Source organism: Lolium rigidum, chromosome 6, assembly GCF_022539505.1.
Source record: "Lolium rigidum isolate FL_2022 chromosome 6, APGP_CSIRO_Lrig_0.1, whole genome shotgun sequence".
NCBI classification, from domain to species: domain Eukaryota; kingdom Viridiplantae; phylum Streptophyta; class Magnoliopsida; order Poales; family Poaceae; genus Lolium; species Lolium rigidum.
The window spans coordinates 196,416,037-196,704,394 of record NC_061513.1 but is presented as its reverse complement, the minus strand read 5'-3'; the positions used below and the strand labels follow the sequence as shown (position 1 = coordinate 196,704,394).

At 44.0% G+C, this 288,358-nt stretch overlaps 2 protein-coding genes across 2 annotated transcripts; both read right to left on the bottom strand.

The window, feature by feature from the left end:
- Positions 1-227,552: 227,552 nt before the first annotated feature.
- LOC124663667 (peamaclein-like) lies at positions 227,553-227,937 on the bottom strand. The gene is made up of 2 exons (XM_047201339.1): positions 227,829-227,937; positions 227,553-227,743 (listed from the first exon to the last, which is right to left on the bottom strand). The coding sequence occupies exons 1-2, from the start codon at positions 227,935-227,937 to the stop codon at positions 227,553-227,555; spliced, it is 300 nt and encodes a 99-aa protein (XP_047057295.1).
- Positions 227,938-273,714: 45,777 nt separating this feature from the next.
- LOC124667235 (metal transporter Nramp6-like) lies at positions 273,715-276,086 on the bottom strand. Its single transcript, XM_047204542.1, has 4 exons — positions 275,731-276,086; positions 275,002-275,138; positions 274,180-274,832; positions 273,715-274,077 (listed from the first exon to the last, which is right to left on the bottom strand). The coding sequence occupies exons 1-4, from the start codon at positions 276,069-276,071 to the stop codon at positions 273,865-273,867; spliced, it is 1,344 nt and encodes a 447-aa protein (XP_047060498.1). The 5' UTR covers positions 276,072-276,086; the 3' UTR covers positions 273,715-273,864.
- Positions 276,087-288,358: the final 12,272 nt, after the last annotated feature.

Genomic DNA, 288,358 nt, shown 5'->3' with positions numbered 1-288,358 from the left:
TTGTTTCTTGTTAAACACTAGTAAGGCATAATGGAAAACATCTCGTGAGCTTTTTGTACTATTTCCGAGTCAAGACATGAATGGTTTAATGCGAAAATTAAAAAACCTATGGAACCTTATTTGCATGCTAGTAGCAATGATATTAGTATGAACGCTTTGAACACCATTGTTGCTAATGATATGGAAAATGCTAAGCTTGGGGAGGTCGGTTTTGATGAGAATGATCTCTTTAGCCCTCCGGGTATTGAGGAGAAAGTTTATGTTGATTATGATATGCCTCCCATATATGATGATTATAATGATAGTGGTCTTTTGGTGCCGCCTACTATGGAGGATAATGTTTATTATGATGATATTATGCCTCCTATATTTGATGATGAGAATAATAATGATAGCTACTTTGTTGAATTTGCTCCCACTACAACTAATAAAATTGATTATGCTTATGTGGAGAGTAATAATTTTATGCATGAGACTCATGATAAGAATGCTTTATGTGATAGTTATATTGTTGAGTTTGCTCATGATGCTACTGAAAGTTATTATGAGAGAGGAAAATATGGTTGTAGAAATTTTCATGTTACTAAAACACCTCTCTATATGCTGAAATTTTTGAAGTTACACTTGTTTTATCTTTCTATGCTTGTCGCATTATGCTTCATGAATTTGTTTATTTACAAGATTCCTATGCATAGGAAGCATGTTAGGCTTAAATTTGTTTTGAATTTGCTTCTTGATGCTCTCTTTTGCTTCAACTACTATTTCTTACGAGTGCATCATTAAAACTGCTGAGCCCATCTTAATGGCTATAAAGAAAGCACTTCTTGGGAGATAACCCATGTGTTTATTTTACTACAGTACCTTTGTTTTATATTTGAGTCTTGGAAGTTGTTACTACTGTAGCAACCTCTCCTTATATTTATTTTATTGCATTGTTGTGCCAAGTAAAGTCTTTGATAGTAAAGTCAATACTAGATTTGGATTACTGCGCAGAAACAGATTTCTTGCTTGTCACGAATTTGGGTATGATTCTCTGTAGGTAACTCAGAAAAATCTGCCAATTTACGTGAGTGATCCTCAGATATGTACGCAACTTTCATTCAATTTGGGCATTTTCATCTGAGCAAGTATGATGCCTCAATAAAATTCGTCTTTACGGACTGTTCTGTTTTGACAGATTCTGCCTTTTATTTCGCATTGCCTCTTTTGCTGTGTTGGATGGATTTCTTTGTTCCATTACCTTCCAGTAGCTTTGAGAAATGTCCAGAAGTGTTAGGAATGATTGTGTCACCTCTGAACATCTGAATTTTTAATTATGCACTAACCCTCTAATGAGTTTGTTTCGAGTTTGGTGTGGAGGAAGTTTTCAAGGGTCAAGAGAGGAGGATGATACAATATGATCAAGAAGAGTGAAAAGTCTAAGCTTGGGGATGCCCCCATGGTTCATCCCTGCATATTTCAAGAAGACTCAAGCATTTAAGCTTGGGGATGCCCAAGGCATCCCCTTCTTCATCGACAAATTATCAGGTTTCTTCTCTTGAAACTATATTTTTATTCGGTCACATCTTATGTACTTTGCTTGGAGCGTCTGTTTGTTTTTGTTTTTGTTTTTGTTTGAATAAATGCTTGTGTGGGAGAGAGACACGCTCCGCTGGTTCGTATGAACACTCGTGTTCTTAGCTTTTAATGTTCATGGCGAAGGTTGAAGCTGCTTCGTTAATTGTTATATGGTTGGAAACGGGAAATGCTACATGTAGTAATTGGTATGATGTCTTGAATAACTTGATACTTGGCAATTGTTGTGCTCATGATTAAGCTCTTGCATCATATACTTTGCACCTATTAGTGAAGAAATATATAGAGCTTGTTAAAATTTGGTTTGCATGAGTGGTCTCTCTAGAGTCTAGATATTTTCTGGTAAATGTGTTTGAACAACAAGGAAGACAATGTATAGTCTTATAATGCTTGCAATATGTTCTTATGTGAGTTTTGCTGTACCAGTTCATGCTTGTGTTTGTTTCAAATAACCTTGCTAGCCTAAGCCTTGTATTGAGAGGGAATACTTCTCGTGCATCCAAATCTTTGAGCCAAACACTATGCCATTTGTGTCCACCATATCTACTTACTACATGGTATTTCTCCGCCATTCCAAAGTAAATTGCTTGAGTGCTACCTTTAAATTTCTATTCTTTATCTTTACAATATATAGCTCATGGGACAAATAGCCTAAAAACTATTGTGGTATTGAATATGTACTTATGCACTTTATCTCTTATTAAGTTGTTTGTTGTGCGATAACCATGTTTCTGGGGACGCCATCAACACTTCGTTGAATATCATGTGAGTTGCTATGCATGTCCGTCTTGTCTGAAGTAAGGGAGATTTACCACTAGTTGAATGGTTAGAGCATACATACTGTTAGAGAAGAACATTGGGCCGCTAACTAAAGCCATGAATCATGGTGGAAGTTTCAGTTTTGGACAAATATCCTCAATCTCATATGAGAACATTAATTGTTGCTAATTGCTGATGCGTTAAAGAGGAGTCCATTATATGTTGTCTATGTTGTCCCGGTATGGATGTCTAAGTTGAGAATAATCAAAAGCGAGAAATCCAATGCGAGCTTTCTCCTTAGACCTTTGTACAGGTGGCATAGAGGTACCCCTTTGTGACACTTGGTTAAAACATATGTATTGCGATGATAATCCAGGTAATCCGAGCTAATTAGGACAAGGTGCGGGCACTATTAGTATACTATGCATGAGGCTTGCAACTTGTAGGATATAATTTACATAATGCATATGCTTTATTACTACCGTTGACAAAATTGTTTCTTGTTTTCAAAACCAAAGCTCTAGCACAAATATAGCAATCAATGCTTCCCTCTGCGAAGGGCCATTCTTCTACTTTTATGTTGAGTCAGTTTACCCATTTCTTTCTATCTTAGAAGCAAACACTTGTGTTAACTGTGCATTGATTCTTACATGCTTGCTTATCGCACTTGTTATATTGCTTTGCATTGACAACTATCCATGAGATATACATGTTACAAGTTGAAAGCAACCGCTGAAACTTAATCTTCCTTTGTGTTGCTTCAATGCCTTTACTTTAAATCTATTGATTTATGAGTTAACTCTTATGCAAGACTTATTGATGCTTGTCTCGAGAGTACTATTCATGAAAAGTCTTTGCTATATGATTCAATTGTTTAATCATTGTCTTTACCATTGCTTTGAATCGCTGCACTCATCTCATATGCTTTACAATAGTATGATTAAGACCATGTTGGTAGCATGTCACTTCAGAAATTATCTTTTATCGTTTACCTACTCGAGGACGAGTAGGAACTAAGCTTGGGGATGCTTGATACGTCTCAAATGTATCTATAATTTCTTATGTTCCATGCTACTTTTATGATGATACTCACATGTTTTATACACATTATATGTCATTATTATGCGTTTTCCGGAACTAACCTATTGACGAGATGCCGAAGTGCCAGTTCCTGTTTTCTGTTGTTTTTTGTTTCAGAAATCCTAGTAAGGAAATATTCTCGGAATTGGACGAAATCAACGCCCAGAGTCTTATAATTGGACGAAGCTTCCAGAACACCCGAGAGCCGCCAGAGGGGAGCCCTGGGGGCCCCACACAACACCCTGGCGCGGCCAGAGGGGGGGCCGCGCCCCCCTGTTGTGTCGTTGCCTCGTCAGCCCTCCGACTCCGCCTCTTCGCCTATTTAAAGGTCCCTGACCTAAAACCTCGATACGGAAAAGCCACGGTACGAGAAACCTTCCAGAGCCGCCGCCATCGCGAAGCCAAGATCTGGGGGACAGGAGTCTCTGTTCCGACACGCCGCCGGGACAGGGAAGTGCCCCCGGAAGGCTCCTCCATCGACACCACCGCCATCTTCATCAACGCTGCTGTCTCCCATGAGGAGGGAGTAGTTCTCCATCGAGGCTAAGGGTTGTACCGGTAGCTATGTGGTTAATCTCTCTCCTATGTACTTCAATACAATGATCTCATGAGCTGCCTTACATGATTGAGATTCATATGAGTTTTGTATCACAATTCATCTATGTGTTACTCTAGTGATGTTATTAAAGTACTCTATTCATCCTCCACGGTGTAATGGTGACAGTGTGTGCATCGTGTAGTACTTGGCATAGGTTATGATTGTAATCTCTTGTAGATTATGAAGTTAATTATTGCTATGATAGTATTGATGTGATCTATTCCTCCTTCATAGTGTGATGGTGACAGGTGTGCATGCTATGTTAGTACTTGGTGTAATTGCAATGATCTATCATGCACTCTAAGGTTATTTAAATGTGAATATCGAATGTTGTGGAGCTTGTTAACTACGGCATTGAGGTGCTCTTGTAGCCCTACGCAATTAGTGGTGTTCATCATCCAACAAGAGAGTGTAGAGTGGTTTTATTATGTGATCAATGTTGAGAGTGTCCACTAGTGAAAGTATGATCCCTAGGCCTTGTTTCTAAGCATCGAAACTCCGTTTATTTATCGTTACATGTTGCATGTTTACTCGCTGCGATATTTTATTCAGATTGCTATTACCACTCATATACATCCATATTACTTGTATTTCACTATCTCTTCGCCGAACTAGTGCACCTACACATCTGACAAGTGTATTAGGTGTGTTGGGGACACAAGAGACTTCTTGTATCGTGATTGCAGGGTTGCTTGAGAGGGATATCTTTGACCTCTTCCTCCCTGAGTTTGATAAAGCTTGGGTGATCCACTTAAGGGAAACTTGCTGCTGTTCTACAAACCTCTGCTCTTGGAGGCCCAACACTGTCTACAAGAATAGAAGCACCCGTAGACATCACTGATCCGGAGCAGCGTTGTTTTCCGGTGCCTCGACCTGGTCGGGACCAGCTCCGGCTTCTTGAGGGGCGGTTCCGGCGGTATGGGCCAAGAAGTGCACGAAGTGACACCTTTGCTTCTCTAACACCTGGGAGACCCAGGCGGGTCTGCATTGGTCTTCCACCTTTACTTCCTGCTCCGGGGCGGATTGGGTGGGCTTTGATTTTTTCAGATCTAAGGCGGAATCTTCCTTGGAAAGTTCCTGCGTCTCAGATCGGATCTTCGCGACTGCGTCCCGCTCAGCGGCGGTCGCGTCGGCGCTACTTACCAGTGGGTTTCCGTCGGAATCGACGGTTTCCCCGATGAAGATGTGTATGTCGCCAACTGGGACGATGGAGAGCTTGACGGGGTTTGTCTTAGCCGGAATCCAGCACTCATCCGGAGAGAGGATCGGCAGATTTCCGGCGTAAAGGACGCGCCCCACAACGATGGTGTCGTCGTAGCTTCCCTTGGGGGAACCCTCCCGGTTCCGGCCTCCAGACGCCGCAGGCCCCATGGTGGGCGCCAACTGTCGTTGCCTATTCGTCGGTACCTCGGAGGAGGGATCCTCACGAGGGGGAGAAGAAGTAGGGGCCATAGGGCGGAGTGCACACGGGACGGTGGTACAAGATTTACCCAGCTTCGGAACACCTGCACGATGGCAAGGCCTACTGCTGCTTGTCTGGAATTATCTGGGCGCTTTCGCGTTGTTACAATGAGTTGTGGTTGTGCCTCTAGGGCTCCCGGGATCCGGCTTATAAAGGCGCACGGATCTAGGGTTTACATGGAGAGTCCTAGCCGGAATACAAGTTGCCTAACTACGGTACAATGTCTTGCCGTGTACGTCAAGGATCCGCCTTCCTCTAAGAACGCGCTGGATCCGGATACTTCATGGGCCGTCACGGATCCGGTCTCCTTCGTAGGTCGGTTGAGATCCGGCTTCCTGTTCCTGGACTGGACTTCATCCTTCAGGATCTACAGCAACTGGGCCGCCCGATGGGCCACATGCCTCATCACCAACTATGGGCCACCCGGGCTTGCCGGATCTACGCCATGCCGTTGATATACCCATAAAGTATACCCACAACATGGTTCACCATGCTAAACCCACCTAACATATGTGCGGTCCATCCCAAAAATTTCTAAATGATCTTCCACTACATGGTGAGGCCTCTTCTCACCATTCATACATGTGCAGCGCGGGCAATACACGTCCAGGTCGTGACCTTCATGAGCTCTAATAAACCCCATAAAGGGTTGAACACCATTTATATATGAAGGGGAACATAAGTGTCCATGCAATGGTTGGTGATTAGTTTAAGGAGAAGTAGGAAATGTATATCCATCGAGTACAAAACTATACTAGTACATGATTATGCATTTCAGCAATCATGTCGAGTACAAAACAAAAAATGCCCATCGACATTTTAGCAAACAGATCGTGTACAAAACTCTGCCATGGCATTTCATCAAATTAACGGATCGAGTGCAGAACTGACTCTATATGCCCACGCAAATGAACAAATTGACCGAGGACAAATCGAGCGGAAAACTATAAAGTGCCAATTAGTTCGAGCATACTGACAATTTTTTTAGCAGCATCAAGAAAATATAAATCGTTAGGCCGTCTTGCCTGATGCATGATTGAGCTAGATATAGCAGCCCTACCGTGGATCAACTTGACCGCCGGTGCGTCTCGAGAAGAACGATGGGGAGGGGAAGCTTCTTCTTCGCACGGACGGGACGAGGAGGGGAAGCTCTTCGCACGGACGGGGATAAGTTGTGTAGCGGTGGGTGGGGGGTCAAGCGGCCGGGCCGCCCGGTAGGTGGTGTTTAATGGAGTTGTGTGTGTAATTTGCCGTGCACAAGGTTGAGGAATAGGCGGTTCCCTTTGCCGCGTGCACAATTCAAACTATCCCGCCCATGTAGTTTAAATTCGCCCTATTTTCGTTAAATCGACATAAAGTCATGTGAGTGGGTAGAAATTAGCAAAGTTGCTTGAAAAATAGTAAAACTCTGGAATTATCCTTTAAATATGCTCTACTTCGTGTGAAAATCGGGGTGTGGAGGCATGTTGAGCTGTTTTATTTGTATTTTCTTCATTAAAACTCCCATTTTATGCACTTTGGATGGAAAGAAATCATTTGTACATAAATTTTGACAACGCCATTTGCAAACATTAATTGTTTTGCATGCCAAGATGCACCCATCCACCAAATATGGGGCAAAAGTTTATGACAATCTAGATATATATGTATAATTAGTGAGGGACCCCTTTTGATTTTGTGCAATTTCCACTAATTAGCTAGAGAGAAGGGGTCAGTTAATTAGGCCATGTTAGGGGCTATGTGTTTTAGATTAGGGTTGTGTGGATTCAAATACAACTTATTTATTTGTGTGCTATGATTAATCAAAACTAGACCGATCGACTGCGCACACATTATTAGAGGCACATGCCTTTGCGCACAAAGTGCATGTGTGTGTTGTTGGCCACCAACGAGAGAGCGGCGAGAGAGCGATTGAAATCCCCAAATTAAACACATATATAAGCATACATGGTTAGGCCATGCATGCATATTAATTATATATATTGTGAGGCAAATAAATTAAAGTGCATGCGTATATATATAAGTGTGTTTCTTGGCCACCAACGATATATAGATCGAGAGAGAGAGATTGAAATATATATATCCCCAAGAATATGTTCAAATATATATTTAAATATATGCACGAATGATATATATGCAAGGTATGCCATGCGCACATGCACACTAATTATATATATATTATGAGACAACTTAATCAAATGTGTTTTCATTCGAGATCGAGAACTTGTCAAAAATCAAGTTAATTAATTTATCAGCGCTAATTAGTTGGTCGCCTACTTGATGCGCAATTAAGTGTCGTTCGCCTATATATATATGTAGGGTTTCATTAGGGTTTAGGGTTTAGGGTTAGCTATAGCTAGGGTTTTAGGGTTAGGGTTAGGGTTAATTAGGGTTTAGGGTCTAGGGTTTAGGGTTTAGTGTTTAGGGTTTAGGGTCTAGGGTTAGGGTTTAGGGTTTAGTGTTTAAGGTTTAGGGTTTAGGGTGTAGTGTTTAGGGTTTAGGGTCTAGGGTTTAGGGTTTAGTGTTTAGGGTGTTTAGGGTGTACGTTTAGGGTATAATTAAGGATTAGGGATTATGGTTTTAGGGTTTAAGGTTTAGGGATCATCGATCCAGTGCACACACACATTATTAGAGGCACCCGCGCCTTTGCGCATATAGTGCATGCATATATATATAAGTGTGTTTCTTGGCCACCAACGATATATATATAGATCGAGAGAGAGATTGAAATATATATATTTATCCCCAAGAATATGTTCAGATATATATTGAAATATATGCACGAATGATATGTGCAAGGTATGCCATGCGCGCATGCACACTAATTGTATATATATTATGAGGCAACTTAATAAAATGTGTTTTCATTCGAGAGAACTTGTCAAGATTCAAGTTAATTAATTTATCAGCGCTAATTACTTGGTCGCCTGCTTGATGCGCAATTAAGTGTCGTTGGCTGATAGGTCTCAAACGTATCTATAATTTCTTATGTTCCATGCTACTTTATTGATGATACTCACATGTTTTATACACATTATATGTCATTATTATGCATTTTCGGGCACTAACCTATTGACGAGATGCCGAAGAGCCAGTTGCTGTTTTCTGCTATTTTGGGTTTCAGAAATCCTAGTAAGGAAATATTCTCGGAATTGGACGAAATCAACGCCCAGGGTCTTATTTTTCCACGAAGCTTCCAGAAGACCAAGGGAGATACGAAGTGGGGCCACGAGGCGACGCCACACTAGGGCGGCGCGGCCCAGGCCCTGGCCGCGTGGCCCTAGCGTGTGGGTCCCTCGTGACGCCCCCGACTCTGCCCTTCCGCCTACCTAAAGCCTTCATCGCGAAACCCCCAGTACCGAGAGCCACGATACGGAAAACCTTCCAGAGACGCCGCCGCCGCCAATCCCATCTCGGGGGATTCAGGAGATCGCCTCCGGCACCCTGCCGGAGAGGGGAATCATCTCTCGGAGGGCTCTTCATCGCCATGATCGCCTCCGGATCGATGTGTGAGTAGTTCACCCCTGGACTATGGGTCCATAGCAGTAACTAGATGGTTGTCTTCTCCTCATTGTGCTATCATGTTAGATCTTGTGAGCTGCCTATCATGATCAAGATCATCTATTTGTAATCCTACATGTTGTGTTTGTTGGGATCCGATGAATATTGAATACTATGTCAAGTTGATTATCAATCTATCATATATGTTGTTTATGTTCTTGCATGCTCTCCGTTGCTAGTAGAGGCTCTGGCCAAGTTGATACTTGTGACTCCAAGAGGGAGTATTTATGCTCGATAGTGGGTTCATGCCTCCATTGAATGCAGGACCAGTGACAGAAAGTTCTAAGGTTGTGGATGTGCTGTTGCCACTAGGGATCAAACATCAATGCTTTGTCTAAGGATATTTGGGTTGATTACATTACGCACCATACTTAATGCAATTTTCTGTTGTTTGCAACTTAATACTGGAAGGGGTTCGGATGATAACCTGAAGGTGGACTTTTTAGGCATAGATGCATGCTTGGATAGCGGTCTATGTACTTTGTCGTAATGCCCTGATTAAATCTCATAGTACTCATCATGATATATGTATGTGCATTGTTATGCCTTCTTTATTTGTCAATTGCCCAACTGTAATTTGTTCACCCAACATGCTATTTATCTTATAGGAGAGACACCACTAGTGAACTATGGACCCCGGTCCAATTCTTTACATCTGAAATACAATCTACTTCAATTGTTCTTTACTGTTCTTCGCAAACAATCATCATCATCCACACTATACATCTAATCCTTTGCTTACAGCAAGCCGGTGAGATTGACAACCTCACTGTTACGTTGGGGCAAAGTACTTTGATTGTGTTGTGCAGGTTCCACATTGGCGCCGGAATCCCTGGTGTTGCGCCGCACTACACTCCGCCACCAACGACCCTTCACGTGTTCCTTGACTCCTACTGGTTCGATAACCTTGGTTTCTTACTGAGGGAAAACTTGCTGCTGTGTGCATCACACCTTCCTCTTGGGGTTCCCAACGGACGTGTGTCTTGCACGCTATCAAGCTCTTTTTACGGCGCCGTTGCTCGGGGAGATCAAGACACGCCGCAAGGGGAGTCTCCCACATCCAATCTCTTTACTTTGTTTTTGTCTTGCTTTGTTTTACTTTATTTACTTGCTTTGTTTGATCTTATATCAAAAACACAAAAAAATTAGTTGCTAGTTTTACTTTATTTACTTGTCTTGTTCTCCATATTAAAAACACAAAAAAATTAGTTACTTGCATTTACTTTATTTAGTTTTCTTTATTTACTACTTGCTAAAATGGATACTTGTTGAGAATACTAAGTTGTGTGACTTCACTAGCACAAATAATAATGATTTCTTATGCACACCTATTGCTCCACCTGCTACTACGGCAGAATTCTTTGAAATTAAACGTGCTTTACTAAATCTTGTTATGAGAGAGCAATTTTCAGGTGTTAGTTACGATGATCTTGCTGCCCATCTTAATAATTTTGTTGAACTATGTGAAATGCAAAAGTATAAGGATGTAGATGGTGACATTATAAAATTAAAATTGTTTCCTTTCTCCTTAAGAGGAAGAGCTAAAGATTGGTTGCTATCTCTGCCTAGAAATAGTATTGATTCATGGACTAAATGCAAGGATGCTTTTATTGGTAGATATTATCCTCCCGCTAAAATTATATCTTTGAGAAGTAGCATAATGAATTTTAAGAAATTAGATAATGAACATGTTGCTCAAGCATGGGAGAGAATGAAATCTTTGGTAAAGAATTGCCCTACCCATGGACTAACTACTTGGATGATCATCCAAACCTTCTATGCAGGATTGAATTTTTCTTCGCGGAACCTATTGGATTCAGCTGCTGGAGGTACCTTTATGTCCATTACTTTGGGGGCAGCAACAAAGCTCCTTGATGATATGATGACAAATTACTCCACAAGGTAAGAAGGTAAATTCTGTTGAAGAAACCTCTTCCTTGAGTGATAAGATTGATGCTATAATATCTATGCTTGTGAATGGTAGATCTAATGTTGATCCTAATAATGTTACTTTAGCTTCATTGGTTGCCCAAGAAGAACATGTTGATGTGAACTTCATTAAAAATAATAATTTCAACAACAACGCTTATAGGAATAATTCTGGTAACAACTATAGGCCATATCCTTCTGCTAATGGTAATAGTTATGGTAATTCTTATGGGAATTCTTACAACAATAATAGGAGTGTACCCCTGGTCTTGAAGCCATGCTTAAAGAATTTATTAGTACACAAACTGCTTTTAACAAATCTGTTGAAGAAAAGCTTGATAAAATTGATATTCTTGCTTCTAAGGTTGATAGTCTTGCCTCTGATATTGATCTTTTAAAATTGAAAGTTATGCCTAATAAGGATAATGATAATAAAATTGTTACAACATCAAACTCCATCCAAGTTCGAATTAATGAAAATATTAGATTGATGGCTGAATTGCATGCTAGGTGGGAAAGAGAAGAAAACGAAAAACTAGCTAAAGAGAATAATGTAGCTAAAGTTTGGACTATTACCACCACTAGTAATGATAATGCTTCACATGTTGCTACACCTCCTACTATCAATGGTAAAATAATTGGTGTTGGCAATGTTTCTACTCCTAGTGCAAAGCGTGCAAAATTGCCTGAAATTGCTAAAACTGCTGAAACTGTTTGTGATAAAATGGCTGAAATTTTTCAAAATATTGGGGACAATGATCCCATTGCTGTAGATCATAATGATTTAGATTTTGATGATTGTCACATCTCTGAAGTTATAAAGTTCTTACAAAAACTTGCTAAAAGTCCCAATGCTAGTGCTATAAATTTGGCCTTTACAAAACATATTACAAATGCTCTCATAAAAGATAGAGAAGAGAAACTAAAACTTGAAACTTCTATTCCTAGGAAGTTAGAAGATGGTTGGTAGCCCATCATTAAGATGAGGGTCAATGATTTTGATTGTAATGCTTTATGTGATCTTGGTGCAAGTATTTCTGTTATGCCTAAGAAAATCTATGATATGCTTGACTTGCCACCATTGAAAAATCGTTATTTGGATGTTAATCTTGCTGATAATGCTATAAAGAAACCTTTGGGGAGGATTGATAATGTTCATATTATGGTTAACAATTAATAACCTTGTCCCCATTGATTTTGTTGTCTTGGATATTGAATGCAATGCATCTTGTCCCATTATATTGGGAAGACCTTTTCTTCGAACTGTTGGTGCTACCATTGATATGAAGGAAGGTAATATTAAATATCAATTTCCTCTTAAGAAAGGTATGGAAAACTTTCCTACAAAGAAAATGAAGTTACCTTATGATTCTATTATTACAAAAAATTATGATGTTGATGCTTCGTCTCTTGATGTTACTTGATTCACACTTTCTGCGCCTAGCTGAAAGGCGTTAAAGAAAAGCGCTTATGGGAGACAACCCATTATTTTACTTCTGCACCTTTGTTTTATATTTGAGTCTTGGAAGTTGTTACTACTGTAGCAACCTCTCCTTATCTTTATTTTATTGCATTGTTGTGCCAAGTAAAGTCTTTGATAGTAAAGTCAATACTAGATTTGGATTACTGCGCAGGAACAGATTTCTTGCTGTCACGAAATTGAGCCGCCCCTGCTGTAGAAAATTTATAAAAATCTGCCAATTTACGTGCGTGATCCTCAGATATGTACGCAACTTTCATTCAATTTGGGAATTTTCATCTGAGCAAGTCTGGTGCCTCTAAAAAATTCGTCTTTACGGACTGTTCTGTTTTGACAGATTCTGCCTTTTATTTCGCATTGCCTGTTTTGCTATGTTTGATGGATTTCTTTGTTCCATTAACTTTCAGTAGCTTTGTGCAATGTCCAGAAGTGTTAAGAATGATTATGTAACCTCTGAATATAAGAATTTTCAATTATGCACTAACCCTCTAATGAGTTTGTTTTGAGTTTGGTGTGGAGGAAGTTTTCAAGGGTCAAGAGAGGAGGATGATACAATATGATCAAGAAGAGTGAAAAGTCTAAGCTTGGGGATGCCCCCGTGGTTCATCCCAGCATATTTTAAGAAGACTCAAGCATCTAAGCTTGGGGATGCCCAAGGCATCCCTTTTTCATCGACAACTTATCAGGTCACCTCTAGTGAAACTATATTTTTATTCCGTCACATCTTATGTGCTTTACTTGGAGCGTCTGTTTGTTTTTGTTTTTGTTTGAATAAAATCGGATCTTAGCATTCTTTGTTTGGGAGAGAGACACGCTCCGCTGGTTCGTATGAACACATATGTTCTTAGCTTTATTCTTAATGTTCATTGCGAAAGTTGAACTACTTCATTCATTGTTATATGGTTGGAAACAGAAAATGCTGCATGTGGTAAATGGTATAATGTCTTGAATAATTTGATACTTGGCAATTGTTGTGCTCATATAGATCGTGTTTAAGCTCTTGCATCATGTACTTTGCACCCATTAATGAAGAACTACATAGAGCTTGTTAAAATTTGGTTTGCATGATTAGTTTCTCTAGAGTCTAGATATTTTCTAGTTAAGGTGTTTGAACAACAAGGAGACGATGTAAAGTCTTATAATGCTTGAAATATGTTCATATGTGAGCTTTGCTGCACCGTTTTATACTTGAGTTTGCTTCAAACAACCTTGCTAGCCTAGCCTTGTATTGAGAGGAATTCTTCTCGTGCATCCAAATCCTTGAGCCAATAACCATGCCATTTGTGTCCACCATACCTACCTACTACATGGTATTTCTCTGCCATTCCAAAGTAAATTACTTGAGTGCTACCTTTAAAAATTCTATCCTTTGTCTTTGCAATAAATAGCTCATGGGAAAATAGCCTTAAAAACTATTGTGGTGAAGAATATGTACTTATGTATCTTATTTCTTAATAAGTTGCTTGTTGAGCGGTAACCATGTTTCTGGGACGCCATCAACTTTTACCTTTGTTGAATATCATGTGAGTTGCTATGCATGTTCGTCTTGTCTGAAGTAAGGGAGATTTTCATGATCAAATGGTTTGAGTATGCATATTGTTAGAGAAGAACATTGGACCGCTAACTAAAACCATGAATCATAGTGGAAGTTTCAGTTTGGACAATTAATCCTTAATGTCTTATGATAATTTTATCTGTTGTTGAATGCTTATGCATTAAAGAGGAGTCCATTATCTGTTGTCTATGTTGTCCCGGTATGGATGTCTAAGTTAAGAATAATCAAAAGCGAGAAATCCAATGCGAGCTTTCTCCTTAGACCTTTGTACAGGCGGCATAGAGGTACCCCTTTGTGACACTTGGTTAAAACATATGCTATGCAATGATAATCCATGTTAATCCAAGCTAATTAGGACAAGGTGCGAGCACTATTGGTATACTATGCATGAGGCTTGCAACTTATAAGATATCTTATACATAACACATATGCTTTATTACTACCGTTGACAAAATTGTTTCTTGTTTTCAAAATGAAAAGCTCTAGCACAAATATAGTAATCCATGCTTCCCTCTGCGAAGGGCCAATCTTTTACTTTATTGTTGAGTCAGTTCACCTATTCTTTCTATCTTAGAAGTAAACACTTGTATCAACTGTGTGCATTGATTCTTACATGTTTACTTATTGCACTTGTTATATTACTTTGTGTTGACAATTATCCATGAGATAAATATGTTGAAGTTGAAAGCAACTGCTGAAACTTATATCTTCCTTTGTGTTACTTCAATGCCTTTACTTTGAATTTATTGCTTTATGAGTAACTCTTATGCAAGTCTTATTGATGGTTGTCTTGAAAGTATTATTCATGAAAAGTCTTTGCTATATGATTCATTTTTTTACTCATTATCTTCACCATTGCTTCGAATCGCTGCATTCATCTCATATGCTTTACAATAGTATTGATCAAGATTATGATAGCATGTCACTTCGAAATTATCTTTGTTATCGTTTACCTACTCGAGGGCGAGTAGGAACTAAGCTTGGGGATGCTTGATACGTCTCAAACGTATCTATAATTTCTTATGTTCCATGCTACTTTATTGATGATACTCACATGTTTTATACACATTATATGTCATTATTATGCATTTTCCAGGCACTAACCTATTGACGAGATGCTTGAAGAGCCGATTCTTTGTTTTACGCTGTTTTTGGTTTCAGAAATCCTAGTAAGGAAATATTCTCGGAACTGGAAGAAATCAACGCCCAAGGTCTTATTTTTCCACGAAGCTTCCAGAAGACCGAGGGAGATACGAAGTGGGGCCAAGAGGCGATGCCACACTAGGGCGGCGCGACCCAGGCCCTGGCCGCGCGGCCCTAGCGTGTGGGTCCCTCGTGACGCACCCGACTCTGCCCTTCCGTCTACTTAAAGCCTTCGTCGTGAAACCCCCAGTACCGAGAGCCACGATACGGAAAACCTTCCAGAGACGCCGATGCCGCCAATCCCATCTCGGGGGATTCAGGAGATCGCCTCCGGCACCCTGCCGGAGAGGGGAATCATCTCCCGGAGGGCTCTTCATCGCCATGATCGCCTCCAGATCGATGTGTGAGTAGTTCACCCTTGGACTGTGGGTCCATAGCAGTAGCTAGATGGTTGTCTTCTCCTCATTGTGCTATCATGTTAGATCTTGTGAGCTGCCTATCATGATCAAGATCATCTATTTGTAATCCTACATGTTGTGTTTGTTGGGATCCGATGAATATTGAATACTATGTCAAGTTGATTATCAATCTATCATATATGTTGTTTATGTTCTTGCATGCTCTCCGTTGCTAGTAGAGGTTCTGGCCAATTTGATACTTGTGACTCCAAGAGGGAGTATTTATGCTCGATAGTGGGTTCATGCCTCCATTGAATGCGGGACGAGTGATGAGAAAGTTCTAAGGTTGTGGATGTGTTGTTGCCACTAGGGATAAAACATCAATGCTTTGTCTAAGGATATTTGTGTTGATTATATTACACACCATACTTAATGCAATTGTCCGTTGTTTGCAACTTAATACCTGGAAGGGGTTCGGATGATAACCTCGAAGGTGGACTTTTTAGGCATAGATGCATGCTTGGATAGCGGTCTATGTACTTTGTCGTAATGCCCCGATTAAATCTCATAGTACTCATCATGATATATGTATGTGCATTGTTATGCCTTCTTTATTTGTCAATTGCCCAACTGTAATTTGTTCACCCAACATGCTATTTATCTTATGGGAGAGACACCACTAGTGAACTGTGGACCCCGTTCCAATTCTTTACATCTGAAATACAATCTACTGCAATTGTTCTTTACTGCTCTTCGCAAACAATCATCATCATCCACACTATACATCTAATCCTTTGTTTACAGCAAGCCGGTGAGATTGACAACCTCACTGTTACGTTGGGGAAAAGTACTTTGATTGTGTTGTGCAGGTTCCACGTTGGCGCCGAAATCCCTGGTGTTGCGCCGAACTACACTCCGCCACCAACGACCTTCACGTGTTTCTTGAATCCTACTGGTTCGATAACCTTGGTTTCTTACTGAGGGAAAACTTGCTGCTGTGCGCATCTCACCTTCCTCTTGGGGTTCCCAACGGACGTGTGTCTTGCACGCTATCATTGGCCTATATATATATATGTAGGGTTTAATTAGGGTTTAGGGTTAGCTAGGTAGGGTTTTAGGGTTAGGGTTAGGGTTAAGGTTAATTAATTAGGTTTTAGGGTCTAGGGTTTTGGGTTTAGGGTTTGGGGTTTAGTGTTTAGGGTTTAGGGTCTAGGGTTAAGGTTTAGGGTTTAGTACGTGTTTAGGGGGTTTAGGGTTTAGGGTGTAGTGTTTAGGGTTTAGGGTCTAGGGTTTAGGGTTTAGTGTTTAGGGTGTTTAGGGTGTACGTTTAGGGTATAATTATGGTTTAGGGATTAGGGTTTTAGGGTTTAAGGTTTAGGGATCATCGATCGAGTGCACACACACATTATTAGAGGCAGCCGCGCCTTTGCGCATCAAGTGCATGCGTATATATATAAGTGTGTTTCTTGGCCACCAAAGATATATAGATCTAGAGAGAGATTGAAACATATTTAGGGTTTAGGGTTTAGGGTCTGCTAGGGTTAGGGTTTCGGGTTTAGTGTTTAGGGTTTAGGGTTTAGGGTTTAGGGTTTAGGGTCTAGGGTTTAGGATTTAGTGTTTAGGGTGTTTAGGGTGCACGTTTAGGGTATAATTAGGGATCAAGGATTAGGGTTTTAGGGTTTAAGGTTTAGGGATCATCGATCGAGCTAGTGCACACACACATTATTAGAGGCACCCGCGCCTTTGCGCATAAAGTGCATGCGTATATATATAAGTGTGTTTCTTGGCCACCAACGATATATATATAGATCGAGATAAGAGAGAGATTGAAATATATATATATCCCCAAGAATATGTTCAAATATATATTGAAATATATGCACGAATAATATGCAAGGTATGCCATGCGCACATGCACACTAATTATATATATATTATGAGACAACTTAATCAAATGTGTTTTCATTCGAGATCGAGAACTTGTCAAAAATCAAGTTAATTAATTTATCAACGCTAATTAGTTGGTCGCCTGCTTGATGCGCAATTAAGTGTCGTTGGCCTATATATGTAGGGTTTAATTAGGGTTTAGGATTTAGGGTTAGCTAGGGGTTAGGGTTAGGGTTTAGGGTTTAGTGTTTAGGGTTTAGGGTTTAGTGCTTAGGGTTTAGGGTTTAGGGTCTAAGGTTTAGGGTTTAGTGTTTAGGATGTTTAGGGTGTACGTTTAGGGTATAATTAGGGATTAGGGATAAGGGTTTTAGGGTTTAAGGTTTAGGGATCATCGATCGAGTGCACACACACATTATTAGAGGCACCCACGCCTTTGCGCATAAAGTGCATGCGTATATATAAGTGTGTTTTTTGGCCACCAACGATATATAGATCTAGAGATAGATTGAAATATATTTAGGGTTTAGGGTCTAGGGTTAGGGTTTAGGGTTTAGTGTTCAGGGTGTTTAGGTGTCCGTTTAGGGTATAATTAGGGATCAGGGATTAGGGTTTTAGGGTTTAAGGTTTAGGGATCATCGATCGAGCTAGTGCACACACATACATTATAAGAGGCACCCGCGCCTTTGCGCATAAAGTGCATGCGTATATATATAAGTGTGTTTCTTGGCCACCAACGATATATAGATCTAGAGAGGGAGATATATTGAAATATGTTTAGGGTTTAGGGTTTAGCTAGGGTCTAGGGTTAGGGTTTAGGGTTTTGTGTTTAGGGTTTAGGGTTTAGGGTCTAGGGTTTAGGGTTTAGTGTTTAGGGTGTTTAGGGTGTCCGTTTAGGGTATAATTAGGGATCAGGGATTAGGGTTTTAGGGTTTAAGGTTTAGGGATCATCGATCGAGCTAGTGCACACACACATTATTAGAGGCACCCGCGCCTTTGCGCATAAAGTGCATGCGTATATATATAAGTGTGTTTCTTGGCCACAAACGATATATAGATCTAGAGAGAGAGATTGAAATATATTTAGGGTTTAGTGTTTAGGGTTTAGGGTTTAGGGTCTAGGGTTAGGGTTTAGTGTTTAGGGTTTAGGGTTTAGGGTCTAGGGTTTAGGGTTTAGGGTTTAGTGTTTAGGGTGTACGTTTAGGGTATAATTAGGGATCAGGGATTAGGCTTTTAGGGTTTAAGGTTAAGGGATCATCGATCGTGAGCTAGTGCACACACACATTATTAGAGGCACCCGCGCCTTTGCGCATAAAGTGCATGTGTATATATATAAGTGTGTTTCTTGGCCACCAACGATATATATATATTGATCGAGAGAGAGATTGAAATATATATATATATCCCCAAGAATATGTTCAGATATATATTGAAATATGTATATATATGCACGAATGATATGTGCATGGTATGCCATGTGCGCATGCACACTAATTGTATATATATTATGAGGCAACTTAATCAAATGTGTTTTCATTCGAGAGAACTTGTCAAGATTCAAGTTAATTAATTTATGTGCGCTAAATAGTTGATCGCCTGCTTGATGCGCAATATATTAAGTGTCGTTGGCCTAATATATATATGTAGGGTTTAATTAGGGTTTAGGGTTTAGGGTTAGCTAGCTAGGGTTTTAGGGTTAGGGTTAATTAGGGTTTAGGGTCTAGGGTTTAGGGTTTGGGGTTTAGTGTTTAGGGTTTCGGGTCTAGGGTTAGGGTTTAGGGTTTAGTGTTTAGTGTTTAGGGTTTAGGGTGTAGTGTTTAGGGTTTAGGGTCTAGGGTTTAGGGTTTAGTGTTTAGGGTGTTTAGGGTGTACGTTTAGGGTATAATTAGGGATTAGGGTTTTAGGGTTTAAGGTTTAGGGATCATCGATCGAATGCACACACACATTAATTATTAGAGGCACCCACGCCTTTGCGCATAAAGTGCATGCGTATATATAAGTGTGTTTCTTGGCCACCAACGATATATAGATCTAGAGAGAGCTTGAAATATATTTAGGGTTTATGGTTTAGGGTTTAGGGTTTAGGGTCAAGGGTTGGGGTTTAGGGTTTAGTGTTTAGGGTTTAGGGTTTAGGGAGTAGTGTTTAGGGTTTAGGGTCTAGTGGTTTAGGGTTTAGTGTTTAGGGTGTACGTTTAGGGTATAATTAGGGATTAGGGATGAGGGTTTTAGGGTTTAAGGTTTAGGGATCATCGATCGAGTGCACACACACATTATTGGAGGCACCCGCGCCTTTGCGCATAAAGTGCATGCGTATATATATAAGTGTGTTTCTTGGCCACCAACGATATATAGATCGAGAGAGAGAGAGATTTAAATATATGGGAAATAGTGGGCTACCATGGTGTCTAGCTACGCACCCTCATCTAGCCATTGAATTACCCTATAGAGTATTATTGACCGTCCATCTAAACTAACGGCGTTACCAAATCCTCTTTCCTATCTCCCATACCGACCACCTCCCCGCACACCACGTGCTAAGGCCGGCCCTAGTTTACTCATTCTTCTCGACCCCACAATTTTCTTCTGATCCGGATCTGCGGCTATTGCCCACGGGCCGGGCGGTCTACCCCGCCTCCTTGCCGAAAGGGAAGAAAAAGACCCGCACCGGAGGCCACGATTTCCCCCAACCCGCATCTTCCGCCCTCGAACTCCAACAGCTCTACTCGGCCGCTCGTGTCGGGCGAATTTGTAGCATGGCCGCTCGTCAAGTTTGTCCTTGCTGGCCACAACGAGCTGGATCTGGGCTCCCATGGGCACAGTTGCTTTTTTCTGGATTTAGGGTTTAGGGTTTAGGGTCTAGGGTTTAGGGTTTAGTGTTTAGGGTGTCCGTTTAGGGTATAATTAGGGATCAGGGATTAGGGTTTTAGAGTTTAAGGTTTAGGGATCATCGATCGAGCTAGCGCACACACATACATTATTAGAGGCACCCGCGCCTTTGCGCATAAAGTGCATGCGTATATATATATAAGTGTGTTTCTTGGCCACCAACGATATATAGATCTAGAGAGAGAGATATATTGAAATATGTTTAGGGTTTAGGGTTTAGCTAGGGTCTAGGGTTAGGGTTTTGTGTTTAGGGTTTAGGGTTTAGGGTCTAGGGTTTAGGGTTTAGTGTTTAGGGTGTTTAGGGTGTCCGTTTAGGGTATAATTAGGGATCAGGGATTAGGGTTTTAGGGTTTAAGGTTTAGAGATCATCGATCGAGTGCACACACACATTATTGGAGGCACCCGCGCCTTTGCGCATAAAGTGCATGCGTATATATATAAGTGTGTTTCTTGGCCACCAACGATATATAGATCGAGAGAGAGAGAGATTTAAATATATATATATATCCCCAAGAATATGTTCAAATATATATTGAAATATATGCACGAATGATATGCAAGGTATGCCATGCGCGCATGCACACTAATTATATATATATATTATGAGACAACTTAATCAAATATGTTTTCATTCGAGATCGAGAACTTGTCGAAATTCAAGTTAATTAATTTATCTGCGCTAATTAGTTGGTCGTCTGCTTGATGCGCAATTAAGTGTCGTTGGCCTATATATGTAGGGTTTAATTAGGGTTAGGGTTAGGGTTAGTGTTAATTAGGGTATAGGGTCTAGGGTTTAAGGTTTAGGGTTTAGTGTTTATGTTTTAGGTTTTAGGGTTTAGTGTTTAGTGTTTAGGGTTTAGTGTTTAGGGTATTTAGGGATTAGGGATTAGGGTTTTAGGGTTTTATGGTTTAAGGTCTAGGGTTAGGGTTTAGGGTTTAGGGTTTAGGGTTTAGGGTTTAGGATCTAGGGTTTAGGGTTTAGGGTTTAGTGTTTAGGGTGTTTAGGGTGTACGTTTAGGGTATAATTAGGGATTAGGGATTAGGGTTTTAGGGTTTAAGGTTTAGGGATCATCGATCGAGTGCGCACACACATTATTAGAGGCACCCGCGCCTTTGCGCATAAAGTGCATGCGTATATATATAAGTGTGTTTCTTGGCCACCAACGATATATATATATAGATCGAGATAAGAGAGAGATTGAAATATATATATCCCCAAGAATATGTTCAAATATATATTGAAATATATGCACGAATGATATGCAAGGTATGCCATGCGCACATGCACACTAATTATATATATATATTATGAGACAACTTAATCAAATGTGTTTTCATTCGAGATCGAGAACTTGTCAAAAATCAAGTTAATTAATTTATCTGCGCTAATTAGTTTGTCGCCTGCTTGATGCGCAATTAAGTGTCGTTGGCCTATATATGTAGGGTTTAATTAGGGTTTAGGGTTTAGGGTTAGCTAGGGGTTAGGGTTAGGGTTAGGGTTTAGTGTTTAGGGTTTAGGGTTTAGGGTTTAGGGTTTAGTGTTTAGGGTTTAGGGTTTAGGGTCTAAGGTTTAGGGTTTAGTGTTTAGGGTGTTTAGGGTGTATGTTTAGGGTATAATTAGGGATTAGGGATTAGGGTTTTAGGGTTTAAGGTTTAGGGTTTTAGGGTTTTATGGTTTAAGGTCTAGGGTTAGGGTTTAGGGTTTAGTGTTTAGGGTTTAGGGTTTAGGGTGTAGTGTTTAGGGTTTAGGGTCTAGGGTTTAGGGTTTAGTGTTTAGGGTGTTTAGGGTGTACGTTTAGGGTATAATTAGGGATTAGGGTTTTAGGGTTTGAGGTTTAGGGATCATCGATCGAATGCACACACACATTAATTATTAGAGGCACCCACGCCTTTGCGCATAAAGTGCATGCGTATATATAAGTGTGTTTCTTGGCCACCAACGATATATAGATCTAGAGAGAGATTGAAATATATTTAGGGTTTATGGTTTAGGGTTTAGGGTTTAGGGTCAAGGGTTGGGGTTTAGGGTTTAGTGTTTAGGGTTTAGGGTTTAGGGAGTAGTGTTTAGGGTTTAGGGTCTAGGGTTTAGGGTTTAGTGTTTAGGGTGTACGTTTAGGGTATAATTAGGGATTAGGGATGAGGGTTTTAGGGTTTAAGGTTTAGGGATCATCGATCGAGTGCACACACACATTATTGGAGGCACCCGCGCCTTTGCGCATAAAGTGCATGCGTATATATATAAGTGTGTTTCTTGGCCACCAACGATATATAGATCGAGAGAGAGAGAGATTTAAATATATGGGAAATAGTGGGCTACCATGGTGTCTAGCTACGCACCCTCATCTAGCCATTGAATTACCCTATAGAGTATTATTGACCGTCCATCTAAACTAACGGCGTTACCAAATCCTCTTTCCTATCTCCCATACCGACCACCTCCCCGCACACCACGTGCTAAGGCCGGCCCTAGTTTACTCATTCTTCTCGACCCCACAATTTTCTTCTGATCCAGATCTGCAGCTATTGCCCACGGGCCGGGCGGTCTACCCTGCCTCCTTGCCGAAAGGGAAGAAAAAGACCTGCACCGGAGGCCACGATTTCCCCCAACCTGCATCTTCCGCCCCTCGAGCTCCAACAGCTCTACTCGGCCGCTCGTGTCGGGCGAATTTGTAGCATGGCCGCTCGTCAAGTTTGTCCTTGCTGGGCCACAACGAGCCGGATCCGGGCTCCCATGGGCACGGCTTGCTTTTTCTGGATTTAGGGTTTAGGGTTTAGGGTCTAGGGTTTAGGGTTTAGTGTTTAGGGTGTCCGTTTAGGGTATAATTAGGGATCAGGGATTAGGGTTTTAGAGTTTAAGGTTTAGGGATCATCGATCGAGCTAGCGCACACACATACATTATTAGAGGCACCCGCGCCTTTGCGCATAAAGTGCATGCGTATATATATATAAGTGTGTTTCTTGGCCACCAACGATATATAGATCTAGAGAGAGAGATATATTGAAATATGTTTAGGGTTTAGGGTTTAGCTAGGGTCTAGGGTTAGAGTTTTGTGTTTAGGGTTTAGGGTTTAGGGTTTAGGGTCTAGGGTTTAGGGTTTAGTGTTTAGGGTGTTTAGGGTGTCCGTTTAGGGTATAATTAGGGATCAGGGATTAGGGTTTTAGGGTTTAAGGTTTAGAGATCATCGATCGAGTGCACACACACATTATTGGAGGCACCCGCGCCTTTGCGCATAAAGTGCATGCGTATATATATAAGTGTGTTTCTTGGCCACCAACGATATATAGATCGAGAGAGAGAGAGATTTAAATATATATATATCCCCAAGAATATGTTCAAATATATATTGAAATATATGCACGAATGATATGCAAGGTATGCCATGCGCGCATGCACACTAATTATATATATATATATTATGAGACAACTTAATCAAATATGTTTTCATTCGAGATCGAGAACTTGTCAAAATTCAAGTTAATTAATTTATCTGCGCTAATTAGTTGGTCGCCTGCTTGATGCGCAATTAAGTGTCGTTGGCCTATATATGTAGGGTTTAATTAGGGTTAGGGTTAGGGTTAGTGTTAATTAGGGTATAGGGTCTAGGGTTTAAGGTTTAGGGTTTAGTGTTTATGTTTTAGGTTTTAGGGTTTAGTGTTTAGGGTTTTGGGTTTAGTGTTTAGGGTTTAGTGTTTAGGGTATTTAGGGATTAGGGATTAGGGTTTTAGGGTTTTATGGTTTAAGGTCTAGGTTTAGGGTTTAGGGTTTAGGGTTTAGGGTTTAGGATCTAGGGTTTAGGGTTTAGGGTTTAGTGTTTAGGGTGTTTAGGGTGTACGTTTAGGGTATAATTAGGGATTAGGGATTAGGGTTTTAGGGTTTAAGGTTTAGGGATCATCGATCGAGTGCGCACACACATTATTAGAGGCACCCGCGCCTTTCCGCATAAAGTGCATGCGTATATATATAAGTGTGTTTCTTGGCCACCAACGATATATATATAGATCGAGATAAGAGAGAGATTGAAATATATATATCCCCAAGAATATGTTCAAATATATATTGAAATATATGCACGAATGATATGCAAGGTATGCCATGCGCACATGCACACTAATTATATATATATATTATGAGACAACTTAATCAAATGTGTTTTCATTCGAGATCGGGAACTTGTCAAAAATCAAGTTAATTAATTTATCAGCGCTAATTAGTTTGTCGCCTGCTTGATGCGCAATTAAGTGTCGTTGGCCTATATATGTAGGGTTTAATTAGGGTTTAGGGTTTAGGGTTAGCTAGGGGTTAGGGTTAGGGTTAGGGTTTAGGGTTTAGTGTTTAGGGTTTAGGGTTTAGGGTTTAGTGTTTAGGGTTTAGGGTTTAGGGTCTAAGGTTTAGGGTTTAGTGTTTAGGGTGTATGTTTAGGGTATAATTAGGGATTAGGGATTAGGGTTTTAGGGTTTAAGGTTTAGGGATCATCGATCGAGTGCACACACACATTATTAGAGGCACCCGCGCCTTTGCGCATAAAGTGCATGCGTATATATAAGTGTGTTTTTTGGCCACCAACGATATATAGATCTAGAGAGAGATTGAAATATATTTAGGGTTTAGGGTCTAGGGTTAGGGTTTAGGGTTTAGTGTTTAGGGTTTAGGGTTTAGGGTCTAGGGTTTAGGGTTTAGTGTTTAGGGTGTTTAGGGTGTCCGTTTAGGGTATAATTAGGGATCAGGGATTAGGGTTTTAGGGTTTAAGGTTTAGGGATCATCGATCGAGCTAGTGCACACACATACATTATTAGAGGCACCCGCGCCTTTGCGCATAAAGTGCATGCGTATATATATATAAGTGTGTTTCTTGGCCACCAACGATATATAGATCTAGAGAGAGAGATATATTGAAATATGTTTAGGGTTTAGGGTTTAGCTAGGGTCTAGGGTTAGGGTTTAGGGTTTTGTGTTTAGGGTTTAGGGTTTAGGGTTTAGGGTCTAGGGTTTAGGGTTTAGTGTTTAGGGTGTTTAGGGTGTCCGTTTAGGGTATAATTAGGGATCAGGGATTAGGGTTTTAGGGTTTAAGGTTTAGGGATCATCGATCGAGCTAGTGCACACACATACATTATTAGAGGCACCCGCGCCTTTGCGCATAAAGTGCATGCGTATATATATATAAGTGTGTTTCTTGGCCACCAACGATATATAGATCTAGAGAGAGAGATATATTGAAATATGTTTAGGGTTTAGTTTAGCTAGGGTCTACGGTTAGGGTTTTGTGTTTAGGGTTTAGGGTTTAGGGTTTAGGGTCTAGGGTTTAGGGTTTAGTGTTTAGGGTGTTTAGGGTGTCCGTTTAGGGTATAATTAGGGATCAGGGATTAGGGTTTTAGGGTTTAAGGTTTAGGGATCATCGATCGAGTGCACACACACATTATTGGAGGCACCCGCGCCTTTGCGCATAAAGTGCATGCGTATATATATAAGTGTGTTTCTTGGCCACCAACGATATATAGATCGAGAGAGAGAGATTTAAATATATATATATATATATATATCCCCAAGAATATGTTCAAATATATATTGAAATATATGCACGAATGATATGCAAGGTATGCCATGCGCGCATGCACACTAATTATATATATATTATGAGACAACTTAATCAAATGTGTTTTCATTCGAGATCGAGAACTTGTCAAAATTCAAGTTAATTAATTTATCTGCGCTAATTAGTTGGTCGCTCGCTTGATGCGCAATTAAGTGTCGTTGGCCTATATATGTAGGGTTTAATTAGGGTTAGGGTTAGGGTTAGTGTTAATTAGGGTATAGGGTCTAGGGTTTAAGGTTTAGGGTTTAGTGTTTATGTTTTAGGTTTTAGGGTTTAGTGTTTAGGGTTTAGGGTTTAGTGTTTAGGGTTTAGTGTTTAGGGTATTTAGGGATTAGGGATTAGGGTTTTAGGGTTTTATGGTTTAAGGTCTAGGGTTAGGGTTTAGGGTTTAGGGTTTAGGGTTTAGGGTCTAGGGTTTAGGGTTTAGTGTTTAGGGTGTTTAGGGTGTACGTTTAGGGTATAATTAGGGATTAGGGTTTTAGGGTTTAAGGTTTAGGGATCATCGATCGAGTGCGCACACACATTATTAGAGGCACCCGCGCCTTTGCGCATAAAGTGCATGCGTATATATATAAGTGTGTTTCTTGGCCACCAACGATATATATATAGATCGAGATGAGAGAGAGATTGAAATATATATATCCCCAAGAATATGTTCAAGTATATATTGAAATATATGCACGAATGATATGCAAGGTATGCCATGCGCGCATGCACACTAATTATATATATATATTATGAGACAACTTAATCAAATGTGTTTTCATTCGAGATCGAGAAATTGTCAAAAATCAAGTTAATTAATTTATCAGCGCTAATTAGTTTGTCGCCTGCTTGATGCGCAATTAAGTGTCGTTGGCCTATATATGTAGGGTTTAATTAGGGTTTAGGGTTTAGGGTTAGCTAGGGGTTAGGGTTAGGGTTAGGGTTTAGGGTTTAGTGTTTAGGGTTTAGGGTTTAGTGTTTAGGGTTTAGGGTTTAGGGTCTAAGGTTTAGGGTTTAGTGTTTAGGGTGTTTAGGGTGTATGTTTAGGGTATAATTAGGGATTAGGGTTTTAGGGTTTAAGGTTTAGGGATCATCGATCGAGTGCACACACACATTATTAGAGGCACCCGCGCCTTTGCGCATAAAGTGCATGCGTATATATAAGTGTGTTTTTTGGCCACCAACGATATATAGATCTAGAGAGAGATTGAAATATATTTAGGGTTTAGGGTTTAGGGTCTAGGGTTAGGGTTTAGGGTTTAGTGTTTAGGGTTTAGGGTTTAGGGTCTAGGGTTTAGGGTTTAGTGTTTAGGGTGTCCGTTTAGGGTATAATTAGGGATCAGGGATTAGGGTTTTAGGGTTTAAGGTTTAGGGATCATCGATCGAGCTAGTGCACACACATACATTATTAGAGGCACCCGCGCCTTTGCGCATAAAGTGCATGCGTATATATATAAGTGTGTTTCTTGGCCACCAACGATATATAGATCTAGAGAGAGAGATATATTGAAATATGTTTAGGGTTTAGGGTTTAGCTAGGGTCTAGGGTTAGGGTTTAGGGTTTTGTGTTTAGGGTTTAGGGTTTAGGGTTTAGGGTTTAGGGTCTAGGGTTTAGTGTTTAGGGTGTTTAGGATGTCCGTTTAGGGTATAATTAGGGATCAGGGATTAGGGTTTTAGGGTTTAAGGTTTAGGGATCATCGATCGAGCTAGTGCACACACACATTATTAGAGGCACCCGCGCCTTTGCGCATACAGTGCATGCGTATATATATAAGTGTGTTTCTTAGCCACAAACGATATATAGATCTAGAGAGAGAGATTGAAATATATTTAGGGTTTAGGGTTTAGGGTTTACGGTCTAGGGTTAGGGTTTAGTGTTTAGGGTTTAGGGTTTAGGGTCTAGGGTTTAGGGTTTAGGGTTTAGTGTTTAGGGTGTTTAGGGTGTACGTTTAGGGTATAATTAGGGATCAGGGTTTAGGGTTTTAGGGTTTAAGGTTTAGGGATCATCGAACGAGAGCTAGTGCACACACACATTATTAGAGGCACCCGCGCCTTTGCGCAAAAAGTGCATGCGTATATATATAAGTGTGTTTCTTGGCCACCAACGATATATAGATCGAGAGAGAGAGAGATTTAAATATATATATATATCCCCAAGAATATGTTCAAATATATATTGAAATATATGCACGAATGATATGCAAGGTATGCCATGCGCGCATGCACACTAATTATATATATATATTATGAGACAACTTAATCGAATGTGTTTTCATTCGAGATCGAGAACTTGTCAAAATTCAAGTTAATTAATTTATCAGCGCTAATTAGTTGGTCGCCTGCTTGATGCGCAATTAAGTGTCGTTGGCCTATATATGTAGGGTTTAATTAGGGTTAGGGTTAGGGTTAGGGTTAGTGTTAATTAGGGTATAGGGTCTAGGGTTTAGGGTTTAGTGTTTAGGGTTTAGGGTTTAGTGTTTATGTTTTAGGTTTTAGGGTTTAGTGTTCAGGGTTTAGTGTTTAGGGTTTAGGGTTTACTGTTTGGGGTATTTAGGGATTAGGGATTAGGGTTTTAGGGTTTTATGGTTTAAGGTCTAGGGTTAGGGTTTAGGGTTTAGGGTCTAGGGTCTAGGGTTTAGGGTTTAGTGTTTAGGGTGTTTAGGGTGTACGTTTAGGGTATAATTAGGGATTAGGGATTAGGGTTTTAGGGTTTAAGGTTTAGGGATCATCGATCGAGTGCGCACACACATTATTAGAGGCACCCGCGCCTTTGCGCATAAAGTGCATGCGTATATATATATAAGTGTGTTTCTTGGCCACCAACAATATATAGATCGAGAGATAGAGATTGAAATCCCCTAGAATATGTTCAAATATACGCACACACATGAATTATTAGAGGCACCCGCGCCTTTGCGCATAAAGTGCATGCATATGTGTGTTGTTCTGGCCACCAACGATAGATCGAGAGAGAGAGATAGATTGAAATCCCCAAGAATTAGAGGACCCCCTTGCAGAAGTGTTGGCCATCTATATATAATATGAATCCCAATAATGTTCATACATGATAGTGCATATGTGTGAAGCAAAAAAATTTCGAGAACTTGTAAAGATTCAAATTTATCAGTGCTAATGGAAACTAGTGCACATTAGAGGACCCCCTTGCACACGTGTTGGCCATCTATGTATAGTTTGAATCCCAATAATGTTCATACATGATAGGCTATATGTGAAGCAATTTTTTCTTCCAAGAACTTGTCAAGATTCAAATTTATCGGTGCTAATGGAAACTAGTGCGCACTAGATTAAGCCCCTTGCGCAAGTGCTGGCCATTACATATAGTTTAAAAGTCAAGAATGTTCATACATGATAGGCCATGTGTGCAAAGGAATTTTTTTTCCCCGTGAACTTGTCAAAATTCAAGTTTATCGGTGCAAATGGAAACTAGTCCAAAAAATTACATAGAGGTCCAAGAAAACTAGACAATAACTAATAGGACCTGCAACTTTACAAAAAGGACCCCAAAACATATAGAAGAAAATCAGTCGAGTCCTTCTGGACCGCACATCGAATCTCCGCTCCGCATCCTTTCCAGAGCAACTCCGTCGCCGGGGACGCACCACTTGGGACGGTGTCGCCGGTAGTTGCCGGGACGAAGGAGAAGAAGGGCCTCGGCAACGGCATATTGGCTCGAGAAGGGCCGCTGAAAGGCCATGATGTTCACGGGCAAGACGGATGACGCCGTCGTATGCCCCGAGCTTGTGAACGTTAGCGGCTTGACTTCCCCATTGGCCGGATCCGAAGCACCGACCAAAGCAAGCCTCACCGTTAGCGCCATCACCTTGATGGCACCGGATCGGGGTTTGGCCGGCAAGATCCGCCGGATCCGATCCGCTAGATTCACCATAGGCCGGATCCGAAGCCGATGACGAGATCCCCGACTCCATTGCGCCATTCTCGCTCATGGGAAACACTCGGATCTAAGCTTACAACAACACTAACTCCCTCGGATCCAAATTAGCTGACTCAACTTTGCTTATCTAAATATGGATGTATCCACACATGTTTTTACTCTAGATACATACACGTCTAAGGAAAGTTCAATCAATTAATTTAGTTCGGAGGGTGTACGATATACAGAGAGAAGTCGGCCTCGTCTCCGGCCGGCGAGGCTGCCGGAGAGAAGGGGGAGAGGAGCCGGGGGAGTGGGAGAGACTCGAGAGAGAAAGAGAAGAGGAAGAAATGAGAGCTCCCTAGGGAAGAACATTATTTTTGTCGTTCTGCTCGTAGCTTGAAACTGAAAATTTCGTCCGCGCGCCAAATCATCCCGCCGCATCCATTCGAAAATCCCGTGACCAGTTTTACCCTTTTAACCCTGGTCCGGAAGCTACAACCTACCGACCATGGAGGGCTCATTCGGTAACAATGAAATATCTTGCCTAGATCCCGAACCCTCCCCACAGGCCCACACCCACCCACCAACCATTCGCCCCATTAGCTCAAAAATACTCTCACACGCCAAAGCTCTGACTCTCTACAGTACTAGATCTGCTTCGCCGCCGGCATACTCCTCCACAGCGTAGCCTTGATCGTGTTGGCTGTCCACCCACCTGATCCGCTCCCCCGCCGCCCTCGCCACCGATGGATCTGCTTCACCGCCGACCTCGCCACCGACGGATCTGCTTCACCGCCGACCTCGCCACCGACGGATCTGCTTCACCGCCGACCTCATCCACAGCGTAGCAATCAATGCCTTTCCTGTCGACGCACCGGATCCTCTCCAACGGAACCGGGTCTACTTCACCGCGGCCCCCCTCCACGAAGCCGATCTATTCCACCGACTACCTCGGCGCAGCGGCTGTATCAACTTCACCGAATCCCTTGCCGACCAACCGGATCCGCTTCACTAACGCCCGCTTCTACTGAAACAGGGTCGACTCATCGTCTCCCGCATTCGCTGCCGCTTGAATGCAAGTTGCCGCCCCCGTCCACCCCGCCGCAGCTTGGTTAGTACGCTGGCCCGTTAGATCGCGGTGATTCTTTAGCCATGTTTTGTGTAGTTATTTGCAGATCTCATATGCCATTAAATTTCTTGATGTGTTACTTCGCATGAAGTTCATTTAAATATTGTACAGTACAAAATCATTATCCGGTCGCTACCATCCTGTTCATTCTACTGACACCTGTGTGCATCCACATATTTATAGCCTTATACCCATTCATTTGCTGCCAACTGTTTTTGTACTGCATGCTATTCCTTTTATAGTCATTCTATGGGCATGTCCAATCTGGTTGTTCTTATACCACGTCATTAGCTCACCGCTAGCCGCTAGCCGTTTTCTCGTGTCTGCTATTCTCACACTGCTTTTATAATCATGCTATGTGCATTTCCAATCCGCTTGCTCTTATACCTCGTCTTTAGCTTATAGCTATTTTTTCCCATGAATGCTCCTGTCGCACAGCTTGTATAGTTATTGCTGCGTGCATGTCTGGTCTTTGTATTATCGTAGACTAACTTGTCAATGTTATTTTTCCTAGGGATTGATCATGCGAACCACTTATTAGAATATCCAACATTAACAGCGGGGACGCTAGGGAAGGTTGGAATCTGAGTTCTTGGTTGGTAACTTTGGCAGTTTACTTCCGTTATTATCTATAACCTATATGCATTGTTCCTTATGCAAGAGATTAACACTTGGAACCCCGGCATAGCAATACCATCCATGCTTTACTATGTTTCTGCCTATTTTATATGCTTGTCTTGGAGCAACTGCGAAGGTGATTTGAACCTGACATTTGGTGATTCTTAATGCCAGTTTACTTTATGTGGAAAACCTTGGCATTACCCTACTCTAAATCTGAATGTCTGAAATTCGTATCTCATGCAAAGCAACATCTAGTTGGTTTTAATCCGATATCCGGTAAATATTGGCTTATTCATTTGGCAGCTCAAGTTTTTTGTTATTTGAAACCAGCTGACTTGGTCTTAAATGTGATATCTAAACACAGATTAAGGACAATGGAGCAGGAGGATTATCATTTCACTTGATGGCTGAACCTAAAATGACAGGCATGTCGACCACGACTAGTGCACGCAAGAGAAGGACCTGCAGCAAGCCAGCATGTGCTTAGTACATGCATCTTATCTTATCTTGTGCTTATTTCTGCTACATCGTCGTTATCCGATCTCTACATTGCGTAATACATGTTTGAATAGTTAATTATTGTAACTATTTTTGCAATATTACAGAATGCATTTTTAGTGAAGCGACCATCATTAGAAGATAGTCGCCAAAGCGACCCTGTGCAACATTATGATGTAAGTCTGCTTAGTAAAAGTTCCATACATTGTCTTATTTATGCAACTTGTTATTATCTTATATCTACATTGCATAATAAATGTTTGAATAGTTCACTGTTGTAACTATGTTTGCAATATTACTAGAATGCAGTTATAATGAAGAAGTCCTTAGTAGAAGATAGAGCGCAAAAAAGGTTCCGGGGTAAGCCTATGCAACGATATAATGTAAGTCTGTGCTTAGTACTTGTGACTATCTCATATCGACAGTGCTTAATACATGTTTGCATAGTTCATCGTTTAACTCTTTTTGCATTATTATCAGAATGCAGTTCCGATGAAGCAATCTTCATCGAAGAGAGGCCCACAAAAAGTTCCGATCTTTCTTCCGATGCATCCTCTCATAGCCGTCAACCTAGACCATTCCTTTCATCAAACGAGTAAATATCTCAAGGTCGTACTTTATAAAAGACATGGTATTGCTGCTTTAAGGTCTGTAGCTGATATGTTGACCAAGAGTACACAAGATTCAATCAAGGCGATTCCCAAATGTCAACGTGTTATTGATGATGCTAATAGAAGTCCTCAATGATTCTATTTAATTTTTTTATTTGGGCACATTAATTGCCTTGTAATTTTCCTAGTTATTTTATTTGTGTATGTAATTGTGTGTATCATTGATATCAGATTTTAGGCTCATGAAATTTAATGCAAGTTGACTAGTCAAACAACCAGGGCCCTACAACAGATTGGGCCGGCCCATTTACAGTAGTGTGGGACCCACTTTAATTTTGGGCCGGCTCACTAACTTATTGGGCCGGCCCGTTAACACGATAGTGGGCCCACCTGCTTATTGGGCCGGCCCACTATCTTGTTGGGCCAGCCCACTTGCTATATAGTGGACCCCACATACTAAATGGGCCTGTCCTTTAACAGGCAAGTGGGACCCACCTGTGTTTTGGCCCGACCCACTATCTTGTTGGGCCGGCCCACTTGCTATATGGTGGACCCCACATACTAAATGGGCCGGCCCTTTAACAGGAAAGTGGGACCCACCTGTGTTTTTGGCCCGCCCACTTTCTTGTTGGGCCGGCCCACTTGCTATATGGTGGACCCCACGTACTAAATGGGCCGGCCCTTTAACAGGAAAGTGGGACCCACCTGCGTTTTTGGCCTGGCCCACTATCTTGTTGGGCCGGCCCACTTGCTATATGGTGGACCCCACATACCAAATGGGCCTGCCCATTAACAGGAAAGTGGGACCCACCTGTGTTTTTGGCCCGACCCACTTTCTTGTTGGGCCAGCCCATTTGATCTATTGTGGACCCCACGTACTAAATGGGCCGGCCCGATAGCAGGAAAGAGTGACCCACAGGCTAAATGGGCCGGCCCAATAACTTCTTGGGCCGGCCCACTTGCTTTAAGGTGGACCCCACTTGTTAAATGGGCCGGCCCGATAACAGGAAAGTGGGTCCCACATGTCTTGTGGGCCGGCCCTTTTGCCTGTTGACCCGTCAAACGAGTGCATTCGGCCCGGCCCACATGCTTAGTGGGCCGGCCCATTAAAGTTTTGACCAGTCAACCTTAGAGGTTAGGCCCGGCCCACGTAACTAATGGACCAGCCCAGCTATATAGTTGACCGGTCAAACTAAGTCGGCTGGCCCGGCCCGCAAACTTAATGGGCCGGCCCGCTTAAGACGTGGCGAGGCCTCGTGTGGGCCTTCCATCTACCACGGGGTTTCGGCCGGTTAACGCCGTTAGCCGCCGGTTAACGGCGTACGCCACGTGTCGGCTTGCATGACGTCAGCAGTCAACGGGCTCCCGGAAACACTTCTGCAACGGTCCGATTTTCCGTGGTTGAAGGGCGCCCAAGCGCGACGGACCGAAAAAATCGTCGTAGGACTTTGCCTGACGCAGTTTCGACAACAGAACCCATATCGTCGGGTTAGGCCCATAGGCGACGAAAAATGGCCCTTAACGGACGATCTTGGGACGTTGTCTATCAGAACTTTTCTTGTAGTGGGATTTGACCAAGATTCAAATGGGCAGAAAACTAAAAAAATCAGAAAAATGAAAAACCAAAGTACATAGTCTTCTTATGTCATATAGTAAGCATATTCAAGTTGATAAACAAGGGTTTTTGTGCAACATACTCCCCCCGTCCACAAATAAGTGTACATGCGGGTTTTCCAAGATAAATTATGAAGTGGAGTAAAAAACGCATTGGGAACATGCATCTCTCCTCTTTAATTTTTTCACATCCTATGAGCTAAGACTAGTCACAATGGGAAATAACATACACTAGTGTCATGCACATGATACTAGTTTATGATACTAACCTCATAATGCATAGTATCATAAAATGGTATCATAGTATTATCATATTTAATGTTTTGTAGAATCACAATGCAAATGTGTGTACATGATGTGTTTGCTATTAAGTTTTCTAGTTTTACGTGCTATGATATGGTATCATATTATGATACCACTCCCATCTCTCACCTCATTAATTGGTGTGCCACATCAGATTTTTGCCAACATGGCATGCATGATACTACTTATGATACTCCCATTGTGGCTAGTCTAAGTACAAAGTAGGAGGTGGTGGAATTTGCAATTCCCTCGCCTATATATTATATACAAGTCGAAGACTACAACCCTCTATCCCTATCTCCTTCCCATCCTCTAAATTCATATTCCATTTAGAATCGTTGGGCATGGAGGTTCCCCCTGGTAGCATTAGAGTTTCTGTCGACTTTGCTAAATTGAGAAGACTGTTCAGCTGCAGAGTGTGCTCTCAACCCATACAACCTCCTGCAATATCGTCGGTTAGTACTTTCTTCACTAGGTTCATCCAGATGTATTTTAATTTGGGCCAACGATCGTGTTAATTTCCTTGTATTAAGCGATGCCGTGGGTGCCGGAAGTTGGTATGCGGCAGGCTGCTGCCGGGATACTTGTCCGGTCGCGCGTGCTCGGGATGCCAGGGCGTCTTGCAAGGTGAAAGTCTCTCGTCTGAAGTCATGGAGTTTACCAGTGGATGTTTTCTCCAACCGAATGGGGCGAGAATATCGTTCACCTGCGGTTTGTGCTTTCAAATAGCACGGCGTCCACTATACCAGGTTAGTACTTTCTTCGTTAGGTTCCACCCAACTGTATTTTTCTTTTGGCCAATAGTCATGTTAATTTCCTTGTATTAAGCAGTGCGTTCGCGAGGATGGGCGAGGGCACCTTACATGCGGAAGCTGCGTAAGAAACCTGCCCGGTCTCGCGTGCCCGAGATGCGACGGCATCCTCGAAGACGTAGGAGGAAGCGAGTTCGATTAATAGATATCCCTCCCTGTTTAAGGTAGATTGCAGCAACGATGGTTGCGACATGAGCGGCGACTTGCTCGAATACTTGCAACACGAGCGGACGTGCGAGAATAAGCCAACGAGACGGTAGGTGGATGGTCTTGCCGGTCTCGATGGAGAAGATGATCGCGCTTCGAGGCTAAAATCTGTGCTCGTTGGAGAAGGATCAGATGGAGTTTCCTTTTCTAGATCTAGGGTTCTTTTTGTACTTTTGGATGTCTTTTTTGTAGTTTCCTTTTACTTAGAGATTTCTCCTTGCAATCTGTAATCCCACCGTCATAATATAAAAGAAGTGCCGCCAGGTCCTTCGGGACTTTTCTGTGTTCAAAAAATGTATGATTCTATACATGTCGTCTATTTATGTGTGCGATGTTGTATCGCCTATTACCGTGTTTAGTTTGAGCGTGTCCATGTCCTAGTACAAAACTTCGGCATGATGTATCTTGTCACATGTTTCCTCACAAATGAAAATTGGATTGGTGGTAGACAAGTCAAGGCACATTTATATGTGCGACAACCCAAAATGCACATATTTTGCAAAGTTTTGATGCGTGAGTGAAAAGTTGCAAATATATACATAAACTTGGGCCCTAATTAAAAAATTTGACATTGTTCTTGTGTAGTACTAGTACCAAGCTCACATGTGGGGAGAAATTAAGCTGGACGAAGTCCAACATGTTGCCAAACTATTTGAAGGGCTATTTTCTGAAACACTCGTAAGGCAGTATGGTATTTTCCCTAGCTATGTAGAAAATGATGAACAATCCATGCCTTTTGATTGCCTTTTTTGAACCATAGGAAACTTTGTACTAATACAGTATAATAAGCACCTGAGTTATGACACCGACAAGTCTGTCACTTACGTGTGGTTCCCATGCGTGAGGTCCCACACTTCAGTGAGCACAAGTCACCTGCGGTAGGTAGGCAAAATGCCAGCCATCTTATTTGTCAAGAGAAGACGCCTCAAGACTCTCTCTCTCTCTTTCGCAAAAAAACACACACTCTCTCACCAAGTTAGGGAGTTAGATGTAATTTCCTGTTTATTTTGTGTCCTGTTATAAACTGTGCTCTGATGCGTAGTGGAGTTCTAGGTCCTTCAGGATCCTTCGGTTGTCCCTCTCTCTCGAAAAAAAATCTCTCTCTCATTGTCGGCCTCGCTCGCTCGCACCTCCTGCGCATTGACAAACCCTGCACAACAGTCAACATCACCCTAAAAAGGTCAGACACAATAAATAAGAGGGGCCCCGTGACTGCTCTCGCTTTGTCTCCTTTGGTGTGATCCCTACTCCCTAGTTAAAATAACTTGAAAATTTCAACCCCTTGTATGAATTGCAGTTGGGGTAAATTTGAATCCAGTGGCGGGAATTCTCGCTACTCCTCTCGATTTATAGGCACCCTGCCGCCTCTCCCCATTCATCTTCAAAATCCTATAGCCCCAACATGTACGGTGCTCGTCGGCAGCTGTACCATCCACAAACTCTGTATTAGCGCCTCCCCTCTGCACTCCATCTTCCGGCGATGAATCCCACGAGTGGACTAGGGGGCCTGTTAGGTGTGCGGCCCACCGTCGTAATCCCCCAGCAGCAACTACAGGACCTCGCCGCCAACTCGCATGCCCCCACACGGCAGCTGCGGCGAGGCGCATGGCGGCCTCGCCGTTGAGTCCGATGTGCCCACCATGCGGCAGCGGATCAACGACCTCTTCGTGGGCTCGGACGTGACAGGTCTGCTGCAGCTGCAAGACAACCTCACCGTCGCCGGGAAGTCAGTCCTCTCCAAGGAGAAGAGCTTCGAGGTCAATGGTTCATGTAGTTTAATCATTGGTTTAAAACTACTTAGCCCCCTACTGAGTATTATTTGGAGGGGATTTGGTGCAAAATACTTCATTCACCATGTTTTGGCGTGAGTATTTGCGGCAGATCAGGACAACCTGAGAGATAGCCTGGCCTGGGGCATTATTAGTTTTATTTTTTGAGGGGTTCCTCGGGCCTTATTAGTGAAGCGTCCAATTTCTATTCACGTAATCCATGCCAGCAGGCCTCAGGACTTGTAATTTTGCATTGGAATCATTCCCTCAGCTTGATCCATGCTAGAATGGGGTGGAGGCCTGGAAGGAGAAGCAGCAATCAGAGCACGTATGTGCAACGACCAGAAACGCGAGAGCAGAGGTGTCCGCGTCCACCCGACGTGCGTGGAAGTGTATCCTGAGGATCCCCGCGACTCTGATCCTGTCCAATACTCTCCTGCCAAACAGATAAAATGTGTTCTTATTAAGAAAGACCCAGATATTACTCACTGAACCATGTGAAAACACGTCAACCAAACAAGGCACAAAGGATTTCTACTGCACTAATACTAGCTGCATTACCACTTTCGAACTTCAATGCAAACTTCAAACTTCACTGCAGTCTTTTCCCCCCCTTTCGAACTGGAGATCCAGCCTCTCCATCGATTGATGCATAGGGCAAACTTTATTAGTTCATGTTTCGTTCTTAGTTTGAAACTTTATTGCTCCAAGCTCCGGAGTACTCATATTACTACAGTATTGCAATTGAAATTTATACATATTACAATTACTATTGAAGTTAGTCTTGTACATATTACTATGAGTATTGAAGTTTAAGTCCTGCAAACTTTCGGAGTACTATATTACTATTGAAGTTACACTCTTGCACTTTATTAGTATAATATCATGTGTCACACATGGTCGCTATGTGAATCTACCATCTAATGAAGGACGACAACATGAAGCGTCTATGCAAGTAATTCGGCGGTCGCTCCTGGATGAGTCGCGCGAGTTGATTGACCATGCGTCCAAGCTCCGAGATGTGAATGCACATCTGGTAAACCGTGCTGTGAAGCTATGGAATGAGTATGCCGTACTCTTGAATGAGCACTCATCTCTATCAAAGGAGAACTCATCTCTATCGAAGGAGAACATCTCCATCCTAAAAGAGAACTCATCTCTGAAAAAGGAGAACATCTCCATCCTAAAAGAGAATTCATCTCTGAAAAAGGAGCACACCTACTACAAGTGGCGGAGCATGACATGAAACTCCAGTAATCTTCTTCGGGTGTGAAGAAGGTGTACCCATATGTGCATGTAGAGAGGTGGAGACGGTTGCCGATGAGACAAGTGAGTAGATTGAGGAGGGCAGCCACAGCCCACAACGTTTGTTGTTACAAATCTTCTATCATAAAAGTTGTAGTATCGAAATTAATATGTATCCCTTAATATATGTGGTGTTTGGCAATATATAGTTTAACATGCAAGGACTACGCAATGTAATTTGTATCGGTTTGATTGGCTTTCTACCCAAGTGAGCATGTGTCATATTTGTCCAAGGTTTGATTTTTGCATCTTATCATATTTTGTTGAATACCATACTAAAAAAATCCATGTGCATCATTTTGATGCAGAAGGTCGGGGTCTCAACCTCCATTACGAAAAGGATATGTCAAGACATGAAACATTGGATAAAATCCTTGATCGTACACCCTGCAAGTGTGGCACCTAGAAACAATGATTAAAATTCAAAGCTGCATCTCCTACCAATACAAATGGTATACCAGACAATTTTGAAACAAATTGAATCCAAACCAAAATAAATTAAATTATATTTGGAAGAAGATATGTAGAAGTACCCCTGTACAGTAGGACGCTATGTGCAATGCACGACATATTGTCAAAAAATTACCCGCATATACCAAAGGCATGGGCACCAAGATCTGATGCAAATTTGAATTCGGCCAAAGGAGGGTACTAGCAAAGATTTCGATCGTGCCAGCGATCCAGACATTCTTATGAAGTAAAGGGAATTTGATCATCTTGGTCTTGCAAGTAATGAAATGTGGGGACTCCTAAGATCGGCGACTTCAACACTGATGTTTCTTTTTCAGCAGAAGCTAGTGGCTGACAACTTTGATTCCAATTCGGCTGATGCAGATGTCCATGAGATCATCAAGAGGATCTTGGATCATGTTGAAGCACGTGTCGACATTCTTCTCTCATGTTTGAAGGCAGATGATTTTGATAGGGTGATGCAAAAGCCGCCATATGGTCAATAGATTGTTATTATATACATGGAAGTTGTTTCTTGGGTCATCATCTAGATCTTTTGTTTTCTTATGTGATAGTAGTACTTTATGGAAACTATGTTAGTATTGTCTTATACTGAATTGTTGCTACTCTATGTTACTACCTTCATAATGCATAGTAACTTAGATGTAGTACTATCATGCATGATTGTATTAGTTAGCATGTAGACTCATTCTATCTTGAAAAGTGTTATAGTAACATAGCTAGTTACCACTTACCACAACCATCTCTTTCTTCATTTAATATCATGCCATGTTATCAATTTGCCTAGTTGGCAACTCCGCTGCACGGATACGGGGCAGAGAGGCCGTGTCCTTGTCGGATACGGTATCCGATACGGATACGGCTCGGATACCGTATCCCTACGGTTTTTGACGTATCGCTAAATTAACGAATTAAAAATAATTGATAATAATTCAGATAACTATTCCGATACGGTTTGGACACAGATCCGATATGGTCCAGCCCAGATGAAAAATCCTAACCTCTTTTTTAACCCTCCCTTGCCAATTCCCACCCTCCCTCGAGACCCCGACACAGCTGCCTTCTTTCTCTTGTGGTGGCACTACTAGATCTGCACCCAGTAGCAGGTGGCGACCTAGCTGGCGGAGACCCGACAACTTTTCCGTCTCAGCGCAAGAGCCAAGAAGCTTGACTGGCGGCTGCAGCAAGCAGCCGATGCCAGGCAGCAACCAGTAAGCCGGGAGCAAGCTACAAATCCTAACATTCTACTCGTGAAGTTATTTATGTTACAATTTTAGATAAATCAAGGGTTGTGGAGCAATACAAAATGCCGTTGTATCAATGTATTGGTGTAAATTTATTTCTAATTTAGAAAGCTATTAAAATGTATCCTTGTATCCACGCATTTTCAAAATGCCGTATTTACGTATCCGTATCGATCCGATACGGATACACGTATCCGTATCGGTGCTGCGTAGGTTGGCAATGCATGTAACTCTATGTTAATACTCCTTAGTTACTTCCACTATGAGTAGTCTAAGTAGCATGGTCTACCCCGGAAGCAGATCCTTCAACGTGCAAGCTATACCTCTCTAATTTTCCTTCTCCACATCTACACGATGAAGTCTAATTTGATCTAAATTAACTTCCATAATATATGTAAGCCATATGCATTTACAATAATTAGTAACAATCAAAATTATGACTATCTTTTTTTAATATTTATACTATTTTTTGTACAGTAAAAATATACATTGATTGCTACAGTAAATACGTACAGTATTTGTTACAGTTTCCTGAATTTTCTTCTACGTTTTGCACTACTTAAGCACTGTGCTTACCTAACTTGTCATCTCGATATTACAATCACGAGTATATTACTTAGACCATCTGTACAACATACTTTTGTTGCGACTGGATTATTAATAAAGGCCGTGTGCATCACCACGATGCAGAGGCTGGGGTCATATCCCCTTTTCGAAGAAAAAAAATTACTTAGACCATAGCCTTATTCAAAATCAATTCTCAGTCAAGCTGCAAAATCTCCTACAAATCCCGAAATATTTCGGAAGGGCATTTCAAAATTGATTTTCAAGATACATCATGATTATGATCGTGGTAACCGATTTTCAACGTGATGATGACTTGATGTGACACTTGGCCGTACTAGTACGGTCTCATATTTTTGTATTACTTGGACTTGTAGCCAAATTCGAAATCTTATTCCAGCGGCAAAACTTCCCGCCCGAAAAATACAAATATTTCACACGCTTCTAACTTCCCATTCTACCCTCGTAAAGATGACAACAATGTCCATGTATAAGTCGGTTGGTGGGGGGTCTACCCGTCATTTTTTTCGATCACCACCTCCCTAGCCCCGGAAACTAACCGAAAAAAATTCATTTCCCTCGATCTCTCCTCTGAGATCACACCCACCGGAACTTCCCAAGTCGCTCTCTCTCCCACCTCCACGACCACCGCACCGGAACATCCCCGCCGGACTTCCCTGGCCTACCCGAGGCCTCGCGATCCTCGTCATCCGGCTGCCTGCCGGAGCCACTTCATCGACGCCGTCATCAACCGGACCGGATCATCCCCGCCGAACCTCGAAAACATATGCTCATCCAGCAGTCTACCGCAGTCGCTTCAGCTGCGGTATCGTCCACCCCACCGGAGCCGCTTCGCCGGATCCGTCGTCCACCGCATCGGATCTTGCTCACCGACACCGCCGTGCATGAACCGGATCTGCTTCACCGGCGCCGTGCATGATCTAAACTCTTCTCTGTCGCTTTTCTGTTGCTTGCCCGCAAGTTCTTGTTTAATCTTGGGGGAACCTGTTTGTGCTAACGACGCGCCGTTACGTTTTTGCGGATGAGATGAGTAACCATGAATTGTAATGGCCGTCTCTCCAACCCCAAGTAGCACATGTAGCATACTTCATCACCGGATCTATCAACCCCGGGAAGATCTGTTGTGACTCCCACGAGTGCTTCTCCTAATGTAAGTCCCTTGTTTTAGCGCCATGTTACGGGTTCAGATGCTTGTTTGTCTGAAGCTCTTTTAGTTCATCCCTAGCTATGACCGTAACACCTTTCTATTTTCTAGTTCATTGCTAACTTTAAGCGATTGAACATTTTGGTTTGCATTCCCTGCTCTATAGATGTAGCCATCATAACTTCTATCTTGCTCAGTCGTTGTTACAAAAATTATAGGCTGCTACTATTTTGTTCATGCCAATCTTGTTCTCCACGAACATGTTGGTTTGCATTCCCTATACTACGGGTGATGCCATTGTTATTTCTATCTACTTCGTCGTAAGCTAACAAAGTAACTCGCTCGCTATTAGTTCCTGCATGCTATCGCTCTGCCATCCTGCGAGTACAAATTTATTTGAACTCGTCACGCAGCCTACTTCCGTCATAATTTTGTCTGCCATCTGATTCTTCAAAAGCTGAAATATTAACTTGTTTCTCTTAATTGGCATGGCGCTCACATATAGAATGGTGAACATGTTGGTGTGCATTCCCTCTTCTACAAGTTCACAAGTGATCCCACTATTTTCCGTTTCTGGTCCATCCTAAGTTGTAGCATTAACTATCCTCTATGTGTTGCTCATTACAACTTTATATCCCGAAACAAATTGATTTGTTTCCCTTATGTACAAGTTTATGAGTGATGCCATTATAAATCCTATGTGTTTTATTCCTAGCTATTATAGTAACATCCTGCTATTATTTAGTTCATGGCCAATTTTAAGTAATTGTACATGTTGGTTCGCATTCCCTGCTCTATAGCTTTTGGCATCGTCACTTCTATATTTGGTTTACATTCCCTGCTCTGTAGATCTAGCCATCATAACTTTATCTTGCTCAGTCGTTGTTACAAAAATTATGGCCTACTACTATGTTGTTTGTGCCAATTTTTTACTCCATGAACATGTTGGCTTGCATTCCCTGTACTACAAGTGATGCCATTGTTTTGTATCTAGTTCATTGTAAGCTAACAAAGTAAGGACTTAGTTTGGCATGCTATCACTCTGCTATCTAGCCTATAGTACAAATATACTTGTCATACTACTAGATAATAATTTTGCGTTCCATCTTGTTCTTCAAAAGCTGCATTATTGACTTGTTTCTCTGACTTGGCATGACGCTCACATATGGAATGCTGAACATATTGGTTTGCATTCCCTCTTATACAAGTTCACAGGTGATCCCACTATATTCTGTATCTGGTCCATCCTAATCTCCGGCATTAACTATCCTTAATGTGTTGCTCATTACAAGTTTATATCCCGAAACATCTTGATTTGCATCCCCTTCACTATAAGTTCAGGAGTATTATTTAGTTCACGGCCAATATGAAGTAATTGCACTTGGCACATGTTGGTTCACATTCCCTCCTCTTTAGCTTTTGCCATCGTAACTTCTATTTTTGGTTTACATTCCCTGCTCTATAGATGTAGCCATCATAACTTCATCTTGCTCAGTCGTTGTTACAAAATTTATAGCCTGCTATGTTGTTCATGCCAATTTTGTACTCCCTGAACATATTAGTTTGCATGGGACTCGACAGTAGTAAGTCTGCTGTTTCATTCTAACATGCTCTGTTATATTGGCTGTTGGTATGCGAAATGCACTCTTTGTTTGCTTATTGTGCGCATTACAATGATCTTGTTATAACGAGGAAATGATGAGTTCCAAATTCTTTGGCAAACAATATTGTAGTGTCTTTGCCTTTCCATTGTTGCTGTCTTAACTTGTAATGTCTTTGTTTCAGATATAGGTGATGCATGGATAACTTAAAAGATTACCGGATCGCTTCATTGTATTGCTAGGTTTAATTACCATTCAATTTCTCTGGGTTCTGTAATATTTTTTCGAAGCCTTGCAGCTGATGTAATATTTAGTTAGTTTTTATAGTTCTTTCGCGCATTTTTTCTTTGGTGCTTGTGGTAAGTGAGGCTATCCGACATAAATCATGTGCTGCGTAAATATTCTCAGTATCTAAATCACAAATTCCCATCCCTTAAACGGCCCAATTAAGCGAAATCACATATGTGCCGGCCCGCAAAATCCTAAAGCGCCTATTATGCCGGCATATAAACACCAACTAAACGGGCTGGCCCACTTACTTATTGGGCCAGCCCACTTGCTTTAAGGCCGGCCCTGTAACAGAAAAGTGGGCCCACAAGCTTATTGGGCCAGCCCGCTAACTCGTCGGGCCAGCCCACCTGATTTACCGTGGACCCCACATACTAATTGGGCCGGCCCGTAAGCACGATAGTGGACCCACAAGCTTATTGGGCCGACCCACTAACTTGTTGGGCCCGCCCAATTGTTTTTCTGGTGGACCCCACATATTAAATGGGCCATCCCTCTAACAGGAATGTGGGACCCACCTGTGTTTTTGGCCCGGCCCACTATCTTGGTGGGCTGGCCCACTTGCTAAATGGTGGACCCCACATACTAAATGGGTCGGCCCTTTAACAGGAATGTGTGACCCACCTGTGTTTTGGCCCGACCCACTTTCTTGTTGGGCCAGCCCACTTGCTATATGGTGGACCCCACATACTAAATGGGCCGGCCCTTTAACAGGAATGTGGGACCCACCTGTGTTTTTGGCCCGGCCCACTTTCTTGTTGGGCCAGCCCACTTGCTATATGGTCGACCCCACATCCTAAATGGGCCGGCCCTTTAACAGGAAAGTGGGACCGACCTGTGTTTTTGGCCCGGCCCACTTTCTTGTTGGGCCAGCCCACTTGCTATATGGTGGACCCCACATACTAAATGGGCCGACCCTTCAACAGGAAAGTGGGACCCACCTGTGTTTTTGGCCCGGCCCACTTTCTTGTTGGGCCGGCCCACTTGCTATATGGTGGACCCCACATACTAAATGGGCCGGCTCTTTAACAGGAATGTGGGACCCACCTGTGTTTTTTGGCCCGGCCCAATAGCTTGTTGGGCCAGCCCATTTGATCTATTGTGGACCCCACATACTAAATGGGCCGGCCCGATAGCAGGAAAGTGGGACCCACATGCTAATTGGGCCGGCCCAATAACTTCTTGGGCCGGCCCACTTGCTTTAAGGTGGACCCCACTTGTTAAATGGGTCGGCTCGATAACAAGATAGTGGGTCCCACATGTCTTGTGGGCCGGCCCTTTTGCCTGTTGACCGGTCAAACGAGTGCATTCGGCCCGGCCCACATGCTTAGTGGGCTGGCCCATTAAAGTTTTGACCAGTCAACCTTAGAGGTTAGGCCCGGCCCACGTAACTAATGGACCAGCCCAGTTATATAGTTGACCGGTCAAACTAAGTCAGCTGGCCTGGCCCACAAACTTAATGGGCCGGCCCGCTTAAGACGTGGCACGCCTCGTGTGGGCCTACCATCTACCACGGGGTTTCAGCCGGTTAACGCCGTTAGCCGCCGGTTAACGGCGTCTGCCACGTGTCAGTTTGCATGACGTCAGCAGTCAACGGGCTCCCGGAAACACTTCTGGAACGGTCCGATTTTCAGTGGCGGAAGGGCGCCCAAGCGCGACGGACCGAAAAAATCTTCGTAGGACTTTGTCTGACGCAGTTTCGACAACAGAACCCATATCGTCGGGTTAGGCCCATAGGCGACGAAAAATGGCACTTAGCGGACGATTTTGGGACGTTGTCTATCAGAACTTTTCTTGTAGTGTTAGGGTTTTGATGATGCTTCACTATTTGATGTATTAATAGGCATGAGGTATGGCAGGGTGTTACTTATCATCCCAAGTGATACATGTATTGGAACTTAATGGGATCTAGGGTTTTAGTTGTGATCACCCAAGTGATACACAACTGGGATTAGGATATGAGCATAGGCTACAGTTATATTTAATTGGCTAGGGTTTTACCTATCATTTTATGTGATGGATGGTATCTACTTATCACATAGGCTTATCTTATCATGTATATCTACAAAGCATGATCATGCATTAGAATCAACTTATTCATCACTAATCTCTCTTTATTATTCCTCTCATAACACTCCTCCTAAATTCCTAGGGTTTATGATCACTACCAAGTTGTGATGATTATGGAATTGGTTTACTAAGGTATTGTTATTGGAATAGGGTTCTCACCTCCAGGATCAATGTTGTCTTGAACAACTAGGATTAATACTACTCTAGTATTCTTGTATGGGCATGGCTATGTTAGTATTATCACCTCTCTCACTTCTCAGTACCTAGACATATCCTAGGGCTCTACTCGAAATATGATGATATGATCTTGTAACTGTATGGTTTGCCTAGGAATTCTACCTTGGTATCTTATGTAGCTTGTTCTTCTGGAAATGTGATAAACCTGCATCTTGTGGTATGCCTCCACCTCCTAGCTTCTTTATCTTGATCCTAGCTAGTGCATGGAGTGGCTCTATGTGTTTTCTTCCTTGTATCATGCTACAAGGTGATCAAATGGATGAAGGGTGTGGCTCCTTTTATAGGCTTGGGCAAGATCTAGTATCATGACACATAGGTGTAGGTGACTCTTGTTTTCGTTTTATGAGTAAGGAGCTTGGTTTTCATGCCCTCATCCATAGCAATCCTTTGAGGATGAGGTGGCATAACTTGGAATCCAAGTCATGTAGATATTTTCATCCTATGTGGCATAGAGATTATCCTCTCACATGATTTATGTTTGGATGGCCAAGTGGCATTTGTTACTAAATATCTTGTGGATGATTTTTTATTGTGGATGAGTCACTATATCATATTGGATTCGATTTATATTATAATATTGGTCAAAAGGTCAAGGTTGAAGGTTATTCCTCAATTTTGGATATTTGGGTTTGATTTCACCAAGGCATAATCAAATGAGTTTCAAAATACTCATAGTTAGTTCTATTCAAATAGTTTGAACTACAATTCGTAATGTAAATGGATTTAGTTTTATGATATTCCATATATTTAATAAGTTATGATTTAAATTAGAATGTGTGTCTTTTATGCACTTTAGACCCTGTGGTTTACCTTATTTGGTAATAAGTTTAGAAGTGAATTAAATTACACACAAAGGTAGTTGCAAACTTTTAAGTGTTAAGAAGTTGGGGGTTTGATTCTCAAAGATTGTGTCATTGTAAGGAATACCATGTTATGATCCTTTATATGATCTGGTATTTAATCCTTACTTAAGGTGTCGTGATAGTAAAGCTAATCCCATTTGATCTAGTCCATAAATCAAATCATTTCTACCCAAAACAAGGCTTTAGCAAAGATCACAGTGAAGTTTATAGCACTTGACTTGATGATCTACTTCAATTCCACCAAGTCAAGTGAAACTTTAGTTACTGTGACAATTTTTATTTGAAAGCGTGAAAATTCCCCAGATTTTCTATGTATGAATGCAATGCACACTTTGGTGTTCTTTCATTTTGTAGCCTCTAAACCTGGGATATTACAAAACCTGTCGGTACAAGGCACGTCATCGGCAGCTCCTCCGGTCACATCAGTAGCGTTTGTGTTGACTTCACTAACACCTTCAAGCCCAAGAAACTCACTTCGCTGCGGTTCCTTCGAGTACGCACCACGCGCTGAGGCCTCGCGCCCGATCTCTTCAGAGTTACGCGGCAATATGGACACAACCTTCGAAGGGGTCTGATACGTCTCAAACGTATCTATAATTTCTTATGTTCCATGCTAGTTTTATGACAATACTCACATGTTTTATATACACTTTACATCATTTTGATGCATTTTCCGGCACTAACCTATTAACAAGATGCTGAAGCGCCAGTTCCAGTTTTCTGCTATTTTTGGTTTCAGAAATCTTACACAGGAAATATTCTCGGAATTGGACGAGACAAAAGCCCACGGTCTTATTTTGGACGGAGCTTTCCAGAACACCGAAGGAGATACGGAGAGGGGCCAAGGCGGCCCCACACCACAGGGCGGCGCGGCCTGAAGGGGGGGCGCGCCGGCCTATGGGGTGGGCCCCTCGGCCGCCTCCCGACTCTGCCCCTTCGCCTATTTATTCACTCCGTCGCGAAAACCCTAGTACCGAGAGCCACGATACGAGAAAAGTTCCAGAGACCCCGTCGCTGCCAATTCCATCTCGGGGGATTCAGGAGATCGCCTCCGGCACCCTGCCGGAGAGGGGAATCATCACCGGAGGGCTCTACATCATCATGCCCGCCTCCGGATTGATGCGTGAGTAGTTCATCCTTGGACTATGGGTCCATAGCAATAGCTAGATTGTTGTCTTCTTCTCTTGTGCTATCATGTTTAGATCTTGTGAGCTGCTTATCATGATCAAGATCGTCTATTTGTAATGCTACATGTTGTGTTTCTTGGGATCCGATGAATATGGAATACTATGTCAAGTTGATTATTGATCTATCATATATGTGTTGTTTATGATCTTGCATGCTCTCCGTTGCTAGTAGAGGCTCTGGCCAAGTTGATACTTGTGACTCCAAGAGGGAGTATTTATGCTCGATAGTGGGTTCATGCCTCCATTGAATCTGGGACAGTGACAGAAAGTTCTAAGGTTATGGATGTGTTGTTGCCACTAGGGATAAAACATCGAAGCTTTGTCTAAGGATATTTGTGTTGATTACATTACGCACCATACTTAATGCAATTGTCTGTTGTTTGCAACTTAATACTTGAAGGGGTGCGGACGCTAACCCGAAGGTGGACTTGATAGGCATAGATGCATGCTGGATAGCGGTCTATGTTCTTTGTCGTAATGCCCTAAGTAAATCTCATAGTAGTCATCATGATATGTATGTGCATTGTTATGCCCTCTCTATTTGTTAATTGCCCAACTGTAATTTGTTCACCCAACATGCTAATTATCTTATTGGAGAGACACCACTAGTGAACTGTGGACCCCGGTCCATTCTTTTACATCTGAAATATAATCTACTGCAAACTCTGTTCTCTGTTGTTCTTTGCAAGCAAACATCATTCTCCACACCATACGTTTAATCCTTTGTTTACAGCAAGCCGGTGAGATTGACAACCTCACTGTTAAGTTGGGGCAAAGTATTTTGGTTGTGTTGTGCAGGTTCCACGTTGGCGCCGGAATCCCTGGTGTTGCGCGGCACTACACTCCTTCACCAACAACCTTCACGTGGCCTTCATCTCCTACTGGTTCGATAAACCTTGGTTTCGTACTGAGGGAAACTTGCTGCTATACGCATCACACCTTCCTCTTGGGGTTCCCAACGGACGTGTGCTTCAAGCGTTATCAAGCTAATTTCTGGCGCCGTTGCCGGGGAGATCAAGACACGCTGCAAGGGGAGTCTCTCACATCCAATCTCTTTACTTTGTTTATTGTCTTGCTTTACTTTATGTTATCTTCTGTTTTGTTTGCTTTCTCTATATCAAAAACACACAAAAATTAGTTACTTGCTTTACTTTATTTAGTTTGCTTAGTTTATTTTTGTTGTTGCTAAAATGAGTAATCCTGAAGTTGAAGTTCGTTCGTTTAAGCAACAAGGGGGGAGAGTTTTAAAGATGCTTGGAGAATTAGCGATGCTCATCATAGGTGCACTAAGAAACACTCCACTATTATTCTCCTTAGGAACTTTTATGTTGGTATCTCTAGCTGGAATAGATATGTTCTTGATACTCTTGCGGGAGGTAATTTCCTAGGCACTCCTGCTTTAGAAGCTAGTTGCATTATTGAGAGTCTAGTTGGAATACCACCTGTTAATGAAGTTAAAACTGAAATCTCTCTTGAGGATGTTATGAAAAAGCTGCAGGCCATAGAGAAAAATCTTCCAAGTGTTGAAACTAAATTGGGAATATTACTCGATAATACTGATAAACTTGAAAGAATTACTGTCTTAGAAACTTGTGCTATCCATGATAATCAAACCCATAGGATTGGTGAACTTGAAAAAGCTATGGGAACCTTAGGTTCAACTTTTTCTTCTCTTAAGTTTAAGGAGAAAGCTTATGTGGGTAAGGAGCAAAAATTCATGTATGTCTCTAAGGTGCCTAAGCCAAAGAATTATTATAAGCCTAAAATTGATAAAGCCCTTAGCACCACTATGGGAAATATAGATAATGGAGCATCTAAGATACCTATTGATGTTGATGCTTCATCGCTTGATAATACTTGAGTTACACTTTCTGCGCCTAGCTGAAAGGCGTTAAAGAAAAGCGCTTATGGGAGACAACCCATCATTTTATTTCTGCAATTTTTGTTTTATATTTGTGTATTGGAAGTTGTTACTACTGTAGCAACCTCTCCTTATCTTTACTTTATTGCATTGTTGTGCCAAGTAAAGTCTTTGATAGTAAGGTTGATACTAGATTTGGATTTCTGCGCAGAAACAGATTTCTTGCTGTCACGAATTTGAGTAGAACTCTCTGTAGGTAACTCAGAAAAATCAGCAAAAATTCATGAGTGATCCTCAGATATGTACGCAACTTTCATTCAATTTTAGCTTCTTCATCTGAGCATGTTAAGTGTCTCTAAAAAATTCGTCTTTACGGACTGTTCTGTTTTGACAGATTCTTTCTTTTATTTCACATTGCCCCTTTTACTGTGTTGGATGGATTTCTTTGTTCCATTAACTTTCAGTAGCTTTGGGTAATGTACAGAAGTGTTAGGAATGATTGTGTCCTCTCTGAACATGTGAATTTTTGATTATGCACTAACCCTCTAATGAGTTTGTTTTGAGTTTGGTGTGAAGGAAGTTTTCAACGATCAAGAGAGGAGGATGATATAATATGATCAAGAAGAGTGAAGAGTCTAAGCTTGGGGATGCCCCCGTGGTTCATCCCTCCATATTTCAAGAAGACTCAAGCATCTAAGCTTGGGGATGCCCAAGGCATCCCCTTCTTCATCGACAACTTATCAGGTCACCTCTAGTGAAACTATATTTTTATTCCGTCACATCTTATGTGCTTTATTTGGAGCGTCTGTATGCTTTTATTTTTGTTTTTGTTTGAATAAACTCGGATCCTAGCATTCTTAGTGTGGGAGAAAGACACGCTCCGCTGTTTCATATGAACACTGGTGGTCTTAGCTTTACTTTTAATGTTCATGGCGAAGGTTGAAAACTGCTTCGTTCATTGCTATTTGGTTGGAAACAGAAAATGCTCCATGTGGTAATTGGTATATTGTCTTGAATAATTTGATACTTGGCAATTGTTTTGAGCTCTCAAATAGATCATGTTTAAGCTCTTGCATCATGTAGTTTAAACCTATTAGTGGAGAATTACTGTAGAGCTTGTTGAAATTTGGTTTGCATGATTGGTCTCTCTAAAAGTCTAGATATTTTCTGGTAAAAGTGTTTGAACAACAAGGAGACAGTGTAGAGTCTTATAATGCTTGCAATATGTTCTTATGTAAGTTTTGCTGTACCGGTTCATCCTTGAGTTTGCTTCAAACAACCTTGCTAGCCAAAAGCCTTGTACTGAGAGGGAATGCTTCTCGTGCATCCAAAACCTTGAGCCAAAACCTATGCCATTTGTGTCCACCATAACTACCTACTACATGGTATTTCTCTGCCATTCCAAGTAAATTGCTTGCGTGCTTCCTTTAAAATTTCATTCCTTGTCTTTGCAATACATAGCTCATGGGAAAATAGCTTAAAAAACTATTGTGGTATTGAATATGTTGCTTATGTATCTTATTTCTTATAAGTTGCTTGTTGAGCGGTAACCATGTTTCTGGGGACGCCATCAACTGTTACACCTTTGTTGAATATCATGTGAGTTGCTATGCATGTTCGTCTTGTCTGAAGTAAGGGTGATTTATCATGATTAAATGGTTTGAGTATGCATATTGTTAGAGAAGAACATTGGGCCGCCAACTAGAGCCATGTATCATGGTGGAAGTTTCAGTTTGGACATTAATCCTCAAATATCTTATGAGAATATTATCTGTTGTTGAATGCTTAAGCATTAAAGAGGAGTCCATTATCTGTAGGGATACGTTGCATAGAAAACAAAAAATTTCCTACCGCGAGAATGCAAACCAAACCAAGATGCAATCTAGAAGATGGGAGCAACGAGGAGATGATCGAGACTCACCCTTGAAGATTTCCAAAGCCTACAAGATGAGGCTCTTGTTGCTGTGGTAGACGGTCACTTGCCGCTTGCAAAAGCGCGTAGAAGATCTTGATCATGGTGCCACGATCGGGCAGCACCTCCGTACTCGGTCACACGTTCGGTGTTGATGAAGACGACGTCCTTCTCCCTGTTCCAGCGGGCAGCGGAAGTAGTAGCTCCTCCTTGAATCCGGCAGCACGACGGCGTGGTGGCGGTGGCGATGGAGAACTCCGGCGGAGCTTCGCTAAGCGTTGCGGGAGAGGTGGAGGAGGTGGGGCGGCTAGGGTTTGGGAGAGGGAGAGGTGGCCGGCCACTATGAGGGGTGCGGCCACAATGGCTTTGGTGTGGCCGCCCCCTCCCCTTGCTCCTCATTATATAGGTGGAACACCCAAGAGTTCGTCTACAAGTCTTCGAATAAGACCCCAAACCAAAACCTTCCATATGACATGAAACCTACCCAAGGTGGGATTCCCACTTGAGGTGGGACTCCCACCTTTCCTTGGGAGGGGTGGCCGGCCACCTTAGGTGGAGTCCACCTGGGACTCCACCCCCTAGGGTTGGCCGGCCATGGTGGTGGAGTCCCTTCGGAACTCCGCCTTCCAAAGTGATTTCTTCCGGACTTTTCTAGAACCTTCTAGAACCTTCCATAAATGCACCGAATCATTTCCAAACTTGGAATATCTATACCTAATAATAAAGGGAGAAGCGTTTCCGTGGTTCGGTCCATCTGGTCCGTTAGGTTTCGTCCGCCAGGCTTTGTCGTACATCACCCAGAAACGTCGCCATCCTGACCAATACGTCCCGGATTGAAAAATAGATATCCGTGTCAAACATGACGGCCGCACGAGGAGATCAAAACGAATCGTAGACGCGTCCTTCATCCTGTCTATATTTATGCACTAGGTGGGATCGTACCAGGAGTCCAGGACAGGTCGTAACATCTCGAAACCAGACCGGATCGAAGAAATCCGTCGATATATACACGACTACACCACCAACTAACCGTTCCGGCGTGGCCAATCTTCGCCGACATCTTCGCCGACAACGTCGCCGATGCGAACTAGCGCAGGCAGCTTTTCTACACGGGATTGCGGGAACACGCTGGAGTGGCAGGCCGCGGATGCTGAAGACGGGGGAGCCTTGGCGCGGCGTGCCCGTGGCAGCCCGCGGCGCGAGCGGTGCGCCGATGTGTGCGGGCTAAGCAGCAGCTCACTACGGTATCGCTACCATCATACTCCATACGTGCGTGACTACAAGCCGTGCCGCCGCCACAATCGCTACTAATCCTTTATCGATTCGGTTCCCCACCTTGGCTGGCCCCCTCCGGCTACTGCGATCGATCAAACACCCGGCTGTCAGCTCGCCATGACCAGCGACAATATGACTGCTCGAGGGAGTCGAGGAGGCCGAGCCGCCGGGTCAATGGGTGAACGAACCCAATCTTACGAGCTCCGATCTAAAACTACACGCCTGCATGTTAGTTCGTAATGCCACTACTGAAATTGGCGCCGGACTAGCCGTACTACCATGCATTGACAGGAAGAGGATCCAGGGAGGCGAATTTGGTGCTTGCGCCTGTCTCCACGAAGGAGAAGCCGTTGTTGAAAGCCATCAAGATTCAGTAGGAGATCGTCGGCATCAGATCAATGGCTTCAGCGTCGCTGGCTTCACATGTCCATGGTGGCCTGATCAGAGGCGACGGGAGGTGTTTTGGACCCCGATCTGACGCGAACAAAGATCCAATTGCACCATATATTTGATGTTAAGCGATGTCCTGGAACTCGCTGATCTTCGGGTACGACCAGTAGGGGAAGATGAGAATCATGCTGGAGGTGTTAGGCGAGATGTGCTTCAATGGCGGCGGAGGTTTTGTGGTCATACGTCTTGAACCTCGACAGTAGCGTACGGATGGTTGTGGCGGCAGAAGATGTCCAGGACCGGAGCAGCGACCGGAGCCTACCAAGAAACAAAAGAAGCGCACGGCACGAGAAGAACGAGACCCTTCAACAGTCCTTGATGTTCACACACTAGATGATCACTTGATGCTGCTACATGTTTGGGTCTACCTACAAGTACAACCGAGTGCGGACAGCGGGTAGTCTGCAGTTTCAACAATTCTCAATCGATGGATAAGGTGCTACCTTAGCTTCATGTATGTATTTCCTATTGCGAATACAACAGTATTGTGTAGCATCATTGATCAGAAAGTTTTTTCAATCACGAGCGAGAGTGCTATGTTTACATGGCACTTTTATCGAAGCTCCATGTCTCGTTCTTTTCTCTAACTGATCTTTAACTTTGATTAATTTTTCCGAAGAAGAATACCAAAATTTCTATATCATGTCTTTAGCGATCTATTTTTTTTGAACCATGCAAGAGAGAGAAAGATCCAAAAAGGCAAAGAGTACAAACTACAAAGCAAACTACAGGTTTGTCAAACTCGACCGGACCAAAACGAGGGAAAGAGGAAAAAAATAAAAAACACACAGCTGCCCTAGCGGCCTGACACCTACAAAGTGAGATAACCATTACTTGCTATCGACCACACCTCTGCTTCTGATTGTATCTGATCAATGATTTGCGGAATTGGTTTGTAAACATTAACGATCTATGGATGTACTAAATGATTCAATATAATGGGAGAACTTGAGATACCATGAAGTGAAAACAATTATCATCCAAACGTCATCATGGAGAAGTTTCTAGCGACCGAAGAGTACCTATGAGCTTGGTTTCATGGTGGCAGCTCTTGACATGTTTTCAGCTCGAGGCTATCAACGACGATCATGGATGGTGTAATCGTTCCTGGAAAACAAGGTATATGTGCATGTTAGCCGTGTAGAGTCTGCGGGAGATAAGGTCATCATCTCTCGTGGGGATGCATGCTGCAAGTAGTTGCGCGAGGTTGTCGAATAAAAAAATTCAACCTGTAGCAACGCACGGGCATTTGTGCTAGTGACTTCCTATATATGAATCTTATTCTCCGGACCATTCCGGAACTCCTCGTGATGTCCGGGATCCCATCCGAGACTTCGAACAATTACTTCGAACTCCATTCCATATTCAAGTTCTACTATTACAACATCAAACCTTAAGTGTGTCACCCTACGGTTCGTGAACTATGTGGACATGGGTGAGAACTCTCTCCGACGAATAACCAATAGCGGGATCTGGAGATCCATAATGGCTCCCACATATTCAACGATGACTTAGTGATCGAATGAACCATTCACATACGATACCAATTCCCTTTGTCACACGATATTTTACTTGTCCGAGGTTTGATCATCGGTATCACTCTATACCTTGTTCAACCTCGTCTCCGACAAGTACTCTTTACTCGTACCGTGGTATGTGGTCTCTTATGAACTTATTCATATGCTTGCAAGACATTAGACAACATTCCACCGAGAGGGCCCAGAGTATATCTATCCGTCATCGGGATGGACAAATCCCACTGTTGATCCATATGCCCCAACTCATACTTTCCGGATACTTAATCCCACCTTTATAACCACCCATTTACGCAGTGGCGTTTGATGTAATCAAAGTACCTTTCCAAGTATAAGTGATTTACATGATCTCATGGTCATAAGGACTAGGTAACTATGTATCGAAAGCTTATAGCAAATAACTTAATGACGTGATCTTATGCTACGCTTAATTGGGTGTGTCCATTACATCATTCATATAATGATATAACTTTGTTATTAGTAACATCCAATGTTCATGATTATGAAACTAATCATCTATTAATCAACAAGCTAGTTAAGAGGCATACTAGGGACTCTTTGTTGTTTACATATCACACATGTATCAATGTTTCGGTTAATACAATTATAGCATGGTATATAAACATTTATCATAAACATAAAGATATATAATAACCACTTTTATTATTGCCTCTTGGGCATATCTCCAACAGTCTCCCACTTGCACTAGAGTCAATAATCTAGATTACATTGTAAGGTACCTAACACCCATGGCATTCTGGTGTTGGTCATGCTTTGCCCTAGGGAGAGCTTTAGTCAACGGATCTGCTACATTCGGATCAGTGTGTACTTTGCAAATCTTTACTTCTCCATCTTCGATGTACTCGCGAATCGAGTGGTAACGCAGCTTGATATGCTTCAGCCTCTTGTGTGACCTTGGTTCTTGTGCATTGGCGATGGCACCCATGTTGTCACAGTAGATGACTAGTGGGTCCAATGCACTAGGAACCACACCGAGCTCTACAATGAACCTCTTCATCCATACCGCTTCTGATGAAGAAGCCGCTATGTACTCTGATTCTGTTGAAGACTTCGCCACCGTGCACTGCTTCGAGCTTGCCCAGCTTACTGCAGCACCATTCAATATAAACACGTACCCAGACTGTGACTTAGAGTCATCAGGATCAGTGTTCCAACTTGCATCGGTGTAACTTGTTACAACAAGCTCTTGGTCACCTCCATAACAAAGAAACATATCCTTAGTTCTTTTCAAGTACTTCAGGATATTCTTGACCGCTGTCCAGTGTTCCATCCCTGGATCACGTTGATATCTGCTAGTCAAACTAACAGCATGTGCTATATCCGGTCTAGTACATAGCATGGCATACATGATAGAGCCTACTGCCGAGGCATAGGGGATCTGACTCATCCTTTCTCTTTCTTCTGCTGTAGCCGGTCCTTGAGTCTTACTCAAGACCTTGCCTGGTAACATAGGTAAGAATCCTTTCTTACTTTCATCCATTCTAACCTTCTTTAGAATCTTGTCCAGGTATGTACTTTGTGATAGCCCTATTAGACGTCTTGATCTATCTCTATAAATCTTGATGCCTAATATATACGATACTTCACCAAGGTCTTTCATTGAAAAACTATTATTCAAATAACCTTTTACACTGTTTAATAGTTCTATATCATTCCCAATCAGTAATATGTCATCTACATATAATATCAGGAATGCTACAGAGCTCCCACTCACTTTCTTCTAAATACAGGCCTCTCCATGACACTGTATAAACCCGAAGTCTTTGATCACCTTATCAAAGCGTCGGTTCCAACTTCTTGATGCTTGCTTCAGTCCATAAATTGAACGCTGAAGTTTGCATACTTTGTTAGCATTTTTAGGATTAACAAAACCTTTGGGTTGTACCATATACAACTCTTCCTCAATGTCTCCATTAAGGAACGCCGTTTTGACATCCATCTGCCAAATCTCATAATCGAAAAATGCAGCTATTGCTAACAAAATCCTCACAGATTTTAGCTTCGCTACAGGTGAGAAAGTCTCATCGTAGTCAACACCTTGAATTTGTCGGAAACCCTTTGCGACAAGTCGAGCTTTATAGACAGTAATATTACCATCAGCATCTGTTTTTCTCTTGAAGATCCATTTATTCTCGACAGCCTTGCGGCTATCAGGTAAGTCTACCAAAGTGCACACTTTGTTATCATACATGGATCCCATTTCGGATTTCATGGATTCTTGCCATTTGTTGGAATCTGGGCTCATCATCGCTTCTTCATACGTCGCAGGGTCTTCATCATTGTTGTCCACAATCATGACATTTAGACAAGGATCATACCAATCAGGAGTGGCAGGTTCCCTTGTCGATCTGCGAGGTTCAGTAGCTATCTCATTTGAAGTTTCATGACCATTATCATTAGCTTCCTCTGTTGCTGGTGTAGGCGGCATAGGAACAACTTCCGGTACTGCGCTACTCTGATCAACAAGTAAAGATTCATCAATCTCATCGAGTTCTACTTTTCTTCCAGTCACTTCTTTAGTGAGAAATTCTTTCTCAAGAAAGGTTCCGTTCTTACCAACAAAGATTTTGCCTTCGGATTTGTGATAGAAAGTGTACCCTATAGTTTCCTTAGGGTATCCTATGAAGACGCATTTCTCCGCTTTGGGTTCTAGCTTGTCCGGTTGTAACTTTTTTACATAGGCTTCGCAACCCCAAACTTAAAGGAACGACAGCTTAGGTTTCTTATTAAACCATAATTCATACGGTGTCGTTTCAACGGATTTTGATGGTGCTCTATTTAAAGTGAATGCGGCTGTCTCTAATGCATAACTCCAAAATGATAAAGGTAAATCAGTAAGAGACATCATAGAACGAACCATATCTAAGAGTGTTCGATTACGACGTTCGGACACACCGTTTCGTCGAGGTGTTCCCGGCGGTGTCAATTGTGAAAGTATTCCGCATTTCTTTAAATGCATGCCAAACTCATAACTCAGATATTCACCTCCGCGATCAGATCGTAGAAATTTAATCTTCTTGTTACGTTGATTTTCTACTTCACTTTGGAATTCCGTAAACTTCTCGAAAGTTTCGGATTTATGTTTCATGAAATAGATATACCCATATCTACTCAGATCATCTGTGAAGGTTAGAACATAACGATAACCACCGCGCGATGCTACACTCATTGGTCCGCACACATCGGTATGTATGATTTCCAACAAGTCAGTAGCTCGCTCCATAATACCAGAGAATGGAGTCTTAGTCATTTTTCCCATTAGACATGCTTCGCATCTATGAAGTGACTCAAAGTCAAGTGATTCAAGTAATCCATCGGTATGGAGTTTCTTCATGCGTTTCACTCCAATATGACCAAGACGACAGTGCCACATATAAGTAGAATTATCATTTAATTTAATTCTCTTAGCATCAATGTTATGTATATGTGTATCACTACTATCGAGATCTACCAGAAATAAGCCATTCTTTTCGTGTGCTCGACCATAAAAGATATTATTCATAAAAATAGAACAACCATTATTCTCAGACTTGAATGAATAACCGTCTTGCATTAAATAAGATCCAGATATAATGTTCATGCTCAACGCGGGTACAAAATAACAATTATTGAGGCTTAAAACTAATCCCGAAGGTAGATGTAGAGGAAGTGTGCCGACAGCGATCACATCGACTTTGGATCCATTTCCAACGCGCATCGTCACTTCATCCTTTAGTAGTCTTCGTTTATTCTTTAGTTCCTGTTTCGAGTCACAAATATGAGCAACCGATCCAGTTTCAAATACCCAGGTACTAGTACGAGAACCAGTAAGATAAACATATATAACATGTATATCAGATATACCTTCTTTCTTCTTTTTGACAAGGCCGCTCTTCAGATCCGCCAAATACTTGGAGCAATTACGCTTCCGGTGTCCCTTCTCCTTGCGATAATAGCACTCAGCATCGGGCTTAGGGCCAGTCTTAGGTTTCATAGGAGGCGTGGCAGCTTTCTTGCCACTCTTCTTGAATTTTCCCTTAGACTTGCCCTGTTTCTTGAACCGGTGGTCTTGTTGACCATCAACACTTGGTGCTCTTTCTTGATTTCAATCTCAGCAGATTTCAGCATGGCGAAGAGTTCGGGTAACTCTTTGTTCTTGTTCCGCATATTGTAGTTCATCACAAAGTTCTTGTAACTAGGTGGCGGTGATTGAAGGACACGATTAATCCCCGGTCCGTTAGGAATCACTATTCCCGGATCACCGAGTTTCTTCGCATGCCCGGTCATGGCGAGCATGTGCTCACTAACGGAGCTGCCTTCTTCCATCATGCAGTCGAAGAAGTGTTTCGATGCTTCATAGCATTCCACGGCCGCATGAGTTTCAAATATAGCTTTCAGCTCATTGACCAACTCATGAGGATCGTGGTGCTCAAAACATTTTTGAAGATCGGCTTCCAGACTGCACAGGATGGCACACTGAACTTGAGAGTACCGAGTTTTCCGAGTCTCGTAAACATCCTTTACTTCATCGGTTTCAGTTTCTGCAGGAGGGTCACATAGCGGTGCATCAAGCACATATTGCAGATTTCCGCCGGCGAGGAAGATCCTCACATGACGGAACCGGTCGGTGAAGTTGCTACTCGTTGCTCTTAAGCTTTTCTTTCTCTAGGAACTGGTTAAAATTGATTGAGGACGCCATATCTACAACATATATTTGCAATAGTTTAGACTAATGTTTATGACAAATTGAGTTCAAATTTTAATTTAACAAAATTAAAAATCTAGGTGAACTCCCACTCAAAACAATATCCCTCGCATTGTCTTAGTGATCACACGAACCAAATCCACCACACCTAAGTCCGATCATCACGAGACAAGGTGTAATTTCAATGGCGAACACTCAAAGTGTTCATCATATCAATCATATGATTCATGCTCTACCTTTCGGTATCACGTGTTCCGAGACCATGTCCGTACATGCTAGGCTCGTCAAGGCCACCTTAGTATCCGCATGTGCAAAGCGGCTTGCACCCGTTGTATGCACTTGTTGATTCTATCACACCCGATCATCACGAGATGCTTCGAAAGGACAAGTCTTGGCAACGGTGCTACTAAGGATGAACACTTTATTATCTTGATATTTTAGTGAGAAGGATCATCTTATAATGCTACCGTCGCGATCTAAGCAAAATAAGATGCATAAAAGGATTAACATCACATGCAGTTCATATGTGATATGATATGGCCATTTTGTCTTTGCGCCTTTGATCTTCATCTCCAAAGCACGGACATGATCTCCATCATCAACGGGCATGATCTCCATCATCATCGGCGTAGCGTCAAGGTCAATGGCGCTGTCTTCATGATTGTTCTCCCATGTAGCAACTATTACAACTACTTTGAAATACTACTAAACATGAAATTTAAAGACAACCATAAGGCTCCTGCCGGTTCCCACAATACAATAATGATCATCTCATACATATTCATCATCACATTATGGCCATATCACATCACAAAACCCTGCAAAAACAAGTTAGACGTCTCTAATTTGGTTTGCATATTTTACATGGTTTAGGGTTTTCGAGTAAGATCTAATCTACCTACGAACATGAACCACAACTGTGATACTAGTGTTGTCAATAGAAGAGTAAATTGAATCTTCACTATAGTAGGAGAGACAGACACCCGCAAAGCCTCTTATGCAATACAAGTTGCATGTCGAACGAGGAACAAGTCTCATGAACGCGGTCATGTAAAGTTAGTCCGAGCCGCTTCATCCCACTATGCCACAAAGATGCAAAGTACTCAAACTAAAGACAACATAAGCATCAACGCCCACAAAACCATTGTGTTCTACTCGTGCAACCATCTATGCATAGACACGGCTCTGATACCACTGTAGGGATACGTTGCATAGAAAACAAAAAAATTCCTACCGCGAGAACGCAAACCAAGCCAAGATGCAATCTAGAAGATGCGAGCAACGAGGAGATGATCGAGAGTCACCCTTGAAGATTTCCAAAGCCTACAAGATGAGGCTCTTGTTGCTGCGGTAGACGATCACTTGCCGCTTGCAAAAGCGCGTAGAAGATCTTGATCACGGTGCCACGATCGGGCAGCACCTCCGTACTTGGTCACACGTTCGGTGTTGATGAAGACGACGTCCTTCGCCCCGTTCCAGCGGGCAGCGGAAGTATTAGCTCCTCCTTGAATCCGGCAGCACGACGGCGTGGTGGCGGTGGTGATGGAGAACTCCGGCGGAGCTTCGCTAAGCGTTGCGGGAGAGGTGGAGGAGGTGGGGCGGCTAGGGTTTGGGAGAGGGAGAGGTGGCCGGCCACTATGAGGGGTGCGGCCACAATGGCTTTGGTGTGGCCGGCCCCTCCCCTTGCTCCTCATTATATAGGTGGAACACCCAAGAGTTTGTCTACAAGTCTTCGAATAAGACCCCAAACCAAAACCTTCCATATGACATGAAACCTACCCAAGGTGGGATTCCCACTTGAGGTGGGACTCCCACCTTTCCTTGGGAGGGGTGGCCGGCCACCTTAGGTGGAGTCCACCCAGGACTCCACCCCCTAGGGTTGGCCGGCCATGGTGGTGGAGTCCCTTCGGGACTCCTCCTTCCAAAGTGATTTCTTCCGGACTTTTCTAGAACCTTCTAGAACCTTCCGTAAATGCACCGGATCATTTCCAAACTTGGAATATGACTTCCTATATATGAATCTTATTCTCCGGACCATTCCGGAACTCCTCGTGATGTTCGGGATCCCATCCGAGACTTCGAACAATTACTTAGAACTCCATTCCATATTCAAGTTCTACTATTACAACATCAAACCTTAAGTGTGTCACCCTACGGTTCGTGAACTATGTGGACATGGGTGAGAACTCTCTCCGACGAATAACCAATAGCGGGATCCGGAGATCCATAATGGCTCCCACATATTCAACGATGACTTAGTGATCGAATGAACCATTCACATACGATACCAATTCCCTTTGTCACGCGATATTTTACTTGTCCGAGGTTTGATCATCGGTATCACTCTATACCTTGTTCAACCTCGTCTCCGACAAGTACTCTTTACTCGTACCGTGGTATGTGGTCTCTTATGAACTTATTCATATGCTTGCAAGACATTAGACGACATTCCACCGAGAGGGCCCGGAGTATATCTATCCGTCATCGGGATGGACAAATCCCATTGTTGATCCATATGCCTCAACTCATACTTTCCGGATACTTAATCCCACCTTTATAACCACCCATTTACGCAGTGGCGTTTGATGTAATCAAAGTACCTTTCCAGTATAAGTGATTTACATGATCTCATGGTCATAAGGACTAGGTAACTATGTATCGAAAGCTTATAGCAAATAACTTAATGACGTGATCTTATGCTACGCTTAATTGGGTGTGTCCATTACATCATTCATATAATGATATAACCTTGTTATTAGTAACATCCAATGTTCATGATTATGAAACTAATCATCTATTAATCAACAAGCTAGTTAAGAGGCATACTAGGGACTCTTTGTTGTTTACATATCACACATGTATCAATGTTTCGGTTAATACAATTATAGCATGGTATATAAACATTTACCATAAACATAAAGATATATAATAACCACTTTTATTATTGCCTCTTGAGCATATCTCCAACATTATCTGTTGTCTACGTTGTCCCGGTATGGATGTCCTTAAGGTGAGATTTATCAAAAACGAGAAATCAAATGCGATCTATCTCCTTGGACCTTTGTACATGTGACATAGAGGTACCCCTTTGTGACACTTGGTTGAAACATATGTAATGCAATGATAATCCATGGAAATCCGAGCTAATTAGGACAAGGTGCGAGCACTATTGGTATTCGATGCATGAGGCTTGCAACTTATAGGATGTTTTATGCATAACACATATGAATTATTACTACCGTTGACAAAATTGTTTCTATGATTCCAAAATAAAAAGATCTAGCACAAGAGTAATCTCTGCTTCCCTCTGCGAAGGGGCCCTTCTTTTACTTTATGTTGAGTCAGTTTACCTACTTCTTTCTATCTTAGAAGCAAACACTTGTGTCAACTGTGTGCATTGATTCTTACATACTTGCTTATTTTCATTCATCATATTACTTTGTGTTGACAACTATCCATGAGATATACATGTTGAAGTTGAAAGCAACTGCTGAAACTTATATCTTCCTTTGTGTTGCTTCAAAACTTTCTACTAAGAATTTATTGCTTTATGAGTTAACTCCTATGCAAGACTTATTGATGCTTGTCTTGAAAGTACTATTCATGAAAAGTCTTTGCTATATGATCAGTTGTTTAGTCATTATCTTTACCATTGCTTTGAATCACTTCATTCATCTCATATGCTTTACAATAGTATTGATCAAGATTATGATAGCAGCATGTCACTTCAGAAATTATCCTTGTTATCGTTTACCTACTCGAGGGCGAGTAGGAACTAAGCTTGGGGATGCTTGATACGTCTCAAACGTATCTATAATTTCTTATGTTCCATGCTAGTTTTATGACAATACTCACATGTTTTATATACACTTTACATCATTTTGATGCATTTTCCGGCACTAACCAATTAACAAGATGCCGAAGCGCCAGTTCCTGTTTTCTGCTGTTTTTGGTTTCAGAAATCTTACACAGGAAATATTCTCGGTATTGGACGAAACAAAAGCCCACGGTCTTATTTTGCACTGAGATTTCCAGAACACCGAAGGAGATACGGGGAGGGGCCAAGGCGGCCCCACACCACAGGGCGGCGTGGCCTGGAGGGGGGCGCACCGGCCTATGGGGTGGGCCCCTCGATCGCCTCCCGACTCTGCCCCTTCGCCTATTTATTCACTCCGTCGCGAAAACCCTAGTACTGAGAGCCACGAGACGAGAAAAGTTCCAGAGACGCCGTCGCCGCCGATCCCATCTCGGGGGATTCAGGAGATCGCCTCCGGCACCCTGCCGGAGAGGGGAATCATCACCGGAGGGCTCTACATCATCATGCCCGCCTCCGGATTGATGCGTGAGTAGTTCATCCTTGAATTATGGGTCCATAGTAGTAGCTAGATGGTTGTCTTCTCCTCTTGTGCTATCATGTTTAGATCTTGTGAGCTGCCTATCATGATCAAGATCATCTATTTGTAATGCTACATGTTGTGTTTGTTGGGATCCGATGAATATGGAATACTATGTCAAGTTGATTATTGATCTATCATATATGTGTTGTTTATGATCTTGCATGCTCTCCGTTGCTAGTAGAGGCTCTGGCCAAGTTGATACTTGTGACTCCAAGAGGGAGTATTTATGCTCGATAGTGGGTTCATGCCTCCATTGAATGCAGGACGAGTGACGTAAAGTTCTAAGGTTATGGATGTGCGGTTGCCACTAGGGATAAAACATCGATGCTTTGTCTAAGGATATTTGTGTTGATTACATTACGCACCATACTTAATGCAATTGTCTGTTGTTTGCAACTTAATACTGGAAGGGGTGCGGATGCTAACCCGAAGGTGGACTTTTTAGGCATAGATGCATGCTGGATATTGGTCTATGTTCTTTATCGTAATGCCCTAAGTAAATCTCATAGTAGTCATCATGATATGTATGTGCATTGTTATGCCCTCTCTATTTGTCAATTGCCCAACTGTAATTTGTTCACCCAACATGCTAATTATCTTATTGGAGAGACACCACTAGTGAACTGTGGACCCCGGTCCATTCTTTTACATCTGAAATACAATCTACTGCAAACTCTGTTCTCTGTTGTTCTTTGCAAGCAAACATCATTCTCCACACCATACGTTTAATTCTTTGTTTACAGCAAGCCGGTGAGATTGACAACCTCACTGTTAAGTTGGGGCAAAGTGTTTTGGTTGTGTTGTGCAGGTTCCACGTTGGCGCCGGAATCCCGGTGTTGCGCCGCACTACGCTCCTTCACCAACAACCTTCACGTGGCCTTCATCTCCTACTGGTTCGATAAACCTTGGTTTCGTACTGAGGGAAACTTGCTGCTATACGCATCACACCTTCCTCTTGGGGTTCCCAACAGACGTGTGCTTCACGCGTTATCAGGGTCCACTTCATCATCGATTCCGAAGGATTTCTCCGACTTCCCAGTTCAAACGCGTCAAGCCTAAGGACTTGGGCTCCAGAAACCATTGTTCCACCAACAGCTTCAGTAGGCTTGACAGGAAACAACAGCGAAAGCAGAAGTTGCTTTGGTAGAAGAGAGGAGCAACGAAAGAGGCGAAGGGATCTACGCTGTGAAGAAGAAGAAGAATGAGCCACAATTCGCCTTCGATAGTGCGAGAAGGGATACTACAATGTGCAATCCAGCAAGAACCGCCTCCGTAAACCTTATTTATTGGCTACGGAACTGCTTGACGCGCCATGTTATTTGCACTCTCATATCGACCCGAATGATAGCGTCGAGAAGGCCACTCATTTACTCAAAGATTTTCGGCAGTTCCTTTACATTCAAAAGTTCTGTGGCGAGTTAAGGTCCGAATCAGAGGCAAAAGCTCGTTCGGCAGAAAAAAAGAGAGTAGTAGCTTACAGCTACCCGCAGCAGTATACACCAGGCGAAGATATTTACATACCAACCGAAGTTTATCCTGCGTCTCGAGGTCAAGTGAACATGATTCATAAGACCAGCTTTTCAAAGAGAGAGGCCAAGAAGTTTTCATGAGAAACAAAATTTGCAGAGGTAGCTATGGCAGCGGTACCCGATTACATCGATTGGTCTGATCAGAGCATCCTGTTTAGCATAGCAGATCACCCGACAGCCGTTCCTAGGCCCGGTCATGTTGCCCTAGCCCTTGAAGCACAGATCGGAGGATATAAAATGAGCAAAGTGTTCATGGATGGAGGAAGCGGTCTAAATCTTTTGTTCGCAAGCACAATGAAAGCAATGGGATTATCGGTCGATATGCTAAAAGAATCTGATACTGGCTTCGACGGCATCATCCCAACCCGACCCGCTTATCCCCTTGGTAAAATTTCACTGGATGTCATCTTCAGCACACCTAGCAATTTCAGAAAGGAGAAGCTCGAGTTCGAGGTAGTCGATTGGAAATCGCAGTACCACACCATCCTCGGCAGGCCACCATTCGCGAAATTTATGGCGGTTCGTCATTACGCATATTTAAAGCTAAAGATGCCAGGCAACAATGGGACATCAATAACCGTTCACGGGAGTTTTTCTCGTTCTGATAACTATAACAGAGAATTTAAGAAGATCGCTTCCAAGTTCGGAGTCAGGGAGGAGCTCAATGCAATCGATGCAATCACCGATCATACACAACCACCTGCTGATAATCGAAACACCAAACCCGACGAGTTCGATGTTACAAAGGAAGCGAAGAAGCATCAAGTGAACCCCTCTCACCCGAAGAAGATGGTCAATGTATCGGTAGACCTTACTACCGCATAGGAAGGCGTGCTCATCGAGTTTCTCCGTGAGCGCTGGGAAATATTTGCATGGGAACCATCCGACATGCTAGGTATTTCCAGGGAACTTGCTGAGCACGCCCTTAATGTTGACCCCAAAGCCAAACCGGTGTAGCAGACATTACGTCGTTTCTCGGAACCAAAAAGAAAAGCCATCAGCGAAGAAGTCAATCGGCTCCAAAATGCTGGTTTTATTCGATAGCTCAAGGAAGCTGAGTGGGTAGTCAATCCAGTCATGGTGCCAAAGAAGGATACAACATCTCTTCGCATGTGTATCGACTACACAAGTCTCAACAAACATTGCCCGAAGGACCATTTCCCGTTGCCTCGCATCGATCAAATAGTCGACTGTACGACAGGCTGCGATCGCCTCTCTTTTCTCGACGCCTATTCAGGATACAATCAGATCAAGCTCAAGAAACAAGATCAGGAATTAACTACATTCATAACTCCACATGGCGTTTACTGCTACAACGTCATGACCTTTAGATTAAAAAATGCAGGCGCAACTTATCAGCGGTGCATGCAAGCTTGCCTCTGAGAGCATATTGGACGTAATATCGAGGTTTACATTGATGACATCGTCGTCAAAACCAGAAACGCGACCACGCTCATTGACGATTTAAGGGAAACTTTTGATAATCTCGACAGATACAAAATCAAGCCGAACCCGAAGAAGTGCTTCTTCGGGGTGCCAGGAGGCCAAGTACTCAGGTACTTTATTTCAGCAAGAGGAATAGAAGCTAATCCCTTAAAGATTAAAGTTGTTCTTGATATGGAGCCACCCAGAAGTCTACAGCAGGTGCAGCAGTTGGCAGGACGATTGGCAGCTCTTAGTAGGTTCATTGCAAAACTAGGAGAAAAGGCCTTACCATTCTACCAACTGATGAAAAAATCCGAAAAATTCGAGTGGACAGCATAGGCGTAAGATGCCTTCGACAAACTAAAGAAGGTTCTGTCGACCTCTCCAATTCTCGTAACCCCAAGGGATAAGGAGCCAATGCTACTCTATATAGCCGCAACTGTTCAAGTCGTCAGTTTTGTCCTCGTTGTTGAACGCGAAGAAGAAGGAAGAGTACATGGCGTACAACGCCCCATTTATTACCTCAGCGAGGTACTCACACCTGCAAAACAACGATATCCTCACAATCAAAAGCTGGTGTATGCAGTATGGAGGGCAGCACAGAAACTACGACATTACTTTGCAGAACATCCGATTGTTGTTGTCTCGGAAGCATCATTGAAAAAGATACTTACCAATTCAGAGGCGACAAGCAGAGTATCTCAATGGGCTATCGATTTAGCACCGCACGATATCTCTTATGTCAATCGAACAACAATCAAATCCCAGATCCTTCCCGATTTCTTGGTCGATTGGATCCAGTCGCAAATCCCGGCAGCACCCGATATGTCGGGTTCATGGATGATGTGTTTTGACGGATTTAAGCGAAGCTCAGGTGCAGGAGAAGGAGTAGTGTTAATCTCGCCACAAGGAGACAAAATGAGATATGTTCTAAGGATGAATTTCTCGTGACCAACAAATAATGAAGCAGAGTACGAAGCATTACTACACGGTATGCGTATGGCCAAAGCATGTGGAGCTACTTGTTTAGATATCTACGGCGATTCAAATCTCGTAGTACAATAATCGATGAATATGTGTGATGCTATTAGTGACAACATGATAGCTTATCGCCAGATGTACCAATCAATGGAAGCTAAATTCGAAGGTTGTGAGTTGAAACATATCGGCAGAGCCAGCAATGAGGAAGCCGATGCTTTGGCTAACATCGGTTCTACATGTTGTTCTATACCAGATGGAGTCTTCTATGAAGTCATCACTCAAAGGTCTATTAAAGTAAAAACCTCGGCACCTCCAGAAACATCGGTTACTGACACGGGGGCTACGCCCCAATAAGCTGTCGAGGATGTTACTAATGGATCTAATCAGCAAGTCCTTCTTGAGCCTTTATGGACTGAACCTTTCTTGGCATACTTGTTGGAGCAGAGGTTACCAGATGATCCAATAGAATCAGACTCATCGTACGATGATCTAAAGCATTTATCGTGGTAGATGGCGACCTCTATAAACGAAGTATCTCTTGCATATTTCAGCGGTGCATCGCCATCGATGATGGAAATGCTCTGTTGTGAGAAATACACGAGGGAACATGTGGTCATCATGTCAGTAGCAGAGCACTTGGCCAACAGCGGCAGCCGATGCAAGAGACCTAGTTCGGAAATGTGACCCTTGTCAACGTTTTGCACCAAAGCCTCATGCACCTGCCACAGATTTAATGACAATACGTCTGGCCTGGCCCTTTGCACAGTGGTGTTTAGATCAAGTTGGTCCACTACCAAAGTCATCACCCGGCGGTCATACTTATCCATTGGTAGCTGTCGATAAATTCACTAAATGGATTAAGGCTATACCAGTAACCAATCAGAAAGCAAAAAACTACTGTCAAATTCTTCAAAGGAATAACTTGTCGTTTTGGCGTGCCTCACGGCATCATTACAGACAATGGAACCAACTTTGACTCTGAAGAATTCCATCACTTCTGCAACAGCAACGGTATCAAGCTCAAATTTGCTTCGGTTGCACATCGTCAGACCAATGGGAAAGTGGAAAGGATCAATGGCCTAATATGCGATGGTATTAAAAAGCGCCTCACGGGTGTAGCTGGAGCTTGGGTCGAAGAATTACCATCAGTACTCTGGAGTTTGCGGACTACACCAAATAGGTCTACGCAATATACTCCGTTTTTCTTCGTCTACGGAGCCAAAGCTATTTTACCTGCCGACGTTCGCTTTGAAGCACCTCAGGTGGCCTCATACAAAGAAGCGACTTCTGTCTAAGCACTGCAAGATGCCGTAGATCTTCTTGGTGAGGCTCGAGACATTTCCTTAGCAAGAACATCATTATATTAGTAGGCGATACAAAATTATCACAGCCGAAGTGTCCGCACTCGAAACTTTAGCGTTGGTGATCTAGTACTACGATTGAAGCAAGACAGGACCCTAAAACTTGAATCTCCATGGGAAGGACCGTTTATCGTCACTGAAGTCATATAGGAGCTTATCGACTCAAGAATCCTACTTAGGGAAAAGACGTCAACAATCCATGGAACGTTGCACACTTGCGATGATTTTATGCATAGAATTCGATATTTTTTATTTCTTGCATTATGGCTTCCTAGCCAGTTACGAATTATGAATCAAACTTATGATCAGGTTATGTGATTATTTCTCAAGCAACTGTTTGGGAATCCTTTTTTATCGATTACGACTCCCATCGGGAACACCAGTTAAACAATGCATCGACAAGCCACTCCGCAATACTCGGGGGCTGCAACAATTTCTACAATATTATCGTTAACTAATACCCTCATCGGGAGCTATGGTTACCGAGATAATGTGGTCTTACCCAGCAACACTCGGGGCTGCAAAGGATTATCACGATGATTGATATTAACTAATTCTCCCATCGGGAGCTATGGTTATCATCGTATAAGCATCCAACAAAGAAAAAAAATAAGATTTCATCCAAGCCTCAAAAATTGATGAGTGCTGCAGTCGATGGAAACAATACAACGTACAAAAGGCTCATACCGGTGCACCGTGTTACAAAGCCAAACAAAAAAACATACAATCGACTCTACAATTACCACGGGGTCGTCGAGTGAGCAAACTAACTTGATCACTCAGTGCCCTCGACAAAAATATTTCGGATGGACTTACGGTTCAACGACTGATATTGATGAAGAGCATCAAATATATACAATAATACTCCTTGCAACGCAAGGTTATCCTAAAATTGCACCACCTGAAAAATACTAAAGAGAAATTCTTTGTCATAGTAAGGTCTATTGATCTTCTTGATTCTGCAAATCCCTTTCGGTACCTGCCTACATTCGAGAAATAATAATGTGAGAAGAATGCCTAGCTATGGGATAATACTTATCTAATTTTACATTAGCATTGGCTATGGATTCCAAATCCATGGTCGGATGGCATGCTAAAACAGAAGCAAGAGCAACTTCAGCTCCGGCCAGAAGCTCTTTACGCACCAAAGATTGAATCCTGGTTGGAGTCTTGAATCGATTGAATAAAGCTGACAGAGTTTCAGGTGCTGGATCCAAGGGAAACATGGTTTTCCAGACCATGGTCAAATGAGCATAATACTTATCAAAGTAATAGTGGACCTTCTCACCTCGATATTCAAACTTTGCCACGATTACGGCCTTCGGCCTATTCGACCATAGTTCACACCTTGGGTGAGAAAGATAGGTCATAATTGCAATATTTTCATGGACCCGTCTGTTTTCTTCTGATTCATTGGAAACAATGACTTGTGAAGACAAAATAGCAAGTTAGCCTGAGATCATTTTCAGAAGTATCGTTAAAGCAAAAAAGATTGATCGCTTACAACTTAGACTCTCAGTAGCCACCCGAAGGAGATCTAAAGCGTGCTCGACTGCAGTTGCAATTTCGCTCTTTCTCTTCACTAGTGCTGCCATGCTATGACGGCCAGCTATGTCCTTATTCAGTCGAGAAATTTGATCACGTAGACGACATACAAGATCCGATTCATCAATAGTAGAAGAATGCAAAGAATTTTCGATTCTGGAAGAAGTCGAAGGAGTCTGCAATAAAGTATTCAATATACATTGTTAGAAGATAATCGACAGAAAACTCCCATCGGGAGCGCACAAAGTATTTCATTCAAAAGGATGTTAAAGCATTGGCAACAGAGCCAGCTTAAATCTGCTACAAATTAAAGATCAAATGTATTCAGATTACAACTAAAAACTAATGAGTCAGGCTTAATCATTTTTGTGATGATGGACTCGGACAACTTCGGATGCGGTTTTCTTCTTATCTTCGTAAACTAATTGAAGAAGTCGATTGGCGCATGAGACCGAAGATTGCTTAAAAGGCTTAAGGTCAACAAGGCAGCCATCATCATCTACTTGAAGCTCCTTGGAAAATTTCTCTAATTCGGAGCTAAGTCCATGCCCCATCAGGATTTGGAAAGTAAGGATTGCACCGTAAATACGGGAGCGTTGGTTCAGTACCTCAACGGCGTCAGAAGACTCGATGAAGAAAGTCTCCGCCATTTCTCCAAGATTCTTGTTTTGATCCAACTTCGGGAACATCATCAAAAATAATCTCGACAAAGCCACCTTGGTTTTCTTCAAAAGATCTTGGAGTTGGTTGCTGGATTCATTTGCAATGAAAAATCATCCGACATTGAGTCCACTCGAAGCTTGCTTCTACGGTCGACAGGCATGTCGGCAGTATCTGGAAAATTATAAAAAGAAATTCATCACATCAAAAATATATTCTGGAGAAGTATCATAGAAGTATGAAGGAAACTTACTTAGCAAACTCGTAATGGACTCTCGAAGGGCACCCTCTTTTTCATCGGCTTCAATGAAAGCCTTGTGCCACGCCTCTTGTTCGCCCTCCATCTTCTTCTTCAACTTCTTCAACTCGTCCTTTAAGCATATGTTCTCACTTTGCGCCTCGGCTGCTAACTAGTTAGCTTCCAGCACTTGGTCCGCCGAAGCTTTAACAGCTTTAAGGAAGTTGGACGTTTTCTGCTTCTAGTCGAGTAAACTGATCAACAAAATCTACCACAGCGTCAACTGTGGCATAAATTGGCTGCAACAAAGGAACTAAAGAGTTATGTCAGAATAAACAAACGAGCGTTTCTTAGCCTATATTCGGCTTCCTTCAAAAAGCCAATCATCGGCTCGAGGGCTAGTGGGTACTACGATTGGTTGTTATCTGTTGAAAAACAATATACTTACGTGATCACGCAAATATGAAGGAGCGGAGGCACTCGTTGAAGGGTTAACTATTGAAAGAGGAACCTTGGCTACAACTGTTCGTGGAGGAGGACTGACCATGCGATCAACCCCAGCAGTCAGAGGCATTGATTCCTTCGCAAATTCCACTTTATCGGATAATATTTTTGCCCGCTTCGAGAGAGGAACTTCGTCATCATCTTCACATATGAACAAAATGAAAGTTAGTGAAGCCGAAAGAAGTTAAATACAAGTAAAAAGGAGTAAGAAGAAAATTACGATATTGATTCAATATCATCCTCATCTGCGAAGAGTATTGATGGCCTTTTCGAAGCTTGAGGAGTCGAAGTATCTCTGGAAGGTGCGGGAGAGACAGCTGTATCGGCATCATCATCGTATCATCCGCTAGGACTCGATTCCGCCGTCGCTATCAAGTCTTGGTTGATCTTCCTTCGACGCATGGATTTAACATGAGCATCATCCTCGGGGACTTCGTCACCCGGAGCATCGCTATTGTAATGGCCCAGGGTAGTACCCCTATAGATTCTTGCATGTTCTTTTCCTTGTGCATCATCATGACATCATGCATGCATCACATCCATGTTTTAACAAATAAAATTATTTTATAAAACCCTAACTCCTTATTTTTCTCTCTCATATGGTTTTAATAAACCCCTCTCTCTCCTTTCATTTACAAAACCCTAAAACCAACTCCTTGAAAACAACCAATTGGTTATTGAAACTATTTTTCTTTCCCTATCTCTATCTTTGCTTTCAAAATTCAAATTATTTGAATCAATTCAAAACAGTATACAAAACAATTTGAAAAGGAAAGGAGACATTCAAAAACAGCAAACCCTAAACCCTCGATGGGCTCTCTCTTCCTCTCCCCCTGGCCTTTTTTCTTTCACCACCCCGGCGGCCCATTCTCCCTCTCCTCCCCTTCCTTTTTCTCTGGCCGCACCAGCCCTTCCCCTCCAAGCCCAGCTCGGCCCAGCCCACCGGTGGATGAGTACCCCTTCTCTCATCCTCTCCTTGTCGTCTTTCCGCGAGAGAGAGCACGCAGAGGGCGTGCTGCTTTTCCTCCCGTCAACGTCACACCGCGCACCCACAGCTCACATGCTCGCCCTCCTCCTTATCTTCTCACCCACGAACGCTAGCCACCAACCCATCTTCCTCTCCCTCCTGCCGCCGCCCCCTCTCTTCTCCCTCTCTTTTCTGTGAGGAACTCCAACACCACCGAGAACCGCCAAGACCACCTCACCATCGTCTGCTCGTCTCCGACCGTCCCCGTCAATCTGAAGGCACCAGAAGCTCCTCCTCGCCACCGTCTACCTCATGGTGCCTGCAATCGAGCTGGGGGTGCTCGGCATCGTCGTCAATCCCACCGTTCTTCTCCGACCCCTGCGGGAGAAATCGTCGTCTCCGGCGCCGGTCGTCCACCCCCGACCAAACCGACTTCACTGTTGACCTCCTGGCAACCCTGCGGTCCCGCTAGACATCTTTTCCCTCTCCTTGCTTCATGGATGCTCTTTTTCATATGTTACCGGCCGCCTCCTCCGCAGATCCTCGCCGCCGATGAAGCTCCGGCGAGTCCCTGACGTCGCCTCCGCCACCATCTCGCCCGCGACGACGAGGCGTGTCGTTTGCGCCAGCTTGCGCCTCTTGGGACGCCCCGCCTCGGCCGCGCGTGTCCTCGCCGCCCCGCGGTGACCACTGCGTCTGGAACGCGCACGGCGTCGAACTCCTTGTGTGCGTCCACGCATGGTTGGCCAGCGCGGCAGGGTCATCCGGGCCCCGCACATTAGCGTCTGTGTCTAGCTTCCGCGTCGATGGAATTCCCACCAGATCCAGATCCGGATCCTTCTTCAGCTAGGCCCCTGCAGTTTTTCGAAACCTAACCCGGGGTCCATGTTCCTATCTATTTTGCCAGTAACCCCCTGGAACTTCTGTGAAGTATCCCGGAGCCATCCTGCCTCGTCAGCACCCAGTCAGCAGTGTCCGGCCCCGCGTGTCAGTGGCCCTGGGTAGATCTCCCCTTGGTGAGAAACGTCCCAGACCTTTTTCTGTTTTCTGAAAATTGCAGGAATTGTGTAAATCTTGCAAAACTCATATCTTTTAAACCGTAAATCAAAATAAAAAGTGTTATATATGAAAATTGATTAGAAAAATACAAGGATCATGAATATGCTATCTATATGCCTGTTTGCATCTCGCATCATATCGCGCGTTGATAGTTATGCATGTTCACCTCACATATATGCGGAGTATTTCGGAGACCGACTAAAGTTTTCCCCGCTCTGTTTAACTTTGAAGTAGCGCACCCCTGCCATGTTGTACCATGCTAATCAACCCTTAACTTTGACGGTAGAAATGTAACTCGAACCTATTAGTTGTTTGTCCAGGGTTCCGACTCCGATTAATTTGGATAAGATGCATTGCACCATCTTTGTCATGTCATGCATATCATCTTGCTCATGCCGATTCTTCTTTATCCGTAGTAGTAAAATTTGCATACGTTGTGTGTTCCAGCATCTGTGTAACATCCTTGTTTTGCTAAACCCTGGTTAGGGTTGTTTGTGCATTCATGAGCATGATTTAAAATGCATTAAGAAAAATTTGCAAATAAATCAAAAGGGACACCCTAGGTTTATGCAAGTCTTTATCTATTTGAAATGTGTTCAATGTTTGAAAACCTCAAAACAAAAATATGTGGACTTTCAATTATGATTAGGAAGGCCACAAAATATTTTTCCTAGAATATTTGAGCTATTTTGGATCTCCAAAAGGTTGCAAAATAGAGAAACACTATTGTTTTAGCCATGTTTTAATGTTCCCAAAAACCCCCAAAAGCCAGGGGCTGTACGCAAATTTCCCTTGTCTTCTTCCTTCAGACAGGCAGGGAGCTGCCTGGCACGGCTCTGGCCGTCGATCCCGGCGAGGGGATGCTCGCCGCGCCGCCCTCCCCTGGGAGGATAAGACCACCACGCCGACGCCTCCCTCGTCCCTATCTCTCCATCTCTCTCTCCCCCGAAATCCCCCTGTACATAAAACCCTAACCTAAATGCTCACAGTAGCTCCGGCCATCTTCGATTTCCCCGCTGTTCTGCGCCTCCCCGAGCACCATTGAGGTCTCCATTGGCTCCGCCTCGCCTCCTTGAACCTCCTCGTCGAAGGAATAGACGGGGGAGGGCCGAAATCGCCGCCCTCGCCTCCTTCTTCTCCGATGCCGGCCGAGCTCACCGTGGCCGTAGCGGCGCCTGCAGGCCTCCTCCGCCTTCCCCGACAAGCTCATGAGCTCCAGGGTGAGCTCGCCATCCTCCCGGTGCCGTCCGTCCCTTTCCTCCCCCTCTGGTTCGCCCCCTCACAGTGCGCCTGCGCCCGCCGCCGTCGGACTTCGTCGCCGACGAAGCTCCGGCGACCCAAAACGAGCGGCGCCGCCACCAAAAGCCTCCCCGCGTCGAGCTGCATCTTTTGCCCCCGCGCACGCGCCCTATTGCGGCCCGAATCGGCCGATTGCTGATCCACCTGCGAGCTCAAGGTAGTTTTTTTTCCTATTTTCTGTTTATTTTCAGTAATTCATATTAATTCAGAAAAATATAAAATTATATATCAAAATGATCAGAAAAATAAGATCTACACTTTGGCATACAAATCAAAGTCATTTGAATAACTTAATTTCACAAGTTTAGCATAACAACAAAACCACCACCTAAGTAACATCCGGGGTTCACCGGAACGCCTGTTATTCGAGCGTTCCAATCCCGTTTAAAACATTCGGTAGTTCATAGGCTTACTTCCAGCAATTTAAATGGTCATCATGGATGATTGCTTGCATCGATGCCATGTGTTGATTGTTCTTTACCTTTCCGGTATTTGCTTCTTCGCGACCGATAGAGCACGAGTCCGAGACGATGAATATCGACATCACGAAGGTCAATAATTGTCCACCGACAAACAAGTCAAGTGCAAGTTTATCGATGATCCACTTCGGTTTGTCAGGGACAAAGGCAAGCCCTAACCTGGTTCATCTGTGATTTCGAAATGCTTTTATCTGTGGTTCCTACATATCGCATATGATTCAACTATCTTTTATCGGTAGATAGAGTTACCCTATCTATTGCAAGCCCGACCTTTGTAGCCTCGATACCCTGATCCACTGCTCCTAGCATAACTAGGTTTGGCATGTGTGCATCGCGAGAGCCATTATCTCTTTATGCTTAGCCATGCTTAGTTTGTTACGCTACTACTCCGGTCTTCGGACTGGAGCCTTACAATAAAATGAATCTAGCATGACAGGTTGACGTGGTAAGTGTAAAGATGTTGATAAATATGATTAAAGGCTTAGACGAAAGGCCACATTGGGATGTGGTGGGTTGTTTCATTTCTGCCGACCATAGGAACCGAGTTCTCGCCTCTTGAACCAAGACTAAGCGTACGACCACGTGAGGCCCTATTATGGCACCCTCTCGACTCACTAACTTTCCTAGTAGATTCCATGAGTCACATAGTTTGCGCGTTACCTGGTCATATGCATTGCATTTTGCTTGGGGTAAAGGTTCATAACAGGCAGGTAAGCGTGGTCGTGGTGGCTGGGGGTTGCGGCCTGTGGAGAAACCCACCTCGGCTCACATCGTTAAGGACCGACTTCGGGACTTGACCCGTTACCGCTTAATAATCCTTAGCGCGTGACTCATGGTCTCGGCGACAACAAGGTAAAGGTCGTGGTCGACCACCCTCTGCCAGCTTTCCAAGGAAGAGAGCTAATAGCTTGGCATTAAGAGTCGGTTGGCACGTGTGGGTGAAGTTGTGCACCCCTGCAGGGTTAAATCTTTTCGAAAAGCCGTGTCCACGGTTACAGACGACTTGGGAATGGATTATGTGATCATAGACAACTTGAACCTAATCGTAAAACTTGGCAAACAATGTGTGTTTACGGATACCTTCTCCAGGTGTTGAGGGGGTGATCCGAGGATAGTGGTTCGAGATGATGAACTTTGGTGGATAAAATATGATGATCAATAGAGATAGAGACATCGCTCTCTTATCCCCTTTTAAAGGTTCTGAGTAGTCGAGTTTCTCCTCTCTCTTGTCTTACAAAGGAAAACTAGCTTTACGCAAAAGAAGGTCTACAGAAAGCCTGCATACCCTCTTTGCTAAAAGGTTGTACTAAGTCTTGCTGAGTCCCTGTACTCAGCTTTCCATGCTTTTGTTTCAGACGAAGTGGCTCCAACAGATGGTGGTTTCTAGTCGACATCGACGAGTAGCTTGGGGTTCCCAGGTGGCAGCCTGGAATCTATGGGCTGGGACGTCGCCGTTATGCTTCTGGCCTCTTAGGCCTTTTGCCATCTTGCTATGTCTAATAGCATAACTTCGCTTTCGTTGATTGATGTATGTCAAGTCAGTGACCTCTGCTTGTAATTCTTTGGTTCTTCGCTCAGTTATGAGCTCGTATTACTTCTTGGAGTCGTAGAGTCACTGTTGTATTACCGATTCTCTCACTGTAGTCTCTCGAGCTCTAGGTTAGGCTTATGTCAGACGAAGATCTGGTATTTGTCTAACCCTGATCTCGGGGGTGCCACAATTTGCTTCTTCCCGGATAGGATCGCGAAGTGGTGTGGTGAGATACGACAAGTTCTCCGGATGTCTCTCGACAAGCTTTAACAGGCAAGCATTTCCCATACTTTTGCCTCTGCAGAAGTCGCTCACCTATTTTATTTTGCCTTCTCCCTCATGCTAGCCTTAAGTTGCGTTCTTGTCACGTGTCCTATCCACCTGTTACCTCAAGTAGCCCATATTGCCACCACCACCTCCTACGGCTGTTGTTTGGTTATCGGGTCTGCCTTGCGAGTCGTAGTGCATGCTAGTGTTGTTTTATCTCGTTACCGTTATCGCTATCTTATTGGGTTATCTGTTGGGGAATCATGACACATGGTCTATGGATATATTGTTGGAGATAATCATGCTTTTCTTATTGTTAACAAATAAAATGGTAAGCAGAGGCATCTGTGAGCCCCTTTGCGAAAGCATCGGAACTTTGACTCACTAATGTCCCCTGGGACCCGAGTTCTTGTTATCTGTTCCGAGACTGAGCGCTCTAACCACACGTGGGTATGGTTATTGGGTCTCCCCTCGACCACTGCCGGAATCTACAACTTTGTCCAGTGGCCACAACTTGTTTGCAATGTTTACCATTTGTTTTTTGCGTGCATGCCAGCCTGTTAGTTATTTATTTTGGGAAGCCCATGGGTGCCTTGTATCCCTTGTTTCTGGAATGCACGAATAGGTCGCGGAGCCTCTGTGAAGTGGTTTATCGCCCCAGTGTGTGTTTAAACCACATAGCACGCTGGCACACATAGCTAGGTCCGCTTCTGAGATTCGGCCAGACTTCGATTCGGGATCAACTTGGTTAGGTGGTGAACTCATAGGAGCCGAATCGGATCGGACTCCCCAATCTTGGTGATGCTGACGGCGTCGACGAAGCTGCCGACGACATGGCTGGATCTGCAGATGACGGATCTTGTGCCAACAGGGTTCCCACAGACGGCGCCAATTGTCGAGGGTACTCCTCGGCAATGCCCTCCGTTTGGGGCTTAGGGTAGATGGAATCTTGTAGGCTGACACGAGACATCGGTTATCAAACAAGGTGGGAAAGCGATTTACCTAGGTTCGGGGCCCTCGATGAGGTAAAACCCTTACGTCCTGCCTGTCTGATCTTCATTATGAAAATATTGGGTTACAATGGGGTGCCGAAGGTTTCGGCTGTGATCTCGTCGAGAGGCTAAGTTCTACGGGGACCTAGCTCTGGACTTACGGTGGCTAAAATTGCTAAGATTGCGTGTGTCCCTCGGCAGCCCCTCTCCTGGCCCTTATATAGGGAGCCAGGTCTCGAGAGATCTGTCTGGGTACGACTAGGTTACATAGGATCCTAGTTCTAGACTTTCCTTGTATTCTTCGTCTCTTCGTCTTGTTCTTCAAGGAATCTTCTTCGGCACCGACGTAGTAGTCCACCTTTCCATCGAGTGTCTTCATGGGCCTCCAGTTGGGCCGTACAGGATAGGGCAATAATAGTTACCCGAAGGGTAATGCCCACGTCAGTAGCCCCCGAGTGTCTAGCCGAAGATATTTTGGGTAGAGACTAAAGCATGTTCTTCTCTCTTGATAAATCTCGTTCTTCTTGTAATAGCATCATCTCCTTCTATCGGGTGCGCGTCCAGCGCTCCGATGGGAGTAGCCCCCGAGTCTAGGTACGGATGCTTGCAATCCGTGCGTAGACTCAAGTTGTGGCACTCGAATGTCTTCTTCTGCCGAAGCTTTCTGCAGGTCTTCATAAGTCAACCGATACATTTGCATCGGGGCTTCAATTTTTCAAGTAAGGTTTAATGCGTAAAGGATATCGAGTAACGTGTCCAGCTTTGCTGGTTAACTGCCGATGGCAAAACAACGCTACTCTACACAGAATCAAGTCCCCGGGCATGATCCTGGAGTGCAAAAAAGTTTGTCGGGTGCGCAATCGGCGCTCCCGATGGGAGTATCCCCCGAGTCTGGGCACGGGTGCTTACAGCCGGGTGCAGACTCGAGCCAAACGATTCAATCTTTCTTCGAGTCTAAATTTATCGGGTGCGCGTCCAGCGCTCCCGATGGGAGTAGCCCCGAGTCTAGGTGCGGATGTTTGCAACCGTGCGTAGACTCAAGCCAGCCCATCCGATAATTTTGACTTTTCTTCGGATACTTCAAGTGGACTTCATGACGTCACTGATGACATAACTACTATTGCAATTCTGACTGACAGGACGTAACCTGACGGGCCCATCCTACTTCCGCGCGGTTCTGTTTTAAGAAATGACCACTACTTCCGTGCAGTTACCAAGGTGACTCCTCGATTTCTGCGCTTGATGATGAGAAGCAATTTATTTAATAAATTGGAAACAACGACACGTGCCCGCTCAATCCTCAGATTTCCTTTCACTTTATAATCTCTCAGGGTAAACTCTCCCTTTTCCACACTTCATCCTCGCACCATATCTTCCTCATTCATCCTTTTCGTTCACAAATACTGCGCCGCATTATAAGACTCTACACTGTCTCCTTGTTGTTCAAACACTTCACCAGAAAATATCTAGACTTTAGAGAGACCAATCATGCAAACCAAATTTCAACAAGCTCTATGGTAGTTCTTCATTAATAGGTACAAAGTACATTATGCAAGAGCTTAAACATGATCTATTTGAGCACAACAATTGCCAAGTATCAAATTATTAAAGACAATATACCAATTACCACATGAAGCATTTTCTGTTTCCAACCAAATAACAATGAACGAAGCAGTTTCAACCTTCGCCATGAACATTAAAAGTAAAGCTAAGAACACCAGTGTTCATATGAAACAGCGGAGCGTGTCTCTCTCCCAAACAAAGAATGCTAGGATCCGATTTTATTCAAACAAAAACAAAAATAAAAACATACAGACGCTCCAAGTAAAGCACATAAGATGTGACGGAATAAAAATATAGTTTCACTAAAGGTGACTCGATAAGTTGTCGATGAAGAAGGGGATGCCTTGGGCATCCCCAAGCTTAGATGCTTGAGTCTTCTTGAAATATGCAGGGATGATCCACGGGGGCATCCCCAAGCTTCGACTTTTCACTCTTCTTGATCATATTGTATCATCCCCCTCTCTTGACCCTTGAAAACTTCCTCCACACCAAACTCAAAACAAACTCATTAGAGGGTTAGTGCATAATCAAAAATTCACATATTCAGAGGTGACATAATCATTCTTAAAACTTCTGGACATTGCACAAAGCTACTGAAAGTTAATGGAACAAATAAGTCCATACAACATAGCAAAAGAGGCAATGCGAAATAAAAGGCAGAATCTGTCAAAACAGAACAGTCTGTAAAGACGAATTTTTCAGGGGCACTTAACTTGCTCAGATGAATAAGCTCAAATTGAATGAAAGTTGCGTACATATCTGAGAATCACACACGAAAATTGGAAGATTTTTCTGAGTTTCCTACAGAGAGGTCTACACAAATTCGTGACAGCAAGAAATCTTTTTATGCGCAGTAATCCAAATCTAGTATCAACATTACTATCAAAGACTTTACTTGGCACAACAATGCAATAAAATAAAGATAAGGAGACGTTGCTACAGTAGTAACAACTTCCAAGACACAACAAAACAGTAGCAAATTAAAAACATGGGTTATCTCCCAAGAATTGCTTTCTTTATAGCCATTAAGATGGGCTCAGCAATTTTAATGATGCTCGCGCAAGAAATAAGAGTTGAAGCAAAGAGGGCATCAAAAAGCAAGTATGAAACAAATTTAAGCCTAACCCACTTCCTATGAAAAGGAATCTTGTAAATAAACAAGTCATGTAGACATAATGCAACAAGCATAGAAAAGTAACACAAGCGCAACTTCAAGATTCTCAACATAAAGAGGGGAAACTTAATATTATTAAGATGCATATAACCATGTTTCCCTCTCTCATAATAACTTTCAGTAGCAACATGAAGAAACTCAACAATATAACTATCACATGAAACATTCTTATCATGAGCTACATGCATAAAATTATTACTCTCCACATAAGCATAGTCAATTTTATTAGTAATAGTGGGAGTAAAACTATCACAACCATCATTGTAATCATCATAAATTGCAGGCATGGTATAATCATAATAAACTTTATCCTCAATAGTAGGTGGCACCAAAATACCACTGTCATTATAATCATCATAAATGGGAGGCAAAGTATCATCAAAGAAAATTTTCTCCTCCATGCTTGGGGGACTAAAAATATCATGCTCATCAAAACCAGCTTCCCCAAGCTTAAATTCTTCCATAGCATTAGCAATAATAGTGTTCAAAGAGTTCATGCTAATAACATTGCTACAACTATTTTGCAAACAAAGTTCCATGGGTTTTTTAATTCTCTCTTCAAACACATCATGTCCTAATTCAATATAAATTTCATAAAGATCTCTAATTTTGTTGTTGTTTTCCATTAAGCCTAACTAGTGAAAATAAAAACAAGAAACAAAACGATGCAATTGCAGGATCTAAAGGAAATAGCTTCGAGCACTCACACACCGGCAACAGTGCTAGGAAATAGCTTAGTAGTCGGAGGATGGGAATACCTTTTACCTTACCTCCCCGGTAATGGCGCCAGAAAATAGCTTGATGTCTACGCACGCTTCTATTCCTGTAGACATTGTTGGGCCTCCAAGAGCAGAGGTTTGTAGAACAGCAGCAAATTTCCCTTAAGTGAATCACCCAAGGTTTATCGAACTCAGGGAGGTAGAGGTCAAAGATATCCCTCTCAAGCAACCCTGCAATTACGATACAAGAAGTCTCTTGTGTCCCCAACACACCCAATACACTTGTCAGATGTATAGGTGCACTAGTTCGGCGAAGAGATAGTGAAATACAAGTAATATAGATGATTGTAAGTAGTAATTGCAATCTGAAATAAAGATGGCAGCAAGCAAACATGTAACAGAACTTGTTGGATCATACTTTCACTAGTGGACACTCTCAACAATGATCACATAACTGAATAAATAAATGCTAATCTCAAACACTCTCTTGTTGGATAATAAACACCATTCATTGTGTAAGGCTACAAGAGCACCCTCAAGCCGGGTAAACAAGCTCCACAACTTCATAAAGGAAACACACACGATGCGCACACTGTCACCGTCACACCGTGGAGAGTGAATCCGGAGTTCATATTAAAGTAACCTCTAGAGTGCATAATAGACAAGAGTAACATCTACATATTCAACTAGATTACAAAGCTCATGATCACATAAAAATCACATGGGAGAGAGAGATGAACCACATAGCTACCGGTAGAGCCCTCAGCCTCGGGGAAGAAGATGGCGGTGGTGTCGATGGAGATGACTCCGGGGGCAATTCCCCGTCCCGGCGGCGTGCCGAAACAGAGACTTCTGTCCCCCGAAACGGAGTTTCGCGATGGCGGCGGCGCCCCTGGAGTCTTTCTGGAGTTTCGTCAATTGGTATCGGGTTTTTAGGTCACGAGGGACTTTATAGGCGAAGAGGAGGAGTCGGAGGGGCACCAGGGCGCCCTCCCCACCTGGTGGCGCAGCCAGGAGTGGGCCCGCACCCAGGTGTGGTGTGGGCCCCCTGGCCCATCTTCGTCTCCCCTTCGGACTTCTGGAACCTTCCGGGAAATATAAGATCGTGGGCCTTTGTTTCGTCCAATTCCGAGAATATTGCCCGAACAGCCTTTCTGGAACCAAAAACAGCAGAAAACAGGAACTGGCACTTCGGCATCTTGTTAATAGGTTAGTTCCGGAAAATGCATAAAAACATTATAAAGTGTGAGCAAAACATGTAGGTATAGTCATAAAACTAGCATGGAACATCAGAAATTATAGATACGTTGGAGACGTATCACCGGCACCTCGAATGTATCTCGGGGACTGCCTCTACCGGAATCGCATGCAATATGTTTATTTTTTCTGTATACCGGTTTGATTCTTGGAAACTTTCCTTTCCGGTTTAGTAACGTGCTAAACCTAAAGGAGTCTTCGACTTAGCTGTTGTTCGAAACCCGGCATCATGGCAAGCAAGATAAACCGGAAGGTTGTAAGCACGTGAAAAATGGAAAAGAAACCGAAAACAAACGAACTAAGGAAAATTTTACTAACCCCGGTCATACCGGTTTTTTGTGAAACATTTCGAATTTTTTCTAAGTTCTAGAAAATGCTTACTTGGCAAAAGAACTTTGAGATCATACGTCAAAACACCCAAAAGAACCAAGTGTGCATCGGATTGAATTCGGGAATGAATCTGGAATCTTCACCGTGCAAGATCAACGCGGAACAAAACAAACAAGTTTAAACCACATGATACCGGATTGCATATATGCTTAAAGTGTTTAGCATGCAAACCTAATGACTACTTAGTCTTCACAACCAAAAGGACTTATGAGTATTATACATTCTCCCACCCCGACATACCGGGGGAAAATTTAACGGACATTGTTTTTCGTGAAGCAAGGCAGGTGTTCACCGGTATAAAGGAGATGAGCTCTCCGGGGCTGATGCTTGAGTGGCAGGTGCAGCAGGTACGTCAAGAGCAGCAGGTGCATCAGGAGCCGGCTCTGTGGTACCGGCAGCAGGTTCCCCAGGAGCTTCTACCTCGGCGTTGGCCTCGTCCTCTCCGGCTTCTTCATCTTCCTCCTGCTCTTCATTATCGGTAAAGCCTCCTTTAGGTTAGCCGGAGGAGGGATGACGGTGCTGGTGGTGGCGTAGCTAGCAATCTCGTAGGCCCTGGCACGGCGCGCGGCGTCCTTCTCTGGATCTTTGTTGGTGGGGGCATCGTCGCGCATGCTATGCAGCACGTCCAGATCCAGGCCCTCGTACCAAGAGCACGCAAAGCGAAGCGCGATGTCAGCTCCGGCACGGGCAGAAGAATGGCGCCACTCGCTGAGCCGCCGACTTGTTTCCTGGAGGAGGCGCTCAGCGATGACCTCACTATTCTCCGGAACAGCCTCGTCGGGCCAGAGGCTCTTGAAAACAGTAATGGCAGCACCAGGCAGCGGGCCAAGGGTCCGATCGACGGCGCGCATGTGAGTAATCCTGCTATACAGCGCGGTGAGGTGGTCCTTGGTGGTCCAGGGGAGATTGGCGTCAACCACATCCTCAACCCGGCCCTTGGCAACGGCGGCCTCGGCGCGCATCTGGGATTCCGGAAAGAGCTCTGGGCAAAGATTCAAAAAGATAGGTGTAAGAACAAGCCGTTGTATGAGCAAACTGGTGAAAACTCGAAAGCTTATAAGCAAGAGAACAGCAAACTTACTGACCACCTTGGCGTCGGTACCCTTGACCATGTCCTCGATACCGGTTAGGTAAACCTAAACCGCCTCGAGGTGCTCCTTCGCATCCTGCAGCTGCTTCCGCGCCTCCTCCAGCTCGCGGCGAAGTTGCTCCTCTGCCTCGGCAAGATGCTTCCGGGTTTCCTCCACCTGGGCCTGCCGGTGCTGATGGCCTCCTTCACTGCCCTGGCGTGCTCTGACCCAGCCTGGATCAGCTGATCCTTAAGCTTAGCGGTTTCTTCCCGCTGGGCCTGGAGCTCGCGCTGGTGCTGGATTACAAGCTCATCCTTGGCAGCTGAAATCCGGAAGGCATGAGTTCAATATAAAAGATAACAAGTGAAAACAAACAGTCGAACGGGGCTTACCCTTGAGCGCAGCAACCTGGGCGGTGAGGTCCTCTACGGAGACTTCCGGCAGAGCAGCTGCACAAAAAGAAACTGGTTGTTAAAACTTGATAAACGCATCTACCGGTACAAAAGAAGCCGGGGGTTCACGCAAACCTTGGCACTGGCTGTGCTCAAGCTTGAGGGTGGCGAACGCCTCGTTCAGGCCTGGTGCTCCCACAACAGCTCTTCAAAGACCTGCTTTGGGGTGTCCAACACGCTCTGCAAGAGTAAAAACATCGTCAGCTATGCCGGCTTCTTTCAGTTTCGCGCTAAGTACTGCGTGCTTAACCCGAAACTCGGGAACTAGCTATGCCGGTTTCTTTCAGTTTCGCGCTAAGTACTGCGTGCTTAATCCGAAACTCGGGGACTAGCTATGCCGGTTTCTTTCAGTTTCGCGCTAAGTACTGCGTGCTTAACCCGAAACTCTGGGACTAGCTATGCCGGTTTCTTTCAGTTTCGCGCTAAGTACTGCATGCTTAACCCGAAACTCGGGGACTAGATATGCCGTTTTTTGCAGTTTCGTGCTAAGTACTGCGTGCTTAACCCGAAACTCCAGGACTAGCTATGCCAGTTTCTTTCAGTTTCGCGCTAAGTACTGCGTGCTTAACCCGAAACTCTGGGACTAGTTATGCCGGTTTCTTTCAGTTTCGCGCTAAGTACTGCATTGTTAACCCAGAACTCGGGGACTAGCTATGCCGGTTTTTTGCAGTTTCACGCTAAGTACTGCGTGCTTAACCCGAAACTCGGGGACTAGCTATGCCGGTTTCTTGAGAAAAGTTTGCAGGTTTTTAAAGAAAGTTTCGCGCTAAGTACTGCGTGTTTAACCCGAAACTCGGGGACTGAGGATATACCTACAGGTTCTAAAAGATAAAAGGTTTCGGTATAAAGAAAAAGTTCAAATTCCGGAAAGATATCTTACCACCATGTTGCCATTGGCGTCGTGCCAAGCGTTGTCAAACTCCTTCACCGCGGCTTTGAGCCGGCTGAAGTGCTGCACCGTGGTGCGGGGGCCGCACGGGTCGAGCTTCGCCTTTCCATCTTTGCCAACGCCGAGAGTGGCGTCGGTAAGATCGGCGCGGTTCCACCGGTCCACAAGCTGCTGCAGTGCACCCAAGGAAGCGCCGCCGCGGTTCAGCTCCACCACCCGGCGAAGTTGAGATGAGGCCTTCTCACCGGCGGCTACGGCAGCGCGCCCGGTATGTAGGACTAGAGATTGGGACTGGGGTTGGGCCTGGGAGCCGGAGGCAGGAGCCGTCGCTGCCTTCACTGCTGCGCTGAGCTGCTCGGCGGTCACTATGCTGCCCTCTGGCGGTCTCTGGCGTAGTGCTGGAGGAGCCTTGTCGGTAGGCGCCGGCGTCGCAGCGGCTGCGCTCTTAATCGAGGAGGAGGTTGTTGTTGGAGCCTTGAAGGGGGAAGCAGTGGTCTTCTTCTTCTTCTTCTCAAGGACGGGCGGAACCAGAGGTTCCGACCGCCCAGCAGTGTCTGAGCCGGCGCCCATGTTGCTGGCCCCGGTATCTTCGAAGTCTGGAGGGGAGAAAAAATCATCCTCCGCGCGGGAATATGTCGGTTTAGGGGCCGCGCGCCCCGAACTTGTTTTAGCTCCCCGAAGGGAGGATGGAGCTTTGCCGGCACCAGCAGGTGACGGACTTTGACGAGGAGGAGGAGTGGCTCTCCCGGAAGCAGTGGGTGTCTCCGGCCTCATTCCGGGCGTGCTCCAGGTGAGTTCCAGGGCGGGTCTGAAAAGGAAAAGATAAAAGTTAGCTGCGAGAATGGAAAGGTGTCAAGTTGAAATCCAAGAAAGAGTGAAGATAGGTTTTACCCGGAAGAGGTCGGGATGGTGTTCCTGCGCTTCCGCTCGAAGGGCCCGAGGCTGGACTTCTTCTGGCGCTTGGCAGGTGGTGCCCCGCTGGGCCCGGCATCTGTTGCCGGCTCCGGCGCCTTCCAGACTCTGGAAGCCTGGACTCTGCTCTCCCACTCGGGACCCACCTCAGCAGCGAGAGGGGTCACGCGCTCCAGAACCTGAGGATTCCGGTCAGCTGGAGATGGCCTCACAAAGAAAATGTATAAGTCAAAGAAAGCGGGTGAAATACCTCGAGGACGACAAGATCATCATCGGTGTAGGAAGCATTGTCCAGGTTTGGGGCAGAAGAGTTACCGGGGCACGGGGTGTGCGTCCGACCCATCTTGTGCTTGTTCCCGACAACAAAGGGGTCCGGGTCCTCGTCGTCCAAGGTAGAGCACCCGGACTCGAAAGATTCCGGAACCTCGGCCCCGATGTGAGGGAAGCGGTCCACAACCTGGAAAAAAGCAAGTTAGTTTACCTGTCAAAAGTATACCGGAAACATCATTCCGGATTCCCCAATTCCTTACTTCAGCAGAAGGGGGGCGATTGCGGCTGAGGGGTTGGAGGCCCCATTTCTAGTTCTCCGGCATGTCAGTTTTACAAATCTGCCTGGCCTTAAGAACCACGACAGACCTGGGCAAACCGAAGGTGGTGATCCTTATCGGATCCCTCCGGCCACGCATTTGGCCAATCTTGTGAATCCGGCGCTGTAAGGGCAGGACCCGGCGCGAGACAAACGCGCGTACCATGTCGTCTGGGTAGATGCCGGCGTTTTTGTTGAGGTCCCTCATAAACCGGATAATCCAGTTTGTCTCCACGTGGGTGTCCTTCGGGTTGTGCTTCTAGTTGGCTCGCGAGGGCCCACCGGGAGCGTATGCCGGTAGGTTTATGAAGTCGGTGGAGCTGAGGTTCCTAACATAGAAAAAGGTTTGCTGCCAGGAGCGGCAGGACTCCAAGCCGGTAAACCGGTAGAAGGGGCTCGCCTGGCGGGGCATGATGATGCACACCCCGTACTGAACTGGAGGTTTGGGGTTTGGAAACTTCTTATCTTTGATCGAGTTGATCCGAAGACTGTAGAAGTGAGAAAAAGTGTCGATGGTGGGAAGAAGGCCAACGAAGGCCTCCATAAAAGAAACATAGCAGGAGAGGTAGAAGACGGCGTTGCCGAGAAGGTGGTGAGGCTGGAGCTCATAGAAATCCAGGAACTGGCGGAAGAAGTTTGACGCCGGGAGGCCAAAGTCGCGCTCAAAATGGGCGGCGAAGACCACATGTTCGCCCTCCTCGGGGATGGGCTCCAGCTCTTCTCCGGGAATCCGGCAGCACACCTCTTCTGGTATCCTCCGGGACCGGTATAGCCAATCGATCTCGGCTTCTTTTACATCAGAGCCCCTCCAGGCCCCGCGCGTGTATGCGCGCGACCAGGTTCACGCGGGAAGCCTGGCCCAAGCTGCTGGCTTCCTGGCCCCGTCCGGTATCTTCTTCCGGGGCGCCGGAACCTTCGTCCATCTGGGCGAGTTCTTCCTCATTCCCGTAGGACTCTAGAGCTTCGGATTGCTCCTCCCCCGAGGATATCTCGGGAGAGTCGCTGAACCGGGTCCCTCCGGAAAGCTGCCCTTCGCTTTCTTCGAAACACATGTTTCTAAGATCTGATGCTAGCTAAAAACCAATTTCCCCAAGTCTACCGTCTCGCGAAGATCTACGCAAGAGAGAAAAATAAAGGAAAAAGGGGGATAAATACCCTACCGCATTTGAGGTGAATAGTAAGAGAGAAAGAGGATCAGATCTGGCAACCTAACCTGAGGACGGCGGTGGAAGTCTTGAGGGTCGACGGGCCCGAGGTGTCGACGGAGTTCGTTGAGGAGGCGGTCGACGGCGGCGAATGGCAAAGTAGAGTAGGGTGCGGTGGTGCGTCCCTCGGCTGAAGAGGGGTGGTGCTGCGCAATCTTGGCGAGGAAGACCTAGCGGGCTCCGTGAAGCGCTCCTGCGAAGTTTCGCCGGAGAGCAAGGGCGCGACGGCGAACGGCAGCGCTGAGAGCTTGAAGGGCAAAGGGCGCAGAAGGAAAGAGAGAATATGAAGTGAGACCGTGGGGGGCGACGAGGAACCGTCGCACCCTTATATGGAAGAGGAGATCGTGGGCTGAAAACGGCCAGGCCCGCACCGTTTCGCCTCGTGGGCCGCCACGTGTCGCGGGGATACACGCTCCCCCGGAGGTTGCCACACGGGAGGCCACAGGGATCCGCTGCGGCGCATTAACTGTGCGTGGGAGTCGAAGGATTGGACGACTGACACTGATGCGCCAGGTACAGTGCGCATGTCTCTGACAGGCACAGACTTCGGGATATTCTCGACTTCGTCGAGGCAAGCCTTAAAGACAAAGAAACTGGTGGAAAGAAGCCGAAGATGTTCGTTGGAGTCCGCTTGGCTAAGTGGGTTCGGCAAGGTGCCGAATGAGTTTAAATGGAAACCGGAAGGATTAATACGGTACGTTTGAAGTGGGAACCTGGCATAGCCCGTCGGATAGAATCCGCCGGACTATACCAGCTTCGGGGACTAATGTCGTGGGGATGGCCCCCGGTAGGCCAAGACTATGGCAAGTTAGCCATAATATCGTAGTTGTAAATCAGATCAAGGAGTGATCCGGAATCTAAAGTTAAGTTCGGTCAACCGGAGTTGGTACGAACCGGTATCCCCAGAGGGGTATACCAAAGTACCGGCTCCCAGAGATTATGTGGCTAAGTACAAAGGTATCGGGGCTTAGAAGAAATGGTATCGGGAAACCGGTACCCAGGGTCACTGTAGCCTGTCGGCACACTGGTCAAAGATTCCATCAAGGACTAGAGGACAAGGATGAGCGAAGCACTTCACCTTTACACGAAGCCCTAGCGCCAAAGCAGAAGATGATGTAAAAGATAACGGTGGAGGTCACCACTCCCTGTTTAAAGTCATAACCGGTGCCAGGCGGGCCAAAGTAGCTTAGCTCATCCTAGATTCCATTAGGGTTTCTTCCCTTGTAAGCCACCCTCTCCCCTATATAAGGAGAGGGGGCACACCCCTGTGCGGGAGGTTGAGTTTTCCATTACGAGGTTATCTGTTTAGAGATCGTGTACTATACATCTTCTACCAAGGGCCAAGTTAAGGAATACATATCGGTTTCTTTTCATCCCTTTTCCCTGTTAACCAAACCCTCCCCCGGATCCTCTAGCGCACATCGGCCCCAACCTAAGCCGTCCTATGGCATCTGTTGTTACCCCCACGACGACATAGAGGCAACACATTCGGGCTTACAAAGGCCCATATACATGGAACCCTAGAGGCCCATTTACATGGAACCCTAGAGTGTTCACAAAAATTCTATATATATAGGGCAGCACCCACCACCGGTGAGGCATCCGGCTCCTTAGAAGCAGCACATATTAGAACAATACCATCTTCCTCCTGGTGCACACCATGAAATAGATCCTCAACCCCACACAATTTTAGAAAGAAATATTGCATAGATGGTTCATCCAACACAATGTTGTTGGTGTTGTGGACTGTTATCACCAGAATTTGACCGAGTCAGAGGTGGGCCGCGATCAAGATGGGCTTGAAGATTATATACGGAAGAAATACGTGAATCGGCCTTATATGCAAAGTTTGGGCTAGTTTGCCCTTGTATCTGTAACATAGTAGATTAGTTAGAGTTTGCCTCGTGCACGGTTGGGATTATTCCCACGTTAGAAAGTCTACGGACTATAAATATGTATCTAGGTTTTATGAAATAAACAACAACCAACGTTCAACACAAACCAATCTCGGCGCATCGCCAACTCCCCCGTCTCGAGGGTTTCTTCCGGGTAAGCACCATGCTGCCTAGATCGCATCTTGCGATCTAGGCAAGCACACGTTTATTCGTCTTCCATGCGTTGCTCGTATCGAAGCCTTTTTGATGGCGAGCAACGTAGTTATCATAGATGTTTTAGGGTTAGCATTGTTCTTCGTATCATATGCTATCGTCGTGCAACCCTTAGGCATCTAGCCGCCCTTACGCCCGTCACGGGTGTAAGGGCGGCACCCCGCTTGATCATTGTTTAGTAGATCCGATCCGTTATGATTGCTCCTTGTTCCGCAAGGATTAGTTTAATATCTCGCATTGTTAGGCCTTACAAAGGGTTGGAGGATCCAGCGGCGTGTAGGGTGTCGTTTGCTAGCCCTGGACAGGACGTTCCGAGGATCAACCGCGTGTTGGTTTTTAGGCCCGGTCTAGGATCGGCTTACGATCACCGTACGCGAGCGCGAGGCCCAATCACGAGTAGGATGTTCCGATTATGCGGTGAACACCCCAAATCGTAGTAGGTCGCTTTAGCTTTATCTTGATCAAGCAGGACCACCATCTGATCGTACACCTCGTACGCATCATGGGTGGATCGGCTCTTTGAGCCGATTCACGAGACAACCCGAGAGCCGATCGAGGCTCGTATTTAACGTTTACGTGTATGCCATGCAGGAAACTAAGCGAGGCATCATCCAACACCTTCCCGACCAGGTATAGGTCAGGTGGCACGCCCTTGCATCAGCATCGGACGTGTGTGCGAAGGCTTTGCGGGCCGTCGCTCGGAGGGACCAGGGGCCAGCCGCAGTCCCGGGAGATTCCCGGCTCTACGGTGTTGCCCGTCGCTGCCCGCCGGTGGGTTTCGACCGCAACACATTCTCGGCACGCCCGGTGGGACAATCTTCGACATCCACCGCATCGCCATCTACATCCGAGATGGCGGAAGGCACTCCGGTCAAGTACGAGGATCCGACCGAGGAGCTCAAGAAGAAGCATGACGAGATCAAAGCAGTCCTCGAAGCCGACCTCATCGGCTCTTTTCACGTAACCCGCTCACATGGCATCAGGTGGAAGGGGTTCTCACCGAAGGCGCACTCGATGGAGTGGACCTGTCCTCCCCGTCGAAGAACGCACCAGGTCGCTGCGTCGGAGATCAACTTCATGGTGGCTCATTCGCTGCACCGCCACTCGAGAGCCTCGGTGAACACTTTGGAGCGTGTCGCTCTGCGCGTGATCCAGGAAATCATGAGCCATCGGTATTCTCCGTCGGGACCAGCTCGGGGACTTACCAAGGAGAGATGCCACTCCGAGTCCCGTCCACCGCTGCCGTTCGCGTTGGCAGCACCGTGAGTGCCGAATTCATCGGCATACGTCGTCTACAAGATTGGTGGTGACCCTAGTGACTACCAATTCTTGCATGAGGCGCCTAAGGAGATCCCGCACGGATACACATGCGCATACGTGCCGGACTGCAGTAGCTGGGCGCTCTCAAACCAGGCTGCAACAGCAGGGACTTCTGGAACAGCAGGAGGAACGTCGGGAACAGATCTTGAGAAGCAGACGTGGCTAGCTAAGTACGCCACTCCGACAAACCTCCAGAGCTCAGCTCCTGCAGTTGGCTCAGAGTTGGAAAAGCAAGCATGGTTGGCTAAGTATGCCACCCCGGCGAACCTTCAGAGTTCGACGCCTGCAGCCATCACCGCGGATCAGATTTGTACAATTCTGAAAGACCAGTTTCGGCATGATGCCGAAAAGGAGGACAATCGGCTATACCAAGCCGTACCCCAACGAGTACGAATTGATCCTGCTACCACCCAAATATCGGCTCCCTGACTTCACAAAGTTTAGTGGATCGGATGGTTCCAGCTCCATCGAGCATGTGAGCCGATATTTGGCACAGCTGGGCACGATCTCAGCATCAGACGAGCTGCGTGTGAGGTTCTTCGCACAGTCCCTCACATGATCGGCTTTCGGGTGGTACACATCGCTGCCACCAAACTCAATCCGGACTTGGAAGCAGTTGGAAGAGCAGTTCCACATACTGTACCACTCAGAGGCTTCCGAGGCTGGCATTGCCGATCTAGAACAAGTACGACAGAAGCGCGGGGAAACAGTGGCGGAATATGTCCAGCGCTTCAGGACCGTTAGGAACCGATGCTATTCGGTTCATGTAAGTGAAAAAGAAGCAGTCTCATCATCGATCAAGGACGTGGCCTCCCAAGCAGACTACCCTTCACTGGCGCACAGGTGCAGAAGCTGTCAGCATATGAACAGCGCCACCCAGATGTTTACCAGGATAAATTCAAGCGCGCGGTGGTCCTGGTTGAGGCAGATGAAGATGAAGGTGATGCGGGAGATCAAGAGGTAGCAGTGGCTGAATGGACTCGGGGGGCAAGCCCCGTGTCCTGTAAGTGGGTTAAGCCACAAGGTCCTCCAAAAGGGTTTTGACTTCGACGTGACCAAAGCTGAGCAGATTTTCGACCTCTTACTCAAGGAGAAGCAGCTAAAGTTACCCGAAGGCCACAAGATCCCCACGGTGCAAGAGCTGAACGGAAAGCCATACTGCAAATGGCATAACACGTTCACCCACGCCACCAACGACTGCAGGGTGTGGCGTCAACAGGTCCAAATGGCGATAGAACAAGGGCGGCTAATTTTCAGCCAGTACGCCGTGAAGGTCGACACACACCCCTTCCCCGCCGTTAACATGGTGGAGTATACTTACCATGGAGGGTGCCAGCCAGATTGCTCGTGCAATATCAACATGGTAGGACCTGGGCACCACTCTGGTAAGGACGGAGATGAGGGCAGCTGCTCTCATAGCAAGGACACAGAGGAAGCCGCTCCACGCGATCGGCTCCGCCACGACGGCAAGCGCTACATCACAGAGGGAGAAGTGAGGAACGTAAGATATCAGCGACCTCTCTCTGATCACCTCCTCAACAAGTATGTGGGTCAACACGACCAACGTCGGCGATACAACGACGATGATGAAAAAGATCGTCTGGCTAGGGACGACAGGAGACGTCGTCGGCATGATCGCGACGAGGAGCGATATGAGCGCCACGCCAAGGAAAAGTCGAGGGAGCAAGACGACGTGGATAGGCACCGGGACTGCCCCTTCTTCAGTACACTCGCTGGGATTCAGGAATGAGCCGATTGCCTACAATCGGCAACCGCCCGTAATGTAAACGAAGAGGAAGGATGCAGCTAACGTGTCCGTGTTCAAACGTCTAGGGCCTCTCCCGCCTCGGAACAAGCATGCCGAGTCCGCTCGGGTGGAAGATCTCGAGGAACTAGAGGACGATGATGAAGAAGAAGACAAGTATCATCGGCCAAGGTGGTGCCCCGATGGGCTCAGCCGTTCCCAAAAGCGAAGGGTTCAGCGTCTACGTGGGTTGGAGGAAGCCGAAAGGTTATACCGCACACGTTGAGGAAGGCGCGGCCTGATCTGGCCGCTAAGATTCAGCGAACCCTGGACGAAGAAGGTCGGCCACAAAGGAAAGAGTGGCGCCCCAGACAAAAGAAAGCCGATGATGAGACATCGGCTAGCACAAACATGGTGTTCATCCTTCCAACGGAGTTTAGTGCTCCAGGAGTAGACGAAACACCTGTGGCACAGCTTGACTGCGGCCCACGGCTGGTCATCTTTGAGAAGTCACGAGAAAGCATCGACGTGACAAAGGGCAGGGTTAGGTTGGTTTTATCCACCGGCCTGACCGTGTAACAAAAGCAACATCGATGGACAAACATGGCGATGCCGATCCAGGAGATCGGCCCCAAGGATCTGTGGAGGAACATTGCAAAACCTTCATCGAGCAAGCAACACGGAGGCCGATTCCAGCAATCGGCCAAAATTATCCTCACCACATGTTCTGCTTGTGTTCAACATCGATCTACTGGGCAGCGGTCACGTCGGCGGACGAGAATCAACACGAGTCCCAACGGAGCCGACGTGCAAATACAGTGCCTTGGCTAACCACAAAGCCGATATCTGCAGTTCCCTGACAGATTCGGCTCGGGGGGCATATAATCAGATGAACATGTGCAGATGTACATATGTGCAGTGAAATGTTAGAGGCCGATAGGAAAAATCGGCCGGTAAAAAAAAGTCACGATATGCAGCCGATGCAAGGACATCGACTTTAGAACTAAGGAACAAAGCCAATGCACAGTCATCGACTCTAGTACAATTACACAAGACCTACCGGCTACGTGCTCAAGGCTCAGATTTTCGCCAAGATGGTTTTCGGCTCGGCTTCAAGAGCTTCGTTTCCTTGGAGGGAATGTACAATGGGAGCAGCCTCGGCTGCAATGAGCACAACCCTTTGCGCCAGTTTAGCGGTAACATCAATTTGGCATGCAAGGCAGCCTCTTTCTCATTAAGCTGTTGGTGTGTCATCTACAACATCGGCGTTCAGTGGAAGGAAGCTGATCAATGGGGGCAAGTTTGGCTGACTTTTCCTGGTGGCTGTCTTAGATTACCAGATTACCTGAGGTCAAAGCCTTTTTGTTTGATCTGTGCATCCTCGCTGATATTCTCGCCTTGATTAAGGCTCGGGGGGCAACTAACTTGGTAGATGCTCTATTTTTGAGAGCCGATTGGAGTTGCGTCGGCTGACCCTGCATCATGACCTTCTCCGAAAGCGGTGAGCTGTTTGCAGAAGAAGATTGTTAAAGCTACGGAGAGGAGCCGGAAAGGGAAGCCGTCGTCTTGTACAGGGTTTGGACCGTCCTGTTGCTGCAAGAAAAGGAAGGAGACTGGATTCTCAAAATAGCCGATGAACAGTCATCGGCTATAGGATTGCGAAATATCATGGTCAGGTATCAAATCACAGTCTGAATTTGAGAAGTGCTTGACTGACGGTCTAATCGATATCTGAGTCCGGCTTCATGGGCGTCTAAGGGGAAAAATCCGATACGTTGCTATCGGTCTTGGTGTGGCAAGCGGAAGGTTTGAAATTGGACTAATTGAAAGATAAATTGGAAGAACAATTCTCATTAATTCAAAGGAGCGGCTTTACGAGAAAGAGCCGATGGCTCTCAAAAGGGGGATCCGGTGCCTAGTGCACTCGCTACTACTAGGCCTGCTCTACTAGTCGTCGCTGTCCTTATCGTCGCCGTTGTCGATGTCGTCGGCGCTCGCTCCCGGAAGTTCCTCGTCGCTGCTGCCCCGCCCTCGGCCGGAGCTTCTTCTTCCTCGTCATCATCATCATCCTCGCTGTCCGCCCAAGAGCGGAAGCGCTTTGTCGGCGGGTATCCGATGGAGGAGGAGGATTCATCGTCCTCCTCTTCCTCCTCATCGTCATCATCGTCTTCGCTGTCCGCCCAAGCGCGGAATCGCTTTGCCGGCGGATGCTTAGCGGGGGAGGAGGGATCATCCTCCTCCTTTTCCTCTTCTTCCTCTACTTCTTCTTCTTCCTCCTTCCCGTCGGAGGAGGTGGGTTTCACCCAGGGATGGAGGTCGCCTTCGCTTTCGCTTATCAGCTCCCCTTCGATGAGGAACTTGAGGTCGTCTTCCCCATCGGTCAGAGGCAGGTCGCCATCTGACCCGACGAATGCTTCGGGTGGACCGTCTGGCACATGGTCGAAGTTCCACTCCGGCTCGCTTGAGGAGAAAGACTGGAGGGAGAGGCCGGAGGAGACGGAGGAAGAGGAAGACATTGCTACAGGGAAAGAGGGTTTTTTGGTGCCGACAGCTAGAACAGACGAAGGGGATGAAGAGGGCTGATCAATTGGCACGGTTAAATAATGAGGAGCCTAGTGGAGATTTAATGCCATTGCAGTTTCCGAGGAAGTGATGCTAAAGCTATCAAATTTTGCAGAGAAGTTGAGAAGACAAGGTGTCATGATGAAGGATGCTGCAACGGTTCTGCTCTGCCACGACATGACCCGACGAAGAAAAAGCAGAGTGATTTTGGAATTATCAATTCCAAAACCAGGGGGCATGTGTTATCACCAGAATTTGACCGAGTCAGAGGTGGGCCGCGATCAAGACGGGCTTGAAGATTATATACGGAAGAAATACGTGAATCGGCCTTATATGCAAAGTTTGGGCTAGTTTGCCCTTGTATCTGTAACATAGTAGATTAGTTAGAGTTTGCCTCGTGCACGGTTGGGATTATTCCCACGTTAGAAAGTCTACGGACTATAAATATGTATCTAGGGTTTATGAAATAAACAACAACCAACGTTCAACACAAACCAATCTCGGCGCATCGCCAACTCCCCGTCTCGAGGGTTTCTTCCGGGTAAGCACCATGCTGCCTAGATCGCATCTTGCGATCTAGGAAGCACACGTTTATTCGTCTTCCATGCGTTGCTCGTACTGAAGCCTTTTTGATGGCGAGCAACGTAGTTATCATAGATGTTTTAGGGTTAGCATTGTTCTTCGTATCATATGCTATCGTCGTGCAACCCTTAGGCATCTAGCCGCCCTTACGCCTGTCACGGGTGTAAGGGCGGCACCCCGCTTGATCATTGTTTAGTAGATCCGATCCGTTATGATTGCTCCTTGTTCTGCAAGGATTAGTTTAATATCTGCATTGTTAGGCCTTACAAAGGGTTGGAGGATCCAGCGGCGTGTAGGGTGTCGTTTGCTAGCCCTAGACAGGACGTTCCGAGGATCAACCTCGTGTTGGTTTTTAGGCCCTATCTAGGATCGGCTTACGATCACCGTACGCGAGCGCGAGGCCCAATCACGAGTAGGATGTTCCGATTATGCGGTGAACACCCCAAATCGTAGTAGGTCGCTTTAGCTTTATCTTGATCAAGCAGGACCACCATCTGATCGTACACCTCGTACGCATCATGGGTGGATCGGCTCTTTGAGCCGATTCACGAGACAACCTCGAGAGCCGATCGAGGCTCGTATTTAACGTTTACGTGTATGCCATGCAGGAAACTAAGCGAGGCATCATCCAACACCTTCCTGACCAGGTATAGGTCAGGTGGCAGGCCCTTGCATCAGCATCGGACGTGTGTGCAGAAGGCTTTGCGGGCCATCGCTCGGAGGGACCAGGACCAGCCGCAGTCCTGAGAGATTCCCGGCTCTACGGTATTGCCCGTCGCTGCTCGTCGGTGGGTTTCTGACCGCAACATGGACATGTCAACTCAGCATCACCACTCACTAGTCACGTTGCAGATGGTATGGTAGATATTGTCTGCCAACGCCCTCCACGATGGCCAACGCGTTCTCAGTATCAAAGGTATGGATTATTCGGGAACACATGCACCACTAGTTGGAATCTTGAACAATGTTCGTCGAATATTTTTCCCTTTTTTCCATGGATTCTACCCTGCATGATATAATAAGCACCAACGGATCTAGCACTGTATCTTTACAAAAATGTGTTTCGTTCTTGTACACTCATTTGTGAAATACGGATCCAACAGTATATGCAAAATTACACGTCTTACCACCCGATAAAACACCTTACATGTTCCAAAATTTCCGCAGGAATCATTGTTTCAGTCAAACTGTATAAGAAGGCGAGCAAAGAGGAAGAAGTTGGAATTCAGCCGAGCTACCACCGTCACTTACTCATGCTAGGCTGCCACGAGGGATATGCATTACACTGCATAGCCCTTAGACAACACTAATTCAGTAAAACTCTTTAATAAGAAGCAGGCAGAGGAGGACATGAAGACAATTGCATTCCAACACCTCTACGCGAAACAACACCAGCACACACACAAGATAGGATGCTGACATGGTATGCATTACGATGCAAAGGTCAAGGGCATCCATCACAGCTCCAACGCTTGCATATGGTAATACACTACGACGAAACCTCATCTATGTTTCACCACCAGATCTTATACTCAACATCTTTTTTCGATTTGTATTGTACAGGTCATATACATTGAAACCGAGGTGGTGAAACACATGGGATTCCAGATCCGAGACCGTTGCTATTGTGATGCTTCGTCTCACTGCATAAGACAATTTTTTTGTTTTTAAGAGTGTCTTATACAGTTTGACCGAAATATCACATACTAAGTGACGTACAACACACTGGTAGTGCAGAAAAAATGATAGTACCATACCAAAACACCTAGAACATGCATATATTTAACTTAGATTGACGTATGCACTGCCTTACGGATCACAGTGAAAATATGTATATGCCACATTATATGTGGATTCACTGCCATATTAACCTACACGTGTATGACAGTGCACTGCCACTAGTAGGAAAAGCCTCATCAGTGGCGCACCAAAAAATGATTCTGTGGCGTATGAGCGGTGCGCCATAGAATTCTCGCCACAAAAATAAGGTTTATGTGGCGCACCGGCCCATGCGCCACAGAAAGTCTTATTTCTGTGGCCCACCGGCGGTGGTGCGCCACAGAAACTTATTTCTGTGGCGCACCGATGGTGGTGCGCCACAGAATAAATTCAAAAAAAATGGCGGCCAGATCTAGATCTAGATCTAGATCTGGGGCCGCCGATTTTTTTTAATTTTTTTTGATATTTCGCTACAAGGTAGCCGGAGGTGGGTGGACGGCCGGAGGAGGAGGAGGTGGTAGTGGTGGTGGTTGTGGTTGTGGTGGAGGAGGTGGTGGTGTAGGTGGTGGAGGAAGAGGAGGTGGTGGTGGTGGAGGAGGAGAAGGTGGTCGTCGCCGGAGTAGGAGGAGGAGGAGGCCGGCCGAAGGAGGAGGAGAAGGTGGGCTTCGTCGCCGGAGTAGGTCACCGGAGTAGGAGGAGGAGGAGGCCGGCCGGAGGAGGAGGTCGCCGGAGTAGGAGGCCGGCCCCGGAGAAGGTGGTGGTGGTGGTGGAGGAGGAGGGGCCGGTCGGAGGCGATGGTGGTGGTGGAGGAGGAGGAGGCCGGCCGGAGGAGGAGGTGGTGGTGGTGGTGGTGGAGGAGGAGGATGTGGAGGAGGAGAAGTGGAGGAGAAGTGGAGGAGAAGTGGACATCCAAAGAGGAGAACTGAGGAGAACTGAGGAGAAGTGGAGGAGTAGTGAGGAGAAGTGGAGGAGAGGAGGGCGGCAGAAAATTTAAATTTTGGACGTTAATTCTGTGGCGCATGGGCACTTGGTGCGCCACAGAATTTTTTTTCTTTTTTTTTTGTATTTTGCAGCAAAAAAACTTTAACTGGCCGTAACTTTTTACTCTTTTTGAATTTGGCGATTCTAAAATTGTCCAACCGGGCAAGCCCCTATGAATTCGGATTTAGAATTTTCGTGGGACCATTTTGATATATTGTGCGTCTTTTTTCGAGTTCGTATGCAACCAGAAATTCAGTTTGATGATTTTCCCACACAATTTTGCAGAAAAAGTCGAAATTTATGTTTGTTAATTTTCAGTGGTAAAAGATGACATCATACATGGACATCTTGATGGAATTTATTTTTTGAAATTTCTATCTATTTCTTTCATTTTTTACAGAGGTAAAAAAGGCGATCCACAGGGGGGTGGAGTTGCGTGGCGAGCCAGAAAAAACTTCTGTGGCGCATGGAACTCATGTGCGCCACAGAAATGTGTAGTTTCTGTGGCGCACCATCCCACGTGCGCCACAGAAAGTCTTAATTCAGTGGCGCACCAGGACCAGTGCGCCACTGAATGTCTTATTTCTGTGGCGCACGTGGTCCTGTGCGCCACAGAAATAGTGAAACCAATGATTGGGGCTGGCTCCACCTCATTTCTGTGGCGCATGGATTGTTCGTGCGCCACAAAATTAAGCTATTTATGTGGCGCACCGTGCCTGGTGCGCCACAAAATAACTTTCTGTGGCGCATTTTTAGTGGTGCGCCACAGAACTAAGCTCCACCTATAAGCGTTTTCCTACTAGTGTGCCCCCTGCGAACACGGTGCAAAACCGTATTCGTCGCAGTAGTTGTAATGTTCTGCCTTGTTAATCTATGATGCACCATACCATTTTTTGGCGGTTCATTCATGATGAGGACATCCCATCTATTGATACAACCGCTGTACCTACAGCCACACAAATATAAGGACCAATCACTCGAGCTCGTGCCAAACAACTTAACTATCAGGTACTTTCGTTTCTTGGAACTATTCCTCATATACATGAGAATATGATGCTGCCTAAATCAGATATGTTTGTTACTCTTAGAAATGATGGACCTAGCATGGATGAGGAGGACAAGCATTGGAGCATGATCACACATGGAGGAGATGGCAGCAAGCATTTGAGAATTGAAGATGACGCCGCAAGTGGAGATTTCAGAACTTTGAAGCCACCATAAGAAGAGATGAAGACATGGACGAAATATAGAGTTTTCCACTTCATAATTTCGTCCATAGCATAATATGGTGCTGCGTCACCTTTAGTTTTGGGCCAGGCCCATGTCATTTTCGCAGGAATTAAGTCAGCCACTTTTTAGAGTCCGTATTGAAGGGGGAAAGGCCTTCTAGGGTTTGGTTCGGCCACCACATGTATGGTTGGCCGAAACCCCACATTTTCCTCCTTTAAATACCCCCATAGCCATCACGTTTAGACTCGGATTTTGATTAGATTAAAAGTTAGCCATCGCTGCAACTCTCGTGTACTTCTTTTGAGGCCAACGCCCAGAACAAGACCGACTATTCGGAATCCCACCTTTTTCAATAAAGCTTTCATCTTTCATCTGCAATATTCTGATTGCATCATTAGTTCTTACTTGTTCTCGATTTCAGGTAGGAATTAAGACCCTCACTGGTCAGGCTGATCGTGCATCCGCAAGATCAGTAACTCCCGGAGATTTTCCTAGCGATTGCATTGGCGCACGAGCTTTGCACGTGTAGTCGGATCGTCAAGCACGAACTCCACCAACAAATCGATCTATCCACGTCTCATCGAAAGATCGGCCACCTTTGCCCTATCAAGTGGTATCAGATTTCAGGTTGCTCGGTGAGATTTTACTGTTTTCGTAGTGTAGATTGCATCTGCCATCATACCCATAAACCACGAAAAAGCCAAAAATATTGTTAGGGTTTTTAGATCATAGTCCCGTAAACCCCTGCCACGCCTTGCATTGTCTTTTCAGTTTTGCATAGTTGAATTTGTGTCTGCATCTTCGTGTCGAGTTGCTGGTCTTAGCGTCTAGTTCCTTTAGAGTTTTGAGTTCTGGTCATATTAGTCACGCCGCCGCCACTCGCACCATACGCAGATCACCGCCACCACCGCGCCACCATATACTTCCGCCACGGCCCTATACACCCTGCCATATAATTCCGCCACTGCCATATACACCCTGCCATATACTTCCGCCACTGCCATATACACCCTGCCATATACTTCCGCCACTGCCATATACACCCTGCCATATACTTCCGCCACTTCCATATACACCCTGCCACATACATCCGTATCCACCATATACCCCGTTTCCTACCGCGACACAGGTTTGTGTTGTTTCTCTGCCATGATAGAGTCCGAGTAGAATTAGGTTTTATTGTTTTTCCTACTTAGCTGTTACCTTCTAATATCATCTTGCTCTGCAGAAAAATTTCCGTGAGATAAGTTTCGGCCGCCAGTAAAGAATTGGAAAAAAAAAATCTGGAAACGCTTCCGAAAAAAATTTCTGGCTACATTGGTTTTTCACTTTGGCGATCACTTTTCGCCACTGGCCGTTATAGCGACATTTTTTTGGCGCCTGCGCGCTTTCCGGAGCACCTCCAAAATTTCGACAAATTTTTTTTCTGAGGCTATACTGTTTTTAGACCTTGGGGATCAGTTTGAGACACTTGCCATCATAGTGATTTTTCGCACCTCGCGTCGCCACCTCATCGATGCTAGTTGCTTGTGTGCCGCGTCGTGACCTCGCTAGTGTTCTAGGCTCGCGTATCTAGTACGTTCTAGCCTAGGACCAGCACAGTACCGTTGTTGAGCATACTTTCAATATTGCATTGCTGTTTTGACAATTGCTGTTTTGCTACCATATTAGCCTTCCTACAGCTCTACATATTGTCTCCACGTGCACTGTGTCGACACCTGGTAATCGCTTTGGCAATCTTTGGAGACGCTGATCCTTGCTGGTTGTTACATCACCTTCCTCCTGTTTGGTAAGAACTTGTAAGAGCTTTGTATTTTGCTTGACGAATTGCGCGTGAACCACCATATTCCGTAGTTTGTAGGCATATACATTTGTGCTTTTTGTGTACTAACCATGTCCGGACCAGTTGATCCGACCGCTGTTGACCCGGCCAAGATGACGCCTGAGCAGTTGCATGCTCACTTCACCCACCTTTTGGGCGGGCATGCACGCGACACCGATGCGCGCATTGGTGACGTGGATGCCAAACTCACCGACGCGCTGGCTGGATGGCCTCGAGGCAGCTTTCAACTCCAAACTCGACGCCAAGTTCCAGGACCTTTTGACTCGGTTACCGCCGCCTCGCGCCAACGTGCAACGCCGCGCACGCCGCGTTCCTCGTGCGGACGTTCCTGCGGGTACCGCTCCTGCTGCAGCAGCCGCACATGACGCGCCTTCTGATGAAGGCTACGAAGATTACGAAGGGGACGCGAACGAGCAGGTAGATGAGAACATACTGGACGGCGAGGAAGTCCAACAACCTACACCTGGTCGTCCACGGCAGCTGAACCGCAACGCTCGACCACCTCCACGTCCGGTACATAATGATGATGATCATGTTGCTAAACTGAAACTGAATATTCCACCATTTGAGGGTAGATATAATCCTGATGCATATCTTACATGGGAATTGGAAGTAGAACAACGCTTTGCATGTTTAAAATACCCTAATCACTTGCGTGTTAGTGCTACTACTTGTGAGTTCACAGATTTTGCATCTATTTGGTGGTCTGAATATTGTAGAACACATGCAGCAAATATTCCTGCTACTTGGATTGGGTTAAAACTTGCTATGCGTACTCGTTTTGTTCCTCCACATTATCAACGTGATTTGCTGAAAAAATTGTCTCGCTAAGAACAAGGAAAAAATTCGTAGAAGACTATTATCAAGAATTGCAAACTGGCATGATTCGCTGTGGTATTGTAGAGGATAATGAGGCTATGCTTGCACGTTTCTTTGGTGGTTTGAATAAAGAGATTCAGCATATTTTAGATTATAAGGAGTACAACAGTATTACTCGCTTGTTTCATCTTGCTTGCAAAGCTGAACGTGAAGTGCAGGATCGTCAACCACCATGGAGAAGAGCTAATGTTTCTGCAGGTCGTACATCATCGTGGTCTCCGCGACAATCAGCGCCACCATCTCGTGGTACTGCACAAGCACCTACTACCTCCAAGTACACCGCGCCTGCATCACGAGCACCTCCTTCTGCTACTCCACCACCATCGGCTGGTCCTCCTCGGAGTTCATCTTCCATGGCCTCCACGGGGAAGACGCGCGACATTCAATGTCGCAAATGCTTGGGATTTGGTCACATAGAGAGAGAATGCAGAACCAAGCGTGTGATGTTGGTGCGTAAAGATGGAGAATATGATTCTGCAAGTGACTTTGATGAAGATACATTGGCCCTTATTGCTGCTCGCGATGGCGCCAATACTGATTCTGAGAGAGAGATGGAGGTAATGGAAGCTGACACTGCCGATCAGTACAGGAGCTTAGTTGCACGGCGTGTGTTGAGCGTGCAATTGAGCAAAGCTGAGCATGATCAACGCCACAATCTGTTCCAAACACGAGGCGTTGTAAAAGAGCGAGCTATACGGATCATCATTGATGGAGGGAGCTGCAATAATCGGCCGGCGTTGACATGGTGGAGAAGCTTTCTCTTCCTACAAGACAGCGCACACATCCATACTACATACAATAGTTTGAGAGCTCTCGGAAGCTCAAGGTAACAAGAACTACACGTGTGCATTTTACTATTGGTACATATTCTGATTTTGTGGATTGTGATGTTGTACCTATGCAAGCTTGTTCTTTGTTACTTGGTAGACCTTGGCAATTTGATAGAGAATCTGTTCATAATGGTAAAACTAATCAGTATTCTCTTATGCATGATGGAAAGAAAATTGGTCTCAAACCTATGACTCCTGAACAAATACTAAGAGATGATCTTGCTAGAGCTAGTAGAGTAAAAAACGAGGAGAAACTTAAGAGTGAGAATCAGATTGTTGCTGCAGATTTTGTTCCACATAAGACTAATACTAAATCTGATTCGAACCATGCTACTGAAATTCGTTTGAAAAATCCTTGTTTGCTTGCTAGCAAATCTTATATTGCTGAACTTGATGTGAACACTACTCAATGCTATGCTATCATTTGCAAAGAAGTTCTGTTTTCATTTGAGGATATGCCTCCTTTTTTGCCACCTGCGGTTGCTAACCTTTTGCAGGAATTCATTGATGTGTTCCCACAAGATGTTCCCCCTGGACTACCACCTATCCGTGGCATAGAACACCAGATTGACTTGATTCCGGGAGCGTCGCTGCCCAACCGTGCACCATACCGTACTAATCCTGAAGAGACGAAAGAGATTCAGCGACAAATTCAGGTTCTCCAAGATAAAGGTTACATTCGTCAGTCTCTTAGCCCATGTGCTGTTCCTATTATCTTGGTACCTAAGAAGGATGGTTCTTCACGCATGTGTACTGATTGTAGAGCTATTAATAATTACCATTCGATACCGTCATCCAATACCTCGTTTAGATGATATGCTTGATGAATTGAGTGGTTCTATTATGTTCTCTAAAGTTGATTTGCGTAGTGGTTACCACCAGATTCGTATGCAATTAGGAGATGAATGGAAAACAGCGTTTAAAACTAAGTTCGGTTTATATGAGTGGTTAGTGATGCCTTTTGGTTTAACTAATGCACCTAGTACTTGATACGTCTCCGACGTATCGATAATTTCTTATGTTCCATGCCACATTATTGATGATATCTACATGTTTTATACACATTATATGTCGTATTTATGCATTTTCCAGCACTAACCTATTAACGAGATGCCGAAGAGCCGATTCTTGTTTTCTGCTGTTTTTGGTTTCAGAAATCCTACAAAGGAAATATTCTCGGAATTGGACGAAATCAACGCCCAGGGTCCTATTTTTGCACGAAGCTTCCAGAAGACCGAGGGGGAAAGGAAGTGGGGCCACGAGGCGCCGCCACAACAGGGCGGCGCGGCCCAGCCCTTGGCCGCGCGGCCCTGGTGTGTGGGGCCCTCGTGTGGCCCCCCGCGTTGCCCTTCCGCGTACTTAAAGCCTTCGTCGCGAAACCCCCATTACCGAGAGCCACGATACGAAAAACCTTACTGAGACGCCGCCGCCGCCAATCCCATCTCGGGGGATTCTGGAGATCGCCTCCGGCACCCTGCCGGAGAGGGGAATCATCTCCCGGAGGACTCTTCACCGCCATGGTCGCCTCCGGAGTGATGAGTGAGTAGTTCACCCCTGGACTATGGGTCCATAGCAGTAGCTAGATGGTTGTCTTCTCCTCATGTGCTTCATTATCGGATCTTGTGAGCTGCCTAACATGATCAAGATCATCTATCTGTAATTCTATATGTTGTGTTTGTCGAGATCCGATGGATAGAGAATACTATGTTATGTTGATTATCAATCTATTACCTATGTGTTGTTTATGATCTTGCATGCTCTCCGTTATTAGTAGAGGCTCGGCCAAGTTTTTGCTCTTAACTCCAAGAGGGAGTATTTATGCTCGATAGTGGGTTCATGCCTCCATTAAATCCGGGACGATGACGGAAAGTTCTAAGGTTGTGGATGTGCTGTTGCCACTAGGGATAAAACATTGATGCTATGTCCGAGGATGTAGTTATTGATTACATTACGCACCATACTTAATGCAATTGTCCGTTGTTTGCAACTTAATACTGGAAGGTGTTCGGATGATAACCTCGAAGGTGGACTTTTTAGGCATAGATGCATGCTTGGATAGCGGTCTATGTACTTTGTCGTAATGCCCAATTAAATCTCACAATACTCATTATATCATGTATGTGCATTGTTATGCTCTCTCTATTTGTCAATTGCCCGACTGTAATTTGTTCACCCAACATGCTATTTATCTTATGGGAGAGACACCTCTAGTGAACTGTGGACCCCGGTCCATTCTTTACATCCGAAATACAAATCTGCTGCTATTGTTCTTTACTCGTTCTTTGCAAACAATCATCATCCACACTATACATCTAATCCTTTGTTACGAGCAAGCCGGTGAGATTGACAACCTCACTGTTTCGTTGGGGCAAAGTACTTTGGTTGTGTTGTGCAGGTTCCACGTTGGCGCCGGAATCCCTGGTGTTGCGCCGCACTACATCTCGCCGCCATCAATCTTCAACGTGCTTCTTGGCTCCTCCTGGTTCGATAAACCTTGGTTTCTTTCTGAGGGAAAACTTGCCACTTTACGCATCACACCTTCCTCTTGGGGTTCCCAACGGACGCGTGTTGTACGCGTATCAAGCATATTTTCTGGCGCCGTTGTCGGGGAGATCAAGACACGCTGCAAGGGGAGTCTCCACAATCCAATCTCTTTACTTTGTTTTTGTCTTGCTTTACTTTATTTACTTTCTTGTTTGCTGCATTATATCAAAACACAAAAAAATTAGTTGCTAGCTTTACTTTATTTACTGTCTTGCACTCTATATCAAAAACACATAAAAAATTAGTTACTTGCATTTGCTTTACTTATTTCAACATGTTTCCTTTTAATTTTACTGTAAAAGATATACCTGTGGGACAAGGGTCTATAATTGGAAGAGATAATATAGAAGAATTTTTCACCCATGTTAGTATGCATGAAGATCTTAAAGATATACCCCTTGCAAAAGCTGTCCCTACTTATGAAGATGCTTCTTTTGTTTGGTACGCATGATGGAAGCTAGATTTATTAGTCTCAACCCCATGATACAGCACATGTTTCTTACACTTTCGATATGGAGCGGGGAGAGAAGAGAGATTTTGTTCTAAAAGTCTTAGTGAGAGAATTTGCGGATATAGCTAAAGAAGCTAGAAAAGTTTTTAGTAAGCATGAGAGGCTTGGTACAATCACCGATTTTAAAAGAACACTTGAAAAAATGGATATGGATAGAATTAAGTACACTAATAATGTTAATAATGGTGGGGAGATTAAAACACCAATACCATGTAAGCTCCTAGCGATGCATGAAGCTCTAGATGATAATTATGCTTGGCTTGTTCCTGAAAATTTGTTTGATGAGAGTTGCAAGCCCAAGACTAATGAAAAGGGAGCCGCTGAAACTTATGTATCCAACATACTATGCATGGTTGAGAAAACTCCCAACACCCCTGGTAATGATGTCAATGCTTCATCTCTTGATAACACTTGATATGCACTTTCTGCGCCTAGCTGAAAGGTGTTAAAGAAAAGCGCTTATGGGAGACAACCCATGTTTTTACTACAGTATTTTTGTTTTATATTTGAGTCTTGGAAGTTGTTTACTACTGTAGCAACCTCTCCTTATCTTAGTTTTGTGCTTTGTTGTGCCAAGTAAAGTCTTTGATAGTAAGGTTCATACTAGATTTGGATTACTGCGCAGTAACAAATTTCTTTGCTGTCACGAATTTCGACCTGCCTCTCTGTAGGTAGCTCAGAAAAATATGCCAATTTACGTGCGTGATCCTCAGATATGTACGCAACTTTCATTCAATTTGGGCATTTTCATTTGAGCAAGTCTGGTGCCTCAATAAAATCCATCTTTACGGACTGTTCTGTTTTGACAAATTCTGCCTTTTATTTCGCATTGCCTCTTTTGCTATGGTGGATGAATTTCTTTGTTCCATTAATGTCCAGTAGCTTTATGCAATGTCCAGAAGTGTTAAGAATGATTATGTCACCTCTGAACATGTTAATTTTTATTATGCACTAACCCTCTAATGAGTTGTTTCAAGTTTGGTGTGGAGGAAGTTTTCAAGGATCAAGAGAGGAGGATGATACAATATGATCAAGGAGAGTGAAAGCTCTAAGCTTGGGGATGCCCCGGTGGTTCACCCCTGCATATTTTATGTAGACTCAAGCGTCTAAGCTTGGGGATGCCCAAGGCATCCCCTTCTTCATCGACAACATTATCAGGTTCCTCCCCTGAAACTATATTTTTATTCCATCACATCTTATGTGCTTTGCTTGGAGCGTCGGTTTGTTTTTGTTTTTGTTTTTGTTTGAATAAAATGGATCCTAGCATTCATTGTGTGGGAGAGAGACACGCTCCGCTGTTGCATATGGACAAATATGTCCTTAGGCTTTACTCATAGTATTCATGGCGAAGGTTGAATCTTCTTCGTTAAATTGTTATATGGTTGGAATTGGGAAATGCTACAAGTAGTAATTCTAAAATGTCTTGAATAATTTGATACTTGGCAATTGTTGTGCTCATGTTTAAGCTCTTGCATCATATACTTTGCACCTATTAATGAAGAAACACCTAGAGCTTGCTAAATTTGGTTTGCATATGTGGTCTCTCTAAAGTCTAGATAATTTCTAGTATTGAGTTTTGAACAACAAGGAAGACGGTGTAGAGTCTTATAATGTTTACAATATGTCTTTTATGTGAGTTTTGCTGCACCGGTTCATCCTTGTGTTTGTTTCAAATAACCTTGCTAGCCTAAACCTTGTATCGAGAGGGAATACTTCTCATGCATCCAAAATCCTTGAGCCAACCACTATGCCATTTGTGTCCACCATACCTACCTACTACATGGTATTTCTCCGCCATTCCAAAGTAAATTGCTTGAGTGCTACCTTTAAAATTACCATTCTTTACCTTTGCAATATATAGCTCATGGGACAAATAGCTTAAAAACTATTGTAGTATTGAATATGTACTTATGCACTTTATCTCTTATTAAGTTGCTTGTTGTGCGATAACCATGTTCCTGGGGACGCCATCAACTACTCTTTGTTGAATATCATGTGAGTTGCTATGAATGTCCGTCTTGTCTGAAGTAAGGGAGATTTACCACTTTATTGGTTAGAGCATGCATATTGTTAGAGAAGAACATTGGGCCGCTAACTAAAGCCATGAATCATGGTGAAAGTTTCAGTTTTGGACATATATCCTCAATCTCATATGAGAACATTAATTGTTGCTACATGCTTATGCATTAAAGAGGAGTCCATTATCTGTTGTCTATGTTGTCCCGGTATGGATGTCTAAGTTGAGAATAATCAAAAGCGAGAAATCCAAAATGCGAGCTTTCTCCTTAGACCTTTGCACAGGTGATACGTCTCCGACGTATCGATAATTTCTTATGTTCCATGCCACATTATTGATGATATCTACATGTTTTATGCACACTTTATGTCATATTCGTGCATTTTCTGGAACTAACCTATTAACAAGATGCCGAAGAGCTAGTTGTTGTTTTCTGCTGTTTTTGGTTTCAGAAATCCTAGTAACGAAATATTCTCGGAATTGGACGAAATCAACGCCCAGGGTCCTATTTTGCTACGAAGCTTCCAGAAGACCGAAGACGAGTCGAAGTGGGGCCACGAGGCGCCGCCACCATAGGGCGGCACGGCCCAGGCCCTGGCCGCGCCGACCTATGGCGTGGGGCCCTCGTGTGGCCCCCCACGTTGCCCTTCCGCCAACTTAAAGCCTCCGTCGCGAAACCCCCAGTACCGAGAGCCACGATACGGAAAACCTTACAGAGACGCCGCCGCCGCCAATCCCATCTCGGGGGATTCTGGAGATCTCCTCCGGCACCCTGCCGGAGAGGGGAATCATCTCCCGGAGGACTCTTCACCGCCATGGTCGCCTCCGGAGTGATGAGTGAGTAGTTCACCCCTGGACTATGGGTCCATAGCGGTAGCTAGATGGTTGTCTTCTCCTCATTGTGCTTCATTGTTGGATCTTGTGAGCTGCCTAACATGATCAAGATCATCTATCCGTAATGCTATATGTTGTGTTTGTCGGGATCCGATGGATAGAGAATACCATGTTATGTTAATTATCAAATTATTACCTATGTGTTGTTTATGATCTTGCATGCTCTCCGTTATTAGTAGAGGCTCGGCCAAGTTTTTGCTCTTAACTCCAAGAGGGAGTATTTATGCTCGATAGTGGGTTCATGCCTCCATTGATATCCGGGACGAGTGATAGAAAGTTCTAAGGTTGTGGATTGCTTGTTGCCACTAGGAATAAAACATTGATGCTATGTCTAAGGATGTAGTTGTTGATTACATTACGCACCATACTTAATGCAATTGTCCGTTGCTTTGCAACTTAATACTGGAAGGGGTTCGGATGATAACTCTGAAGGTGGACTTTTTAGGCATAGATGCGGTTGGATGGCGGTCTATGTACTTTGTCGTAATTCCCAATTAAATCTCACTGTACTTATCATGACATGTATGTGCATTGTTATGCCCTCTCTATTTGTCAATTGCCCGACTGTAATTTGTTCACCCAACATGCTTTTATCTTATGGGAGAGACACCTCTAGTGAACTGTGGACCCCGATCCATTCTTTTATACTAAAATACAAATCTGCTGCAATACTTGTTTTTACTATTTTCTCTTCAAACAATCATCTTCCACACAATACGGTTAATCCTTTGTTACAGCAAGCCGGTGAGATTGACAACCTCACTGTTTCGTTGGGGCAAAGTACTTTGGTTGTGTTGTGCGGGTTCCACGTTGGCGCCGGAATCTCCGGTGTTGCGCCGCACTACATCCCGCCGCCATCAACCTTCAACGTGCTTCTTGGCTCCTCCTGGTTCGATAAACCTTGGTTTCTTTACGAGGGAAAACTTGCTGATGTGCGCATCATACCTTCCTCTTGGGGTTCCCAACGAACGTGTGAGTTACACGCCATCAAGCTCTTTTCCGGCGCCGTTGCCGGGGAGATCAAGACACGCTGCAAGGGGAGTCTCCACTTCCCAATCTCTTTACTTTGTTTTTGTCTTGCTTTATTTTATTTACTACTTTGTTTGCTGCATTATATCAAAACACAAAAAAATTAGTTGCTAGCTTTACTTTATTTACTGTCTTGTTTGCTATATCAAAAATACAAAAAAATTAGTTTACTTGCATTTACTTTATCTAGTTTGTTTTATTTACTACTGCTAAAATGGCCACCCCTGAAAATACTAAGTTGTGTGACTTCACAACCACAAATAATAATGATTTCCTATGCACACCTATTGCTCCACCTGCTACTACGAGCGGAATTCTTTGAAATTAAACCCGCTTTCTTGAATCTTGTCATGAGAGATCAATTTTCTGGTGTTAGTTCTGATGATGCTGCTGCCCATCTCAATAATTTTGTTGAACTATGTGAAATGCAAAAGTATAAGGATGTAGATGGTGATATTATTAAATTAAAATTGTTTCCTTTCTCATTAAGAGGAAGAGCTAAAGATTGGTTGCTATCTCTGCCTAAGAATAGTATTGATTCATGGACTAAATGCAAGGATGCTTTTATTGGTAGATATTATCCCCCTGCTAAAATTATATCTTTGAGGAGTAGCATAATGAATTTTAAACAATTGGATAATGAACATGTTGCTCAAGCTTGGGAAAGAATGAAATCTTTGGTTAAAAATTGCCCAACCCATGGACTGACTACTTGGATGATCATCCAAACCTTCTATGCGGGACTAAATTTTTCTTCGCGGAATTTATTGGATTCAGCTGCTTGGAGGTACCTTTATGTCCATCACTCTTGGTGAAGCAACAAAGCTCCTTGATAATATGATGGTTAATTACTCTGAATGGCACACGGAAAGAGCTCCACAAGGTAAGAAGGTAAATTCTGTTGAAGAATCCTCTTCCTTGAATGATAAGGTTGATGCTATTATGTCTATGCTTGTGAATGATAGGACTAATGTTGATCCTAATAATGTTCCTTTAGCTTCATTGGTTGCCCAAGAAGAACATGTTGATGTAAACTTCATTAAAAATAATAATTTCAACAACAATGCTTATCGAACAATTCTAGTAATAACTATAGGCCATATCCTTATAATAATGGTAACGGTTATGCTAATTCTTATGGGAATTCTTACAACAATAATAGGAATACACCCCTGGACTTGAAGCTATGCTTAAATAATTTATTAGTACACAAACTGCCTTTAACAAATCTGTTGAGGAAAAGCTCAATAAAATTGATATTCTCGCTTCTAAGGTTGATAGTCTTGCCTCTGACGTTGATCTTTTGAAATCGAAAGTTATGCCTAATAGGGATATTGAAAATAAAATTGTTACTACAGGAAATGCCATCCAAGTTAGAATTAATGAGAATATAAGATTAATGGCTGAACTGCGTGCTAGGTGGGATTGAGAAGAAAATGCACTACAAGAAAAGTTGCCATGGCCGACGAAGTTGAAGTCGCGCCGTGGTTGCTGGTGTACCATGGCCGACGATTTTTGGTCCCTCCGTGGTGCATGTCAAAACTTTTTTTTTCTCGTTTTTGAGGCCACCTAGCCCGACCAAAGCGGCCAAAACGTCGCGTATGGTGGCCCGGGACGTGGTGCATCTCGAAATCTCGGGTTCGCCGGCCGTGTGATGATAATCCCATTGCTTTGGATGTGTAACGATTTGAGATTTTTGATGATTGCCACATCTCCTGAGGTTATAAAGTTCTTGCAAAAACTTGCTAAGAGTCCCAAATGCTAGTAAGCTATAAACTTGGCTTTCACAAAACATATTACAAATGCTCTCATAAAAGGTAGAGAAGAGAAACTAAAACTTGAAACTTCTATTCCTAGAAAGCTAGAGGATGGTTGGGAGCCCATCATTAAAATGAGGGTCAAAGATTTTGATTGGGACGTCTTTATGTGATCTTGGTGCAAGTATTCGTTATGCCTAAAAAAGTCTATGATATGCTTGACTTGCCACCATTGAAAAATTGTTATCTGGATGTTAACCTCGCTGATAATGCTAAAAAGAAACCTTTGGGGAGAGTTGATAATGTTCATATTATGGTTAACAATAACCTTGTCCCCGTTGATTTTGTTGTCTTGGATATTGAATGCAATGCATCTTGCCCCATTATATTGGGAAGACCTTTTCTTCGAACCGTTGGTGCTACTATTGATATGAAGGAAGGTAATATTAAATATCAATTTCCTCTCAAGAAAGGTATGGAACACTTCCCTAGAAAGAGAATGAAGTTACCTTATGATTCTATTATTAGAACAAATTATGATGTTGATGCTTCATCTCTCGATGTTACTTGAGATACACTTTCTCGCGCCTAGCTGAAAGGCGTTAAAGAAAAGCGCTTATGGGAGACAACCCATGTTTTTACTCACAGTATTTTTGTTTTATATTTGTGTCTTGGAAGTTGTTTACTACTGTAGCAACCTCTCCTTATCTTAGTTTTATGTTTTGTTGTGCCAAGTAAAGTCTTTGATAGTAAAGTAAGTACTAGATTTGGATTACTGCGCAGTTCCAGCATTTCTTTGCTGTCACGAATCTGGGTCTATCTCCCTGTAGGTAGCTCAGAAAATTAAGCCAATTTACGAGCATGATCCTCAGATATGTACGCAACTTTCATTCAATTTGAGCATTTTCGTTTGAGCAAGTCTGGTGGCCTAATAAAATCCATCTTTACGGACTGTTCTGTTTTGACAGATTCTGTCTTTTATTTCGCATTGCCTCTTTTGCTATGTTGGATGAATTTCTTTGATCCATTAATGTCCAAGTAGCTTTATGCAATGTCCAGAAGTGTTAAGAATGATTGTGTCACCTCTGAACATGTGAATTTTTATTATGCACTAACCCTCTAATGAGTTGTTTCGAGTTTGGTGTGGAGGAAGTTTTCAAGGATCAAGAGAGGAGTATGATGCAATATGATCAAGGAGAGTGAAAGCTCTAAGCTTGGGGATGCCCCGTGGTTCACCCCTGCATATTCTAAGAAGACTCAAGCTGTTTAAGCTTGGGGATGCCCAAGGCATCCCCTTCTTCATCGACAACATTATCAGGTTCCTCCCCGAAACTATATTTTTATTCCGTCACATCTTATGCACTTTGCTTGGAGCGTCGGTTTGTTTTTGTTTTTGTTTTGTTTGAATAAAATGGATCCTAGCATTCACTTTATGGGAGAGAGACACGCTCCGCTGTAGCATATGGACAAATATGTCCTTAGGCTCTACTCATAGTATTCATGGCGAAGTTTCTTCTTCGTTAAATTGTTATATGGTTGGAATTGGAAAATGCTACATGTAGTAACTCTAAAATGTCTTGGATAATTTGATACTTGGCAATTGTTGTGCTCATGTTTAAGCTCTTGCATCATATACTTTGCACCCATTAATGAAGAAATACTTAGAGCTTGCTAATTTGGTTTGCATATTTGGTTTCTCTAGAGTCTAGATAACATCTAGTATTGAGTTTTGAACAACAAGGAAGACGGTATGGAGTCTTATAATGTTTACCATATGTCTTTTATGTGAGTTTTGCTGCACCGTTCATCCTTGTGTTTGTTTCAAATAACCTTGCTAGCCTAAACCTTGTATCGAGAGGGAATACTTCTCATGCATCCAAAATACTTGAGCCAACCACTATGCCATTTGTGTCCACCATACCTACCTACTACATGGTATTTATCCGCCATTCCAAAGTAAATTGCTTGAGTGCTACCTTTAAAATTCCATCATTCACCTTTGCAATATATAGCTCATGGGACAAATAGCTTAAAAACTATTGTGGTATTGAATATGTACTTATGCACTTTATCTCTTATTAAGTTGCTTGTTGTGCGATAACCATGTTTCCGGGGACGCCATCAACTATTCTTTGTTGGATATCATGTGAGTTGCTATGCATGTCCGTCTTGTCTGAAGCAAGAGAGATCTACCACCTTCATGGTTGGAGCATGCATATTGTTAGAGAAGAACTTTGGGCCGCTAACTAAAGCCATGATTCATGGCACTACAAGAAAAGTTGCCATGGCCGACGAAGTTGAAGTCGCGCCGTGGTTGCTGGTGTACCATGGCCGACGATTTTGGTCCCTCCGTGGTGCATGTCAAAACTTTTTTTTTCTCGTTTTTGAGGCCACCTAGCCCGACGAAAGCGGCCAAAACGTCGCGTATGGTGGCCCGGACGTGGTGCATCGCGAACTCTCGGGTTCGCCGGCCGAGTCAACGCAAATCCGCACCGCCGAGGGATGTAGGGCCCAGATGGCAGCCTCTCTGGCATTGTTTTTTTTCTCGATCGCGCCATCTCGTCTCAACGTTCTCCGATCGAGCCGCTTACGTATGCAGGATCATGGGTCCCGCATGTCATCCTCTATGAACCAAAATTCTTTCTATTCTTGGATTTTTTTGACCCCTCGATTTCCGGCTACTTCCTTTTTCTTTTGATCCCTTGCCGCCTTGGAAACGTTGAGACCGCTGCCGCTAAATGGGACCCGCATGTCATCCTCTATGTGCAATCAACTTTCTTTTCTTGAGTTTTTTTGGCACCTCAAATTTGGTCACTTGCCTTTTCTTTCGATCCCCGCCGCCTCTCAAACGGTGATACCGCTGCCATGAACTCGGGACCCGCATGTCATCCTCTATGCACTATAAAACTTTCTTTCTTGAATTATTTTTGGCACCTCATATTTGGTCACTTGCCTTTTTCTTTCGATCCCCGCCGCCTCTCAAACGGTGATACCGCTGCTGCTAAATGGGACCCGCATGTCATCCTCTATGTACTATAAAACTTTCTTTTCTTGGAGTTTTTTTGGCACCTCAAATTTGGTCACTTGCCTTTTTCTTTCGATCCCCCGCCGCCTCTCAAACGGTGATACCGCTCGCTAAATGGGACCCGCATGTCATCCTCTATGTACTATAAAACTTTCTTTTCTTGGAGTTTTTTTGGCACCTCAAATTTGGTCACTTGCCTTTTTCTTTCGATCCCCTGCCGCTCTCAAACGGTGATACCGCTGCTGCTAAATGGGACCCGCATGTCATCCTCTATGTACTATAAAACTTTCTTTTCTTGAATTATTTTTGGCGCCTCATATTTTTTCACTTGCCTTTTTCTTTCGATCCCCTGCCGCCTCTCAAACGGTGATACCGCCGCTGCTAAATGGGACCCGCATGTCATCCTCTATGTACTATAAAACTTTCTTTTCTTGAATTATTTTTGGCTCCTCATATTTGTTCACTTGCCTTTTCTTTCGATCTCATGCCACGTTTGAAACGTTGAGAGACCTGCTGGCTCAATGGGACCCGCATGTCATCCTCTATGTGCTATAAAAGTTTCCTTTGTTGGATTTTTTTTCACCCTCCGATTTTTGGCTTGCCTTTTTCTTTTGATCCCCGCCCCTTTGAAACGCTGAGTAAGTCGTTGGCTCAATGGGACCCGCATGTCATCCTCTATGTCCATCAACTTTCTTTTCTTGGATTTTTTTCACCCCTAATTACTAGCTACTTTCTTTTTTCTTTGATCCCAAGCCGCATTACAAACATTGAGACCGCTGCTGCAAAATGGGACCCACATGTCATCCTCTATGTACAATAAATCTTGATTATTTTTGGCTCTCTATATTTGGTCACTTGCCTTTTTCTTTCGATCTCATGCCACCTTTGAAACGTTGAGGTAAGCTCATGGCTCATGGGTCCCGCATGTCATCCTCTACGAACAATAAAAGTTTCCTTTCTTGGAGTTATTTTGACCCCTAATTTCACGGCTATTTGCCTTTTTCTTTTGATCCCTCGCTCCCTTTGAAACGATGAGGACGCTCGTTGGCAGGTCGGTCCCACATGTCATCCTCTATGAACAATAAAAGTTTCCTTCTTGGATTTATTTTTGACCCCTAATTAATTTCTCGGCTATTTCTTTTTTTTTCTTTGATCCCTCGCCGCTTTGGAATTGTTGAGAATGTCGTCGCCTCATTTTTCTTTTGGTCCTGTGCCGCCTTGGAAACGTTGAGACCGCGCTACAAAATGGGACCCGCATGTCATCCTCTATGTACAATAAAGTTTCTTTTCTTGGATTATTTTTGGCTCTCGATATTATGTCACTTGGCTTTTTCTTTCGATCTCATGTCGACTTTGAAACGTTGAGGATGCCGCTGCCTCATGGGTCCCGCATGTCATCCTCTCGTAACGATAAATGTTTTCTTTTCTTGTATTTTTTTACCAACCGATTTTTGGCTTTTTTTTATTTTCGATCCCCCGCCGCTTTGAAACGTTGACGACGTCGTCGGCTCATGGGTCCCCGATGTCACCTCCCCGTACAAGAAACATGTGATATTTTATTTTGCGACAATAAACGTTGTATTTCGCTCTGAGCTATTGCAAACGGATAAATTAAATCTTTATATCTACATAAACAAACTTATATGTTGAATCTCCTTGTTTTTTGTTTTTGCGAAGCATAGGACTTTCCTGGTTTTTTTTTTAGAAAAATTCGACCTTTCCTGTTTTGGAGTGGGCTGAAATTGTAATGTAGTCAAAAGGCCCATCAGATAGTTCAAGGCCCAGATGTCCAGACATGCCTCAATTGAAATCTTTCTTTTCTTGGATTTTTTTCACACTCCGATTTCCGGCTACTTCATTTTTTCTTTCGGTCCCGTGCCGCCTTGGAAGCGTTGAGACTCGCCGCTATAAAATGGGACCCGTATGTCATCCTCTATGTACAATAAAGTTTCTTTCTTGGATTATTTTTGGCTCCTGATATTATGTCACTTGCCTTTTCTTTCAATCTCATGCCGACTTTGAAACGTTGAGGAAGTCAGCCGGTCCATGGGTCCCGCATGTCATCCTCTATGAACAATAAAAGTTTCTTTGTTGGATTTATTTTTTCCCTAATTTCCTGGCTATTTGCCTTTTTCTTTTGATCCCTCGCCCCTTTGAAACGATGACGACGCAACTCGGCAAGTCGGTCCCACATGTCATCCTCTATGAACAATAAAAGTTCCTTTGATGGATTTATTTTGACCTAATTAACTTCTCGCTATTTCTTTTTTTCTTTGATCCTCCGCCTTGAAATAGTTGAGGATGCTGCTGCCTCATGGGTCCCTCATGTCATCCTCTCTAGAAGGTAAATGTTTCTTTTCTTGAATTTGTTTACCAACCGATTTTTGGCTTATTTTTCTTTCGATCTCCCGCCACCTTTAAAACGTATGACTGACGCTGCTGGCTCATGGGTCCCCAATGTCAGCCTCCCCATACTCGTAAATCCTCTTTCGCAAAGGTTGTATTTCTAGATAGATAGGTGGATCTGAATCGCTATGGTCCAGCAAAATGTAAGCCTTCTGCACTAATTAATGGAAGTAGTGTATAGCAAGGTCAAGACATGTGGTCTGCATGTAATGAACTCATTTGGAATCATGTTGTGAGTCCAATCTGATAGTTCTCTAACGTGTCAACCAAAATAGAAATTGCTTTTTTCTAAACGGAATGCAAATTAAGATGAACACAAACATTAGTTATCATAATAGTCGGATCATACATACATACTTGCTAAGAGCAAAAGCTTGCTGTAGTTTTACTCACCCATACAATTAATTAGCAGTCAGATAAGATAACCTTATATAGTATAACTACAAATGCATTTGCTATAGGCCTCATGGGGCAATAGTAATTAGACAACCGCGAACTTTATGACCAGCATGTCACGCCAGGCATCGAAAGATCTTGACCTTCAACCTTGATCCAATGCGAAGTTTGGCACCGTCAATCGAACTTTTTCCACCCGGAAGTAATAGCTAAGTGGCCATCCGTGGGACTCGACTGAGTAATCAGTCCCTCCACTGTGAGACCTTCACTTCCATGACGAGGAAATCTAGCCTCTTCCGACAACGATTGAGATCCTTGGCGATACTTTTAGGCAATTTCTGATCCAAAGCAAGAGATACCACCAAAATTAGTCAATGGCACCAATGTAACAACCATGTGAGACTTTGGAGCAGAGAAGACATCAAGATAAGAGCAAGCTATGCTGCCATATACTCACGAACATAGCCTTCTGATAGGTCCTCGTCGTCACTATACGTGTGGCCACTAAAGAATGAGCCAGACCTCGTGATCCAGGTCAGTAGGTGCAGCAGAGCCTGGGCTGGTACACGAGCTAGTGCCGATGCAGAGACTCGCGTCGGGCAGGCAGAACGGTGCCTCAGAGGAACCAGAGCGATGCAGAGATCTGGCTAAGGCAAGAACGGTGCAAAGTAGAGGAACCAGGCATGATGCAGTGATTCTCGTCAAGCAGTGTAGTATATGGGGCCTCCACAGGAACCAATGCTTGATGTAGGGACCCGGTGAGATGCAGAAACGGAGCTGGACAGGAACCGTGCGATGGCGAGAGATGGGAAGCCGTGCCGGTGTGGCTGCTCTTTGTGACATCCGCTCATGTTCATCATGGATCTCAGTACTTTGATCATGTTAAACCGCAAGCAAGCTAGAACAGAGGAATGGTTTAGAACAACTGCCGTAATGATTATCAAAAGATATGAGTAGAAAAAGTTACATATTATATATTTGGAAGTGTCTCCAACTCCGTAGCAGTTACGTGATATCCGCCCGTTTGAGCTTTCGATCCTCGCTGTCGCTCTTCTTCAGACTGTAGTCAAAAGCAAACTTTCTCCAATCAATGTCCATACAAATATGTGATGGCCCACGTCTTGTAGACATACACCTCATAGACCGTGTAGGTGTTCATCAATTTGCCATTGCCATGCATAGTGAAAGACCCTTCATGCAGACACATCCGTTAATCATAGGACTAAGTTCACAAGGTACACTCGCATGTGAAAATTGATACAAATGTAGAAGCATGAAGACTAAAACAAGACTTTACTATATGCCAATTCATGCTAAACCACCAGAGAATACATACTCAGTAACTCGTAGAATGAGCTACTAGAAAGGTAGATAGAGCCATAGGAGGCGATATGGGGGTATGTACATGGCCCGTCGATATTCTCGCAAGTCTGAGATCGGGATAGTGAAGGAAACATGGGAGGTACTAACAGCGAGTAGCGTACCAATGTGGTGTAAGAACTAGGTTGTGCAAAGTGCATAGTTCAGAGCAATGCAAATGTTGACAAGCTGAGTGCATAACACTCATGTTACAAACCGAACAATGAAAATTAGTGTATGATGAATATAAGCATGCTAACTTGGTGTTTCCGAATTCCAAAAAGCATTAGACTGAGTCGTGATAATACGCGACATAAATCATGGCATGTATATGTGGCTTAAGAAAATATACCAACCTTGAGATGGTTACTGCCTATTAGTCCTTGGACTTGAGCTTATATAAGCTATCCAGAAGTGTGGGCTGACAAGAACTTGAGGCAGCCTCTCGAGATGCCCTCATCGACATGAGCTTGCAATCCTTTGACCAATGAAGGGTTAGTAGCTTCAACTCGCATATGAAAATTGAAGAGCAACAGACATCACAGAAGATATATAAAATGAATCTATGAGACACTGATGCATATAGTGCTGGATGCAGTGTAAGAATAGTGTGTGTGTGTTTCGAACCATTGGTAAGCATTAGACAAAGCCGGCAATAAATGCAGACAAAAATCAAATCATGTATGAGGATTAAGAAAATATACTCGCTCATCAAATGGTACATCACCTACACTGCCTGTGGCCTTGTGCTTGAGGAGGCTTTCGTAAGATGGTAGTGCACCATCGTCTCTCAGCAGCCTCATCAGATCATTTTTTATCCATTTGAGTAGAGGCACAGAAGTTTCATCCCAGATATGAATAGCAAATGTAACTCATCATTGATATTTAATAAATCTATGAGATAGACTGATGCAAATAAAAGGTGTAAGTGAAGAATAGGGTTGTCATAGAGAACAGATGACAACAATGCAAATGATTACAAAAGAAGCCAATGGAAATCAATAGCTTATATACTTGATGAGATTAGACTCAAAATGAAAAATGAGTGTATGATGATTGTAAGCAAACTACAGTATTTCGAACTTTGGTAAGCATTAGACAAAGCCACAGTAATTAAACAGATAATAATGAAATCATCATAGTGTGGATTAACAGAATATACTGATTCATTAGAAGGTCACCACCGTACTGGCTCCATGGCCTCGTGTTTGTAGAGGTTTTCGAAGATGGTGCCAGCACTCATCGTCCTCACAGTGCAGTCTCATTAGCCTCATTTTGCATCCACTTGAGTAAAGCGTAGACAGCTTCAGCCTGCATAAGAATGGGAACATGATCTCACAGTGATATTGAATGACTCCGAGATGACCGATGCATATAGTGTTGGATGTAGAGTGGAAGGTATGGTACATGTATGGACAATAGTTCACAACAATGCAAGGGTGTGTCTGTTCAAACGAACATGGAATGGAATGGAATGGTTCCATTTCAGATGAATGGAATGGTTAAATTTTTGTTCGGTTGAGATAAATGGAGAGATGAGAGATCGAGGTTAAACTAACCATTTGTCTCAAAATTGTAATTAACAATTGCAAATGACATTTTAATCTCAAAGTCGTAATTATGTATGCCTAATGGTGCTCTTTAATCTAAAAATCAGTAATTAACATCATTTTTTGTTGGGTTAGGGGAACTGGAGTAGATGAACATTATCGTATGATGATTGTAAGCAAACGAATTTGGTGTTTCTAAACTTTTGGCTTCGAGATCTTATGGGTTTCAACTCAGCCTACCCCAACTTGTTTGGGACTCGAAAGGCTTGGTTGTTGTTGTTGTTGTTGTAAACTTTGGCAAGCATAGAAAAACCGACAATAAACAGAGAAAAATCAAGGCATGTTTTGTGGATTAAGAAAATATACTATATTCATTAAAAGATCACCACCCAGTCAGCGCGTACTCTGAGCTTGTAGAGGCATTTAGAAGATGGAGGCGATCAACATATCGGCAGCCCGATCAGCCGCAGCTTTGATCTTCCTTTGAGTAAAGCTCTAAAGTTTCAGCCGATATGAATAGCAAAACAAAAGGCAGACCTCAAAGATGATATTGAATTACCGTATGAGATAGACTGATGCATATAGTGGATGCTCTTAGCCTTTGCAGCTGGAACACTTAGCTATGGATAGACAAAAACTAGTTAACTCAGCTTTGTCTAGATATGAATGATACCACCATCCAAAAGCTTAAGCCTTATTTATTTTTGAGAAATCAAAACAAGCAAAGTTTGACCAAAATTTAGAACATTCTATCAACAAATATAATATTGTAGATACCGTAGAGAAAATATATTTTATTATCTCATTAATGATATTAATTTTGTATTTTGCATGTCACTGATTTTGGTAAAGCTTAGTCAAACATGGTATAGTTTGACTTTCTAAAAATAATATAAGTCCAAAGCTTTGGGATGGAGGTAGAGTATCTAGAGCTAAAACACATCTAGATACATCCAGTATCTACGATAGTTGAGTCAATTAATTTGGATCCGAGGGAGTATCGATTCAGACTACATCATGGTAAGTTGGTTAAAAAATTACCCTCAGCAGTCCCCGCCTAGCTCTAGCAAAGAGCATTTCGCTCTTGTGCTGCAGATCGGGCCATGCTCCTGCAGCAGTGGGGCGTTATTCTCGCTCCCCATAGCCTCAGAGCACGGAACCCGGAGGTACCAACCTGATACTAGAATATAGAGCATGGTGTCACGAGGCTTATACTGCACAAACAATCAAGACATGTGCTACTTTAAGCATATTCCCGATCAGAAACAGATTGAGGATGCGAGAGACACTTAAAGGTGAAGAGTGGATAAGCAAACTGAGTACCCGCTGCGGGTCGGGACGAGCTCTAGTGCTCAGCTAACCGCCTACATGCGGGTGGCCTTACGCCTCATTGCCCTCACCGCTGAGGTCTTACTCTTTCCTGCATAAGCTCGACAAAAGATACAGGAGGATCAGCAGAACTACAAAGGTTGCAAATGTCACATAATAAAGGAAGAACACCTCAATCCAAGCAAAGGTAGCCCCGCCCCCACCCCCATCAATCACTCCCTCTACCGAGGTGACCGCAAAGACGCCCTTCGCCCGAATAGAAAGAGATGCTAAGATATCGAGGAGAGGAAAAAGAACCGATCTCAGAAAGGAAAGAACATTACTAGTCCTACCTAATCCGCTTGGTCTAGATGCAGCTTGCCCTCCAAGCTGGATGCCCGGACTGTGGAGGCTGAAGGAGGGATCGAGCTAGCGGCTTGCATCCGCCGGCAATCGGCACCTGATCGAGAGAGAAGGTGCTACATAAAGGGAGGGTAAACATATTTTATTACACAATGAACTTACCGATGTGACTAGTCATTACATGTCTCACCAAACTAGGGTCCATAGATGGCAACTCCAAATTCACTTGAAGTTGCCATCGGGACGCATTGGCAGCTCAAGAATCCCCTGACTAGAAGCGGAAATGAAACATTTCACAAAAATTCGAAATCGACACACCGCCACGCGCCAAGCACGCTGGCCGTTCCTTCCTCTTCCTTGCTCTTCCTCCCTATCCAAAAACCCCAAATCCCAAGCTCAAACCAAAAAAAATCCCCTGGCCGCCATGCATGTCCTCGCAACCCGCCGGAGATCGCTCTCGACGATGCGGACCTCCCGCCTCGAGATCCAGAATCGTCCACCTCGAGGCATCGCGTGCGCTCCGCAGCTATGCCGCTTGAGGGCGTCAAGAGGAAGTTCCACCGAAAGTGCTCATGGCAACCGTGTAAGCTCACCCGGCGTGGCTGCATCCCGAGAGAACTGGTCAAGCTTTGCTATTCGCCACACACAAAAATATGCGGGCCAAGATCTGGTCAAAGCTTCGTCGATGGTTTGTCGCGAGAGGCTTGAGTCCAGAGTCAATAAACTAGCTGCTTCAGGATCATAGTGAGCACGATTCATATTAATCGACTCAAGTTTGTTAGTCTAGTTAACAAATGCATCTAGATACATCCATATCTAGACAGAATTGAGTCAATTAATATGAATCGAGGGGAGTACCTCGAAAGTGTTTCATGCTACCAACTAATGCGCTGGCAGTGAATCGCCGTAGAAGTAATTGTGCTACTACTCATACGATGAACCGATTGTGTGGGTGTCAATTTTGCAACGCGATCATCCACCGAATGCTTAACTAGCGCCAAAGGCGTACAAATCATAACATACTACAACAACTCAGAATATAAGAGTACGAATCATAAAGTAGCTCAACATTTTGCATCAGTGGCTGGTGGTCCCGAGATCACCGGACGCCCGATGATCTCCGGTGCATCCTTCAACGCAAAGCCGTGTACTCGGTCCACGGCCTCCTTCAGAGGTCGGATAATCTCGTGCAGGACCTTCGCTCTATGAGAGGCTCGTCATCGCACCATCCACAGTACATCGTGGCTGGCTGGTCTTGAGACTCACCCTGACGCACCTGATGATCTCCTAAGCGTGCATCCACTTCAACGCAAAGTCAGGTACTCGGTCCACGGCCTCTTCAGAGGCTGGATAATTCTGTGGTGGACCTTCGTGCCTATGAAAGGCTCGTCATCGCGACTCATCCACAGTGCATCAAACCGAGATTCATCTTCAAATCTCCCATCAAACTGAGAGACCTCTTCAACTCTATGCTTCGCAATTAGTACATCAACCGATTAGACAAACATCTAAGGGATGCAACCCGAACAAATGCCGCTTGTACATATTTACCTTCTCATCCGGCACAAAGACATGTCCCGAGCTGAAACCCGCTTCCTAAGCAAGCGCTTTTTCTCTCCTTCCCGTCCATCCATCTCGCAACAAGTTAAATTTGAGTATTTAACCTTGCACAAAGAATGCAAACTATTGATTGAAACAAATGAGCAAGATCAATATAAATAATTAACTACATATGCCAACGACACATACAGAGGTGAGCAAGATCTCGCTTTCCTCGCTAAAGGATCATTATATGGTTCACCATGCTAAACCCGCCTAACATATGTGCGGTCCATCCCAAAATGTGTAAATGATCTCGTCACTACAGTGGTGAGGCCTCTTCTCACCATTCATACATGTGCAGCATGGCAATACACGTCCAGGCTGTGACCTTCATGAGCTCTAATAAACCCCATAAAGGGTTGAACCCCATTTATATATGAAGGGGAACATAAGTGTCCATGCAAGATTCAAGTTCTATCCATCCGTTTAATTATGAGATACAAGTGGTTGGTGATTAATTTAAGGCGAAGTAGAAATGTATATCAATCGAGTACAAAACTATACTACATGATTATGCATTTCAGCAATCATGTCTAGTACAAAACAAAAATGCCCATCGACATTTTAGCAAACAGATCGTGTACAAAACTCGCTATGGCATTTCAAATAATTAACTGATCGAGTGGAACCGATCTATATGCCCACGCAAATGAACAAATTGATCGATGACAAATCGAGCTGAAAACTATAAAGTGCCAATTAGTTCGAGTATACCACGAATTTTTTTAGCAAAGATCAAGAAAATATAAATCGTTAGGCCGTCTTGCCCGATATATGATTGAGCTAGAGATAGCAGCTCTCACCGTGGATCAACTTGACCGCCGAAGCGCCTCGAGAAGAACGACGGGAGGGAAGCTTCTTCTTCGCACTGACGGACGGGAGGGAAGCTCTTCGCACTGACTGGGATAAGTTGTGTAGGGTGGGTAGGGGGTCATGCGCCGGCCGCCGAGGTGATAATTAAATGGCGTTTAATGGAGTTGCGTGTGTAATTTGCCGTGCACAAGGTTGAGGAATAGGCGGTCTCCTTTGCCGCGCACAATTCAAACTATCCCGCCCATGTAGTTGAAATTCGCCATATTTTCGTTAAATCGACATAAAGTCATGGAGTGGGAAAATTAGCAAAGCTGCTTGAAAAATAGTAAAACTCTGAATTATCCTTTAAATATGTTCTACTTCGTGTGGAAATCGGGTGTGGAAGCATGTTGAGCTGTTTTATTTGTACTTTCTTCATTAAAACTCCCATTTTATGCACTTTGGATGGAAAGAAATCATTTGTACATAAATTTTGACAACGCCATTTGCAAACACTAATTGTTTTACATGCCAAGATGCACCCATCCACCAAATATATATGGGCAAAAGTTTATCACAATCTAGCAGATATGCACAATTAGTGAGGGACCCCTTTTGATTTTGTGCAATTTCCACTAATTAGGTAGAGAGAAGGGGTTAATTAATTAGGCCATGTTAGGGGTTATGTGTTTTAGATTAGGTTGTGTGGATTCAAATACAACTTCTTTATTTGTGTGCTATGATTAATCAAAACTAGATTGATCGATTGCGCACACATTATTAGAGGCGCATGCCTTTGCGCACAAAGTGCATGTGTGTGTTGTTGGCCACCAATTAACGAGAGAGAGAGAGAGAGAGAGAGAGAGAGAGGTAGAGAGAGATCTACATACGAGAGAGTGATTGAAATCGATATAGGCCATGTCGTATATATTAATTGGTGTTAATCTACCGCTTAATTTGCATAGCTAGTCGCTATATATATAGATCGAGCATGTTTTTATTAGATCGGGTTATAGCTAGCTAGTATAGTTTAGGGTTATGTGTTTTAATGAACTAGGTTTGATTAGCTAGGGGTTAGTTATATATATGGTTTAGGTTAATGCATGGCACATTTAATTTAACTAGAGGACCACGAGCTAGGCACCCCCGGCCTGCTTGATGCACAATTAAGTGTCGTTGGCCTATATATAGGGTTTAATTAGGGTTTAGGGTTAGCTAGGGTTTAGGTTTAGGCTTAGTGTTTAGGTGTTTAGCTAGCTAGGGTCTAGGGTTTAGTTTAGGTGTTTAGGGTCTAGGGTTTAATTAATTAGTGTTTAGGTGTTTAGGGTTTAGGTTTAGGTTTAGTGTTTACGGTGTTTAGGGTCTAGCTAGATTTAGGGTTTAGTGTTTAGGGTGTTTAGGGTCTAGGGTTTAGTGTTTAGGTGTTTAGGTTTAGGGAGTTTTAGGGTTGTTTAAGGTTATTTAGGATCATCGATCGAAGCGCACACACATTATTAGAGGCACCCCGCGCCTTTGCGCATAAAGTGCATGCGATATATGTATGTGTGTGTTTTTTGCCACCAACAACGATATATAGATGATCGAGAGAGAGAGAGATTGAAATCCCCTAGAATATGTTCAAATATATATTAAAATTGATATAGGCCATGTATATTTTAATTGGTGTTAATCTACGGTTTGCTAGCTAGCTAGAGCTGCTATATATAGAGCATGTTTTTATTAGATCGGGTTATAGCTAGCTAGTACAGCTTTAGGGTTATGTGTTTTAATTAAGTAGGGTTGATTATCTAGGGTTAGTTACATATATATGGTTTAGGGTTAATGCGCGCATGGCACATTTAATTTAATTAGAGGACCGCTGAGGCACCCCCGGCTCTGCTCGATGCACAATTAAGTGTCGTTGGCCTATACATAGGGTTTAATTAGGGTTTTAGGGTTAGCTAGGGTTTAGGGTTAGGGTTAGGTTAGGGTTTAGGCCGGGTCTAGGTTTAATTAGGTTTAGGTTAGCTAGGTTTAGGGTTAGGTTAGGGTTAGGTTAGGTTAGGTAAGGGCTAGGGTTTAGGTTTAGGTTTAGTGTGTTTAGAGTGTTTAGGGTTTAGGATTATGGATTAGGGATTATTTGGGATTAGGGATTTAAGGTTTTAGGGTTGTTTAAGGTTTAGGATCATCGATCGAGTGCGCACACACATTATTAGGAGGCACCTACGCGCGCCTTTAATTACGCATAAAGTGCATGCGTATATATGTGTGTTTTTTGGGCCACCAATAACGATATATAGATGATCGAGAGAGAGATCGAGATTGAAATCCCCAAGAGAATATATATGTTCAAATATACATTAAAATATATGCACGAATGCATTGTAGGCCATGCATGCACACTAATTATATATATAAATTATGAGGCAACTTAATCAAATGTGTTTTCATTCGAGAGAATTGTTTGTCAAAATTCAAGTTAATTAATTTATCACGATAATTATATAATTAATTAATGAATCTCAGGGATATGTTATACGTACAACATGATCGATATAGGCCATGTATATTTTAATTGGTGTTAATCTACTGTTTGCTAGCTAGCCGCTACATATAGAGCATGTTTTTATTAGATCTTGTTATAGCTAGCTAGTATAGTTTAGGGTTATGTGTTTTAATTAAGTAGGGTTGATTAGCTAGCTAGGGTTAGTTACATATATATGGTTTAGGGTTAATGCATGGCACATTTAATTTAATTAGAGGACCGCGAGGCACCCCCGGCCTGCTCAATGCACAATTAAGTGTCGTTGGCCTATACATAGGGTTTAATTAGGGTTTTAGGGTTAGCTAGGGTTTAGGTTAGGGTTAGGTTAGGTTAGGGTTTAGGTCTAGGGTTTAGGTTTAGGGTTAGTTAAGGTTTAGGGTTAGGTTAGGTTAGGTTAGTGGTTAGGGTTAGAGTTAGGTAGGGTTAGGGTTAGGTTTAGGTTTAGGGTTTAGTGTTTAGGTGTTTAGGTTTAGGATTAGGATTTAAGGTTTTAGGGTTGTTTAAGGTTTAGGGATCATCGATCGAGTGCGCACACACATTATTAGAGGCACTCACGTGCGCCTTTACGCATAAAGTGCATGCGTATATATGTGTGTTTTTTGGGCCACCAACGATATAATAGATGATCGAGAGAGAGAGATCGAGATTGAAATCCCCAAGAATATATATGTTCATATATACATTAAAATATATGCACGAATGCATTGTAGGCCATGCATGCACACTAATTATATATATATTATGAGGCAACTTAATCAAATGTGTTTTCATTCGAGAGAACTTGTCAAAATTCAAGTTAAATAATTTATCACGATAATTATATAATTAATTAATGAATCTCGTGGATATGTTATACAACATGATCGATATAGGCCATGTATATTTTAATTGGTGTTAATCTACTGCTTGCTATAGCTAGTCGTTATATATAGAGCATGTTTTTATTAGATCGAGTTATATCTAGTATAGTTTAGGTTATGTGTTTTAATTAAGTAGGGTTGATTAGCTAGGTTAGTTACACATATATGGTTTAGGTTAATGCATACGCATTTAATTAATTTAATTAGAGGACCGCGAGGCACCCCTGGCTGCTCGATGCACAATTAAGTGTCGTTGGCCTATACATAGGGTTTAATTAGGGTTTAGGGTTAGCTAGGCAGGCTAGGGTGAGGGTTAGGTAGTATAGGTTTAGGGTTTAGGGTGTTTAGGGTTTAGGGATTAGGGTTTAGTGTTTAGGCTTTAGGGTTAGCTTCAGGCGCATGAGAGTTAGGATTAGGTCTAGGGCTTTAGTGTTTAGGTGCGTTTAGTGTTTAGGCATTAGCGATTTAGGGATCTTAGGATTGATTTAAGAGTATTTAGAGATCATACGATCGAATATGCACACACATTATTAGATCGAGGCACCCGCGCCATTTATATATATATTATGAGGCAACTTAATCAAATGCATGTGTTTTCATTCTGAGAGAACTTGTCAAAATTCAAGTTAATTAATTTATCACGATAATTATATAATTAATTAATGAATCTCAGGATATGTTATACAACATGATCGATATAGGCCATGTATATTTTAATTGGTGTTAATCTACTGCTTGCTAGCTAGTCGCTACATATAGAGCATGTTTTTATTAGATCAGGTTATAGCTAGCTAGTATAGTTTAGGGTTATGTGTTTTAATTAAGTAGGGTTGATTAGCTAGCTAGAGTTAGTTACATATATATGGTTTAGGGTTAATGCATGGCACATTTAATTTAATTAGAGGACCGCGAGGCACCCTGGCCCGCTCGATGCACAATTAAGTGTCGTTGGCCTATACATAGGGTTTAATTAGGGTTTTAGGTTAGCTAGGTTTAGGGTTAGGTTAGGTTAGGTTAGGTTTAGGGTCTAGGGTTTAGGGTCTAGGGTTTAGGGTTTAGGGTTAGCTAGGGTTTAGGGTTAGGTTAGGTTAGGTAGGGTTAGGTTAGGGTTAGGTTAGGGTTGGTAGGTTAGGTTAGGGTTTTAGGTTTAGGTTTAGGGTTTAGCATTTAGGTGTTTAGGTTTAGGATTAGGATTAGGGACTATTAGGGATTAGGGATTTAAGGTTTAATTTAGGGTTGTTTAAGGTTAATTTAGGATCATCGATCGAGTGCGCACACACATTATTAGAGGCACTCGCACGCGCCTTTACGCATAAAGTGCATGCGTATATATGTGTGTTTTTTGGGCCACCAACGATATATAGATGATCGAGAGAGAGAGATCGAGATTGAAATCCCCAAGAATATATATGTTCATATATACATTAAAATATATGCACGAATGCATTGTAGGCCATGCATGCACACTAATTATATATATATTATGAGGCAACTTAATCAAATGTGTTTTCATTCGAGAGAACTTGTCAAAATTCAAGTTAAATAATTTATCACTGATAATTATATAATTAATTAATGAATCTCGTGGATATGTTATACAACATGATCGATATAGGCCATGTATATTTTAATTGGTGTTAATCCACTACTTGCTAGCTAGTCGTTATATATAGAGTATGTTTTTATTAGATCTGGTTATATCTAGTATAGTTTAGGGTTATGTGTTTTAATTAAGTAGGGTTGATTAGCTAGGTTAGTTACATATATATATGGTTTAGGGTTAATGCATGGCGCATTTAATTAATTTAATTAGAGGACCGCGAGGCACCCTCGGGTCGCTCGATGCACAATTAAGTGTCGTTGGCCATATATACATAGGGTTTAATTAGGGTTTAGGGTTAGCTAGGCGTAGGGTTAGGTTAGGGTTAGGGTTAGGTTTAGGGTCTAGGGTATAGGGTTTAGTGTTTAGGGTGTTTAGGGTTTAGGGTTTAGGGATTAGGGATTTAGGGTTTTAGGGTTGTTTAAGGTTTTAGGGATCATCGAGAGCGCACACACATTATTAGATCGAGGCACCCGCGCCTTTACGCATAAAGTGCATGCATGCGTATATATGTGTGTTTTTGGGCCACCAACGATATATAGATGATCGAGAGAGAGATTGAAATCCCCAAGAATATGTTCAAATATACAATAAATTAAATATATGCACGAATGCATTGTAGGCCATGCATGCACACTAATTATATATATATTATGAGGCAACTTAATCAAATGTGTTTTCATTCGAGAGAACTTGTCAAAATTCAAGTTAATTAATTTATCACGATAATTATATAATTAATTAATGAATCTCGGGGATATGTTATACAACATGATCGATATAGGCCATGTATATTTTAATTGGTGTTAATCTACGGTTTGCTAGCTAGCTGCAATATATAGAGCATGTTTTTATTAGATCGGGTTATAGCTAGCTAGAATAGTTTAGGGTTATGTGTTTTAATTAAGTAGGGTTGATTAGCTAGGTTAATTAGTTACATATATATGGTTTAGGGTTAATGCATGGCACATTTAATTTAATTAGAGGACCGCGAGAGGCACCCCTGGCCTGCTCGATGCACAATTAAGTGTCGTTGGCCTATACATAGGGTTTAATTAGGGTTTAGGGTTAGCTAGGGTTTAGGTTTAGGGTTAGGTTAGGGTCTAGGCCGGGTTTAGGGTTTAGTGTTTAGGGTGTTTAGGTTTAGGATTAGGGATTATATATTTATGGTTTTAGGGTTGTTTAAGGTTTAGGGATCATCGATCGAGTGCGCACACACATTATTAGAGGCACCCGCGCCTTTACGCATAAATTGCATGCATATATATGTGTGTTTTTTGGCCACCAACGATATATAGATGATCGAGAGAGAGAGATTGAAATCCCCAAGAATATGTTCAAATATACATTAAAACATATGCACGAATGCATGGTAGGACATGCATGCACACTAATTATATATATATATATTATGAGGCAACTTAATCAAATGTGTTTTCATTCGAGAGAACTTGTCAAAATTAGAGTTAATTAATTTATCACGATAATTATATAATTAATTAATGAATCTCGTGGATATGTTATACAACATGATCGATATAGGCCATGTATATATTAATTGGTGTTAATCTAAGGTTTGCTAGCTAGTCGCTATATATAGAGCATGTTTTTATTAGATCGGGTTATAGCTAGTATACTTTAGGGTTATGTGTTTTCATTAAGTAGGGTTGATTAGCTATGGTTAGTTACATATATATGGTTTAGGGTTAATGCATGGCACATTTAATTTAATTAGAGGACCGCGAGGCACCCTCGGCCCGCTTGATGCACAATTAAGTGTCGTTGGCCTATATATAGGGTTTAATTAGGTTTAGGGTTAGGGTTTAGGTTTAGGTATAGGGTTTAGTGTTTAGGGTGTTTAGGGTTTAGGGATTAGGGATTAGGGTTTCATGGTTGTATAAGGTTTAGGGATCATCGATCGAGTGCGCACACACATTATTAGAGGCACCCGCGCCTTTGCGCATAAAGTGCATGCGTATAGTTTAGGGTTATTTGTTTTAATTAAGTAGGGTTTGATCAGCTAGGGTTAGTTACATATATATGGTTTAGGGTTAATGCATGGCACATTACATATAGTTTAAATCTCAAGAATGTTTATACATGATAGGCCATACGTGCAAAGGAATTTTTTCCTCGTGAACTTGTCAAAATTCAAGTTTATCAACGCCAATGGAAACTAGTCCAAAAAATTACATAGAGGACCAAAAGTACTAGACAATAACTAATAGAACCCGCAACTTTACAAAAGGACCCCAAAACATATAGAAGAAAATCAATCGAGTCCTTCTCGACCGCACATCGATCTCTCGCTCCGCATCCTTTCCAAGCAACTCCGTCGCCGGGACGCACCACTTGGGACGGTGTCGCCGTAGTCGCCAGGACGAAGGAGAAGAAGGGCCTCAAGAACGGCATATTGGCTCCGAGAAGGGCCGCCGAAAGGCCAAGATGTGCACGGCAAGACTGGATGACGCCGTCGTATGCCCCGAGCTTGTGAACTTTAGCAGCTTGACTTCCCATTGGCCGGATCCGAGCACCGACCAAAGCAAGCCTCACCGTTAGCGCCATCACATTGATGGCACCAGATCGGGGTTTGGCTCGCAAGATCCGCCGATTCACCACAGGCCGGATCCGAAGCCGATGACGAGATCCCCGACTCCATTGCGCCATTCTCGCTCATGGGAAACACCTGATCTAAGCTTACAACAACACTAACTCCCTCGGATCCAAATTAGTTGACTCAACTTTGCTTATCTAAATATGGATGTATCCACACATGTTTTTACTCTAGATACATACACGTCTAAGGAAAGTTGAATCAATTAATTTAGTTCGGAGGGTGTACAATATACAGAGAAGTCGGCTCTCGTCTCCGCGGCGAGGCCGCCGGAGAGAAGGGGGAGAGGAGCCGGGGAGTGGGAAAGACTCGAGGGAGAAAGAGAAGAGGAAGAAATGAGAGCTCCCTGGGGAAGAACATTATTTTTGTCGTTCGCTCGTAGCTTGAAACTGAAAATTTCGGCCGCGCGCCAAATCATCCCGCCGCATCCATTCGGAAATCCCGTGACCAGCTTTACCTTTTAACCCCGGTCCTAGGCTACAACCCACCGACCATGGAGGGCTCATTCGGTAACAATGAAATATCTTGCCTAGATCCCGAACCCTCCCCACGAGCCCACACCCACCCACCAACCATTCGCCCCATTAGCTCAAAAATACTCTCACACGCCAAAGCTCGACTCTCTACGAGATTAGATCCGTTCGCCGCCGGCATACTCCTCCACAACGTAGCCTTGATCGTGTTGGCTGTCCACCCACCTGATCCGCTCCCCCGCCGCCCTCGTCACCGACGGATCTGCTTCACCGCCGACCTCGCCACCGACGGATCTGCTTCACCGCCGACTTCGCCACCGACGGATCTGCTTCACCGCCGACCTCGCCACCGACTACCTCGGCGCAGCGGCTGTATCAACTTCACCGAATCCCTTGCTAGCCAACCAGATCTGCTTCACTAACGCCCGCTTCTACCGAAACAGGGTCGATTCATCGTCTCCCGCTTCGCCGCCGCCGGAATGCAAGTTGCCGCCTCCGTCCACCTCCGCCGCAGCTTGGTTAGTACGCTTGCCCGTTAGATCGCGGTGTTTCTTTAGCCATGTTTTGTGTAGTTATTTGCAGATCTCATATGCCGTTAACTTTCTTGATGTGTTGCTTCGCATGAAGTTTGTTTAAATATTGTACAGCACAAAAGCATTATCCGGTCGCTACCATCCTGTTCATTCTATCGACACCGTGTGCATCCACATATTTATAGCCTTATACCCATTCATTTGTCGCTAACCTGCTTTTGTATCGCATGCTATTGTCGCATCGCTTTATAGTCATGCTATGGGCATTTCCAATCTGCTTGTTCTTATACCACGTCATTAGCTCACCGCTAGTCGCTAGCTGTTTTCTCGTGTCCGCTATTCTCACACTCGCTTTTATAATCATGCTATGTGCATTTCCAATCGCTTTCTATTATACCTCGTCTTTAGCTTATATAGTTATTGCTCGCGTGCATGTCCGGTCTTTGTATTATCATAGACCGACTTGTCAATGTTATTTTTCCTAGGGATTGATCATGCGAACCACTTATTAGAACATCCAACATTAACAGCTGGGACGCTAGGAAGGTTGGAATCTGAGTTCTTGGTTGGTAATTTTGGCAGCTTACTTCGTTATTATCTATAACCTATATGCATTGTTCCTTATGCAAGAGATTAACACTTGGAACCTCGCCATAGCAATGCCATTCATGCTTTACTATGTTTCCGCCTATTTGATATGCTTGTCTTGGAGAAACCACGAAGGTGATTTGAACTCGACATTTGGTCATTCTTAATGCCAGCTTACTTTATGTGGAAAACCTTGGCATTACCCTACTCTAAATCGAATGTCCAAATTCGTATCTCATGCAAAGCAACATCTAGTTGGTTTTAATCTGATATCTCGTAAATATTGGCTTATTCATTTGGCAGCTCAAGTTTTTTGTTATTTGAAACCAAACTGACTTGGTCTTAAATGTGATATCTAAACACAGATTAAGGACAATGGAGCAGGAGGATTAGCATTTCACTTGATGGCTGAACCTAAAATGACAGTGCATGTTGACCACGACTAGTGCACGCAAGAGAAGGACCTGCAATGAGCCAAGATGTGCTTAGTACATGCATCTTATCTTATCTTGTGCTTATTTCTGCTACATGTCGTTATCCGATCTCTACATTGCGTAATACATGTTTGAATAGTTAATTGTTGTAACTATGTTTGCAATGTTACCGAATGCGCTTTAATGAAGCAAGTCATCATTAGAAGATAGTCGCCAAAAAAGGATCTCAGAGCGACCTCGTGCAACATTATGATGTAAGTTTGTGCTTAGTACAAGTTCCATACATTGTCTTATTTATGCAACTTGTTATTATCTTATATCTACATTGCATAATAAATGTTTGCATAGTTCATCGTTTAACTCTTTTTGCATTATTATCAGAATGCAGTTTTGATGAAGCAATCTTCATTAGAAGTGAGGCCCACAAAAACTTCTGATATTTATTCTGATGCATCTTCTCATAGCCGTCAACCTAGACCTTTGCTTTCATCAAACAGTAAATATCTCAAGGCTGTACTTTATAAAAGACATGGTATTGCCGCTTTAAGATCTCAGAGCTGATATGTTGACAAAGAGTACACAAGATTCAATCAAGGCGATTGCCAAATGTCAACGTGTTATTGATGATGCTAATAGAAGTCCTCAATGATTCTATGTAATTTTTTTATTTGGGCACATGAATTGCCTTGTAATTTTCCTACTTTTTTTATTTGTGTATGTAATTGTGTGTATCATTGATATCGATTTTAGGCTCATGAAATTTAATGCATGTTGACTAGTCAAACAAGTAGGGCACTACAACAGATTGGGCCGGCCCACTTACAGTAGTGTGGGACCCACTTTCATTTTGGGCCGGCCCACTTCTTTAGTAGGCCGTCTGGTTACACGATAGTGGGATCCACATGCTTATTGGGCCGGCCCACTATCTTGTTGGGCCAGCCCATTTGGTATATGGTGGTCCCACATGGTAAATGGGCCGCCTTTAACAGGAAGGTGGGACCCACATGTGCTTTTGGCCCGCCCACTATCTTGTTGGGCCGCCCACTTGCTATATGGTGGACCCCACATACTAAATGGGCCGGCCCTTTAACAGAAGGTGGGACCCACATGGGTTTTTGGCCCGCCCACTATCTTGTTGGGCCGGCCCACTTGCTATATGGTGGACCCCACATACTAAATGGGCCGGCCTTTTAACGAGAAGGTGGGACCCACTCGTGCTTTGGCCCGCCCACTATCTTGTTGGGCCGGCCCACTTGCTATATGGTGGACCCCACACACCAAATGGGCCGGCCCTTTAACAGAAAGTGGGACCCACCTGTGCTTTTGGCCCGCCCACTATCTTGTTGGGCCGGCCCACTTGCTATATGGTGGACCCCACATACTAAATGGGCCGACCCTTTAACCGGAAAGTGGGACCCACTCGTGTTTTTGGGCCGGCCCACTTGCTACACGGTGGACCCCACACACTAAATGGGCCGGCCCTTTAACAGAAAGTGGGACCCACTTCGTGTTTCGGCCCGGCCCACTTGCTTCTTGGGCCGGCCCGAGAGTCGTAAGGTGGACCCCACATGTTAAACGGGCCGGCCCATTTAAGTTTTGACCAGTCAACCTTAGAGGTTAGGCCCGGCCCACGTAACTAATGGGCCAGCCCAGCTATATAGTTGACCGGTCAAACTATGTCAGCCGGCCCGGCCCGCTTAAGACGTGGCAGGCCTCGTGTGGGCCTACCATCTACCACGGGGTTTCAGCCTGGCTAACGCCGTTAACCGCCGGCTAACCGCGGCTCGCCACGTGTCGGCTTGCATGACGTCGGCAGTCAACGGGCTCCCGAAACACTTGCGCAACGGTCCGATTTTCCGTGGCGGAAGGGCGCCCAAGCGCGACGGACCGAAAAACGTCGTTGGACTTTGCCTGACGCAGTTTCCACAACAGAACCCATATCGTCGGGTTAGGCCCATGGGCGACGAAAAATACCCCTTAGCGGACGATTTTGAGACGTTGTCTATCAGAACTTTTCTTGTAGTGTCAATCTCATATGAGAATAATAATTGTTGCCACATGCTTATGCATTAAAGAGGAGTCCATTATCTGTTGTCCATGTTGTCCCGGTATGGATGTCTAAGTTGAGAATAATCAAAAGCGAGAAATTCAAAATGCGAGCTTTCTCCTTAGACCTTTGTACAAGGCGACATGGAGGTACCCCATTGTGACACTTGGTCAAAACATGTGCATTGCAAAGATCCGGTAGTCCAAGTTAATTAGGACAAGGTGCGGGCACTATTAGTATACTATGCATGAGACTTGCAACTTGTAAGATATAATGTACATAACTCATAAGCTTTATTACTACCGTTGACAAAATTGTTTCATGTTTTCAAAATAAAAGCTCTAGCACAAATATAGCAATCGATGCTTTCCTCTTTGAAGGACCATTCTTTTACTTTTATGTTGAGTCAGTTCACCTATTTCTCTCCACCTCAAGAAGCAAACACTTGTGTGAACTGTGCATTGATTCTTACATACTTGCATATTGCACTTGTTATATTACTCTATGTTGACAATTATCCATGAGATATACATGTTACAAGTTGAAAGCAACCGCTGAAACTTAATCTTCCTTTGTGTTGCTTCAATGCCTTTACTTTGATTTATTGCTTTATGAGTTAACTCTTATGCAAGACTTATTAATACTTGTCTTGAAGTACTATTCATGAAAAGTCTTTGCTTTATGATTCACTTGTTTACTCATATCATTACCATTGTTTTGATCGCTGCATCCACTACATATGTTTACAAATAGTATGATCAAGGGTATGATGGCATATCACTTCGTAAATTATCTTTGTTATCGTTTTACCTCGCTCGGGACGAAGCGTAACTAAGCTTGGGGATGCTTGATACGCCTCCGACGTATCGATAATTTCTTATGTTCTATGCCATATTATTGATGATACCTACATGTTTTATGCACACTTTATGTCATATTCGTGCATTTTCCGGAACTAACCTATTAACAAGATGCCGAAGTGCCGCTCTCGTTTCTCGCTGTTTTTGGTTTCGTAAATCCTAGTAACGAAATATTCTCGGAATTGGACGAAACGAAGACCCAGGGGCCTATTTTTCCACGGAGCTTCCGTAAGACCGAAGAGCATACGAAGTGGGGCCACGAGGTGGCGACACCACATGGCGGCGCGGCCAAGGGGGGGCCCGCGCCGCCCTATGGTGTGGGCCCCTCGTCAGGCCCCCGACTCAGCCCTTCCGCCTACTTAAAGCCTCCGTCGCGAAACCCCTGAGGCGAAAAACCACGATACGGAAAACCTTACCGAGACGCCGCCGCCGCCGATCCCATCTCGGGGATTCTGGAGATCTCCTCCGGCACCCCGCCGGAGAGGGGATTCATCTCCCGGAGGACTCTACACCGCCATGGTCGCCTCCGGAGTGATGAGTGAGTAGTTCACCCCCGGACTATGGGTCCATAGCAAGAGCTAGATGGTTGTCTTCTCCTCATTGTGCTTCATTGTTGGATCTTGTGAGCTGCCTAACATGATCAAGATCATCTATCTGTAATACTATATGTTGTGTTTGTCGGGATCCGATGGATAGAGAATACCATGTCATGTTAATTATCAAATTATTACATATGTGTTGTTTATGATCTTGCATGCTCTCCGTTACTAGTAGAGGCTCGGCCAAGTTTTTGCTTTTAACTCCAAGAGGGAGTATTTATGCTCGATAGTGGGTTCATGCCTCGCATTGACACTCGGGACAATGATGCAAAGTTCTAAGGTTGTGTTGTGTCGTTGCCACTAGGGATAAAACATTGGCGCTATGTCCGAGGATGTAGTTGTTGATTACATTACGCACCATACTTAATGCAATTGTCTCGTTGTTAGCAACTTAATACCGGAGGGGGTTCGGATGATAACCTCGAAGGTGGACTTTTTAGGCATAGATGCAGCTTCGATGGCGGTCTATGTACTTTGTCGTAATGCCCAATTAAATCTCACTATACTTATCATGTCATGTATGTGCATTGTTATGCCCTCTCTATTTGTCAATTGCCCGACCGTAATTTGTTCACCCAACATGCTTTTATCTTATGGGAGAGACACCTCTAGTGAACCGTGGACCCCGGTCCATTCTTTAATACTCGAAATACAAATCTGCTGCAATACTTGTTTTACTATTTTCTCTACAAACAATCATCTTCCACACAATACGGTTAATCCTTTGTTACAGCAAGCCGGTGAGATTGACAACCTCACTGTTTCGTTGGGGCAAAGTACTTTGGTTGTGTTGTGCAGGTTCCACGTTGGCGCCGGAATCCCGGTGTTGCGCCGCACTACATCCCGCCGCCATCAACCTTCAACGTGCTTCTTGGCTCCTCCTGGTTCGATAAACCTTGGTTTCTTTCTGAGGGAAAACTTGCTGCTGTGCGCATCATACCTTCCTCTTGGGGTTGCCCAACGAACGTGTGAAATACACGCCATCACCGCTTGTTTACTGTTTTACTGCATCTTTACTTCCTGCAATATTAATACCATCAATCGCACGCCAAGCAAGCACTTTTCTAGCGCCGTTACTACTCGCTCATATTCATTTATACCACTTGTATTTCACTATCTCTTCGCCGAACTAGTGCACCTATTAGGTGTGTTGGGGACACAAGAGACTTCTTGCTTTGTGGTTGCAGTGGTTGCATGAGAGGGATATCTTTGACCTCTTCCTCCCTGAGTTCGATAAACCTTGGGTGATCCACTTAAGGGAAACTTGCTGCTGTTCTACAAACCTCTGCTCTTGGAGGCCCAACACTGTCTACAAGAATAGAAGCACCCGTAGACATCAAGGAGATATGGGAACTTGACTATGGACCCTCCTTTAAGGTCCCTTTGTTCCGGTGCAAATGGTTCAAGCTAACAAGAGGTGGGGTAAAGGTGGACCAGCAATACGGAATGACAATGGTGGATTTCAACAATCTTGGTTACCTTGATGAACCATTCGTCCTAGCCAAAGATGTCGCTCAGGTTTTCTATGCGAAGGACATGAGTAGCAAACCGAGGAAACGGGAAAGAAAACGATCAGTACATCATGCGATGATCCAAAGCGCCACATTGTTCTTTCAGGGAAAAGAAGCATCGTGAGAGTGGAGGACAAGACAGACATGTCAGAAGATTATAATATGTTTGGTGAAATTCCGCCCTTCAAAGTGAACACTGACCCAAGCATTAAGTTAAATGATGAGGATGCTCCATGGATACGGTACAATCGTAAGCAAGCAGGGACACAAGGGAAGAAATGATGTGTAATAATTTATTGTACCAAAACTTTGTTGAATGGATCATGTGAATTATATTATACGTGATGTGTTTGGTGTCCATTTTCGAATGATTCGATTGCTTCGAGATACCACTGATGATACATGAAATTTGGAGTGATTTAATCATACTCATGCGTAGGCGTATAATATGCATACTCATAGTCTTCATAGTCGCGCCGTTGTACTGGTAGTCGTCGCCTTCTAAGTTGCCGCCGTCGTCGTCGCTGTCGTCGGGCGGCGCTCGTGGCTCGAACTGAGGGTAGCGCAGGCGGGGGATATCGCCGGCCGTGATGTAGTCCATGACGCTCTGCAGAGTCCGGCCGTACCACCATAGCCGACGGCCGGCCTCGTGGTAGTTCCCAGGAGACAGACCGTCCTCCTCATACCTGGCGAGCGCCCTCTCACGCCGATTGATGAAGAAGGCGTCCCAAGTATGCTGGTTATCGGGATGCCAGCGGGGATTCATCCGCTGCTCCAGCGTGAGGTCGAGGTAGTAGTGGTTCGTGATGGCCGCCCGGCGCGCAGTACCCTGAGGGACGGGAGGGACCGGCACGCCTCCGGCGCTTAGGATCCAGACGGCGGGGTGATGACCCACAAGTATAGGGGATCGCAACAGTCTTCGAGGGAAGTAAAACCCAAATTTATTGATTCGACACAAGGGGAGGTAAAGAATACTTATAAGCCTTAACAACTGAGTTGTCAATTCAGCCGCACCTGGAAAAGCACTAGCAACAGGGGTGATGTGAAAGTAGCAGATGATATGAGAGTAGTAGTAACGATGAACACGAGCAGCAGTAATAGTAATATGAGAGCAATGGCACAGTAAAACAGTTGACATGTAGAACAAGTATATGATGATGAAAGATGGACCGGGGTTCCCAGCTATCTACACTAGTGGCAACTCTCCAATAACAAGTGTTGGGTGAACAAATTACAGTCGGGCAATTGATAGGATTGAAATAGCATTAAGACAGTAATATCAAGATCATTAATCATGTAGGCATGTTTTCCAATAATAGTCGTACGTGCTCGCAATGAGAAACTTGCACAACATCTTTTGTCCTACCAGCCGGTGGCAGCCAGGCCTCAAGGGAAACTACTGGATATTAAGGTACTCCTTTTAATAGAGTACCGGAGCAAAGCATTAACACTCCGTGAAAACATGTGTCCCTCACATCACCGCCATCCCCTCCGGTTGTCCCGATTTCGTCACTTCGGGGCCATTGGTTCCGGACAAGTGACATGTGCATACAACTTGTAGATACAATCTAAGCAATAAGTATAGAGCTCAAATCTAAGATCATGCCACTCGGGCCCTAGTGACAAGCATTAAACACAACAAGATTGCAGCAACAATAACTTCATAAACTTTGTAGATAGACAATCATAACGTAACAATCCATCGGATCCCGACAAACACAACACCGATTACATCGGATGAATCTCAATCATGTAAGGCAGCTCATGAGATCATTGTATTGAAGTACATGGGGGGAGAATACCAACTAGCTACAGCTAGAACCCGTAGTCCATGGGGGAACTACTCACGGAGCATGATGGAGGCGATGGCGTTGATGGAGATGGCTTCCGGGGCACTTCCCCGTCCCGGCAGGGTGCCGGGACGAGACTTCGCCCCCGAATTGGAGTTTCGCGTTGGCGGCGGCGCCCCTGGAGTCTTTCTGGAGTTTCGTCAAGAGTTTTGGTGTTTTTAGGTCGAAAGGGATTTTATAGGCGAAGAGGCGGCGCAGGGGGGCACCTGGGGGTGCCACACCACAGGCCGGCGCGGCCCGAGCCAGGCCGCGCCGCCTTATGGTGTGGTGGCCCTCCGGCCCCTCTCCGACTCTTCTTCGGTGTTCGGAGCCTTCCTGGAAAAATAGGAGGTTTGGTCTTCGTTTCGTCGAATTCCGAGAATATTGCCCGAACAGCCTTTCTGGAACCAAAAACAGCAGAAAACAGGAACTGTCACTGTGGCATCTTGTTAATAGGTTAGTTCCGGAAAACGCATAAAAACGTCATAAAGTGCAAGCAAAACATGTAAGTATTGTCATAAAACAAACATGGAACGACAGAAATTATGGATACGTCGGGGACGTATCAGCATCCCCAAGCTTAGTTCTCGCTCGTCCCGAGCAGGTAAACGATAAAAAGAATAATTTCGTAGTGACATGCTACTTACATATCCTTGATCATACTATTACAAAGCATATGAAATGAATGAAGTGACTCAAGGTAATGATCTATAGTTGCTAACAAATAGATAACATATAGCAAAACTTTTCATGAAGAGTACTTTCAAGACAAGTATCAAAAGTCTTGCACAAGAGTTAACTCATAAAGCAATAAGTTCAAAGTAAAGGCATCGAAGCAACACAAAGGAAGATATAAGTTTCAGCGGTTGCTTTCAACTTGTAACATGCATATCTCATGGATAATTGTCAACACAAAGTAATATGATGAATGCAAATATGCAAGTATGTAAGAATCAATGCACAGTTGACACAAGTGTTTGCTTCTAAGATGGAAGGAAGTAGGTAAACTGACTCAACATAAAAGTAAAAGAAAGGCTCTTCAAAGAGGAAAGCATCAATTGCTATATTTTTGCTAGAGCTTTGGTTTTGAAAACATAAAGAGAGCATAAAAGTAAAGTTTTGAGAGGTGTTTGTTGTTGTCAACGAATGGTAGTGGGCACTCTAACCCCCTTGCCAGGCAAACCTTCAAAGAGCGGCTCCCATGGATTATTTTTATTTTTGGGTGGCACTCCTTCCAACCTTTCTTTCACAAACCATGGCTAACCGAATCCTCGGGTGCTCGCCAACAATCTCATACCATGAAGGAGTGCCTTTTTATTTTAGTTTCATCATGATGACACTCCTCCCAACCTTTGCTTACACAAGCCATGGCTAACCGAATCCTCGGGTGCCGTCCAACAATCACAAACCATGGAGGAGTGTCTATTTAAGTTAATTAATTTGGGACTGGGAATCCCGTTGCCAGCTCTTTTTGCAAAATTATTGGATAAGCGGATGAAGCCACTAGTCCATTGGTGAAAGTTGCCCAACAAGATTGAAAGATAAACACCACATACTTCCTCATGAGCTATAAAACATTAACACAAATTGAGAAGCATTTTGAATTGTTTAAAGGTAGCACTCAAGCATTTTACTTTGGAATGGCAGGAAATACCACATAGTAGGTAGGTATGGTGGACACACATGGCATAGGTTTTGGCTCAAGGTTTTGGATGCACGAGAAGCATTCCCTCTCGATACAAGGCTTTGGGCTAGCAAGGTTATTTGAAGCAAACACAAGTATGAACTGGTACAACAAAACTTACATAAGAACATATTGCAAGCATTATAATACTCTACATCGTCTTCCTTGTTGCTCAAACACTTTTACCAGAAAATATCTAGACCTTAAGAGAGACCAATCATGCAAACCAATTTCAACAAGCTCTACAGTAGTTCTCCATTAATAGGCTTAGACTACATGAAAAAAACTTAATCATGATCTACTTGAGAGCTCAAAACAATTGCCAAGTGTCAAATTATCCAAGACATATGAGGCATTTTCTATTTCCAACCAAATATAAATAAGTGCAATAGCCTCCAACTTTTATCATTGAACATTAAAAGTAAAACGAAGAACACGAGTGTTCATATGAAAAAGCGGAGCGTGTATCTCTCCCACACAAGGATTGCTAGGATCCGAATTTATTCAAACATAAACAAAACGAAAATAAACACACAGACGCTCCAAGTAAAACACATAAGATGTGACCGAATAAAAATATAGTTTCAGGGGAGGAACCTGATAAGTTGATGAAGAAGGGGATGCCTTGGGCATCCCCAAGCTTAGACGCTTGAGTCTTCTTGAAATATGCAGGGATGAACCTCGGGGCATCCCCAAGCTTAGACTTTTCACTCTTCTCGATCATATATCATCCTCCTCTCTTGACCCTTGAAAACTTCCTTCACACCAAACTTCTCATAAACTTCATTAGAGGGGTTAGTACTCAAAAAATTTGAATCCACCTTGGTCCTGTAGTGGCACATTGCAAGAACTCAATAAAACATTAGCTACAGCCCTCTACGTCTAGAAAACCTCGCTTAAAGTCCACAAGAGACAATGCAAAAAACAGAGACAGAATCTGCCAAAACAGAACAGCCAGTAAAGACGAATTTTAATAAAATACTTCAGTTGCTCAAATCAGAAAACTCAAAACTAATGAAAGTTGCGTACATATCTGAGGAACACGCACGTAAATTGGCATATTTTTCTGAGTTACCTACAGAGAGAACAGCCCAGATTCGTGACAGATAGAAATCTGTTTCTGCGCAGAAATCCAAATCTAGTATCAACCTTCGATTAGAGGCTTCACTTGGCACAACAAAACACAAAACTAAGATAAGGAGAGGTTGCTACAGTAGTAAACAACTTCCAAGACACAAATATAAAACAAAGTACTGTAGCAAAATAACACATGGGTTATCTCCCAAGAAGTTCTTTCTTTATAGCCATTAAGATGGGCTCAGCAGTTTTAATGATGCACTCGCAAGAAATAGTATTTGAAGCAAAAGAGAGCATCAAGAGGCAAATTCAAAACACATTTAAGTCTAACCCTCTTCCTATGCATAGGAATCTTGTACACAAATAAATTCATGAAGAACAAAGTGACAAGCATAAGAAGATAAAACAAGAGTAACTTCAAAATTTTAAGCATATAGAGAGGTGTATTAGTACCACGAAAATTTCTACAACCATATTTTCCTCTCTCATAATAATTTTCAGTAGCTTCATGAATAAACTCAACAATATAACTATCACATGCAGCATACTTTTCATGATTTCCAAACACATAATTTTTATCAAGTTCAAGAATAGTGGAATTAAAACTTTCAAACTTACTTTTATCAATAATATAACAAGGTAGTTGATCAATCTCAATAGATATGTGACTCATAGATAAAGTCAAGAACTCTCCAATCCCATTTTCATTAGTAGTACAATTAATATTATCAAGTAACATAGGACCATCATCTAGAGCTTTATCATAAACATTTGCCAAGCAAAATTCTTTAGTACCATGCATTTCGACATCAGGCACAAACAAAGCATTATCATAAGATTTATCAAAGTAGCATGGATTATCATAGATAACAGTAGCATAATCATTCTCACAAGTATTACTCATAGGTACTATTTCAAGAGAATCCACGGGAACATAACATTCAACCTCTTCCGGTAAGCATGGAGGACAATCAAATAGTGTAAGAGATAAAGAGTTACTCTCATTAGAAGGTTGGCATGGGTAGCTAATCCATTCTTCCTCCTTTTGTTCGTCGCTCTCCTATTTTTTTTCATCCAATGAGCTTTCAGGTTCATCAATTTCCTCCTCTTTTTCATCCAATGAGCTTTCAGGTTCATCAATTTCTTCTTCCACCGGTTCCTGCAAATTGTGAGTGCATTCTTGTGCATTAATGTGTCTCTCTTTATAATCACGGATATAAGGATTCCTATCTGTAGCATTCTATGCAAGAATTAAGGATAGTAGAGACATAATCTTTAAGGTCCTTACAAACAACACAAGTTTCATAATTCTCAACCATGAAGGATTCTATCTCGGAGGCTCCCATAAATAAGACAAATTGTTCTACCTCTTCGAACCCATAATGAATATAGCAATTCCGATTATAGTTCTTAATTAAAAATTCCTCACTAAAGCCACATTGAAATTTAAGATGTTTAGTATCTCGTTGAGAGCAACGAGTTTATATCATGGCGTTCAAGCAAGATTTTAGCAATTGTATTCAATTTTTCTATCATAGCACTCATTATTTTACCAGCTTCTTGATTCTCTATAACAATTATAACATTCTATAAGCTCCAAGTAGGTTGTTGGTTCTCCCATAACAGCAGTTTTTAATTTTTTGGTTTTTCAAATTTTTATGGGTTTTTGGGTATATGAGACAAATAAAACAAGACAAAAAGTAACTAGGCAAAAGTAAACTAAGCAAAACAAAACAAAATAAAACAGAGAGAGATGTAGAGTGTACTCCCCAGGTGAACTTATGAGTAGAGCTATGCCTCCCCGGCAACGGCGCCAGAAAATAGTCTTGATGACCCACAAGTATAGGGGATCGCAACAAGTCTTCGAGGGAAGTAAAACCCAAATTTATTGATTCGACACAAGGGGAGGTAAAGAATACTTATAAGCCTTAACAACTGAGTTGTCAATTCAGCTGCACCTGGAAAAGCACTAGCAACGAGGGTGATGTGAAAGTAGCAGATGATATGAGAGTAGTAGTAACGATGAACACGGCAGCAGTAATAGTAATATGAGAGCAATGGCACCGGAAAACGAGTTGACATGTAGAACAAGTATATGATGATGAAAGATGGACCGGGGTTCCCAGCTATCTACACTAGTGGCAACTCTCCAATAACAAGTGTTGGGTGAACAAATTACGGTCGGGCAATTGATAGGATTGAAATAGCATTAAGACGAGAATATCAAGATCATTAATCATGTAGGCATGTTTTCCAATAATAGTCGTACGTGCTCGCAATGAGAAACTTGCACAACATCTTTTGTCCTACCAGCCAGTGGCAGCCGGGCCTCAAGGGAAACTACTGGATATTAAGGTACTCCTTTTAATAGAGTACCGGAGCAAAGCATTAACACTCCGTGAAAACATGTGTCCCTCACATCACCGCCATCCCCTCCGGTTGTCCCGATTTCGTCACTTCGGGGCCATTGGTTCCGGACAGTGACATGTGCATACAACTTGTAGATACAATCTAAGCAATAAGTATAGAGCTCAAATCTAAGATCATGCCACTCGGGCCCTAGTGACAAGCATTAAACACAACAAGATTGCAGCAACAATAACTTCATAAACTTTGTAGATAGACAATCATAACGTAACAATCCATCGGATCCCGACAAACACAACACCGATTACATCAGATGAATCTCAATCATGTAAGGCAGCTCATGAGATCATTGTATTGAAGTACATGGGGGAGAGAATACCAACTAGCTACAGCTAGAACCCGTAGTCCATGGGGGAACTACTCACGGAGCATGATGGAGGCGATGGCGTTGATGGAGATGGCTTCCGGGGCACTTCCCCGTCCCGGCAGGTGCCGGGACGAGACTTCGTCCCCCGAATTGGAGTTTCGCGATGGCGGCGGCGCCCTGGAGTCTTTCTCGGAGTTTCGTCAAGATTTTTGGTGTTTTTAGGTCGAAAGGGATTTTATAGGCGAAGAGGCGGCGCAGGGGCACTCGGGGCGCCACACCACGGCCGGCGCGGGCCCGAGGCCAGGCCGCGCCGCCTTATGGTGTGGTGGCCCTTCGGCCCCTCTCCGACTCTTCTTCGGTGTTCGGAGCCTTCCGGGAAAAATAGGAGGTTTGGTCTTCGTTTCGTCGAATTCCGAGAATATTGCCCGAACAGCCTTTTCGGGAACCAAAAACAGCAGAAAACGGAACCGGCACCGTGGCATCTTTTTAATAGGTTAGTTCCGGAAAACGCATAAAAACGTCATAAAGTGCAAGCAAAACATGTAAGTATTGTCATAAAACAGACATGGAACGACAGAAATTATGGATACGTCGGGGACGTATCAAGGGGACGCGGTAGCCCGGTGGGCAAGGGTAGTTCGAGGCGCAAAGCTCCTCCACATGCTGGTAGGTTAGAGTGGGTACGGTGGAAGCCATGAGTGACATGGGCATACCCTTCGGGTACCCATTATTAGTATACCTGGCTCGGCCCAATATGGAGAAGACCAAATATGGAGAAGGCCCAACAAGGCAACCCGAAGAAGTAGTCGACTAGGACTCTTGTAAAACCCTAGGCTGGTTGCATATATAAAGCTAGCCAGGGCACCCGAAATAAGGAGGACAACAGATAGACAACATAGCTCCGCCTACGGCGGCACCCTGTAAACACATCTATGATCATATATTGGATTGCTAGCAGCACGTAGGGATCCTCCACCGAGGGGACCCGAAGCTGGGTACGTCGTGTGCCTAATCTCGTCCCCGGAATCTCCATCGTCGCTCCTCCCGAAACCCTAGTCTACAATACGTAGGCATTGCCGAGGTGATCCCTCGTCAATTGGCGCCGTCTGTGGGAATCGCGGCGACTGGATTTCGTTATCCGGGCGGGACACTCCATCATCAACAACCCTCGGAATTTTGAGTTCATCGGCAGCGTCATGAATGAGACCGGAAAATCAGAAATTTTGGATCTAATCTGGCAGAGAGCGGCCGCAGTATTCCGACAAGAGTAAGGTACGTGATACTGTTTCTGTTATGCCGGCAATGAATACGGATGCTTTGCGGCAAGAAGCGAACAACAAAAACATGGTTTCTGGAAAAGATCGGTAACCTGCTCTCTCCATATTTTTTTGTTCCGTACCTTTTTGACTAAACTACCGGGTGCACAAATCCACGCACATCTCCATTGCCTTGTTTGAAGTTGTCTGCATACTAATGTTTTTGGTAATCAAACTGTGTACGAGGGAATATACTGTTTGAGACGAAACAGGAAATTGGCATGAATTTCGTCGGATTGGTGCGGTCGTGAACGTGCAGTGCGACTTGCACATGAAGATGGCAATGGCTAAACTTGCAGTTAATCTTTTTAAGCAAAGTGACAAATCGATCGAGCCTTCTCCAAGCTAGGCCCGCGCTCAGCATCCGAAGAAAATTTACTTCAACGTATCCGACTTCGCCATCCGACGCAAAAACCAGGTGCTATATTTCTAGTTATGCAAAGTTTATTTCGCTAAATACTCTTCGGCTCGTACTATTATTTGCGCACAGTTTTTGCGCCGTAATATAACTACAGATCGGAACAAGTTTCGACGACTTCGCCGTGTACAGTCGCATGCTCGGGGGCTCGCCACCGCGAACTCGACGATTCTCTCTTCCATGCCGAATACTTCCACCTTGTCGAATATTTTCGGCTAAACGCCGCACGGCTCCACTACATCGGCTGCGTCCGTTACATCGACTCCGTATGCCGGGTGACCTACTTCCACGACGGCTCCGTCGTACATGATAAAAAAGCTAAGTGTTACTCTTCTAAATAGTCAGTTATTATTTACTTTCGCCACATCCGTATACTCGGGAGCCACACCATTATATCATTACAGCAAATACACCCAACACTGGGAGCTGTGCCATTACTTTGTTACCACAAATACACTCGATTACTTGGTGAATTTCTTTTCATCGCATCTGGATATATCTCCTTCGGCTCCGTGGATTCATTTTTGGCTTAGTGAAATTACCTTCTTCGGATCAGTGGAGTCATCTTCTTCGGCTTATTGGATTTTTCTTCATCGGATTCATCTTATAAGATTCATCTATATGAATATTACTGGCTTACTCTTATACAATATTACCCGAGGCGTTTCGGGTCACTGGATTTATCATCGAGGATTATTACTGGATTTATTTTCTTCGGCGGATTCATCCTCTATATTACTGGATTCTTCGGTTCAATGGATTAATCTTCTATAATTATTACTGGAACTATTTTCTTCGATCAATGGATTCATCTTCTATGATATCAGCGGATTCATCTTCTATGGTTATTACTGGATTCTTCGGGTCAATGGATTCATCCTCTATGATATCGATGGATTTAGCTTCAATATATGCTCTATATTTAATGGCGTAATCTTCAATATGGATTCATCTCAAATACTTCATCGGGGATTCATCTTCATATATTATTGTCTTCGGCTTCATCTTAAATGGCGTCACCTTATATGACGTCGCAACTCGTCAACTTCTTTCGACATCATGGCTAAACACTCGGGGGCTCGACCATGACTTCGCCTCGGGACGCAACTGTGACACGGCGTCTAAGCAACAATCATGACATCACCCCAGCAGTGCTCGGGGGCTCGGCTATCTCTTCATCAACAATTTGGTGGTATCCACTTTCGTTAATTCGGTGGTTTCTACTTCGGCTCAACTTTTTCGCTGCACTCGAAGACCTCATCGCGCATCGACTCCATCGTGCCCAATAAGCTAAGTGTTCCTTTATTTCACATAAAGTTGATTATTATTTAATTTCGCCGCACCCGACACTCGGGGGCTGCGCGGCATATATTCACTTTACATATCATCGAATCTGAGCATCTGACACCGCATGCGAAAAAGAGAATCAAGTGAAAGATAGAAAAAGTTTGTTTATTTATGCAGGAGAAAGCCGACGAAATTGTCTACAAGAGAGAACTTGACGAAATTGTCCAAAGTGAGAACTCGACGAAATTGTCTTCAAGAAAGAACAGGACCCGAAGAATTATCTTCAAAAAGGTCCCGAAGAATTATCTTCAAAAAGGTCCCGAAAATTTATCTTCAAGGAGGTCCCGAAGAATTGTCCTCAGGGAGGACCCGAAGAATTATCCTCAAGGAGGTGCCGAAGAATTATACTCAAGGAGGTGCCGAAGAAATTGTCCTCAAAGAGGACCCGAAGAATTATCCTCAAGGAGGACCCGAAGAAATTTTCCTGAGGGAGGAACTCGACGAAATCATCATAAAGGAGAAACCAAAAAAAAAAAAAAAAAAAAAAAAAAAAGAAGGAGAAAAAAAAAGAGGATGGACAAATCTTCGGGTCCATTGACTCGTCATTTGTTCTGAGCAAGAGCATCGGCGATGTGCCTGACGACAATATAGAAGAACCAATATATTCGGCTGTCTCATCAAGCCCGAGAGAAAAATATAGAAGAACCCGCAAAATGGGTCATTAAATCAGCCAAACAAGGCACTCGACAATATATTCTCAGAACGCCAAAGTTGCGATCAATTTCTGAATGCCGCAAATTTGCGAAGGTAAGACCCCAGATCCGTTCTGCTGGGCGTGGCATCGCCAAAGACTGCGCTCCGCTACTTTTATCCGTATCGGCGGATACGAAGAAAAATCCTAACGGACGCGTTAGGTACCCGATAAACATGACCGGGACTCGACGGAATGGTAAGACCTTAAGCGGCACCCGTCGAGTTTGCACCAGTATCCCGAGATCATGTCCAGGGACGTGATCTTGAAGTAGGTTTTTGCGGATTGCCACTAGAGCAGTTAACTAGTACCCGATCCGTCGGATGAACTAGCCCCAACTACCATTATCCCTGTACAATATAGATATGGATGTCAAATAAAAATAGCAACGGCCTGGAGTCGATAAAAGAGAGGCTGCGCCAAGTTGTTTATCGAGTAGTACAACTTGAGCCTATGCCTAGGTGCAAGCACCTGCTCATAGGCTCGGGGGCTACTCTTATCGAGAGTATTGTTCACCCTCCCGATAAGAAAGAGGAAAAATTGTGGAGTCAATTACAAGCAAGTTGAGCCTACACCCAAGTGCAAACACTTGGCTGTAGCCTCGGGGGCTACTCCCATCGGGAGCGCTGGTCGCGCACCCGATAGAAAGATAACTTCGATAGCATTTATGACAATCAAGGTTTGTAGACTCAACTCGATTCTACGACTCGAGTGGAGCCTACTCCCATCGGGAGCACATGGATTTCATCAAGTCCTCCAGAAATATAGTTAAGTTCTTCATCAAGTAGTACAACTTGAGTCTATGCCCAAGTGCAAGCACTTGCCCATAGACTCGGGGGCTACTCCCATCGGGAGCGCTGCCGCGCACCCGATAATTTCAAGAATCGTCGACACATCATCTACGCTACACATGATCTACGACATGGACCTCGCCTTGTATTTCTTCGCCTTTGGAGATGATTATGCTTGGAGTTTCTACGCAAGTCTTCGACTTCCCTATAAACTCGGGGGCTACTGACATGGGCATACCCTTCGGGTACCCATTATTAGTATACCTGGCTCGGCCCAATATGGAGAAGACCAAATATGGAGAAGGCCCAACAAGGCAACCCGAAGAAGTAGTCGACTAGGACTCTTGTAAAACCCTAGGCTGGTTGCATATATAAAGCTAGCCGGGGCACCCGAAATAAGGAGGACAACAGATAGACAACATAGCTCCGCCTACGGCGGCACCCTGTAAACACATCTATGATCATATATTGGATTGCTAGCAGCACGTAGGGATCCTCCACCGAGGGGACCCGAAGCTGGGTACGTCGTGTGCCTAATCTCGTCCCCGGAATCTCCATCGTCGCTCCTCCCGAAACCCTAGTCTACAATACGTAGGCATTGCCGAGGTGATCCCTCGTCAATGAGAGACTGATGAAAGATTGTAGAGATGTGATAATGTTGGCCAAGCCGGGCTACATATATGTAGTGAGAAATGGCGGGAAAAATGGGAGCGGGAAGACAGGAGGCGGGAAGAAAGTGGCGGGAAGAAAGAGGCGGGAAGAAAGTGGCGGGAAGAAAGTGGCGGGAAGACAGGGAAGAAATGGCGGGAAGAAGAGGAATCGAGAGCTGGTCATCTAATCTTTAGTCCCGGCTAGTGGGTGCAACCGGGACTAAAGGTGGTTTTGTATCATCTAATAAAACTGTCGGTGGGATAAGGATGTCTGGGTAAGCTTTAGTCCCGGCTGGTGGGTGCAACCGGGACTAAAGCTATCGGCAGGATAAGGACGCGTGGGTGGACGCACTGCTCGATGAGATAAAGCATGTAGCTCACGACGCCCTATCGGAGGAACAAGACAAAGCAGAAGCGGCGCCGTGCCTATAAAAGGAGCATCGATACGCCTTGGCAAGCAGACCAACAAGCCAACCTAGCAGGTAGGGAGAGTTTCATCCCCATGGATGGAGTAAAGGGTTGGAAAATCTCCCGTGGCGCAGCTTCTCGAAGATGTCGTCGGTGCACACGCCCTACGACATCTTCGGAAGTTGCTCCTCGGGAAAAATTTCCTGCAAGCCCATGAAAGACTCCATCTCCTCTAACAGTGTTGGGTAAAGGGTTGGAAAATCTCCCGTGGCGCAACTTCTCGAAGATGTCGTCGGTGCACCCGCCCTATGACATCTTCGGAAGTTGCTCCTCGGATTTTTTTCCTGCAAGCCCGTGAAAGAGGGGGGCGGGAAGACAGAGGCGGCCGGGAAAAACTGGCGGGAAGAGGGGGCGGAAAGACAGAGGCGGGAAGAACTGGCGGGAAGAGGGGGCGGGAAGACAGAGGCATTCGGGAAGAACTGGCGAGAAGAGGGGGCGGAAAGACAGAGCCGGGAAGAACTGGCGGGAAGAGGGGGGCAGGAAGACAGAGGCGGCCGGGAAGAACTGGTGGGAAGAGGGAGGCGGAAAGACAGAGGCGGGAAGAAATTTATTTTTCTGAATTTTTTGATGTATTATTTGTATTTTTAAGATTTTGAAATTAATTATTTTTATGTTTCTGAATTTTTTCTTATATTATTTGTATTTTTAAGATTTTGAAATGAATTAGTTTTATTTTTCTGAATTTTTTGATGTATTATTTGTATTTTTAAGATTTTGAAATGAATTAGTTTTATTTTTCTGAATTTTTTGATGTATTATTTGTATTTTGAAGATTTTGAAATGAATTAGTTTTTTTTTTTCTGAATTTTTCGATATATTATTTGTATTTTAAGATTTTGAAATGAATTAGTTTTATTTTTCTGAATTTTTTGATGTATTATTTGTATTTTTAAGATTTTGAAATGAATTAGTTTAATTAAACTGGAAAAGGACCTTTAGTCGCGGTTGGTGTCCCCAACCGCGACTAAAGGTCGTTTCCACGGGAACCGCAAAATTGGCGAAAAAAGGCTTTAGTCGCGGTTGGGGTCACCCTTTAGTCGCGGTTGGTGACCCCAACCACGACTAAAGCCCCACGCCTATAAAAGCTCGCGAGCCCCCGTGGTTCGCTCATCTTCTTCCTCTCGAACTACACCGACAGGCTGCTGCGTCGACTACTCCTCCGTTGTCGCGCCGCCGTCGACTCCTCCGCTGCCGACCACCTGCGCCGCCGAACTCCTGCGCCGCTGATGCGTGCAGCTGACACGTCCGTTGGGAACCCCAAGAGGAAGGTGTGATGCGCACATCAGTAAGTTTTCCCTCAGTAAGAAACCAAGGTTATCGAACCAGTAGGAGCCAAGAAGCACGTGAAGGTTGTTGGTGGCGGAGTGTAGTGCGGCGCAACACCAGGGATTCCGGCGCCAACGTGGAACCTGCACAACACAATCAAAGTACTTTGCCCCAACGTAACAGTGAGGTTGTCAATCTCACCGGCTTGCTGTAAACAAAGGATTAGATGTATAGTGCGGATGATGATGTTTGTTTGCGAAGAACAGTAAAGAACAATTGCAGTAGATTGTATTTCAGATGTAACGAATAGGACCGGGGTCCACAGTTCACTAGTGGTGTCTCTCCCATAAGATAAACAGATGTTGGGTGAACAAATTACGGTTGGGCAATTGACAAATAAAGAAGGCATAACAATGCACATACATATATCATGATGAGTACTATGAGATTTAATCAGGGCATTACGACAAAGTACATAGACCGCTATCCGAGCATGCATCTATGCCTAAAAAGTCCACCTTCGAGGTTATCATCCGAACCCCTTCCAGTATTAAGTTGCAAACAACGAGACAATTGCATTAAGTATGGTGCGTAATGTAATCAAAACAAATATCCTTAGACAAAGCATCAATGTTTTATCCCTAGTGGCAACAAGCACATCCACAACCTTAGAACTTTCGTCACTCTGTCCCAGATTTAATGGAGGCATGAACCCACTATCGAGCATAAATACTCCCTCTTGGAGTCACAAGTATCAACTTGGCCAGAGCCTCTACTAGCAACGGAGAGCATGCAAGAACATAAATAACATATATGATAGATTGATAATCAACTTGACATAGTATTCAATATTCATCGGATCCCAACAAACACAACATGTAGCATTACAAATAGATGATCTTGATCATGATAGGCAGCTCACAAGATCTAACATGATAGCACAATGAGGAGAAGACAACCATCTAGCTACTGCTATGGACCCATAGTCCAGGGGTGGACTACTGACACATCGATCCGGAGGCAATCATGGCGATGAAGAGACCTCAGGGAGATGATTCCCCTCTCCGGTAGGGTGCCGGAGGCGATCTCCTGAATCCCCCGAGATGGGATTGGCGGCGGCGGCGTCTCTGGAAGGTTTTCCGTATCGTGACTCTCGGTACTGTGGTATTCGCGACGAAGACTATATGTAGGCGGAAGGGTAGGTCAGGGGGCGTCACAGGGGACCCACAAGCTAGGGCCACGCGGGCCCAAGCCTGGCCGCGCCGCCCTAGTGTGGCGTCACCTCGTGGCCCCACTTTGTATCTCCTCCGGTCTTCTGGAAGCTTCGTGGAAAAATAGGCCCCTGGGATTTGATTTCGTCCAATTCCGAGAATATTTCCTTACTACGATTTCTGAAACCAAAAACAGCAGAAAACAGCAACTGGCTCTTCGGCATCTCGTCAATAGGTTAGTGCCGAAAAATGCATAATAATGACATATAATGTGTATAAAACATGTGAGTATCATCATAAAAGTAGCATGGAACATAAGAAATTATAGATACGTTTGGGACGTATCAAGCATCCCCAAACTTAGTTCCTACTCGCCCTCGAGTAGGTAACCGATAACAAAGATAATTTCTGAAGTGACATGCTATCATAATCTTGATCATACTATTGTAAAGCATATGAGATGAATGCAGCGATTCGAAGCAATGATGAAGATAATGAGTAAACAAATGAATCATATAGCAAAGACTTTTCATGAATAATACTTTCAAGACAAGCATCAATAAGACTTGCATAAGAGTTGCTCATAAAGCAATAAATTCAAAGTAAAGGCATTGAAGCAACACAAAGGAAGATATAAGTTTCAGCGATTGCTTTCAACTTCAACATATTTATCTCATGGATAATTGTCAACACAAAGTAATATAACAAGTGCAATAGGTAAACATGTAAGAATAAATGCACACAGTTGACACAAGTGTTTGCTTCTGGGATAGAAAGAATAGGTAAACTGACTCAACAATAAAGTAAAAGATAGGCCCTTCGCAGAGGGAAGCATGGATTACTATATTTGTGCTAGAGCTTTTCATTTTGAAAACATAGAAACAATTTTGTCAACGGTAGTAATAAAGCATATGTGTTATGTATAAGATATCTTATAAGTTGCAAGTCTCATGCATAGTATACCAATAGTGCTCGCACCTTGTCCTAATTAGCTTGGATTAACATGGATTATCATTGCATAGCATATGTTTCAACCAAGTGTCACAAAGGGGTACCTCTATGCCGCCTGTACAAAGGTCTAAGGAGAAAGCTCGCATTGGATTTCTCGCTTTTGATTATTCTCAACTTAGACATCCATACCGGGACAACATAGACAACAGATAATGGACTCCTCTTTAATGCATAAGCATTCAACAACAGTTAATATTCTCTTAAGAGATTGAGGATTAATTGTCCAAACTGAAACTTCCACCATGAATCATGGCTTTAGTTAGCGGCCCAATGTTCTTCTCTAACATTATGCATACTCAAACCATTTGATCATGAAAATCGCCCTTACTTCAGACAAGACGAACATGCATAGCAACTCACATGATATTCAACAAAGGTAAAAGAGTTGATGGCGTCCCCAGAAACATGGTTACCGCTCAACAAGCAACTTATTAAGAAATAAGACACATAAGTACATATTCTTCACCACAATAGTTTTTAAGGCTACTTTCCCATGAGTTGTATATTGCAAAGACAAAGAATAGAATTTTAAAGGTAGCACTCAAGTAATGTACTTTGGAATGGCGGAGAAATACCATGTGGTAGGTAGGTATGGTGGACACAAATGGCATAGTTTTTGGCTCAAGGATTTGAATGCACGAGAAGAATTCCTCTCAATACAAGGCTAGGCTAGCAAGGTTGTTTGAAGCAAACTCAAGTATAAAAGGTGCAGCAAAGCTCACATATGAACATATTGTAACTATTATAAGACTTTACATTGTCTCCTTGTTGTTCAAACACTTTAACCTGAAAATATCTAGACTCTAGAGATCAATCATGCAAACCAAATTTTAACAAGCTCTATGTAGTTATTCGTTAATAGGTACAAGGTACATGATGCAAGAGCTTAAACATGATCTATATGAGCACAACAATTGCCAAGTATCACATTATTCAAGACATTATACCATTTACCACATGCGGCATTTTCCGTTTCCAACCATATAACAATGAATGAAATAGTCCAACTTTCGCAATGAACGTTAAAGATAAAGCTAAGAACATATGTGTTCATACGAAACAGCGGAGCGTGTCTCTCTCCCAAACAAAGAATGCTAGGATCCGATTTTATTCAAACAAAACAAAAATAAAAACAAACAGACGCTCCAAGTAAAGCACATAAGATGTGACGGAATAAAAATATAGTTTCACTTGAGGTGACCTGATAAGTTGTCGATGAAGAAGGGATGCCTTGGGCATCCCCAAGCTTAGATGCTTGAGTCTTCTTAAAATACGCAGGGATGAACCACGGGGGCATCCCCAAGCTTTGACTTTTCACTCTTCTTGATCATATTGTATCATCCTCCTCTCTTGACCCTTGAAAACTTCCTCCACACCAAACTCAAAACAAACTCATTAGAGGGTCAGTGCATAATTCATATATTCAGAGGTGACATAATCATTCTTAACACTTCTGGACATTGCACAAAGCTACTGAAAGTTAATGGAACAAAGAAATCCATCAAACATAGCAAAACAGGCAATGCGAAATAAAAGGCAGAATCTGTCAAAACAGAGCAGTCCGTAAAGACGAATTTTTTTGAGGTACCAGACTTGCTCAGATGAAAATGCCCAAATTGAATGAAAGTTGCGTACATATCTGAGGATCACGCACGTAAATTGGCAGATTTTTCTGAGTTACCTACAGAGAGGAATATTGAAATTCGTGACAGCAAGAAATCTGTTTCTGCGCAGCAATCCAAATCTAGTATTGACTTTACTATCAAAGACTTTACTTGGCACAACAATGCAATAAAATAAAGATAAGGAGAGGTTGCTACAGTAGTAACAACTTCCAAGACTCAAATATAAAACAAAGTGCAGAAATAAAATAATGGGTTGTCTCCCATAAGTGCTTTTCTTTAACGCCTTTCAGCTAGGCGCAGAAAGTGTGAATCAAGTATTATCAAGAGATGAAGCATCAACATCATAATTTGTTCTAATAATAGAATCATAAGGTAACTTCATTCTCTTTCTAGGGAAGTGTTCCATACCTTTCTTGAGAGGAAATTGATATTTAATATTACCTTCCTTCATATCAATGGTAGCACCAACGAGTTCGAAGAAAAGGTCTTCCCAATATAATGGGACAAGATGCATTGCATTCAATATCCAAGACAACAAAATCAACGGGGATAAGGTTATTGTTAACCATAATACGAACATTATCAATCCTCCCCAAAGGTTTCTTTATAGCATTATCAGCAAGATTAACATCCAAATAACAATTTCTCAATGGTGGCAAGTCAAGCATATCATAGATTTTCTTAGGCATAACGAAATACTTGCACCAAGATCACATAAAGCATTACAATCAAAATCATTGACCCTCATCTTAATTATGGGCTCCCAACCATCTTCGAACTTCCTAGGAATAGAGGTTTCAAGTTTTAGTTTCTCTTCTCTAGCTTTTATGAGAGCATTTGTAATATGTTTTGTAAAGGCCAAATTTATAGTACTAGCATTAGGACTTTTAGCAAGTTTTTGTAAGAACTTTATAACTTCAGAGATGTGACAATCATCAAAATATAAACCATTATGACCTACAGCAATGGGATCATTGTCCCCAACATTTTGAAAAATTTCAGCAGTTTTATCAGTTTCAGCAGTTTTAGCAGTTTCAGCAGTTTTAGCAGTTTCAGGTAATTTTGCACGCTTTGCACTAGGAGTAGAAACATTGCTAACACCAATTATTTTACCATTGATAGTAGGAGGTGTAGCAACATGTGAAGCACTAACATTACTAGTGGTGGTAATAGTCCAAACTTTAGCTACATTATTCTCTTTAGCAAGTTTTTCATTTTCTTCTCTTTCCCACCTAGCATGCAATTCAGCCATCAATCTAATATTCTCATTAATTCGAACTTGGATGGCATTTTCTGTAGTAAAAAATTTATTATCAATATCCTTATTAGGCATAACTTTCAATTTTAAAAGATCAACATCAGAGGCAAGTCTATCAACCTTAGAAGCAAGAATATCAATTTTATCAAGCTTTTCTTCAACAGATTTGTTAAAAGCAGTTTGTGTACTAATAAATTCTTTAAGCATGGCTTCAAGACCAGGGGGTACACTCCTATTATTGTTGTAAGAATTCCCATAAGAATTACCATAACCATTACCATTGGCGGAAGGATATGGCCTATAGTTGTTACCAGAATTATTCCTATAAGCATTGTTGTTGAAATTATTACTTTTAATGAAATTCACATCAACATGTTCTTCTTGGGCAACCAATGAAGCTAAAGGAACATTATTAGGATCAACATTAGATCTACCATTCACAAGCATAGACATAATAGCATCAATCTTATCACTCAAGGAGGAGGTTTCTTCAACAGAATTTACCTTCTTACCTTGTGGAGCTCTTTCCGTGTGCCATTCAGAGTAATTGATCATCATATTATCAAGAAGCTTTGTTGCTGCCCCCAAAGTGATGGACATAAAGGTACCTCCAGCAGCTGAATCCATTAGGTTCCGCGAAGAAAAATTCAGTCCTGCATAAAAGGTTTGGATGATCATCCAAGTAATTAGTCCATGGGTTGGGAAATTCTTTACCAAAGATTTCATTATCTCCCATGCTTGAGCAACATGTTCATTATCTAATTGCTTGAAATTCATTATGCTACTTCTCAAAGATATAATTTTAGCGGGAGGATAATATCTACCAATAAAAGCATCCTTACATTTAGTCCATGAATCAATACTATTTCTAGGCAGAGATAGCAACCAATCTTTAGCTCTTCCTCTTAAGGAGAAAGGGAACAATTTCAATTTTATAATATCACCATCTACATCCTTATACTCTTGCATTTCACATAGTTCAACAAAATTATTAAGATGGGCAGTAGCATCATCAGAACTAACTCCAGAAAATTGCTCTCTCATAACAAGATTCAGTAAAGCAGCTTTAATTTCAAAGAATTCTGCTGTAGTAGCAGGTGGAGCAATAGGTGTGCATAAGAAATCATTATTATTTGTGCTAGTGAAGTCACACAACTTAGTATTCTCGACAATACCCATTTTAGCAGTAGTAAATAAAGCAAACTAGATAAAGTAAATGCAAGTAACTAATTTTTTTGTGTTTTCGATATAGAGAACAAGACAGTAAATAAAGAAAAACTAGCAACTAATTTTTTTTGTGTTTTTGATATAAGAGCAAACAAAGCAGTAAATAAAGTAAAACAAAGCAAGACAAAAACAAAGTAAAGAGATTGGAAGTGGAAGACTCCCCTTGCAGTATGTCTTGATCTCCCCGGCAACGGCGCCAGAAAATCTACTTGATGCGTGCAGTTGACACGTCCGTTGGGAACCCCAAGAGGAAGGTGTGATGCGCACAGCAGTAAGTTTTCCCTCAGTAAGAAACCAAGGTTATCGAACCAGTAGGAGTCAAGAAGCACGTGAAGGTTGTTGGTGGCGGAGTGTAGTGCGGCGCAACACCAGGGATTCCAGCGCCAACGTGGAACCTGCACAACGCAATCAAAGTACTTTGCCCCAACGTAACGGTGAGGTTGTCAATCTCACCGGCTTGCTGTAAACAAAGGATTAGATGTATAGTGCGGATGATGATGTTTGTTTGCGAAGAACAATAAAGAACAATTGCAGTAGATTGTATTTCAGATGTAAAGAATAGGACCGGGGTCCACAGTTCACTAGTGGTGTCTCTCCCATAAGATAAACAGATGTTGGGTGAACAAATTACAGTTGGGCAATTGACAAATAAACAAGGCATAACAACGCACATACATATATCATGATGAGTACTATGAGATTTAATCAGGGCATTACGACAAAGTACATAGACCGCTATCCAGCATGCATCTATGCCTAAAAAGTCCACCTTCAGGTTATCATCCGAACCCCTTCCAGTATTAAGTTGCAAACAACAGACAATTGCATTAAGTATGGTGCGTAATGTAATCAACACAAATATCCTTAGACAAAGCATCGATGTTTTATCCCTAGTGGCAACAGCACATCCACAACCTTAGAACTTTCCGTCACTGTCCCAGATTTAATGGAGGCATGAACCCACAATCGAGCATAAATACTCCCTCTTGGAGTCACAAGTATCAACTTGGCCGAGCCTCTACTAGCAACGGAGAGCATGCAAGAACATAAATAACATATATGATAGATTGATAATCAACTTGACATAGTATTCAATATTCATCGGATCCCAACAAACACAACATGTAGCATTACAAATAGATGATCTTGATCATGATAGGCAGCTCACAAGATCTAACATGATAGCACAATGAGGAGAAGACAACCATCTAGCTACTGCTATGGACCCATAGTCCAAGGGTGGACTACTCACACATCGATCCGGAGGCGATCATGGCGATGAAGAGACCTCCGGGAGATGATTCCCCTCTCCGGCAGGGTGCCGGAGGCGATCTCCTGAATCCCCCGAGATGGATTGGCGGCGGCGGCGTCTCTGGAAGGTTTTCCGTATCGTGGCTCTCGGTACTGGGGTATTCGCGACGAAGACTATATGTAGGCGGAAGGGTAGGTCAGGGGCGTCACGGGGGACCCACACGCTAGGGCCGCGCGGGCCCAAGCCTGGCCGCGCCGCCCTAGTGTGGCATCGCCTCGTGGCCCCACTTTGTATCTCCTCCGGTCTTCTGGAAGCTTCGTGGAAAAATAGGCCCCTGGGCGTTGATTTCGTCCAATTCCGAGAATATTTCCTTACTAGCATTTCTGAAACCAAAAACAGCAGAAAACAGCAACTGGCTCTTCGGCATCTCGTCAATAGGTTAGTGCCGGAAAATGCATAATAATGACATATAATGTGTATAAAACATGTGAGTATCATCATAAAAGTAGCATGGAACATAAGAAATTATAGATACGTTTGGGACGTATCAGCCGCCGCCTCCTCGTCGCCCGCGTCTGCGCCGACCGCCACCCCCCGTACTTCGACGTCTCTCTGCCGGCGCCGCGCCGCGCGCCGCCCTTCCTCCGCCGCCGCGCGTTACATACTGCGCGCACACAACGCCGGCCGCGCGCTGGCGGCGGCCGCCGAGGCGCGCACACCACACGCGCCGCCGCCGGCCGTTTACACCTTTCGGCCGGCCACCACCGGCGCGCCGCTCGCGCACGTACGGAAGATCGAGGGGCGCGTGTACTGTGTGGCGTCGCCCCTCTCTCCCAATTTTTTTAACTTAACAAAATTTTAATTATAAATTTGACTTAACTAAAATTTATATTAAATCTCTATATATCTTAACAAAATTAACTCTATAAATTTAACAAAATTTGAATTAAATCTATATCTTAACAAAATTTTAATTATAAATTTGACTTAACTAAAAAATTAACTTAACAAAATTTGAATTAAATCTCTATCTTAACAAAATTTTAATTATAAATTTGACTTAACTAAAAAATTAACTTAACAAAATTTTAATTATAAATTTGACTTAACTAAAATTTAAATTAATTCTCTATCTTACAGAAATTTTAATTATAAATTAGGGCACCGATCGACCTCGCGTGTATACGGAGGGAGCGGCGAGAGGGCGGGCCCCCTCGCCGCCCCCTCCGTATACGCGCGGGCCATGGTTTTTTTTGTTTTTTTTACGAGAGAGAGAGGGGATCGGAGGGGGCGGCGAGGGGGCGGTGCACTACCGCCCTTTCGCCACCGCCACCGCGCCCTTTCACCACCGGCGCCACCGCCCCCCTTTCGCCACCACCACCGCCTCCTTCTTTACTTAATATAATTATTTTTTAATTAGTACATGTTTTCAGGAGTGACACATATGGCGGACGATAGAGCCGACCCGATAAGGGAAAACTATAATGCGGAAGTTGAGGCACATCTTTTCGGCATCATAGCCGGCGAAATTCCTTATGTGGCGGCCGAAGAAGATGAAGAAGAGGATGTGTCTTCTTATCTGAACCTTGACGGTGACGGTGAAGGTCGTCAACAAGGTGATGACGAAGGAACGGGCACTGTCGATTGAGGTGAACCGTCGAGAAACACCTCCGGTGATGGAGATAAGCAATTAGCAACCACCTCCGGCGAGGTATATATATACATTGAGCTTCTGGTGATACAAATTTACCGATTTGAATAAATATGTGTATTAACTCGACTCTCTTTCTTATTTTAGCCCTCGGCTGCCGGATCGTCGAAAAAATCGGTGAAGACAAAGCGTGGCAAAACCAAGACGCTAAAACAAGGAGTAACATATAACATCGATGTTATCAGTCCAACCGGCAAGCCACTGGAGCCCGAAGCGGTGTACACCAAGTTCATCAACCAATGCGGAGTCGTTGTTAGAGACAGCGTCCCGATCACCGTCCAGGAATCGCATGAGCCAGTGAAGGCACATGTTGGTTTCAGTTTCGTTAGCAAGAGAACGAAAAAGGAATGCTGGAGAAAGCTTATGGAGCATTTCGTTCTACCTCCGGAATACAAAAAAAAAGATGAATTCGGTAACGAGGTGGAGGGTGGACGTCAGAGGAGGAGGCTGGTCAAAGAGTTCGCTCTTCAGAAGAGCCAAAGCATTCCGGACCTACAAGAAAAATTTAGCGGCTCAATATGTCGAGAAGGGGAAGACTCCGGATTTCACTGGACAGTATGAGATGCTGAAAAATGATTGGCCCGAATTTGTGAGGCAAAAGAAATCGGAGCATTTCAAGGCCATATCAGAAACAAATAAGGCAAATGCGGCTAAGAAAACGTACAATCATATTATGGGGCCAGGAGGAAACCGCCTTTCGGAGCCTAAGTGGTAGAAGATGGAGGACGACCTGAGGCTGCGAGGAATCCGTCTAGGTACAGAGGGATGGGACCCAAGGGCCAAAAGCTGGTGGTACGGGCATGGGGGATCGCTAGACCCGGTGGCAGGGGAGTGTGTTCACCGAGAGACAACGTTTAAACCCACCCAAGCCCTTATTGACGCCATGAGGGATGCTCAAGAGGGGAAGATCAAGTTCAGCAGAGAGAATGACGCGCTGACAAAAGCCCTCGGGAATCCGATGAGATGAAGAAAACTCTGAATGTACTAGTACAAGAAAGATCGGCAGCTGGGACGCATGAAGATCATCCAGTGGATGTCGGAAGCCAGCAGCGGAGAAGCAGCGTGGCTTCCACGGAGGCCCCGCCGGCTGGTGCTAATGCACCGATGATCGAAATTACTGCACCGGAGCCTCCTCGCTACCCCATGGACGATGTAAAGGAGATGAAGGTAGCCATCAGCAGTGCTTTACCATGTCTACCTGGAGCACTCCACCACAACAACCCCATTCAAGATGGCTATGCTCGTGTCACGGTGGAGGACATAGTCCAAGGGTTTGAGAACCTGGAGATTGACTATGCTACACCCAAAGGGGAGAGAAGACTTCGAGATGTCAAGCGCCAGTTCATTCTATGGAAAAAGAAGTTTATCAAGTTTCCAGGCGAGGCGCCAAGGCCAACAAGTCCACCCCCCTCCGGTGGTGGTGGTGGTAGTGGTGGTGGTGGTGGTGGTTCACCTACACCTCCTTCACGTCAGCCGACGCCGCCCCCCAATCCACCTCCGGCGGGTAAGCAGACGCCACCCCCCAGTCCGCCTCCGGCGGGTACGCCGGCCCCCAATCCACCTCCGGCGAAGAAGCAGAAGCAGTCCTGGACTATTAACCCGGACCCTTATGTACCTAAGACCACAAATGTACCGGAGCCATCACTGAAGCCTCTCCCCACAAGGCCTTGGGAACGTAGTGCCGAGGAAGTCGACGCGGCCGCGACTGCTCACCATGAGAAATGGAAGGCAGAATGCAAGGCGAACAGAGAGCCCGAGCCCAAGCCAGTATTTTCTGAGAAGGAAAAGAAGTGGGCTAAGTCATTTTTGAGCACACCGTTCCAAGCCGAGAAGAATATGCCTGACGACTATGGACGTGAACTTCGTAGGCAAGCACTCATATTGAAGGAGAACAAAGACTTGGCGGAGAAGGAGGAGAAGAAAGCCTTGGAGGAGGCCGATAAAGAAGAAAGTAAAAAAGGCGGGAAACAAGTTGCCCAGCTCGGGAAACAAAGTAAACAATCGATCGCCCCGCTCATAGTGAAAGCCGCCGGTCCGGATGCTGAACTAATGGACCCCGCTATCATAGCAGCTGCGGCAGCACATGGAATGACTGTAACGGGTGCCAGAGAACAAGCGGCCCAGATCGGTATGACTCTTTGTGCAGTGTTAGGCCTTGAGGAGGCACCAATGAGTGAGGTAGTAATTACATATGAGCCGAATGGGCCTCTCGTCGAGCCTGCGCAGGAAAAGGATCTACCTCCACAAATGAAAAATCTGCTACGTTGGTATAAGGGTTACATAAAAACTAACGCCGGCAAAGAATATATTTGTGCGGAAGTTAGACATGAGCATCACTTCAAACATTTAATTAGGATAATCCAAAGGTTCCGGATAATCCGATTTTTTAGTCAAAATTCAAGGCCAACCTTGAAAGGTTAGTAATTATTGAGTTACCGAATTCATTTGGCGGTCATATTTAGCTCTAAGTTTCTATCAATGCTTGAGTTTTAGCGCATTATATCTCTTTTTTCTTAACTACACAAGCCTAAAATTTTAAATCTCTCTCAAAGATTTGAAATAACTATAACTATCTACCGCTGTGATCATAAATCCGACTGTTTTTGTTTCTGGTCTGTGTCCGCCCCATTTCCGATTCGAGTCCGAGCCCGAAATATCCGCATTCGAATCCAAAACCGATCAATATCCGTTCCGATCCGAAACCGAGAAAAATATATGGTAAAGGATATGGTATGAGCAAAATCCGATCCGTTTACACCTCTATCTCACACACATTAAAGGCCTTCTATTCTGTACTAGTGAATGTAACCGGATCGGAGGTGGTTGACGTGGCTAGATAGAAGCGGCCGATGGCTACCAAAAAGGTAGTGGCGAAGTGGTCGTGCATAACACATCTAGGGCCAGAAAAGGGGGTAAGCGTCATACAGCACCATCTAGTGTTTCACGGCCTCCTTTGGCAGCGTTGAAGGAGGAGCTCTGTAGATGGTGGCAGCGGCGCCCCCGGAGTTCTCACCAAATTACTGAAGAATTGTTAGGTTTCTTATGAGGCATGTTTTCATACCTATTTACTATCATGAATATTGATGTTACTCTCTTTAAACTTGGTCAGTTTAAGGTGCTGATGTATATAAACTTAGCTTAAGACAAAACTAAAGTTACACTCTCTTAATCAAAGCGGTGATTCTTTTTAGTGGCGAAGTGAGAGCGGCATCCAAGGAGGCACAGCTTGCGGAGATGACAGTTCAAATCAACGTGGCCCCATGTGCCAAATGGAGCAACTTAAGCTGCATGTTTCAAGATCAGATCGGCACGGGGAGTTCTCCGTTTGTTGACCACGCCTTCTTGAGTTAAAAAAAGAGTACCACTTGTTTCAAGTATGACCAAGTGCAGCCAGCCAGCCAGCTAATGTGTAGGTTAGGTTGTCTCGCGTCTACAATACTATTTAGAAACTAGCTGTATCTGCCTTTTCGAAAGTCAAACAAGCAAGGCAGCATAAATTAAGAGGTATGCTTTCCACTTAGAGGAAAAAGAAATTAGTGGTAGAGGAGAAAGAAGACGGTGCCTTCATACATAAATTCAAGGATACGTAGGCTCTAGCACAAACCTGCATCCACAAACAAGCTAGGCATAGACGGAGATAGAAGATGGTTTTATCGGGTGCTGTTTCATGGTGGGAGCAGGAGCAGCTGCGTGCCCTCGTATTGGGCAGCCTTGCCGTTCAGTACTTCCTCTTCTTCTTTGCCGGCAGCCGCAAGTCCCGTATTCCCGGTTGGTACAGATTCTTCATCTGGCTCTCATATCTATCCAGCGATGCTCTGGCCATTTACGCCCTCGCCACGCTCTTTAACCGCCGGAAGAAGCTGAAGTACCATAGCAGCGATCTACAGGTTCTGTGGGCGCCTATCCTGCTAGTGCATCTCGGTGGGCAGCTCGTCATAACCGCATATAACATTGAAGACAACGAGTTGTGGAAGCGGCACATCATCACCTCCTCGTCTCAGGTATGGCAGCGATCTTGGCTTGATCCGGTTGTCTAATTAGTCAGTGATACAGATAGGAACGAGCATTGACGTGTTTTCTTTACATCTTTACTTTGCTATAAGTATTACTCCCTCCGTCCCAAATTTTGCATCGGCCGTTAAGTGTGCATCGTTGGGAGTACAGACGCTTCAATGAGTTTTTAATTTGATGACAATTTCTTTTTCTCTAAAAGCATCTATATAAGCGCTCCCTATGGACATGCCAGTGGCGGATCTAGACTTTTATCATAGGGTATGCTACAACTAAATTTTGATTTGCATTTTGGCTCAATCCATTTACCAATTCCATATAACTTTAAAATTTGCAACAGAAATTAATGTAAATGCAATAAATAACATGTAATTGAAAGATTAAGTTAAAAACTAATGTAAGTGCGACATTCAGCTAGAGGGATGATTATCGTGCAGCCTACGCCGTGCTGTCGTGTGTCGTGGCCACTGGCTCCTGGCGGTAGGTATGCAGCGTCTAGTTCCTCTCCTAGCTGTCCGCTAGACGATGTCATCTGGATGAACAAGAATTCGAGTGAGCCGTAGGCCGAGTTAGTTGTATCGCCAAAACAAACCAGCTGAAATTCTGAATTTAATGATCAAAACAAAGCACGCACAACCTGTTAAAACTAATCTTGATTAGTTTAGCCAATTAGTCTACCTTTTTTTGCGAATAGCCAATTAGTCTACCTGCATACCCGACTGAGTTCTGTATGAGTCAGTACTAGCTAGATGCTGCAAGATACTACATGAGCTATTCTTTCTGCTGACACTAGTACTAGTCCTAGCAAATTAGAGCGAGCCTAGCAACATGAGCTAACAAGCAAGCGAGCTGGCCACGGGATATGCCATGGCATATACGGCATACCCTGTAGGTCCGCCACTGGGACATGCCCTAAGCATACTTGACGAGTAGTTGGACTGATGGTAATATCCATCTCATTTTTATGCTAAGCATACTTGACGAGTAAGGCGGATGATGGTACGGGAAACTTAATTTATCAACAAAGTTCTCCGTAAATTCTGCAGATAAACGGAAATAAGCTGTGTTCTTTCTTTGATATTAAAATATAAATGTATCTTAGCTAGAGTCGGAGGGAGGTACACCATGCGGCGAGAGTAGGTTTAGGTGTGGGTGTGGAGTTTGCCAAGTTAGTTGTTACCAACTGTTTCTTCGGTATCTTGTTATTTGTTTCTCTATTCTTCTATAAAGATAAGCTGCTCTTTTGGCGTACTCTTGAGAAAAAATATAAATATATCAAAATACATAACTGTCAATTTAAATTTACTATTGTTTTTTAGATTAGCGCAAGTAAATTTGAGTCAGACAAGATTCAATTGTCACTCGGTAACAAAAATCTGAGAGTCGACTTGCAATCTTTTACTACTCCAAGTATAAATCCATTCCACCCGCAAAAAAAAGAGTATAAATTCATTTCTTGTATGTTAAATTGAGCAGAATTCTACATCACATGTAAATATTAGCAATGTAACCATGCATATTTATCCTGCTGGACATCAGGGCATATATCATATATTGTAATGTTTCCCTTATTATTTAGATAAATTGCTTTGATTTTTGATAGTTGGCGTTTTATTACTTAAAATTTAAGCATTACACTCGGTCCCTCCATAACTGAGATGCACACAGCCCTACCAATCAAAAAGTTCGTAACCATAAATAAAAGTCTACTTCTCGACGAATAGATAAGAGGGAAAAAGAAACACTAAGGCGAAGGAGGTCCAATCCAAAGATCACGCTGCTGTCCATGTGGGAAAAAATATCCCTAGTCCACCGTAATATTGCTTTGTGGAAGATAAATTTTATTGTTTGTTGCTTGAGAAAATCTCCAACTTTGTTGTGATTCTCCTCCACTATTATATTGCCTCAGGTCACGGTAGCTATCTACGTGTTCTGGAACTCATGGCCGGCATCTGCCGATGAAAAGTTATTGGATGCAGCAGTTTTGCTTTTTATCCTCGGGGCTGCCAAGTGCTTCCAGAAACCATTGGCTCTCATGAAAGCTAGCTTCAGCAGTCTTGATAAATTTCTGGATGTCTATGCTACTAATACTGCCAGCGGAAAAGAAGATCTAGAAGCATACGTGCAAGATGCGAAGGCCGCCATGCTCCTGAAAGATCCAGCAAATACCAACAATCGCATAGTCGGCATGGACATGCATCATACACTACTAGTAGACTTTGCATGTCCCTTTGAAACTCGCCTTAGTGTATTAAAAAAGTTTTGTCACCTAGACGACCAAAAAGCTCATGAGACACTAAGATTAGGCCTCTCCAATTTTTTTAATCTTCTGTACACAAGAGATCCTATGAGCAAACATACAAGCGGAAATAGTGATATATGGATGTGGTTATTCTCCGTGGTAACATCAATCGTTACGATTGTTCTCTTCCACAAGAGCCACAAACAAGCATATAGCCATATCGATGTCATTATTACATTTGTGTTGTTGTATGGGACACTTTTGTTAGAGTTTTCTTCCATATTTGGCCTGTTCGCACTAGATGAGAAGTGGTTTGTCACGGTCTCTCAACATAACCTTATAGGACTTTTTGCCCAGAAAAAAAAGGCGAGCATGTTGATGCGCTTCGTAAGTTGCTTATCATGCCAGGTCTTCGTTAGCCAACTTTTTGGCACGGAGTCTTGCGACTCATCCAAGGACATTATAAAGATAGTTCATCAACATATCAAAGATGGGTGGGAGAAGCACATAATTGATGCTAAGAGTTACAAGGAGTTCAATGATATCAGGGGCCAGTGGACACTTAAGCACAAGGGATGTGACCAACAGCTAGGCTACAGCTTGGAGAGGCCATTCGATCGGAGTGTCCTTATTTGGCACTTGGCCACAGATTTCTGCTTTTACTGTAGAAGCACATCTCCAGAACATGCAGAGCGCGCCCAGCTATGCAGAGAAATATCCAACTATATGATCCATTTGTTATTTGCTAATCCTGAGATGCTATTGCCAGGCAGTAGAAAGCGTCTTTTGAAAGTCGCATATGACGAACTCAGTGAGGTCTTCATTGGTCAGGAGACGCCAGCGGATGAAGGAAAACTCGCCCAAAAGGTGGTTGATACAATGATTTCTAGAGAAGATCTCGAAGCACCTTTTGTTGACGAGGCGGTGGGGCTTTACACCTGGTTGATAGATAACGATGAGAACAAGATGTGGAAGGTGATACAAGGTGTGTGGGTCGAGATGCTCTGTTTTTCTGCAGGTAGATGCCGAGGGTACTTGCATGCCAAAAGTATTGGCGCCGGCGGGGAGTTCCTCTCCTATATCTGGCTTCTGTTGCACGAAACTGGTATGGAGACATTCCAACACAGACTTGAGAGGACACAAAATGTTGGTTTGTCCAAGGAGAAGGATATTTTGGCAAGAAAGAAGAAGCACCACCTTAGGAACCAAGGAGAAGATATCATCGCTTCATCCACTTATCAAGGTGTGAATCCTTCAACCAAAGGAGGTACTTCTCAAGGAATGAATGTTCCACACAAGGATAAAATTGTGCTGGACCAGCTTCCCGATATTGTGTAGAGGCTTCCAATTATCACAGCGTGAATCCTCCAACACAAGAAGGTAATTTTCCTGGTCCATGGGCTCCCGAATACTGTCAAGGCACAACTACTTATCAAGGCATGAATGACCGAACTGAAGGAATAGATGCTGCTGGTCCATGCTTTTCAATGTGAAGGCACCGCCCCAGATCAGCTTCACGAGATAGTTGTCTGAGCACCCATCCATCCTATTTGTATACATCTTCTTTGTATCCCTTATTATGGATTGATTTAGTGACTGTCCACCATGATTGTTTCTTGTGACCTGCGTACTAAGAGCATCTCCACCGGGGTGCCTCATAGCGGCCTCGATAGTTTTTTGGGGCCGGCGGCCAAAATAGGCGCAAAAAAGTGCCAGCGCGTTTTCGAGCCCAATAGAAGCACCGGCAACCCCGTGCCATCCCCTTCGCGAAGGGTGCGAATCGGGCGCACCGACGCCTCGCGGCACGACGATTTTTGCGTGTAGGGTCGTTTTGGCAGCGACTCGAAGCGATGGATCGCATTGAAAACGATGCGGTCGGATGGTCGTCAGCGTCAATAGCTCCGCTCGGAAACCGAAGCGGCGACGAGGACAGCAACTGGCCAAGTGGCGACCACCCACCTCCCCCACGCACCTTCAATGCGCGTCCACCGCCGCCCCTAAAAACCGCACCGGCGCACACCTCTCCTCTTCTCCCCCCGTCTTCCAACCCTAGCCGCCGCGACCACCAATCTAGCAGACGCCGCGCGATGGCACACAATGCCGAGGCTGGCGGTAGCAGCGGAGGCGGTGGCTCCGATCACTGCAACTGACCTACGATGAGGCCGACATCCTCTACTGGCAGCGCATCCCCGTGCCGCTGCAGTTCAAGGTGTCGCACGGGTGGCATCTGTCCAACACCGGCTACGCCGTGCCACCGCTGCCACCGGCTAGACCGGAGACGCGCGCCCTCATCGCGGAGCGGTGGGCGCACATGTCGCCGGCCGACAGAAGCAAGCCGGCGAACGCGCTCACCAGCCCGGCGTGGCCGCGACGCGACGCTTCGAAGAGAAGCGCGCCATCGAGCTCGCGCGTTCGGCCGCAACGGCGGCCATTTCAACAACATCAGCCCTCGGGCCTAGTGGCAAGGCCACGACGCAGGCGAACTACGGCTACAGCCAGCGCATCCAATGCGACCCCCGCGCGTCCCACTGTACTACCCGCGGGAAGAGTGCACGGCGCCAGAGGCGCCGCCTCTAAAGAGGCCACCGGCAAGGATGAGGGCGTCTGGGACCTCGCGCACCAGATCGTCGACCGCCGGCGACCGCACGCGCCTCCTAGTGGCGGCATCGTCATCCACGACGGGACGAGGCACGCATCTTCGGCTCCGGCTCGGAGGACGACGGTTGCGGTTCAACGCCGCCGCCCCAAGGAGGAGGACGACATGGGCTCACCACCACTTCCGCCGGCGAAGAAGAGTTGGTGGGAGATGGACACGCAGGCGCAGGCGGCCCTCGTGGCGGAGACGACCCGGAGGAATTCCCCGGGCAGAAGTTCATCATCGGCCGTTCCGTCGACGAGGACTACCGGCAGATCACGTTGGACTCGCGGCATGCGGCGGTGTGGTCCTCCAAGGACCACGGCGAGAACTTCGTTGACCTCGCCTATCCTTCTGAGCCGCCTGCGCCAAAGGAGGAGGACGACTGGTCCTTCAGCTCCTCCGACGCGGACAACCTCGACTTCAGCTCCTTCAACGCGTGCCGCTAGTTTTTTTGTTTTTAGTTTAAATTCGAGTCACTTTTGTATAAAACTAGTCTAAACTCGTATGAATTTTGTTTTTTAAATGTTTTTACATTTGAATTTTTTGGAACATGTGGTATGGAGGGAGCCGGTGTGGGAACACCATCCTCAAATGAAGAATATTGTGCTGACGCCCCACATACGGCGGTGTCGGCGTCCCTGTTGGCGCCTATTTAGGGAGCGCCGGTGGAGATGCTCTAACATATAAATGATCATAGGAAAGATGTCTATGATTGAAATTCAGGTAAGGCAGCAGCATGTCTGGCTGAGGTGAACCCCTTATGTGGCAGTTGTGTATTTTATGCGATGTTAAGGAGGTGACCATGACCATTGACAAGTGTACTTGATGTGATGTTAAGGGTGGAGACAATGATCTTAACCTCCGACGCTTATGCAGACATTGCGAGTCGGTAAATACCCTTTGGTGCAGATAATTCTAACTCATCAAGGTGTGAGCAAGTCTATGTCTCCGTCTTATAGACCAATTTTTTTGATAAAAGAATTCCTTAATATCGAGAGAATCAATCATAGCCTCTGCAACAATGTAATACCCTAATGGCAATACGGATGCACACAATCAAAAAAGATAAAACACTAAAAAAATAAAATTCCAGCTATGATATTTCAGTCCTAGAAGCAAAAATACATCCATCAGTAAGATAACACTTGAACTTCAGGCTCTCCAAAAATGACTCCTTCAAGAAGCGAATATTTCACAAGCGCTGTCATCGTCCGATCAAAAGATTTTGACCTCTAACGTCTATGAAGACCTTGTGAGTCAGTAAATACCTTTTGGTGCAGATAATTCTAGCACATAACTACGATCATTTCTAACATGCACAACTAGCATATTCTGTTTCAATGGTAGGATCACCCCAAGGTAGAATCTTTTCGTTCACCCTCGCCATGGGCTCAAGTGAGCCCCTGGGCACTGACACAAGTCGATCCTAGGTGCCCCTCCACCCACCCCCCCCCTCCCCCCCCCCGGTGACATGGTGATCCAACATGCACATGCCTTTTTGGCCCTTGTACGAGCTACGCGCCAATGATTCTGGCGACGATCCAGCCTCCACCGATGCATTTCGCACCCGTGAGCAACGCGCCGACGATGCAGCCTCCCCCACCCCAGCCGGCCGATGAGGCCTACTACACTGAAGAGATGGAGGACATGATCCAAGACGGCCAAGGTGGGATTGACATAGAGGAAGCACGGTTGTTCGTGGATGAGTTGACCAATGCTACCGCTACCAAAGTCCGCCGGATAAGCAAAAGAATCGGCAACTACGCCGAGCTTTAGGACATGATGATATGTGAGTCATGGATGGCAATTTGACAACATCTAATTAGCAGCGCCAAGAAAAAGGGGCGCATTTTGTAGGAGGATTCAAGACTACTTCCATGAGCACCGCTGCTTTGGGGAACACCATTTTGGTAGCGACCGCACTGAGTTTTCCAGCCAAAATCGATGGTCGTTTATTCAAGTGGAGTGCAACAAGTTCATTGTGGCGCACAATCATGTCAAGCACATCCCCGTGAGTGGCATCAATATGAAGTACATAGTAAATTTCTCACTATGCAAACATAGTATTCCTACATGAATTTTCATTGCATGCTTTGTCCCGTTAATTGTAGGCATGGAAAGCTTTGGATTACTTCAAGGAGGTTAATCAAGGTAAACCTTTTACCATGCCTCATTATTGGAAGGAAATACAAGAGTGCCCCATGTTTGAAGAGGGCTACTAGGTCTACAAGGTGGTCTTTATTGGTACCAAGAGTGCCAAATATACCACCGTGGTTGACTTCGGTGGTGGACAACCGTCTGGAAGCATGACCTCTCATGTGCTAGCCGGCTAAGAGGGCACAAAGCAACCAATGCCGACATGAAGTTTGATGCTTTGGCCGTTCATTTGGTCGGCACCGCGAAGAAATTGTATGCCCCAAAAGAGATGTCAACCAACAAAAGGGATGAGAGGAAACGACATGACAAAGAAGAGGCCATGAGAAATTAATATGATATCCAAATAAGAAGCTTAACATTGATGAGGCCAGTTGATGACGTTGGTGTTGGAGATATGCCCAAGAGGCAATAATAAAGTGATTATTATTATATCTTTGTGTTTATGATAATAGTTTGCATCTCATGCTATAATTGTATTGACCGGAAACATTAATACATGTGTGTTATGTAAATATAAAAGAGTCCCTAGTAAGCCTCTTGTAAAACTAGCTTGTTGATTAATAGATGATCATAGTTTCATGATCATGAACATTGGATGTTATTAATAGCAAGGTCATATCATTAGGTGAATGATGTGATGGACATACACCCATAGTAAGCGTAGCATATGATCAAGTCATTTAGTTCTTTATGCTTCAAGCTTTAATATGCATAGTAACTTAATCTTTCGACCATGAGATCTTGTTAATCACCTGCACCGGATGGATCCTTTGATGACACCAAACACTACTGCGTAAATGAGTTGTTATAAAGGTGGCATTAAGTGTTCGGAAAGTATAGGGTTGAGGAACTTGTATCAATAGTGGGATTTGTCCATCCTAATAACGGATAGATATACTCTGGGCCCTCTCGGTGGAATGATATCTAATTAGCTGTTATCACCAGAATTTGACCGGATCAGAGGTGGGCCGCGATTGAAGATGGGCTTGAAGAATATATATAGAAGAAATACATGAATCGGCCTTGTATACGAAGTTTGGGCTAGTTTGCCCGTGTATCTGTAACATAGTAGGATACGTGTCGGTTAGATAGAGTTTGGCTCGTGCCCGGTTGGGATTATTCCCACGTTAGAAAGTCTACGGACTATAAATATGTATCTAGGGTTTATGAAATAAACAACAATCACGTTCACCACAAACCAATCTAGGCGCATCGCCAACTCCCTTGTCTCGAGGGTTTCTTCCGGGTAACCATCATGCTGCCTAGATCGCTTCCTGCGATCTAGGCAGTACGCGTTTATTCGTTGTTCATGCGTTGCTCGTGCTGAAGCCTTTTTGATGGCGAGCAACGTAGTTATCATAGATGTGTTAGGGTTAGAATTGTTCATCGTATCATATGCTGTCGTCGTGCAACCCTTAGACATCTAGCCGTCCTTACATCTATCTTAGGTGTAAGGGCGGCACCCCGCTTGATCATTATTTAGTAGATCCGATCCGTTATGATTGCTCCTTGTTCTTCAAGGATTAGTTTAATATCCGCATAGTTAGGCCTTACAAACGGGTTGAAGGATCCGGTGGCGCGTAGGGTGTAGTTTGCTAGCCCTAGACAGGATGTTCCGGGGATCAACTTCGTGTTGGTTTTTAGGCCTTGTCTAGGGTCGATTTACGATCACCGTGCGTGGCCGCCAGGCTCAATCACGAGTAGGATGTTCCGATTATGCGGTGAAAACCCTAAATCGTAGTAGGTCGTTTTAGCTTTATTTTGATCAAGCAGGACCACCATCCGATCGTACACCTCGTACGGATCATGGGTGGATCGGCTCCTTGAGCCGATTCACAGGACAACCTGAGAGCCGATCGAGGCTCGTATTTAATGTTTACGTGTATGCCATGCAGGAAACTAAGCGAGGCACATCCGACACCTTCCTGACCAGGTATAGGTCAGGTGACACGCCCTTGCACCAGCATCGGACGTGCGTGCCGAGTCTTTGCGGACCGTCGCTCGGAGGGACCAGGGCCAGCCGCAGTCCTGGGAGCCTCCCGGCTCTACCGTGTTGCCCGTCGCTGCTCGCCGGTGGGTTTCGACCGCAACACATCCCGGCACGCCCGGTGGGACAATCTTCGACATCAACCGCATCGCCATCTACATCCGAGATGGCGGAAGGCACTCCGATCACGTACGAGGATCCGACCGAGGAGCTCAAGAAGAAGCATGACGAGGTCAAAGCGATCCTCGAAGCCGATCTCATCGGATCTTTTCACAGAACCCGCTCACACGGCATCAGGTGGAAAGGGTTCTCACCTGAAGGTGCGCTCGATGGAGTGGACCTGTCCGCCCCGTCAGAAGAACGCACCAGGTCTCTGCGTCAGGAGATTAACTTCATGGTAGCTCATTCGCTGCACCGCCATTCCGAGAGCTCGGTGAACACTTTGGAGCGTGTCGCTCTTCGCGTGATCCAGGAAATCATGAGGCATCGGTACTCTCCGTCGGGACCAGCTCTAGGGACTCACCAAGGAGAGATGCCACTCCGAGTCCCGTCCACCGCTGCCATTCGCGTTGGCAGCACCAGAAGTGCCGAATTCACCGGCATACGTCGTCTACAAGATCGGTGGTGACCCTAGTGACTACCATTTCTTGCATGAGGCGCCTAAGGAGATCCCTCACGGATACACGTGCACATACGTGCCGGACCGCAATGAATCGGGCACTCACAAACCGGACCGCAACGGCAGGGACTTACGGAACAGCGGGAGGAACTTCGGGAACGGACCTTGAGAAGCGGACGTGGCTAGCTAAGTATGCCACTCCGACAAACCTCCGCAGCTCAGCTCTTGCAGTTGGCTCAGAGCTGGAAAAGCAAGCATGGCTGGCTAAGTATGCCACTCCGGCGAATCTTCAGAGTTCGATTCCTACAGCTAGCACCGCGGATCAGATTAGTACCATCTTAAAAGACCAGTTCGGCATGGTGCCGAAAAGGAGGACAATCGGCTATTCCAAGCCGTACCCCAACGAGTACGAGTTGATCCCGCTACCACCCAAATATCGGCTCCCTGATTTCTCCAAGTTTAATGGATCGGATGGTTCCGGCTCCATCGAGCATGTGAGCCGATATTTGGCACAGTCGGGCACGATCTCAGCATCGGATGAGCTGCGTGTGAGGTTCTTCGCGCGGTCCCTCACGGATCGGCTTTCGGGTGGTACACATCGCTGCCACCGGACTCAATCCGGACTTGGAAGCGGTTGGAAGAGCAGTTCCACATGCGGTATCACTCGAGAGGCTTCCGAGGCTGGCATTGCCGATCTAGCACAAGTACGACGGAAGCGCGGAGAAACGAGTTTCATAATACGTCCAGCGCTTCGGGACCGTTAGGAACCGATGCTATTCGGCTCGTGTGACCGAAAAAGAAGCGATCGAGTTGGCGGTGGTGGGTCTCGCATCACCGATCAAGGACGTGGCCTCCCAAGCGGACTACCCTTCACCGGCGCACATGGTGCGAAGGCTGTCGGTATATGAACAGCGCCACCCGGATGTATACCAGGATAAATTCAAACGTGCGGTGGTCCTGGTTGAGGCAGATGAAGATGAAGGCTCTGCGGGAGATCAAGAGGTAGCAGTGGCTGAATGGACTCGGGGGCAAGCCCCGTGTCCTGTAAGTGGGTTAAGCCACAAGGTCCTCCAAGAGGGTTTGACTTTGATGTCACCAAGGCTGAGCAAATTTTCGATCTCTTACTTAAGGAGAAGCAGCTAAAGGTACCCGAAGGCCACAAGATCCCCACGGCCCAGGAGCTGAACGGAAAGCCATACTGCAAGTGGCATAACACGTTCACCCATGCCACCAACGACCGCAGGGTGTGGCGTCGGCAGGTCCAAATGGCGATAGAACAAGGGCGTCTAATTTTCAGCCGTACGCCATGAAGGTCGACACACACCCCTTCCCCGCCGTTAACATGGTGGAGTACACTTACCCCGGAGGGTGCCGGCCAGGATTCTCGTTCAACATCAACATGGTAGGACCCGGGCACCACTGCGGTAAGGACGGAGACGAGGGCAGCTGCTCTCATAGCAAGGACACCGAGGAAGCCGTTCCACGCGATCGGCTCCGTCACGATGGCAAGCGCTATATCACAGAGGGAGAAGTGAGGAATGTGAGATATCAGCGAACTCTCTCTGATCACCTCCTCAACAAATATGTGAGTCAATACGACCGATGCCGACGATACAACGACGATGATGAAAGAGATCGTCTGGCTAGGGATGCCAGGAGACACCGTCGGCATGATCGTGACGAGGAGAGATATGAGCGCCACGACAAGGAAAAGTCGAGAGAGCAAGACGACGTGGATAGGCACTGGGACTGTCCCTTCTTCAGACACTGCTGGGATTCAGGAATGAGCCGATTGCCTACAATCGGCAACTGCCCAGAATGTACACAGAAGAAGAAGGATGCAGCTAACGTGTCCGTATTCAAACGTCTAGGGCCTCTCCCGCCTCGGAACAAGCACGCTGAGTCCTCTCGGGTGGAAGATCTCGAGGAATTGGAAGACGATGATGAAGAAGAAGATAAGTACCACCGGCCAAGGTGGTGCCTTGATGGACTCAGCCGTTCCCAAAAGCGTAGGGTTCAGCGACTACATGGTTTGGAGGAAGCCGAAAGGTTATACCTGCACACGTTAAGGAAGGCGCGGCCTGATCTGGCCGCGAAAATTCAGCGAACTCTGGACGAAGAAGGTCGGCCACAAAGGAAAGAGTGGCGCCCCAGACAAAAGAAAGCCGATGATGAGACATCGGCTGGCACAAACATGGTGTTCATCCTTCCAACGGAGTTTAGTGCTCCAGGATTAGACGAAGCACCTGTGGCACAACTTGATCTGCGGCCCACGGCCGGTTATCTTTGAGAAGCCACGAGAAAGAAGCTACGGACATCCGAAGGCCCCGTACTTGCGAGGCTATATGAATGGGCAGCCTCGTCAACAAGATGCTGGTGGACACCGGAGCGGCGATCAACATTATGCCATACTCCATGCTACGTCGGTTGGGACGCTCTAGCTCGGACCTGATCAAGACCAACGTAACACTGAGCGATTTCAACGGCCAAGCATCTGACGCACAAGGTGTTCTGAACGTGGATCTGACCGTAGGAAGGAAAACCATCCCTACGACGTTCTTTATTGTCGACAGCAAGAGCACCTATGTTGTCCTGCTAGGGAGAGATTGGATCCACGCCAACTGTTGCATTCCATCCACGATGCACCAATGCCTAATACAGTGGGATGGAGATGAAGTAGAGGTCGTCCACGCAGATGATTCAGCCGAGATTTCAACGGCTGGCATGAACGTTTGGGAGACAACAGGCCAAGAGCCACTCTCAGGCATCAATTTGGACGACTGCGAGCGCATCGACGTGACGAAGGATGGGGTGAGGCTGGTCTTATCCACCGGCCTGACCGTGTAACAAGAGCAACATCCATGAACAAACGTGGCGATGCCGATCCGTGCGATCGGCCCCAAAGATCTATGGAAGAACATTGCAAAACCTTCATTGAGCGATTCAACATCAACATGGAGGCCGATTCCAGCAATCGGCCAAAATTATCCTCACCATACATTCTGCCTGTGTTCAACGTCGATCTAATGGGCAGCGGTTTTACGTCGGCTGATGAGCTGAAAAAGTCAACACTGGTCCTAACGGAGCCGACGTTCAAATACAGCGCCTTGGCTAACCACAGAGCCGATATCCGCAGTAACCTGGCAGATTCGGCTCGGGGGGCACCTAATCAGATGAACATGTGCGATACATGTGCAGTTAAAATATTGGGGGCCGATAGAAAAAATCGGCCAGTAAAAAAAATATCACAGCTGATGCACAGACATCGACTTGAGAAAACATGTGGAGACAACAATATGCGTACAGCCGATGCACGGGCATCGACTTCAGAATAATAAAAGCCGATGCATTGCCATCGACTCTAGAGGAGCAAGCTCAATTAAGCAGGTTAACAGATCGGTTTCAAACCAGAAATCATGATATTTGGGATGAATCTCCTAGTAGTTTGCTGAGGAGTTCAATCTGCACGTTTAAGATTGGAGGATGGTTTGGACGTGAGCTAGACCTGTTGGACCGTGTGGATAGGCAACGGCTTGGCCTCAAATTGCGTTTATAGTACAAGCCGATGCCCTGCCATCGGCCCTCTGTACAGCGACTTCGTTCGACGATCGGCAAAGTTGACAAGAAAGCAAGATTAATTGGGGAATATTTTCTTCATTAATAGTGGGATTTCTTACAAAGAAAGAGCCGATTGCTCGGGGAAGAAAGAACAAAAGCCGACTACTACTACTAGTCCCTAATCTAAGGGCCGTTGCTGCCCTCGTCGTCATCGTCGCTGCCGCCAGCGCAGCTGCTGATAGGCTCCTCATCGCTGCTCCCGTAGCCTTCTACGGGAGCCTCGTCTTCCTCATCATCGTCATCGCTGGCGTCGTCCCACCAGGCGTGGAGGCGTTTCGCCGGTGGGTAACCTTCGAGAGAGTCGTCGTCGTCCTCCTCCGCCTCTTCCTCGGAGGAGGTGAAGTCATCCCAGGAGAAGCGGTCGTCCTCACTCTCCGCCTCCTCCTCCCCGTCGACGAGGAATTGAAGATCGTCCTCTCCGTCGGTCAAGGATTTGTCATCCTCGGACCAGATGGAGGAATCGTGTTCCTCCTTGTCCCACGTCGTTGGGGCGAGGATGTCGTGCGCCGCCAACGAGCCCCACTCTGGCGTCGTCTCACGGAGGGGAGATGATACGTAGGAGAGGTTTGAGGAGGCAGAAGAGGAGGAGGAGGAAGAAGACATGGCTATGGAGGAATGGGGGTTTTTTGCCGATGGCTAGTACGGAGCAGGAGGGTGAAGGGGCGAACTGCTCGACGCGGTTAAATAATGGGATATTGGGGAGAGTTAATGTTACAGCAGTTTCCGAGGAAGTGGTGCCAAAGAATTGTCGAATCGCGCATAGAAGTCAAGAAGGCAAGGCATCATGATGAAGGATACTGCAGCGGTTCTGCTCTGCCACGACATGACCCAACGAAGAAAAAGCGGAGTGATTTTGGAATTGTCATTTCCAAAACCAGGGGGCATGTGTTATCACCAGAATTTGACCGGATCAGAGGTGGGCCGCGATTGAAGATGGGCTTGAAGAATATATATAGAAGAAATACATGAATCGGCCTTGTATACGAAGTTTGGGCTAGTTTGCCCGTGTATCTGTAACATAGTAGGATACGTGTCGGTTAGATAGAGTTTGGCTCGTGCCCGGTTGGGATTATTCCCACGTTAGAAAGTCTACGGACTATAAATATGTATCTAGGGTTTATGAAATAAACAACAATCACGTTCACCACAAACCAATCTAGGCGCATCGCCAACTCCCTTGTCTCGAGGGTTTCTTCCGGGTAAGCATCATGCTGCCTAGATCGCTTCTGCGATCTAGGCAGACGCGTTTATTCGTTGTTCATGCGTTGCTCGTGGCTCGAAGCCTTTTTGATGGCGAGCAACGTAGTTATCATAGATGTGTTAGGGTTAGCATTGTTCATCGTATCATATGCTGTCGTCGTGCAACCCTTAGACATCTAGCCGTCCTTACATCTATCTTAGGTGTAAGGGCGGCACCCCGCTTGATCATTATTTAGTAGATCCGATCCGTTATGATTGCTCCTTGTTCTTCAAGGATTAGTTTAATATCTGCATAGTTAGGCCTTACAAACGGGTTGAAGGATCCAGTGGCGCGTAGGGTGTAGTTTGCTAGCCCTAGACAGGATGTTCCGGGGATCAACTTCGTGTTGGTTTTTAGGCCTTGTCTAGGGTCGGTTTACGATCACCGTGCGTGGCCGCCAGGCTCAATCACGAGTAGGATGTTCCGATTATGCGGTGAAAACCCTAAATCGTAGTAGGTCGTTTTAGCTTTATTTTGATCAAGCATGACCGCCATCTGATCGTACACCTCGTACGGATCATGGGTGGATCGGCTCCTTGAGCCGATTCACAGGACAACCTGAGAGCCGATCGAGGCTCGTATTTAATGTTTACGTGTATGCCATGCAGGAAACTAAGCGAGGCACATCCGACACCTTCCGACCAGGTATAGGTCAGGTGGCACGCCCTTGCACCAGCATCGGACGTGCGTGCCGAGTCTTTGCGGGCCGTCGCTCGGAGGGACCAGGGCCAGCCGCAGTCCTGGGAGCCTCCCGGCTCTACCGTGTTGCCCGTCGATGCTCGCCGGTGGGTTTCTGACCGCAACATTAGCTTGCAGGAATGTGACTGATTCACAAGGGATATCATATCACGATACGAGTAAAGAGTACTTATCAGTAATGAGATTGAACTAGGTATGGAGATACCGACGATCAAAACTTCGGATAAATAAAATATCGAGAGACAAAGGGAATTGTTATTTTATGTGAATGGTTCTTTCGATCACGAAGTCATTGTTGAATATGTGGGCGTTATTATGGATCTCCAGGTCCCGCTATTAGTTATTAATCGGAGAGGAGTCTCGATCATGTTCGCATAGTTCTCGAACCGTAGGGTGACACACTTAAGGTTTCATCTCGTTTTAAGTAGATATGGAATATGGAATGAAGTTCGAATGTTGTTCGGAGTCTCGGATGGGATCCAGGACATCACGAGGAGTTCCGGAATGGTCCGGAGAATAAGATTCATACATAGGAAGTCACTTTCCAAGTTTGGAAATGATCTGGTGCATTTATGGAATGCGCTATAATGCGCTATAATGTTCTAGAACCTTCCGGAAGAAATCACCATGGAAGATGGAGTCCCGGATGGACTCCACCAACCATAGTCGATCGACCAAAGGGGAAGGTGGATTCCATGGTGGACTCCACCACCATGGCCGGCCATATGGGAAGGAAAGGGAGGAGTCCCACTTCCCCTAGGTTTCACCCATATGGTAAGTTTTGAGTTGGACTCTTATTCGAATCTTGGGCAAACCCTAGGGGGTTCCACCTATATAATGAGGGGGAGAGGGAGGGGGCCGGCCACCACTTGAGCCGCACCACCCAAGGGCACCCAAGGCCGGCGCCCCAAGTGCCCCCTCTCTCCAAACCCTAGCCACTCCCCTCCTCTCGGTACTCCCGCGGTGCTTAGGCGAAGCGCTGCCGGAGATCTCCACCACCACCGCCACCACGCCGTCGTGCTGGCGGGATTCCGAGGAGGATCTACTACATCCGCTGCCCGATGGAATAGGGAGAAGGACGTCGTCATCAACACCGAATGTGTGACCGAGTGCGGAGGTGCTGCCCGACTGTGGTACCATCAAGATCTTCTACGCGCTTTTGCAAGCGGCAAGTGATCGACTACATCAACCACGAGATCTAATATCGTTAACACTTAGTGATCTTCAAGTGTATGATGATCTTCACCTCGTTGCTACCATCTACTAGATTAGATCTTGGATTGTTATTCATTCTTGCGGTAGGATTTTTTTTCTATGCTACGAATCCCTACAGTGGTATCAGAGCCGTGTCTATGCATAGATTGGTTGCACGAGTAGAACACAATGGTTTTGTGAGTGTTGATGCTTTTGTATTTTGTTATGTGTACTTTGCATCTTGCGGTATGGTGGGATGAAGCGGGTCGGGTTTATTTTACATGACCGCGTTCATGAGACTTACTCCACGCTCGACATGCAACTTGTATTGCATAAGTGGCTTTGCGGGTGTCTGTCTCTCTCACCATAGTTAAGATTCAATTTACTATTTAAATTTACAACGCTAGTATCAGCGTTGTGGTTCATGTTCGTAGGTAGATTGGATCTTACTCGAAAACTCTAAACCACGTAAAATATGCAAACCAAATTAGAGGCGTCTAACTTGTTTTTGCAGGGTTTGGTGATGTGATATGGACATGATGTGATGATGAATATGTATGAGATGATCATTATTGTATTGTGGCAACCGGCATGAGCCTTATGGTTGTCTTTATATTTCATGTTGTAGTATTATTTCAAAAGTAGTTGTAATAGTTGCTACACGTGGTGAACAACCATGAAGACAGCGCCATTGACCTTGATGCTACGCAGACGATGATGGAGATCATACCCGTTGATGATGGAGATCATGTTCATGCTTTGAAGATGAAGATCAAAGGCGCAAAGACTAAAGGGCCATATCATATCACATATGAATTGCATGTGATGTTAATCCTTTTATGCATCTTATATTGCTTAGATCACGACGGCAACATTATAAGATGATCCCTCTCACTAAAAATCAAGATAATAAAGTATTCGTCCTTAGTTAGCACCGTTTCTAAGACTTGTTGTTTTGAAGCATCACATGATGATCGGGTGTGATAAACTCAACGTGTGCATACAACGGGTGCAAGCCAGTTTTGCGCATGCGGAAACTAGGGTTTGACTTGACGGGCCTAGCATGTACAGACATGGCCTCGGAACACGGAAGACCGAAAGGTTAAGAATGAATCATATAGATAATATGATGAACATATTGATGTTCACCATTGAAACTACATGATCTCACGTGATGATGGGACTTCGTGTAGTTGATTTGGTTCGTGTAATCACTAAGACAATCTGAGGGATATTGTTTTGAGTGGGAGTTCACCTAGTTACAATTTAAAATTAATAGTAAACTCAATTTGTCATAAACTTAGTCTAAACTCTTTGCAAATATGTTGTAGATTATGGTGACCCCTACCATCAACTTTAATTCGTTTCTAGAGAAAGAAAAGCTGAAAAACAATGGAAGCAACTTTACGAATTGGTTCCGTAACTTGAGGATTGTCCTCACTGCTGGACAACTGCTCTATGGGCTCGATGCACCGCTGGGTGACTGATACGTCTCCGACGTATCGATAATTTCTTATGTTCCATGCCACATTATTGATGATATCTACATGTTTTATGCACACTTTATGTCATATTTATGCATTTTCCGGAACTAACCTATTGACGAGATGCCGAAGGGCCAGTTGCTGTTTTTGGTTTCAGAAATCCTAGTAAGGAAATATTCTCGGAATTGGACAAAATCAACGCCCAGCATCTTAGAATTGCATGAAGCTTCCAGAACACCCGAGAGCCGCGCAGAGGGGGCCACAGGCCCACCAAACGCAGGGCCGACGCGGCCGGAGGGGGCGCGCCCCCGTTGTGTCGTCGCCTCGTCGGCCCTTCCGACTCCGCATCTTCGCCTATTTAAAGGTCCCCGACCTAAATCTTCGATACAAAAAAGCCACGGTACGAGAAACCTTCCGGAGCCGCCGCCATCGCGAAGCCAAGATCCGGGGGACAAGAGTCTCTCGTTCCGGCACGCCGCCGGGACGGGAAGTGCCCCCGGAAGGCTCCTCCATCGACACCACCGCCATCTTCATCAACGCTGCTGTCTCCCATGAGGAGGGAGTAGTTCTCCATCGAGGCTAAGGGCTGTACCGGTAGCTATGTGGTTAATCTCTCTCCTATGTACTTCAAGTACAATAATCTCATGAGCTGCCTTACATGATTGAGATTCATATGATGATGCTTGTAATCTAGATGTCATTATGCTAGTCAAGTGGATTTTACTTATGTGATCTCCGGAGACTCCTTGTCCCACGTGTGTAAAGGTGACCAGTGTGTGCACCGTGTGGGTCTCTTAGGCTATATTTCACAGAATACTTATTCACTGTTATGAATGGCATAGTGAAGTGCTTATTTATATCCCTTTATGATTGCAATGTGTTTTGTATCACAATTTATCTACTCTAGTGATGTTATTAAAGTAGTTTATTCCTCCTGCACGGTGTAATGGTGACAGTGTGTGCATCGTGTAGTACTTGGCGTAGGCTATGATTGTGATCTCTTGTAGATTATGAAGTTGACTATTGCTATGATGGTATTGATGTGATCTATGCCTCCTTTCGTAGCGTGAAGGTGACAGTGTGCATGCTATGTTAGTACTTGGTTTGGTTATGTTGATCTGTCGTGCACTCTAAGGTTATTTAAATATGAACATCGAATATTGTGGAGCTTGTTAACTCCGGCATTGAGGGTTCGTGTAATCCTACACGCTTAGTGGTGTTCATCATCCAACAAGAGAGTGTAGAGTCTAGCATCTATCTATTTATTCTCGTTATGTGATCAATGTTGAGAGTGTCCACTAGTGAAAGTATGATCCCTAGGCCTTGTTCCTAAATATCGCTACCGCTGCTTGTTTACTGTTTTATCGCATCCGTACTTCCTGCAATATTACCACCATCAACCACACGCCAGCCAAGCACTTTTCCGGCGCCGTTACTTACTGCTCATACTTATTCATACCACCTGTATTTCACTATCTCTTCGCCGAACTAGTGCACCTATTAGGTGTGTTGGGGACACAAGAGACTTCTTGCTTTGTGGTTGCGGGGTTGCATGAGAGGGATATCTTTGACCTCTTCCTCCCCGAGTTCGATAAACCTTGGGTGATCCACTTAAGGGAAACTTGTCGCTGTTCTACAAACCTCTGCTCTTGGAGGCCCAACACTGTCTACAAGAATAGAAGCACCCGTAGACATCAAGCACTTTTCTGGCGGCGTTGCCGGGGAGGAAAGGTAAAAGGCACTCATACTCCGGTCCCAGGTAAAGTACTTTTCCGGCACCGTTGTAAGTACTCGAAGCTATTTCCTTTAGATCCTGCAATTGCATCTTTTTGTTTCTTGTTTACACTAGTTTGGCATAATGGACAACAATGAGCTTCTTATTCTATTTCCTGATTTAAGACATGGATGGTTTGATGCGAAAATTAAAAAACCCATGGAACATATTAATATGAACACTTTGATCACCATTGTTGCTAATGATATAGAAAGTTCTAAGCTTGGGGAAGCTGGTTCTGATGAGCATGATCTTTTTAGTCCCCCAAGCATTGAGGAGAAAATTTACTTTGATGATACTTTGCCTCCTATTTATGATGATTATAATGATAGTAGTCTTTTAGTACCGCCTGTTATGGAGGATAAATTTGATTATGATTACAATATGCCTTCTATATTTGATGATGAAAATAATAATGATAGCTACTTTGTTGAATTTGCTCCCACTATTACCAATAAAATTGACTATGCTTATGTGGAGGGTAATGATACTTTTATGCATGTGAATAAGAATGCTTTATGTGATACTTATATTGTTGAATTTGTTCATGATGCCATTGGAAATTATTATGAGAGAGGAAAATATGGTTGTAGAAATTTTCATGTTACTAAAACACCTCTCTATATGCTATTTTTTTTAAGTTACACTTGTTTTATCTTTCTATGCTTGTTGCATCATGCTTCATGAACTTGTTTATTTACAAGATTTCTTTTCATAGGAAGTAGGTTAGGCTTAAATTTGTTTTGAATTTGCTTCGTGATGCTCTCTTTTGCTTCAACTACTATTTCTTGCGAGTGCATCATTAAAACTGCTGAGCCCATCTTAATGGCTATAAAGAAAGCACTTCTTGGGAGATAACCCATGTGTTTATATTACTACAGTACTTTTGTTTTATATTTGAGTCTTGGAAGTTGTTACTACTGTAGCAACCTCTCCTTATCTTTATTTTATTGCATTAGTTGTGCCAAGTAAAGTCTTTGATAGTAAAGTCAATACTAGATTTGGATTACTGCGCAGAAACAGATTTCTTGCTGTCACGAATTTGGGTATGATTCTCTGTAGGTAACTCAGAAAAATCTGCCAATTTACGTGAGTGATCCTCAGATATGTACGCAACTTTCATTCAATTAGAGCATTTTCATTTGAGCAAGTCTGGTGCCTCTTTAAAATTCGTCTTTACGGACGGTTCTGTTTTGACAGATTCTGCTTTTTATTTCGCATTGCCTCTTTTGCTCGTGTTGGATGGATTTCTTTGTTCCATTACCTTCCAAGTAGCTTTGAGCAATGTCCGAAGTGTTAAGAATGATTGTGTCACCTCTGAACATGTGAATTTTGATTATGCACTAACCCTCTAATGAGTTTGTTTTGAGTTTGGTGTGGAGGAAGTTTTCAAGGGTCAAGAGAGGAGGATGATATACTATGATCAAGAAGAGTGAAGAGTCTAAGCTTGGGGATGCCCCGTGGTTCATCCCTGCATATTTCAAGAAGACTCAAGCATCTAAGCTTGGGGATGCCCAAGGCATCCCCTTCTTCATCGACAAATTATCAGGTCATTTCTCTTGAAACTATATTTTTATTCAGTCACATCTTATGTACTTTACTTGGAGCATCTGTTTGTTTTTGTTTTTGTTTTTGTTTGAATAAAATATGATCCATCATGCTTGTATGGGATAGAGACACGCTCCGCTGTTGCAAATAAACACATGTGTTCTTAGCATTACTTTTAATATTCATGGCGAAGGTTGAAACTGCTACGTTCATTGTTATATGGTTGGAAATGGAAAATGCCGCATGTGGTAAATGGTTTAATGTCTTGAATAATATGATACTTGGCAATGGTTGTGCTCATATAGATCTTGTTTAAGCTCTTGCATCATGTACCTTGTACCCATTAATGAATAACTACATAGAGCTTGTTAAAATTTGGTTTGCATGATTGATCTCTAGAGTCTAGATATTTTCTGGTTGAGGTGTTTGAACAACAAGGAGACAATGTGAAGTCTTATAATAGTTACAATATGTTCATATGTGAGCTTTGCTGCATCTTTTATACTTGAGTTTGCTTCAAACAACCTTGCTAGCCTAGCCTTGTATCGAGAGGAAATTCTTCTCATGCATCCAAATCCTTGAGCCAATAACCATGCCATTTGTGTCCACCATATCTACCTACTACAGGGTATTTCTCCGCCATTCCAAAGTAAATTGCTTGAGTGCTACCTTTAAATTTCTATTCTTTATCTTTACAATATATAGCTCATGGGACAATAGTATTGAATATGTACTTATGCACTTTATCTCTTATTAAGTTGCATGTTGTGCGATAACCATGTTTCTGGGGACGCCATCAACACTTTATTGAATATCATGTGAGTTGCTATGCATGTCCGTCTTGTCTGAAGTAAGGGAGATTTACCACTAGTTGAATGGTTAGAGCATGCATACTGTTAGAGAAGAACATTGGGCCGCTAACTAAAGCCATGAATCATGGTGGAAGTTTCAGTTTTGGACAAATATCCTCAATCTCATATGAGAACATTAATTTTTGCTAATTGCTTATGCATTAAAGAGGAGTCCATTATCTGTTGTCTATGTTGTCCCGGTATGGATGTCTAAGTTGAGAATAATCAAAAGCGAGAAATCCAATGCGAGCTTTCTCCTTAGACCTTTGTACAGGCGGCATAGAGGTACCCCTTTGTGACACTTGGTTAAAACATATGTATTGCGATGATAATCCAGGTAATCCGAGCTAATTAGGACAAGGTGCGGGCACTATTAGTATACTATGCATGAGACTTGCAACTTGTAGGATATAATTTACATGATGCATATGCTTTATTACTACCGTTGACAAAATTGTTTCTTGTTTTCAAAACCAAAGCTCTAGCACAAATATAGCAATCAATGCTTCCCTCTGCGAAGGGCCATTCTTTTACTTTCATGTTGAGTCAGTTCACCTATTTCTCTCCACCTCAAGAAGCAAACACTTGTATCAACTATCCATGAGATATACATGTTACAAGTTGAAAGCAATTGCTGAAACTTAATCATCATTTGTGTTGCTTCAATACCTCTACTTTGAATCTATTGCTTTATGAGTAACTCTTATTCAAGTCTTATTGATGCTTGTCTTGAAAGTACTATTCATGAAAAGTCTTTGCTACATGATTCATTTGTTTACTCATTATCTTCATCATTGCTTTGAATCACTTCATTCATCTCATATGCTTTACAATAGTATGATTAAGATCATGTTGATGGCATGTCACTCCAGAAATTATCTTTGTTATCGTTTACCTGCTCGGGACGAGCAGAAACTAAGCTTGGGGATGCTGATACGTCTCCGACGTATCGATAATTTCTTATGTTCCATGCCACATTATTGATGATATCTACATGTTTTATGCACACTTTATGTCATATTTATGCGTTTTCCGGAACTAACCTATTGACGAGATGCCGAAGGGCCAGTTGCTGTTTTCTGCTGTTTTTGGTTTCAGAAAACCTAGTAAGGAAATATTCTCGGAATTGGACGAAATCAACGCCCAGCATCTTAGAATTGCATGAAGCTTCCAGAACACCCGAGAGCCGCCAGAGGGGGGCCACAGGCCCACCAAACAGTAGGCCGGCACGGCCAGAGGGGGGGCCGCGCCCCCCTGTTGTGTCATCGCCTCGTTGATGACCCACAAGTATAGGGGATCGCAACAGTCTTCGAGGGAAGTATTACCCAATTTATTGATTCGACACAAGGGGAGACAAAGAATACTTGAAAGCCTTAACAACGGAGTTGTCAATTCAGCTGCACCTGGAAATGGACTTGCTCGCAGGAGTTTATCGGTAGTAACAGCTTTATAGCGAGTAGCGGTAGTGAAATAACGATAGCGCGAGTAACAAAGACAGCGAGTAATGATTTTAGTAAACAACAGGATTAAAATACTGTAGGCACGGGGACGGATGACGGGCGTTGCATGGATGAGAGAAACTCATGTAACAATCATAGCGAGGGCATTTGCGGATAATAATAAAACGGTATCCAAGTACTAATCAATCAATAGGCATGTGTTCCGATTATAGTCGTACGTGCTCGCAATGAGAAACTTGCACAACATCTTTTGTCCTACCAGCCGGTGGCAGCCGGGCCTCAAGGGAAACTATCTGGATATTAAGGTACTCCTTTTAATAGAGTACCGGAGCAAAGCATTAACACTCCGTGAACACATGTGATCCTCACGTCACTGCCATTCCCTCCGGTTGTCCCGATTTCGTCACTTCGGGGCCATTGGTTCCGGACAGCGACATGTGTATACAACTTGCGAGGTAAGATCATAAACAACAAATATCATGATGAAATAATAACATGTTCAGATCTGAGATCATGGCACTCGGGCCCTAGTGACAAGCATTAAGCATAACAAGTTGCAACAATATCATAAAAGTACCATCTACGGACACTAGGCACTATGCCCTAACAATCTTATGCTATTACATGACCAATCTCATCCAATCCCTACCATCCCCTTCGGCCTACAGCGGGGAATTACTCACACATGGATGGGGGAAACATTGCTGGTTGATGGAGAGGCGTTGGCGGTGATGGCGGTGATGATCTCCTCCAATTCCCCGTCCGGCGGAGTGCCGAACGGAGACTTCGACTCCCGCGACGGAGTTTCGCGATGTGGCGGCGTTCCGGAGGGTTTCGGCGACTTCGACTTCTCCCCGTGCGTTTTTAGGTCGAGGCGAATAAGTAGTCCGAAGGGGGCGTCGGAGGCCAGCCGAGGGGGCCACACCACATGGCCGCGCGGGCCCCCCGGGCCGCGCCGCCATGTGGTGTGGGGCCCTCGGGCCTCCACTTCAATTGTCCTTCGGCTCCGTCATTATTCCGGTAAAATAGGCCCTTTCGTCAAAATCCCGAGGTTTTTCCCGAAAGTTGGATTTCTGCACAAAAACGAGACACCATAACAGTTCTGCTGAAAACAGCGTTAGTCCGTGTTAGTTGCATCCAAAATACACAAATTAGAGGCAAAACAATAGCAAAAGTGTTCGGGAAAGTAGATACGTTTTGGACGTATCAACTCCCCCAAGCTTAGCTTATTGCTTGTCCTCAAGCAATTCAGTTAACAACTGAGCGATAAAAGAACTTTCACGAACACATTTGCTCATATGATGTATATATTCTCATGATATGGCTGATACTTAAGCAGTTCATAATAGGGTACACGCAAATAAGATCATCTAACAGCTATGTCAATCATGAAGAGGTACCAACAATTAATAATAAGCATCATGAATCATGTATATAAGCAGGATTGCAATGTTCATAAGAGAGTATGATAAAGTGGTATCTCGCTTGCTTGTATTTGATTGGCAAAACATAAATGCCCGGGCACCTCTGGAGTTCATAGAAAGACTAGAAGTAGTGATTGTCAAAGATAAAAGCATCAAAGTTATACCACAATCAATCATATTTTGAGACAAGCATATTATACTAAGAATGACAGTTGTGCTCTCAAGAAAGTGCTCAAAGAAAGGATGGAGACACAACATAAAAGTAAAAGATTGACCCTTCGCAGAGGGAAGCGAGGGATTAACATGCGCTAGAGCTTTTCATTTGTAAAGCAGGAGTAAAATTATTTTGAGAGGTGTTTGTTGTTGTCAACGAATGGTAATGGGTACACCAACTACCTCGCCAACCGGACTTTCAAGAGCGGCTCCCATGAATTATTTGCATATTTATGTGGCACTCCTTCCAACCTTTCTTACACAAACCATGGCTAACCGAATCCTCGGGTGCACGCCAACAGTCACATACCATGAAGGAGTGCCTTTTTACTTTAGTTTTATTATGATGATGACACTCCCCCAACCTTTGCTTACACAAGCCATGGCTAACCGAATCCTTCGGGTGCCGTCCAACAATCACAAACCATGGAGGAGTGTCTATTTAAGTTAATTAATTCGGGACTGGGAATCCCATTGCCAGCTCTTTTTGCAAAATTATTGGATAAGCGGATGTGCCACTATTCCATATGAGAGTCCGTCAAAAGTAAATGACAAGGTTGAAAGCTAAACACCACATACTTCCTCATGAGCTATGAAACATTAACACAAATTAAGAAGCATTTTGAAGATTTTAAAGGTAGCGCATGAGAATTTACTTGGAATGGTTTGAAATGCCATGCATAGGTATTTATGGTGGACACTCTGGAATAACTTGGTTTTCATGTGTTTGGAGGCACGAGCAGCGTTCCCGCTCAGTACAAGTGAAGGCTAGCAAAAGACTAGGGAGCGACAAATCAAGAGAGCGATGACTCGTCATAATCATGCTTGCGGCAAAATAAATTAACTGAGGCATAAAAGTGATACAAGAACTCTGAAGCAATGTAAATCATTGAGGCTTAATTGACTCTTGTTCAGTCATATGCATGTGTGAGCATGTGCCAAGTCGATATAAATGAATTATTCAGAGGAGGATACCACAATGCCATACTTACTTATGAATAAAACAATGCGAGCAAACATCCATGACATGCTACTCATATTAATAAATTGGAGCTAAACATGAGAGATCATGAACTACAAGACTTTCTTAAATAACATATATCTCACATGAACCAACTAAGCATGCTCACATGGATGAGTATATGTACAGAAATGAAAACAAATAGAGTTCATACCAGCCTCTCACCACAATCAGATTGTCGTAGATCGTCATTATTGCCTTTTCACTTGTGTAGCTTGGATAATATGAAATGAAAACCACGCTCCAGCCACCGAAGACCATTGAACTCAAGATGAACTTTACAAACCAAATAAGAACAGCAAATATTTTTGGTGTTTTCGAATTTAAGAACAAGAACGAAAGGAAACAAGCAAACAAAGCAAAATCTTTTTGGGTTTTCTTATAGCAAACTAGCAATAGCAAATAAAGCGAAACAAATGCAAGAAACTAAGATAAACAAATGGTGAAGAGAAACAACAGAAATATTTTTGGTCTTTTTGTGTTTTGGGAAAGAAACAAAGTGGAAACAAGGAATAGCAAACTAAAAGAAACACAGAAAAGCGAGATGGCAGAAATCTGCCAAAACTCGACAGCAGTACAGAAATCGATTTTTACAAAAATCTTACGTTGCTCAGATCAAAAAGTGTTCAACTAATGAAAGTTAGATAACAACCTGGGGAACATGCACAAAAATTGGCTTAGCAAAATAAAGTTCTGGCTGTGCGCACGAATTTTTACGGTAACAGCCCAGAATCTGTTTTCAGGCAGCACTTCCCCAAATATCATCTTCCTCTCATTAGAAAACCACTCAAAGAGACTAAACAAGTATATACAAGTATCCAGCAATCATAATATGCAAAGAATGAGTGATGCCGGTATACCTCCCCCAAGCTTAGGCTTTTGGCCTAAGTGGAGTTCAATCCCATCGATCCCATGAGGTAGTGTCTCCGTAGTATGACGAAGATGGATCGTATTCCGGGTATGTGCTAGAAGAAGCACCCGGATACGTGACGGTGTGGTCGTAGGAGGCCCCGGCGTCCTCGGAGTCATGTTGCTGGTGGAAGTCTTTTATCTTCAAATGTTCATCCACTTCCTCCTTAGTGCACGACCATGATTGCCTGTCAATACTGAACAAACCTGGTTGGGGAAGAGGGATTTCCTTCTCATCCCCGTCAGAAAACAACATTCTATAGACCATATTATCTAAAGTAGAATCAGCGGTAACAAAATGATGACTCTTCATAGCAGCAATATCAAGTCTCCTAGGGGCCAATGGCACATCATTAGGATCAATAGGAAGCCTTAGATAAGTTAAAACACGCAGTGCAATAGTTCCTCCAAAAATAGGCCCCCTGGTAGTCAGGCGGCGAGCAATAAGAGAACCAAGATGATAAGATGTCTGTCCAGTAAGTGCAATATTCAAGAAAGCAAGATGGTAACTAGAAATATTGCTAGTGTTCTCCCTACCAAGTATGCTAGTGGCAACGTAATATGCAAAATATTTAATGGCGGGGAGTTGAATGTTCCTTATCTTGCCCCGCTGAATGGTGCGACAGTCATCATTGGTGATCCCTCGATAGAGCTCCAACAAGTCCCGAGGGTTGTTATCAATCCTCCTTGCTGTACCTACAGGGGCAATATCCAATGCACGACAAAATTCTTCCAATTCCATAGTAACAGGAGTACCATAGATCTTGAATGCAACTGTCGGATTATATTCCGTGTTTTGGAACTGGAAGCTCTCGACAAAAAATTTGGTGAGCATGTGGTATTGCTCCCTTTCATCTCCAACGTAGGTGGTTAAGCCCGCCCTGTTGACAAGGGTGAAGAAATCATCCAATATCCCTGCATTTGTCGAGAAAATCATAACATGGGAAGGATGAGGCATTAGGAGCCCCATTGTCCTCTTCGGGCGCGAAGCTAGGCGCGATGATGTCCTCATTGTACGACCGCCTAATTTGGGTGGCGGTCCTAGAAGGCCTCCCGGTGCTGGTTGTTCCTTTCTTGAACAATTCTCCAAACTTGAACTTCTTCATTTTCTGAAATTTTCAACAAACAATATAAAACTTGATTTGGTGACATATAATTGAGGGAAACTACCATAGGAACTTGCTAGAGTACTAATCATGCATCAAAACTAGTTTCTACCACTTAGAACAAGCATGCAAGCTCACTAAACATGTTACCTACAGCAGCAAAATATTCAAGATATACTCAACCAAACAAAATTCTATTTGGATGGGTGGAGGAGTCACATACCAAGGAGCAAATGTGCCAAATTTCAAGCGGAAATTTGAGCTGAGCAAAGAGATCGAGAAATCTGAGTTCTTGAGCAAAAACGCGAGTGAGAGGAACTTGGTTCGAGTTTTTCGGGAGAGAGAAGGTGCTTGGGAGAAAGAGATGACAAAGTGGGGCAAGGAGGGGCCCACACCACATGGTGGCGCGCCCACCTCCTTGGCCGCGCCGGCCTGTGGTGTGGCACCGACTGTGGTGCCCCACGGGTCATCCTCTGGTGCTCCCAGGTGCCTCGTCGAAAAATAGGACCAACGGTGTAATTTTCGCGAATTTTTGAAAACTTTGAAAAATGCACATTTTCTGGGTATTAAGTTTATTATTACTGGCCAGGAAATTTTTTTGAAATCTCAAATCAACTAAGAAACTTTGCAAATTAAAAATGCTACAGCAACTAAAGCAAGTGGAGGAAGAAAGAGATGTTGTTTACCTCCTCTATGCATATAAAATGTATTTGTTAACAAGGTTGATCAAGTCTTGCCACCAAATAAATTTTACATAGCATATGAAGAAATAAACCTCAAATCAATCATGTTACCTTGAATTGTATTGATATGGATCCAATCACAAGAGTTTGATATTCTTCTTTAGGCTCATATATAGGACAATCAATAGTTCCCACTTTGATAGTTCTCACATTAGAAATAGTATTAACTCCGCACGCTTTCTCAATCCTCTTGGGGAAATAGACGGTATGTTCCTTATCATCAACATTAAAAGTAACCTTTCCTTTATTGCAATCAATAACAGCCCTCGGTGTTAGAAAGGTGTCAATAATGACAAATCGTTATTCAACAGTTATTAGTACTTGAACAGGAACATCCTCACATATACCAACAGGAATAGCGAGTAGATTTATCAGCCATTTGCAAAGATATATCGGTAGGTATCAACTTATCTAAGTAAAGTCTCTTATAAAGAGAAAAAGGCATAACACTAACACCGGCGCCCAAGTCACATAGAGCAGTTTTAACATAATTATTCTTAATAGAACAAGGAATGGTAGGTATACCGGGTCGCCCAACTTCTTTGGAACTTTGCCATTGAAAGAGTAATTAGCAAGCATAGTGGAAATTTCCTCATTGGGGATTTTCCTTTTGTTAGTAACAATATCTTTCATATACTTTGAATAAGGAGGCAATTTAATAGCATCTGTCAAAGGGATTTGCAAGAATAAAGGTTTCATCCAATCACAGAATTTATTATAGTGTTCCTCTTCCTTTGATTTTAGTTTCTTAGCAGGAAAAGGCATTGGCTTTTGCACCCAAGGTTCTCTTTCATTACCATGTTTCTCGGTAATAAAATCTTCTTTAGTATACTTTTTATTTTTAGCATGCTTTTCGGGTTCTTTTTCAACCTCTTCTTTATCGGGAGTATCATTCTTATCATTATCTTCACTATTATCATGTTCATTACCACTTTCAGTTTCAGCATCGAAATAGAAATACTATTAGGATCATTAGCGGGTTCGAGAGGATTCTACAACATTTTTATGTTTCTTTTTCTTTTTCTTAGAATGAGCTCTAGGTTCAATGCTTTGAGAATCTTGTTCAATTCTTTTGGGATGCCCTTCAGGATATAGAGGATCCTGGGTAGAGACACCACCTCTAGTTGTTACTTCATAAGCATGTTTTTCTTTAGCATTATTTCCTAACAAGTCATTTTGCACTTTAGTGAGTTGATCAATTTGAGTTTGAACCATATGAAAATGTTTAACAAGCATCTTAACATCATTGGAGGTTCTCTCCACAATATCATGCAATTCACTAATAGCTTGAGAATTTTCCATTAAATGATTCTCTACTCTCATATTAAAATTTTCTTGCTTAACAATATAATTATCAAACTCATCTAAGCATTGCGCAGGAGGTTTTGAATACGGAATATCTTCTCTAGTAAAGCGTTGAAGGGAATTTACCTCAATCATGGATGAAGGGGGAATTATCTCACATATATCTTCTATTGGAGGTAGATTCTTCACATCTTCAGATTTAATACCTTTCTCCTTGAGAGACTTCTTGGCTTCCCTCATATCTTCATCATTCAATTTAATTAAACCCCTCTTCTTCACTATTGGCGTTGGAGTTGGTTCGGGCGTAGTCCAATCATCATAATTCCGGCCTATTTTAGCCAATAATTCTTCGAGCGTCGTACGGAGTTCTTTTCCTGAAAACACAACCAGCACAACTATCCAGGTATGCCCTAGACTCAATGGTTAGTCCACTATAAAATATATCAATTAAATCATGCTTTTCTAAATCATGGTCAGGTAGAGCTCTAATAAGAGAGCAAAATCTTGCCCAAGCCTCAGGCAATTTCTCTTCATCTCCCTGATCAAAATTATAAACTCTCTGCAAAGCAGCATGTTGAGCACTAGCAGGAAAGTATTTCCAAAAGAAAACAACAAGCAATTCTTTTGGACTCTTAATAGAACTAGGTGGCAAACTATTATACCAAGTTTTAGCGTCATCCTTTAATGAGAATGGAAAGATTTTAGCAACAAAGTAAGTACGCTTCTTAACATCATCAGAAAACAAGCTACTCAAAGTAGATAACTCGGTCATGTGTTCAACAACACTTTCTTTTTCGAGTACCACAAAAGGGTGTTTTCTCAACAATAGCTATATGAGATAGATCAAGAGAAAAATCATAATCTTTATCCCTAATGTTTATAGGACATGTGGCAAATTTAGGATCGGGAGACGAGTTTATATCTAACGAGTATGTTACGCAAGCAACTTTTTAATTTTTCTTGCATCGGTAGTAGCATGACATTTTTCAATAAAATCATCATCAAGTTCCACATAATCTTCATCAAGATCATCACTAGAGTATTCAAGTTCGGGTGAATTAACAGGTGTAGTAGCATCGGGAGTTTCGGTATTTTCAATTTGTCTAGACCTAGCAATTTTAGCATCTAGAAAAGTTCCCAATGAACCACTATCATCAAGCACAGCGAGACATATTATCGATATTATGAGAGTTTTCAGATTCAGCGAAGTACCGGCATTTGAAGCATGTGGCGGTGAAACAAGTTTATCAATCACGAGATGGTGAATCAAGAGCAACGGAGGTACTCGAGTTGTACCTTTTCTTGTAGTGGATGGTAATATGGCGACCTTAGTATCGCGAGGTTTACCCATGATGGAGAATTTGCAGCGAACAATATCAATCCAAGTGAACTTCCAAATAAAGCTATGTTCCCCGGCAACGGCGCCGAGAAAATAGTCTTGATGACCCACAAGTATAGGGGATCGCAACGGTCTTCGAGGGAAGTATTACCCAATTTATTGATTCGACACAAGGGGAGACAAAGAATACTTGAAAGCCTTAACGAGCGGAGTTGTCAATTCAGCTGCACACTGGAAACGAGACTTGCTCGCGAGAGTTTATCGGTAGTAACAGTTTTATAGCGAGTAGCGATAGTGAAATAACGACAGCGAGTAACAAAGACAGCGAGTAGTGATTTTAGTAAACGGCAGGATTAAAATATCGTAGGCACGGGGACGGATGACGGGCGTTGCATGGATGAGAGAAACTCATGTAACAATCATAGCGAGGGCATTTGCGGATAATAATAAAACGGTATCCAAGTACTAATCAATCAATAGGCATGTGTTCCGATTATAGTCGTACGTGCTCGCAATGAGAAACTTGCACAACATCTTTTGTCCTACCGGCCGGTGGCGGCAGGGCCTCAAGGGAAACTACTTGGATATTAAGGTACTCCTTTTAATAGAGTACCGGAGCAAAGCATTAACACTCCGTGAACACATGTGATCCTCACGTCACTGCCATTCCCTCCGGTTGTCCCGATTTCGTCACTTCGGGGCCATTGGTTCCGGACGGCGACATGTGTATACAACTTGCGGGTAAGATCATAAACAACGAATATCATGATGAAATAATAACATGTTCGAGATCTGAGATCATGGCACTCGGGCCCTAGTGACAAGCATTAAGCATAACAAGTTGCAACAATATCATAAAAGTACCATCTACGGACACTAGGCACTATGCCCTAACAATCTTATGCTATTACATGACCAATCTCATCCAATCCCTACCATCCCCTTCGGCCTACAGCGGGGGAATTACTCACACATGGATGGGGGAAACATTGCTGGTTGATGGAGAGGCGTTGGCGGTGATGGCGGTGATGATCTCCTCCAATTCCCCGTCCCGGCGGAGTGCCGAACGGAGACTTCGGCTCCCGCGATGGAGTTTCGCGATGTGGCGGCGTTCCGGAGGGTTTACGGCGACTTCGACTTCTCCCCGTGCGTTTTTAGGTCGAGGCGAATAAGTAGTCCGAAGGGGGCGTCGGAGGCCGGCCGAGGGGGCCACACCACATGGCCGCGCGGGCCCCCCGGGCCGCGCCGCCATGTGGTGTGGGGCCCTCGGGCCTCCACTTCAATTGTCCTTCGGCTCCGTCATTATTCGGGAAAATAGGCCCTTTCGTCAAAATCCCGAGGTTTTTCTCCGAAAGTTGGATTTACGCACAAAAACGAGACACCGGAACGGTTCGCTGAAAACAGCGTTAGTCCGTGTTAGTTGCATCCAAAATACACAAATTAGAGGCAGAACAATAGCAAAAGTATTCGGGAAAGTAGATACGTTTTGGACGTATCACTCGTCAGCCTTCCGACTCCGCCTCTTCGCCTATTTAAAGGTCCCTGACCTAAATCTTCGATACAAAAAAGCCACGGTACGAGAAACCTTCCAGAGCCGCCGCCATCGCGAAGCCAAGATCTGGGGGACAGGAGTCTCCGTTCGGCACGCCGCCGGGACGGGGAAGTGCCCGGAAGGCTCCTCCATCGACACCACCGCCATCTTCATCAACGCTGCTTGTCTCCCATGAGGAGGGAGTAGTTCTCCATCGAGGCTAAGGGCTGTACCGGTAGCTATGTGGTTCATCTCTCTCCTATGTACTTCAATACAATAATCTCATGAGCTACCTTACATGATTGAGATTCATATGATGATGCTTGTAATCTAGATGTCATTATGCTAGTCAAGTGGATTTTACTTATGTGATCTCCGGAGACTCCTTGTCCCACGTGTGTAAAGGTGACGAGTGTGTGCACCGTGTGGGTCTCTTAGGCTATATTTCGCAGAATACTTATTCACTGTTATGAATGGCATAGTGAAGTGCTTATTTATATCCCTTTATGATTGCAATGTGTTTTGTATCACAATTTATCTGTGTGCTACTCTAGTGATTTTATTAAAGTAGTTTATTCCTCCTGCACGGTGTAATGGTGACAGTGTGTGCATCGTGTAGTACTTGGCGTAGGCTATGATTGTGATCTCTTGTAGATTATGAAGTTGACTATTGCTATGATGGTATTGTTGTGATCTATGCCTCCTTTCGTAGCGTGAAGGTGACAGTGTGCATGCTATGTTAGTACTTGGTTTGGTTATGTTGATCTGTCGTGCACTCTAAGGTTATTTAAATATGAACATCAAATATTGTGGAGCTTGTTAACTCCGGCATTGAGGGTTCATGTAATCCTACACAGTTAGTGGTGTTCATCATCCAACAAGAGAGTGTAGAGTCTCTAGCATCTATCTATTTACTCTGTTATGTGATCAATGTTGAGAGTGTCCACTAGTGAAAGTATGATCCCTAGGCCTTGTTCCTAAATACTGCTACCGCTGCGTGTTTACTGTTTTACTGCATTTGTACTTCCTGCAATATTACCACCATCAACCACACGCCAACAAGCACTTTTCTGGCGCCGTTACTACTGCTCATACTTATTCATACCACCTGTATTTCACTATCTCTTCGCTGAACTAGTGCACCTATTAGGTGTGTGTGACGCCCCGAAACCGGTATCCTGAGGATTCCAGCGATCCCGCCGAAATCCGCACGATATCGATCCAGAGACGCCCTCCGACACGACGTGCGCGACGAATCACACACGTGATGCCAGAGGAATTAACACGAGCGGTAACATTACAACAGGATTACAATACAGCCCACAAGAAACATATGTTACAACAACGACTCCAACGAGTCAAGATACAAATAGATACATACAAAGATCCAACTCATACAGAAGATCGAATACGTCCGAGTACGGACAAGATACAAATTGGACTAAGAGTCCTGAAGATAACCAGATGGCGTCCATAACCCCGCCGAGGCCAAGCCGGAAGGGTAACCTTGCTAACGTCGTCATCTCGTACTGTCAAAGTCGGGCCATCGGTTGCGAGCAAAAGGGGAGGAGACAAAAAGAAAGGAAGGCGAGGGTAAGTACCATTGGCACGTACTTGCGAGACAAGACCGGCTATGCTCGCCGGTGGGCGGTATAAACTTCACCCGGCTATATGTGGAGTTTAGCGTCAGCAAAGCTACTATCCAATAGAGACACGCTACAACATCCGTCTACTCAGAGAAGATAAGAGAGCGCACAAGGTAACAGATAAATACTACACAAACATAACCCGACCGATTACACATATCCCCTTCAACAAAGCGAAGAGGCAATGTAAAAGGCACTCAACGGTGGACAAGTTTTATTAGGTATCGGTTGTAGTAATGCTATATTACTAATCAAGTTACTAGCAAATTATTATCAACAACATAAAGGTGTAAGTTGTTCTATGATCGAGCTATACAATTCCAAGTCGTCCATAACCGCGGACACGGCTTATCGATAAGATGTACACCCTGCGAGGGTTGCCCAAATGTAACCATACGCATGCTCGAACCCACTTACTACGGTGGAGTCTCACATCAAGACCGTTCCCAATGCAAGAGACAGGTTTAGGGAGCCACCCCACTAAGCTACCCGTGACGAGTTCGGCCGTACTCCGATACGGACCCAGAGGTTTGTGCCAACGGCTAAGCTAAGTGTGAACAACCTGCTGTCGCTAATCGTTCCACGAGATGAGTACAATACATAATATAAACACCCGAAGGCAACAGAAGTAAATCGTGCATCGTGCATATGAGCAATAAAACCAAGGTTGTGGCTCCCAATAAACAGACTCGAGGAAAGGTAGTGGGTGATGGGGGTCCCACTCCCCCACGTACGGGTAGAGCGCTCAATCTCGGAACAGATAACAAGAACTCAGGTCCTAGGGGACATTAGCAAGTCAAAGTTCCGATGCTTTCGCAAAGGGGCTCACAGATGCCTCTGCTTACAATTTTAGTTGTTAACAAATAAGTAAAGCATGTGTATCTCCAACAATTGATAAAGCATGTGAAAACCTCCCAACAAGATATCCCGAACATCTCGAGATATCAACAAGACCCTAAACTCGCCTACGACTCGCAAAGCTGGCAAACAACAAACAATAGGTAGGGCGAGGAGGTGTATCTCGGACATATAGGTAACGAGGTGGATAGGACACGTGACACAACAGAATCGCAACATAAGGATAGCAATAGATCAAAAGAGCATGTAAAAGTAAAATAGGTGAAGGGGTGGGCTCGCCTGTGAAAAGCTGCAGAAGAACTTGTCGGAGAACTCGTCGTATCTCACATCAACACTTCGCGATCCTATCCAGGAAGAAGCAAATGCTGATACACATAACGCATGCAAGTCTTACAACTACGGAAGAAGAACCGGCATGATCAAGATGATATGCATGACATGACAACGATGATGCGATGCAACTTATTCATATTAATCGAAGTCGGAACCCCGGACAAACAAATTAGGTTGGAGTTGCATTTTCTACCGTCAAAGTTAAGTGTTGATTAGCATGGCATAACATGGCAGGGGTGCGCTACTTCAATATTAAACGGAGCGGAGAAAACCATAGTTGGAAATCCAAAATACTCCGCATATATGTGAAGTGAAATGCACAAACTATCACGGCAGGACATGATGCGAGATGCAAACAGATGAATGGATGGCATATTCATGTTCCTCATATTTTTCTGATCAAAATTCATATAAAATACTTTTTAATCCGAGCTACGGATTAGGAGATATGATTTTTACAATATTGCCAAAAGATAAAACAAACAGAGTGATACGGGCTGGTACAGGGCCGGACCTGAGCAGATGCAGCGATGGATAGCGGCCGGTCGCACGCTGGGCGACGAAGAAGCTGGCGCGTGCCTGGGCTGAGGCCCATCTATAGAAGATCTATGCAGATCTGGCAAAAACAGAGGAGAAAGATGGGCTTAATTTGCATTCTGTGCAGATTGAACCCAGGATCTCCTGGAGGTAGGCAAAGGAACAAACCATCTGGCTACGGTTGCTGATGTTGATACTGGGAAGGCTCCTCGTGATAAGAAGCATCTCTCTTCGCGAGATCTGAACCAAAAGAAGAAAAAGGGAGGATTTAAATAGCAGCTGTGGGGATTTGAACCAAGGATCTCGTGGGAGAAGGAGAAAGGGCCGAACCAATCGGGCTGCTGCATGGATGATGTCAAGAGATGGGCGCCAGGCAACCTGAAGCAGACATGCGGGGCTCGAGCGTGAAGACCATGGCGGAAAGGAGCTCCGGTCGTTCATGGATCCAGCGACTGGGAGCGAATCGGGGCGATACGGTTGGTTTCGAAGGTGCGCCTGGATGCGGAGAACATGATGATGGCGGTACGGAGTCCAGGGGCTCACCGGAGTGGCCGGAATTGAAGCTTTCGTCGCCGGAGTTGGAGAGGGAAACGGCGATTTTGCCGTTGATTGAGCGAGTCCCGGCTCGATTCCTTGCAGCCGTACGAAGAGGACGACGAGGCGGTTCTCCTGGTAGCCTCGGCGCAGCAAGGGGTGCTCTGGTTCGTCGGGGCCATGGTGAACATGGTGGTGGAAGTGGGGTTTGTTCTCCTTCGTTTGCTCACAGACACAGAGAAGAGAGAAACGAACGTGTGGAGGGAGGTAGGTGGCGGCGGCGTGGATGGAAGAGGAGAAGGCTAGGGTTCGGTGGGGATCTTGGATGGGGATTAAAAAGGAGGGGAGGGAGCAGGTGGAGCACGGTGTTGTGGTGGAGAAAAGCGAGCACGCCATGTGCGTGTGAGGAAGGGGATAGCGACGTAAGGAGCATCGGCTCGTCGTGAAGAGGTACCGGGCCAGAAAGAGAATGGGCCAGAGGGAGGAGAGAGCCCAGGGAGAATTAGGGATTTTCTTTTAAAACCATTTTCTTTATTTATTTTTGAAAACTGGTTTGAAGCAAAATTTAAATTCAAAAGCAACTTTGAATTCAAACAGAGATGAGAGAGATGGAGAAAGCAAAATAATTAAAATAGTAATTTTATTTGTTTGAAGGTGTTGGTTTTTAGGGTTTGGTTAAATGAAAGGAGAGGTGAGGGTTTTATTATCTAACCCATAAGAGAGGTAAAATAAAAAATAGTTTATGGTTTATAAAATAATTTTATTTAATAAAATCATGGATGATATGATGCATATGCCATGATGATGCATAAAAGAATAACAACAAACAATTTCTAATAGGGTACTACCCTGAGCCGTTACAGTGTGTTGGGGACACAAGAGACTTCTTGCTTTGTGGTTGCAGGGTTGCATGAGAGCGATATCTTTGACCTCTTCCTCCCTGAGTTCGATAAACCTTGGGTGATCCACTTAAGGGAAACTTGCTACTGTTCTACAAACCTCTGCTCTTGGAGGCCCAACACTGTCTACAAGAATAGAAGCACCCGTAGACATCAGTGACCCACCTGCAGAAACAGCTACCGATGAGGCTAAAGCTGTTTACCTCACTCGGAAGACACATTACTCCACAGTTCAGTGTGCCATCCTCTACGCTTTAGAATCGGAGCTTCAGAAACACTTTGAGACCCACGACCCTCATGATATAATCAGTGAGCTCAAAATGATATTTGAAACTCATGCGGCCGTGGAAAGCTATGATGCTTCTGAAAAGTTCTTTAACTGTAAGATGGAAGAGGGCAACTCCGTTAGCGAGCACGTGCTCAAGATGTCTGGGCACGCGAAGAAACTCCAAGACTTGGGAATAATGATTCCTAACACCTTGGGAATTCCTCGTGTTCTTCAATCACTGCCACCTAGTTACAAGAACTTCGTGATGAACTACAACATGCAGTGCATGGACAAGACGTTACCTGAATTCTTCTCAATGCTGAAAAATGCTGAAGTGGAGATAAAGAAAGAGCACCAAGTGTTGATGGCCAATAAGACCACCAAGTTCAAGAAGCAGGGCAAGCCTAAGGAAAAGGGTAAATTCAAGAAGGGCCGCAAGAAAGCTAACGCGCCTCCTAAAAAACCCAAGGCTGGCCCCAAACCTGATACTGTGTGCTATTACTGCAAAGAAGAGGGACACTGGAAGCGGAAATGCTCAAAGTACCTGGCAGATCTGAAGAGCAGCAACATAAAAAAGAAATGTATATCTGATATACATGTTATTGATGTCTATCTTACTAGTAATCGTAGTAGTGCCTGGGTATTTGATACTGGTTTGGTTTCTCATATTTATAACTCGAAACAGGAGCTACAGAATAAACGAAGACTAGCGAGGGACGAGGTGATGATGCACAGTGGAAATGGATCCAAGGTTGATGTGATCGCCGTCGGCACGCTCCCTCTACATCTACCATCGGGATTAGTTTTAAATCTAAATAATTGTTATTTGGTGCCTCCGTTGAGCATGAATATTATATCTGGATCTTGTTTATTGCAAAGCGGTTATTCATTCAAGTCTGAGAATAATGGTTGTTCGATTTATATGAATAATATCTTTTATGGTCATGCACCTGTGATGAATGGTTTATTTTTGTTAAATCTCGATAGTAGTGATACACATATACATAACATTGATGCTAAACGAAATAAATTAAATGATAATTCTACATATATGTGGCACTATCATCTTGGTCATATTGGAGTGAAACGCATGAAGAAACTCCATGAAGATGGATTACTTAAATCACTTAATTTTGAATCACTTGATAGATGCGAGGCATGTTGATGGGAAAAATGACTAAGACTCCATTCTCTGGTATTATGGAGCGAGCTACAGACTTGTTCGAAATCATACATACTGATGTATGTGGACCAATGAGTGTAGCATCGCGCGGTGGTTATCGTTATGTTCTTACTTTCACAGATGATTTGAGTATATATGGGTATATCTACTTAATGAAACATAAATCCGAAACTTTCGAGAAGTTTAACGAATTCCAAAGTGAAGTAGAAAATCAACGTAACAAGAAGATTAAATTTGTACGTTCTGATCGTGGAGGTGAATATCTGAGTTATGAGTTTGGCATGCATTTAAAGAAATGCGGAATACTTTCACAGTTGACACCGCCGGAAACACCACAACGCAATGGTGTGTCAGAACGTCGTAATCGAACTTTATTGGATATGGTTCGATCTATGATGTCTCTTCCATTATCTTTTTGAAGTTATGCATTAGAGACAACAACCTTCACTTTAAATAGGGCACCATCTAAATCTGTTAAAACGACGCCGTACGAATTGTGGTTTGGAAACAAACCTAAGTTGTCGTTCCTTAAAGTTTGGGGCTGCGAAGGTTATGTAAAAAAGTTACAACCTGACAAGCTCGAACCCAAAGCGGAGAAATGTGTCTTCATAGGATACCCTAAAGAAACAATTGGGTATATTTTCTATCACAGATCCGAAGGTAAAATCTTTGTTGCCAAGAACGGATCCTTTCTTGAAAAGGAGTTTCTCTCGAAAGAAGTGACTGGACGACGAGGTTACTGAACCTTCTCTTGAAAATCAGAGTAGCGCAACACCGGAAGATGTTCTTGTGCCGCCTACACTGATTAGTGAGGAAGCTAATGATAATGATCATGAAACTTCGAACGAATTTACTACTGAACATCGCAGGTCAAAGAGGATTCACACCACTACTGAACGAATTTACTAACCCTCTAATGAGTTGTTTCGAGTTTGGTGTGGAGGAAGTTTTCAAGGATCAAGAGAGGAGTATGATGCAATATGATTAAGGAGAGTGAAAGCTCTAAGCTTGGGGATGCCCGGTGGTTCACCCCTGCATATATTAAGAAGACTCAAGCGTCTAAGCTTGGGGATGCCCAAGGCATCCCCTTCTTCATCGACAACATTATCGGGTTCCTCCCCGAAACTATATTTTTATTCGGCCACATCTTATGTACTTTGCTTGGAGCGTCGGTTTGTTTTTGTTTTTGTTTTGTTTGAATAAAATGGATCCTAGCATTCACTTTGTGGGAGAGAGACACGCTCCGTTGTTGCATATGGACAAATATGTCCTTAGGTTCTACTCATAGTATTCATGGCGAAGTTTCTCCTTCGTTAAATTGTTATATGGTTGGAATTGGAAAATGCTACATGTAGTAACTCTAAAATGTCTTGGATAATTTGATACTTGGCAATTGTTGTGCTCATGTTTAAGCTCTTGCATCATATACTTTGCACCCATTAATGAAGAAATACTTAGAGCTTACTAATTTGGTTTGCATATTTGGTTTCTCTAGAGTCTAGATAACATCTAGTATTGAGTTTTGAACAACAAGGAAGACGGTATGGAGTCTTATAATGTTTACCATATGTCTTTTATGTGAGTTTTGCTGTACCGTTCATCCTTGTGTTTGTTTCAAATAACCTTGCTAGCCTAAACCTTGTATCGAGAGGGAATACTTCTCATGCATCCAAAATACTTGAGCCAACCACTATGCCATTTGTGTCCACCATACCTACCTACTACATGGTATTTATCCGCCATTCCAAAGTAAATTGCTTGAGTGCTACCTTTAAAATTCCATCATTCACCTTTGCAATATATAGCTCATGGGACAAATAGCTTAAAAACTATTGTAGTATTGAATATGTACTTATGCACTTTATCTCTTATTAAGTTGCTTGTTGAGCGGTAACCATGTTTCGGGGACGCCATCAACTATTCCTTGTTGGATATCATGTGAGTTGCTATGCATGTCCGTCTTGTCCGAAGCAAGAGAGATCTACCACCTTCATGGTTGGAGCATGCATATTGTTAGAGAAGAACTTTGGGCCGCTAACTAAAGCCATGATTCATGGTGGAAGTTTCAGTTTGGACACATATCCTCAATCTCATATGAGAATAATAATTGTTGCCACATGCTTATGCATAAAAGAGGAGTCCATTATCTGTTGTCCATGTTGTCCCGGTATGGATGTCTAAGTTGAGAATAATCAAAAGCGAGAAATCCAAAATGCGAGCTTTCTCCTTAGACCTTTGTACAGGCGGCATGGAGGTACCCCATTGTGACACTTGGTCAAAACATGTGCATTGCAAAGATCCGGTAGTCCAAGTTAATTAGGACAAGGTGCGGGCACTATTAGTATACTATGCATGAGACTTGCAACTTGTAAGATATAACTTTCATAACTCATATGCTTTATTACTACCGTTGACAAAATTGTTTCATGTTTTCAAAATAAAAGCTCTAGCACAAATATAGCAATCGATGCTTTCCTCTTTGAAGGACCATTCTCTTTACTTTTATGTTGAGTCGGTTCACCTATCTCTCTCCATCTCAAGAAGCAAACACTTGTGTGAACCGTGCATTGATTCTTACATACTTGCATATTGTACTTGTTATATCACTCTATGTTGACTATTATCCATGAGATATACATGTTACAAGTTGAAAGCAACCGCTGAAACTTAATCTTCCTTTGTGTTGCTTCAATACCTTTACTTTGATTTATTGCTTTATGAGTTAACTCTTATGCAAGACTTATTAATACTTGTCTTGAAGTACTATTCATGAAAAGTCTTTGCATTATGATTCACTTGTTTACTCATGTCATCACCATTGTTTTGATCGCTGCATCCACTACATATGTTTACAAATAGTATGATCAAGGTTATGATGGCATATCACTTCAGAAATTATCTTTGTTATCGTTTTACCTGCTCGGGACGAGCGGAACTAAGCTTGGGGATGCTTGATACGTCTCCGACGTATCAATAATTTCTTATGTTCTATGCCATATTATTGATGATACCTACATGTTTTATGCACACTTTATGTCATATTCGTGCATTTTACGGAACTAACCTATTAACAAGATGCCGAAGTGCCGATTCGTTGTTTTCTGCTGTTTTTGGTTTCGAAATCCTAGTAACGAAATATTCTCGGAATTGGACGAAATCAAAGCCCGGGGGCCTATTTTTCCACGAAGCTTCCGGAAGTCCGAAGATGAGACGAAGAGGGGCCACGGGGTGGCCAAACCCTAGGGCGGCGCGGCCCCACCCCGGCCGCGCCGGCCTATGGTGTGGGCCCCCGTGCCGCCTCTTGACTTGCCCTTCCGCCTACTTAAAGCCTCCGTGACGAAACCCCCGGTATCGAGAGCCACGATACGGAAAACCTTATCGAGACGCCGTCGCCGCCGATCCCATCTCGGGGGATCCGGGAGATCGCCTCCGGCACCTCGCCGGAGAGGGGATTCATCTCCGGAGGACTCTACACCGCCATGGTCGCCTCCGGAGTGATGAGTGAGTAGTCTACCCCTGGACTATGGGTCCATAGCGGTAGCTAGATGGTTGTCTTCTCCTCATTGTGCTTCATTGTTGGATCTTGTGAGCTGCCTAACATGATCAAGATCATCTATCTGTAATTCTATATGTTGTGTTTGTCGGGATCCGATGGATAGAGAATACTATGTCATGTTAATTATCAAGTTATTATACATGTGTTGTTTATGATCTTGCATGCTCTCCGTTTCTAGTAGAGGCTCTGTCCAAGTTTTTACTTTTAACTCCAAGAGGGAGTACTTATGCTCGATAGTGGGTTCATGCCTGCATTGACACCTGGGACAGTGACAGAAAGTTCTAAGGTTGTGTTGTGCTTGTTGCCACTAGGGATAAAACATTGGCGCTATGTCCGAGGATGTAGTTGTTGATTACATTACGCACCATACTTAATGCAATTGTCTGTTGTTTAGCAACTTAATACCTGGAGGGGTTCGGACGATAACCCGAAGGTGGACTTTTTAGGCATAGATGCGGTTGGATGGCGGTCTATGTACTTTGTCGTAATGCCCAATTAAATCTCACTATACTTATCATGTCATGTATGTGCATTGTTATGCCCTCTCTATTTGTCAATTGCCCGACCGTAATTTGTTCACCCAACATGCTTTTATCTTATGGGAGAGACACCTCTAGTGAACTCGTGGACCCCGGTCCATTCTTTAATACTCGAAATACAAATCTGTTGCAATACTTGTTTTTACTATTTTCTCTCGCAAACAATCATCTTCCACACAATACGGTTAATCCTTTGTTACAGCAAGCCGGTGAGATTGACAACCTCACTTGTTTCGTTGGGGCAAAGTACTTTGGTTGTGTTGTGCAGGTTCCACGTTGGCGCCGGAATCTCCGGTGTTGCGCCGCACTACATCCCGCCGCCATCAACCTTCAACGTGCTTCTTGGCTCCTCCTGGTTCGATAAACCTTGGTTTCTTTCTGAGGGAAAACTTGCTGCTGTGCGCATCATACCTTCCTCTTGGGGTTGCCCAACGAACGTGTGAAATACACGCCATCACCATGCTATGTAAAAGACCGGATATCGCACATGTTGTTAGTTTGACCAGCAGATATCAAAGTGATTCAGGAATGGAACACTGGATAGCAGTCAAGAATATCCTGAAGTACTTGAAACGAACCAAGGATATGTTTCTTTGGTATGGAGGTGACCAAGAGCTTGCTGTAACCAGTTACACCGATGCTAGTTGGAACACTGATCCGGATGACTCTAAGTCTCAATCCGGATACGTATTTATTTTGAATGGTGTAGCAGTAAGCTGGAGGAGTGCTAAGCAAAGTGTTGTGGCGAAATCTTCAACTGAATCGGAATACATAGCTGCTTCAGAGGCTTCATCAGAGGCGATATGGATGAAGTGTTTCATTACTGAGCTTGGTGTGGTTCCTAGTGCGTTGAACCCGATGACCATCTATTGTGACAACATGGGTGCCATAGCAAATGCACAGGAGCCAAGGTCACACAAGAAGCTGAAGCATATAAAGCTACGTTTTCATTCTATTCGCGAGTACATCGAAGATGGTGACTTAAAGATTTGCAAAGTACAAACTGATCTGAATGTGGCAGATCCGTTGACTAAAGCTCTCCCTAGACCGAAACATGACCAACACTAGAACGCCATGGGTGTTAGGTACATTACTATGTAATCTAGATTATTGACTCTAGTGCAAGTGGGAGACTATTGGAGATATTCCCAAGAGGCAATGATAAAGAGTTTATTGTTATATATTTGTGTTTATGATAATAGTTTGCATCTCATGCTATAATTGTATTGACAGGAAACATTAATACATGTGTGTTATGTAAACATAAAAGAGTCCCTAGTAAGCCTCTTGTAAAACTAGCTTGTTGATTAATAGATGATCATAGTTTCATGATCATGAACATTGGTTGTTATTAATAACAAGGTCATATCATTAGGTGAATGACGTGATAGACATACACCCATAGTAAGCGTAGCATATGATCAAGTTATTTAGTTCTTTATGCTTCAAACTTTAAAATGCATAGTAACTTAATCCTTCGACCATGAGATCTTGTTAATCACCTACACCAGATGGATGCTTTGATGACACCAAAAACCACTGCGTAAATGGTTGTTATAAAGGTGGCATTAAGTGTTCGGAAAGTATAGGGTTGAGGCAATTGTATCAATAGTGGGATTGTCCATCCTAATGACGGATAGATATACTCTGGGCCCTCTCGGTGGAATGATATCTAATTAGCTTGCAAGCATGTGTCTGGTTCACTAGGGATATCATATCACGGTACGAGTAAAAAGTACTTATCAGTAACGGGGTTGAACTAGGTATGGAGATACCGACGATCAAAACTTCGGATAAGTAAAATATCGCGAGACAAAGGGAATTGTTATTTTATGTGAATGGTTCTTTCGATCACGAAGTCAACGTTGAATATGTGGGAGCTATTATGGATCTCCAGGTCCCTCTATTAGTTATTGATCGGAGAGGAGTCTCGATCATGTACGCATAGTTCTCGAACCGTAGGGTGACACACTTAAGGTTTGATGTCGTTTTAAGTAGATATGGAATATGGAATGGAGTTCGAATGTTGTTCGGAGTCTCGGATGGGATCCAGGACATCACAAGGAGTTCCGGAATGGTCCGGAGAATAAGATTCATATATAGGAAGTCACTTTCCAAGTTTGGAAATGATCCAGTGCATTTATGGAAGGCACTAGAATGTTCTAGAACCTTCCGGAAGAAATCACCATGGAAGGTGGAGTCCCGGATGGACTCCACCAACCCTAGCCGGCCGACCAAAGGGGAAGGTGGAGTCCATGGTGGACTCCACCACCATGGCCGGCCATAGGGGAAGGAAAGGGAGGAGTCCCACTTCCCCTAGGTTTCACCCATATGGTAAGTTTTGAGTTGGACTCTTATTCGAATCTTGGGCAAACCCTAGGGGGTTCCACCTATATAATGAGGGGGAGAGGGAGGGGCCAGCCAGCACTTGAGCCGCACCACCCAAGGGCACCCAAGGCCGGCGCCCCAAGTGCCCCTCTCCCCAAACCCTAGCTACTCCCCTCCTCCCGTTACTCCCGCGGTGCTTAGGCGAAGCGCTGCCGAAGATCTCCACCACCACCGCCACCATGCCGTCGTGCTGGCGGGATTCCGAGGAGGATCTATTACACCCGGTGCCCACTGGAACAGGGAGAAGGACGTCGTCATCAACACCGAACGTGCGACCGAGTGCGGAGGTGCTGCCCGACTGTGGCACTGTCAAGGTCTTCTACGCGCTTTTGCAAGCGGCAAGTGATCGACTACATCAACTACGAGATCTAATCTCGTTAACACTTAGCGATCTTCAAGGGTATGATGATCTTCACCTCGTTGCTACCATCTATTAGATTAGATCTTGGCTTGTTATTCGTTCTTGCGGTAGGAAATTTTTTGTTTTCTATGCTACGGATCCCTACAGTTGGGACTCCAAGTGGAGAGTGTTGTGTCAGCAGAGTATTTTTCCCACGAGGGTGACTCGAGGGTTATATCAAACTCTCGGGAATTTTGTAAAGAGTTATCTCCCTTCCTCTTCTTCTAGCAATCCTGCAAAGTAAATTAAAGCCTTGTGTCCCCAACTCCACCGTGTGGTTGTCAAGAACACAAGGTTTCGTATTAGTAATAGTAAAAAAAATAGTAACACAAGTAAAGTAAACTAAGTAAAAGCAGTAAAGGAGTGATTGTTTTTTGGTTTTTATGTGTGATGATGAGAACTAAATATTTTTATATTTTCAAATTATAATAGTGCTGAAAATAGAAAGTAAGATAAATGCAATGGAAATGTGCTTCTTATGATTAAACTTGGACAGGAGTTCATGGGTTCACTTGTCTACTCTCTCTTTAAAGTTGTGGTGGATAATAGTAATTCGTCAAGAGATAATAAGAATAGAACTTCAATATGTGTAAGATACGCATTTATATGGGCATCACATTCTAACATAGAGATGATGCAACACATATCTCTTATACTCCACAAGAAAGCGAAAATTCCATGCAATCTTGTATTAATAATTAAGAGAGCGTAGCCATAAGTAGTTTGACATGATGTTTGAATATCAAATATGCTACCTTGACCAAACAAGATCATCATTTTTTTCACGTGACGAACATAGCGCATGCATTCACTTTATCCCTAGTGAGGTAGCAAAAGAAAAGACAAAGCCATAGTAGATCATGAATTTGTTGTCACTATCCAATCACTAAAACCTTAATACTCCATCTAACACACACTGACACACATCTCCCCACACATGTTCTTGCATACAAGTTGGATCAAACCAATACTTAAGAACGGGGTACATAATATGCATCCATCAATACATCTTACACAAAGTAGAGCCAAATCTGATATCACAATATCATAGAATAAAGATCCACCACATAGAAATTACATATATAACCATAATCTTGTTGGGCAGCTCATATGGTACTAAGATCTATGAAGAACATGAAAAAAATAGATCAAGCTACTGCCACAAACCCGTAGTCCAGAGGTGGAATACTACTCCTTGATCATCGTGTTGATGAGGAAGACTTTTGAGAAGGTGGAGATCCTTCCGGCGGTGGCTCTGGCGGAGTTTCCCCCTCCAATCTTCGCTGATGCAACCTCCGTTTTTGTGTTTCTGTGTTTCTACGACGCTCTCTCCAGAGAACCCTCGAAGGTCATATATATAGGGTTTTTTAGGTCAAAAGAAGTCGGTTCGAAAAAGAATCAAGCGAATCGGACTATCGACAGTGAAAAGAGGGCAGGTGACGCGCCCCCTGCTGGGCGCACCACCTGGTCTCTTTTGGGCCTCAAGGCCCTCCAAGTCTGCTCCAAGCGCCCATGCTGCTTCCCTTGATGAAAAAAATATGATGTCCCCGAAATCCTAGCTCAATTTTACTCTGTATAGGCCTGTGAAAGTGAAAAATACATAAAACATGGGTTTTCTGTGCTACAGAGTTATAGCCTAAATAAAAGAGATCATTGGTAAATTCCCATAAATTAATATAATACATGAAAATAACTTCATATATGTTGCAATTATGTGGGAATATTTGTTAATAAAGTACAAAGTTCATATATGCTAATATGCTTTTTTACATGCATCACAAGGGCAAGATCAAGTGCCAAGGAGGTGGAGTTCAAGGAAAAAAGAGTTGGAGCTCATTGCAACATCAAAGGCCTAGGAGGTTGAGATCAAGAAAAGAGAAGTTGAGCTCAAACTTCTCTCCGAGGAGAACTTGATCATGACAACTGACTTGATCACCATGCCACCGGCTAAGAGAGCTTCATTTGAGAAGAGGCAAAAGGTGATCCAAGACCGGTCAAATTGAGTTGAATACTCAATTTTGAGTTTTTTTTGTTTGTGCATTCATGAACTATGCCATTTTTGGATCTTTTTATGCTACTTTGCTGAAACAATAAATTTGTATAAATGTATTTACTATTTTTTACAAATGTGTGTGTGGTACATATGGTCATATGGCCAAATGCCCAAGCTTGCCAAAAAAAACTGGACCACGATGCCCCAATGAGTGGCTACGTTGAATGTAGTGTGCGACCTAAACAGGTCCAAATAAGTTGATGCGTCAATTGCAGCGTGTGACCTAAATGGGCACGCAAACGCCGAGCTCTCCCACCTAACCACCCATACAGACGAAATATAAAAAGCTATCCTATTTAAATGGCAGTGTTGGAGTTGACCTTACACCTGCCACACAATTTGCCCAGCGGGTAATCATCTCTCTTCGGCTGCTGGGAGACCAGACAATCAATGTTGGGCAAATGGCAACCATGTTGCACGGTAATTATCCTTAAAGCCATTTATTTAAAATTTTAAGTAGATCCATATTTTTATTCGAAACGGGGATCAAATCCAGCCTATGCATCTACAGTCTTTATCGCATTATGATCAAAAAAGTGCCATAGTCGCATTATCATCATTATTATAATTTTTTACGGGTCACTCAAGGTCGATACATGTATCAATCATCCAAATAAGAATAAATGAAAAACGTGCAAGTGGATCAACATGTGCCTGTGATCAAGCTACCAGCCGCACCGGTTAAATTACCAGCTGCACCGGCTAAATAAATCATGTGCAAGCGCTTCCAAATGATTGCACCCAAAATTCATGTCGTAGTGCTGCTCCTCCCATTGGATACATAACCATGTATGTGTTTAGTGCACAGCAAGTGGAATAACCTGTGAAAATGAAGCATGTTTTTATTGTTTAAGATAGAATCATTAGGGACGTGTCATATACTCATATATTGCCCAATACCAACTCTGATTTGGCTTTTAACTTTTTGTCCAATTCATGGAGACATAGCTTTGGCGGAGAAATGCCGAAGGACATGTGAGTGATCCTCCAAATAATTTTAGCTAACAGGTAGTCAAAAAAATATTATATTGTTTCATATTTGTCACAAATACAACATTTAGAATTTCAAATATATTTACGAAGATATCTAGTCTGCCCATTAAAAAAATCAAGATACATTGATTTTGCCGTGAACTCACCTGAAGATGTTAAATTCCAAGTGAACCTATCATTATTAAGAGAAAGATTTATGTCCATGAAGCGTTGAACCAAATGGATTCATATATTCCATTTATCCAGGGATAATATTCTTCTAAAAGCTATATTTAGAAGAAACACCGACATGAAATTTGCCATTGTAACATCTTTATGTTGAACTATATTAAAGGGATGTGTATTGTTGAGCTAAAGGCTTATCCCCTTACCAACTATCCTCCCAAAACGGATATCTTAAAGCGCCCCTAGATTAAAAAAAGAAATTATATTTAACTCTTATGAGTTCTTTCCAAAAAGACAAGTCATTAGGTTTTCCTTTAACTTAGGATATGGTATGGGAGCGTAGGTGTTTATTCTGTAATAAATCTTGTCATACTTCATTCTCATTTGAAAGAAAAAACTATATATACACTCTCATACATCATCAAAATAAACATATGCATCCATCTTCATGTCACGATGTAATATGGAGTTAAGTACTCCCTCTGATAGTCCGATCCGAAATACTTATCCTAAAATAAACGAATCTACTACGCAGAAAAACACGCATATATTTTTTTTAACCGAGAAAGCAATTAAAATCATACTCCCTCGGTCTAAAAAAATAAGTGTCTCAATCTTTTCTAAATACGGATGTACTTACAACTAAAGTATGTATAGATAAAATATGTCTAGATACATCCGAATGTAGATAAAACTAAGACGCTTATTTTTTGAGTAAAGTTTGTTTTTAACCTTGAACTGGTAGAGGGTGTCCAGATCAAACCTCAAACTTCCAATCCCTGAAATCAGCACCCCCAACTTTAAATTCCCGATCATAATTTACCTTTGCACCATTACCAAACAGGGATTGCTGACATGGCGCTATATCTCTCTCAATGACAATTATGGACCACATGTCATATCCATCATCTTCCTCCACTCCCAATGTTCTTCTCCCCTGTTCCAGATCTTGTGCGTGTCTGAGCACCTCGCCACAGCACGAGCAGCCCCCCTTGAACCCATCTTGGGAGCCACCAGCACCGAATCCGCCTAGAAGCCACGCAGAGTCGCATACAAGATGGTGTAGGCTGAGAGCAGCGAGCAGAAGCTGTGCCACATCAGGAACGAGCGCGTCGGCGAGGCACCGTGGCCTCATGCTCCCGGACCGCTCCTACCGCCCGACACCCAACCTCTTTGCCACCACTGGGTTGTCCATGACGCCATCGGCGAAGCGCCCCAACACGCCAGAGTTGCGCAGTCAGCCGTTGAATTGGTCGCCGGCGACGGTTTAGATACAAGAACTGCGCGTCCTTTGCGTCGCAACTCCACTCGCCCACAGGCATAAAAGTTCAAAACCATTAGGAATCAAACTGCAATGAACCAAGCAAACAACCCAATTCTAATCACCAATAGAGAGATTTGTCTGGCGGCGCACAGAAGTAGGGAGGCAGCGGCAACGACAGAGTCAGCGCAGAGCAGGAGGCTTCCCTGGCTCGCTGCGCTCATGGGGCCGACCGTACACGCGTTGGGACTTGGGAGTTGGAGGAGGCTGCTGAGGGCTCTCCATAGATAACATGCTCGGGACCTCGACGGCGCGCAAGAGGCGGCCATTGATTGGACTCGCAGGCACAATCCCGGTACCGGAGGGGAGAACTAGGGAGCGGCACTAGGGAACGGAGGGGCAGTGCACTAGTGCAGTGCGGGCTCAGACAAGGCCGTGGCAGCCCCGACTGTGTGTTTTGGGTGCGGCGACGGGAACGAGAGCGAGCAAGCGGCGGCTGTCCCAGCGTCCAATTGTTTGATCAGCACCACGTGAGCAATCCCCATCTGGAATCGTGTTTAAACTGGGAATGAAGAGTTTAGGGTGCTGATTTCAGGGATGGAGAGTTTAAGGTTCGGTTTCGACACCTTCTACAAGTTCAAGGTTCAGAATAGACTTTACTCTTATTTTTTGGATGGAGGTAGTAATAATTTTTGAACACGTGGCATTTGGTAAATCAGGCCAGAAGAATTACACTGGATCAGACGGCTGGGATTCGCTAGGATACTAGACCAAACGGCCAGACGCCTAACGTGCCCGGGATAGGTCCAACATGAGCAACGATATGTTCTCTAGCTATGCATATCGACACACAGAATGTTGGATAATTAGGCACAATTTCCATGATTAATTCCAGAATATTAAGCATGACGACAGCAACTACTAACATGTGAAACTCGAACATACTAGATGCATTAATCAACATGAGCAGCAGCAGCGCAAACGAGTAAAGCATCCATCGCTAAACGGATCGAGATATGTCGCACGTACCGATCTGGTGGAGGTGGCGGTGGAGGTGTAGCGAGACGATGTCGCAGCAGTAACGTTGTTGATGACAACGTTGTTGACGACGAGGGACGACGGGTCGAAGTAGACGGCGTTGAAGACGACGGTAGAGCAGCACCGCCCGACTTGGACGGAAGGCGACCCGTGATGAAGAGCTTGAGCAGTCGCGCAGAGCGCTTCCCAAAACCTAATTCGCCCTCTCCCGTACGGGATCGCAAGGACGAGCGGTTCCGGAGACCTGCTCTCCCGTTCGCCGATGCACGTCGGCGCGCGGGATGGAGTAGGCTACGATGGCGGCGCAAGCGAGAGAGGTGGAAACCCTAACTCGTGTATTGGATGTGTTTCGCGGTAGCCGGGCAGGGAGATTATATAGGCTCGGGAAACCCTAGGCAACGTGGGCCACGCCCACGTCGCACGAACGTTTTGAGTCGGTTACGGATAGCCCACGATCCGGGAGCGACCCGAACCGACTAACCGCGACGCGTCCGTCTAGGACTCTGTTCGTTTTCCCCGAGCTGCAAAAAGTAAGGAAAGTCTCGGCTCGAGGCTCAATCCACTCACCACGAGCGCGGCGCGCGTCGTGACGAGTCGAGTCGAGTCGAGACGAGCGAGCGAGGAGGAGGAGGAGCGCGCGTGTAGCACTCCTATTCTCACTCACTTACTAGTGGTGGAACAACCCACCTTATAAGGTGGTCTAACTTCCTCCCAACTTTCCATGTGGGACTAAACTTCCCACCTCTTGCCACTCCCTAGTGAGCTGCCACCAAATTGGGCTCAAACTCACAAGGCTACCACTATGTGGGCTTTGAGATTTATAGAAAAAACTGAAATATAATTTGGGCCACTAAAAGTGGGCCCAATATTTCAACAATCCCCCACCAGATCTCAAATCCCCATTTAGAGATTTACCAATACTCGCTGCTTGTTTATATACCAGTGTTTCAGCGGAGACTGTTAAGTTGAACTTCCGCCTAGAACCTTAAGCTACATCCACTCACACTTGAACAATGGACTAAGCCTTGAATTGCAAGTTTTGCGTGAACAAGGTTTCACTCAAAGTCATGACCAGTACATGGCTGCCGGTAGCCTACCCCGCGGGTGAAGCATATGCGTCATACTTCATGGTCTCTTCATGAGTTTACTAGAGATCACCCAAATCTCATAGATTGCGACGTTTAACAATCGGACTCATATAGGTGTGTTATTTCAAGAATGCTCGTAGGACAAAGCATCTTTGCTAAAATAGCCAACATAAACACATTAAGGCTTGTTGCCAACTCTGCCTTACAGACAATCGAGAGTTGTGCATCTTCACATAGAGAGTGTTACATAATACTCTCCTCAATTAAACCACTAGTTTGTTCTTCCCAGATCCTAATTCACGGGATCTCCGATCACAAAGGTTGGGTTACCACTATGGTGTAACATCAACGGGTCTCAAACCCATCTCCCTCGATGCACTTTCTATCACATTACGTGATAGTCCCTTTGTAAAGGGATCTGCCGGGTTTTTGTCTCGTTTGAATATATGTAACGAGTTATTACTCCGGAGTTTCGCAATTTCCGACGGACTTCAAACGTCTCTTGACGTGTCTTGATGACTTCGCGTTATCCTTAGAATTGTTCACTTTGACAATTACGGTTTGATTGTCACAATTCAAAAGGATTGCCGGAACAGGTTTTTCAACCACGGGCAAGTCCATCAAGAGCTCACGCAACCATTCCGATTCAACGGTGGTTGTGTCTAAAGCGATAAGTTCTGCTTCCATAGTTGACCTCGTCAATATGGTTTGCTTGCAAGATCTCCATGACAACTGCGCCACCTCCAAAGGTAAATACATACCCACTTGTGGCGTACGGATCAGCTACATCCGAGATCCAATTCGAATCACTATATCCTTCAAGCACAGCTGGGTGCCTCTGAATAGTGAATCCCATAACTCATTGTACCACATAGGTAGCGCATGACCCTATCAAGTGCATGCCAATGATCAGTACCCGGGTTTGACATGAACCTACTCAACTTGCTAACAGCAAAAGAGATGTCGGGTCTAGTCGCGCTCGCTAAGTACATGAGTGAGCCAACGATTTGAGAATATCTCAATTGATCTATGGCAATCCTCCGGTTCTTGCGTAGTGTCTGCACTGGGATCATAAGGTGTTGAAGAAGGCTTGCTATCAATATAGCCGAACCGGCTCAAGATCTTCTCAACATAATGGGATTGCGTTAGAGTAATCCCACTCTCGTTCTTAATCAGCTTGATGTTCGGAATCACATCGGCTTCTCCCGGATCTTTCATATCAAAGCTCTTTGACAAGAAAGACTTGACCTCGTGTATTACTTTCATGTTTGTACCAAAGATCAGAATATCATCCACATACAAACATAGTATAACACCTTCGCCCCCACCATGGCGATAGTAAACGCACTTGTCGGCCTCATTGACAACAAAGCCTACGAGAAGTTAAAGTTCCGTCAAACTTCTCATGCCATTGCTTAGGTGCTTGTTTCGGGCCATATAAAGATTTCAGCAACTTGCACACCTTTCTTTCTTCACCTTTTACTACGAACCCATCGAGTTGATCCATATAGATTTCCTCTTCCAACTCTCCATTAAGAAAAGCTGTCTTTACGTCCATTTGATGAACGATAAGACCATAGGAGGCAGCCATGGACGGTAGTACTCGAATGGTGGTAAGTCTAGCGACAGGTGAATAGGTGTCGAAGTAATCTTCGCCTTCTCTCATGTGTGTAGCCTTTAGCTACAAGCCGCGCCTTGTACTTCTCAATAGTACCATCGAGTCTTAGCTTCTTCTTGAACACCCATTTGCGGCCCACGGGCTTGCATCCATGGAGTCGTTTCGATAGCTCCCAAGTTCCATTAGAAAGAATCGAGTCCATCTCATTATGGACAGCTTCTTTCCGAGTCATCCGCATCTGGAGATGCATATGCCTCTGCAATGGACGTGGGAGTATCATCCACAAGGTACACAATGAAATCATCACCAAAGGATTTTTCAATCCTTCGTCTCTTGCTCCGTTTAGGAGCTTCATTGTCATCCTTCTCGGTAACATTCTCATGTGATTGTTCAAAATACTCATTAGATGTACTAGACTCGGGAATTATCTCGGTAGAAATTCTAGCAATGCTATGCATATCTTTCATAGGAAACATATTCTCAAAAAATGTTGCATCACGAGATTCCATAATAGTATCAACATGCATATCGAGTACCTCGGATTGAACTACTAAAAATCTATATCCTACACTCCGCGGAGCATAACCTAGAAAGATACAATCCACTCGTCTTTGGTCCGAGATTGGAATATTGACTTTCGCCAAACATCCCCATGTGCGCGGATACGAAAGTGATGGTTTTCTTCCGGCCCACTCCTCGTAAGGGGTTTTATCTTTATTCTTGTTAGGAACTCTATTCAGGACATGACATGAAGTCAATAAAGCCTCCCCCACCATGCCTTTGATAAACCAGCGAGTGGCTAACATGGAATTCACCAAGTCGGTCGGCGTGCGGTTTTCCTCTCGACAACCCCGTTTGATTGGGGCGAATAGGGAGGCGTCCTCTCATGAATAATGCCATGTTCCTCACGGAATTCATCAAAGATTTTAGGAAAATATTCACCACCACGATCCGACCTAAGACGCTTGATCTTTCTCTCTAGTTGATTTTCAACTTCGGCCTTATAAATTTTAAAGTAGTCTAAAGCTTCATCTTTAGTTCGCAACAAGTAAACATAGCAAAATCTAGTCGCATCATCAATCAATGTCATGAAATATCTCTTTCCACCTTTTGTCAACACACCATTCATCTCGCATAGATCGAATGTATGAGTTCTAGAGGTGCCAAGTTTCTCTCCTCGGCCGCCTTGTGAGGCTTCCGAGGTTGCTTTGATTGCACACAACTATGGCATTTAGAACCTTTGGCAATGGTAAAATTCGGAATTAAACTTAAACTGGATAGCCGAGACATTAAACCAAAATTAATGTGACATAAACGAGAATGCCAAACACTGGTATCATCACTAACATTGCCACAAATATGGTTCACGGACTTATTACCGAAATCGAAAGCGAAAAGCGGAACAAGCCTCCGCACTCATAGCCTTTACCAATAAATTGTCCAAACTTGGAAACAACTACTTTATTCGACTCTAAAACAACCTTAAACCCATCTCTGCATAGAAGGGAGCCGCTAACGAGATTCTTGTTCATAGTAGGGACATGCTGCACGTTCCTCGGCCGCACGATCTTCCCCGAAGTGAACTTCGGATCTACCGTGCCAACACCACGAACAGAAGCATGTGACCCATTCCCCATCAAGACGGAAGAATCCCGGGCGACCTGGTAAGAAGTGAACATGGATATGTCAAGCACACACATGAACATTAGCACCCGTATCAATCCACCAACATGGAGATTGAAATACCGAAAGAACGATAAAGAGATTACCGTACCCATCAGCATTGCTAGCGGTCACCGTGTTGACTTGCCTCCCCTTTTTCTTGCGGTCCGCCCTCTCTCGGACAGTCCTTAGAAAAGTGGCCAGCCTCTCCACAGGTAAAGCAGCTCGGATCCGCTTTGTTTATCATCTTCTTCTTCTTGAAGGTTGTAGTCTTCATAGGCTTATTGAAGGAGGGCTTGTTATTCCCTTTGTTCTTGCCGTAGGGTTTCTTCCGCACCATGTTGGCGCTAGACCGACCCTCTCCTTTCTCGGCATTATCCTTAGCCCGAGCTTTCTCCTCAACATCAAGAGACGCTATCGATTTTCAACCGATATCTCCTGTCTCTTGTGTTTGAGAGTTGTGGCAAAGTTCCTCCATGAAGGGGGCAACTTAGCGATGATGCATCCAGCCACAAACTTGTCGGGTAAGGCACACTTAAGGAGTTCAAGCTCTTTCGCAATGCACTCGTATCTCATGAGCTTGTTCGACTACGAACGGTTGTTAACCATCCCGATGTCATGGAAGCTCTCCATGATGTACGAGTTCCTCTTCGCATCGGTTGCACCGAACTTAGCATTCGATGCATCCCGGAGCTCTTTACCATCCGTTAAGTGCATGTACACATCACACGGACGATCGGCAAGAATACTTAGAACGCATCCGACGAAGAGAGTATTGTTTTCCTTGAACTTGTTCCGATCTTGGTCGGATATAGTTCCTTCGGGTAAACCATCGGTAACTTCGAATACTTTCGGATGAGTAAGCCGAGCATGGCCTTATACTCGCCACCTCTTAAAGTGCACACCGGTAAACTTATCCGGCCTCGAGTGCATCGGAAAAACCAGCCATTGTTAACTCGGGAAATTGCCTACAATTAGGTTTTTGGATTGTTGGATAATTAGGCACAATTTCCATGATTAATTCCAGAATATTAAGCATGACGACAGCAACTACTAACATGTGAAACTCGAACATACTAGATGCATTAATCAACATGAGCAAAGCAGCGAGCGTAAACGATAAAGCATCCATCGCTAAACGGATCGAGATATGTCGCACGTACCGATCCGGTGGAGGTGGCGGTGGAGGTGTAGCGGCGACGATGTCGCAGCTGGTAACGTTGTTGATGACAACGTTGTTGACGACGGGGACGACGGGTCGAAGTAGACGGCGTTGAAGACGACCGGTAGGCGAGCACCGCCCGACTTGGACGGAAGGCGACCCGTGATGAAGAGCTTGAGCGATCGCGCAGAGCGCTTCCCAAAAACCTAGTCGCCCTCTCCCGTACGTGATCGCAAGGACGAGCGGTTCCGGAGACCTGCTCTCCCGTTCGCCGATGCACGTCGGCGCGCGGGATGGAGTAGGCTACGATGGCGGCGCAAGCGCAGAGAGGTGGAAACCCTAACTCGTGTATTGGATGTGTTTCTGCGGTAGCCGGGCAGGAGATTATATAGGCTCGGGAAACCCTAGGCAACGTGGGCCACGCCCACGTCGCACGAACGTTTTGAGTCGGTTACCGACTAACTGCGACGCGTCCGTCTAGGACTCTGTTCGTTTTCCTGAGCTGCAAAAAGTAAGGAAAGTCTCGGCTCAATCCACTCACCACGAGCGCGGCGCGCGTCGTGTCGAGTCGAGTCGAGTCGAGCGAGGAGGAGGAGGAGCGCGCGTGTAGCACTCCTATTCTCACTCACTTACTAGTGGTGGAACAACCCACCTTATAAGGTGGTCTAACTTCCTCCCAACTTTCCATGTGGGACTAAACTTCCACCTCTTGCCACTCCCTAGTGAGCTGCCACCAACTTGGGCTCAAACTCACAAGGCTGCCACTATGTGGGCTTTGAGATTTATAGAAAAAACTGAAATATAATTTGGGCCACTAAAAGTGGGCCCAATATTTCAACACAGAACACACATTCGATAAGTGACACGGCACACTTGTAGTAAAACTCTGGCTCTGCTGACACCGGCCGAAACTCAGTCGACGATCCTGGCTAGAACACTACTCTTACAAGCTCACAACGACGAAATACACGTAGCTGCAGGTACTTACGGTTAGTTACGGGCGAATTGAAGAGACAATACGCATCACACTAGCTAATTAGCAGGGACCAGGGAGCAGGGAAGCTACACAAGAATACATCTAGGCAGCAGGGTGCTGGTCTGAGGCCGTACGAAGGTTCGTTGTGAAGGTCGATTGACGTACGGATCCACCAGTCCAGGAATGATTGGTTCAGGGGCACTTGGGCCTCTTCCTCGGCCCGGCGGTGAGCATGTCGCGGTAGCAGGGGCAGTCGTCGATTCTCCCCGTCGCCGCCGGCACGCAGGCGCACTCCACGCAGCACTGCCCGCAGTGCTTCATGCACGCCGGCCCCTTCCCCTTCCCCTTGCCGCACCGCACCGCGCACTTGCTCGCGCAGAACCCTGCTTGCACATGACGGAGAGCCAGAGATCAACCGCCGGCCGTATATCTTGCAGCAGGGAGCACGTACGATGCGAGCCTACTGACCTGGAGCGGCGTCGCAGGCTTGGAGCCGTGAAGCGGCGACGAGCAGTACGACGAGGAGGGCGACCTGCAGCGCCCTGCTTCCCGAGGGCTTGTTCTTGCTGCCGGTCATCTTGCTGATCGAGCTCGAGATGCGAGAGCTAGAAGGATGATGCAGATTGAGCGAGTGAGGAATGAAATGCAGCTCAGGTCCGGACGCTTTTGTACCGGCCGGCCGAGGAAGGCTCTGGAGGAGAAGGAGCGACGTGTCGCACGGTCACGTGCAGGCAGCTGCTCTGCTCTGCTCCAAAGTTAATGGCCGTGTTTGCTTGTTCGCGCGGAGGAGCCGGTCAGTGCCCACTGCACACCCGTGTCTCTTGACCAGTGGCCGCGCGCGTCGGCGAGGTGTACATGGATGATGGCATGCCGCGCGCGTCGCGTCCTGTGCGCACCGTGTCGTGCTCGTGCATGCTGAGAGTGGCACGCAGCGTTTGGCATTTCGCTCCGCATGGTTCCGGGAGATTGGGGCATGGCATGGGCAGGACAAAAACCCGTGCATATGGCGATAAATCAAACAGTACCGCTCCTTGTCGGACCATCCAGCACAACGAGCAAGCACCAGAATAGCATGTCACAACACCATTGAGGCATTCCGTAATTTCTGAACTACGGTACAGTATCTTTCTAAATACAACTCGTATATAAGAGTAAATAAACGTACTCCCTCCATCTAATAATGGGGTGCATCACTTTTTTATCTAGATACAGATGTATCTAGATGTATTTTAGTTAGAGATACATCTATATCTAAATAAAGTTGAGATGTCTTTATTTAGATGGAAGGAGTACAACTTTTATATCTTCCACACCTGAAATGTTGAACACTTGTAACTGAACCTAAACGCATTCCTTCTTCTATTGGACTTGGAGCATATCGTCATCTCTGTAACTTTGTGTGCATGGTGCTATTTTCCGTACAGCGTGGTTATCTATTTTCCCGATTTCTAATTCATGCTATAGCACTCTATTGTCTTACCCGGTGCCCGCCTCCCACATGTGTCCGATTAAGATCCGACGGGTTCGCGAGTTTTCAAGAGACTACGACTGGGACGTGACAGGTCTCCACGTGGGAGTAGATGTGCTTTTTTAATTTCGATGGCCATCCCTTCCAAATCCCCATCTCTTTTTTTTTTTTTGAGAATCTATCCCCATCTCTTCTCATCTCGAATGTCTCTCCCTAGCATCTGGTTTGGAGGCGCTCAACGGAAGACGGGAGGGGCGGCGCCACCACACGGAGCTGCAGTGGCCGTCTCCATGGCGCGCTGCCGGAAAAGACTCGCCCCTACCACGCGCTGCAGGGGCCATCTCCATGGCGCGCCACCGAGAAGGGCCTCGCCCCTACCGCTCGCTGCTGGCCCCATCTCGGCGTCTCCATGCCGCGATGCAGGGCCCGTCTCCATCGCGCGCCGTCGGGAAGGGCCTCGCCCCTACTGCGTGCTTTTGACCCCATCACCATGGCGCGCTGCGCAGTAGGATGGTCGTCTTCATGGCGTGCCGCCGTGAAGAGCCTCGCCCCTGCCGCGCGCTGCTGGCCCCGTCTCCATGGCGCGCCAGGGGGAAGGGCCTCAACTCTACCGCGCGTCGCTGGGTCCAGCACGCCGTCGGGCTCCGCAAATGGATCGAATCCTCTTCTCCTCAACTCCCGCACCACCCTTGCTCCAAGGATGTAATAATAGCAGGTTCTCTACATTTCTTGTTGTAAATTTTTGAGCTGGGATATATTTTTCGATTTTTTTATACATCTAGCCAGAATTAACTTTTTCCCTTTTTCTACATCCAGAATGATGGCAGCAGATGTATTTTTTCCCCTTTTTTACATCCAGATCTTGAAAATAGTAGGTTTCCACAGAATTTTGTATGTAATTTCTTTCTTTTTTCTACATTCACACTGCCCTTTTTTTACATCCTCAATTGGAATCACAAACACTAGTATATTTCTGGGATTTAACTTTCTATAGTTAAACTCCAATTTCTTACATGCAAATATTTGTTCTGAACTCAAGGAAGAAAATAAGAATATACAAGATGCATTTACTTCGTGTTTTATTTTCTGTGAATTTGTACGCGATCTAGAGCTTGCTTTTGTTTCTGTCATGAATTTGCAACGGAGCGGGGCTAATGAGAAGGCGGTCCCCGTATTTCACGTGCAGACACGGGCGGTAGAAGAAAACGTGTGGGATCCGAACTTTTCTATATTTGAAAGACGGGAGATGTCGGGCAATTTTATTTCCTAATTTGGGTGGGGCACCGTGGTAGACTAATTAGTGCTATAGCACCCTGTAGCAGCGTCCATCTATTTTCATCTGAATGTAAACGCATTTTCTTCTTCTCCTCGACCATTTAATTTTGGTACGCTCACCTATCTTACTAAGAAAGAAAATGTAGTGTAGATCTATTTGCTTTTTTTTAATGTGAGTTTCAATGTTTTCACAAAAGCTGACACTAATAGGATGACTAGCATCGCACAGAAAGTTATTAGACACACTCAAACGGCTTCCATGATATGGTCATCACATTCTGGAAGGAGTAATTACTCACCATGAAACAATACATGAGTTTCATAGGGAAAAAATGTGGAGTTCTTCGCATAATAGATATTGATAAAGCTGACGACAAAGTAAAATGATCTATCTTTCTTTTTGCAAAAAAAAAGATCTTTATATGAAAGGCTGTGATCTAAAATGGTGATAGTGGATAATTGACTTTATAAACCATGAGAGTGTAGGCATCCGAGTTAACGACGATATTGGCCACTATTTCCAAACGCAAAAAGGGTTGAGACAGGTTTCCTATCTTATTTAGAATTGTTGCGTACATGCTATCGTACTTATTGCTAGAGCAAAGGGCGATGGTCAAGTGATGTGATAATTTCTCATCTAGTCAATGGTGGTATTCTATCTGTAGTATGTTGATGATAACATCATCTTTATGGAACACAAATTAAAAAAAGGTATCTTTTATATCTTCGAACAATTATCGTGTCTCGAAATACCATAGAAACGAAGTGTTCTATTTTGGTAAGTTAAATAAGTAGAAGACCAATGTAAATAATTATGCGGTTGTGAGTTTGGATCCCTACCTTTAGATACTTAGGGATCCCAACTTATTTCAAAAGTTTAAAAACGATGAATAGAAGCCAGTAGAGGACCGTCTCGGAAAAAAAAAATTGAGCAGTTGGATAGAAAAGCTTATGGTGATAGCTTGGTTCTCACTAATTTTGTGCTCACTAGTTTGCCTAGGTTTATGCTATCATTGCTGGAGATACCTAAAGGGGTACGAAAGAGATTATAATTTTTTTGGACCAAGTGTTTCGGCAGAGTGATGGCTACAAAAGAAATGTCGTGTGTCGTCCCAAGGATCAAGGGGGTTTGTAATGGAGGCATTGGAGGTAAAAAAAATTAACTTAGCACGTGGTTGTTTAAATTGTTAATTAAAATAGTGTGTGGCAAGATCAATTACAAAACAAATACTTTCAAAGCATACGCTAGCTCAGGTTAAATCCTAACCCCCGACTCCTCATTTTGGAAAGACCAGATGAAAGCCAAAAATAAATTATTCTCTACACTACTAGTAAATTGGCTATGGGAGCACGAACGTTAGTGACGTGCTCTAATTTGGGCATGCTCCCATATAATAAACGCCCTACAGATAAATGGGTCCCACTACCCTGCCATGTAGCGTGTGCATTCTGACTGCTCATAGTGGGAGTAACTTAGGTAGTAACATCACACATTTCAAGGTATTTTGGTGACATGATATAGCAATAAATGAAGAAAGAGAGGGAGGTGGTAACTAGCTATGTTACCATAACATCACACACCCCAAGATAAAATGAGTCTACAAACTAATAAATGAGACTTTGCATGATACCATCTCTAAGTTACTTTCCACTATGCGCGAGGATAGTGTCTGGTGGCGCAGTGGCGTTGACCGAGTAGAAGAAACGAACCCGCCATCGTCGTCGATTATTTTTAAAAAAAATGCACAAATACTTGTAGCGTGGGGTTGTAGGGGCACGCTACATGTAATATTCACCTGTAGCGTGACACGCTACTGGTAAATAGTATCAGTGGCGCGATACCTGTAGCATGAGGGTGTGCGCTACTAACTTCCAAAAATGCACGCTACTGATAAGCTTTTTCCTAGCAGTGCTAGATGTTCCTTCGAGGTAAAGTAAGGTCTAGACACCTTTTTGGAGAAAACATAGCTAGGACACAAACCCTTATTTCAATAATATTCAACATTGTATACTATTGTAGAAAAAAAAATTATTGCACATCTCGTGACGGCATCACCCCTAGATATAGCTTTTAGAATACTCTAGCTGACATTAAATGGTCGTGGTAGCATTTGAAGGATGTTGGTCTAATACATAACCAAGATGTGTATAAATGGAGTTAATGTCCTCAAAGATTTTTCCTATTAAATTTATGTAGCTAGATCTACTGAATGGCAATAATAGATATTTTCGTAAGCATATTTGAAAGATTAAAGTACCAAGAGAAATTAGAATTTTTATGTGATCCTTGGATAGAAAAAGTATCTTAACAAAGATAACCTAGCTAAGTAGAATTGATAAGAAAATAAAAAAATATTGCAGTTTTACTAAGATGTAACAACTCAACATCTATTTGTTAATTGTCCAATTAAAAACATTATATGTCGAATCATACATATGTCTTTTGGCCTATCAGCACCCAATAATATAACAAATATGTCTGATAACTGGTTAAATGAGATGCCTAAAAATTAGGTCAACTCCAATTAGAAGAAAATACAAGGATGTTTCTGAATCCTACTCACGGACCATCACAACTATATTGATCACATCTAGGTTGAGATGCCAAGTTGAAATCCACGTATTTCTCTCAAACTGGCCACAACTTAACCTTGGCTCCCCCTTTTCATTAGGTCCAAGTATCCCTGCACATTAAAGAGATGGATGAGTTCAGAGATCAGTGTGAGAACCTTAAAACCTCAAATTTAATAAAGAACAGTAAAATTGAAAATAGCAGCAGTAAAATTGTAGGGAGTTAAAAAAGAAGAGGAGGAGGAGTACCTTATGCAATCTACGGAAGCGAATAACTAAGATGGACGATGTGCAATGTATAGAGAGCAAAGATCTGGAGCTGTCAGACGTCAAAAACATAGGTCGGTGGAAAGCTGAACGGGTCCAGCAAGGAACAAAGGAGGAGGACTATTATCACCAGAATTTGACTGGATCAGAGGTGGGCCACGATTAAAGATGGGCTTGAAGAGTATACATGGAAGAAATACATGAATCGGCCTTATATGCAAAGTTTGGGCTAGTTTGCCCGTGTATCTGTAAATATAGTAGGATACGTGTCGGTTAGATAGAATTTGGCTCGTGCACGGTTGGGATTATTCCCACGTTAGAAAGTCTACGGACTATAAATATGTATCTAGGGTTTCTGAAATAAACAACAATCACGTTCACCACAAACCAATCTAGGCGCATCGCCAACTCCCTTTTCTCGAGGGTTTCTTCCGGGTAAGCATCATGCTGCCTAGATCGCATCTTGCGATCTAGGCGATACACGTTATTCGCTGTTCATGCGTTGCTCGTGTTGAAGCCTTGTTGATGGCGAGCAACGTAGTTATCATAGATGTGTTAGGGTTAGCATTATTTCATCGTATCATATGCTTTCGTCCGTGCAACCCGTAGACGTCTAGCCGCCCTTACACCTATCTTAGGTGTAAGGGCGGCACCCCGCTTGATCATTATTTAGTAGATCCGATCCGTTATGATTGCTCCTTGTTCTTCAAGGATTAGTTTAATATCTGCATAGTTAGGCCTTACAAACGGGTTGAAGGATCCGGTGGCACGTAGGGTGTAGTTTGCTAGCCCTAGACAAGATGTTCCGGGGATCAACTTCATGTTGGTTTTTAGGCCTTGTCTAGGGTCGGTTTATGATCACCGTGCGTGGCCGCCGAGCTCAATCACGCGTAGGATGTTCCGATTATGTGGTGAAAGCCCTAAATCGTAGTAGGTCGTTTCAGCTTTATTTTGATCAAGCGAGGACCACCATCTGATCGTACACCTCGTACGGATCATGGGTGGATCGGCTCCTTGAGCCGATTCACGGGACAACTCGAGAGCCGATCGAGGCTCGTATTTAATGTTTACGTGTATGCCATGCGGGAAACTAAGCGAGGCAAATCCATCACCTTCACGACCAGGTATAGGTCAGGTGGCACGCCCTTGCACCAGCATCGGACGTGCGTGCCGAGTCTTTGCGGGCCGTCGCTCGAGGGACCGGGGCCAGCCGCAGTCACGGGAGCCTCCCGGCTCTCTTGTGTTGCCCGTCGCTGCTCGCCGGTGGGTTTCTGACCGCAACACATTCTGGCACGCCCGGTGGGACAGTCTTCGACATCAACCGCATCGCCATCTACATCTGAGATGGCGGAAGGCACTCCAGTCACGTATGAGGATCTAACCGAGGAACTCAAGAAGAAGTATGACGAGGTCAAAGCGATCCTCGAAGCCGACCTCATCGGCTCTTTCCAGAGAACCCGCTCACACGGCATCAGGTGGAAAGGGTTCTCACCTGAAGGCGCGCTCGATGGAGTGGACCTGTCCGCCCCGTCAGAAGAACGCACCAGGTCTACGTCAGGAGATTAACTTCATGGTAGCTCATTCGCTGCACCGCCATTCTGAGAGCCTGGTGAACACTTTGGAGCGTGTCGCTCTTCGGGTGATCCAGGAAATCATGAGGCATCAGTATTCTCCGTCAGGACCAGCTCTAGGGACTCACCAAGGAGAGATGCCACTCCAGTCCCGACCACCGCTGCCATTCGCGCTGGCAGCACCAGAAGTGCCGAGTTCACCGGCATACGTCGTCTACAAGATCGGTGGTGACCCTAGTGATTACCAGTTCTTGCATGAGGCGCCTAAGGAGATCCCTCATGGATACACGTGCACATACGTGCCAGACTGCGATGATCGGGCACTCACAAACCGGACCGCAACGACGGGGACTTCGGAACGGCGGGAGGAACTTCGGGAACGGATCTTGAGAAGCGGACGTGGCTAGCTAAGTATGCCACTCCGATAAACCTCCCGAGCCCAACTCCTGCGGTTGGCTCGGAGCTTGAGAAGCAAGCGTGGCTGGCTAAGTATGCCACTCCGGCGAATCTTCGAGTTCGACTCCTGCGGCCCGGCACCGCGGATCAGATCGGTACAATCTTGAGAGACCAGTTCGGCATGGTGCCGAAAGGAGGGCAATCGGCTATTCCAAGCCGTACCCCAACGAGTATGAGTTGATCCCACTACCACCCAAATATCGGCTCCCTGAATTCTCCAAATTTAGTGGATCGGATGGTTCCAGCTCAATCGAGCATGTGAGCCGATATTTGGCACAGCTGGGCACGATCTCGGCGTCGGATGAGCTGCGTGTGAGGTTCTTCGCACGGTCCCTCACAGGATCGGCTTTCGGGTGGTACACATCGCTGCCACCGGACTCAATCCGGACTTGGAAGCGAGTTGGAAGAGCGAGTTCCACATGCGGTATCACTCGGAGGCTTCCGAGGCTGGCATTGCCGATCTAGCACAAGTACGACGAAGCGCGGAGAAACGGTGTCGGAATACATCCGGCGCTTCGGGACCGTTAGGAACCGATGCTATTCGGCTCGTGTGACCGAAAAAGAAGCGATCGAGTTGGCGGTGGTGGGTCTCGCGTCACCGATCAAGGATGTGGCCTCCCAAGCGAGACTACCCTTCACCGGCGCACATGGTGCGAAGCTGTCATTATATGAACAGCGCCACCCAGAGGTATACCAGGATAAATTCAAGCGTGCGGTGGTCCTGGTTGAGGCAGATGAAGATGAATGTTCTGCGGGAGATCAAGAGGTAGCAGTGGCTGAATGGACTCGGGGGGCAAGCCCCTGAAGGAGATATGCCCTAGAGGCAATAATAAAGTGGTTATTATTTATATCTTTATGTTTATGATAAATGTTTATATATCATACTAGAATTGTATTAACCGAAACATTAGTACATGTGTGATATGTAGACAAACAAGAAGTCCCTAGTATGCCTCTTAAACTAGCTTGTTGATTGATGGATGATTAGTTTCATAATCATGAACATTGGATGTTATTAATAACAAGGTTATATCATTATATGAATGATGTAATGGACACACCCATTTAAGCGTAGCATAAGATCTCGTCATTAAGTTATTTGCTATAAGCTTTCAATACATAGTTACCTAATCCTTATGACCATGAGATCATATAAATCACTTATACCGGAAAGGTACTTTGATTACACCAAACACCACTGCGTAAATGGGTGGCTATAAAGGTGGGATTAAGTATCCGGAAAGTATGAGTTGAGGCATATGGATCAACAGTGGGATTTGTCCATCCCGATGACGGATAGATATACTCTGGGCCCTCTCGGTGGAATGTCGTCTAATGTCTTGCAAGCATATGAATGAGTTCATAAGAGACCACATACCACGGTACGAGTAAAGAGTACTTGTCGAGAGACGAGGTTGAACAAGGTATAGAGTGATACCGAAGATCAAACCTCGGACAAGTAATATATCGCGAGACAAAGGGAATTGGTAATATATGTGAATGGTTCATTCGATCACTAAAGTCATCGTTGAATATGTGGGAGCCATTATGGATCTCCAGATCCCGCTATTGGTTATTGGTCGGAGTGAGTACTCGACCATGTCCGCATAGTTCGCGAACCGTAGGGTGACACACTTAAAGTTGGATGTTGAAATGGTAGAACTTGAATATGGAATGGAGTTGGAATATTTGTTCGGAGTCCCGGATGTGATCCCGGACATCACGAGGAGTTCCGGAATGGTCCGGAGAATAAGATTCATATATAGGATGTCATTTTATGTGAATAAAATGTCGCGGAAGGTTCTATGGAAGGTTCTAGAAGGTTCTAGAAAAGTCCGGAAGAAACCACCAAGGAAGGTGGAGTCCACAAGGGACTCCACCTCCATGGCCGGCCAGCCCTAGATGGGGTGGAGTCCCAAGTGGACTCCACCATAGGGGGCCGGCCACCCCCACATGGGAGGTGGGAATCCCACCTTTGGGTGGGAGTCCTAGTTGGGCTAGGATTGCCCCTCCTATGGAAGGTTTTGGTTTCGGGTCTTATTCGAAGACTTGGACACCAACACTTGGGTTCCACCTATATAATGAGGGGCATAGGGGAGGGGGCCGGCCACACCAAAGCCACCACCTTGGCCGCACCCCTTGGAGGCCGGCCACCCCCTCTCCCCAAACCCTAGCCGCCCGCTCCTCCACATCCCGCATAGCTTAGCGAAGCTCCGCCGGACTTCTACACCGCCACCGACACCACGCCGTCGTGCCGTCGGATTCAAGAGGAGCTACTACTTCCGCTGCCCGCCGGAACGGGGAGGTGGACGTCGTCTTCATCAACAACCGAACGTGTGACCGAGTACGGAGGTGCTGCCCGTTCGTGGCGCCGGAACCGATCGTGATCAAGATCTTCTACGCGCTTTTGCAAGCGGCAAGTGAACGTCTACCGCAGCAACAAGAGCCTCATCTTGTAGGCTTTGGAATCTCTTCAAGGGTGAGACTCGATACCCCCTCGTTGCTACCATCTTCTAGATTGCATCTTGGCTTGGATTGCGTGTTCGCGGTAGGAAAATTTTTGTTTTCTATGCAACGTTGTCCTACAAGTGGTATCGCAGCCGTGTCTATGCATAGATGGTTGCACGAGTAGAACACAATGGTTTGTGGGCGTTGATGCTCTTGTTATCTTTAGTTGAGTACTTTGCATCTTTATGGCATAGTGGGATGAAGCGGCTCGGACTAACTTTACATGACCGCGTTCATGAGACTTGTTCCTCGTTCGACATGCAACTTGTATTGCATAAGAGGCTTTGCGGGTGTCTCGTCTCTCCTACTATAGTAAAGATTCAATTTACTCTTCTATTGACAACATTAGTATCAACGTTGTGGTTCATGTTCGTAGGTAGATTAGATCTATATCGAAAACCCTAAACCACGTAAAATATGCAAACCAAATTAGAGAGCGTCTAACTTGTTTTTGCAGGGTTTGGTGATGTGATATGGCCATAATGTGATGATGAATATGTATGAGATGATCATAATTGTATTGTGGCAACCGGCAGGAGCCTTATGGTTGTCTTTAAATTTCATGTTGAGTAGTATTTCAAAGTAGTTGTAATAGTTGCTACATGGAGGACAATCATGAAGACGGCGCCATTGACCTTGGTGCTTCGCCGACGATGATGGAGATCATGCCCGAAGATGATGGAGATCATGTCCGTGCTTTGGAGATGAAGATCAAAGGCGCAAAGACAAAAGGGCCATATCATATCACATATGAACCGCATGTGATGTTAATCCTTTTATGCATCTTATTTTGCTTAGATCGCGACGGTAGCATTATAAGATGATCCCTCACTAAAATCTCAAGATAATAAAGTGTTCATCCTTAGTAGCACCGTTATCAAGTCTTATCGTTTCGAAGCATCTCGTGATGATCGGGTGTGATAGATTCGATAAGTAATTACAACGGGTGCAAGACAGTTTTGCACATGCGGATACTAAGGTGGCCTTGACGAGCCTAGCATGTACAGACATGGTCTCGGAACACGTGATACCGAAAGGTAGAGCATGAATCATATGATTGATATGATGAACACTTTGAGTGTTCGCCATTGAAATTACACCTTTTCTCGTGATGATCGATTTGAGGTGCGATGAATTTGGTTCGTGTGATCACTAAGACAATGCGAGGGATATTGTTTTGAGTGGGAGTTCACCTAGATTTTTAATTATGTTGAATTAAAATTTGAACTCAATTTGTCATAAACTTAGTCTAAACTATTGCAAATATATGTTGTAGAGATGGCGTCCTCAATCAATTTTAACCGGTTCCTAGAGAAAGAAAAGCTTAAGAGCAACGGTAGCAACTTCACCGACTGGTTCCGTCATGTGAGGATCTTCCTCTCTGGCGGAAATCTGCAATATGTGCTTGATGCACCGCTAGGTGACCCTCCCGCAGAAACCGAAACCGATGAAGTAAAAGCTGTTTACGAGACTCGGAAAACTCGGTACTCTCAAGTTCGGTGTGCCATCCTCGTGCAGTCCGGAATCCGATCTTCAAAAACGTTTTGAGCACCATGATCCTCATGAGTTGATGAATGAGCTGAAAGCTATTTTTGAGACTCATGCGGCCGTGGAATGCTATGAAGCATCGAAACATTTCTTCAATCTGTATGATGGAAGAAGGCAGCTCCATTAGTGAGCACATGCTCGCCATGACCGGGCATGCGAAGAAACTCGTGACTTGGGAATAGTGATTCCTAACGGACCGGGGATTAATCGTGTCCTTCAATCACCGCCACCAAGTTACAAGAACTTTGTGATGAACTACAATATGCAGAACATGAACAAGGAGTTACTCGAACTCTTTGGCATGCTAAAAGCTGCCGAGATTGAGATCAAGAAAGAGCACCAAGTGTTGATGGTCAACAAGACCACCGGCTTCAAGAAACAGGGCAAGTCTAAGGGAAAATTCAAGAAGGGTGGCAAGAAAGCTGCCACGCCTCCTATGAAACCTAAGAACGGCCCTAAGCCCGATGCTCGAGTGCTATTACCGCAAGGAGAAGGGACACTCGGAAGCGTAATTGCTCCAAGTATTTGGCGGATCCGAAGAGCGGCCTTGTCAAGAAGAAGAAAGAAGGTATATCTCGATATACATGTTATAGATGTTTATCTCACTAGTTCTCGTTCTAGTACCTGGGTATTTGATACTCGGTTCGGTTGCTCATATTTGTAACTCGAAACAGGAACTAAAGAATAAACGACAACTGCTGAAAGATGAAGTGACGATGCGCGTTGGAAACGGATCCAAGGTCAATGTGATCGCGATCGGCACACTTCCTCTACATCTACCTTCGGGATTAGTTTTAAGCCTAAATAATTGTTATTATGTACCTGCGTTGAGCATGAACATTATATCCGGATCTTGTTTAATGCAAGACGGTTATTCATTCAAGTCCGAGAATAATGGTTGTTCTATTTTTATGAATAATATCTTTTATGGTCGAGCACCACAAAAGAATGGCTTATTTCTATTAGATCTCGATAGTAGTGATACACATATACATAACATTGATGCTAAGCGAATTAAATTGAATGATAATTCTACTTATATGTGGCACTGTCGTCTTGGTCATATTGGAGTGAAACGCATGAAGAAACTCCATACTGATGGATTACTTGAATCACTTGACTTTGAGTCACTTGATAGATGCGAAGCATGTCTAATGGGAAAAATGACTAAGACTCCATTTTCTCGTATGATGGAGCGAGCTACTGACTTATTGGAAATCATACATACCGATGTGTGCGGACCAATGAGTGTAGCATCGCGCGGTGGTTATCGTTATGTTCTAACCTTCACAGATGATCAGAGTAGATATGGGTATATCTATTTCATGAAACATAAATCCGAAACTTTTGAGAAGTTTAAGGAATTCCAAAGTGAAGTAGAAAATCAACGTAACAAGAAGATTAAATTTCTACGATCTGATCGCGGAGGTGAATATCTAAGTTATGAGTTTGGCATGCATTTAAAGAAATGCAGAATACTTTCACAATTGACACCGCCAGGAACACCACAACGAAACGGTGTGTCCGAACGTCGTAATCGAACTCTCTTAGATATGGTTCGTTCTATGATGTCTCTTACTGATTTGCCGTTATCATTTTGGAGTTATGCATTAGAGACAGCTGCATTCACTTTAAATAGAGCACCATCAAAATCCGTAGAAACGACACCGTATGAATTATGGTTTAATAAGAAACCTAAGTCTGTCGTTCCTTAAAGTTTGGGGTTGCGAAGCCTATGTAAAAAAGTTACAACCGGACAAGCTAGAACCCAAAGCGGAGAAATGCGTCTTCATAGGATACCCTAAGGAAACTATAGGGTACACTTTCTATCACAGATCCGAAGGCAAAATCTTTGTTGCTAAGAACGGAACCTTTCTTGAGAAAGAATTTCTCACTAAAGAAGTGACTCGGAAGAAAAGTAGAACTCGATGAGATTAATGAATCTATACTCGTTGATCGAGTAGCGCAAGATCGGAAGATGTACCTGTACCGCCTACACCGGCAACAGAGGAAGCTAATGATAATGATCATGAAACTTCGAACGAGGAAACTACCGAACCTCGTAGATCGACAAGGGAACGTGCCACTCCCGATTGGTATGATCCTTGTCTAAATGTCATGATTGTAGATAACAATGATGAGGACCCCGCGACGTATGAAGAAGCAATGATGAGCCCAGATTCCAACAAATGGCAAGAAGCCATGAAATCCGAAATGGGATCCATGTATGATAACAAAGTATGGACTTTGGTAGACTTACTCGATAGCCGAAAGGCTGTCGAGAATAAATGGATCTTCAAGAGAAAAACGAGATGCCGATGGTAATATTACCGTCTATAAAGCTCGACTTGTCGCAAAGGGTTTCCGACAAATTCAAGGAATTGACTACGATGAGACTTTCTCACCCGTAGCGAAGCTAAAATCTGTGAGGATTTTGTTAGCAATAGCTGCATTTTTCGATTATGAGATTTGGCGTATGGATGTCAAAACGGCGTTCCTTAATGGAGACATTGAGGAAGAGTTGTATATGGTACAACCCAAAGGTTTTGTTGATCCTAAAAATGCTGACAAAGTATGCAAACTTCAGCGTTCAATCTATGGACCGAAGCAAGCATCGAGAAGTTGGAACCGACGCTTTGATAAGGTGATCAAAGACTTCGGGTTTATACAAAGTGTCATGGAGAGGCCCGTATTTACAAGAAAGTGAGTGGGAGCTCCGTAGCATTCCCGATATTATATGTAGATGACATATTATTGATCGGGAATGATATAGAACTATTAAGCGAGTGTAAAAGGTTATTTGAATAACAGCTTTTTCAATGAAAGACCTTGGTGAAGCATCGTATATATTAGGCATCAAGATTTATAGAGATAGATCAAGACGCCTAATAGGGCTATCACGAGTACATATCTGGACAAGATTCTAAAGAAGTTTAGAATGGACGAAAGTAAGAAAGGGTTTTTACCTATGTTACCAAGCAAGGTCTTGAGTAAGACTCAAGGACCGGCTACGGCAGAAGAAAGAGAAAGGATGAATCAAATCCCCTATGCTTCGGCAGTAGGCTCTATTATGTATGCCATGCTATGTACAAGACCGGATATAGCGCATGCTGTTAGTTTGACTAGCAGATATCAAAGTGATCCAGGAATGGAACACTGGACAGCGGTCAAGAATATCCTGAAGTACTTGAAAAGAACTAAGGATATGTTTCTTTGTTATGGAGGTGACCAAGAGCTCGTTGTAACAAGTTACACCGATGCAAGTTGGAACACCGATCCCGATGACTCTAAGTCACAATCCGGGTACGTGTTTATATTGAATGGTGCTGCAGTAAGCCGGGCAAGCTCGAAGCGAGTGCACGGTGGCGAAGTCTTCAACAGTAATCGGAGTACATAGCGGCTTCGCAGGCTTCATCGAAGCGGTATGGATGAAGAGGTTCATTGTAGAGCTCGGTGTGGTTCCTAGTGCATTGGACCCATTAATCATTTACCGTGATAACATGGGTGCCATCGCCAATGCACAAGAGCCAAGGTCACACAAGAGGCTGAAGCATATCAAGCTGCGTTACCACTCGATTCGCGAGTACATCGAAGATGGAGAAGTAAAGATTTGCAAAGTACACACCGATCCGAATGTAGCAGATCCGTTGACTAAAGCTCTCCCTAGGGCAAAGCATGATCAACACCGAATGCCATGGGTGTTAGGTATATTACAATGTAATCTAGATTATTGACTCTAGTGCAAGTGGGAGATCGAAGGAGATATGCCCTAGAGGCAATAATAAAGTGGTTATTATTTATATCTTTATGTTTATGATAAATGTTTATATATCATACTAGAATTGTATTAACCGAAACATTAGTACATGTGTGATATGTAGACAAACAAGAAGTCCCTAGTATGCCTCTTAAACTAGCTTGTTGATTGATGGATGATTAGTTTCATAATCATGAACATTGGATGTTATTAATAACAAGGTTATATCATTATATGAATGATGTAATGGACACACCCATTTAAGCGTAGCATAAGATCTCGTCATTAAGTTATTTGCTATAAGCTTTCAATACATAGTTACCTAATCCTTATGACCATGAGATCATATAAATCACTTATACCGGAAAGGTACTTTGATTACACCAAACACCACCTGCGTAAATGGGTGGCTATAAAGGTGGGATTAAGTATCCGGAAAGTATGAGTTGAGGCATATGGATCAACGAGTGGGATTTGTCCATCCCGATGACGGATAGATATACTCCGGGCCCTCTCGGTGGAATGTCGTCTAATGTCTTGCAAGCATATGAATGAGTTCATAAGAGACCACATACCACGGTACGAGTAAAGAGTACTTGTCAGGAGACGAGGTTGAACAAGGTATAGAGTGATACCGAAGATCAAACCTCGGACAAGTAATATATCGCGAGACAAAGGGAATTGGTAATATATGTGAATGGTTCATTCGATCACTAAAGTCATCGTTGAATATGTGGGAGCCATTATGGATCTCCAGATCCCGCTATTGGTTATTGGTCGGAGTGAGTACTCGACCATGTCCGCATAGTTCGCGAACCGTAGGGTGACACACTTAAAGTTGGATGTTGAAATGGTAGAACTTGAATATGGAATGGAGTTGGAATATTTGTTCGGAGTCCCGGATGTGATCCCGGACATCACGAGGAGTTCCGGAATGGTCCGGAGAATAAGATTCATATATAGGATGTCATTTTATGTGAATAAAATGTCGCGGAAGGTTCTATGGAAGGTTCTAGAAGGTTCTAGAAAAGTCCGGAAGAAACCACCAAGGAAGGTGGAGTCCACAAGGGACTCCACCTCCATGGCCGGCCAGCCCTAGATGGGGTGGAGTCCCAAGTGGACTCCACCATAGGGGGCCGGCCACCCCCACATGGGAGGTGGGAATCCCACCTTTGGGTGGGAGTCCTAGTTGGGCTAGGATTGCCCCTCCTATGGAAGGTTTTGGTTTCGGGTCTTATTCGAAGACTTGGACACCAACACTTGGGTTCCACCTATATAATGAGGGGCATAGGGGAGGGGGCCGGCCACACCAAAGCCACCACCTTGGCCGCACCCCTTGGAGGCCGGCCACCCCCTCTCCCCAAACCCTAGCCGCCCGCTCCTCCACATCCCGCATAGCTTAGCGAAGCTCCGCCGGACTTCTACACCGCCACCGACACCACGCCGTCGTGCTGTCGGATTCAAGAGGAGCTACTACTTCCGCTGCCCGCTGGAACGGGGAGGTGGACGTCGTCTTCATCAACAACCGAACGTGTGACCGAGTACGGAGGTGCTGCCCGTTCGTGGCGCCGGAACCGATCGTGATCAAGATCTTCTACGCGCTTTTGCAAGCGGCAAGTGAACGTCTACCGCAGCAACAAGAGCCTCATCTTGTAGGCTTTGGAATCTCTTCAAGGGTGAGACTCGATACCCCCTCGTTGCTACCATCTTCTAGATTGCATCTTGGCTTGGATTGCGTGTTCGCGGTAGGAAATTTTTTGTTTTCTATGCAACGTTGTCCTACAGCCCCGTGTCCTGTAAGTGGGTTAAGCCACAAGGTCCTCCAAGAGGGTTTGACTTCGATGTGACCAAGGCTGAGCAAATTTTCGACCTCTTACTTAAGGAGAAGCAGCTAAAGGTACCCGAAGGCCACAAGATCCCCACGGCTCGAGAGCTGAACGGAAAGCCATACCGCAAGTGGCATAACACGTTCACCCATGCCACCAACGACCGCAGGGTGTGGCGTCGGCAGATCCAAATGGCGATAGAACAAGGGCGTCTAATTTTCAGCCGGCACGCCATGAAAGTCGACACACACCCCTTCCCCACCGTTAACATGGTGGAATGCACTTACCCGGGAGGTGCCAGCCGAGTTTCTCGTTCGACATCAACATGGTAGGACCCGTGCACCACCACGACAAGGATAGAGACGAGGGCAGCTGCTCTCATGACAACGACAAAGAGGAAGCCGTTCCACGCGATCGGCTCCGTCACGATGGCAAGCGCTACATCACAGAGGGAGAAGTGAGGAATGTGAGATATCGGCGACCTCTCTCTGATCACCTCCTCAACAAATATATGAGTCAATACGACCAACGCCGACATTACAACAACGATGACGAAAGAGATCGTCTGGCTAGGGACGCCAGGAGACATCGTCGGCATGATCGCGACGAGGAGAGATATGAGCGCCACGCCAAGGAAAAGTCGAGAGAGCAAGACGACGTGGATAGACACCGGGACCGTCCCTTCTTCGGACACTCGCTGGGATTCGGGAATGAGCCGATTGCCTACAATCGGCAACCGCCCGAATGTAGACGGAAGAAGAAGGATGCGACTAACGTGTCCGTGTTCAAACGTCTAGGGCCTCTCCCGCCTCGGAACAAGCACGCCGAGTCCTCTCGGGTAGAAGATCTCGAGGAACTAGAGGACGATGATGAAGAAGAAGAAGATAAGTACCACCGGCCAAGGTGGTGCCCTGATGGACTCAGCCGTTCCCAAAAGCGTAGGGTTCAGCGACTACGTGGTTTGGAGGAAGCCGAAAGGTTATACCTGCACACGTTAAGGAAGGCGCGGCCTGATCTGGCCGCGAAAATTCAGCGAACCCTGGACGAAGAAGGTCGGCCACAAAGGAAAGAGTGGCGCCCCAGACAAAAGGGAGCCGATGATGAGACATCGGCTGGCACAAACATGGTGTTCATCCTTCCGACGGAGTTTAGTGCTCCAGGATTAGACGAAGCACCTGTGGCACAACTTGACTGCGGCCCACGGCCAGTTATCTTTGAGAAGCCACGAGAAAGAAGCTACAGACATCTGAAGGCCCTATACTTGCGAGGTTATATCAATGGGCAGCCTGTCAACAAGATGCTCGGTGGACACCGGAGCGGCAGATCAACATTATGCCATACTCCATGCTACGTCGGTTGGGACGTTCTAGCTCGGATCCGATCAAGACCAACGTTACATTGAGCGATTTCAACGGCCAAGCATCCGACGCACAAGGTGTTCCGAACGTGGATCCGACCGTAGGAAGGAAAACCATCCCTACGACGTTCTTTATTGTCGATAGCAAGAGCACCTATGATGTCCTGCTAGGGAGAGATTGGATCCACGCCAACTGTTGCATTCCATCCACGATGCACCAATGCTTAAAACAGTGGGATGGAGATGAAGTAGAGGTCGTCCACGCAGATGACTCAGCCGAGATTTCAACGGCTGGCATGAACGTTTGGGAGACGACAGGCCAAGAGCCACTCTCAGGCATAATTTTGGACGACTGCGAGCGCATCGACGTGACGAAGGACGGGGTTAGGCTGGTCTTATCCACCGGCCTGACCGTGTAGCAAGAACAAATCTATGGACAAACGTGGCGAGGCCGATCCTTGTGATCGGCCCCAAAGATCTATGGACAAACATTGCAAAACCTTCATTGAGCGATTCAATCAACATGGAGGCCGATTCCAGCAATCGGCCAAAATTATCCTCACCATACGCTCTGCCTGTGTTCAACGTCGATCTAATGGGCAACGGGTTTACGTCGGCTGATGAGCTGGAAGAAGTCAACACTGGTCCTAACGGAGCCGACGTTCAAATACAGTGCCTTGGCTAACCACAGAGCCGATATCCGCAGTTACCTGGCAGATTCGGCTCGGGGGGCACCTAATCAGATGAACATGTGCGATACATGTGCAGTGAAATATTGGGGGCCGATAGAAAATCGGCCAGTAAAAAAAAATTCTCATGATGTACAGCCGATGTACGGACATCGACTTTAGAACTTAGAAACAAAGCCGATGCACAGCCATCGACTCTAGTACAAATTACGCAGGATCTACCAGCTGCGTGTTCAAGACGCGGATTTCGACCAAGTCGGTCTTCAGTTCAGCTTCGAGGCCTTCTGCTTCCTTGAGGGAGTGAACAATGAGCTGATTTTGTTGCTCGAACCTTTTCTTCGAAGACCTCCAACCCTTTGCGCAAGGTCGCCAGTTCAGCGGTGCTGTCAGAGGCGTCAGTTTTGGCGTACAAGGCAGCCTTTTGCTCATTAAGCCGTTGGTGTTTCGTCTGCAATATCGGCTTTCAATGGAAGAAAAGGTGATCGGCTCTGGTGTATCTACTGTCGTCTTGGCCAAGTTGGCCACCTTCTCAGCTACACTCATAGGAATTGCTGGGACCAGAGTGGTTGACCCTTTCTTGGAGGCCGATGGTGGCAAGTCCGGCTGGCTCGTGTGGTGGTTTTCTCGGCTTTGCTCGAGCTCGGGTCCATTTGTCCGAACCGTGTGTCCTCACCGCCGTTCTCGCCTTGACCGAGGCTCGGGGGCAACTGACCTGGTAGATGCTCTGTTTTTAGAAGCCGATTGGGGTTTCATCGGCTGGCCCTCCATCATAACCTTCTTCAAAGGTGGTGAGTTGTTGCAGAAGAAGACCACCAGAGCTGCTGAAAGGAATTTGAAAGGGAAGTCGTCATCATCTACACGGTCAGGGCCGTTTCTGTTGATGCCAAAAGATAGAGCAAGGCGCTATGTGCGAACAGCAAGGAGTGGTTAAGGATCACCTTCAGGCATGAGGCCATGGCGTGGGCATTGGATGATGTTGCCTTTGGGTCCGTTGCAGTTGCGAACCTGCGCGATTGACATCTGAGGTTCATGTGGCCGTGGGTTGGATCTGTTCAAGCGGCGATTTGGGGATTTGAGTTTTTCTCTTTCGGATAAGTCGCGAGGTTACCATTTGAATAGACAATAGAGTTGGCCTTGCTCGCGTTTTATGGCAAGGGCCGATGCGCTGCCATCGGCTCTTAATGTGTTGACTCACTTTAACAATCGGCAAAGTTGGAAAAGGGACAGAATCAGCTGAGAAATGTCTTCTTCATTAATAAGAGGGGTTTTTTTACAATGAAGAGCCGATTGCTCAAGAAAGGAAGAACAAAAGAAGAGCTGATTGCTCAGGAACTACTAATCCTACATTACTAATCCTCGCTGGCCTCGTCGTCGGCATCGTAGCTGCCGTCGGCGCTGCTTCCGGAGAGTTCCTCGTCGCTGCTGCCCCAGCCCTCGGCCGGAGCCTCTTCTTCCTCGTCATCATCATCGTCCTCGCTGTCCGCCCAAGCGCGGAAGTGCTTCACCGGCGGATACCCAGCGGAGGAGGAGGAATCATCCTCCTCCTCTTCCTCTTCTTCCTCCGCTTCTTCTTCTTCCTCCTCCTCGTCGGAGGAGGTGGAGTTCGCCCAGGAGTGGAGGCCGTCTTCGCTCTCGCTCTTCAGCTCCCCTTCGATGAGGAACTGGAGGTCGTCCTCCCCATCGGTCAGAGGTAAGTCACCATCTGACCCGACGAGTGCTTCGGGTGGGCCATCTAGCACGTGGTCAAAGTTCCACTCCTGCTCGCTCGAGGAAGAAGATTGGAAAGAGAGGCCTGAGGAGATGGAGGAAGAGGAAGACATTGCTACAGAGGAAGAGGGTTTTTTAGGTGCCGATGGCCAGAACAGAGCAAGGGGATGAAGTGGCGAACCGTTCGGCACAGTTAAATAAAGGGGGTATAGTGGAGATTTAATGCCATTACGGTTTCCGAGGAAGTGATGTTAAAGCTATCAAATCTTGCAAAGAAGTTGTGAGGGCAAGGCATCATGATGAAGGATACTCGCGACGGTTCCGCTTCGCCACGACATGACCCGACGAAGAAAAAGCAGAGTGATTTTGGAATTGTCATTTCCAAAACCAGGGGGGCATGTGTTATCACCAGAATTTGACTGGATCAGAGGTGGGCCGCGATTAAAGATGGGCTTGAAGAGTATACATGGAAGAAATACAAGATGGGCTTGAAGAGTATATGCAAAGTTTGTGCTAGTTTGCCCGTGTATCTGTAAATATAGTAGGATACGTGTCGGTTAGATAGAATTTGGCTCGTGCACGGTTGGGATTATTCCCACGTTAGAAAGTCTACGGACTATAAATATGTATCTAGGGTTTACGAAATAAACAACAATCACGTTCACCACAAACCAATCTAGGCGCATCGCCAACTCCCTTTTCTCGAGGGTTTCTTTCGGGTAAGCATCATGCTGCCTAGATCGCATCTTGCGATCTAGGCGATACACGTTCATTCGTCTGTTCATGCGTTGCTCGTGCTGAAGCCTTGTTGATGGCGAGCAACGTAGTTATCATAGATGTGTTAGGGTTAGCATTGTTTCATCGTATCATATGCTTTCGTCCGTGCAACCCTTAGACGTCTAGCCTCCCTTACACCTATCTTAGGTGTAAGGGCGGCACCCCGCTTGATCATTATTTAGTAGATCCGATCCGTTATGATTGCTCCTTGTTCTTCAAGGATTAGTTTAATATCCGCATAGTTAGGCCTTACAAACGGGTTGAAGGATCCAGGTGGCACGTAGGGTGTAGTTTGCTAGCCCTAGACAAGATGTTCCGGGGATCAACTTCATGTTGGTTTTTAGGCCTTGTCTAGGGTCGGTTTATGATCACCGTGCGTGGCCGCCAGGCTCAATCACGCGTAGGATGTTCCGATTATGTGGTGAAAGCCCTAAATCGTAGTAGGTCGTTTCAGCTTTATTTTGATCAAGCAGGACCACCATCTGATCGTACACCTCGTACGGATCATGGGTGGATCGGCTCCTTGAGCCGATTCACAGGACAACCTAAGAGCCGATCGAGGCTCGTATTTAATGTTTACGTGTATGCCATGCAGGAAACTAAGCGAGGCAAATCCATCACCTTCCTGACCAGGTATAGGTCAGGTGGCACACCCTTGCACCAGCATCGGACGTGCGTGCCGAGTCTTTGCGGGCCGTCGCTCGAGGGACCAGGGCCAGCCGCAGTCCTGGGAGCCTCCCGGCTCTACTGTGTTGCCCGTCGCTGCTCGCCGGTGGGTTTCTGACCGCAACAAGGACGCGATGGCCGGTGGGAGCCGCTCCGACGCTAGAAAGGCCTTCTCAATGCTGGAGAATCCTCCGTTCGGCTCCCCGGTGGCCGTCGAAAGTCTCCCGCATGCCCCACCTAGCTCTGCGTGCTCACCTTCCCACCTCCATATGACAACCTCGCCACCGTCCCATCTCCTTCCCGAGTTCGCGTGGAGGCTAGATCGGTGCGGCACCGATGGCATGGCCGGCCTAGGGAACTTGGCGAGATGCCCCTCCTCCCCATGTGCTGCTCCTGTTGCTGCTATTCCTGGCGGCGAGCTCAAACCTGGAGCAAGCTGCAGGCGTTCTAGAGTGATAGGGGAGACTCATCAGGGAGAGGATGGACGATAGCGGCGGCCGGAAGAAGAGGAGGGCGGCGGCTTCGAGGGAAAGGCTTACACGGCAGCGATTACGGAAGAGGAGAGAGCGGTTCATTTCTTTGTATTATGTTTAGGTATGGGCTGTCTCAAACTTTGGATGTGTATCGCGGACCGCTTTGACCAACGACAGACACTGTTCACATGGCCCACCATCACTCAGCCCACTTTTCAGCTAAGTCCACCCAAACGGTGCACCAAAATAACCGACTACCAAAACACCAGGACAAAAAATACGTTAGTCCAAATTGCAATACAGCACCGAAATTTCACACCCAAAAAATATTGCGAAAATCAATCACAAAGTAGCTTACATGTCAGCTCACTCTTAATCCAAAAAAGTTTCAAAACTCTCACAAAAAAGAAACTTGTTAAGCTTTAGTATAGTACTTATGCCATATAGATCCTTCGGTATTCCTCCATCAAGCCATGGAGAGTTCCAAAACTTCCATTTCTCTTTGGCAAGGAACACATCGTGAAATTCATTGCTCTTTGAGAAAATCTTGAACAAGTTTATCTAAAGCATGAAGGGATGGACTATACTGTTTGGACTGCTTCGGGAGAAGGTTACTATTCGGACAAGACGGTATACTCGACGCAATTTATGGCCCTCGCCACACTTCGGCCATACCAATGTTGGTTTGGAAGCAATGGGCGCCTCCCAAATGCAAGTTATTTGCTTGGTTGATCATTCATGATAGAGTTGACATGGCGGATAGATTCGAGAGCATGGAAAAAGTGTTGTAATTTAAGTTGGAAAACCCACAACGCACCTTCTATTCAAGTGTAGATTCACGAGAAGATTGTGGTACTATTAATTAAGAAGGTGAGGGGTACTACAAATCAAAGAGGCTACGCAAAATGTCTGGCCCAAAGAAAGAGTCTACTCTTGCGGCATTAAAACACTCAAGTCTAAGCATGCATGATGGATTGACTCACATAGATCACAAAAGGGCATAGGTGCAAGTTGTAGTCACTGCGGTTACGACAGCCACTAAAATCTCCCCACTCAGAATGCACCACATGTTGCAGCAAATATTACTGATTGTTTGGCAGGAGGTGTGGATCAGCATGCGGTGATGCCGGTTGCGGTGCCCAATGCTGTCCCACAGCAGACACAGGTGGTTCAGGATACTCAGGTTGCTGGAGCTAAAGGAAAAGATAATCAAGGCCAAGGCCCTTTGAAGAAGAAGAAGGAGGACAAAGTTGGGTGTTTTCGTTGTAAACAACCTGGACATTATATTGATGACTGTCCTACGCCCTTTTGTGATCTATGTGAGTCAATACATCATGCAACCCCAACTTGTCACCTTCTGCAAGCCCCAAAGTCTTCAGCAATTATACATGGATATGCAAATGAGGCTCTCATGTTCTTCGAGCTTCCTTGTGGTGCTTTTAAGGCCAAGGTTGAGAATCCAAAGTTAGTCAAAGTCACTATTGATGGAGATGCTATGACTATCCCTGAATTAATTGATCAACTGAAGAAGATTGTGCCATCTAACAAGTTCAATTGGGAAGTTTTTCATTTTAAAGAGAATATTTACAGAGTCAAACTACCAAGTAAGAAGGAAGTTCAGAGATTGAAGAATTTTGGTACATATATTTGCACTGACAGGGATTCTTGCTTGACTTTTGATCTCTGGTCTTCTTTGGAGGAGCCACTGTATACTTTGCCAGAAGTCTGGATTCGTGTGTCAGGATTGCCAAATGATATTACATCTGATTATCTATCCTTATGGGGTGTGGAAACTCTTTTTGGAAAGACTCTGGATGTTGACATGGCTTATACTCGTAACAATAAGGTGCTTAGGACTAAGATTGGGTGTTTGGATCGTAATCTTATTCCTGCAGACAGTGATGTGTTCATTAGAAGGGGTTTCTTTAAGTTGAGTTTTAAAGTGGAGGCAGCTCACAAGAGGTAAATATGGCTGAGCTAAATAATGGTAATGGTGGAAATGATGATGCACAGAATGGAGAGCATAACAATGTGGAGGTAATGCTATGGATATGGATCCCAAAGGAATTGATGAGGGAGCTACCTCTAATATTGATGAACAAGGTGGTTCTTATGAGAACAATGGGATGGATGGGATGCAAATACAAGTACAACAAATTGATGAGATTAAGATTGGGTATATTAATGTACAACTTAGCCCTACAGATACACCCCTATCTGCCCAAAATTTGGTTCCAAAATCTCAATTTTCTAAGCCATTATCTCATGTTGAATTTCTATCCACCTCGGGATTGCCCCAGGTGGGAATATTCGCATTGGGATCGGAGGCTGGCAGTGGCAGTGCGCTAGGGTCAGCACGTGCTGCTTCACCGTTGGCTGGCGCTCCGGACGAAGACCTGCATGGTGCCAGTCAGCAGCGACAGATGCATGCCACCAGTGGACAGCATGGCGTGCATGCGGGTGGGCATCAACGTCTACCCCTGTCGGCTGTGCCATCAAGTCACGTGCGCGACATGACTGGGGAGTAGCGGGCCAGCTGTGCAGGGGCTGCCGGCCACTATGCGGTGGCCACGCGTGTGCGGGGAGACAGGGAGGTGGTCAGAGTGGGATTGTCTGTGGAGGGTGTGGAGAAGACGGCAGCGTATGTTTCTTTGGAGCCACAGAAGATCCAGCCTTCTGATCATAGCGGGCCAGGACAAGGTGTGCAGGTTAGGGACAATCATTTGCCAATGATTAGCCATGTGGCTGATTCTTTGGGAGGATCTGCTATGCACGCTTATTCTGTGGACAATGGTATGCCTAATATTGCAAACAAAATGATGTTTCTATTGCAGGTACTGTGGGGAATCGTATGTCAGATTTAATTTCCAACCTTATACATGATGGGAGTGTGTCTTCTGATGCAGGTTCGGTGTTGGAGCCTAACTTGGTTAGTTCACTAGAACTAAGGAGGGTTTTACAGATGAGGGTTTGTTGGCTACAAAGAAGGGGCTTACTAACATGGGTCTTCAGGATTCGATGGGGATTGCCTCATCTCCAAGGACTAACGGTAAGACTCTAGTTTTTTTCTTGGATTTCAACAAACACTGCAAAGTCTACTATTTCTTTATCTCTGATGGAATGCTCTTCTGAAAATATGTCAGCTCGACCTACTATGGAGGAGGTTATCGCATTTGGGGGAATTCCAAAGACCTCATTGGGAGTGAGGTCTAGTGATAGGTTGGGATGCTAACCTGGAGTGGATATGCCCCAGATGGAGCAGGCTATGTTGAATTCCCAGCTGAAGGATGTTTCATCTAGTGTAGGTAAGCCTTTACCTCCAAAATTTTCTGTTGTTAATATACCAGATTCTGAAATTATTCATAGGGCGGATCGTTTAGGTGTATCTTTAGGCCAATCCAATGGGGAGGTACTGAAATCTATTAAAAGAATTAAATTGTTAGAAGATGAACGGATCTTAACAATTTTGCAAAAGAATGTGGATGAGAACATGAATAAGGAAGAAGGATCTTCGACATCTGTGATGTCAAAAGTATCTAATTTGTGTGAGGATTTTATTGAGGATGATGGCATCCCACTGGACTTAGATGATCATTTGGAACATCTAAAGCCGGTAGTCAAGGGAAAGAAAACTAGGAATAAAAAATTTTATGATACTAATAATATTCAGAAAAGTACTAGGAGAAGAATTAAAAAAAACAGTTTTCATGATGTAAAATCTTAAAGGTTTAAATTGGAATCCATGTGGTTTTGGTGATACTGCTAAGCATTTGTTTGTTAAAGAGGCAATTAGGGAGCATACATTGGATTTTGTAGCCTTGTTTGAGACTGGAAGATCTAATTTCTCTATTTCTTTTTTGAATCAACTTGTTGCGGGGTATAACTACTGTTGGTTCTGTTTACCACCTCGTGGTAGATCTGGAGGTATTTTAGTTGGAATAAATTCAGATACTCTTGTGGTGCTTAAGGTTAGTACTGGAGACTTTTGTGTAAATCTCCATATTAAGTGTAAAAGAGATGGATTCGAATGGATTTTGGTGCCGGTCTATGGGGCTGCCCAGGATGCGCACAAAGCTGAATTTTTCGCGGAATTAGTGTGAACTTGTGAGGATGAAACATTACCTATGTTGGTAGGTGGTGATTTTAATATTATACGGAAGATAGAAGACAAAATAATGATAATTTCAAGGCTCGTTGGCCTTTTGTTTTTAATGCAATTATTGAACATTTGAACTTGCGTGAAATTGCTCTATTGGGGAGACAGTTTACGTGGGCGAGTCGTCGAGAGGAACCAACTTATGAGAAGCTAGATAGAGTTCTATCTTCCATTTCTTGGGAACAAAAGTTTCCCTGTTCGTGCATTGACAAGGGTGGATTCTGATCATACACCGATTCTTATTAATTCAGGGGTGAAAGCACACTGAGGTAATAAGCTAAAATTCTCTTTTGAGTTGCATTGGTTGCGACAAGAAGGGTTTTTTTATATGATTGAAAAAAAAATAGAAATCGGTTATGGTGGGTTCGAATCCGATGGATGTTTGGTTGAATAAACTAAGGCACATAAGAAAATTTCTTAAAGGATGGGCAAAAAATCAAAGTGGGAAGTATAAAAAAGAGAAGGAGCAGCTACTAGGTATTATTGATCATTTAGATGTGAAAGCTGAAACAATTAACCTGACTATGTCGGAAAGGGAAACTCTAATAAATGCAAATGAAAATCTGAATAAGTTACGTCGAGAAGAGGAGTCTAAATGGGCTCAAAGAGCAAAAGTTAAACATATTCAAAAAGGAGGGAATAGTACGAAATACTTCCACTTGATTGCAAATGGGAAGCACCGAAGAAAGAAAATTTTCCAGTTAGAACAAAAAGAAGGAACCATTGTTGGTGATGATAATTTAAAGGTCTATATTACTAAATTCTATAAGAAATTTTTTGGGGCACCGGCGCCAAATAATTTTTCATTAGTAGAGGAAGAGGTGCAAGACATTCCACAGATCTCAGCGGTTCAGAATGAGATTCTGACATCTCCTTTTTCTGAGAATGATATATATGAGGCGATCTCACAGATGAAACATAATAAAGCCTCCGGGCCTGACAGTTTCCCGGTGGAGTTTTATGAAAAAAATTGGGTGGTAATAAAAGACGACTTGATGGCGCTTTTTCATCACTTCATTAATGTGGAATTGCCTCTTTATAAACTGAATTTTGGTGTAATCACATTACTGAGGATGCGGTTCAAATTCAGAAATGTAGACCAATTTGTTTACTTAATGTGTGTTTCAAAAAATTTACTAAAGCGGGTACAAATCGTAACGGGGATTGCCCCAAGATTTATAAAACCAACTCAGTCAGCCTTTATGCCTGGAAGGAATATTTTAGAAGGCGTGGTCATTCTTCATGAAACCATTCATGAGTTACATAGTAAGAAAATGGATGGGGTTCTGTTTAAGATTGATTTTGAAAAGGCATATGACAAAGTGAAATGGCCTTTTTTACAACAGACTTTGAGAATGAAGGGCTTTGCTCCAGAATGGTGCATAATGGTTCAACAATTTGTTCAAGGGGGAAGTGTAGGTGCGAAGGTAGACAAAAAAAGGTTTGAGGCAAGAAGATCCGTTGTCTCCAATGCTTTTTAATATTGTAGTTGATATGCTTGCCATCATAATTGAACGAGCAAAAAATGATGGGCAAGTTGGGGGACTTATTCCTCATCTTGTTGAGGGAGGTATCTCTATATTACAATATGTAGACGATACAATTCTTTTTTTTGGATTATGACCTCTTGAAAGTTGTTAATATGAAACTAATTTTATGTCTGTTTGAGGAGCTCTCAGGGCTTAAGATTAACTTCCACAAAAGTGAAATTTATTATTTTGGTAAGGCTAAGGATGAGGTTGATAAGTACAAGCAGATATTTGGATGCGACGTTGGTTCCTTACCCTTTAGATACTTAGGTATTCTTATCCAATACAGAAAACTCAGAAATTCGGATTGATATCCAGTGGAGACCCAGTTTGAAAGAAAATTGGGATACTGGAAAGTCAAGTTACTATCCTATGGGGGCAGACTTATTCTTATCAATTCAGTTTTTACAAGCTTACCTATGTTTATGCTGTATTTTCTTGAGATACCTGTTGGGGTAAGGAAAAGACTGGATTTCTATCGGTCTAGATTCTTTTGGTAGTCCGATGAAAATAAGAGAAAATATAGACTTAGAAAATGGAATATTGTCTGCCGACACAAACATCAAGGGGGCTTAGGTATTGAGGTTCTTGAACTCAAAAATAGATGTTTATTGAGTAAGTGGTTGTATAAACTTCTTAATGAGGACGTGGTGTGGCAAGAATTGTTACATAATAAATACCTAAGACAAAAGACCTTATCTAAGGTGAAAGCTAAGCCTACAGACTCTCCCTTCTGGAAGGGATTGATGGGGGTTAAGGACGACTTCTTTTCTAGAGGATTCTTCAAAATTGGTAATGGAGTATCTACTCGTTTTTGGGAAGACACTTGGTTAGGAAATTTACCGTTAGCCTAACAATATCCATATTTAATTATATAATATTGTGCATCACAAGAATGTAATGGTAGCTCATGTGTTAGCTCAGACACCTCTGACTATCAGTTTCAGACGGTTGTTGGTGGGTAACAAATGAACTTTATGGTTACAGTTATGCCAAAAACTTATGATGGTCAATTTAAATGGAGAGATTGATCGATTTATTTGGAATTTGACAACCAATGGCTTGTTTACAGTGAAATCTATGTATGAGGATCTTATGAATAATCATACCCCTTTTTGAGAAAATACTTATGGAAAGTTAAAATCCCTCTTAAGATAAAAATATTTATGTGGTTTCTGAGTAATAAGGTTTTACTTACCAAAGATAATTTAACTAAATGAAGGTGGAATGGGTGTACGAAATGTGTTTTTTGTGGAGAGAAGGAGACTATTGAACACCTCTTCATAAACTGTCCTTTAGCTAAACTTTTTTGGCGAACGGTTAATTTCATGTACGATCTTCCACCTCCAACCAATATTACGAATATGTTCGGTAATTGGTTAAATGGAGTTGATAAATAATCTAAGGCATTCATCCGTATTGGGGTTTCTGCCTTATGTTGGTCTATATGGAGGAAGAGAAATGATATTATTTTTAATAAAAAACAATCTTTTCACTTTTTGCAGCTTATCCATATGGTGTCACATTTGGTTCAGTTGTGGGCTCTGTTGTCACCGGAGGAGCAGCGGGATGCTATGGCTTCTGGATGCACACGGCTTCAGATGGTCGCTCAGGATATCGTGTGCTAGGCTGGCTGGCGGCATAATAGGCGGCTACGTTGATGTGTAGTCATACTTTGTTTTATTTCTTTCGCTGGTTGATTCTTGTATCAATTCTCTGCGATGCATGAATTGTTTTTAACTCTGTACTTGTAACTTATTAATAAAATGCCGTGTGCATCATCATGATGCAGAAGCAGGGGTTTTAATCCCCATTTCGAAAAAAAAATCTATGCATGCATCATGATTCTCTCCAACGTTATCATAGAGTATAGAGTATTGGTTTCAGAAAACCCTCGTGTTTCTCTCCTTCCAAATTTCCCACTTGTACCTATCATTATTCAAAGAGCCTACGCAAAATGTCTGGTTCAAAGAAAAAGTCTACTCTTGTGGCATTAAAACACTCAAATCTAAGCATGCATCCATGATTCTCTCCAACGTTATCATAGAGTATAGAGTATTGGTTTCAGAAAACCCTCGTGGTTCTCTCCTTCCAAATTTCCCACTTGTACCTATCATTTCTTCACTGTGGCATGGACAAGTGATGTCATGAAGCCGAAGCTGAGTCTTCACATTTGAGTATTTGACCACAATCTTGCCGTGAATCTACACTTGAATAGAAGGTGTGTTATTGATTTTCCAACTTAAATTACAACACTTCTCCCATCCTCTCGATTCTATCCGCCATGTCAACTCTATCATGAATGATCAACCAAGCAAATAACTTGCATTTGGGAGGCACCCATTGCTTCCAAACCAACATTGTTATGGCCAAAGTGTGGCAAGGGCCGTAAATTGCGCCGAGTATACCGTCTTGGCCGAATAGTAACCTTCTCTCGAAACATTCCAAACAATTGAGTCCATCACTTCATGGCTTAGATAAACTTGTTCAAGATTTTCCCAAAGAGTAATGAATTGCACAATGTGTTCCTTGCCAAAGAGCAATGGAAGTTTTGGAACTCTCCATGGTTTGATGGAGGAATACCGAAGGATCTATATGGCATAAGTACTATAATAAAGCTTAACAAGTTTCTTTTTTTGTGAGAGTTTTAAAACATTTTTGGATTAAGAGTTAGCTGACATGTAAGCTACTTTGTGATTGATATTCGCAGTATTTTTTGGGTATGCAGTTACGGTGTTGTATTGCAATTTGGACTAACGTATTTTATGTCCTGGTGTTTTGGTGGTCGGTTATTTTGGTGCGCCGTTTGGGTGGACTAAGCTATAAAGTGGGCTGAGTGGTGGTGGGCCATGTGAACAGTGTATGTCGTTGGTCAAAGCGGTCCGCGACACCCGTCCAAAGTTCGAGATAGCCCATACCTAAACACAATACAAAGAAAGGAATCGCTCTCTCCCCATTCCGCAATCGCTGCCGCGCAAGCCTTTCCCTCGGAGCCGCCACCTTCCTCTTCTTCCGGCCGCCGCTACCGTCCATCCTCTCCGTGATGAGTATCCCCTATCACTCCAGAACGCCTGCAGCTGGCTCCAGTTTCGAGCTTGCTGGCAAGAATAGCAGCAACGGGAGCAGCACATGGGGAAGAGGGGCATCTCGCCAAGTTCCCTAGGCCGGCCATGGCATCGGTGCCGCAACGATCTGACCTCCACGCGAACTCGGGAAGGAGACGGGACGGTGGCGAGGTTGTCATATGGAGGTGGAAAGGTGAGCAGGCAGAGCTAGGTGGGGCACACGGGAGACTTTCGACCGCCACCAGGGAGTCGGACTGAGGATTCTCCAGCATCGAGCATGCCTTTCCAGCGTCGGAGCGGCTCCCACCGGCCACCGCGCCCTCCTCTGCTTTGTTCCTTGCTGGACCCATTCAGCCTGCCGCCAACCTCTGTTTTTTATGTCTGGTCGCTCCAGATCTGTGCTGCTCTATACATTGCATCGTCCATCTTAGCTATTCCCTTCCGTAGATTGCATAAAGTAATCCTCCTCTTCTTCTTTTTTAACTATCTATAATTTTACTGCTGCTATTTTCAATTTTACTATTCTTTATTGAATTTGGGGATTTAAGGTTCTCACATTGATCTCTGAACTCACACGGCAAGATTGTGATTTATAGTTCCGAGAAGTTGGGCACGGCACGGATAGGACAAAAATTAGGAGAGATACATATATTAATTGGGAGTGTTTATGCAACGCTGGTAAGATATGCTTATATTAATTGGAAGATACATATATTAATGCAGTGTGACATCTAATTTCATTACAACATAAATGTCATGGTGTTTATGCAAAACTATCAAGATATTCTATATTAATTATAAGATATACATATGTAAATGCATGAAATTAACCAGCCGATATCTAATATTTCATCGTGAGCCTATATAAACACACACAAAGGTACACCGAGCTTAAGTCATATGTTTCCTCGTGGAGCTCCGCAAAACCAACCCAAGGATGCAGAACATGGTCGTTATTGCTTTCATGCTCATGGCCATTGTGCCTTCAACGTTGCCATCCTGCCAAGCAAGTATGCAACAACTTTTTTGTATTTTACATGCAATTTTCAAGTATCCAAAGTACTTTCAAGTTTCAACAGATTTTTAGATTTATTTTTGTAGACTACTACCTCAGGTCCGCTTTAGTCGACGCGACTACCAACTAGTACAGTCCTTGCCATCTTCACAGTCCGCGTCAATTTAATCGGACCGGAGGGAGTACATTACTAACTTGTTTCTCATGTGATGTATTGATTGTGGTTCATCGACCCATATGCATACAATTTGAGGAGTGCACAATCGAGTCGTGCAATAGTGACTGCCTACAAAGAGGCTTTCGCGCACCTTATCGAGTCCGATGTGAAACCATCCATAATCATCATGAGTGTTGTTGTATACATCTTTGGTAGGTTATGACGAGAGCGAAAAAGATTTTCAGCGTATGGAATTAAATAATGCTGATGAATGATGCCCCGAGCATGTAATGTATTTGTATATGGATGCCAATTATTGAATAAATTTATATTTTTTTGATAAACAGAGTGATTAAAGGCATGAATCTCATTGGATTGACAATTTGACATGGGAAATTTAGATGGAGAAGACTGGCCATATAGGATGTGTTTTTTAATCCATACATGTAGGCGTAGCCATATAGCCATTTTGTATTTAGCAGGTCGAAAAATATACATGTGAAGTCTTAAAGCACTCTACAACCAGTAACTTGGGAGTCCACAAAAATTGATGAACTCGCGGGACCCTAGGCAGAGGTGGTCTGGTCACCATCTTACACTTACCACTTCTCTTACCTGCCTCGTTTTTCTGTTTTTTACTCCCGCGTCATATGCAGAGGTGGAAACCTCGCCAACGCAATAATTTTGTGTAACTGGATATGGCATTCAGGCTACCTGATGTGGGTATTACCTTTCGGGTAACTAGTATTACGTTACCTCCTACGGTCCAATCGGGGGCCCATGAAGATCATCCACCGATCAAGGTGGATCATTATGTCGGTTCTAAAGAAGGACTCTTGAAGAACAAGGCAAGAAGATGAAGAAAACAAGGAAAGTTTAGACATATAACTCTTTGTAATCTAGTCGTATCCGGACAGACCTCTCGAGACCTGGCTCATAATATAAGGGCCAGGAGAGGGTCTGCCGAGGGACACACAATCAACTTAGCGATAACCACCGTAAGTCTAGAGCTAGGTCATACGAAATCTTAGCTTCTCGACGAGTTCATAGTCGAAGCCTTCGGCTACCCCAATGTAACCCGATATTCCCAATAATCAAGATCAGACAAGCAGGAAGTAAGGGTTTTACCTCATCGAAGGCCCCGAACCTGGGTAAATCTCTCTCCCCGTTTGTTTGGTATCCGATGTCTCGTGTCAGCCTGCAGGATTCCGTCAACCCTAAGCTCCAAAAGGTGGGCATTGCCGGGGAGTACCCTCGACACTACCTAACACCAAACTTGCATCCATGGAGTCTCAAAACACTTCACCCATTCGGTCTATCAAATACACATGCCTATATCAATTCATCCATAATTGCCCGCCTTGCATCCCTTATACATACGGCACTGGGGTAGTTGATTAACAAATAGTGAAGGGATATGCCTTAAGGGGTATATCATGAAGGAGACTCGCAGTCAGCCTAACTCGCCTGGGCTCGTTGAAGATGCTGATTGGACTCATAAAAGGCCCAAGATGGTGACTTCAATACGTACTCGACTAGAACACTTATAACCCTAGATGGCTGTATATATAAAGCCACCCCTAGAGGTCAGAGGGGGACAATCTACAGAACACCTGGCGCCTGAGCTTCTAAGCCGGCGGCCACCTTGTAAACCAATCTATTATCATATAGTGAATTCTAGCAGGGTGTATTGATCCGACACCGCTGCAGATGTTAAACCTGGGTAAACCCTATGTTTGCCAATCTTGCTCTCGGATCTCATACGTCGTCTTTCCCTACTCCCTAAGCTACCCGTGTAGCATCTGTTGTGATGAACTGCCTGACATATGACGCCCACCATGGGACAAGCGACGCTTGGAGCCACGATCTGGCCGGATCCTTCATCAGCATCAACGACAAGATCACCGTCGATGGTCTCCATGCCTACGCGTTTGACTTCTTCATTGCCATAATGATCTTGGATGTGTCGTCAAAACCATCGATCAGCTACATGAGAGTCTCCGGTCTCACCCGAGAAGGTGGGAAAAAATAACTACGGACCCCGGAGCCTGGCATCAAGAAGTGCTTTGCAAGCGCCGCTGGTTATCGAGATCTCCTAGCGGCGCACTACATGATGGGATCACAGCTCGTGGGCAAAGGTCGTGAACAACTCGAAGACGCCCAGGCTACTGCCGGAATCTGCAATGCATGTCTGGATTAGAAAGGGTAGTCAAGTGAATCCCCGCTCTTGGTAATCCATTCTTGTATTATGGATTACCACCGAGACTGGATCGACTCCCGAGTAAAAACTATTTTGATGAATTGCGGATTACTTGACTTTGTAAACCGTGAGAGTGTAAGTATCAAGTTAACGATGATATTGGCCACTATTTCCAAACGCAAAAGGGGTTCAGGTAGGGACACTCGGTGTCTCATATCTTATTTAACATATAGCATTATGTTTATGGAAGACAACTTTAAAAAAGCACCTTTTGTATCTTCGAACAATTATCGGGTCTAAAAATACCATAAAAGTGAGGGTTTCTGTTTTGGTCAAGTTAAAGAAGTAGAAGACCAATATAGATAATTGTGTTGTTGTCAGTCTAGATCCTTACCTTTTAGATACTTAGGGATTCCAATATTTTTAAAAAAAATGGTGAATGGAAGCAAGTGAAGGACCGCTTCGAGAAAAAGTTGAGCTCAGTTGGATAGAAAAGCTTATGGTGATAGCTTGGTTCTCCTTAATTTTTTGCTCACTAGTTTGCCTAGGTTTGTCCTATCTTTTCTGGAGATACCTAAGGGGGTACAAAAAAAATAGAATTTTTCAAACCAAGATTTTTTGGCAGACTGGTGGCTACAAAAGAACATATGGACTAAGTGAAATATCATGTGTCGTCCCAAGGATGAAGGGGGTTTGGAATGGAGGTGCTGGAAATAATAAATAAATATTTACTCAGCAAGTGATTGTTTAAATTGTTAAATAAATATAATGTGTGACAAGATATATTACAAAACAAATACCTCCAAATCATACACTAGCTAATTAGGTTGAATCTTAACCCATGACTCTTCATTTTCGAAAGGCTTGATGAAAGCCAAAGAGAATTTCTTCTATAGAGGCTTCTTCGAGGTAAGGTAAGGTCTAGATAAACGCTCCTAGGAGTACACATAGCTAGGACACAAACCATTATTTCAACAATATTCAACACCATATATTATGGTACAAAAAAAATCATTACACGTGTCATGGCAGCATCACACATGAATATAGCTTTTAGAACTACTCCAGCCCACATTAAATGAGTGTGATGGTTACATATATTTTGATATTTGATGGATGTTGTTAACCAAGATGTGCATAAATGGAGTTAATGTCCTCAAAGATTTTTTCCTTTTAAATCTATGTAGCTAGATCTACTAAATGGCCATAATGTAGGAAAACGTTGCATAGAAAACAAAAATTTTCCTATCGCGAACACGCAATCCAAGCCAAGATGCAATCTAGAAGACGGTAGCAACGAGGGGATGATCAAGACTAACCCTTGAAGAGATTCCAAAGCCTATAAGAGTAGGCTCTTATTGCTGCGGTAGACGATCACTTGCCGCTTGCAAAAGCGCGTAGAAGATCTTGATCACGATCGCTTTCGGCGCCACGAACGGGCAGCACCTCCGTACTCGGTCACACGTTCGGTTGTTGATGAAGACGACGTCCACCTCCCCGTTCCAGCGGGCAGCGGAAGTAGTAGCTCCTCTTGAATCCGACAGCACGACGGCGTGGTGTCGGTGGTGGTGGAGAAGTCCGGCGGAGCTTCGCTAAGCGTGCGGGAACTATAGAGGAGAGAGGGGGCGGCTAGGGTTTGGGAGGAGGGCGCCGGCCATCTAGTGGTGCGGCCACCTTGTGGTGCTTGGGGTGGCCGGCCCCCTCCCTTGGCCCCTCATTATATAGGTGGAACCCCAAGAGGTGGTGTCCAAGTCTTCGAATAAGACCCGAACCAAAAACCTTCCATAGGAGGGGGGAAACCTAGCCAAGCTAGGACTCCCACCAAGGTGGGAGTTCCACCTCCCATGTGGGGGTTGGCCGGCCCCCTAAGGGGGAGTCCACTTGGGACTCCTCCCCACTAGGGTTGGCCGGCCATGGAGGTGGAGTCCCATGTGGACTCCACCTTCCTTGGTGGTTTCTTCCGGACTTTTCTAGAACCTTCTAGAACCTTCCATAGAACCTTCCGCGACATTTTAATTCACATAAAATGACATCCTATATATGAATCTTATTCTCCGGACTATTCCGAACTCCTCGTGATGTCCGGGATCTCATCCGGGACTCCGAACAAATATTCTAACTCCATTCCATATTCAAGTTCTACCATTTCAACATCCAACTTTAAGTGTGTCACCCTACGGTTCGTGAACTATGCGGACATGGTTGAGTACTCACTCCGACCAATAACCAATAGCGGGATCCGGAGATCCATAATGGCTCCCACATATTCAACGATGACTTTAGTGATCGAATGAACCATTCACATACGATACCAATTCCCTTTGTCACGCGATATTTTACTTGTCCGAGGTTTGATCTTCGGTATCACTCTATACCTTGTTCAACCTCGTCTCCCGACAAGTACTCTTTACTCGTACCGTGGTATGTGGTCTCTTATGAACTCATTCATATGCTTGCAAGACATTTAGACGACATTCCACCGAGAGGGCCCGGAGTATATCTATCCGTCATCGGGATGGACAAATCCCACTGTTGATCCATATGCCTCAACTCATACTTTCCGGATACTTAATCCCACCTTTATAGCCACCCATTTACGCGAGTGGTGTTTGGTGTAATCAAAGTACCTTTCCGGTATAAGTGATTTATATGATCTCATGGTCATAAGGATTAGGTAACTATGTATCGAAAGCTTATAGCAAATAACTTAATGACGAGATCTTATGCTACGCTTAATTGGGTGTGTCCATTACATCATTCATACAATGATATAACCTTGTTATTAATAACATCCAATGTTCATGATTATGAAACTAATCATCCATTAATCAACAAGCTAGTTTAAGAGGCATACTAGGGACTTCTTGTTTGTCTACATATCACACATGTACTAATGTTTCGGTTAATACAATTATAGCATGATATATAAACATTTATCATAAACATAAAGATATAAATAATAACCACTTTATTATTGCCTCTAGGGCATATCTCCTTCGAGTCTCCCACTTGCACTAGAGTCAATAATCTAGTTTACATTTGTAAAGATATAACACCTTGGCCTTATGGTGCTTTATCATGTATTGCTCACGGGAGAGGTTTTTAGTCAACGGATCTGACATGCTCAGAACCGTATGTATTTTGTAATTCATTTGCGTCTCAACGCATCACTCATTTCCAAATGAGTCGGCCTTAAATATGTTTGGTCTTCCGGTGGAACCTTAATTCCGCGGTCCGAAATATGTCACTAATATTGTCACACACAATATAGCTTCAAAGTTCGACTGCGTCGGAAATACACCAAGTTCTCAAAGAACCTCTTGACTTAACATCCTTTGTCATTGTCAAAACAATGACATGCTGTGCCTTCTTTTGTAGATTCCGTCACAATATTTAGAACTCTTCTAAATCTAGCATAGACAACTTCTAGCTCATTGTGCTACCTTTTAAACAACACTTAGTCTAATTTGAGATTGAAATTATATTTTATATGTGACAAAACCAATATCGGTGTAACACCTTACGGCGATTTGTTTGTCATTTCTTCATACAAAAATATATATATATATATCCTTAGTTCTTCTAAAGTACTCAAGGATATTCTTACCGTTGTCCAATGATCATCATATGAATCATTCCGGTATATGCTCATAACACTTTATAGCACATGATATCTGATTTTGTACATATTATTAGTGATCTAAAATCACTTATGTGTTTTTACTCATTGAGTGTCAAATACACTCAAGTCTTGTTAAACCTTCACATGACAAGAACATTTTCTTAATTTTTCTATATTGAACTACTTCAATATCCATCATATGTACTTTGACTTAAACTTATTTATGTGTTTCAATCTATCTTCATAGATCTTGACACTAAATTTGTTTCAGTCCATATCCTTTCATTGAAGTTAATTCTCAATGAAACCTTTTTAATCAAGTATATAATTATAACATTTATAACCAACTATATGTCACCTACATAAAGTATTATAAATGTGTCTTAGCGCTCCCACTTAATTTCTTGCAAATGCAAGCCTCTCCATCGTCTTTGATGAAATCAAAAACTCTTTGATTATTTCATCTGGTGAAGATTCCAACTCCGCAATACTTACTTCATTCAATTGAAGTTCGTATTTCTATCTAGTATTCCACGGACCAGCAAAACTCTTGGTTGTATCTTGTATACACCTTTAATACATACTTCTGATAAGTAATGTATTTTGCCATCCTACTAGCATATCTTATAAAAGAAATATGTAGTGATTACTAGAATAATCCACATAGACTATAAGCATTGCTACGGAAGATCTAATCTTATCGTATTCAACTCTTTGAACTTTGTCGTAAACAATTTTTCGATAAGCCAAGCTTTCTTCAAGGATATTTCATCCAAGTCTATCAATTTCATAGATCCATTTACTTTCATAAAGTATTCATCTATCTTGGATTTCATGGCGTATGGCCATTTTAACGGAGTCAGGGCCCATCATAACTTCTTTGTTTGTAGTTGGTTTATCATTTGTTCAAAATCAATCCTTTGTTCACAAATCATTTATTTGATCACAAAGTAAACCATACCTACAAGATTCAATATGTACTTCGATCTCCATGGCTAAAACACTTTGTAGTCATGGGAGCCATGATCGTTATGGCCGCTTCGAAACCAATTCCGATCTCTGCGCTACTCGATCATTATGCTCAGGTTCATAAACCTTATCAAATTATATTGTCCTCCCACTCAAATACTTCACTAGAAACAATTTCTCGGAAATAAGAAACATTGACAAACACTTTTGTCTTTGTCTTGTGGGAAGAATTCCCAATAAAATCTCTTGGGATAACCAACAAAGACATTCATCCGATTTTGGTTGACTATTAGGGTTTATACCCATGCCATAACTTGTATGGTGTCATTTCAACGGATCATGATGATGCTCTATTCAGTGTAAAAGCGGTAGTCACTAAAGCATAATCCACAAAAATATAATGGCATCAATATTTTATCTCATCATTGATCCAACAAAGTTTGGATATATCTCTTGGATACTTCATCATCACTATGATACCCCAAGAAACGTAAGTTGTAGAACAGTTTCATAACTCTCTTAGATGTTCGCTAAAACTAGTAATTCAAATATTTCCACTATGATCCAATCATAGATATTTGACTTTTCTATTACGATGATTTCTACTTCATGCTGAAATTTATTTGAATCCATTCAAATGTTTCAAACTTTTCCTTATTGAATATATCCACATATATACTCAATTCATTGTTTGAAAGTTTTCATGAAGTAGAAGAATCTTCCGCACACAACTATGCCCAGTGAACCACATATATCATTATGTATGTTTTCACTAAGTTAGTTGCCCGTTCAACTCTTCGGCCTATGAACGGTATTTCAGTCATTACCTTTTAGAAAAGATTTTGCAAGTGCCAAACGATTCAACAAATCGAATGACTCCAAAAATCCATTTGCATGGAGTTCCTTCATGCGATCCTTTCTAACATGACCTAAATTGCGGTTCCACAAATAAGTGGAATTCAAATCATTTGCCTTATGGCATTTTTAGCGTCAGTGTTATGTATGTGTGTTTCACCATTAAGATTTATAATAACTTATCCATCGTACATGGGGTAATGTCATAATTTGAACAACTCATTGTTTTCATTTGACCGGAGCAAAATAACAATTATTAAGTTCTTTATTATAAATTCTAAGGGCTAGATAGAATGCCAACGACGAACATAATAACACTTTATTTTGTTCCAGACGTGCATTTCTATCATATTCCTTGTCAGTCACTTAGGCCATTGTATTCTTGTATTGCGTTGTTTTGTATGACACTTCATACCAACCAATATGGTACTAATACCCAAGAATTTCATTGTGTGACTTAAGTAGGAATACAACCATAACATGTATATCATTTATATACACCTGAGCTAGACTTTCTAGTCTTTTTCTTTTCTTTTGCCAAAATATCTTTTGCAGTTTCTCTTTTAGCTTTCCTCATTATTCAGAAAAACATTTCAACATCAATAACTTCTAGGTTTGTTGGTCAAATACCAATAACCTTGAGGTTCTTACTTTGAAGTTGATCATCATATGACAAGTGTTTCAGATTTCACTATTAGTAAATTTGTAATACGATGAACAATTTCACTCATAATTTTATCCATCAATTCATGATAACTTTCTGAGACCATGTCTGTACATGCTAGGCTCATAAAGTTTAAACCTTAGTATTCGCATATGCAAAACTGGCTTGCACCCGTTGGAAGCACACGTAGAATCTATAACACCCGATCATCACGTGATGCTTCGAAACGACGAGTCTTAGCAACGGTGCATACTAAGGATAATCACTTCATGGATATGCGAATATCGTTAGTGCCCCAATAGTTGGAGGATTGTGACGCCTGGCGTCTTCAACCTTCATACATTCCCATAAAACTTATGAGTTTATGTAGTCTCACCAAATTTATATTCTATCATCTTGCAATAAGGTCTTAGATATCACATATATCTCGTACCTTGATTATTTCTGAAAACTAAATTTTCAGCTCCTTACTTTTCAAACAGATTTGAACTTCAAGTTTCACGGAGACAAGATAACTTTAGGTACTAATTGAAACCATAGCTCTCTGAATCAACAAAGTGAGTTTTACTAAAAGTTTGCAATAGGACTTAATCATTTCTTGATTCATTAACAATACGGTACCAATCCGTAAAGTTTCTAGTCAGATTTTAACAGTATTTCTATCTCAATTATAAGACTAGCGCATAGTAGTAAACGGATGCCAATACTACAAAATTAATTCAAAATACTACTCAGACTTTGCTTATGATAATTAGTTCATGTTTTAATCTAATTACTAATGAACTCCCACTTAATACAACATCCCTCATAGTTGTAAAGTGGTACACGATCCAAATCCACTACACCAAAACCGATCATCACGTGAGATGATGTAGTTTCAATGGTGAACATCAACATGTTGATCATATCATCCATATGACTCGTGTTCAACCTTTCGGTTTCCATTGTCCCGAGGCCATGTCTGTACATGCTAGGCTCGTCAAGCAAACCCAAGTATTCCGCGTGTGCAACATGGCTTACACCCATTGTATGTTGAGTTTATCACACCCGATCATCACGAGATGCTTCAAAACGTCAAACAATGCAACGGTGCATACGAGGGGAGAACACTTTATTATCTTGATATTAATGTGAGGGATCATCTTATAATGCTACCGTCGCGTTCTAAGCAAAATAAGATGCATAAAGGATTAACATCACATGCAATTCATATGTGATATGATATGGCCCTTTTGTCTTTGCGCCTTTGATCTTCATCTCCAAAGCACGGACATGATCTCCATCATCAACGGGCATGATCTCCATCATCGTCGGCGTAGCGTCAAGGTTCATGGCGCCGTCTTCATGGTTGTTCACCTCATGTAGCAACTATTACAACTACTTTGAAATACTACTCAACATGAAATTTAAAAACAACCATAAGGCTCCTGCCGGTTGCCACAATACAATAATGATCATCTCATACATATTCATCATCACATTATGGCCATATCACATCACCAAACCCTGCAAAAACAAGTTAGACGTCTCTAATTTGGTTTGCATATTTTACGTGGTTTAGGGTTTTCGATATAGATCTAATCTACCTACGAACATGAACCACAACGTTGATACTAATGTTGTCAATAGAAGAGTAAATTGAATCTTTACTATAGTAGGAGAGACGAGACACCCGCAAAGCCTCTTATGCAATACAAGTTGCATGTCGAACGAGGAACAAGTCTCATGAACGCGGTCATGTAAAGTTAGTCCGAGCCGCTTCATCCCACTATGCCATAAAGATGCAAAGTACTCAACTAAAGATAACAAGAGCATCAACACCCACAAAACCATTGTGTTCTACTCGTGCAACCATCTATGCATAGACACGGCTCTGATACCACTGTAGGAAAACGTTGCATAGAAAACAAAAATTTTCCTATCGCGAACACGCAATCCAAGCCAAGATGCAATCTAGAAGACGGTAGCAACGAGGGGATGATCAAGACTAACCCTTGAAGAGATTCCAAAGCCTATAAGAGTAGGCTCTTATTGCTGCGGTAGACGATCACTTGCCGCTTGCAAAAGCGCGTAGAAGATCTTGATCACGATCGCTTTCGGCGCCACGAACGGGCGGCACCTCCGTACTCGGTCACACGTTCGGTTGTTGATGAAGACGACGTCCACCTCCCCGTTCCGGCGGGCAGCGGAAGTAGTAGCTCCTCTTGAATCCGACGAGCACGACGGCGTGGTGTCGGTGGTGGTGGAGAAGTCCGGCGGAGCTTCGCTAAGCGTGCGGGAACTATAGAGGAGAGAGGGGCGGCTAGGGTTTGGGAGGAGGGCGCCGGCCATCTAGTGGTGCGGCCACCTTGTGGTGCTTGGGGTGGCCGGCCCCCTCCCTTGGCCCCTCATTATATAGGTGGAACCCCAAGAGGTGGTGTCCAAGTCTTCGAATAAGACCCGAACCAAAAACCTTCCATAGGAGGGGGGAAACCTAGCCAAGCTAGGACTCCCACCAAGGTGGGAGTTCCACCTCCCATGTGGGGGTTGGCCGGCCCCCTAAGGGGAGTCCACTTGGGACTCCTCCCCACTAGGGTTGGCCGGCCATGGAGGTGGAGTCCCATGTGGACTCCACCTTCCTTGGTGGTTTCTTCCGGACTTTTCTAGAACCTTCTAGAACCTTCCATAGAACCTTCCGCGACATTTTAATTCACATAAAATGACATCCTATATATGAATCTTATTCTCCGGACTATTCCGGAACTCCTCGTGATGTCCGGGATCTCATCCGGGACTCCGAACAAATATTCTAACTCCATTCCATATTCAAGTTCTACCATTTCAACATCCAACTTTAAGTGTGTCACCCTACGGTTCGTGAACTATGCGGACATGGTTGAGTACTCACTCCGACCAATAACCAATAGCGGGATCCGGAGATCCATAATGGCTCCCACATATTCAACGATGACTTTAGTGATCGAATGAACCATTCACATACGATACCAATTCCCTTTGTCACGCGATATTTTACTTGTCCGAGGTTTGATCTTCGGTATCACTCTATACCTTGTTCAACCTCGTCTCTCGACAAGTACTCTTTACTCGTACCGTGGTATGTGGTCTCTTATGAACTCATTCATATGCTTGCAAGACATTTAGACGACATTCCACCGAGAGGGCCCAGAGTATATCTATCCGTCATCGGGATGGACAAATCCCATTGTTGATCCATATGCCTCAACTCATACTTTCCGGATACTTAATCCCACCTTTATAGCCACCCATTTACGCGGTGGTGTTTGGTGTAATCAAAGTACCTTTCCGGTATAAGTGATTTATATGATCTCATGGTCATAAGGATTAGGTAACTATGTATCGAAAGCTTATAGCAAATAACTTAATGACGAGATCTTATGCTACGCTTAATTGGGTGTGTCCATTACATCATTCATACAATGATATAACCTTGTTATTAATAACATCCAATGTTCATGATTATGAAACTAATCATCCATTAATCAACAAGCTAGTTTAAGAGGCATACTAGGGACTTCTTGTTTGTCTACATATCACACATGTACTAATGTTTCGGTTAATACAATTATAGCATGATATATAAACATTTATCATAAACATAAAGATATAAATAATAACCACTTTATTATTGCCTCTAGGGCATATCTCCTTCACATAATAGATATTTGCATAAGTATATTTCGAAGATAAAAGTACCAATAAAAGTTACAAGTTTTATGTGGTTCTTGCATAGAAAAGAAATCTTTCCAAAAGATAACCTAGATAAAAAAGAATTGGTAAGAAAATAAAAATGTTGACATTTATTTGTTGATTGTCCCTTTGAAAACATTTTATGTAGAATCATACACATGACTTTCATCCCATCAACACCTAATAATATACTATAAAAATATATGATTAAATGAGATGAATAAAAAATTAAAGGTCAAGTCCAAGTTAGAGTTTGTACTTCTCGGCCACGTGGCACATTGGAAATGAGTTTTTTTAAGTGGTCGAAACACACTTCCTTGAGAACCAACATGTGGTTGGATGGTTAGGAGGGCAGTGGCATCCCCAGCCCACCAGAGTTCAAATCCCAGTTTTGACACTTCGGTGTCTCATAAAGGCGGAATATTCTTCAGTGGGAGGCGACGTTCCCGTCGACAACGAGGCGCCTGTGGTGACTTCGTCAATCTCAAGACCCGCCGGATCAGTTCTTCGATGCAGTATCTTGGAGGTGCTCATAAGGGTAGGGTGTGCGTGCGTGCCTTCAAAGGGGTGAGTGTGTGCGCGTATGTATGAGCGCCTTTGATTGTACTGTGTTCGCAAAAAAAAAAAAACACACTTCCTTTGGAAGTTTATTCCTTTGACGTGCCACTGGACCCGTACGTGGACATATCTCTCATTCTGTTTTTTTTCTATTTAGATGATTGATCCATGTACCAACATTCTCATGGTATAATCTTCCTCCTTCTCCACCATTGTAATAAATCTACGTAAAAACATTGGGATCCATTTAATAGAAAAATTCATCATGAAAGGGCTGCTCCTGTGATTTCACTATCAAAAAATTGTATCAGCCTTGTGTGACCACTAAGCGATGTACTAGTATTTGTTTTGAGATGTAAACTTTAATAATGCAATAAATATCTATACGCATGGATCAACACAAAGGCAGGGCTATGCTTCCCTTTTTCACAAAAAATCTACTATTTTTTACTTGAAAATAAATCTACGTAAAAACATTGGGATGCTGCAGAGCTGTGTTTCTCTTGCACTATTCGTCAGTTCAAAGGATCGGTAACTACATATTGAGACCGAGCTACATGTAGCCATTTTTAAAAAAATTAAAATCATATTTTGAAGTTTTAGAAAAAAACCGAAAAAAATCTTAGACGTATGCATGATGTATATTACAAATGTGTCAAATGTCAGTTTGAAATTATTTATAGTTTAGGATTTACAAAAATGAAAAATGTGTGAAACTGAGTATAGTGAATAATGCACATTTCAAAACTATAAAACTTGTCATATTTTATCATTTTTGTGTAGCCTAGAATATAAGGAATTTTACATTAAGATTTGACAAACTTGTAGGCTACATTGTTGAGTAGATCTAGGATTTTTTTCATAATTTTTAAAACTTCAAATAAATTTTCAGTTTTTAAAAAATAAAGGGCTACATATATCTCGGCCTCTATTTGTCACTTCATAGAACGAACTATAGAATTACAAGATATACAAGCTCTTCTCAACTGAAGATCATCCTTCTCAAGTCTTTCGTAAAATCTACTACATGATCCTAAATCATTAAGCTATGGTACAACAAAACTGATTCAACTATACACCCTACCCATATTCATGTGAAGCTATTCTTGTTTACTGGTCTAAATACATGGTTAGACAGCTCCGTGCACCGGAGGATAAGATACAGTAGGAACGCGGCATAAGCGAGCACAGCCACGCAGAGTAGCGAGCCAGATATCGGGCCTCTGATCTCCGAGGAGAAGAAATCCAGCAAGAGGTAGCCGTTGATCACGATTGGCAGAGACGCAACTGTCCATGTCACAATCTGCACCAATACTCCTTAGTTAGTTCAGACTTGTATGTGTAACCCGTAACGATTTTCCTAAACTGAAACACTGGAACATATTATCAGACACCATTTACTTACTTGCGTTGTCAATCCTATCTTAAACACTCCCATGACCTCCTCCTTGGACACCAACGTTATCAGTGGTATGAGCGAGAACGGGATCTGAACCGACTGCAGCACATTGAGCCACTCATTGAGAACATCCAGCGCAGATTCAGTGGTGTTGAAGTACAGAGCGACAGCTATAGTCGGCACGATCGCGAAGCTCCTAGTGATAATCGCCCTCATCCATTTCTTCAGCCTCCAATTCAGAAACCCGTCCATTATGAACTGACCAGCATAGGTGCCGGTTATGGTGCTGCTCGTGCCGGCGGCTAGTAAGCCAACTCCCCAGATAGACAGGATGGGGAAATAATCTCCCCCAAACTTGTCTTGGAGATACTGTCCAGCATTTTCAAGCCCAATGGTGCCCGCCACTTCGGTACCGTAAAACCCTTTTGCGAAAACCGTCGTGACAAACAGGTTTATCATGAAGGGCACTACCAGTGCCAAGGTTGATTCGATGCTGTAGTACCTCAACGCTTCGCGGACTTGGTATTCCTTATTCTGGTCGATCTTTCGTGATTGCACGAGGGCGGAATGGAGGAACACGTTGTGTGGCGTGATGACACATCCGACTATCCCAACTGCTTGCCTTAGTGTTCTTGAGCTCAGCTTAGGAACCAAAATACCTGTTTGGCAGAGATTATGCTCCGGTCAACTGGAGAAGAATGTAGATCAAGTGAAATATATTACTCCCTCTCATCCATAATAAGTGTCGGAGACAAATTTGAACTAAAGCTCCGACACTTATTATGGATCGGAGGGAGTATGAACAGTCCAGCAGAAAAATAGACTTACCAATGATTAGGTCTTTCCCGCTGGGTTTGGCTTCTATGAACATCCACGCGAAGGACCAGGCCATTATTGCAATCAGAACTGCAAATAAAGCCTCCAATTTTCTCACTCCATAGTTCTCAAGGGAAAGAAAGATAAAGCTGGTGAAAAAGTATATGAAGGTAAGTGGGGTGAAAACTTCTGGACATTCAAATAATAACTAGTACAGCAAAAATAAATGTTCATGATGTCAGCAAGCAAATTGCAAATGTACTGGTGCTAAATGCAGGAATTCAGATAATGTAAAATGACACAACGTCATTCCTCTTGTTAGTTGTTACTCATATGCTAGTTTTCATGTATATTGTCTAGAAACCAAAATGATGAAATAACAGTCACATCTCTGATATGTCCAAAGAAAAATGTTCAGTCCTAATCACCTATGATGTTGAACAGAAAACGATCTCTAGCAGGTCATGTATCGATCCGATAAATGTTGCTCCTTCTTTGCCGTTCCTCCACCAGGAAAATGCAAATGCACACTGACTAGTAACAATTCTAAGTGATGCACTGGTGGAACCGACCAAAAAAAAAATACTAAAAAGTGAGACTAACATGATCAAACTTGCAGTTTTTGCAACCGAATCTACACATTGATACTAGTTTGACCAAATTTCAGGCTATGCAACTCATACCAAGCACTCCAGCAGTGCATCCCAACAGCATAAGCAGCGGCGAGCAAATTAAGCTTACCAGTCTAATGCAGTGATGACAACGCCGGCCCAGATGGGAAGGAAGCCGCGGCTGAGGATCTTGATGGCAATGGCGCTCCCGATGACCTCCTGGATGTCGGCGCTGACCATGGAGACCTCGGCCATGAGCCAGAGCGCGCGGCGCACCCAGTCCGGGTACTCGTCGCGGCATAGCTCGGCGAGGTTCTTCCCGGTGGCCACCCCGAGGCGCGCGGCCAGCAGCTGGACGAGCAGGCCCATGGCGGTGGCCCAGAGGAGCAGCCAGAGCAGCGTGTCGCCGGCGGTGGCACCGGCCTGGAGGTCGCCCTCGAGGTTGCCCGGGTCGAGGAAGGCGATGCTCATCAGGAACCCCGGCCCCGTGAAGAGCCAGAGCTTGCGCCACGAGAAGGGCGGCGCGCGGCCGGTGGAGGCGAAGATGTCCTCGTCGTCGGCGTCGGGGTCGGTAGCGATGGACACGATGATCTTCTCGGCCGGCTCGAAGGCGCACTCGTCATCAGAGGAGGAAGAGGAGGACGACGGGCGGAGGAGCGCGTGCGCCTCGACGTCGGGGCTGGCGCACACGGCGAGGTCCCCGGCGGCGGCCATGGGACGGGCGGGGAACGGTCGCGCAAATGCTGGCGCCGGCCGGCCTTGTTCGCCGGATGTTTCGGGGACTCCTGTGGCTGGAGGATGCCCGAGGTTGCCATATGATCCTCGTTGCGCAAAACTAAATACGCTCCGGAAATCCATGAGGCCAAAATGATGAGCGAGCGGCCTCACATGCCTGCATGCGTCGTGCGTGAACGGTACAGGCGAAAGAAGTCGAATGTACGGAGACGCTATTTGACTCGCGTGTTCATTAAACGCGGCTGCTCTAGCAAGGGCACGACGCACACCACTGGCCATCGTGAGCCTCCCGGCGGCCATGCCATGCCGCCCTGATTTCTGTCTTCGTGGCGTGATGCTTTTTTTTACTCTAATAATATTACAAAACACAGTACAAACGTAGACACTTAAAAATACGCACACTCACCTATATGAACGCAGGCATATTCTACCCCTATAAACACCTCCAAGAAACCGATAGATGAAATTCTACTGAGCACACGGACTTATGAGTTGACACGTGGCAATGGTTCAACGTCGTCCACTGTCTACCAAAAAAATTATGGCATTCATTTCATGTGCTAAAATTTAAATGCGGCGCTAATATATTTTTCCTTCATTTTGTGAATCTTCCATAGCGTGATGCTACATATTCATGCAGATACAACATGGACGCTTGTATGAGGCAACATTTGCTTCTTATGGTTGTGAAGAATAAGTTATTGGGTAGCTCTCAATTGATTTATTGTCAGGTTGTTCGGAAAAAAAAGGTTCTCATCAAAGATTAATCACGTATCCTCACCTAATACAATGATATTTTACATGTGCATGTGTATTAACTAGGATATTGATGCTTACTTTGTCAAAAGAAGATATTGCTCAATTTACGCAAATTAACAAAAGCATGTAGATTCGTTACTGCTCAGTACATAAATTGCTTGATGGCAGGGGCGGAGGGAGGGGGGGGCGAGCAGGGGTCAGACCCCCCCCATGGGTTCGCCCCCCTAATGATTCAGTCTACGTATTAGTACAGCCAGAGTACTCTATATCTGCTAATTGACGCAGATAATCGCACCATCTGTACCTAAGGCCCATGCAACACAGCGAAGCCCAGCATGCAGGCCAATTACTCCATCCATTTGGTGCTCGATTAATTCTCCGTGATTTCCTCTCTTTCTTTGCCGAGCCGAGCTGTGAACGTCCATCTACTAACCGTCTTCCCTTCCGGCAGCTCTAAATCTAATCGTCTTCATCTCGTAAATATTCCAATCGTCTCCTTTCCCTGATAAAATAGATCTGATGTTCTCCGGTCGATCTGCCAATCTGCCATGGAGTTTACCGCCGCTCGTAAACTACACAAAGCGTCAGCCGCTATGAGAACAGGGCACGGAGTCGAGCGATGCTGTTCATGCCAACTGCCGCACCATCGTCTAGTACCTCCCAAGTCATACTCATCCAACACTTAAATCTGAAAGGTAACGATGGTAAATAGTGTTCTAGTTTTCTTTGAGCATTCGTATGTACAACTATCAAATCTAGTAGCTTGGCAGATCAGCAACAATTTGCCGTTCAAGGCTAGTAAAAATTTCAACATTATTTTTATCTATAATCAGTAAAAAAAAATTGATACTTCCTCCATCCGTAAGAGGGAGTAGTAAACTTATGCATTAGGCGTAAATAGTCGTTTAAGGGCTAATCTAAATATTATTTAAGAAAAGAAACTCGTGTAATTTATATGAACACCGAACTTTTTTTTTGTCTGTACCATTGCCTCGCCCCCCCTATACCTAAATCCTGGCTCCGCCCCTGCTTGATGGTTTTTCATATATTCTTTATACGACATTACAACATACTTGCTATGAGGAAAAAAAAATGGATCATCATGACAATTCGGTCAAGCAAATATCATTTTTTTATATAATAAGCAACCCATCTTATCATAATATGGTAGCGGGTTCTACAAATATTCAGAAAGTTACGAGAAGCTCTTCCAGAGGAATTTATTGTATTACATGAGGAGGAGATGTTTGATAAGATGGTTCTGGAATACTCAATGATGATCAAGGTGGAGATATTTCGCAAATGCACTCAAACATCCTCATCATTTATAGGTGTTGGGTCTAAAATATCCATAGAAAGGAAATACATATAAATTAGATTAGTAAGATATTTTCTAGAATTATGGTATAGGTAATTTAGTTATTCGCATAGAAATAATATAAAGGTCTTGTTTGTATAAATAGGGTATGTGCCACTTCTCCACCCGCAATCATGAATAAGAAACTAAGCAACAAGCATAGGCGCAACAAAGTATGTGAGGTTGGAGTGGCTATAAGAAAACCACAATTAATATAGGCAGAGTCTCATTGAAGTGTTGCACCACGTTTATAGTTGTGAACCAAATATTGGGTCATCCACACCGTTACAAGTTACAACTTGATTTTCAAAGATAGTGAGAGTACTCAAGTAGTGTGGGTGTAGAGCCACGGAGCAGTGGGTTTCCATATAATTAGTGTCGTCAAAGACGATAGGAGCCCCTTTTTTGGAATCATCCTCACACAAGATCTATGAAAAATGGATGTATGAAGAAAATCGGCACCATATAGGAAAATAATATTATCACACAATTCATGATTACCATTTTCCCTACAACTACGAGTGGTCGAGTATAAACCCTTTACTATTTGGGGTGCTACTCATGCTTCTTCTTTTTCATCACCGAGCAGAATGTTGTTAATGTTGGTTCAAAAAAAGTTTATAATGTTGGTTCAAACATTGTTTTTCATTATGGTTCCACTTGAGACCAGGGAATATCTGTTGATGTGCCTTTACGGTACATCATATGATAGAGACTTGTTGAGTCTTCTAGTCACTCGAATGTGCCTCATATAACTATAATGTCGTAGATTAGGTTGGTAATGCCAAGAAGTTTAGCTAATATTGAAAACTGAAAATATTACGTAGCATTAGCGTACTTGGAGTCTTAGATTGTTGAAAAATCCACCACTTTCCCTATGGAAGTTGCATAGTGTAGCTCACAAGTGCTAATGAAATTTCATGACTATCCACAACATTGTGTGCATTAAAGGTCAATTGTCATATGACCTAGCGTCGGAATAAAGAAAGCATACACTCCCACTATATAGCATTTATCTGCATTACTCTTGCAATCAACATTGCTTCCTTATCACACTTGCGCACCCATACCCCATGCCTCGAGATCACCATGTTCCATGGGGCCAATTTGTCTGACAATGTAGTGGAGATCAAATGAATGAGAGAGCCTCCTCCTCTTCACTGGTTATATCCTATCAACTCCCCGACACCTCCTCAACTTAAAATACAATGTACTATAAGAAGCGCTTACACTTTAGTTCTGATTGTTAAGGTGATGGACATTTATCTTATCTGCCATCTAGATAAATCGTTTTTAGCATTCACCTATTATCATATTTGAAAGTACTTGAACATCATAGAGCTGGGAAAAGAGGCAGGTACTCCTCTGCACATTTTCAACCATGGTACATGTCATCTAATTTTTGACCTTATTAATGTGATATATGAGTCTACTTAAAAACAACTAAAGTGAATTTCTAGTCATAAAACCTATCAAAATTATAACTTAGTCACTGAGCTAGATATAAAGGGATAGGGATTCAAGATAATGGACTTGATCAATGCGACACTTGATAGTCTTTTTGTTATATGAAAGGTTTTTTGATACCAAATTTCTAGTCTATCTCATTCATGTGAACTGCTTCGGGCGGGGAGTAGAATTGAGAGAAATAGCTGACCCGAGTTCAAGAACATTGTTTCCACCATTTAACAATTCTTAAATATTATTGCACTACTAGATAGGAGGACAAATAGGATCTCAGCCTTCGAGTTACCATCAGAGCATCTCTAGCTCTTCCCCTAAAATCCTATAAGTACCTAACAAACTTGAAGCGTATGGATTTATCCCAATCTAATCCTTCCTATAATGTTTATAGGTCCAAAAAACTTGCGGAAACATCCCATCCAAGACTTTTGTCCTAAATATTTGATAAGGGCTAAGCCCAAGGGTGTGCCCGATCTTCACGGATTTGGGTGGAATTCGTGGGGGAGGGGGAAGAACACGAAGAACACGGAGAACGCGGAGGGGATTCATGGGATACAAACTCACACACACACACAAATCGGTTTGTCCTCGTTGGCCCGAACCACCAACTCGATAGAGGTTGCAGGAAAACACCTTCCGGTAGAAGTCCCGTAAAGAGATCGACGAATCGAACCCGAGAGATCTAGAAGGGTGAAAAGACCAAAAGGTTGATAGAAGTGCAAGCAAAATACCAAACGGTAGAAGTGCAAGCAAAAGACCAACAATCGGTAGAAGTCACCAAAGAGATCACCAAGGTTCGACAAGGAGGTCGCGTGGTACAAGATCTAAGATCTATGGTAGGGTTTCCCTCAAGGAGCAAGAGCAAAGCTCAGGTTTAATTTCACATCAAGTCTGATCTCAGATCTGAGCCAACAAGGCTATTTATAGTTGGTGGGGCGAAGGGGTAAGTTACATACTGAAAAGTGTTGTTTGTGCTGAAGTCGAGCAGGCGGAAGTTACGGTCGTTCTGGGCGGAAGTTCTGGCTGGATTCCCTTCACTGGGGGCTGGACGGCATCTTGGAGGTATCTGGGCGGAAGTTCCGGTCCTGGAGGCCGGAAGTTCCGGTCGGGGCGGAAGTTCCGGCCAACTTCCGGTCTAGTTCCGAAAATGGCCAATTTTCTCGCAGTAACATCCCGGGTTGTTTTGGCGCATTTTCGGAACTAGGGCGGAACTTGGGCGGAAGTTCCGGTCGCTCAGGGCGGAAGTTCCGGTTGGATCCTTTTTCCTGGGCGCTGGAAGACATCTGGGAGGTATCTAGCCGGAAGTTCCGGTCCTGGGGGGGCGGAAGTTCCGGCTGGGGCGTTGTAGCTCCATCTTCTTCATTTCCAGCTCCCTCTCCATTGGCTTGGTCTCGATGGCTTGCGTCTTGGTCGATGTACCTGATTGAACATAGGGTATTCGCATGAAGTAGCATGTCATCCAATGATGTATCAAATGTATACGTGGAAAGGAGTGAGTTCACCTCTTGGTGTAGGGCTTGGGCACGAGCTCGTGTCATTGGACCACGAGGAGGGCTTATCGGTCTTGAGGAGGCGGTGTCCAAAGGCCACCCCGTATCAATATTGGAGAAATATGTATTTGGTCCTCCCAATCTGCCTCCCTGTCCATATTTCTTATGTGGAAGAAAGTTTCAACGCCCAACAACTGTGTAGGGCCTCAATGTTTCGATGCCACTGTCCCTTCGACCATGTTGATCATGGACTTGTGTCTTTGCTCAAGGAGAAGTAGGTTGGGCTTGGTGACCAATGACTTGGTGTCCTTTGGACCTTTTGTCCTAGCCTTCTCCAACAAAGACATGTGATAGTGCCAACTACCTAAACCTCGGGACACATTCTTGTGTTTGTGATCTCTACCCCTAGCTCCTTTGCTTACTTGGAATCTTTTTTGCAATATATATATTTGTAGAATTGCATGTTTACGATGTTTTAGGAAACCATAGAAAATAAATGGTAAAATTGCCAACTTTCATCTACACATTGATCGTCCTGTGTTCACTTCCTTAGTCGATGTAGGTGGTCTTTCACACATGCAAGTTGAGAAATACAATGTGGAAACTTTGGAGGACAAGACATCGACTAAGGTAGAGAGAGTGGCTTGAAAAGACCCATACAACGCATGAAGTGTGAAGGGTTCCACTTAGTCACGGAGCGCGACAACTAAGACATAGCAGATTGACATCACTAGGTTCACTTAGAAGTTTAGGATCATGTTGACTGATACAAACCTTATGGATCCAAAGACAGATGTAGCACACATATATATGAAATTCCATCGTGGCACGTTAGACCAAGAGTGTGGCATTTGATGTGCGGCACAAAATCATGTTGTCATCATGAACTATGCATTATGGGATGTGTAATCATTTTGGTGCTTTATTTGTTGTAGAGCTTCGAATGTACATTTGAACTATATCATTTGTAGCTTTGAACTTTATGCAGTAGAATATTCAATTTTAAATATATATTATATATATACTATACTTATCCGTGAACAATCTTGTTTTTTCTCATAATTTTGAAGCCTTCTCAGAATTAATATGGTGCCGACACGTATGACTATTGGATGTTTTGATTGCTGATGTGTACAGTTTGGACACCACTGGCCGGCGTGATTTCTGTCTCGTGGCGTGATGCTTTTTTCACTCAAATAATAGATTGTTTTGCGAAACACAATACAAACGTAAACGCTTAAATATACGCACACTCACCCATATGAACGCATCCATATTTTACCTATATGAGCACCTCCGAAAAACTGACACATGAAATTCTGCCGAGCACACGGACTTAAGAGTTGACACATGGCAATGGTTCAACGTCATCCACTGTTGATAAAAAAATTCATGGCTTTCATTTCATGTGCTAAAATTCAAATATGCGCTTATATAGTTTTCCTTTATTTTGTGAATCTTCCATAGCGTGATGCAACATAATCATGCAGATACAACATGAACGCTTGTTGTATGAGGCAACATTTGTTTATTATGGTTGTGAAGAATAAGTTAATGGGTAACTCTCAATTGATTTATCATCAGGTTGTTCAGGAAAAAAGTTCTCATCAAGATTAATCACGTATCCTCACCTAATACAATGATATTTTATATGTGCATGTGTATTAACTAGGATCTTGATGCTTACTTTGTCAAAAGAAGATATTGCTCAATTTTTGCAAATTAACAAAAGCATGTAGATTCATTACTGCTCGGTACATAATTTATTTGATGGTTTTTCATGTCTTCTTTATACGTCATTACAACATACTTGCTATGGGAAAAAATGGATCATCATGAAAATTCGGTCAAGCAAATATCATTTTGATAATAACCAACCCATATTATCATAAATATTGTAGAAGGCTCTACAAATATTCAAAAAGTTACAAGAAGCTCTTCTAAAAGAATTTGTAGTATTACATGAGAAAGAGATGTTTGATAGGATGGTTCTAGAATACTCAAACATAATCAAGGTGGAGATATTTTGCAAATGCACTCAAACATCCTCATCATTTATAGGTGTTGGGTCTGAAATATCCATAGAAAGGAAATACCCAAAAAAATAGATTAGTATGATATTTTCTAGAATTATGGTGTAGGTTTTAGTTGTGCCGCATATAAATAATCTAAGGGTCTTGCTTGTATAAATAGGGTACGCGCCACTTCTCCACATGTAATCATGGAGAAGAAAAACTAAGCAACAAGCATAGAAGCAACCAAGTATGTGAGTAGGAATGGATGTAAGAAAGCCACAATTAATAGAGGTAGGGTCTCACTAAAGTGTTGTTCCAAGATAGTGAAAGTCCTCGAGTATTGTGGGTGTAGAGCCACAGCGCAGTGGGTTTCCATATAACTAGTGTCAAAGACGATAGGGGCCCGTTTTTCCTTTTAATCATCCTCACACAAGATGTATGAAGAAAATCAGCACCATATAGGAAAATAATATAATCACACAATTCATGATAACAAGTTTCCCTACAAGTAGGAGTGGCTGAGTATTCACTCTTTACTATTAGTTGCCACGCCTGCTTTTTTTTCCATCATTGAGCAGAATACAAGATTTAAAAGTCCATTCAATAAATACAAATTTTATAATGTTGGTTCAAACATCATTTTTCATTATGGTCCCACTTGAGACTAGGGAATATCTATTGATGTGACGTTGCGCTCCAGCATATGAAATAGTTTTGCTACGTCTGCTAGTCACTCCAATGTGGCTCATAAAACTGTAACATCGTAGATTAGGTTGGTAATGCAAAGTTTAGATAATATTGAATACTAGAAATATTATGTACCATTACTGTACTTGGAGTCTTAGATTGATGAAATGTCCACCACTTTCTCTGTGTAAGTTGCATAGTGTAGCGCACAAGTGCTAATGAAATGTCATAACTATCCACAATATTGTGTGCACTAAAGGTAAATTGTCCTATGACCTAGCATGGAATAAAGAAAGCATAAACTCCCACTGTATAGTATTTATCTAAATTACTCTTGCAATCAACATTACTTCCATATCACACTTGCGCACCCATACCTCATGCCTAGATATCGCCATGTTCCATGGGGCCGGGCTGTCTAACAAGTGGTTGAGATCAAATAATTGAGAGAGCCTCGCTCCTCCTCTTCATTGGTTATATCCTATCAACTCCCGGACATCTCCTCAACTTGAAAGACAATCTACTATAAGAAGCGCTTATGATTCACTTTAGTGTTGATTGTCGAGGTGCCGAACATTTATCTTATATGCCATCTAGTTAAATCCTTTTTTGGCATTCACCAATTATCATATTTGAAAGTACTTGAACGTCATAGAGATGGGGAAAAGAGGCATGTGTACACCTCTGCACATGTTCAACCATGGTACATGTCATCTAATTCTTCACCTGATTAATGCGATAAAACCTATCAAGATCATGACGTGATCATTGAGCTAGCTGGAATTAAGATATAACATCAATATTGGGGTCTTAAAGATAACTGACTTGTTCGATATGACACTTAATAGTCTTTTTGTTATATGACTGGTTGTTGACACCAAACTTCAGGGTTTTCTCATTATGTCAACCGCTTCAGGGGGAGTAGAATTGAGAGAAATAGCTTGCCCGAGTTCGAGAACATTGTCTCCATCATTTACCAATTCATAAACATTATCGCACTACTAGATAGGAGGACAAATAGGATCTCATCCTTTGAGTTACCCTCAGCATCGCTAGCTCTTCCCCTAAAATCCTCGAAGTACCTAAAAATTGAATCATATGGAGTTATCCCCATCTAACTGTTCCTATAAAGTTTATAACTCCTAAAAATTTGAGGAAACATCCGATCCAAGACCTTTGTCCTAAATATTGGAGAAATATGTATTTGCTCCACGTAATCCACCTCCCTATCCAATATTTCTTTTGTGGAAGAAAGTTTCAACGCCCAACAACCGTGTAGCGCCTCAATGTTTCCATGTCACTGGCCCTTTGACCATGTTGCTCAAGGGCTTGTGTCTTGGCTCAAGGAGAAGTATGTTGGGCTTGGTGACCAATGACTTGGTGTCCTTTGGAATTTTTGTCCTAGCCTTCTCCAACGAGGACATGTGATAGTGCCAACTATCTAAACCTCATGATACATCCCCGTGTTTGTGAACTCTACCCCTAGCTCCTTCACTTACTCGCATTCTTTTCCTGGAAATACTTTTGTACACCCACGCATGGGTGTGGGTGTTTCCGTCACTGTTCATTTATTTCTCGAGATTCATGTCCAACATGGCAGATAGAAAGATTTCTTTCTCTCTCCTCTATTTATCCGAATCTCAAAGCACAATGAACGGTGATGGAGGTTGATATCACCATGTTCATTGAGGAGTTTAGGACCATGTTGAATGTTTATGGATCCAAAGACAAAGATGTAGCACACAAATATTTGAAATTCCATCCCGGCATGTTAGACCACGACCGTGGCATTTGATTTGTGGCAAATAATCATGTTGCCGTCATGAACTATGCATCATGGGATGTGTAATCATTTTGGTGCTTTGTTTGTTGCTGGTATGTAGAACTTTGAATGTATATTTGAACTATGTTATGTGTAGCTTTGAAATTTATGCAGTAGAATATTCATTTTAAAATTATGGCAATAGAGTGGTAGGTTGTATCATAATAGTGTCATGCAGTTCATGTCGGCAGAATATTGATGTTCCAGAACCGAGAGTTGTTATTAGTATCATCAAACTAGAAAGTTTGATGCAAAATACTTCCTCCATTTCAAAATAATTGAATTTGGAGGTTTGTCCTCGGTGAAACTACTTTAAATTTGATTAAGAAGTTCATGGAAAATATACCAAATTTAGAACATCAAATTAGATACAATATGTAATCCTGTTGTTGACCCAGCCTTGAGGCTACTCGCCCGCGCGCCACTCTGAGCCGTCAGATCGTGGATGTGAGCGAGCATGGTCCATCCGTTTTAGGTAGATCATGAAGTAACTGCTACACCTGCTATTTCTCTAACCTCGCTGACATATCGGTCCCGGTTGAGGTTGGTGAGTGGAATCGTCGCTAGGTGAACGCTTCATCCGGTGAAAAAAAATAGCTGCAAAACTTCTAACCTTTCTCTCTCTTCTCTCCCCCTCCTTTCTATCTCGATTCCCCTCTATCTCCCAAGTCAGCCGTCCCTCTCCAATCTCCATTTCCCCCGAAACCACGCCACCGGCAGCACCATCCCCGTGCCTCATGGGCCTCCCTAGCCCTACCGCTCACGGACAAACTCTAGCGCCTTCTCCCCGTTTGATTCCCCTACGAAGCAAACGTCCTGCACCTCCAATTGCGGGTACGCCCAAACCCTAGCCCCTCACGAGCCATCCAACGCTGCCACCAACGCCCCCATGCATCCCTCGCCATCTCCTGCTCCTCTGCCACCCCAACCGTCCTCCTACGCGGCATAACCCTTCTCTTGGTGCCACTGCAACATCGGCAGTCCGGTACGGCGAGGCCCGGTCGTCCATCCGGGAGAAGGACAACGACAGGTTGTTCCTCCAGACAAGATACCGCTTTCGGGACGAGGTGAGGGGCTGCTCATGAAGAGCTTCCGGCTCATCCTGAAACGATGCCTGAAAACAGCCTCACCGTGCAATGGGTCATCGGCAAAGTAGTCGGCGTAGAGCATGCAGCAGCCCTCCATTCGCTGCCTCGGCTTGCACTTCCGGCAACCTGGTGCCGACCCACCACGGCGACCAATGGCCGACTCGGCGTACAAGCCGGACATGCAAGCTAGGATCAACATGTGCTCCTCGTCTTGGGCGGCGGCTGCCATTTCTTCTTCAAAAAGATCGGCGAACATCTGCTCCTCCTCCTCGTCGGAGTCCATGTCCGGCCACGCAATTGGACAAACATCTGCCGGGCGTGTCGACGAGGAGCGACGCGAGGGAGTTGCCCGACGGCGGAATATAGGCAGAGGGCACGACGGGCGGCGGAATATAGGCTGATGGGTGGAGGAACGGCGGAGTTCATGCAACTGGACGGTGGATTGGCGAGGGGTGGTGTCGGCGGCGACAGAGCAACGAGAGGGGAGGGGCAATTTGCGTCGATAAAGTCGTGGGGTTCGTGTGTTCTCTCGCCGATAGAGCGGGCCCGTCCCTGCTTTTCTCTCGTTCGGAGTTCCCGAGTGCACCCCGGGGGGCGGGGATGGCCTGGGCTCTCCGGATGGATTAGAGGCCAAATCCGGGGGGAAACGAGGATCTGAGGGTGCGGCTGGGCCTAATATCGCCGTCCAGATGTAAAAAAGGGCTGTCGGGGGTCTCGTCGGGGAGACGGCTGGAGATGCTCTGACAAACAGCACATCGAGTATCTAGCTCCACGCCTTTCCGAGCTATATTCATATACAGCAGGTGACCGTTATGAGCAAATCTCCAGAGAAAATGATGAACCTTTGGTGGGCATGGAATTTTCCAAAGTTTTTCGAAAACCTCATTCTTTAGTGATTCAATTGAAGAGCCATGCCCTACTTGATTTACAGAGGCTCTCACCTCCATGCTGACATGTACTTTGTATGCTGACTTCACCGAGAAACAGCCTTTAGGGTCAAAATGCCATGCCACATAAGGGCATTGATACGACTCCAACGTACCTATAATTTTTTATGTTCCATGCTAGTTTTATGACAATACCTACATGTTTTATTCATATTTTATATTATTTTTTATGCATTTTCCGGTACTAACCTATTAACAAGATGTCGAAGCGCCAGTTCCTATTTTCTGATGTTTTTGGTTTCAGAAATCCTACACAGAAAATATTCTCGGAATTGGATGAAACAAAAGCCCACGGCCCTATTTTCCACGGAGGACTCCAGAACATCGAACAAGAGTCGGAGGCGGCCAGCAGGGGGGCCACCCCATAGGGTGGCGCGGCCCAGCCCCCTGGCGC

Excerpts from the sequence above, each read along its gene's own strand:
- LOC124663667 (XM_047201339.1), bottom strand. The coding sequence starts at position 227,937 with ATGACCGGCAGCAAGAACAAGCCCTCGGGAAGCAGGGCGCTGCAGGTC. Across the intron at positions 227,744-227,828 it reads AGCCTGCGACGCCGCTCCAG|GGTTCTGCGCGAGCAAGTGC; the intron begins GTCAGTAGGCTC and ends ATGTGCAAGCAG.
- LOC124667235 (XM_047204542.1), bottom strand. The coding sequence starts at position 276,071 with ATGAGCATCGCCTTCCTCGACCCGGGCAACCTCGAGGGCGACCTCCAG. Across the intron at positions 275,139-275,730 it reads GTCATCACTGCATTAGACTG|CTTTATCTTTCTTTCCCTTG; the intron begins GTAAGCTTAATT and ends CTTTTTCACCAG. Across the intron at positions 274,833-275,001 it reads CGGGAAAGACCTAATCATTG|GTATTTTGGTTCCTAAGCTG; the intron begins GTAAGTCTATTT and ends TCTGCCAAACAG.